A 229,541-nucleotide genomic window follows, 5' to 3' on the forward strand; every position below is an offset into this window, starting at 1 on the left:
CCCACTGCTAAGACCCTAGTCTCTGCCTCACAGCCTTCCCTGCGTGCTCTCCTATCTTGTGACCCAGCTCTGCCCTGACTCCCTCCTTCAGCTCTTCAGCATGGAACCCACTTTTAAAGTTCTTGAGTTCCTCATGGACCTAGTAAGGCGCAGAGCCCTGGTCAGGTTATTAAAAAGTGACTGCATATAATCCAAGGAGATGAACTACTCATTTATCCTAACGGTCCTCCAAAGCACTCTACAGTATTTGTCTAAAGCAGTTTTTCTGTGGGTTGCAACCCATTTGAGGGTCAAATGGCCCTTTCACAGGGGTCGTCTAACACCATCAGAAAACACAAATATTTAGATTATAATTCATAACAGTAGCAAAATTATAGTTACAAAGTCACAATGAAAATAATTTTATGGTTCGGGTTCACCACCACATGAGGAACTGTATTAAAGGGTCACAGCGTTAGGAAGGTTGAGAAGCACTGGGCTAGAGCATCTTGATGGAGTATCATAGTGGAAAAGGCACGATAGGAGCAGGAGCAGCTGGTCACATGACATGTGCAGTCAGGAAACTCAAAGAGAATTCTGGTACTCAATTATGCTTAATTTTGATGTATTTTATATGCTTGAGTGGTTTTCCTGCATGCATGCCTGTGTGTCATGCATTTGCCTGGTCGCTGTGGGGCCGGAAGAGGTAGTCGGGTTCCCTGAACCCGGACTTACTGTGAGCTGCTGTGTCAGTTCTGGGCCCTTTGATCCATCCCCTCTTTTTAAATGATTCTGGAACCACAGTCCAGGTCATGGTGCTGCCCACCCTCAGGACTGGTCTTCCATTCTCAGTTATATCTTTCTGGAAACACCTTCACAGACTTAGCCAGAGGTGTTTTTCCATGATTCTAAACCGGGTTGACAGTGATGATGAACTAGCCCATCCATCTCCGGTGAGATTGTTTCATAGTTCCTTAATTCTATGTATCCTTTTGTCACATTCTATGGTGGTATATTATTTGTGTTTTAATAAATAAAGCTTGCCTGAAGATCAGAGGGCAAAGCAGCCACGCTAGTCAGCCTTACAGGCCAGGGAGTGGTGACACTCACCTTTAATTCCAGGACTCTCTGTGAGTTCAAGGCCACCCTGGGCTGTGCTAAGTCCAGAAAGAGATCCAGCTCACGTCTTTAATCCCAGTGTCCCAGCTCTAGGGAGGAGGAGAAAAGAGCGATGTGGTTAGGCGGAGAGAGGAATATAAAGGGGAAGAGACAGGAACTCAGTGGAGTGTGGAGTCTGAGGATTCCTGGAGACAGGATCTCGCCCTTTTGGTCTGAAGATTTGGTAGAGATAAAAAAGTCTCTCTAGTGGTTGGCCTCTTTGCTTCTCAGCTTGAACCCCATATCTGTCTCTGGGTTTTTATTATTCATGCTATAGCATTCTGTCTCCTGTGCTGGAACTTTGCACTTCCCCAGCAGTTTTCTGAATTTTTCATACATTAACACCTACTCCCTGTGCTGGAGGTTTTGTGGGTTCTGACCAAGGCAGACGCATGCGCTCATCACCACAGCGTCATGTGAATTGCTTCTCCGGAAGCCCCTGCTCTACCTATCCAGCCTTCCTCAGCCTAAGTCCTTAGAACCACTTCTCTATTTTTGCTGATTGGTCTGCCTTCTCTCTTTTTGCTTTGTTCTGAATATTATATACTTGGAATTATACAGTGTCTATAGGTTTTTCTGATTCCACAATATCTACTTCATATTCACTTGTAGCTTTTTTGTTGTTGTTGTTGTTGTTGTTGTTTTGTTTTTGGAACTTATTCTGTAGACCAGGCTGGCCTCAAACTCACAGAGATCCACCTGCCTCTGCCTCCTGAGTGTTGGGATTAAAAGTGTGAACTACCACTGCTTAGTCTGTATCTTTGTATCATTTGATAGATCATTCTTCTTATTGCCAAATAACACTTATCAACTGGCCTATTAAATGCCATCTTAGTTGCTTTGTTATCAGTAATTATGGAATAAAATTACTATGAACATAATATTTTGTGAGGATGGGTATGTTTATCTTCAAATTATCTACATTTTAGTGTGTGTGTATGTTTGTGATGATTGTGTGTGTGTGAAGGCCTTGTGTGTGTGTGTGTGAAATGCTTGTGTGTGTGTGTGAAGGCTGTGTGTGTGAGATGGTTGTGCGTATGTGCCACAGCGTGTTCATGGGGTCAGAAGCCACCTTTCCCTCCTCCCACCCTGTTGCCCTGTCTATTGAAGACCAGCTGGCTAGTGCACTTCTGACTGAGGCCTGTCTCTGTTTCCTGCCTTCTGCAGGAGGCTGGGATTAGAATTGCATACTGTCACATCTAGGTTTTCTACTGATTTCCGGGGAAGGAGCGCAGGTTGTCAGGATTGCAAGGCAAGTGCTTTTATGAACTGGCCCGGCCCTCTCAGCTCAGCTGTTTAGGTAGCGTTGGAAGGAGCTATCTTTGTCAGCTTGATTTGGAACAAAGGAAGGGAGGGAGGGAGAAAGGAAGGGATGAGGGGAGGAAGGAAGGGAGGAAATGAGAAAGGGAAGGAGGAAAGGAGGGAAAAGGAAGGAAGGGAGAGAGGGAGGGAGGGAGGGAGGGAGAGAGGAACGGAGGGAAGGAGGGAGGGAAGGAGGGAAGGAGGGAGGGAGAGAGGAACGGAGGGAAGGAGGGAGGGAAGGAGGGAGGGAGGGAGGGAGGGAGCTCCAGGGTTAGTGGGAGACTATCTCAAATAAAGCGGAGACCTATGGAGGAAGACAGAGACATTGACCTTGGGCCTTTAGGCTTGTACACACTTGTGCGTGCTTGCATGTCTGAGCATGGACACACACACACACACACACACAAAACCATCTATGAACATCCATTAAAGCTGTAACTTTCTGAGTCATAAAAAGGTATCCCTCTCTGGAAAGATCTAGAACCAGACCAAGAATCACTCACTGACACTTGGCTTACACCTCTGTGCCAGACACAAAGTGCATTATCCCACCGTGTGACAGCCACTATTCCTCAATGTATGTCTATGCTTCTAGAGGCTCCCATAGGGGGGCTCTTGCCTATCCTCTGCAACCTAGCCAGGGCAACTCCATCTCAGCCATTCGCAGGGGATTCTGCTTCCAGCCCATGGCTTCCTCTGCCAGCACAACAGGCTGACATTCTAAGGTGACTTCAACAATCTTTACCTCCTTGTCTCAAAAAAAAGTGGGTGGTGGAGCTGACAAGAGGGTTCACGCAGGCAAAGGCCTTTGCTGCAGAATCCTGACAACCTGAGCTCAGTACCCAGATCCCACACACAGTGGAAGGAAAGCACTGACTCCTAAAGTTGCCTCTGACCTCCACATACGCTCTGTGTCTCTGTCTCTCACATACATAGCAAATAACTTAAAAATTATATATATATAATTAAAATATATATAATATAAATATATATATTATATAGATAATATATAAAATATATATATAATTAAAATACTAGCACGGTAAGTAGGTGAACGGCATCTAAGGAATAAGAGAGTCGTCCTCTGGCCTCCACTGCACCGGCACACAAGTGCCACATACACCTGCACACACTAGTGCTCCCACACACGAACACACACGCACGCAAAGAAAAACGAGTAAAAATAGAAAAATGTGCTTTTTAAGATCTTTCTAAAATTCTTTAATGAGCAGTCATGAAAAGAACAACTTGAGCCAAGGAGTCCTGAGCATGCTAATCAGCTACTTTAGGACAACAAATACTAATCCTATAGAAAGTGTTAAGTCAAAGTAGTTTACTTCAAATATAGGGACCTGAATAAAGAACGGGAACACACTGGATTATTTAGGGAAGGTGTTTTGTGACGATAGGGTTGTCATGACCAAGTCCAGCGTGTCCTCAATCATTGCGTTATTCCTCTCTATCACTAAGGAATTCTTTCCACTCTGTTTCCCATTTTCTTCTGATTCAAGGGGGAGGAGAGTATGAGGGTTGAACAGATGTCGAGGCTCCCCCAAGATGCCAACTCTGTAAAGAGAATTATTGCCATAGTTAATAGAGTGTGATTCCCAGTTGTGTTTGTGACTGTGATTCCCAGTTCTCCCAGTTCTGTTCTGTGATACACACACACACACACACACTAAAGCTAAGACATACATTTATTTAAAAAACCAGACCTGTTTCCATGCCACCATTGTGGTCTTACATACTAGCTCGAAACTGAATCTTAGCAAGATTCTGCCCTGGCTGTACCCACATCTCCCTAAGACGAATACTTAGAATAGACCCTCAGCTCTAAGAAGTCTGGCCCTCTCTCTTTCGGGCGACAATTATTGAGAATCTAGCACAGCTTCTAGGATTTTTTTCTCTCGTCCAGATGGGCCTCAGTGGAGATCTCTGGTCAGGGAGTCAGGGGTTGGCAGGAGAACAGAAGCTTTCTCAGTACCTGAGCCCCTGGCCCTCCCATCCCCACCAGGAGGCACCACCCACGACTCTGCTGTGATCTTCCTTGGGCCACTCACACGGGCATGACCACAGACTCCAGACTTGTTGTGTCCTTCTGCATTCGGGGTGGCAGTTTGATGCCTGCCACATACTTTTTTTCAACGATATGTTGAGCTTTTTCTCTGAGAGATGGCAGCAGTGTAGACAAGACTGGGGAGCGCATGTCCACAGCCTTTTTAATTGCCGGACGTTTTGCCATCATTTTCCTGTGGGATGGAGGGAGACAGTCACCTTAGTTACATTGTCCTGCTTTTTACAAATGTCCTTAAGCGGAGGAAAGGTCCGATGGTCACAGCTGAGTCAGATGCCATGGGCAGGTTTGTGGCCCAGCTACTAAGGATTACAAGTTTGGGGCCAGTCTGAGCTACACAGAGAGACTTCTCTTAAAAACAAAACAGAGGAAATAAGCGAGAGGTCCTACCGAAACTGTACCAATGTCATGCGCTTCTTCTCTCCTCCTGATTCTTTATCCTCGCGTTTCCTTCGGGGAATGTTGAACATATTGGTACGAAAAAGCCTCCCTACTTCTTCCTCAATCTCTGTCAGGTACTGACGTCGGAACACAATCCAAGCTATGTATGTACAGAAAGTATAAAAGGACTGAAAGAGAAAACAGAGGAATCACAAAGCCCAGAAATGCTATGAAAACTTCCCCGCAGTCGTTACTGTATCTTAGGTAGACACAAACCCGGATGTCCCAACGGCTTGACATCCCTGGAAGCTGTGCGGATTTATCTGTGTGCTCACACTTATGGGTGGAAAGGCAGGCCAAAATTCTAGGGCATAACAAACGTTATCATCCTTTTTAAAAAGGATATCTGTTAAAAAGGCGTGCCTGCCAGATGGCTACTCGTCATTGTTGTGTGTTATTGTTTTCACAGAAAACGAAAAGTCCCCAAAGCAAGAGGCTTACCTCAAAGAATTTCCAGTCTTTTTGCGTGTCTGAGACTTTATCCCTGAAAAATAACAAATCCCAGCTGTAGGTGATAAGTTTATCACACATAAAATGTGGGATTATAACTGGTGGCTCTATTAGAATTTGGACCTGGAAAGTCCTGAGGCCATAGGTTTGGTTATTAGGAGGTGGTGGGGCCCGGGCGGAGGAAGTAGGTCATTGGGAATGGGCCCTGCCAGGCGGCCCTGTCTCTGGGTTCTTCCCCTCTGTCCACTTCCTAGCTGCCAGGACAGAGCAGTTTTTCTCTATCATGCCCTCTGACCACAACACTCTTCCTCACCACAGGCCCAGAATATGCTAAGACCTTCACACCGGTTATGATATTTCATCCTTCTACGCTCCTCGTGAGGGAGTCAGCACTTTGATTTCTACATTACACGGAGGAAGCTGATGTTGAGCTTCAAGTTCAGTTCTCTCTCTGTATTTCCATGGTGCTAGCCAGGGACCTCTCATCTTTCCACTGATGGCCACTCCTACCCCACATACTCCTCATACACCTCTTTTGCTGGATGAGCACTGAGTGTGTGTTAAATACATCAGATTTGTGTGTGTGTGTGTGTGTGTGTGTGTGTACTTTGTTGTAGTTTATATTTAAAGAGAGAGACAAGAGCTGGGCAGTAGTGGCACATGCCTTTAATCCCAACACTTGGGAGGCAGAGGCAGGTGAATCTCTGTGAGTTCAAGGACAGCCTGGTCTACAGCGTGAGTTCCAGGACAGCCAGGACTGTTACACAGAGAAACCCTGTCTTAAAGAGAGAGAGACAGAGAGAGAAAGGCAGACAGAAAACAAAGTTGGATGGATAGCGAGGTAGGAAGGATCTGGAAGGAATTGGAGAAGGGGAAACATGATCAAAATATATTGTATAAAAAACATTTTCGATAAAAATGTTAACTATTAAAAATACAAAAAGCAAATTGTAGAGTTTTGTTTAAAACAGAAACACCGATCAATAAAATTCAATATAAACTTCCCAGGTTGGATTAAAATACTAGAAAATTTCAAAATCTTATAAACAAAAAATTCTGTAAATGAGAAAAAATCACTAATAAGTAGTATTGGAAAATAGAATATTAGTAAAGAAAAATTATCTTAGATTCATTGTTCACCTGATGTATTTGACACATTTCAAACAGATCAAAATGTAGCATTTTTAATGTGTTTTTTGAACTAAGAAAGAAAGATGAATTGTTTAACCCAGGAAGAACTTGTATGATTATCAAACAGTATCAGAAATAAGCTAGGCAAATTCACATGAATAAAAGTGCAAACTGTTTTCCTAACGTATATCAGTTGCAGAAAACAATGAAGCAGAACACATGGCCAATGCTTGCTATGGGACACATAAAATCTCTACAAATTCCCGTCTCTTCCTTGGTAAAGACTAAAACTAAGTAAGTATATAACCAGATAAGACACCTTGTAGCTTTATATATCTTAACTTTAAACTTTCAAAAGAATTTGTCATAAACCCCAAGATAGCCAAGTGAACTTAGAGTGGTTGGTAATAAAAGATTTCCTTTCTTTTCAAGACAGGGTTTCTCTGGCTATCCTGGAACTCGCTCTGTAGACCAGGCTGGCCTCGAACTCACAGAGATCCGCCTGCCTCTGGCTCCTGAGTGCTGGGATTAAAGGCATGCGCCACCACCAGCTGGCCATAGAAGATTTCTAAGCCTTCATGAACTAAGGCTCCTGGTCCTATGTGTGGGAAGTCTGGAGAGAACTCTGGAAGCTTCTGCTTTTTTGTTTGTGTGTTTGCTTATCTTTCGAGATGGGAGCATCACTGTGCTGCCCAGGTAGGTCTTCAAGAGATGCACCTGCCTCCGCCTCCCTGGTGCTTCACCGACACACCGTGCCTGCCGTTATCCAGTAGCAGATAACATGAACATTTAGCAGTTTGCACTTCTAGTTAAACATGTTCTGGGTTATAAGTCATAAGGAATTAGCCCAAATGAAATTCGGATAAAGATGTTCAAAGCAAAGAATAAGACAAAGAAGCTCAAATCATACACATATTACATATTCACAGAAAGAAGGGTGAATCAAGTGACTAGCACACACAACAGAACCCCTTTAACTGCTATTGAGACTACATACAAAGAATATATATATATATACATATATATGTGTGTATATATATGTATATATATATGTGGATAGAGTTTATGTGTAAAGAATAGTGGATTAAATGAGTTCCCACACACAACAGCACACCTCCAGCTGCTACTGAGACTGTGTAAAAAAAAAATCAAAGAAAGCACACAGGAAATGTAGGCATCTGGGACACCTGGGTCGACAGAGCTTTCTCAGAAAACAAGGGATGTCTTATACTCCGTTCTTTTCCTGTGCTCAAGGTGTGGCTCTTGGGCCACTGTGAAACTAACTACTCAGGCACTTCAGAGTCCACAACCAAAGCTCCCCATCCTGTAAGTCCAAACTTTCCTGTGCTGCGAGCCTCATTTAAGTTTTAGGAACAGTATGTAGGCATTGTCATCCTAAGGTCAAAACCACCCCCACCCCCACCACCAGTTTCTCACAGACAGTGCTGTCTCGATGGTGGTCCTCACAGCTGCTAAGAGAAGCAGACACTCACTCCCCTGCAACACTGGCCATCACTTGGTCTCCTTCCGAGACAGCCAAGCAACCCAGGTCGTCAGGCTGAGCAGGATTCCACAGAGAGGACAAGTGATGTTGTCCCAAGATGGAGCAGAGTCTATAAAATGCCGGCCGAGCTGCTGGAATACCTTCCGTACTTACTTGGCTCTCTCAACACAGTTATCAATGGTACTTGGGGCGGATTCTCACGGGACTTCCTCAAGGGTACCAGGGACTAGGGACGTGCCGACCTAGGGCAGCAGAAGCGCATGCGTACTTTCCGCAGTTCATGTGATGCTTATCCGCCATGCCGACGCCCAGCACGAGGATGCAGTACTTCTGTGCCAGGTACTTCTGCGCATCTTCTAACTTGCTCATAACCAGCTCTATCTCTTTTTTCTCTACCAGGCCTCTGGGGGCAGAGAAGGAGACAAGGTAGATTAATTCTGGTGTAAGTCTGTGTCAATGAGCAAGAAATTAGAATTATAGGCTATTTTGAAAGAGATAGTGAGTCAACAAACTTGGCTCACCAATTTGACTTCTTTGAGTTTTGGCATTGGGAAATTCCTTAAAATCTCTCTCTTTTGAAAAAGATAGATTGGCTTTTATTTGTATGTTTTGCCCGCATGTATGTTAAGTGTACTGTGTAGGTGCCTGGTGCCCACACAAGCAGAAAAGGGCACTAGAACAGGAGTTACGGATGGTTGGGAGCCACCATGTGGTGGCTCGACCTGAACTCTGGACCTCTGGAAAAGCGGCCAGTGCTCTTAACTGCCAAGCCATCTCCAGCCCCTCAAAGTCTCTTAGGGCTCTTAGTCACTGGAGTTAGCATCTCAAGCTTAGGGTCAATGTCACTTGGATAGATCCCTTATACTTGATGCTCTTTATAAGCTCCAACTATATTCCCAGCAAATCCTAATCTCTATAGAACACCCCAATAGCAAGTTATCAGCCCTGGTTGCTGTGCAGCTGCCTGCTCTCATCCCTGCAGTTGCTAAAACACTTGTGCAGATTCTGCCACCGTAGTCCCCCCCCCCCCCAAGGCCCTGGTGTTGCTGTTAAGTTCAGGCATTCTGTGTCTGAATGCAAGCTGCTCCCTGTTCTGAGCTCAGCTCTGTTTGGTAGGGAACCATTCACTGGCCACCACTCAGTGGATTTTGGCATAGAATATGAGCACATCACTTCCCTATTAAAACACAGCCCAGTTCTGATTGAATTGCAAATGAACTTTGCAAAAGCCATTTGTTCTTCGGTTACAGCAGGTCTGAAGTCCGATTTTAAGTGTTTGCAATACAACATGGTAGGAAAAAGTATTGTTGGCAATACTGCCAAGGGGCACTGGAAGGTGAGAGAAATGCGCTCTGAAGTGAATCTGGGCGGCAGTGGTGCATGACTTTAATCCCAGCACTCAGGAGGCAGAAGCAGGCACATCACTGTGAGTTCAAGATCAGCCTGGTCTACAGAGGGAGATCTAGGGCTACACAGAAAACCCTATCTAGAAAAACAGAAAACAAAGAACAAAACAAAACAAAACAAAAATCCTATATGAAGACATGCTGTGAATGGAGAGGGGTAAGTTTAAGAACCTTTAAAAAGCATGAAGTGTAGAGGCAGGTGGATCTCTGTGAGTTTGAGACCAGCCTGGTCTCTACAGCAAGTTCCATGACAGCCAGGACTGATAGAGAAACCTTGTTTCAGAAACCAAAACCAAAACAAACAAACAAACAAACAAAAGCACGAAGTGTATCACAGGCAATGAAAGGCTTGTGGGTCACTGGAGTAAAGCGAGTTTCTGGAATAAAGAAAGTGGGCTTCAACTTTAAGATCCCAGATGTTGTATAGTCCAAACACATCCTCTACATGCAGCCTGCAGGCTACATACCAGTGCCGCCTGCCGGCCTCCTTCTGATGGCCCTCACCTTCCTTTGCCAGAGGTGCCACTAGCTAATCCTTTCCTTTACTATAGAAACCCAGCCAAACAGTCGTCAAGGGATGCTCTCCAACATCTGGACAGTGGTTCTCAGGTTTCACTCAATTCTGAAGGAGAACTATCCTGAGTACTTGCTCCAGATACAGAGTCCCGATGTGACCCCATCTCCAGATTCCTGAGAGAGTTCAGGAAAAGTAACACAATCATTCCCATTGAATGTGAGGCCGGGGACTCCTTAGGGATATACATAAGGAACCTGCGTATTGGACTTTCAAAATGGCTCAGCAGAAGCAGGTGCTTGTCATGAAACCCGATGGCGTTAGTTCAATTCCTGGGATCTACATGGTGGGAGAACAGACTCCAGCAAACTGTCCTCTAACCTTCACACACACACACACACACACACACACACACACACACCAAATAAATAAATAAAATGTAATTTTTAAAAAATTAACAAAAATAAAAAAGAACCTATGGCTGGAGGGACGAATCAGCAGTTAAGAGCACACTGTTCTGCCGGAGGACCTAAATTCAGTTTCCCCGCAGCCACATGGCCCCTGACCTGAAACTCCAGAGGACCAGACTCCCCTGCTCTCCTAGGGTGCCTACTCTCACATGTGCATACTGATATGTAGACACACAGCTACACACAGTTAAAACTAATACATGGTTTTAAAGTCCTGCTGAAGTGGAAAGAGGGGGGTAAGCCATGTAACCAAAGCCTAAGAAAAAATAACCTCAGTACAAACTTCTAGGCGGCGCTGGTCCACTGGCATCAGTACTCTGTGCCTGAGTCGTTCCCCTTGACATTTTGGGGTTTTCACTTCTGCGACATTGCCTCAGGGGTTGGGAAGGGGGGAACTGAGTCATGTAATCCAGGCTGGACTTAAACTCACTGTGTAACCGAGAATATGAACTTCTGATCTTTCTGCCTCCACCTCCCAAGCACCACACCAGGTTTATGCAGTACTGGGGACTTTTCAAAATAAATAAACAAAAGGGACGAAAGGAATACCACTTATACAGCCAGTTGGGATCCAAGGGATTGACATTGATGAACGTTTTGCAGCTGGAATCTGATATTTTCCTCTGTGCATACACCCCAACACAATCTATATTTAACTCTGTTATAAAGAAGTAAACCAAACTGACTACTGGACGCATAAGAAGTGAAAGATGATCACGATTTTTAGAACCCACAGTTTAAGATTTGGGTGGGTGTGTTTTCCTATACCACTGTGTTCTAATTAGTTTCAGTACACGGAAAAACTTAACCAGGAGACCTTTCTCCTCTGTTACTTACAAACTAATATATAAAACAAATCTCCCTGTTGGATTGGTAATACGCCTCAGAATTAGAAGAAATCAGAAGAAGATAACAGGCCAAAGAGCTACAAAAGCCTCCTGAGTTCGGTTTGGGAATGGGAGGCCTCCTTGAGCCTTGTAAGCCGCGGTTGGCTTTAGCTTGTGGTGCTGCCATAGAAACGCTTCACGCTCTGGCTGCCCTGCTGTGAAAGGCCACCCTGAAATAACACTCGGTTGCGTATCATGGTGGTATTACAGGCACAGCAGTGTCTGAAGGGTTTATCTGGTTCCTTACAAAACTGCTACTCAGGGACATCGATCAGTTCACAAAATGTTTCTCCAACTGCTTGATCAAATACGAGAGTTTTATATTTAAAAACATTCAGTAGCAACAAATTAATGGCTCTGCACAGAATTCCTAACAGCTAAATCATTGAGTTGGTTCCACACGTCCGGGGGGGGGGAGGGTGGCGGGTGGACACGGCCTGGGCACTTGGAAAGTTCCACAGATTGTGAAAGGTGGCCAAGGCTGAGAGGCCTTGTTGTGTTCTGAACTCCAAGTTCCCAGATTTGTTGGGCTCTGGTATTTATCTCTAGGCCAACACTGCCTAACAGCGTAGTAAAGTTTTCTACAGACAGGTTAAGAAACTGCGTCAATTTTCCTTTGATGGAGAATGTTCTAATTTCAGCCAAGTCTACTTTTTAAAACACTTTGCCTTTTGTTATTAGATGCTTACAAACCTTTTAGCAAGAATTTTGTAAGCATAAAAGCCATGAGGATAGCTGGATGGTGGTGGTTCACGCCTTTATCCCAGTGTTCAGGAGGCAGAGGCAGAGGCAGGCAGATCTCTTGTGAGTTTGAGGCAGCCTGGTATACAGAATGAGTTCCAGGACATCTAGGATGGTTACACAGAGAATCCTTGCCTCTAAAAACACAAACAAAAAACATGAGAAGAGACAGGTGGAGCTGGAGGAGAGAGCTCCGCATGGCCAGGGCTGACCTTATGAGCTATAACTAACTTTGAGTGGTTCATCTGAACTGAGGTACTATAAACATAAGAGACACCAGATTCTGAAGACTATAGCAAAAGCAAAAGCAATCCCAATAATAACATCTCCAAGGGGCTGGGCAGATAGTTCAGTAGGTAACGTGGTTGCTGTTCAGACCTAAGGACCCGTGTTTAGATCCCTAGCACCCAAGTGAAGGCTTGGCATGGTGGCAGGCACCTGTGACCTCCACTCTGAGGACACTCTGGCTGAAAAACAACAAGCTTCAAACAGTTGAGAAGCCCTGTCTCAAAACACAAGGTGGAGAGTGATGGAGGGAGATACTGAATAGACCTTAGGCTCCCGCATGCACACATATGCATATAACATACACATGCATATATAACACACACATGCATATAACACATAAGCACACATAAAGAATACAATTTTTTTATATTTTTATGGTTTATTTAACTTTATTTTATGTGCATTGGTGTGAAAGTGTCAGATCCCCTGCAACTGGATCTTCAGATAGTTGTGAGCTGCCATGTGGATGCTGGGAATTGAACCCAGGTCCTCTAGAAGAGCAGCAGTCAGTGCTCTTAACCACAGAGCCATCTCTCCAGCACCCCTTCCCAAGAATACAAATTTTTAAAAGAAAGAATTATTTTAAAGTACTAACATCCTAGTATTGAGTATGTACTATCGTGGCAATTTTTTGTTTGTTCGTTTTGTTTTTGTTTTTCAGAAAAGACTTTCTCTGTGTAATAGCTTTAGTGGTCCTGGCACTAACTCTGTAGACCAGGTCGACCTCAAACTCACAGAGATCCGCATGCTTCTGCCTCCTGGGTGCTGGGATTAAAGGCGTGCGCCACACTGCCCAGATATTATTATAATATTTTTAAGTCACTAGGTTAGATAAAATAACAATTTAAATTCGTGTCACCTGTCACCTGTATCTTTAATTTTTAAAACGTATCTTATTTATTTCTTTATTTTTATTTCACGGGCATTGATGTTTTGCCTGCGTGTATGTCTGTGGGAGCGGGTCAGATCCCCTGGAACTGGAATTACAGACAAGTATATTATACTGATGCTGGAAACTGAACCTGTGTTCTCTGGGAAAGAAGCCAGTGCTCCTAAGTGCTGTCTCCTGAGGGCGGGGGTGGTAGTGGGGTGGTGGTGGTGGAGGTGTTAAAGGCATGTGGCCACAAACATGGCTTTCAGTACCTCTCACCATAGAGCATTGCCGATCTGTGCTTGTTGGAAATGTTTCATTATGAGAATTCCTGTGTGAAGTCTCAGTGAGCTTTCCTAGACCAGGAAGATTTAAGAGATGCCATCGCCCTGCACCCTAGGCAACACTGCCAACAATAAGAACACTCCAGCATATCTCAAAGCCTTACTCACACCATGTAGCTTTGGGGTTTCTTCTCCATTGAGAGTTTCTCCAAGTAATGAGACAGATAGTACAAAAGCGCCATAAGGAAGCTGTCAAGGTTCTTATTTCTACAGGGAAATTAAGATAAAAGAAATCAACACTCCCGACTGTAAACGTTAGGTTTCTTGTGAAAAACAATGGGGACACAGTGTAAGAATAAATAGAAATACATGGGTCCAAACCTATCACGCAATTAACTTACTATTTAAAATTCTCCCCATTGTGATGAAGATGTAAAAAGCATCTGAAAACACTTATTTCTGGGAAAGCTGATGCTAAATTATTAATGTATTATTAATAACTTTTTCACCTCACAAGTATTTGCTCTGTAAGTAATTTATTTGCATTGTTTGTGAAATATACAAGCTGAGCGGGGTGGTTCATACCTGTCGTGTCCCGTCCCCCTGCCCCGTGTCGTCGTCCCTCCCCCGTCCCCCGCAATCAGGAGGATTTCAAGCTCCAATAACTGACAGAGAACACTTCTCCACAGCATAATCCTATCTCAAAACACAAGCAAAAGCACAGAAATACACGAAGCAAACGTTCTCCCCTTCTTTTGCAAACGTCTAGCTCCAGAAGGGGCTGCTTGTGGAATCCCTGCCGTCCATATCAATTTGCTCTTACCCCTTGCTCTAGTACTTTGGAGCCCCTGTGACGTGGGGCCCTGCCCTCAGGTATCTCTCCCACACTCTCTAGTCTAGTCTCTGAGAGGATGGCTTGCACAGAGGCGCCATGTGCTCTTCTGGTAAGAACCAGATCTGTTTCCACTTATTAGGCCTGTTTCACTTATTTCCCCTTGGAAGAGGAAGGGGAAAGATGTATGTTGTCCCAGCTTTACCTCATAAACGTTGTAAAAGAGCAGACCCGCTGCATTTCAGTGTCTTGGAGGGAAAGCAATGCAACAACTGCAGAGAGAAGAAGGCAGTTAGTTAAACAGAGAACGAGAGCGGCGCCCGTGGAGGCTGGAGGCTGCAGAGTCTGGACAAGCGGGAGGAAGAAAGCTGCTCACACTTGACGTCATCCAGCGTGACGTTGCCCAGCTGATACCGTTTCTCCATGGCTTTCGCTGACTTTTCGTCCCTTGAGGCAAACCTTTTATCTGTCAACCTGTTTGGAAAGAGAACAGTCTCAGCTGGTGATTTTGCTGCTGTTGTTTTTAAGATGTGTTTTTGTTTTATTTGTATGGGGTGTTTTGCCTGTTGGGATGTCTGTCTGTGCGCCACATTTGTGTGGTGCGCAAGGAGGCCAGAAGAGGATGATGGCCCTCCCAAGCAGAATTACAGTCACTTGTGAGCCACCCTGTTGGTTCTGAGAGTCAAATCTGTGTCAAATCTTAGAGAAGGAGCGCGGCCAGTGCTCTCGACCTCTAAATCACTGCTCTATCCTCCCGAGAGTATTTGAAAAGATTTAGCTGTATCTAGTATATCCAGGGATGCACGAGGAATTTGCTTGTAAAGTAATGCGTGGATTGCATTTAATGCAGTATTATTTCACAATGCACTTTTGAACATTGTTTTACTATAGGAGTAGAAGCATGCATATTGATAGAAAGTGTAAATTCAAATAGATCATTTTTGTTGTTTTGTTGTTGTTCATTTGTTTGTTTTTCCTTCAAGACAGGTTTCTCTGTGTAGCTCTGGCTGTTCTGGAACTCACTCGGTAGACCAGGCTGTCCTTCAAGGTCTCCCTGCCTCTGCCTCCTGAGTGCTAGGATTAAAGGCGTGCGCCACCACTGCTCAGCTTTCAAATCATTTAAATGACTTAATGGACTGAGGATGTGGTTCAGTGATAGGATGTCTGCTAGAACGTGTGAGGCTTTTATCCCCAGCACTATGGATGGATGGATGGATGGATGGATGGATGGATGGATGGATATGAATAAAATCTGATGTCACTAGTATTTTCAGATTAATAAAAACTGTAACAAGCTTGAAATGTACTGGTAGACACATTTTCGGAGGAATAAACATTCAGTGGCTGTTTGGAACTCCTGCTGTAGTTGAGGTACTGCCTGTGTTTCCCTTGATGGATATTGGCATGACAACCTAGGGAAACAGGACTGGGATCTCTTCGTGTTTGTAAAGACAAGCCAGTCCGTGGAGAGATGGCATGGGCGAGGTGGAGCCACCTTTCTGAAGCCGGACCGTCCATCTCAGCGAAGTGAACTGCCTTCCCTTTCTTGCCTCGCTCCTTGAGCTCCACTGCAGGCGTGAAACTGCAACGAGAAGGGCTTGATTAGGGACTTGACCTTCTCCCAGCATTCTGTGGGGCCACAGCCCACGCAGTCTGAAGATTGGCATACATTAGCAGTGCTCAACTCAAGATGTATGTCCACACAGACCCACAATCAAGAGGAAGATCAGCTCCTCCGACGCACCTGCAGCTTTAGAGAGTCACCGCGCACAAAGCATTGCTGTCTGAACGTCTTATGACAAAGAGGAAGCTCATAAGTGTGGAAGGCTTTCTGAGTTTATTGGGTACTTGTCGCAGGCCAGGTACTTCTAAGCACCATCTCGTTCTCACTACAACTTTATGAGAAAAGCATTATTGCCATCGTTTTCCCACCTGAGAAGAAGTGAAGCTAAGAGGTTACATAGCAACTGGTAAAGCCAGAGCAGGTGCCATGTCCTCTAGGCACTGGGCAGCTCTGCCTCCCAAGCAGTCATCTCGGGGTCACTGCTCTGGAAGCTTTCAGCATTTGACTGTATGTGGTGTGTGTGTGTGTGTGCGTGTGGGTGTGTGGGAGAGAGAGAGAGAGAGGGAGAGAGAGAGAGAGAGAGAGAGAGAGAGAGAGAGAGAGAGAGAGAGAGAGAGATCACATTGAGAAGAGGGACAAAGAGATCCAGGGTAGAGTCCTGAAGGGAAATCACAATTTGAATAGAAGGCCAAGGGCGCGGACAGGTTAGCAGTCTCAGAGAGGTATGGTCCTGTCCTCTAGTGTCCTCATTGGCTGGGCTTCAGTCTCGCAAGGTAAGGTAGTCTTAGAACTCAATAAAACCTCTTCCCTAGTGACAAGTTCCCCCAACCACATAATACGGGACTTCTAAGAGAGTAGTAAATCTAACAAACACAGACCATGGTAAACAAATACTTAGTGAGGCCCTACTGGATGCTAGGAATTCCCATGACCCCAAGGTCATGAAAAAAAGAAGATGGTATTTGAGTAGAGCCAACACATAGACTCTTGGGAACACAATGTCAAATACAACAGTTTGGTAGTTTACTGTAGGTTACAACTTACTTTTCTCACCCAATCAGAAGCTTCACCTCTGCCCAAAGTTATGTATCTTACTATTAAACTTAGGCATGTAGCAGCAGAAGCACTTTCTCCCAAGTCAGTCATTCTCTAAAAATGGAGACCATTTTTGTTTTATTTTTTTAAAGATTTTCTTATTTATTATGTATACAATATTCTGTCTGTGTGTATGCCTGCAGGCCAGAAGAGGGCACAAGACCTCATTACTGATAGTTGTGAGCCATCATATGGTTACTGGGAATTGATCTCAGGACACTTGGAAGAGCAGGCAATGCTCTTAACCACTGAGCCATCTCTCCAGCCCCAGATTTTTGTTTTATTTTGTTTTGGTTTAGGGTTTGTTTTTTTTTTTTTTTTTTTTTTTTTTTTTTTTTTTTTTTGGTTTTTCGAGACAGGGTTTCTCTGTGGCTTTGGAGCCTGTCCTGGAACTAACTCTGTAGATCAGGCTGGTCTCGAACTCACAGAGATCCGCCTGCCTCTGCCTCCCGAGTGCTGGGATTAAAGGCGTGCGCCACCATCGCCCGGCTTTTTGGTTTAGGTTTTTGAAACAGAGTTTCTTTACATAGCTTTGACTGTTCTGGAACTAGCTCTGTAGACCAGGCTGGCCTTGAACTCACAAAGATCCTCCTCCCTTTGCCTTCCCAGTGCTGGGATTAAAGGATTGTGCCACCACTCTCCAGATGACCAATTTATAAACTCCCATTACCTCGTTTTCATATCTCACAAGGAATGTTTTGAGAAAAGCTTCACTATGGAGGTGATAAAGTTAGCTTGGTACCTTCTTCCAGGTTTGCCAACTTCCTGGCAATAGTCATATTGTAAGAAAATGTTAGCTCCTAAAGGCTGGAGAGATGGCTCAGTGCCTAAGAGCACTGGCTGCTCTTCCAGAGGACCCAGGTTCACTTTCCAGTACCCACATGGTGGCTCACAACCATCTGTAAGTAGTTACCAGGGATCCGATGCCCCCTTCTGGCCTCTGTGGGCAACAGGCACATATGCAGGGCACAGACACACATATAGGCAAAAATAACTTTTTAAAGAGTTGTCTTTCAATAATAGGCTTAACGATCATGCTTCCTTTTGAGAACCATGTGGGGAAGTTTACTGAAAACTTTTAATGTGTACACTAACAGATAGATGAATTGATCAATTGTAATGTGTGAGCCTTATTTGAATTCTGATTGGAGCAAAATAAAATGTATCAGACACTAGGAGTCTGCTGAATGCCAACTGAATATTTGATATTAAGGCTTTATTTAAAAATTATTTTGAATTTACATTTTTGTGAATGGACTTTCTTGGCCTTTATTATGTCACATAATCTATCTTTCAATATTTTTTACTTGGGCGGTGGTGGCGCACGCGTTTAATCCCAGCACTCGGGAGGCAGAGGCAGACGGATCTCTGTGAGTTCAAGACCAGCCTGGTCTACAAAGCTAGTTCCAGGACAGGCTCCAAAACCACAGAGAAACCCTGTCTTGAAAAACAAAAAAAAAAATCAATATTTTTTACTTCTGTGTGTGTGTGTGTGTGAACACACACATGACACGGCACATGTGTGAGGTCGGAGGACAACTTTTGGGAGTCAGTTCTCCCTTCCATCTTGTTTTGTTGTTGTTGTTGTTCGCATTTTGAGACAGGGTTACCCGATTTGATCATTACACTGAAACTCCTTCCCACCTCTTTCTCCCTGGAGCTGGGTTTACTGACATCTACCACTCTGCCCAGTTGTATGCTGGAGACTGAACCCAGGGATGTGTGTATATGAGGTGAGCACTCTACCAACTGAACCACATTTCAAGCTCCACAACCTACACTTGAAGTCACAGCAATCAGTATTCTCCAAAATCAGTGTCAGTTCAATCCAGCCATATATTCAGAACAATTTGGCAGCAAGCTGATAAAAACTTGGACTCATCTGGCCTCCATGGGCACCTCACACACATACACATAATTAAAAGTAAAACTTAAGCCAGGCGGTTGTAGTACACACCTTTAACCCCAGCACTCAGGAGATGGAGGCAGATAGATCTCTGAGTTTGAGGCCAACCTGTTTTACGCAGAGTTCCAGGACAGCCAAGGCTACACACAAAGAAACCCTGTCTTGAAAAAAAAAAAAAAGAAAAGAAAAGAAAGGCAAAGCTTAAAACCTTTAGTTTATTAACATATTTCATGAATTTCATGAATATGAAAAAAATAAACCTTACTTTAAACTATTTAGTAATCTTAACTATTAAACTTTGACTTTTAAACTTACCAGTCATTTTAACTGAAATATTATGTGATTAACACTAAAACATAGTTTGAAAAGTACAGCCAATTAGCCTCACTTATAGAAATTCAGTTCATGGAAACCATGGTCACACTAGTCTTCAGTATCGGGGCTGGCACCTTAGATTCTGCCTACATCCTCTTGTGCTGTAACTTTTTGGCCTCCTGCACTAGCCTGTCTAACCCCCGAGCGTTCTCAACACTTAGCTCACACTCACTGAGGGTGATGCTGCAGGAGCTACTGGCCAGGATCGTTGTGACGTCTCAGTAGAGACAAAAAGCAGGAGTGAAAGGGCTGCTTTGGAGATGCTGAAATAAGTGTATTCTATAGAAAGTAAATGCTTGCTGGGATGTAGCCTAGTGGAAGATGCTTGCTGACATGTGCAAAGCCCTGGGCTCACGCTCCGGTACTGTAAGACAAAAATAAAATAGAAACTGTTGATTTTTCACTCTAACATGGTATTTGAATTATCTGACAATACCTCTAATGCCTTTATAGTTCTGTAATTTTAAGTACAAACTGCATGTTTTAGACAACTCTTTTTCCTGACCTCCAGCCTCATCTGTCCACCAACAAAACGTGTTTTCATGGGAGTCTGTCACAGCAACCATAAACACGCACTGTTTTCCTCTGTATGTGGGGGAATGGCAACGCTAGCCACTCAGCTGCCTGGAGAGCAACCTAGCCACTAACTCCTCCTTCTCCCTCCATATTTGGGTATTACAGCCCATCAATTCTATCCACACCGCCATTTTGATGTCTTCCACCCCGCTCTGCATGTATCTGCATAGTTGGTCCTGACTCCGACTCTCCCCACTTCTTTCCCGGTCTACCACCCCTCCCTGGCACTGCCCTTTTATTTGGTCCTCAGTAAACAGCTGGGTAACTGGACGTGCTCCATAAACATTTGTTAAATACTTATTTTGTTGGCTGGGCGGTGGTGGCGCATACCTTTAATCCCAGACGCTGAGGCAGGCAGATTTCTGTGAGTTCCAAGACAGCCAGGGCTACACACACCAGAAGAAAAAAAAAGAGGGGGCTGGAGAGATGGCTCAGTGGTTAAGAGCATTGCCTGCTCTTCCAAAGGTCCTGAGTTCAATTCCCAGCAACCACATGGTGGCTCACAACCATCTGTAATGGGGTCTGGTGCCCTCTTCTGGCCTGCAGGAATACACACAGACAGAATATTGTATACATAATAATTAAATAAATAATTTTTAAAGAAAGAAAGAAAGAAAAGAAAAAGAAGACAAAGTCATTAAAGGCTACTCAGTAGAATCATTTTCAGATAGTGGGATTTAATTTTAGTTTTTAGATTTCTCTGTATGACTTATTATTGCCCCCCGGCTGCACATGTAATTGACATAGAAATACCTTTAAAATTTTTTTGTTAAACTTTACCTTCTAAATTCCAGAGTTTTGGTTTCATCTTTCCAGTACCACATTCCTAATCGTAGTCCCCATTGCTGTAAAATGAAATGATTGCATCAGACATAACTGAAACTCACTTTACAACCCACATGTCCCCATAAACCCTCACTATTTTCTGCCAGACCCTGATTGTTAATTCTACAGAATTAATGTCATTATGTAATTGAAGATGAACTTGAGTTTCTTTTTTCTTTTCTTTTCTTTTCCTTTTCCCCCCCAGACAAGATTTTTCGGAGTAACAGCTCTGGCTGTCCAGGAATTCGATCTGTAGACCAGGCTGTCTTCGAACTTACAGAGATCTCCCTGTCTCTGCTAGGATTAATGGCCTGAACCTCCACAACCAGGTGAACCTTGAGTTTCTGATCCCTGTCTCTACTTCACTGGGATTACAGGCATGTGCTATAATATCTGTTTTATGTGATGCTGGGAGATTTGTATCCAAATCAGCGGTGGGTGTACACTAGGCAAACTCTCAACCAACTAAGCCAATCCAGCCTTTGTTTGTTTCATTTTGTGTGTATGGATGTTTTGCTTATGTGTTTATGTGTATACTCCCTGTATGTGATACTGGAAGCGGTCATGAGAGGGCATCGGATCTCCTGGAGTTGAGTCGATTTGTCGGTGCTGGGGTTTGAACCTGGGTCTTTTGGAAGAGCAGCCAGTGCTGAGCCATCCCTTCATTTTTAGTGTTTTGACTTGATTTATTTCGTTTCAATAAGGAAACGGAGCGAGGATGAAGGAAGGAAGGAGAGCAAGGATGAAAAAAGTGAAAGTAGGGGAACAGGGAAGGGGAAGATAGGAAGGGGAAAGGAGGAAAGCAATTTAGCTCAAGGCTAGTCACAGCTATTCAGAGAAAGCCATACGGCAACCTTTAATTTAGACCTTTATGTTAAATTCCCATTGGAAAAAAAAAAAGTCAGCCAGGCTGCGGTGGTGGTGCGCACCTTTGCTCCCTGCACTTAGGATCCCTGAGTTCGAGGCCAGCCTGGTCTACAGCGTGAGTTCCAGGACATCCAGGGCTACACAGAGAAACGGTGTCGTGAGGCGGGGTGATGGGGAGAAAACGGGGGGGGGAGGGGAGCAGTAGGCTGTAAAGTTGTCCCTGACCTACAGGGACAGACTTTCACACAGTAATTGGGGACAAACACCAGTCTTTCCCCTCCCTGAGTCCAGAGCAGGCCTGCTTCTCCTGCAGCAGGACTACCGATCTCACGACATAATAGAGAGGAGTGGGCTTTCATCATTCTCTACACATCTGCGTGGGGCGCCAGACAGAATTCAGTTCCGACAGCACACCCCTCTGTTTCTCTATCTGGAGGCAAATATGCCCCACTGCTCTTGAGAACAGTGGGCGCAAGTGGAAGGCCACGATCCGCCTGTGGACGAGCCGAGCGCGAGCGTGGACCAGGACAAACGCCGCCCCGGCCTCCCCATTGAATCCCGCTGGGCTCCCACGACACGGTGCCGGCTACACCGGCAGACGGTGTAGCGGGTCTCGGTCAGCACTGCCTTCCTGTCACCGGCCCCAAGAAAGTGCGACCAGGCTGCACTTACGTCCAGTCGGGTGGAGGATTGCCCGTCGAACTGCTTCCTCCTAGAGTAAAACTCCGGCACGGAGAGCATGGTCTCACCCTGAGCAGCACACCGTGGTCGCCTGCGGTCGCCTGGGATACGGCCACGCCGCGGCCCGGCTGGCACCCGAGGGGCGGGGCTTCCGCTGGACGGAGGACCTAGAGAGCTCTCCCCCACCCCCCTCCCACCTATCTTCCACCCCTAGCTCGGGTCCGTCCAGGACTTGACACTGCGGCGCCCCCATGAAATTATCACCCCATGCTCTAATTGGATTAACTGGGTACAGCCCTATAGTAAAGACCAGTTCCAAACTGCCATGGCTAGCGCAATGGAATTGAAACAATGTTGGACTTGGGTTGATGTGGAGGGTTTGTTTAGTGGAAGAGACTATGGTTACGGAAATAAAACTGTCTGAACAGTTTCTTTGTTAACTAGTGAAACCCGGTTTTAACGTACTTCTGAAAATATCCAAGTCAAAAGTTACAGAAATTTTTGAGTGCATGGGCATGTGTGTGTATGTGTGTGTGTGTGTGTGTGTGTGTGTGTGTGTGTGTGTGTATGTGTGTAAGTTAGGATTATGCCTGCTGTGATGAAAGGCCATGACCAAAGGAAATTGGGGAGAAAAGGGCTTATTCATCTTACACTTCCACTTCACAATTCATTAGAGGAAAGTTAAGACAGGAACCCCAGCAGGGTTGGAACCTGGAGGCAGAAACTGATGCTGAGGCCATGGAGGGCTTGTGCCTCATGGCTTGCTCAGTCTGCTTTCTGATAGAACCCAGGGCCACCAGCCCAGGGATGGCCCCACTCACAATGGATTGGGCCCTCCTCCATCAAACCCTAATTAAGAACATGCCCTGCAGGCTTGCCTATAGCCCAATCTTTTTTTAAATATTTATTTATTATGTATACAATATTCTGTTTGTGTGTATGCCTGCAGGCCAGAAGAGTGCACCAGACCTCATTACAGATGGGTGTGAGCCACCATGTGGTTGCTGGGAATTGAACTCAGGACCTTTGGAAGAGTAGGGAATGCTCTTAACCTCTGAGCCATCTCTCCAGCCCCCGACAGCCCAATCTTATGGAGGCATTTTCTCAACTGAGTCTCTTCTCTGATGACTCTAGCTTGTGCCACATTCACATAAAAACCAACAGGACAAGCCAGGCGGTGGTGGCACACACCCAGCACTCAGACGGCAGAGGCGGGTGGATCTCAGTGAGATTGAAGCCAACCTGGTCTACGAGGCAAGTTCCTGGGCAACCTGAGCAGTCTCTGTTACATAGAGAGACCCTGTCTTGAAAAAAACCAAAACAACTAAAACCTAGCCAGTACAGTGTGCAAAGCATTAGCCTTAATGAGTACTCAAAATCAATGTTGCTCAGAACAAAAGCAGGAACTTGTTCAGTGTTGGTGGATATTCAAGTGAGCTTGTGTTCACTTCCAGCCACGAACCTTGTTCCTTCTCTTCACAGTTGAACTGATAGGCAGACTTGGGTTATTTTCCCCTCTGATATAAGCAATGCTGGATGAAGAGGCGCGCGACTAGGAATGTCTAATGAGTCTGCTTCTGAATTCCCACAGCTGAACTGGTAGGAGCTGCGCAGTAAATAGCCGAGAATACCTGCACATAAACTTTACGGTTATAGTAGCCTGCATGACGATGCCTGCTGCCCTGGTCTCCCAGGCTCCCAGTCACTGGGTATGGTGGTCTAAAGCTGCAATCAATAAATCCCTGCCCTGTTCACTGGAGTCAGTTCTACCCATTGCTCAAGCTGAGTTCACTGCATGAAGATCCACCTGTACACCTCCAGCACTAGTCTGAGGCGAAGGGCCAAGCGGGCTTAGTTACTACTGAAAGGGAAAGAGTATAATATCCCAGATGCCAAGAATTATTTAACAGCTACTATCTACAACTTGGAGGGGAGTGAACCAGGAGAAAATGAGATAAAGTTCCAGAAAAAAACCAAGACCAAGGAATCTAGTTATTTCACAACCAGGGGAGAAGGTAAGAATAACCCTCTTCAGATAGCCCTCTGAATGCTTTAAAGTGCTAAGAGAACACCAAAGGGTTTTGTAGACCTCACCCTTTCTAACTAAACTAAGGTAAAAAAAAAGTTTCTGAGAAATTAAAACGTTATTTAAAATTACCATGTGTAGCCTGGCATGGTAGTGCACGCCTGTAATCCCGGCACTCTGGAGGTGAGGTGGAGGCCAGCCTGGAACCCACATGGTGGAAGCGAGAGCTGACCCCAGAAAGTCACCCCCACTATCCACATATATAGGGAAGCACAGACCTACACACACACACACACACACACACACACACACACACAATATGAAAGGAGCAAACTTTTTAAAGTTCATGTTGTTATAAAATAGAAATATAGAGTTACCTTCTAATACTTAATACTCCTAAGTATCCTAAGAGAAAAAGAGTTGTTTTGGGCCTAATCAAGAGAAACTCCTAGCTGGGTGTGGGTGGCACACGCCTTTAATCCCAGCCCTCAGGAAACAGAGGCAGGCGATCTCTGTGAGTTCGAGGCTAGTCTGGTCAGCAGGTCAACAGAGTTTCAGGACAGGCTACAAAGTTATGAGAAACCCTATTTCAGAAGGAAAAAAAAGACAGAAACTCCTTAAAATCTTATTGAAACTAAGGAGCAGGGCTTGATGAGATGGGTAAGAGGTTAAGGCCATTCTTGCAGAGGACCTGGGTTTGGTTCCCAGCACCCACATGATGGCTTAAGCTTATAACCCTGTCTCTAGTTTCAGGGATCAAACTTCCTCTTCTGGCTTCCAAGAGCAGCAGTTACACACATGATGTACATACATATATGTATACACAGCACTCATAATACATATTTTTAATTCAAAAAAGCAATTAAGAACATGTAACAGAAAGCAAAGTTTCTGGTCTCAGAATTTTAGACCTGTATATAAACACATGCTTGTGTTGGGCATGGTGGCACATGCCTTCAGTCCCACCCCTAAAGAGACAGAGGCAGGCAGATCTCTGTGAATTCCAGGTCAACCTGGTCTACATCATGAGTTCCAGGACAGTCAGGGCTATGTAGAGACACTGACTCAAAAAAAATTATATGCTTATTTAGTGAAAAGGTCATAAAGATATATATGCAATGTCGTAATTCTGCTCATGAATGAAAAAAAAAAGAACAATGCTTGAGATGATCATGGCAGTGCGTGCCTGTGATTCCACCATTGGAGGTACTGGGGCAGGAAGACCGGGAGTTCAAAGTCTGCCTGGGCTACATATCAAGCTAGACTTAAGAACAAAACGTTTGTGATGCCAAATATTGAATGAACATTTTTATTTGACTAACCTCCAGTTTACAACCAAGCTTCTCCGCCATGACAGCGGGAAAGCAGTGTCCATGGTATCTTGATAGGTTCTGAAGAAAAAGACATTTTAAAACTGAGTACTGTCCCACTAGACCAGAAATGCATATGTTCTGGAAATATTTACATTCCAAGAGTCATACCAAGAATAAAACTGGCCGGGCAGTGGTGGCGCAGGCCTTTACTTCACTGGGAGTAAAGGAAGCAGAAGCAGGCAGATCTCTCTTGTGAGTTTTAGGCCAGCCTGGTCTATACAATGAGTTCCCCAATGGTCAAGACCACACAGAGAAACTCTGTCTCAAAAACAAAACAAAACAAAAGAGAACAAAACTGGATTCTTTGAGTGACCTGTAATTTTCACTCAGGAATGAAACTTTGTATATGGCTTCTAATGGAGAGTGTTTGTTCATGCCTATTTATGCATTAAGCATACAGGCGCAATTGAGCATTCCCATACTTGGTTTTAAAGATTCCTTTTTATTATTTCAATCGTGTGTGTGTGTGTGTGTGTGTGTGTGTGTGTGTGTGTGTGTGTGTGTGTGTGTTATATGCACATGAATACAAGGGCCCTTTGAGGTCAAAGATCTCATATACCCTGGAGCTGAGGTTACGAGCCCTTGTAATCTACCTGATGTGGGTGCTGGAAATTGAACTCAGCTCCTCGGGAAAGGCAGTATGTGCTCTTAACTACTGAGCCATCTCCCCAGCCACTTCTACTTTTGTTTTGTTTTGCATTTGTTTCTTGAGACAGGATTTCTCTGTGTAGCCCTAGCTGTCCTGGAACTCTGTAGACCAGGCTGGCCTCGAACTCACAGAGATCCAGCTGCCTTTGCCTTACAAGTGCTGGGATTAAAGGCGTGCGCCACCAGTGCCCAGCTACCCCTTACTCTTCTTAATCCTATCATACATATTCCCTTAGCAGGTCTTGACATATGGTTATGAGTTTAAATCTTTACTCACATTCGTTTATGTGTCCATGTGTGTCTGTGTGTGTCTGTGTGTGTCCGTGTGTGTCTGTGTGTGTCCGTGTGTGTGTTTGTGTGTCCGTGTGTGTTATACTAAAAAGGTGGAGTACCAAGGACAACTTGTGGGAATTTGTTCTTTCCCATGATGCAGGGCCTGATCACGAGGATGGAACTCAGGCACTCAGGGTTGGTTTGTTTTTAAGTTCCAGTATCGAAATGCAAGAGAAATATGCTTTGCAACACAACTTCTACAACCTACAATTTTAAGTGGGAATGTCTTATGTGCCTGTCCACTCAGTTTCATAAAAGATCTTTTTATTTCATCCAGATACTCAGATTGTACTCCTGCTTAAGATGTAAGGTTGAAAGCTATGGGGCTGAGGGTGTCGCTTGGTTGTAGAGTGCTTGCCTAGCATGCACAAAGCCCTGGTTAAAAAAAAAAAAAGTGGGGGACAAGAGTGATGGCTCAGTGGGTAAGGGTGCTGACTGAGGAGCCTGAGTTCCATCCCTAGGACTCCTGGGGTGGGAGAAGCTCTCTCTCCAGTTGTCTTCTGCCCTCCACATGTGCACCACAGCAGGAATGCAAACACACATGCACATAACACAACTGTCATTTTGAGAAAAAGATTGAGGCCTCTGAGCCATCTCTCCAGCCCCCTGGAATGATGGCTCAGGTTAAAAATCATTTGTTGCTCTGGCAGAGGATCCAGGTTCAATGCCCAGGACCAAGGTGGCAGCTCCAGATCCGGTGCTCGCTTCTAGCATCAGTGGGTATCAGACACACACATGGTATAGATATACATGCAGGCAAAATACCTAAATAAAAATTTTTGGTAGCGTATGCTTTTAATACCAGTGCTCAGGAGGCAGAGGCAGTCAGGTCGGCAGATCTTTGTGAGTTCAAGGCCAGCCTGAGCTATAGAACTAGTTCCAGGACAGTCAGGGCTGTTACACAGAGAAATCCTGTCTTGAAAGACAAAAAACAAAAATTAAAAGATCAGTAATTCTTGAAAGTCTCTTTTCCTTAAGCCTCCGTTGCATACTGAATGTGTGATATATCGAAAATTCTATTAAGTTTTATATAAGCAATATCTCCTAAGTCATAGGTTTTAATGCCCTTCCATTACACATATAAAATTCTATAAGAAATTTAAAGTGAGATTGTTTCTCAATGTCATATATCTCAATATTGTAAACATTATATCTTACTTTTCACCTCTAAACAGGGATAAAGTAATCATTCAGATACAAACGTGTGCCTGTTTTAATAAATTGTCTATCTTTAGCCCTTAGCTTTCTAGTTGTAAATATATCACATTTATTTTAGACACTCTGGCTACTACTTGGACGTTCCAATGATGCTAATTATTCCTTGAACTGTAATTTAACCCTCCTAAGAGCAGGCATTGTTTCCACTGTTATTTGACCAGGGCTAGTCTAACATGTGGTCAGGAGTTCCCAGGTATTCTTGAGTTACCAGTTTCAATTACCTCTTGGAAACACTAAATGGCTACTTTTAGTGGCATTATCTTAGTAATATTCGAATCTAGATAAATTTGAGAAGACGGAATTAAAAATTTAAAAGTCTACAAAAAAAGGCTTTTTACTTTACAAAATAACAATAAATGAGGTATACTGAGGTTAGTGTAATAGCAAGTGGAGATCAGACCACAGTAGCATTGGTCATTGAGACTTTAGAAATCTCTTCTAAAGTGAGGCCTGAAATCAACATACCAACTTGCACTTGTAGAATGGCCTTATTATTTGAAATCATCAGAGGTCTGGGGATATCGAGTGCTCTGCTAGCATGAACGAGGTGCTGAGTTCAGCATTACCTTCTGGTACCCCACTCCCTAGGACAGGAAAACAAACGAACAAAACCCCTAAATTCATAAAGGACTAATAAAAGAGCTATATACCGAATATTGTCCTGGTAAAACTCATGTAAAAAGTCACTTTAGAACCTTTAATCTCAGCACCTGGAAGGCAAAGGTGGGTGGATCTCAGTGAGACCAGCCTTGCTTACAAGTGAGTTCCTAGACACTCAGGACTGCCTGGGAGGGGGGAAGTCACTTTAAGACTCGGTGGTGCACAACTGTTATCCAGCATTTGGGGTCAGGATTTCAAGGTCATCCTCAGCTACACACTGAGCTTCAGGTTAACCTGGGCTACTTAAGACACTATTTCAAAAACAAAATCATTCTAAAATTATTAATTTCAAAGTACTCTATCAAAAAAGTATGTGATGGCCTATATAGCCTGGCTTCATGACGTCTTTTGATGTTCATAGGTGGGAACTTTCACTAGTGTTACATTGGCATAAATTAATCTGCCTTCACACTATGAAGTATGGAGTAGTCTTTGAAACAATTGCACAACTGCCCATTTATCCTCCTGCCCCCACCTAAGTGAGGCTTGCTAAAAGATCTAGCTAAACACCAGGATCAGCTATAATGTGAAAGTCATTATCGGACAGGGAACCCTGGTTGCTTTTTGGGCTGAGGTGGGGGGGACTTAATTGGGGGAGGGGGAGGGAAATGGGAGGCGGTAGCGGGGAAGAGACAGAAATCTTTAATAAATAAATTAAATTAAAAAAAGACTTTCAAAAAAAAAGAAAGTCATTATCAACACCCAATAACCTTAGATTAACTTGCTTCCTAATTTTTAAATTAACGTATACTATTAGTCCAAAAATAAATTTCTGTGAATGGAGGATCCACTATTCAATTGAAAATTTAGCTTCTAAAATGCACTAATATTTTAAAAATAACATGAATTTTTATCATGTTAGAAAGATATTAAAATGTCTATGTGCTGTTGAAACTATGCATTTTCAAACCAACTACTAAATTTCTCCAGAGTTCCCCTTAAAGGAACTTTTAAACATAACTCCATGAGAAACTAAAAACTAAGAGGCTCAGCCGGTAGAGGCACTTGCTGCCAACCTGAAAACCTGAGTTCAATCGTGGGGACACACATGATGGGGAGAACCATTCATACAGAGTCCACCCCCAAGTCGATGGGACTAAAAAATTAACTATAGTAGTGGTTTGAAACAGGTTATTTTAAGAGCTCTAAGATCTTCAAATCAGAAAAGGAACCATTTCCCAAATAATTACAGCCGCCAAACGGGTTCTTACAAAATTTGCCCGAAGTGTGGCAGTTGAGCTGTTTCACAGAAGCTGGAACAAGCGTGACCAGACTTGGCCTCAGCATCAAACCCTTTTGCACTTGCCTGCTGGCTCTTGTTTCAGGGACCTGACTGCATCTTTCTATACTCCCTGTGGCCACTATGAAAAGATGCTGTGTTATACAGGATCTGGAATACAGCTTGCACTTCCCTGCAACATTCAGGGAGGTTTTTGTTGTTGTTGTTATTATTGTTGCTTTAAACTTGAATACTAAAGCCAGAGCTGAGGAGTTTAGATTCACTTGAAGACCCCATCAGGTTTCTGTATACTAAAGAGGGTGTAGTTTACCAAAATTCTTCACCCTTTAAAGTGGTGGTTATTTGAGGCAGGAACTTCACCTGAGAATTAGAGAAAATTGGATTAGATATATTTCACATCATACTAACTTAAAGATCAATATGAGTAAAACATGGGAAGAAGAAATTGAAAACTCCAGACAGCAATTTTGCAATCAAGTTCAGCTTTACTATACATTTGCATTTATGTCTTCACAGAATATACCTGTCTTTAAAATTACTGAAATGTTTATTTTAATCTCAAAGTCAAAATAAACAATTCAAGCCCCTCTGTATTCAGTGGTACCAAGCAAGCTTCCATTGGACAGGTGTGCAAACATCAGGTTTCCCATTTCCAGCAATTCTCCACGTACAAATTAAGCTTAACCAAAAAAAAAAAAATAAAAGAAAAGAAAAGAAAAGAAAAGAAGAAGAAAGAAAAAAAAGAAAAAAGAAAAAGAAAAAAATGCTCAAATCAGCAATCACTTAAAATGTTAAAATCATTAAAGAGAAACCTCATTCCCTCCCCCCCAAACCAAACTTTAGAACTAACCTTCTGTAACTAAACTACAGTGTTGCACCTTTCCTTTCTGAGGCCCGCGCCAGGCTAAATACTTCCAACAACAGGTCTCTCTTGGCACGAGGACATTTCAAAGAAACCAAAACAAAAGGGGAAAGGGGAATGAGGAGGGAGAAAGGAAGAGAGATTTACGCGGACTGCAGTGCAAGCTTAGTCCACTTCCTCGATGGTGGGGCCTCCAGAGGAGCCGCCGCCGGGACCGCCTTGGTAAAGTTTGCTGATGATGGGGTTGCACACTCTCTCAAGCTCTTTCTGTTTGTGTTCGTACTCATCTTTCTCGGCCATCTGGTTTCGGTCGAGCCAGTTGATCACCTCCTGACACTTGTCGAGGATCTTGTTTTTGTCCTGCTCGCTAATCTTGCCCCTCAGTTTCTCGTCTTCCACCGTCTGCTTGATGTTGTAAGTATAGGACTCAACTGCGTTTTTGGCTGCCACGCGATCGCGATTAGCTTCATCTTCCGATTTGTACCGCTCTGCCTCCTGCACCATACGGTCAATGTCGTCCTTGCTCAGACGACCCTTGTCATTGGTGATGGTGATTTTATTTTCCTTACCGGTGCTCTTGTCGGCAGCAGTGACGTTAAGGATGCCGTTGGCATCGATGTCGAAGGTGACCTCGATCTGGGGGACCCCGCGGGGTGCTGGGGGGATCCCAGTCAGGTCGAACTTGCCCAAGAGGTTATTGTCCTTGGTCATGGCCCGTTCGCCCTCGTACACTTGCACCAGCACGCTGCTCTGGTTGTCTGAGTAGGTAGTGAAGGTCTGCGTCTGCTTGGTGGGGATCGTAGTGTTTCTCTTAATGAGCGGGGTCATGACACCCCCAGCTGTTTCGATGCCAAGCGACAATGGAGTCACGTCGAGTAACAGCAGATCCTGCACATTCTCCGATTTGTCGCCGATGAGGATAGCCGCCTGCACAGCGGCGCCGTAGGCCACAGCCTCGTCTGGGTTGATGCTCTTGTTCAGCTCTTTGCCGTTGAAGAAATCCTGCAGGAGCTTCTGGATCTTAGGGATGCGGGTGGAGCCGCCCACCAGCACTATCTCCTGGATCTGGCCCTTGTCCAGCTTGGCATCGCGCAGAGCCTTTTCCACTGGCTCCAGGGTCCCTCGAAAGAGGTCGGCGTTGAGCTCCTCGAAGCGGGCGCGGGTAATGGACGTGTAGAAATCCACGCCCTCGTAGAGCGAGTCGATCTCGATGCTGGCCTGCGTGGACGAACTCAGGGTGCGCTTGGCGCGCTCGCAGGCAGTGCGCAGCCGGCGCACCGCGCGCTTGTTGGGCCCAATGTCCTTCTTGTGTTTGCGCTTGAACTCCTCCGCCAGGTGGCTGACCATACGATTGTCGAAGTCTTCGCCACCCAGGTGGGTGTCGCCGGCCGTGGACTTCACCTCGAAGATGCCATCCTCGATGGTCAGGATGGACACATCGAAGGTGCCCCCGCCCAGGTCGAAGATGAGCACGTTCTTCTCTCCGCCCGCGCAGCCCTTCTTATCCAGGCCATAGGCGATGGCCGCTGCCGTGGGCTCGTTGATGATACGCAGCACATTGAGTCCCGTGATGGTGCCCGCGTCTTTGGTGGCCTGGCGCTGCGAGTCGTTGAAATAGGCGGGGACGGTGATGACCGCGCTCTGCACCTTGCCCCCCAGGTAGGCTTCGGCAATCTCCTTCATCTTCGTGAGGACCATGGAGGAAATCTCCTCCGGGAAGAAGGTCTTCATCTCCCCCTTATATTCCACCTGCACTTTGGGCTTCCCACCCTCGCTCACCACTCTGAACGGCCAGTGCTTCATGTCCGACTGCACCGTGGCGTCCTCGAACTTCCGCCCGATCAGCCTCTTGGCGTCGAAGATGGTGTTCGTGGGGTTCATGGCCACTTGGTTCTTGGCGGCGTCGCCGATGAGGCGCTCGGTGTCGGTGAAGGCCACGTAGCTGGGGGTGGTGCGGTTGCCCTGGTCGTTGGCGATGATCTCCACCTTGCCATGTTGGAAGACCCCCACGCAGGAGTATGTGGTGCCCAGGTCGATGCCGATGGCCGGGCCGCGGGCGGACATGCTGACTGTAAAAACAAACACACAAAACCAGGCACAGCGACGTTAGGACGAGGAGCCAACGGTCACGGTCACCCCGCACTGCTCTCCTCGAGCGCGACCCGCGTCTCCCGGCTCCCGGGGCTCGGTTCCCGGCTCTTATAGACGCCCTCCTGCCTTCTGGAAGCTCCCAGAGCCAATCCGCCCCAGGGACCGCCCGCACCAACCCGTCCGGCGCCCCCACAGGCTCGCCTGGTCGGAGTGACCAGCCGGTGGTCCAACAGATAGCTAGTTGGCGGGGGGGCGGGACTCCGGCCCCGGGCGGGGAGACCGAGGGGCGGCCGTTATGCAAATGAGGCCCCGCCCAGTGCCTCCTGCCGCTTGGGGGCGTTAGGCTCGCGCCCGGGGAACCGGGGCGTTTGCTCCTTCCCCGTCCCTCCCTCTCTCTGCCTTTTCTACAGTGTGATTCGTTGACATCTGTCAGATTGGCAGGGCAGGTGCCCAATGAGCAGCGCGGAACTCTAAGCGTGCGGCGGAGGGGCGCAGGGGAGGCTGGGCGGATGGCGAGCTGGTCTCCCTGGGGGTTTAAGTGTGGTTCGGTACCGGGTCCCGCTACGGAACCAGCTTCCCGGGGGCCGAATTCTTTCTGGGGGCGGTTGCACGGGATAAAGAACGGCTGGGACCGGCTCTCATCTTCCCTTCCCCGTGGGGCTGGGCGTGGGGCGGTTCCGGGGCGGGGACTGCGAGGGGGGGGAGGCGAGTTTTTCCTCGCTCCTCGGTCGGTGCGCGCCGAGAAGGCTGCGCGGTGCTTACCCGGGAGGCGCGAGTTCACGGCCCGCGGGCCTCCTTACTCGGTCCCGCTGTCCACCCCCGCCCTCCGCTTGCTCCGTTTTCTCTTTCAAGCGCCCATATCGGCGATTTTGGCTCCTTTCCGGTACCGTGAAATACGCCCATGTCACCCCTCTGACTACCGTCCGCGCACTTGAGATCCGGTTTAGGAACTAGTCGTTTTGCGGCTGTGCCCGATTGAAGAAGTTAGGTTGGCAGCATAGACTTGTGAGAGAAGGTAGATGAAAAAGAGTCCCCATATTTCGCTCCCTGTGTGGATGGGATCTGAGAATAATTCTGGAAAGCGCTCTCTGGCGCGAGGGGGTGGACCGAACGAAGCTGGCTCTGGTAAAAGGACTCCTGGTGGAAAACGGAGAGCTGTAACGTAGAGCCACCGCTTCGCCTTACGGATGGGTAGCTGAGCACAGTCAACCCCGAAAACCTTGGCAGGTGCCTAGTATGAGATGAAAAGAAAAAGGGAAATGGTCCGTTCTCAGGCCGTTGTGTGATGAAGGGGTAAACATAATTCAAGAGACGTGCAATGAGAGCACAGGGCCGGGGCACACACAGACCTAGGGAAAATGCCAATGAGCGCGTCCCGGAAGAGGCGGCATGCCTAAAGTCTTGCCAGGACGGTAAGAAAGGTGTTCTTCATCCAGGTTGAGGTGCTGGAGTGTGGGCAGGGACGAGGGCAGATGAGTTCGGGGTCAGGATACGCTCAGCAGGCTTTTGTGCAGTTGGGATTGTTTTTTATTTTTGAAGCTTCAGGAGAGAAGCGCCCTTTATAACTCGCTAGTGCGTTGTGTGAGACAGTAATGGAGAAGAAATTTCGTGTGAGAACCAGGAAAGTTTTCCGTGTCCAAAAGGTAATGTTGACAGAATTCTATAACACTTTAAAATATTTTTTACTCGTGTGTGTGTGTGTGTGTGTGTGTGTGTGTGTGTGTGTGTGTGTAGAGGGGATATTGCAGTGTGGTGCAGGTGCCTGCAGAGGCCCTAGAGCTGGAGTTAAATACGGTCTCAAGCCACCTGACGTCGATGCTGGGAATTGAACCCCCAGTCCTCCGGTAGAGCAATAAGTGCTCTTCAGTCTTGAGCCATCTCTCCAGCTCAGAATTCTATAAAATTTAGCCAAGAAAAATTTAAAGATTCTTTTATTTATTCCTATATGTAATTTCTAGTTTTAAAAAACACATTTGCTGTTGATTTCTTCATCTTATTGATATAGCTGGTTTAACTACAATTCTCTATTTTTCCATGAAAGAAATTAAAGAAAATTTTGAAATAGGAAGAGTGTTAAAGAAAATATCAGACCGGGTGGTGGTGGTGCACACCATTAATCCCAGCACTTGGGAGGCAGAGGCAAGCAGTGAGTTCCAGGCCAGCCTGGTCTACAGAGTAAGTCCCAGGACAGGCTCCAAAGCTACACAGAGAAACCCTGTCTTGAAAAACAAAACAAAACCAAAAACTCAGACCAGGCATAGTGACATATGCTTACATACCCAGCACTGAACTGCTCTTGCGGGCCCTGGGTTTAGTCCTCCCCCCCCCCAGCCATCGTGAACGGCAGTTCTAGGGAATGTCACTCTTTACTGATCTCCCTGGGCTCTTGCACTTAAGTGCACATAAACTCACAAAGGCAAACATACATACACATACATACATACATACATACATACATACATACATAAAAAAGAAACCTTAGGAAGGCAGATGGCACACACACAGACAAAACACCTTTATGATATTCTTATTAGAAAATATTTTTAAAAATGAATCTTAAAACAATAAGGGTGTTAGTGGGCTAGAGAGATGTCTCAGCAGTTAAAAGGACTTGCTCCTGTGGAGGACTAGGTTAGGTTCCCAGCATCCACCTGGGGGCTAACAACCATCTGACCCTCCAGTTCTAAAGAATCCAATGCCCTCTCCTGGCCTCCGAGGGCACCACACATGATATGGTGGTGTCTTTTTCAAACAGTTTGAGCAAAGCAAGACTGAGAGCCAGCAGGCCCAAACCTCAGCAGTTCAGAGACCCTGAGAGCTTCAAAGGGAGCGGCTCTTCTGTGAAGTAGCTATGTCCTATCTATGCAATCATTGCAGACAACTCTTGCAGTCTCCCGCCACAGTCACCTTTAACGGCCTTTGGAAACGACAACAGCAGTTACACCTGCGTTCTTATTAGCTGTATTTTTCTGCTGTCAGATTTCCCCGGGTAAACTGATGCTTACATGTTTCATACTCTACGTGGTCTCTTGAGCCTCTCCCACAGATACAGCATATATTCATTTTGTTGGTATTTTACATTCCCCTTGTTTGTATTATGTTTTAAAACAGGTGTTTTTTTTTTTCCTTTTTGCAATTATACCTCAGGATTTTATGAAAACACAGTTTTGGTGGGTGTGGTCGCACATTATAATCTCAGCACTTAGGATGGAGAGGCAGGAGGATTATTACATAGTGAGTTCCAGGCCAGTACGGGCTATAGATTGAAATAGTAAACCCAAAGTAAATAGATTAATTAAAATCACAGTTCATTAAAATTGATTAAATCAGCCAGTTTTTGACCAGATAATATCTGTGTTATCAGTGCTGTAGCGAAACAGGTGAACACAACTGAGAGCCCTCGCTGCTGCGGGGTTTGCTGGAGAGATAAGATCCTTTAATATTAATTTGTGTGGGTTCAGCCTAAGGAGCTAAGAGAAAACGCCTGTGTTATTATTTATGGTGGCAGCAATAAATTGGAAACGACTTAAATATTGAACACAGAAATCGATTACATATATGCACATGATGAATTATGTAGCTACAAAATTATGTACAAAGCTTTTTTGTTTGTTTTTTGAGGCAGGATCTTTTCTCACAGCCCTGGCTGTCCCAGAACTCATTACGTAGACAGGCTGGCCTAGATCTCACAGAGATCCGACTGCCTCGGCCTCCAGAGTGCTGGTTTAAAGGCATGTGCCACCATGCTCAGCTAGTCACAAGATTAAGAGTATGCTAGTCCAGCATTACCATTTGAAAACATATGCATTTAACATTACATCCCTTCTTTTATTTTTAAAGATTTATTTATTAAGTATACAGTGTTTTTGCTTGCATATCAAAAGAGGATACCAGATCTTATTACAGATGGTTGTGAGCTACCATGTGGTTGTTGGGAATTGAACTCAGGACCTCTGGAAGAACAGCCAGTGATCTTAACCTCTGAGTCATCCCCACTCCCCCGACCCCTTTTAAGATGTTTGTGTGTGTGTGTGTCTGTATGGCATTTTTTACATTTTCAAGACAGAGTTCCTTTTTAGCTTTGAACTGTCCTGGAACTAGCTCTTGTAGACCAGGCTAGCTTCAAACTTACAGAATCCACCTGCCTCTGCCTCCCAAGTGCTGGGATTAAAGGCATGCGTCACCACCGCCCAGCCCTGTTACAAAATTTTTAAGGACACATGAAATTGTCCTTGATATAATTAAGTAAAAAAGAATTCGGCTCCTGTATGCTTTTTAATTTTTTATTTCTGTGCGCGTGTGCCAACACTCATGCGCCCGAATGCATACCCGCTCACCTGCACAAGTCAGGAGACAGTGCAAACTGTCTTTATCATTCTCATCCTATTCCTTTGAGACGGGCTCTCTTGCTGAACCCGAGGCTTCCAGTTGTTTGGAAGCCAGCAAGCCCCAGCCATCATCCCTTTCTGACACCCATGCGGAGCTGGAGGTCCAGGTGTGTGGGGTGCAGCCATTCTGTTATGTTCATCCTGGGACCTGAACTCTGGTACTCTCGACAATGCATGCAGCAGCTGTTCTAAACAATGAGCTTCCTCACCAGCTCCTGTATCTTATTCTGTTAGTAGAATTATTCTATGTATATGAAAATGACACCAGAATTTAGATGGTAGGGTTATCAGTAATTGTTTTATTATATTTTCACAATTTTTTTTTCCAGACAGGGTCTTAATGTAGCCTAGACTTACCTCAAACTCACTATGTGGTCAAAGATGACCTCAACTTTCTGATGTTCTTGCCTTACCCTCCCAAGTGCTACCATCATAAGCATGAACTAACATGCCCATTTTATTCATGTAAGGATCAAACTCAGGGCTTCGTGCGGGCTAGCAAGAGCTCTGTCAACCGCGCTACCTCCACAGCCCTTCCAAAGGATTTTTAAAACAGCAATTAACATTCAACTGAAACCAAGTTCCCCAGTCATATTACTGACACACAAATCAGTACTGAGCTCTAACAGGTAAAATCCTTTACCATATCATACATACTAAACTGTTTCCAAAATATTTTTTAATCCACAGACTAAATCTTCATAGATTGGTCAAATAATCCAGAGCTTTAACATACTGTAAGCACTCTCCAGCTAAAGCCTACTCCTCAGAAGAGTGTCCGGAACACAGTAGGAACTCGTAGCCTGGAGGGTTTTGGTTTTTGGTTTGGTGTTGGGTTTCATGTATACAAAACCTATAATGCACTTTATCTCTGGGCCATATTCCCAGCCCACCCATTGTTTATTACAAGCTACCCAAAGAACAGTATTTCCATCTGCAAACAACTTCATCTTCCTCCCGGGTGAGAAGAAAATCCTCTCACACATGTCTGTATTGAAGGGCATCGCAGAGACTAAGCTGAAACAGACTGACATTGGGAAATCTCTGCACCAGAGATCTCAAGCGAACGTGAGACACAAGATGATGTGTTAGAACATAGCTGGTGGTGGAGCACAAGGCTAAAGTGTCCTGAGTTCCCACCCAGGCACAGCTTTCATTAGGGCTGGATGGCTCTGGGGAGGCCCCAAGAGAAAGTAGAATGAGTTACAGCTTCTAGCTTGGGCATGTATGAGCAGACTGGAGTTCAACTAATTATCTAATGATTGTATTTAATAAACAATGCCATTTTATATTTTTTCTTTTCTTTTCTTTCTTTTTTTTTTTTTGATTTAAGACAGGGTTTCCAGGGTTTCTCTGTGTAACAGCCCTGACTGTCCTGAAATTCCCTTTGTAGACCAGGCTGGCCTTGAACTCACAGAGACCCACCTCCTTCTGCTTTCTTGCCCTGGGATTAGAAGCGTGCACACCATGCATTTTATAACAAGGTCTTGCTACATGACACTGGCTAGCCTTGATCCTCCTTGTCTCGGGTGCCCTGGTTTTGTTTTCCTCGACATACTTACTTCGTGTGAGGACACAGGCATTTCCTTGTGCATATGGAGGTCAGAGGACAACTTGAGAGAGTTGGTGTTCACATGGTTCTGGGGGGTCAAACTCAGGTCTCCAGGGTTGGTGGCAAGTGCCTTCACCTGGTGAGCTCCTCATCAGCCCTGAAGTGCCTGGTCTTAAAGGAATTCTCCAATTCCCTGTCCCTACGACAGGGAAAATTACCACTTATTTTCTTTGAGTCTTAAAAATCTGTCTTGTGGGGCTGGAGGGATGGCTCAGTACTTATGAGCACTAGCTGTTCTTCCAAAGGTCCTGAGTTCAATTCCCAGCAACCACATGGTGGCTCACAACCCTCTGTAATAAGATCTGGTGCCCTCTTCTGGCTTGAGGGCATACATGCAGGAAGAACACTATATATAATAAATAAATAAACCTTTAAGAAAAAAAAAATCTGTCTTATTTGGTATGGTGTTTAAGCCTGTAATTCCAGAACTCTGAAGGCAGGAAGATCATCACCAGTTACAGGCAGCGTGGGCTACAGAGAGAGACCCTGTCTCAAAAAGCAGCAAAACAAAGCTTAGTCTCAAGTTCAACTAAACTGAAGTTATACAGTAGGATGCTCAGGGAGACTGCCATGTTACCCATGACCAGCTAAATACCTGGCCCTGGAAGAGATGTTTTCCAAGAGATGGCCGGGAGCTGCAAGCTGTCTGCCTTGAGTGCTAACCAGAATCATGTTCCTTGGGGAACAGTTTGAGACACCGTGGCTAATGAGGCTGCCCTGTCAAGGAGACAGGCAGACCAAACATTCTATTATCGTCAACACACAAAAAAATTCCCTACCTGGAAATAAGAAAAGTGAATTTTACTATATAAGTCTTTTTTTTTTTTGAATAGTAAATCATGTTTGCTTTTGAGTGAAGAAGGCTCTGATAAAGTTAATTCTCTTATCAGATTTTTTAAAAGTAACTATTTTGTGTCAGGAATAAACCCAATTCATTTGTTTTCATGTTTGCCTTGTATTTTCCAGTCATTCATCTGTATAAAAGCAAATAACAAGAAACAGGATTCAGCAGCAAAATTTTCGGGCCACCCATGACCACTTTTGGTGACATTATTGTGACCCTAGAGGATGCGAGGAGTTGATGACTTAGCCAACTAGGTATTCTGAAAGAATCAGCTTGCAAAGCAATGCAATACAAAGGAAAGTACTGTACAGACAGCTTCACTTCTGAATGTAGAGGAGGAAATTTTATTAGGTAAAAGCAATGGATTTCAAAACGTAACAAAAATACTGTACGTAATCCAAAAAATTCCACTTAAAATAATGTACAGAAATTACTCACATTATAATATGCACTTATGCCGCTTACAGTTATTATATTTTGTTACACTTGCATTTAGTACAGTCAAAGTCAAGCCATTTTCTTTGGTAAATCTAGTGCAATAAACAGTCAAAAATTGTTTGAATCTTTTCTATCTTGATCAGGTTCCTTTAGTTACTGGTATTTTTTCCCTCTATTTTCTATGTATTTTAAGATGCCTGTGGTCTGTATGCTTATGCACCCCAGAGAGATCAATCCTGGTGGTGTTTCATCTCTAACACTGGTCTAGACTTTTTGTCTTGCAACAGTCATATATTTGGAATATTTTTGTCTGTTTGTTTGAGACAGGGTCTCATGTCGCCCAGGCTGGCTTTGAATTCACTCTAGCCAAGGCTGGTACTGAACTTTTCTTGATCCTCCTACTTCCCCACCCAAGCGCTAGGATTGCAGGCATACATCACCATGCCTGCTCCAAATCTGAACTCTGGCCAAGTTCTCCTCTTTGCTCTTTTCTCCTCAATCCCCATTATCCTTTAGGGTGGACTCTTTCTAATTTTTCAGCCAGTTTCCAGAATGAGATTTAAGTTATTACTACCTCTAAGTTACATTTTTTAAATAAATTTATTTTTAGATGAGGTCTCATTATATAGCCCTGGCTAGCTATATAATGGAGATCATTACGTATACTAGGATGGCCATGAACTGACAGAGATCCGCCTGCCTCTGCCTCCTAAGTGCTGGGATTAAAGTGTGCACCGCCCACAGCTTTCATTCCTTAGGACAGATTCCTTTGTGTAACTTTATTAACATACTTGAAGAATTTTGCATAAAAACAAAGTAAGCATCAGAACATTTTAAATCACACGTACACACACAAAGAAGCAATAAGGAATTAGTCACATAGTTGGTAAAAAGAAGTATATTCACAATAGGGAAATAATATGGTCATAAGATTCATGTGGTTAAGGAGTATGTGTAGCAAAGCGTTTGTAGTCATAGCTGGACTCAACTCTCACTAAATCTCACCTGAGGAAAGGCTTTTCATGACGTATTATCATTTCATTTAGTACTTAGTTTTCTTTTGAAATTTGAGGCTGAGCAAACACTATACATAAATTCTGAGATTAACAAAAATTTATTCTACGTTATGGGACCGTATTGCTAAGTTCTGAAGAAGAAAACAGTGTATGGTTTGTGGAAATCTACTACTACGGAATAGCGCTCCTCTGTTCAGGAGACTTTTAGAAGGAAGCCTGACTGATATTCATAAGCAGGCGTGTGACTGGCACACAGCGAGGAAGGAAGACAGTATTACATTTCCATAATGCCGCATCATCTTGTTAAAGAACTGGTCCTGGATTTTCTTTTCTGTACCCATTTCTTATTACTTACACTCTAACAGATATTTTTAATATCCTTTTAAATTGCTTAACTACATTTCATAATATATAAACTATAATTCTGATCGTTATGAGTTTAGAATGTGTTTATGGGAATATGTAATTATTTCCCTGTATAGTGCATTTACAGAGGCCTAGCAAGCCCTTTATTCTAGAAGGGAACCGTGGCTTCAGTACTGATGTCATGACTTTTACAGTCACGTTTCTTTAGCAGATTTCCCGTAAGTACTAGGAGAGTCACTGCGAATCAGCTTTGTTACGACGTGATCCCAAAGTGATCTTTACTGAGTTTCCTTGGATCTTTGTAACTGGAACTTGGGGGCTGATGGCGTTTGTCAGGAAGACAGAAAAGATGGCGCCACGTCAGCTCTGCTTTCCTGGGTCTGCACTTAAAGCTTATCTGCTGAAGAATGATTCTTCCCCATGTCCTCTCCACAGTCACATCTGCCACTTCTCCAGAGGCTTAGAAGGCCCTATGTCACCACTGCCACACAGAAAAAGACAAAACTCAAGAAAAAAAACATCACAAGGCAACCGCTCTACAAGACAACATCATGCTAAGGTCAGAATATTTTCTCTTTGGCCCTGGCACGCTGCGGAGGGAACAGAGTAGGAACAAGAGAATAGCCCTTAGAGCTTGAACTTACTTAAAGTGTAGTCTTCAAATGCAGGGCACCTTTTAGCTTTGTTTCTGTATGGTCTACGTAAGCATGGCTCTGTGTGTGTGTGTGTGTAACGACGAAATGAGTGTCAGATGAGGGGAGCAGGGCAAGAGGGGCTGCCCTTCAAATGAGATAGTATTGCAGTGTTTTTCTAATGATGAATATGACTGAAATGATGTGATGAATTCGACAGTTCGTGGTTTTAATCCTCGCCATCACTCCAGCACGACTTCCCACAAATATTGGGTGTATATTTTGCAAATGAAAACCAAGTACAAACATGGCCGGGAATAGTCCTGGGTTTGTAACTCTCCTAACCTGCCCCCCGATATTGGGCAAGGTGATATTTTTGTAGGAATGTTTTGCCCTAATACTAATATCTTTTTTTTTTAATTAGCCCCTTAAGATATTTTTCTCACATTAGAGGACATATCTGAAGCATCTGAAGGAAAAGGTGATCTTCATAATCTGGGTGCTTAGATCTGTTCCATCAGAAACAGCAATGTAGCTGTGTGTTGACCCGTGCTTGTGAGATGAAACTGGGAGGTGGAGGCAGGGGGATCACCCTGTTCAAGAATAGGCTAGGCTCCCTGAGGCCCCATCTTCAGAGCAGAACAAAGCCCTAGCTCTGCCTATTCACTCGACAGAGCGAATACACAGGTATAATATTGGTTTAAGCGGAATAACAGCAATGTTAAGTACAGCTTAAAGGTTGTATGTTTAACTCCAGTCCTTTCTGAAATAGGTCATTACAGACTACTATGCAATTTTCTTTTTTGTTTGTTTAGTTTTTTGAGACAGGGTTTATTTTTGCAGCCCTGGTTGTCCTGGAACTTGTTCAGTAGACCAGGCTGTCCTTGAACTCAGGGGTCTGCCTGTCTCTGCCTCCCAAGTGCTGGGATTAAAGGTACATGCTACCATAACCAGGTTTTTTCAATGGAAATTTTCTTGCATGAAATTATTAATATTCTTGGCTCTGCAATGTCTTTTGTCAGCTTCCTCAGGTACTAGCCTTTCCTGTGATTTTTGTACTTAGCTCAGTGATTAGCACATTGACACATTAGAATAAAACCAAGTATCGAATTGTAATTTTCATCATCTTTCAGTGTTAATGACCTTCTGCCCTCCATTGATCTGTGGACTTTGATACAAAGAAAATCTCTCACTACTAATCTGCCTCAATGATTTGGTTCTCTTGCCATAAGGAAGCTCAAGATTTAAACTCAACGCTAACTTCAATTATGTATGTCCGTAAGGGCATATGTTAGTAATCAATTGGTTCAAAGTTAGCATGGGTTTACAAGTTGTTTCTGTCATCTGGTTAGTTTCTATTTACCAATTGTCACTGACAGACATAAATATTAAAATCCTTCTCTTTTGGCCTTTTCCTAAAAAGCTAAATTACATCTGTTTTTGAGACTATATCCATCATGTGTCCTAGAGACTGACAGGGAGCAGTGCGGAGCGGGCCATTTGAATGACCAGTCATGGAACATTCTCCATCTCATTGACGTATGGTAGCTAAATTATTAAAGTGGCAGCTTTAGCATAGACTGTTGTATAGACATTGAGTAACAGCTGCAAAGGTCAGGATCGTACTGCTCTCCTGAAAGCATTGTCTTGAGTGCTGCTGGACTGAGGTGGTTGTGAAGCTGCGACCTCCTGGGGTCATCGTTCATTTCTCTTGTAAGACCACCTTTGAGGAGCTTCCCAGACATCTACAGATACTCTCATAAATGGAGTTACACATCTTTAGAATAACCGCCTTTTGTTTTTAAGCAGTCCTTTGATAAAGCAACCACACTATCCCAGTGGGGGAGGGAAATAGTGAGTTTCTTACCCACATCTATTAGAGCAAAAAAGAAACTGGTTATTGTTATGTTTTTTTTTCCCCTTGGGAAGATTTGTTCAAGGAGTCTGACTTCAACTCACCAGTTCCATACCAATACAAGGAAACAGGCTGGTGGAAACTAAGACACACAGGGCAGGCACAGGGGGAGGAAGGGAAGCCCACCACCAGAGACCTGCTGCAATGTGAATTCAAGCTAACTTTCTCGGATAACTAACTATTCCACGAAATGTTTTGAATTTAAATGAAGCAAACCAAAACATTCCTCAGCATTTCATGTCTACAACATTCCAATGGAACATTCATTTGCTTTCTGCTTTCGTCGTCACCTCACCTCAGATTGTTCTTAAGTACCCACTAACCAGCCACCTTACCAGGCATCACAGATGAGATGACCAAGGAGCACAGCCTCACACGATCTTTATCGTGTGTGCTATGCTGAAAAGGCACTTCTTTGTAGACGGAACATGAGTCTTCATGATTAAGAACAAGAGCGTAGCCTACGCCAAAGATTAAGTTCAAATTCCAGGTCGAATATAGTTTGTGTGGCTTAGGAAAGATAGTTTTTGGACATTGGCCCCCTCCCCCCATCTGGAAAATTAGTATACTTACCACAAAGGGAATGAGAATCAATTAAAATTATGTGTGCAAAACATCTGAATATAGCATGCTGAAGAAATGGATGCTCCAATTATCGGGAGCCTGACTTTGGGCAATGTTCAGCTTCAAATTCCTCCTATGAAGGATGGCATCACTTGTGCTAGTTTCTTAGTGCCCATGTCTATCAGACCTAGTTCCCTGAGCTGAGCTACTGAGCACTGAGGACAGGACTCTCTGAGAATATGCTCCCCTGCAATCCTAGTTAGTGGTAGAAAACTGGCATTTTGTCATTGGGAAGGACTTATACAGAAAAAAAGAGGACGGTGAACAAAGCTGAGGAAATGATCGAAACACATCAATGGGGTGGGGCAGCTCTTTTCTTTCTTTTAAACAACCTGTGACATGGTATCACGTAGTCCAGACTGGCCTCGAACTCTTGGTGCTCCTGGTTCAACCTCCCAAATGCTGATTTTCAAGTATGTGCTATCATATCCAGTTCTTAATGATAAAGTCAGTTCAGATTAGGAATGTCAAATTTTAAACTTTTCAGCTGCATATACATATTTGGGTCTTTTTCTTTTAGCATTGGTGTTATCTCTTTTTGTTAAAAAGGGCAGTTTTACTCTTCAATATTACAGCTATTACACTGGCTTTTAAGAAGATTTTTTTCAGAGATCTAGTAAATACATAACTTTATTAGTGATATAAAGGGATATCGCTTAACCAGTGAGAAGTTACCACCAACCACCTCCACCTGGCTCTTAGGGGCACATCCTGGCCATGCTTATAACCACGATCCCACGGGGTATTTCAGCTACAGTTGGATTAGCCTAATCAAGACCTGAATCCTACACCTTCTCCTCCTCCAAACTCCATATATCGGTTTTCACTCAATTTTACATCGCGTTCATATTTTTGCTTCAAGTTGAAACATGGACTTTCAATCCTATTGTCGTGCTGTCCGCAATAGTATCTTTCATTTTTCTGAGACAGGGTCTTACTATGTGAACACCAGTGCAGCTCTGAACTCAAGTGGTAGCCTTGAAACTAGCCTAGCCTCTTGCATGCTGGGATTTCAGGCACTCAGTTTAATTATCCCCCCCCTCCCTTTTTTTCTTTTTGTTTTTCAAGACAGAGTTTCTCTGTGTAGCCCAGGCTGTCCTGGAACTCACTTTGTAAACCAGACTGGCAACAAACTCAGAGATCGGCCTGCCTCTGTCTCCTGAGTGCTGGGAGTAAAGGTGCCTGCCACCACCACCCGGTAGCTTAAATTCTTTTAAAATGTTTTGCTTAGCCGGGCGATGGTGGCGCACGCCTTTAATCCTAGCACTCGGGAGGCAGAGGCAGGCGGATCTCTGTGAGTTCGAGACCAGCCTGGTCTACAGAGCTAGTTCCAGGACAGGCTCCAAAACCACAGAGAAACCCTGTCTCGAAAAACCAAAATAAATAAATAAATGTTTTGCTTAGAGTCGAATTGTTCATTACTTTATATTAATTAAGCATTTGCTATATTCCACGATACCCATGTGAATCATTTCTCTGAAAAACTTTCACTTCAAAAATATGGGCAATTAGCTGGGTATGGTGGTATGATGGAGCAATCCCAACACTCCCAAGGAGCACTAGAAGGATGGAACTTTCCATTCGGCCTCTTGCTGTACAGAGCAAGCCCCTGACTCAGAAAACGAAGAACCTGAAAGACCGCGAGAAGCTGAGCGCTGCAGCTCCCATCTATAACTCCTGAACCTGGGAGGCTAACGGCAGAGGAGCAGCGTGTTCCTGAGGCAAGCCTGGGTTAGGCAGTGAACTGCAACATGGACGGGGAGGGATGAAAACCAGTTGAGTCCTGGTCTTTTGTTGCCTTGGTTCTACTTTATTAAGTTCTGAGGCCCAGTCTTTAAGAAATCATAGATCCACGTTGTAATGTCAACCTTGGTAGAAATGGATTATTTCTCCCAGATTTTTTTTTTCTGTTTCCAAAAGGGAAACTTCACACATAGCTCAGAGGCAGAATGGCTGCCCTGGTACATCAGGGCTCTGGGTTTGATTTGGAGGGCCAGAGGGGGTAAAAAATCTAATTAGACTATTGTTTAAAAAATTCCAGAAATGGGACTTCAAATAAAAAGTGCCATTAAAAGAGGGAAAAGATGCTATTCTTCTCTGGTCTCTCTTTTCCTTTCCAGGTCTCAAAAACACGGATCCTAAATGTGTGATTAAAGGCCTTGTCATTGTCCTCACAGCCCAGGGAAAGAGAGAGGGGTCGAAGGCAGAGGAAGTGCTGGATGTTTTCCATCCCCCTTAATTTTACAAGCTAAGTAACTTTTTATTTTCTTTTTTTAAATTATTATTATGTATACAGTGTTCTATCTGCATGCTTGCATGCCCGCCAGAAGAAAGCATCAGATCTCATTATAGATGGTTGTGAGCCACCATGTGGTTGCTGGGAAATGAACTAACTTGGGGTGTCTGGAAGAGCAGCCAGTACTCTGAACCTCTGAGTCATCTCTCAGCCCAAGCTCAGTAGCTTTTACCTGAACCCTGTCTTGTTAAAGAAAACGAACTGTACACTCTACTTGGAGAAACCTGTGATAACCTGTAGCTTAATTCCCCAAAAACACGCATACTATACAGCATGAAATAGAAAACACCATCAAACATGGCTTTTCCAACTGTCACAACTGGGTAAAGTTAGGATACATTTGCTTCCTAATTTATTAGTTGTTAGCATACACTAAATACTAACTGAAACCCCTCTCCCTCATAAGAGGGGTCCCCTCCTCAAAAAGAGATATTTAAAAAGTGGGAGAGCCCTTGCAACAGGAATTCTGACAGGGAAAAGTGACCCCCCAAATGAAGCCCCCCCCCCCACTGTATAACTTGACTTTGTCTTCCCTTCCTTTACACTGGCTCTTTAATGTCTGGCTTTGTGAGAACACTTGTCAGGTGTTTCCCGGTAATCCAGGTACACATCTATTTTCTTGTCAGTTTTAAGTACTTGTTAAACTATTAGATCTAAGAGATTTTAAAATGAGTGACCTTTCAGCTTTTCCCATTAACTAATTCCCACGATCTCCTTATGTTTTTGTGTCTCTCTTACCAAGATCAGGTTTCAACCGGCTTGGCTTGCGTACCCTCCTGTCCTAATACTTCACCACACGCCATCGATTTGTGCGTGCTCGAGTACTTTCAGCTAACCCTGTCCTAGCCAACAAGTCTCTCAGTTCTCTTGGCAACTTGTGCTTTTATGCAAATAGCATGTAAAAATATGATTTGTGTGCCTTAAAAATATCGAGAGCAAGAAGAACAATCCTTTTAAACTACTATCCACAAATCAGAGCCATACTTTTAATCCCTTTTAATCTAAGAAGGGTGTTTCAAGTAACTCACGTTAAAAGGCACTCTAGTCTCCAGATGTGTTTATTGGTGGGCTGCTTCGCCAGTGTTTTAGCTCATGTGTAACTGATGGTTCTAGACCCTGTCAGCAACCGACAGTATGACTGCGTCACCTGACAGTAGACTGCTTCCAGTTAGATGCTGTGATTAGTTAAGAGTCCTCAATCTTGTATCTTTTACAGAAGATGATATAGAAAGCATAGCGATAAACTGCAATTTGCCACAACACGCTTCCTCCAAATCTTAGTGTAAAACACGACACACCTTTGTGCATTCTACTTTTATAGAACAACCAGATTTATAGTTGATTTCTTTATTTTATTAGATTTATCAATATACATGGCAGCTTTTTCAATCTCAGTTCCAAAGTAATTTTAAAAATGAAAAATAATTTTTCCTTAAATGTCATATTCCTAAAGAGCTATTAAAGTCTTATTTAAAAACAAAATAATTGATAAACTAACACACTTTAGAAATCAGAATATTTTTAAATTAAAATATTTTAATGAATACAAGATGTCTTTTTAATTAACTATCATAGTTAAATTCAGTATCACAAAATGAAATGGCTTATCCCCACTAATTTCTCAAGTGAGGAAAAGTCATTGGGATTTACACTTAATATAAGTTTTAAATGTGATTATTAAATGATAATATTTTATCAATTATAGGAAATGTTCATTTATAGGAATTTCCTTAGGTCCATCAATCTTAGGCCAGGATTGAGCCCATGTCCACCTTTAAGGTTAGATTCAGTGCACCTCACTTGCCTAAGCTTGTCAATTTAAGAATATGGATTTCATTGATAAGGGAGAATGAACAGTAGACACCCCACTATACAACTGACAAAAAGACAAAAAGGCAAAAATAAAAAACCCCAAAAAGCAAAGCCAAAAAAGAAGCTAAAAATGAATAGGATAGTTTTTAAATAATTTTTTTAAAAATTTAAGTAGGAATGGTCAATGATCTAGGGTTTAAAATTTCATAGGATAACCTTAAAATCAAAGTACATAGAAATAGTGAAATCATTACCTTATTGGTTAAAAAAAAAATACTAGTTTAATAGTCATTGAAGGGATAATAGCCACTTACAGTCTACATTGAAAAGTAACTTTAATGGTAGTTAAGAAAACTACGAACAAAGAATGCTCTTAGAAACATCAAAAATGATAACATTTAATGCCTAAAATATACTTAAGGTCCTAAACAAAAATGTTAAAGTAAAAGGGCCATGAAAAGTTTCCCCAACACTTCTTGTAAAATCAGTGTCTAAATAGCTCATCTCCTTTCGCTTTGGTGTCCTGCCTATCAGCTAAACATTCATACAGTAGGAAGCCCCTCAGGTTCTTTTCAAATGCTTGGCATTATAATGTGATCTCATATCCTTCCTCAAATTAAACTTTGCTCCACATATTCCACACGTATAGAGATGAACATCCATATGCTGCTCCAGTTGCTCATTATTTGGGAATATCTGAAAGCAGACCTGGCATATAGTCTCGCCAGCAGATAAGTGGGAAATCATATGCCGTACATGGTCATGTTTTCGGAAGTTTCCTTGATCACAAATGGAACAGACATACCTGGCCATGCCTTTGTGCATGTCATTGTGCAGACGCAACTGCCGCTCTCTTAAAAACTGCTTTCCACATGTCTGACACACAAACTGCTTTTCCTTAGTATGAACAGTATAGTGTTCTCTCAAATGACAGCGCTGATAAAATCCTTTTCCACACAGATTACAAAAATGTTTTCGTCTGTGATCTCTTTCATTTTCTTCCATGATGGCGCTCTTAAACATATCCTGGTCTAGGCAGCTAGACATATGCTCGACCACTAAGTTTTCAGTTTCGAAACGCTGGCCACAATTGGGACACCGAAAAGGACAAGCAGAGTGTTTAAATAGCTGCTTTTTCTGGATACTGTTTATTTGGTAATGATTGTCCCTGAAATCATCTAGCATTTCAAACATGTCTCTTATCTCAGACTGCTCATCAGGATTCTCGTCCATGTCCATCTTCTCGTCGGCATTTCCCAGCCCGTTCATCGTCAGATCCTGAGGTTCTCCACATCTCTGAGCATGCTCCTGAAGCTGTCTGCCCTTGACAAGTATTTGTCCACATTTACCACATGCACAGATGTTTTCGATGTGTTTGGCTAAGTAATGAGATGACAGGTCCTCCTCGGTTATTGGGAGCCCACACAACTCACAAGAGGCATTGTCAGCATCCTCTTGCCCTGGACTGCTATTGGTGGGGGGTCTCATACCTTCTAAACCACTTCTTTCATCCACACTTACAGACATCCGAGGCTTTAGGGTTTTCCTTCCACTCTTTTTAATGCCGACATCTTCCTCAACATAGTATCGATAAAACGGCTCTTCGGGTTCATCTTCTAACTCATCATTGTCCGTGGATTCATTGCAGTCTTTGTCAGCAACTTTAATGATGTTGAAGTCTTTCATCTCATCTGTAGGGATATCTTCCGGCTCCATCTTGATAACAATTCTTTTCGTCTCGGTGGCTCTACTTTTGTCTTCACCAGCCACCATTCCAGACTCCACTGTGCCTTTTCTGCCTGCAGTGGTCGAAGCTGAATCATCGGGCGCCTGGCTGGCGTCTTCTCTGTATTTGTCTGTCTGTGCGGAAAATGTTTTGGAAGACTCCTTTTCACCAAGTTCCGCTTTGATGTTACTATCTTTGCCATCTCTAATATCTACTATTCGGTGGTAAGCTCTCGCCGTGCTTTGGTATGAATGTCTGTTAGTGCAGGTCAGCACATGCTCGTCCAGTAACTTCTCACAGCTGAAGCCAAACCCACAACTATCACAGGTAAAACTCCGCCCAAAGCGTCGTGACACACGTTCTTTTGGAGTAGATAACTTGGACACAGAGCTTTTTTTACACACATCAAATATTGGCTCAGGAAAACTGGCTAACTGTAAAGATTCTTCGTCGGGCTCTCTGTTATGTGGTGTGTTCACCGTTGAGCTGGGCTCTGCACACCACCTGCTGGCTTCGGTGCCATTCCTCGCCCCCGTGTCTTCGTACATCCTCACCCCAAAGATCATCTTGCTGTTCTGTTTGCTTGAAGCGGAAGACGAACACTTTGAACTAGAACAGTCTGCGTCCTGTATGTCTTCTAAGCAGTCAGGAACGTTGTACAGCTGTAGGTAGTTCATTGCCACCTTGAACTGCTCGAAACTGGAAGGAGCAGTCATAATCTTTCCTAAATACATGAACTGCAAAATGAGATCAAAACACTCAGCGCTTATTTTCATGTTGCTGAGATTCAGCTGTGCAGTACTGTGCTGATGGTTCATGAAGAACATTCTAAAATAGGAGCTGCAGGCAGCCAAGACCGCTTTGTGTGCCTGGAAGTAAATGTCGTCGATCGCAATGCAGCAGTCACAGAGGAAACCCCACTCTCTCTGGTTGTTGAGCTGCTGAAGGACATAGCTGCTGTGGCTGGCCTTCGCCATCTTCTAGTAATCAGACCTACGTAAAACAAAAACGACAGCCAGACATCAGGCAGGTGCTTTCAATCAAGGCATGGTTTTCTATGCTAATGAAGCAAAAGCCAGTAATAAGCCTAAATTATTTTTTAAATTTGAAGACAAAAAAAATTAGCTAACTATTCAATTTTCTCATATTGAACAACAGGCACCAAGAGCAAAAAGCTTAACATTTTTAAAGTTAAAAATGAGGCAGAAGCAAGCAGATCTCTACAAATTCCAGACCAATCTGGTCTACACAGTAAGTTCCATGCCAGCCAAGGCCACATAGTGAGACCTTGTATCCAAACAAACAAGAAACGATGCATGAGGACCCCTGAAACCCCATCTTCAAAAAGCTAGGTACCGCTGCATCTCTGCACCCAATAGACTTGCTGGTGGGCCAGCCAGCCAGCCTACTTATGAAATTCCAAGTCAACGAGAGACCCGGTCTCAAAAATAAGGTAGACAACACCCGAGGAACAATGCCTGAGGTTGACCTCTGGCCTCCATATGCGCACACGCACACACACACACACACACACACACACACACACACACACACACACGCCCCTATATACAAATGAACATATACACACAAAAAACTGTCTTCATGCTAGGGGAAAAACACATACTAAATTTGAAAGGGAACAGACATCTTAAACAACAGAACACACGAACAACAAAAGTAAAAGTAAATAAACAACTTAAAAGTTAATAATTTGAGTGTAGAGCATTAAAAGCCTCTTCAATGATTTGATATTAAGGAACTGTTGCCTATCTTTAAAGTGTGCTAAAAACAAGTATTCTTTTCTCAAATTTACTTTGGGGTTTTAAAAGTTATTTTATATGTACCACATACTTGCCGGAGCCTGTGGAGGTCAAGGAGGGCATTCAATTCCTTGGAACTGGAGTTAAAGGTAGATTAAAGTACCTATGAATAAATGCTGGGAACCCAAGCAGGGTCATCTGCAAGAGCACTAAGTGTTTAACTGCTGGGCCATCTCTCTTGCTCTCTACCTAAGGTTTTGGGGACAAGAGTTCTACCATATAATTATGAGAACCTCAGACTCAGACGCCTACTTCAGTCTCCTGAATACAGGATCACACATGTGAACCCTTATCAAAGCAGGGCTTTAAGTGTTTCATTTTTTTATTTGCTTGAAATTTTCCACAGAAAAAAATTTATTAGGGCTGGAGAATGGCTTAGTGTTTAAAAGCATCCCTCCAGAGGATCCATGTTCGATTCCCAGTTCCTACATGGCAACTTCACAACCATTTGTATCTCCAGTTCCAGGGGATCCAATGCTCTTTTCAGGTCTCCATGGGCACTGTACATATTTGGTGCACAAACATACACACAAGCAAAAGATGAATACACATAAACTAAATCTTTTAAAAATAAATCAAAAATTCTATTAAAAAAATCTGCTGGGTTTGGTGGCCTAAGTCTTTAATCCTAGCACTTGGGAGGCAGAGGCCAAGTAGATCTCTGTGAGTTCCTGGCCAGCCAGGACATACAGTTAGACCCTGTCTCAAAAAACAGGAAATAGCCGGGCGGTGGTGGCGCACACCTTTAATCCCAGCACTTGGGAGGCGGAGGCAGGCAGATCTCTGTGAGTTCGAGACCAGCCTGGTCTACAAGAGCTAGTTCCAGGACAGGCTCCAAAACCACAGAGAAACCCTGTCTCGAAAAACCAAAAAAAAAAAAAAAAGAAAGAGGAAATAAAAAAGCTGGATGGTGGTGGTGCACACCTTTAGCCCCAGCACTCAGGAGGCTGAGACAGGAGGATCTATCTCTTTGAGTTTGAGGCCAGCCTGGTCTACAGAGCTAGTTCCAGGATAGACTTCAAAGATAGAGAAACCCTGCCTTGAAAAAAATAAAAAGTATATTGATGAATGAAGGCAGCAAATGAAGGGGCAGAAACAGAACTGCTAACACTAGAATTATATAAAACAAATCTACACAATAACACAACTGAATGCAAAGGGTTAAAAAGTATAGAAAAACACTGACCCAAGCCCATTTTAAGTAGGGTGAGATTTTGAGGTCACTGGTCTTCCCACTGTATGATTCACAGTAACTTTTTTTTTTTTTTTTTTTTGGTTTTTCGAGACAGGGTTTCTCTGTGGTTTTGGAGCCTATCCTGGAACTAGCTCTTGTAGACCAGGCTGGTCTCGAACTCACAGAGATCCGCCTGCCTCTGCCTCCCAAGTGCTGGGATTAAAGGCGTGCGCCACCACCGCCCGGCCTTCACAGTAACTTTTAATGAAAAATAAAGAGAAAGGGCTGGAGAGATGGCCCAGAGGGTAAGAGCACTGGCTGCTCTTTTTCAGAGCACCTGAGTTCAATTCCCAGCAACCACGTGGTGGCTCACAACCGTCTGTAATGAGATCTGGTGCCCTTTTCTGGCCTGCAGGCAGAACATTGTATACCTAACGAATAAATATATATTTTTTTTAAAAAAAGAGAAAGAAGCAAAGAGGACCAATAGCTCTAGAAAAGACCTTCTAGTATTAGCAGTTGTTGAAACTGAAAACACCTGAGAGGAACCTAGTGATGCCCACACACAGAGGAGATGAGACTGAGCGAGGAGGCAGGGCAGACAGCGCTGGAGCCCAGTCCTGCTCTCCCATTTGCAGCCTGTTTACCACCATTCGCCCAGTATCAAGGCGGGAATAACAACTACAAACACAGGGACTCACACGGTTAATGTGAAAAACGTGGGGTTTGCCTTGTAATCATTAACGGAAACAATACTGGCTATGGTTCTAACGGTTGGGCTGGCGGTGTTTATTTGAACACCAGGAGGAGGTAAATCTAACTAGATAACGTTTCCTTCCAAGTAAGAGCCAAATGACAGAGTCAAAAAATTCTAAGACCCGTTCTTATCCAAAATGAAAAACAATGATTTGGCCACTAACTAAAGTCAACTATATATGTACTTCAATTAGTTAAAACTCATATTGTGCATTAACGAAAACAAACACTACACCCATTGGTACAGCCTCTAAAGCACTTTGATGCACGCTTTTTCATTCAATAAATCAGTCATTGTATACAGTGACTGAGACCAGCAAGGGCACCGGTATCCCAAAGACCATCACTTGAAGGTGTTCTCTTCCCAAGATTAGCGACTTCTCTCAGCGTGCAGTCAGGAAGTGTCTGCTCCATGGAAGGCAGCCGGTGCTGCCGGACGTAAACCCCACTGCATCTGTGTGTCGCATCCTCACGTCTTCCCATCCTACTGTGAGATGCTGAACAAGGGCTAAGGGAGTTTTCAGTGCTACCCCTACAATTTCCAGGCAGACCTACAATTATAGTTCCAGCAATGTTATTATTTATTATACAACTTTATTATCTACTTGTAAAACTGATTTTACCCAGAGAGTGGGGGCTGGGAGGATCTAAATTCTTGGAAGACTTTTAGCTGATCTCTTTCAAGTTTTGCATTACACTCATATAAAGCAGCTGGGTGTGGTGGCACATTCCTTCAAGCCAAGCACTTGGGAGGCAGAGAAAGGAGCCCTGAATTTCAGGTCAGCCTCATCTATAGTTCCAAGATAGCCAGGGCTACACAGAGAAACCGCTGTCTCTAATCCCTACTCCCTGCCAAAAAATGGTATAAAGCATTTACTTTTATTAAACAATTAACAATTTCACTCAAATTCCAAAGGTTTGCTTTCAATTTTTTAATTTATACTTAAAAGAAAAATGTTGGGATGGGGCGGGGAGGGGGTAGAGAAGACTCAATGGATGAGCACTTGTTGCTTACAGAAGACCTGGGTTCAATTCCTAGCATTCACACAGTGGCTCACAACTTGCCTGTCTATAACTCTAGTCCCAGGGTATCTGAGGCCTTTTTCAGACCTCAGCAGGCACTAGGCACACAACCTCTATGAGGGAAAACACTCGTACACAAAATAATAAACAGATAGAAAAGAAATGTTCATGGGTGTGGCTTTAATTCCAGCACTGGGAGATCTGTGAATTCCAGACCAGTCATGGCCAGAGTGAGACATGGTCTCAAAGCAAACCAAAATGTCACCAAAATTTAGTGAGCTTTACATTATGTAGCTTGTCAAGACGTTTATTTACATAAATGGAGTCCTTACATTTCACCTGCTCCGGTTCTCGTTTGTTACCAGCTAGCTATCACTCAACAGAAGTAAAACCCTCAACTTGCATTCCAAGGTCTGACACCCAGGAAAGTACTCCAGCAATGAGGGGGCAGGAATCCAATACATCCTACAACACAACAAAAATTACTTTGAAAGCGTTTACCAGCTAATTTTAAAAGTCAAAAACGGTCACGAAACACATCAACTTTATTAAGCAATTCAGTAGATCTAAGCCCAAAAGTCTTATTTCACAAAAAAGCAACATCTCTGACGATTAAACATTAGATCAGGATACAGTAAACTGTGCAAACCAGGCACTGGGACTACTGACAGGGACTCCTATGTACCTCAGATGGTATTAAAATTTCCTTGGTACTATCCAGTGTGGGCTTCTGCAAAGACCATCAACTAAGGACTGGGTGCGGGTCCTTGAATTTAGGTGCTATCGTATAGGTGACAAGCCTCATCTGAATGATGGCTGTAGGCTGTAATGTGGTTTTATCTGTCTTTACTGGTATGGTCCCTACATACTATGTAGCTTTTTTTTTTTTAAATTTAAATACAGGCTCTTACTAGCCAAGCCTGGCCTCAAACTTGATTTGTAGTAGTAGAGGAGGATGACCTTGAACTTCTGACCCTCCTCCTTCCACCTCCCAAATTCTACAATTACAGGTGTGCAGCACCAGACCTGGTTTGCTAAGTGCTTGGGCCGGAACCCAGGGCCTCCCGCGTGCTAGGTAAGCAAGCAACGAGCTACACCCCCAGCCTTGGAGAAGCCATCGTCAGGACACTTCTCACACAGTAAGATTTCAGCAGTAATTCATTCCATGGCTAAGTTTCTTAAATGGTAAATAATAGTTTTTACCTGATGATGTAAGCATCTGTAAATATGTACGTAAAACAGCGGTGGCACACACCTTCAATCCCAGCAGTTCCACACTGCCAGGGGTACATAGGGACAGAGACAGACAGGCAGACAGATAGACACACACACAGTCCAATTTCTAAAAGGAACAAAAATTTTGAGGTTCTCTGTTTAAAACTTGTGGAAGCCGGGTGGTGGTGAAGCACACCTTTAATCCCAGAACTCGGGAGGCAGGGGCAGCTGGATCTCTGAGAGTTCGAGGCCAGCCTGGTCTACAGAGTAAGGCTCAAAAGGTCTACCAGGACAGGCTCCAAAGCTACACAGATAAACCCTGTCTTGAAAACCCTAGATAAATAAATAAATAAAACTCGTGGGTATAACCAGTTGTAGAGATTACTAAAGATAAAAGGTTTTACTTTGAGGCACATAAGAGAAAATGCCAAAACACTATTCAGTATTTAAACCAGGCATTTTGGCTAGCTATTAAATTCAGTACTTAGTACAGGAAGTTCTGAATTTATAATGGGATAATGTTCCAAAACTTATTTTTAAGTTATTTGGAATCTGAAACACACATTCCCATAGAAACAATGCTATAAATGGTGGCTCAGTCTCATGCTCACACCCAAAAGTCTGTTAGAGCCATCACGTGCCCCATATCAATCTTAACAATGCTTGTGTCATTAGTATTCACTGATCTAAGGAGCAGTACGGTACAGTAATGACCACTATACTGAGCTCTCAGGGACAGGGACAGGCTTAAAGGCCTTAGTGTTCCTGTGCCCAGCAGTCTTCCCACATGGCTGGCACTTAGCACGTTTGTTAAGTGAAAGGGGAGGGGAAAAAAGTTCGGGAAACAGGCACTGCTAGATATGGGTACCAGTTCTACCCGCTTGGTAGCTCCCAGGAAGCCTTTCCGCCCCCTGTATCCTACTCCTCAACCATCAGAGCAGGTCAATCACCCTCAACAAAGGGTTCCTGCAGAAACTAGGAATGACAATGTTAATGTCATCACACTGAACACCATTTACAAAACTTCACGCAAAATCAAGTTCAACTTACTGTTCTGCAGATGAGAAGGCAAACTGAGGCTCTCAGGGGGGTTAAGCCATATGCTCAGTCACAGTTTCAGTGGCTGTCAGGGTTAAACCTGGGTCTCCAGCCTCCTGGCCTAGGCTCTTCCTATTCCTAACAGCTCCCCTGATTCCTCCTGCTCATCACTAAGCATTGGTGACATGCAGGAACTGTCTGCACTTACACACCAGACACCCTCACATTTCCACTCTTGCTGGAGACTGTGGCTTATTGGTTGGCTGGTGTTTCTGCTGCCTACTCAAGCCAACAGCGGTCACTTCTAAAAGGTATGCTGATCTGCTGTCCACCATTTTAATCCCACAGGTTGTGAAACTAGACAAAAACTCGGTAAAACAAGCTACATAATTGAATTCTTTGAGGTCCTATGTACTATGATAGTAGGCAACCAAATTGCCTTCTCTGGCTTCTCGGCAGGATAATGGATAATAAATGTGACATCAAGCAACACGAATGAACCATTTCTGTGGTTCAACTGGATCCCAGAAAAGAAATTCGTCCACACTAAAGGCAAAAATAGAGTTTTGAATACTCTTTTTCTCTCCAGTACAAGAGGAAAAGTATTTTATACCTCCATTTTTAACCCCCTATCCTAGAGGCAGCATAGCCATTTCCTGAACACCAGAGGGCACTGTAGGTGCCTCTGACCTGAAAGCAGCCACCCCAAAGTTGGTCCCCTTAGCACAGATGTCTGTATTGTTAGGGTTTGTGGCATAGGACTCTACTTATTCCCAAGTGTTGTCTGCTGTAATTTTGAGCAACTGACACAGGCCGCTGGCCTATCCTTTATCTTAGAACTGAAGTGTCCAGTAAGTGCTGCTGAGTATCCTGCCAGGCAGCTCTTCCCAGTCATCAGTCACTTTCCTTCTTCCAGCAGTCCTGGAAGTCTAACAAAGTGTACTGCTTCCAGTTCTGCAGCTCCTGTGCTTTCTGCTTACTTCTAACCAAAATAGTGAAAACGCCAATTTTTTTTTTTTGAGACAGGGTCTCACTATGTAGATCAGGCTGGCCTCAGAGATCAGTCTGCTTCTGCCTCCTAAGTGTTGGAATTAAAGGTATGTATCACCACACCAACAAAATTCCAAATTTTTATCTAATTTAGATAAATGAAATAAAACAATAAAAAGTATCTATTCTAAGCACAATTCCATTTTTAAACCTTAAAATCTCTTAAGATTTCCTCAACCCCAAGCCCTTGAGTGAAAGCTTTTACTTCACAGTACATTTCTAGGGAACCCTGGTTGAGCCATGATGAAGAGGGACCTCTTTTCCATGCTCCAAAAGCCCAACATCAGAGTCAAATGATAGAGCATCTAAACCGGAGGCTGTGTCAGGCTGTATGGTCCTTGAGAACAAGGTGTCACGTCAGTCTTGACTACAACCTCTAGCTTTTAGTAGTTACTTGACATGTGGCTGTATATTTCTTTTCTTTTTTTTTTTTTTTCTTGGTTTTTCGAGACAGGGTTTCTCTGTGGCTTTGGAGCCTGACCTGGAACTAACTCTGTAGACCAGGCTGGTCTCGAACTCACAGAGATCCGCCTGCCTCTGCCTCCCGAGTGCTGGGATTAAAGGCGTGCGCCACCATCGCCCGGCTATGTGGCTGTATATTTAACGAGGTTTTCAAGGAATAAATGTTGAAGTGGGCAAGTCTTATTCTGCTTATCAGTTTTCGCTTTGGCTGTCACTGAAACTTTTAAATCCTTGTTGACAACTTACATTCTTTGTCAACTGATTTTCACAACACCATGAGATAGGTTCTAAACTACCCTTACTTTTATGAATGAAGAAACAGGTGTGGCAGTTAACTACTCATCCTGTAAACAAAAGAGGGGGCTGAAACTCTAACTCCTGATTCAAAATGCAGTGTTTCGGTCTCTGTAATCCAGACACTTCCTGGGTATGACTATTAAGTCGGTGAGGAGCCCCTCTGGGACACTCTAAGCCTCCCACTGTCACACTTTCCATTACTGTAAAAGCTCCCGTGGTTCTTGCACTGTCTTATCTGGCAGGCAGGCAGGCAGAATGCACCCCTCCCTATCGCCTTTTCCATCTGCTGACCACCCATCCCACCCCCACTGCTGGCAATTTCAAGTGGGAAGGCGCTCTTCAGTTAGCTCTTAAACAGACAACATGAATCTCACACAGAAATTTATTATTTAATATTTTGTGGGGTTTTTTTTTGGGGGGGGTCTCGCTAAGTATCCTTGGCTGGCCTTGAACCTATGGGAAGTCCACTTGCCTCTGCCTTCTGAGTGTTGGGATTAAAGTCATGCACCCTCACTCTGCTATCCCTTAACTTTTAATACTCATTATATTTTACAGTGCTGAAGGTTGAACTTAGGGCCTCAAACAGGATAGACAAGCACTCTACCACTAAGTTATACCTCCAGCCTTGAAGCATGATTGAGAACAATTTATATTCACATAATAGTGTTCCAAAAAAGCGTGTCCTCAACACCCTTAATTAAATTTGTGTGCATTAAATTTGCATGTGTTGTTTTCGGGCTTTATTAGAAAACCAACTTCACAGCTCATCTTTCTTGAATACACCAGGTTAAGTAACTTTTATACTTAGACACGCACCTTAAATATATGAAATGCCAAATGAGAGTAAAATTTAGGCCAGAGTCCTTGCCGTGCTCCCCTGCAGTGCCCCCCCCCCCCAAACACAGTTAGTCCTTCCCAGGTCGTAACCTAAAACAACGCAGTCATTAATGTCCCCTTCCTTCTGATTTCCTTCCTATCATGTTTGTCTGCAGCTTTGGAGGCTGATCAAGAGGAAGCCGCACCATCACAAAAAGACACAGGGATATCTCAGCAGTGGTTTTAGAGTCAAGTATACCCACTTATTCCCAATGGTAAGGTAGGAAGCTCTCTACAAATGAAGGGTTTGTTTTAATGAGTTTAGCCTGCATATATCAACCAGATAATAGATTGATCGCAACACTTGCAAAGGATGAGAGGAAGCCCACCAAGGTAAACTAAAACAGCAGCCCTATTAAACATAAAAACTTACACGTTACTAAATTATAGAATTTGACATCAGCTCAATGCAATAAACCCTCCCTCCTTTCCTGCTCCCTGTCAATTTTCACCAATCTGAGCTCTGAAAAGAGAACAGGAGCCTATGAACAGGAACAGGCCAGAGCAAGGCACAGGCAGCAGCAATTGCGCAGATGCTGCCTTCATATTATTAAAGCAAGGAACGGACTGTTCAGTGATTATCTCTGGGGAGTGGGAGTCACAGCAGCTTCCCTGTTTTGTATTTTGTGTACTTTAGTACAGGTTGAATTTTTTAAAGAACATGCATTTCTATCATTGAAACAGGATTCCACCCAGCACTCAGGAGGCAGAGGCAGGTGAATCTCCCAACCTGGTCTACAGACCTGAGTTCCCAGGACAGCCAGGGCTACACAAAAAAAAAAAAAAAAGAGAAACTCCAGCTCAAAAAATAAATTAATTTTAAAAAAAAAAAGGAAGGAAGAGCATTCCTTCCTACTTTAAGGAACAATGGATAGAAATAAGCTAATTATGCTCACAGAAGAACATATGAAAGAACAGTAAAGCATTTCCACTATTTTATTAACAGAGACACTATCACAAGGAAGCATCAAAAATACGACAGAGACCAAAGTGAACCCTGGAGCAGATGTTTCACAGGTCCTCCCAAGACAAAAGACTGCAGTCTAAAAATATTACTTAGCATTTCTATCATAAATGTCCCATCCCCCTACCCCTCGCTTTAGGCAAAGATATAGTCTGTCCTGGCTAGAGAGGAACACTACCCTCTCCCCCCCCACACAAAGGGCAGCAATACTTTTTCCTGAATGTTAAAAATTAAAAAATGGTGTTGCAAGAACACTGGACACTTTGAAAGGGGCCTCATTGTACCAGAAACTGACAAACATGGAGAGTGAGGAAGCAGAAGGCACAAAGCTGCAGCTACCACAAAACACAAGGTCGTGAGCAGGCTTGGCAGCACAAACCTTTAATCCTAGCGCGGTGGAGGCAGAGGTGGGTACACCTCTCCGAGTTCCAGGCCAGTCAGTGCTACAAGATGAGACCCTGTTTCAGAAAACAAAACAAAGTCACAGGCCTGTTATCCCAACACCAGTGAGAGGCTGGAGCCGGAGGATAGAAAGCTAAGGCCAGTCCTGGGCCAAAAACCAAAGTCTAACTTAAAAAAAAAATCAAGGGGGGCTGGAGAGATGGCTCAGTGGTTAAGAGCAGTGCCTCGTCTTCCAAAGGTCCTGAGTTCAATTCCCAGCAACCACATGGTGGCTGACAACCATCTGTAATGGGGTCTGGTGCCCTCTTCTGGCCTGTAGGCATACACACAGACAGAATATTGTGTACATAATAAATAAATAAGTATTTAAAAAAAAAATCAAGGGCTGGAGAGATGGCTCATTGGTTAAGAGCATTGCCTGCTCTTCCAAAGGTCCTGAGTTCAATTCCCAGCAACCACATGGTGGCTCACAACCACCTGTAATGGGGTCTGCTGGCCTCTTCTGGCCTGCAGGCGTATACACAGACAGAATATTGTATACATAATAAATAAATAAATATTTTTAAAAAAATCAAAACAAAATAAAAAACAGTCAACATGGTGCTGCATGCCACTAATTCTAGCACTTAAGAGGCAGAGGCAGGCAGATCTCTGAGTCTGAGGCCAGCCTGCTCTACAGAGCACACACAGAAAGAGAAGGAACACAAATACACACACATGGTCAAGAAGCTATGCTTATGCCCTAGTTAAAAATGGGTTCTTTTCTGACAATGATGTACCCACCACAAGCTCTGGATCAAAACAGAGTGCTCCTGATGTTAGAAATTGGAAGAATTTAGTATCATGAAAACAGACTTTGGTTTGTTTGGTTTTTTTCTAATTATGTGTTTATGTGGGGGAGGGGTATGTGCACAGGAGTTCCCTGGAACTGGAGTTACAGGCAGTTGTGAGCTGCCTGATAAGGGGGCTGGGAGCCAAATTCGGCTCCCCGGAAGAAAACCAAGTGCCATTAACCATTGAGCCATCTCTCTAGTCGCAAGTTTTGTTTTGTTTTTTAAAGTCCAGGCCAAGTCCAGGTTAGCCTCCAACACCCAATCCAGCCTCTAAAGTGCTGGGATTATAGGCATGCACAAGCACACCCTGTAAAATTTTGGTGTCAATAGTGAAATCCTGTTGTTAAAATGGTTGTAAGATGCTATAGCCAACACTGTACCGTGGAATTCCTACTTATTAACCTTTGGAAAGACATTTCACCTCTTCCCCACTTTGGTTCCATCTATTTCTTTAAGAGGAAGAACCCCGCGTAGCTCCTAATGCCACTCAGTATTGCTGAGACTTTAGGAGATAACAGCAAGTGATTCAAAAGGGAAGTTTACGGTTCTGGGCAACCGACCGGCCACCATTCAGGCTTCAGAATCCTGCACCTCCATCTAGATCACATCCATTGGAGGTGACAAAGTTAGAGAATCTATTTTATACCCCTTTCAAACCAAGGTTGCTTTAATGTTATCATAAGAACTACATCGTTTCCCCAAAACTGCTTCAAGGTGCCTCGAACTTCGGCTCAAGAAGTTAACTCTAAGTTGTCTTATGAACACAAAACCAGGCTTGGTGGCTCATGCCTTTCAACCCAGAATTTAGGATTTCCTAAGGTAGACAGACGTCCAAGCGAGCCTGGGCTTACCTGGCCAGACCGTGTCTCAAAAAAAAAAAAAAAAGAAATGCTTGGAACGCTTTGTGGATTCCAGTGTCAAAGGGAAAAATGTTGCCGCAGCGATACGTACTGTACGGAGCTACATTCTGACCAGTGGAGAATCTACGTGTACCTTCACAGCGACAGTCGACTCGACTCAGGAACACGATCACACAAATACAAATACTCTAGCCCCAGAAAACAAGGACTTTCATTAACCTGCTCCTGACGCGTCCGGAGTTGGAAAATGTCTTGTCAAGCCGTCCGATCACGTGGACGCGAGGCTCAGGTGGAGAGGCAGCCGGGGAGCGGCAGCTGAGCTCAGACCCACGCCGGCACGCTCCAGCCGCAAGGACTCCCGATCGCCACCCAACTCGCTCACCGCCTCTCCCAGAACTTCTACTTGTAAGCGCCCACCACTGGAGGCGAAAAGCACTTTCTTTTCGGGAGTCGGGGGTGAAAGTAAAAAAAAAAATCTCGTCCACAGAAAAATCCCCAACCCCCCGAGACCTACCACTTTTGACCCGAACAAAAAGCGTGTGTGCTGACGAGAGGGGGTGGGAAAGAGCGAAGCAGGAATCCGCGCGGCCCAGCCGCCTCCTCCCTCGGAGCGCGCCCAAGTCTGCGGCCTCCGGCTCCGGGACGCTCCCCTCCCACCGACCGCCCGGCCGCAGCTGGAAGTTAGCGAAGCGCGCTCCGGGCCCGTCAATCAAGCGCGGCCTCCCGCCTCCACCTCCCCCTCCCCCACCCCAAAATAAAATAAAAGGAAAAAGAAGTAATTTGGGAAGTCGTCTGGAGAGGGGATTCGTCCCGGACCCGGGGAGGCCGCGCGCACCGGACTGACCACCGGCACCGAAGCAGGCGGGCAGGCTCAGCAGCCCCCCGCCACCGGATCCTCGCCGCGCGCCCTCCGCGCTCCGGCTTCCCCCGCACCGGTCGCCGCCGCCGCGGGCCACGCACTCCACGCCAGGCCCGTGGCCCGGCTCGGGTCAAAGTTGCGCAAATCGCTCCGACGACTGGCAGATACTCACCGGGCGCGACGGGACGCGCGGCTGCGGAGGTTTTCGGGAGTTTCGAGCGGCGGGGCCGCGGGGTGAGCGGGCGGGCCGGCGGAGGCGAGGGGCCGCGGGCTGCAGTTGACGGCGCGCGGCGCTCGGCTGGGCTGCGCCGAGACACTCCGGCTGTGCCAGGGACTGCGCTGCAACAAAGGACTTCCGCTGCCGCACAGCCGCGCCTGCCGCACCGCACTGAGCCGGCCCCGCTTACGCGGCGACTCCGGGTCTGCCCACCAGTTCGCCGCGGCGTCCGCCAGCCTTCCCCTCCCTCTCGCCCGCCCACCCACTCCGCCGCTGGCGGCTAGGGGCACCCGCGGTCGCCTGTTGGTTGCAACAAGTTTCTGCGTCGGGGCCGAGGAGGCTGGCACTGCCCGCAGCAGCGCGGGCGCCCGGGCGGCGGCTGGAGCAGCACTCTCGCCCCTGTCCCCTGGGTCGCCTTGGCCCTCCTCCTGTTTGCACAGCTGGACGCCGCTGGGATCCTCCCGACTCCCCCCCGGGGGCTGGATGCTGCTCGCCTATGCCCAGATATCAGACCCCTGCCCCGCAGGGCCCCGCAGTTGGGCCCGCCCCCGCGCTCCACCCTGGACGCTCTGGGGGCGCTGACACCCTCGTCCCGTCCCGCCTGAAGCTCGTCCGCTCGGGGTCGCCCGTTCCCCGCGCCCCTCCACCCCTCCTCGCGCGGGCCCGCCGGCCTGTGGCCTGAGTCACTTCCCCCGCCATGCCCCGCCCGGCCCGCCTCCTGTCCTGGCTCCCGCCGCGCGCGGCTGCCTGCCCCGCGCCCTCACCCCGCTCCCGCCCCATCCGCGGGTGCATCCCTTGCCCGTCCCCACCCAGGGCCGAGGGGGGCACCCGTGCTTTTGCACACGCCAGGGGGAAAGTCCCCGGGGTCACGCGGAGGCGTGTAGGGGAGCCTGTGACGCTCAGGCTTGTCCCCACACTTCCGCCTCCAGTCACGACTGGGGGGACCGTGGCAGAGGCGCCCGAAGCGCTCGCCGACCCCCAGCCTGGGCCACTCCGGCAGCAGGCGCGCACGTACGCACGCACGCACGCACGCACGCGATGCACACCAGTCCGGGTGCCGCCGGACTCCCCGGCAGCCAGGTCACGTGGGCCCGGCGCGGGAAGCCGCGCGAGAGCAGCCCGCCGGGTGCGTGAGCGGGCGCTGGCGCGTGCTGTGCGCAGCGCGGGAGCCCGCCCCTCCCGCACGGAGAAGCCCGCCCGCCCGCCGCCGCGGCGGAGTCTGGGTAAGCAACGCGGCCCTGCCCCCGTGGGGCTGCTCCGGGCTCAGTCCCTCCCGCCGCGAACCGCCCCGGGCGGCGGCTGCAGCTGCACCGGTCGCGGGACAGATGCAAGTAGCCGGGGACAGGGGTGTTTTTGGTCCGTTGGAGATGTCAGTCAGGGCCCCGGAGGAAATTAGCAACGGCGAGCGAGTGCTGGGCGCGCGGCGCCTGGAGCCGCCCTTGGCTGTGGGCCGCCGCCGGGGCCTAACGCAGGCGGGATGGCGCGCGCGGGCTCTGCACAGCCTTGGAGCCCAACCCGCTGCGGGCCAGGTTCCGACCCGTCAGTGGATGCTAGCTCTGGGCGACAACGCCAGGCCTTTGGCTCTAGCTAGTGGGCGGGTATCCTGATCAGGCTGCGCAGCCATCACTGTCCCCTCCCCCATCCAGTTTGTGAGTACCTAGTTTCTAAGGCAGGTAGCCCCCAACCCTGATCAGTTATTTTTCCCCCCACGTGTTTTATTATAGCCAAATGCATTTTTCTTTTTTGGAGTCTTCCCCCATCTTCTCACCGCCTCCCTAGCACTCGATTGGAGAAATCAAGCCGTTATCAGTTGCTTAGGAGACGCACAGCGCTGTACCTGGAACCTGATAGCTAGTGTTGTGTTTTTTAAATTAGCTCCCGCATCCCTCTAAGGGATTGAATTTGGCGTTCTAGCAAGTCCTTTAAAAGCTGCGGAGCTGTTGATTGACAGGATTAAAGTACATCTTGGAATCTGGGTTTTCAGAACTGAAAGGGACCTTAAGTAAAATGGAGTTCATCCCTCTCATTTCACAGAAGACACCGGACCTAAAGAGCATAGTGTTGCTTGATCAAGATGATCAAGGTGCAGCCCTTTCAGGGTTAGGCTTTAGGGCTGCAGACATTTTTTGTGCCAGGACGGCAGTGCTGGTTCATCCTGCTTCGGACAGTGTATCCCCCCAGAAGTGATTGCACTTGGCTTGCAGGACTTCTCAGGTTGATTGGAAAGTTCGGCCTGGCTATTGCGATGGCTCTAGAGAGTAGCGGATAGGACAGTGTTTCTGGGTGAGTTGTACGGCAGTGTATTTTGGAGCCAAAATCTCATTTCCTCTTCTACACCCCCAACACCAATTCAACTTTATTATACTCACGGGGACAGGCCCTGACACTTACCTATTTTGTTTTTTTCAGACTTAGCGTCTTGGTATATGGTCCAGGCTAGTGTAGAATTGGTGATCGGCCATCTTACATCAGGTTTCTGGGTGCAGGGACTACAGGTGTATGCCACCTTGTCTGACCACCCTTTCTTCTTTAGGCAGCAGCAGTCTTTCAGCAGCCGGGGTATGTTTTAGTTAAGATCAGATCAGTGAGCCACTGCCAGCCAGTGGGATAGACATGAAATATTTCAGGTGACTGGGGTGTAGTTAAGAAGTGGTGAAAACATCGGGGGTGGACAGCAAGAAGAGCCCCCCCCCACACACACACACTAGACACTTGTGCCCAACCCTATAATGACGGTTTGGTTTTTTTTTTTTTTTAGCTATAAATGACTTGTTGTCGCTGTTCGTTTAGTTTCATATGTTAACCTTTGCCAGCTGTTTTCATAGGTGAATTCCCTAAACAGATGGTATTGTGTCCGTGTTACACATGTTTTAAGCGTGCAGAAAGGAACCAGAGAGACGGTCTGACTGTGGTGCCGGTTATTTGCGGAGGAATGTAAGCCTAGATCACTTATCTTCTAAGTCTAGTCAGTGCTCCTTTGCCTTGTATCTTGCTCCCACTTCAAGCTGGGAAGGGGGGGATGAGAGAATCGCCTGTGGCTGATTTATTGGCGCCTGTGGTTGCCCAGAGAGGCCAGGCAGGACTTTCAGCTGCCCTCTGTGCCTCACAGAGTGGAGCTATGTACTTCCACCCTATCTCCTGAGGGGAATGCAAAGGAGCCAGGCTGTCTAGCTGGGAGGAGGGGCCCAAGTGGCTTGGCAGTAAAATATCCTGACCATGGCTGTGCTGCTGGGAAGTGTTGCGTAATGCCCCCCCCCCCACTGACCTACAGTGATTTATTCCTTGCTAGCTGTAGGTGGTGTTTGACCAATTGGTCCATTTTTGTAGTAACAGCTAGCCAAGTGTTGGGAGGCTGTATTATTGTAGATTTCCCAGAGAAGAGCAGTACAGGTGTTCTTATCTTGATGACTTACAAAGTAGTTCTGCACCACTTCCTGTGCCCCCTTTCTCCTTTCTGCTTATTTATTCCCCAGAGCATGTGAGCCTGGGGCCTCAGAGAAGGCTGAAAAGAAAATACTGCTGCAGTTGGTCTGTACGTACTAGCTATGAACTTAGATCCTTTGATCTCTCCCATCTGTTAGTTAGGTTCCTCAATCAATTCTTTTTCTCTTGGCTGACCAGCTGGTTTGTCAGTTAAGAGCCCTTACTGTGCTTGTAGGTGACCCAGGTTTGGTTCCCAGCACCCATGTGGTGGCTAGCACCATCTGTAACTCCAGTTCCAGGGGATCTGGTTCCTTCTGGTTTCCACAGGCTCCTGCACACATATAGTTTACTTGAATTCATGCAAGTCCATACATACAATATGTTCTGCCAGGACTGGTGCGCATAAAAAGGTGATGAGCACCTTTTTAATCCCAGCACATGGGAAACAGAGGCAGGTGGATCTCAGTGAGTTCAAGGACAGCCTTGTCTACATAGTCAGTGCCAGGTCAGCCAGAGCTACATTATAGGCCCTGCTCATTCCCACCCACCACCCCAAAAAAGTAGAGGAAAAAGTATCTAAAGCTAATATGTGTTATGATTACGCTCTGGGTATTAAACATAACAAGACTGGCATCTTGTGAATGCTAGTCAAAACCTCTACTACTGAGCTATATTATTTCTTCAACCCTTTGTTGGGCTTCTGCTTTCATTTTATTAAACCGTTTTCTTCTCTATTAAAAAAAATATATTTAAGCCGGGCTGTGGCGGCACATGCCGTCAATCCCAATACTCGAGAGGCGGAAGCAGGTGGAGCTCTGTGAATTTAAGACCAGCTTGGTCTACAGATCACTCTGTAGAGGACAGCCAAGCAGAGAAACCATGTCTTGAAAAACCAAGCCAAAAAAACAAAACAAAACAAAAAACCTACCTTATTTAGGAAAAATGTTTTTATAGTGATAAATTTTTAAAATTTTCCTAGTTCATTGCTTTCATAGTTATAGATCAAAACCATCTTTTATTGTGCGACACCAGGCTCTTTAGCAGAGGATCGTTTAGTCTGTGCGGGCCCACGTGGGTAGTGTGCTCACGGAGCTGTAACTCAGACAGGAAATGCTGCTGTAGGTGCGCACAGAGGAAGTGCTGGTGTAGGGACGCAGAGGCTGTAGTCCTTGACTAGGTCTGTTCTAGTTTTAGCATCTTTAACTTTCTTTTGTTCTGTTCAGAAGGGGTCTTTAATAAATCAAGAAGAGTCATATTCTTTTCTTCCTATATTAAGATTGTATTTCCAAGATCTGTTGGCTTGGTGCTTTATCAGGCGTGCATGCACACACACCATGTTAAGAGATGAAAAGGCCGTTGTCTGCCTCAAACTGTCCTGGCAAAGCTTTCTAGAATGTAACTGTATCATGCACTATGTCTCCTCTAAGATTCTCTATAAATTTGTGTAAGTAGATGTGTAGGGTTTACCACAGGTTCTCATCTGAGACTGTATTTTCTGACCTCAAACTCACAGAAACCCACCTGCCTCTGCCTCTAGAGTGCTGGGATTAAAGGTGTGCCACCACCACCCGGACATAGATGCTTTTCAAAAAAAAAAATGGAAATAGTGCTGTCTTTCCTCTTTCTAACCATCCTACTGTTGGTTAGTTTAGATCATTTCTGTTTCTTTTACTTGGGTGTGTATGTCTGGGTGTGTGCATGTGAGGTCTAAGGTTGATGGGTGTCTTCCTCAGTTTCCTCCCCTTATTTTTTGACTGTCTCTCATTGAACTTAAATGAGCTCACTGACTCATCTAAGCTGGCTAGCCAGTGAGCTCCAGGGATTTGCCTGTCTACCACTAGAACACTAGGAGTCCAGCTGTATATCGCTACACACATTTTAAAGAAATGCTATTTTTAATTTTTACTATGTGTGTGTGTGTTCTATATGAGAGTCCAGTCCCCTTAAGTAGCAGGTATGAGATCCCCTGGAGTTGTAAGTGAAAGACCCTCAGAGAGGACCTTTCCTCTCTGATGAAGACCCCAGAACCAGGACACTCCGAGACCAGGCCACAGGATGCAATTAGCAAGAGGTTTATTGAGTAAACACAGGTACCTGCGGGCAGCAAGTCTTTCGGAGGACTTGCGCGCCTGCCAACTGGAGGACGGGCTTTTTATAGGGAAGAGCAAAAAGCAAGTTTACAGAAGCAAAAGCGTGGTTATCGATCGACCGGAATGAGGCGGGGGCATGAATGGTTTCCCCTCTTAGCATGGGTGTCAGCAAGAAGCAAGTTTACAGAAGCAAAAGCGTGGTTATCGGAACGCGGCGGGGGGGCATGAAAGGTTTCCTCTCTCAGCATGGATGCCTGGCAACAGTCATCCTGTTCCTATCTTATAACTAACCTGCTTTGTTGACATCCTATCTTATTGACATCTTGCCTTGCAGTCTTCCTATCTCTATCTCCTGCTCTCCCAGGCACCTGGGATGTTCTTATGGGAGCAGGCTGGCTGCTGATCCGGAGATTTGTTTAAAACAAACAGGACATTCCCCCGGGAGCATGCTAGCTGCGGGTTTTGAGGAGGGGGTCTGTGGGGTCTTTCAGTAAGCTTCCTGGTGTGGGTGCTGGGAATCAAACGCGGATCCTCAGGAAGAGCACTACTGTCTTTTAACTGCTGAATCATCTCCCTAGGCCTCACCAAACAAACACATTTTTGAATTTTATAAAAAGCTTTTAAAAATGTTTTCTGTATGGCTGTTTTGCCTACAAATACATCTGTATACAAATATACTTGGTGCCTATTGAGGCCAGAAGACAGTGTTAGATCCTCTGCAACTGAAGTGACGATGGTTGTGAAACAGTGTGTGCTCGGGGAACCAAACTCACGTCCTCTAGAGAGGAACAAATGCTCTTAACCACTAAGCCATTTTTCCAGCACCGCACGCACGCAGGCACACACGCACAGTGCATGCCGGGGTGCACCGTGTACACTGGTTCTTTGAAGAAAGAAGGCACTCCAAGATGAAATTTTAAGGCCTACGTGGCACCAGGAAGGTCCAGCCTCCCTGAGGGACTGAACCCTAAACAGCCATACAAAGGTGTATTGATTGATTGTTACACGAAGTATTTTCTTTTTTTTTTTTTTTTTTTTTTTTTTTTTTTGGTTTTTCGAGACAGGGTTTCTCTGTGGCTTTGGAGCCTGTCCTGGAACTAGCTCTTGTAGACCAGGCTGGTCTCGAACTCACAGAGATCCGCCTGCCTCTGCCTCTCGAGTGCTGGGATTAAAGGCGTGCGCCACCACCGCCCGGCACGAAGTATTTTCTTATACCAAGGTCCCTAATCTGATTTACGTCTTACTAAAGGATAGCATCGCATACTCCCATGACTCTTGTCCTTTATTATGTATCGTTTGCAATACACATAATACAGGAGCCTCAGGTGTGCCAGAGGTGTCCTGTGACCCAAACTCATTGGCTGGCTGCAATGCCCCTTCAGCAAAACAATTCTGCTATCTTGGAAAACAATCGCTTTTCCACAAAGATTCTCCAAGGTCAAAGTACTTCTAAAAACCAGCTGTTCATTCTGCTGTCCACCCCAACAATGACTCTGCTAACTTCTCACAGCATCTTGGGGATCTGAACCCAAGTCCTCGTATCCGCAAGTCCTCTGCTTGTTTTCTTTTTGAGATAGGTTTTCCTAAGCGCAGGCCTCAGACTTCCATGAGCTAGAATTACAGGTGTGTGCAACATATATAACTTTCTTAAACTCCTAAAACTTTTAGTCTAGAGTCACATTTAGAATAATTGTCGGTATGTATTTATCTAATAGAATTGATATAATTCATTGAAAACTTATGAAATAGTTTCAGTTTTCTTATTTTACTTATGTGTATGTGCATGTTCCTATGAGTGTGTGTACTACATGTGTGAAATGCTCTTCAGGGTCTCCTTAGCTTCTTGTTCTTCTAAAGCGAAGGTTACCTAAAGTGTCTGCTAGAATCTCCTGGGAAGTTTCTTTTTAGAAAAGGCTTGCAGAGAGAGATAGGGGTGTTTGTGTGTGTATGATGGCTCAGAAGGTGAAAGCATTTGCCAGACAGCTTGGGTTTGATCCTTAGAACCCCCATGGAAGGAGAGACATGATTCTATTCCGACATCTACATACATATTGTAACATGTGGGTTTGTACTCATAGATCATACAAACAATAAAGATTTTAAATTTATGTTTATGAGTGTTTAGCCTGCCACGTAGTATGTAACATTTGTATAGTTCGTTGTCTGTAGCATTTGTATAGTGCCGATGGAGGCCAGAAGAAGGCATTGGCTCCCCTTGGACTGGAGTTGTGGACAGTTGTTAGCTGCTTTATAAGTGCTAGAAATCAAACCCAGCTGAGCCATCTTTAATAATAATAATTTTAATTATTTATTTTTAAAACTAAGTGGTCTGAGGACAGCTCTCTGGAGTTACTTCTCCTACCACCTTGTAGGATATGGGAATTGGGCACAGGGCGTCACATCTGTGCACATAAGCCTCTATTTACTGAGCAGTCTTCAATAAAATGAAATTAAAGTCTTGGAGCTCAGCACCAGCAATTCTTGGGGTTATTTTGTGATAGGACTTCCCCATCTGTCCAGCTCTGCACAGCCTGTACTGTGTAGTCAGTGATGGGTGCACTGTCCCAGGAGAAAATTATTTCTATACATTCTTTCATTCTTGTTGGGAATAGTGGTTATGCTTATGATCCCACTGTTCAAAAACTTGCGGCAAGAGAGTATAGAGTTCAAGGTTAGCCTGGGCTACATAGTAAATCCCAATTGGTTTTATTCTGAGACAAGATCTCACTCATCCCAGATGAGTTCGCTCATCTCCTAAATAACCAAATGTCACATGGCCACAATCATCTAAAAATGAATACCAAGTTACAGTCAGTATAGAAAGCCTTTTATCAGGTAACTCTAGGGATTTTTTTAACCTTTGTATTTATAGCCATGAGTAAGTAGCTCAATAAAGCTTAACATTCCTGTGCCAGCTTCCTATCTTTTAGTGGTAATTGATTATAAAGTCTGATAAAGATTCTTGCAGCCTAAGTCGTCTAGGTTATTCTGCCACTGCTGATTTGAGAATACAGTCCAAAAAAGAGATTTTTCTAAACAAAAATAGTGAATATCATGCTAACTGGATTATCAGCAACCTAATATACAATTGTTTCATCATAGTTTAAACTAATCTGGAACTAATTTACTACACTTGAGAAAGTAAAGAAGGTTTTTATAATCTCAGAGCTACCAGTACTAAGCCTGTTTAATAAATATTATTTTGAGGGTGAGGAGAGTAATGTTTGGATGGGGAGAACTGGGGTGAATATTTGTATGCATGTATGAATTCTCAGAATAAAGTATTAAAAACACCAATTTGTTAATAAAAGTTTTTTTAAAATGAGCCACTCTTTGCTTCTCAAAATAAATCAATAATGATTATTTTTTTGTAATCTATTTTACATCTTTTTGCCTCCAAAAATCTGCTTTGTTAAATTTTTTTAAAAGATAGGCCCAAGCCATCCAGCCTTGAACTCACTATGTAGCCCTGGCTAACATTGAATTTGCAGCAATCCTCCTGCTTCAGCTTCACAAGCCCTGGGACTACAACTGTGTACTGTCATGTCTGTCTATCAGGTGTTTTTTTTAAAAATATTTATTTATTTATTATGGATACAATATTCTGTTTGCATATATGCCTGCTAGAAGAGGGCACCAGACCTCATTAAAGATGGTTGTGAGCCACCATGTGGTTGTTGGGAATCGAACTCAGGTCCTTTGGAAGAGCACGCAATGCTCTTAACCGCTGAGCCATCTCTCCAGCCCCCTATCAGTTGTTTTTGTTTTTCTTTTTGTTTTTGTTTTTTCTTTGGTTTTTCGAGACAGGATTTCTCTGTAGTTTTTTTGGAGCCTGTCCTGGAACTAGCTCTGTAGACCAGGATGGCCTCGAACTCACAGAGATCCGCCTGTCTCTGCCTCCCGAGTGCTGGGATTAAAGGCGTGCGCCACCACCGCCAGGCTGTCTATCAGTTTTTAAAAAATTCTTTTGTTTCTTTCTTTGAGACAGGGTTTCTTTGTGTAGCCCTGACTGTCCTGGAACTTAATTAATTAGTAGACCAGACGGGCCTTGAACTCATAGAGAACTCATCCATCTACTTCCGCCACCAGAATACTGGGACTAAAGGCCTGTGCCACTACCTGGCTTAGATTTATTTATTTATTGTTATTTTATGCATGTGGGTGTTTTGCCCGCCTCTGTGTCTTGGCACCACTGTGTGTGACTGAGGATTGAATTAGCAGAAGGGTCAGTAGCGGAGGTTTCTGTGACTTTGGTGACACAGTGACTGGCTAACACTACGGTGACTTCTTTTTTTTTTTTTTTTTTTTTGGTTTTCGAGACAGGGTTTCTCTGTAGCTTTTTTTGGTTCCTGTCCTGGAACTAGCTCTTCTAGACCAGGCTGGCCTGGAACTCACAGAGATCCGCGTGCTTCTGCCTCCCGAGTGCTGGGATTAAAGGCGTTCGCCACCACCGCCGGGCTGTCTATCAGTTTTTAAAAAATTCTTTTGTTTTTCTTTCTTTGAGACAGGGTTTCTTTGTGTAGCCCTGACTGTCCTGGAACTTAATTAATTAGTAGACCAGACGGGCCTTGAACTCATAGAGAACTCATCCATCTACTTCCGCCACCAGAATACTGGGACTAGAGGCCTGTGCCACTACCTGGCTTAGATTTATTTATTTGTTTGTTTGTTATTTTATGCATGTGGGTGTTTTGCCCGCCTCTGTGTCTTGGCACCACTGTGTGTGACTGAGGATTGAATTAGCAGAAGGGTCAGTAGCGGAGGTTTCTGTGACTTTGGTGACACAGTGACTGGCTAACACTATGGTGACTTTTTTTTTTTTTTTGGTTTTCGAGACAGGGTTTCTCTGTACCCGCACAAAATAAATGCAATGCAGATATCAAAGAATATTTACCACTTTAATGATAAACTTACAGAACCAAAGTTCCAGCGTAGTACAGGTAGGGAGGGCAAGAGAGCGAGCCGCTTCCGCGCGGGCGCCCATTTATCGGCAAGCATTTGCCCGAGGCAAACCCCGCCCCCAAAAGGGGTAGTCTTAACCCTACATTTCTCTGTAGCTTTTTTTGGTTCCTGTCCTGGAACTAGCTCTTCTAGACCAGGCTGGCCTCGAACTCACAATGATCTGCGTGCCTCTGCCTCCCGAGTGCTGGGATTAAAGGCGTTCACCACCACCGCCCGGCTCTGTGGTGACTTCTTGCTTGAGGAGAAAAAGGGTGGCAGAACAGAACATAGAGATGGAAAGTGAGGGGCTATCCAAGAAATGGTAGGTTGGAGTGGTGTGTATATACATACTTTGAATCTTGTCACTGTGGAACTGGACATGTTCACATTAGCCTCCTAACAGCACACCTAAGGCCAAAACGTGGCTTTCAGTTGCTGCCCACGATTGAGATAGACCTTGGGAGTGTTCGATTCAGCCAAATTAATTACTAAAATAAAAATTTCTCTCTGGAGGAGTATTACTGAATCTAGAGTCTCTTACGTTAATCAGAGTTTATTTTACATGTATGGGTGCTCTACATATATGTGTGTTTTCATGTGCATGCCTGGAGCTCATGGAGTCAAGAAGAGAATGTTTGATGCCTTGAACTGGCCTTTAAAAAGGTTGTGAAGGTTGTGTGTTGCCATGTGGGTGCTGGGAAATGAATCCACATCTTTGGTTTTTAGAGACAGGGTTTCTCTGTACAGCCCAGGCTGTCCTGGAACTTGCTCTGTAGACCAGGCTGACCTTGAACTCACAGAGATTTGAACGCCTCTGCTTCCAAGTGCTGGGATTAAAGATGTGCACCACCACTGACCAATGAAGCCAAGTCTTTTGGCAAGAGCAGTAAGCACTTTAACTGCTGCTTCATCTCTCCAGCCCCTAATCATGGTTTTTAGGATATAAATGACTAGATGGGGGGGGCATCACCCTAATCAATAAAGATTGACCCCACAGTGACAAAAGTTTGTGGATCAAAAATGTAAAAAGAAGGTTGTGAGCAAGCAAGAAGACTTTGCAGTCCAGAAAAAGAAAAGGAGGGGGGGGGATGACACCAGGCCTAGATTGAGGAATTGAGGCAAATGCACCCAAAGCTAGAGGAGAGGGATGTGCTTGGAGAAAAGTAGGGCAAGAATTTTTTAGACCTGAAAAGAGATCTGAAATCTCATGGAGTAGGTTTAAACAACTGGAAAAGATGGTCATCAGTGATTTTGAGTATAGGTTAATGGGAACCAAATTCCTTATACAGCTTAATCCTCTTAGTATTTCAGGTTCCTTTCCCCTTCCTGTATGAACCAAGTCATTTTGAGTTAGATGCTCAGCCCTCCATCCTGCCATCTCTGTGCTATTGGAAAGAGATCCCTGTAGCTAACTCCCAGGTTAATCTGGGCTGTCTTCCTTAGCTCTGCAGCTTCCTCAGTGCCCACCCTGACTGCTTCCCCTTCTGTTGTCTCTACTCATTAGTCAGAAAGTTGGCCTTGGCCACTGGCCTGCACTTGGGGGAGGCCACATGCTCTCCTGGTCACCAGCGCTGCTTCCTCTCCCAAGGTTCTTGCCTTTTCCTCCCTTCCTTTGCTTTCCCTCAATTCTAGTGTTTTCCTGTGTTTTTTTTTTTTTGTTGTTTGTTTTGCTTGTTTTTTTGAGGCAGTTTTTGTGTACCCCTGGCTGTCCTGGAAGTAGCTCTGTAGACCAGGCTGGCCTTGAACTCACAAAGATCCTCCTGCCTCTCCCTCCTGAGTGCTGGGATTTAAACTTTACATGGCCACCACTGGACCTCTGTTTTGTTTTCTTATATCCTTTCTGTTTTCCAGGGATTAATACTTGCCTTTTTGGTGGGGCGGGGAGTAGTAGAGAGTGAACCTGGGAGCTCATGCATGCTACAAGTCCTCTATCACCATCTAAAACCCTTTTTTTTTTTTTTTTTGGTTTTTCGAGACAAGGTTTCTCCGTAGCTTTTGGTTCCTGTCCTGGCACTCGCTCTGTAGACCAGGCTGGCCTCGAACTCACAGAGATCCGCCTGCCCCTGCCTCCCAAGTGCTGGGATTAAAGGCGTGCGCCACCACTGCCCGGCCTAAAACCCTTTTTTTAAGATTATTTTTTATTTTGACACGAGGAAGCTCCAAGTTTTCCCAAATTGGCCTTAAGCTTATGTTCTATCCCAGGCAAGCCTTGAATTTGTGACCTGCACACCCTGGCATCCATGGTGGCTTTGATTACAGCATTCCTGTGCCACGAGGCCCAACTCATACTTAGCTTTTTAAGGCTTTTTTTTCCCCCCTCAATTTGGTTTCACCGTGTAGCTCCATACACATTTAGAAACTTCAGTCTTGTCATTTCAGAGGCCTCCTCCCTCTTTGGTCCCACTCCTAGAGCTGTCCCCGCTCATCACCAAACATTTCTACTTCCTGTTCCTGGAGCAGACACTCTGAACCCACTGCAGAGGAAACCTCTACTAAGCCAGTTCCTGTGGCTAGCTCTGCTGTCGTACCTCTGTATCGGCACCAAGAACATGGCAGTTACTCTGAAAATGTTTTCTGAGGAAATGCATGACATCTTCTAGTAACCCAGGCTGGAGTTCTGAGACTCACCTTTAACTCGCTGTCTGTGGTTGGCTGCATCCGGTCTGCTGCCAAGTTGTGTCAGCTCTGGTGGATCCCTGGTGTTCTCCCTTATTTCCACTGCCATTATGTGGTTCCTAGTTGGCTCCTGGACTGACGGACCTGGCAGTGGTACTGTCTAGTGCAGAGGTTCTCAGCCTCCCTGGTGCTGTGACCCTTTAGTACAGTTCCTCGTGTAGTGGTGACCCCCAACCATAAAATTATTTTTACTAATGCTTCATAGCTGTAATTTTGCTGCTGTTATGAATTATAAAGTAAATATCTGTGTTTTCTAATGGTCTTAGGTGATCCCTATGAAAGGGGCATTTGACCCCAAAAGGGCCATGACCCATAGATTGAGAACTGCTGGGCTACTGTGGGTTACACTGTAAAATTTATTCAATCTCTTCTTCCCCCTACATCCCCTGATTAACAAAGTCTCACTGTGCAGCTCAGGCTGGCATTAAACTCCAAACCCTTCTGCCTCAGTCTCTTGAGTGCTTAAAGGTGTGTGCTACCACACCTGCCTTCATATGACAACTCTCAGGAAGATACTGCCATTATCCCTAATCTGTCAGTGAAACTGAGGCCCAGGGAGTTGAGTGTCCTGTGAAGATCAGACCTAGTGGCAGAGCTGAAACTCTAAGTCGTTGGATTTCAGAGGCCAGGCTTTCAGTACTGTGCTCTTCCTGCCACAGCAGAGAGAGTGGCAGCGATGTTCTACAGGAGCGTTCCTTCAAGTAGGGCTGCCCCAGGGTGCTTATTCTTGGATCCTCAGTGAGCTGAGCCTGTGTTATTCCCCCTCTATATTGAATTGAATTCTTCTGATACCAAAATATCACACCCCTCCCAGTAATGTTATTCAGTTTTATCTGTCTGCCTGTTGAAGTAACACCAGGTTGAACATCTTAACTTTCATTGTGTTCTCTGTACTTATCTCCAACGTTCCTGGCGACACTTTATCACTCTTGTAATATGATTGTTGTTCTGTGTTTTATCTCCTTGTTTAGCCTGTATTCTTGACTTTAGCATTCATGACTTTATGTCATTTTTTCTGTCTGTCGCCTGGAATAGAACTTAGTTTTGATTGTGTGTGTGTGTGTTTCAGTGAGTGCTGAGGAAGTGAAAAATTTAACTGTCACTCAGCCCATTAACCACAAGACCTTTACATTGTAACTTTTTTGTACTGTTTCCTATTTCTGTACGGCTCCATAGCTGGTTTTGCCAATGCACCATATATGTAGGAAAAACTGGTGAAAATGCCTATGGTCCAAGAATTTGGTGGGGGTTTTTGTGAAGCTTTTTTTTTTTTTACAGATGAGCTAACGTATTACACCTTGAGCCATTTTGTTGATTCTAAAGTGTTCTTATATGCTGGAACTTCAAATATAGGCCTTTAAAAAAAATCTCCGTGTAAATTGGTGATATTTTAGAACCAAATGTGCGATTGTAAGTAGTACTTTGGTCAATAACCCCTTAGAATAATACCCACAGTTTGCAGGGTTTTTTTTTTTTTTTTGCTTTTTTATTGGTGTTTTAGCCTACATGTATAAATGTGTGAGGTGCTGGATCCTGGAGTTATAGACAGTTGTGAGCTGCTATATGGGTACTGGGAATCGAACCCGGGTCCTCTTGAAGAGCAGTCAGTGCTCTTAACTGCTGAGCCATCTCTCTAGCCCCAACAGTTTTGGTTTTATTTTAGAGGATAGGCTCAAGTTTCTGTGGCTTCTATTTAATTATTTCAGTGATGCTGAAAGTTTTGGGTTTTTGTTTTGTTTTGTTTTGTTTATGACATGGGGAAAGACCAGCAGGATGGCTCAGCATGTAAGGCACTTGCTGTAGAAGTCTGGTGGCTTGAGTTTGAACCCTAGAACTTCTCCCACATAGTAGAGAGCTAATTCCACAACACTGTGCTCTGACCTTCACATAGACACCCCTGATACTCATGCCCCCTGAAAATAGAGTAATAATAATAATAGTGAACTTTGAAGTGAGATGACTTAGCAGTAAGGATGCTCACTGACAAGTCTGACAAGCTGAGTTTGAACCCCCGGACCTACATAGTGGAATTAAAGAATCATGACACTTCTGCAGACTGTCATATTATTTTCACATGTGTATGGCATGCTTGTACCCTACACACAACAAATACATATTAAAATATTCTTGTAATTTATTTAGCGTTGCATATGTGTATACATGAATGGGTACATGACATCTTTAGATGTGGAGGTCAAAAGCTGCAGTTGAGTCCTTTTGCAGGACATCTGGTTTGTTTTGTCAGTGCTGGGATCTGAATCCAATCTTATTGATTGAGCAGGAAGCACTGTTAACTGCTGAGCCATCTCTCTAGCCCATAATAATTTTAAAATGTGGGGTGATAGAGGGTTAGAGGTTTATTTTATTGGAAGATGAGTGGAGATATTATTAAATAAACAAGGAATAAAGGCAATAAATGAGGAGTCTGGAAAGTTGGCTCAGCAGTTAAGAGCACTTGTTACTTTGGCAGAGGATTTGGGCTCAGTTCCCAGCATCCACAGGATAACTTAAAACTCCAGTTCCAGAGAATGCAGCACCCTCTTCTGATCTTTTTGGCACTGCATGTGATACACAGACATACATACAGGCAAAACACATACACATAAAATAATTCTAAGAGACACACACAGAAAGAGATTGCTTGTACTGCTCTTGCAGAGGACCCAAGTTTGAGTCCTAGCACCAACATGGAGTGACTCCCAGTTCCTGGGGGATCCAAACCTCCAAGAGCATCTGCACCCATGTCCAGTATCCACACGCAAACACATAGACACATAATTTGAAAGAAATAACATCTTTTTTAAAAAGTAATATGATATATAGAGTTAAAAGAATAAAAGCTGTGGAATTCCTGACATGTAATTGTTTGTATAAAGTAGTATTCTTTGACCAGGGATACTGTCCTACCCAGGAAGAATGTGGTGATGTATGAGAGTCAAAAGCACTAAGTTCAAGATGGTGCTTACCTCTGGAGGCAAGATAGGTAGGGGTAAGATGAGGACGTGCCAGGGGGTTTCCGTCATGTGTGTAATGATTACATCTTGCCTTCATACTGGGTGGGTAGGTCTTTTTTATTTTTTGTTCTCTGTACTACTTGCTTATCCAAAATGTTTCTAGTTTTAAGTTCAGGTAGCCTCTCACCCCTACTCCTTAGTTCCTCTCCCAGAATTGTTCAGGAGTCAAAAGCCTACTGATTTGTCTGAACCTTTCCAGTGATGTATACATGGACAGGAATTACATTTATGTAAAACTATTTTTCCCATGTTTAAAAGTCCTTTTTACAGTTTTCTTTATGTAGTTTTATACCTATGTCTTATAAATATATCTTAGAGATTATATTGTATCAATATATAGTTTTTAATGAAAGTGACTCTTTGTTAGCAATAATATTGTTGGCATTATGCTATATTTTGAACTTTATTTGCTAATGTATATATTGCTTTTGTTATATATCATCTGCTTAGCCAGCAGGAAATCCAAGTTTTTCTCTAATTCCTCTTTACAAATATTCCTCTAGCAGAGTGAGTTCCAGGACAGCTAGAGCTATTGCACAGAGACACTTTGTCTTGAAAAACAACTAATAAATAAAAATTTTAAAGATATATATAAAAGAAAAACAAATATTCCTCAAGATTTCCATGGAGGTTTTATCTGTAGTTCTTCTCTAGTTTGTAAGTCATGTTCCCTTTTAAGGAATGACTATGGGGGCCAGGTGGTGGTGGCTGATGCTTTAATCCCAGCACTTGGGAGGCAGAGGCAGGCAGATCACTGTGAATTCGAGGCCAGCCTGGTCTACAGAGCTAGTTCCAGGACAGGCTCCAAAGCCACACAGAGGAACCCTGTCTCGAAAAACAATACAAAACAAAGAATGAATATGGAGGAGGCAGATTTGGCTTTAGAGCTTGGGTTCGAATCCTCTGTTTCTGGTCTTGGGCATTAGTTCATTCAGTTCTTAATCTGTAAAGGTAATTTAGTATTTCTTTGCTTGTGAAGTTCTGTTAAGAATTGAATGAGAGCCAGGTGGTGGTGGTGCACACCTTTAATCCCAGCTCTAGTGGCATTTTATTTGTATTTTAATAAATAAAGCTTGTCTGAAGATCACAGAGTAGTAAAACAGCCCTACTGGTCAGCCTTACAGACCAGGTAATGGTAACACACACCTAATCCCAGGAGCCACACTAGTTGCCACAGAAGTCGGGCAGTGCACGCCTTTCATCCCAGCCCTAGAGACGAGTATAAAATGGGAAGAGACAGCTCTCAGACACAGTCTCATTCTGAGATTCCTGGAGGCAGGATCGCCATTTTCAGACTGAGGTCGAGGTAAGAGCCAGTGGCTGGCTGCTTTGCTTTTTGGGTCTTCATGTTGAACCCCAGTTTCTCTCTCTGAGTTTTTATTAATTGTGCTTCGCCTGGCACTGGGAGGCAGAGGCAGGCAGATCCCTGAGTTTTAGGCCAGCCTGATCTATAGAATGAGTTCCAGGACAGTCTCCAAAGCTACAGAGAAAGCCTGTCTCGAACCTCCCCTCACCCCACCCCACCCCCAAAATTGAATGGGTTAAAGTGCCTAACACATGGGAAGTGTCGTAAAGTATTAGCTATTTTTTCCTATTTCTTTTGTATTGTTGATTGCTCCCTTGCCTGATATTCATGCTGCTGCCAATCTCTCGATGGATAACTCTGCCTTCCCCCACTGACCCCCTCAGGCCTTGGTTTCATTTTTGGAATCTGCTTCTTCTTATTGCTTTTTTTTTTTTTTAGGCCGGGTTTCTCTGTAGCTTTGGAGCCTGTCCTGGAAACTAGCTCTTGTAGAGCAGGCTGAACCTGTACTCACAGAGATCTGCCTGCCTCTGTCTCCCGAGTGCTGGGATTAAAGGCGAACGCTACCACTGCCCGGCTGGAATCTGCTTTGTCAAAGCATGTTCTCCTAGTCCCTGGTGACCCCCATTGAACTGCAGCTGCCTTCTCCCTACAGCACCAGGGCTGTTGGTATAGCTGGGGGGAGGTGGTGGCGAAGCGCAGCCTCCCACCTGCCTAGAACTAACTTTGCTGTGTCCTTGCTAGTCAGAGTCACAGTCACATAGTTTGTCTTGGCCAGAGCTTGCGTGCACATCCTTGTGCAGTTTTCCCTTAGGCTCCTTTGCCTACTCCATTTTCTTACCTGGAGAATCTGCATCCAGGTAGCGTCCAAGCCTAGCTGAGAGGAGGTCAGGTAGGCTCTTCCTCGTGAGCTCCCAGGCCCCATATAAACTGCTGTATGGCTAAGTTCCATAGACACTTCATGACGGCAAGGAGGCCAGTGTCTCCTGAATGCCAGAGGATCTCCAAAGAAAACTGAGTTCTGGCCCGTCCAGCTAGAGAGAGAGCTTGGGCTCACAGCCAGGGAAGACGCCCTGTATTCCCACTTACAACTAACATTTGAGTAGCAGTTTCTATGACAACCGAGTTTTCACTAATTCTGAGCCACACATGGGTATCCCATTTCCATCTCACCAGTGAAGAAACATCATTAGAAACATGATCATGCTGGGCAGTGGTGGCACACACCTTTAATCCCAGCCCTTGGGAGGCAGAGGCAAGTGGATCTCTGTGAGTTCGAGACCAGCCTAGTCTACAGAAGAGTTCCAGGACAGCTATGGCTGTTACACAGAGAAACACTGTCTTGAAAAACCAGGGAGGAAGGGAGGGAGGGAAGGAGGGAGTGGATGGGAGGGGAGAAGATTGGGGTAGAACTCAGAAGTAGAGGGTTTACCTGGTGTAGATGAGATCCTGGACTCATCTCTAGAACCTCGAGGGAAGTACGTGTGGGGCTTGCCTAGCATGTGCAAGGCCCTAGGTTTGATCAAATACATATACACACCAAAGAAACAATTACATAGAAAGGGATGAGCATTTTTCTTACTCGTGTCACTCAAGCAAAGATACCGTCTTACGTGGTTAAAAAAAAAAAACCCATGTCATACAGTTCAATAGAGTTTATCTCAGTTGTCATAATGGAAGGGGTTTGATGTTAGATAGGGTGTCAGGTTTTAACAGTGTTGAGTATTTTCATTTAAAATTAGGCCTTAATGCCCTAGGTTTGTGTGAGCTGTAACTAGTTTTGTGTATCAATATATGTATATGTAATATTTATGTATAAGTATTTTTAGATATGTATAAACACATCTATACATCTGATTTTTCTCAGAGCCACAATGGATACTGCTAGCCACAGCCTTGTCCTTCTGCAACAGCTGAACATGCAGCGAGAATTTGGTTTTCTGTGTGATTGCACAGTTGCTATTGGAGATGTTTACTTCAAAGCCCACAGAGCGGTACTTGCTGCCTTTTCCAACTATTTCAAGATGATATTTATTCACCAAACAAGGTAAGAATGTGCTCTTGTGAATTGGAAGAATTTCTAATATTGTGATGCATGTCTTACTATAATATCATTTAAGGGACTGTTATGGGGTAGCTAATACAAAATTTTAATTATAATAACTTTATATATGAGTAATTGATCTATCTTAGTACATAGTATCTATGGTAGAACATATTAATGAAAACAAATATAACCAAAATTGATTAGGGCTTGGCCCAGCCTGGTGTGGTGGTGCAAGTCTTAAATCTTACCGCTTGGGAGGGACAAGCAAGTGGATCTCTGAGTTTGAGGCCAACTTGCTACATAGTGAGTTCAGTCCCGCCAAGGCTACCTAATGAGACCCTATCTTGAAAAAACATCCCAAACAAAAAAGGCTTAGCCAGTGCCCAAACATTAATCCTGTAATGCTGCGTACTCCACTGTTTTCCAGGTCTTAGAGAAAAGGCAGCTGATCAGTTGGGCACAGTGTAGCTCTGTCTGAAGCTCACCGTCTGCTGTGAGCGCCAGGCTATTGATTTCTCGTGCAGCAACACTGCAGTGTCACAGCCTGCCATCACATTCCACACCACCAGCCAAGATCATTTGCTTCACATGTTTGTTTGGTTTGTTCTTTTTGATCCTTTGCATTTTTTAAAATTTAGGTAACATGGGAATTCAAATTCTTTTTTTTTAATAATTTTATTTAACTTTATTTCATGTGAGTTGGTGTAAAGGTGTCAGATTCCCTAAGACTGGACAGTTGTGAGCTGCCATGTGGGTGCTGGGAATTGAACCTGGATCCTCTGAAAGAGGAGCCAGTGCTCTTAACCTCTGAGCCATCTCTCCAGCCCTGGAATTCAAATTCTTAGGTCTTTATATATAAATTTTGAGATAGCATCTCACTAAGTTGCCCAGGCTGGCCTTGAACTCACTCAGTATCCCAGGAGGACCTTGAATTGAGAACATCCTGCTTTGTTTTGTTTTGTTTTGGCTGCAGTCTTGCTTTAGTCCACGTTGGCTGACTGACTCCATTGCTGTTAAGCCTAGAGGAAAGCAGAGGGCATGGCAGAAAAGCTGCCCACTTCCTAGTAGGCAGGAAGAAAGCAGAAACAGTGCAGACAGAGAGAAGTAGCCCTGGAAGATATGTTCTTAGTAACTCTTCTTCCACCTTGGCCCCATCTCCTAGTTTCTACCACCTACTAGTAATGCGTGGACTGATTAATGCACTGATGAAGCCAGAGTCCTCATGACTCAGTCACTTCCTCAAAACCCATCAGTTGGCTACCAAGTCGGCACATGAGCCTTGAGGGGACAGTTCACACTCACATCCTGACACTCAGCTTTCTTGTCTGTTAAATGCTGGAATAGTGTACTTTCCTTTCGGGTATTGAAAGATTAAATGAATTAGTAAAATTAAAATGCTTAGAACAGCCAGGTGTGGTGGCACATGCCTTTAATCCCAGCACTGGGGAGGTAGAGGCAGGCAGATCTCCCAGTTTGAGGTCATCCTGGTCTACAGAACAAGTTCCAGGATAGCTAGGGCTATGGAGAGAAACCATGTCTTGGGGGGAAAAGTGCGTAGGAACAGAGATTTGCTGTTACTAATGTGGTGTCTAACGTCAGGGTATATTCAAAGTGAAAGAGTTCTAGCAGGCCTGTTTTGAGACGTTTGGAACAGACTTTACAAATCTGAGAAATCGGGAGCCCTTCAGGTGTTGCAGAGGAATAATATAAGATGTATTGCAATCAGAGGGGAAATGGCAAGGATCGAGGATAGGTAGCTAAAGCTAGTAATCCCAGCACTTTAGATACAGAGACAGGAGGATCACTGAGTTTGAGGCCAGCCTGGGCTATATTGTAAATGTCAGGCCTGAGCTACATAGTAAGACCCTGTCTCAAAAAATCAAAATGAAAGAAAAGTGGTATAAAAACATTTATAGGGCCGGGCGGTGGTGGCGCACGCCTTTAATCCCAGCACTTGGGAGGCAGAGGCAGGCGGATCTCTGTGAGTTCGAGCCCAGCCTGGTCTACAAGAGCTAGTTCCAGGGCAGGCTCCAAAACCACAGAGAAACCCTGTCTCGAAAAACCAAAAAAAAAACAAAAAAAAAAAAACAAAAAAACATTTATAGGGGGCCGGGCGGTGGTGGCGCACGCCTTTAATCCCAGCACTCGGGAGGCAGAGGCAGGCGGATCTCTGTGAGTTCGAGACCAGCCTGGTCTACAGAGCTAGTTCCAGGACAGGCTCCAAAGCCACAGAGAAACCCTGTCTCGAAAAACCAAAAAACAAAACAAAACAAAACAAAACAAAACAAACAAACAAACAAAAAAAAAAACATTTATAGGTATGAAGCAAATGTGGTCACCAAGTCAACAGAGTAGATGAGGTGATCAGAAAGTGTGGCACAGTGCAAAGATGGGGTTAGAATGTTAGCCAGGGAGTGGGAAGTCCTTTCTGCTAGAGGAGTTTTGTATCTGCTGTGACACTGTAGATCACATTCACCCCTCAGCCTTTGAGCTGTGACTTGTGAGTTTAGAAGCAGTGAGCATCTGAATGAAGCCCCTGTTGTGAGCTAGGTGCTGTCCAAACACAGGCATTGGGAAAGGTGAGGCCTGCCCTATGTTGTCTTTGTGTTAAGCAGCTAAACTCCACATAACAGAATTCTGAACTTATATCCCCAAAAATGCTTGTCACACAACATGCCAGTTAATAGACAGCGCAGAACAAAAAGCATGAAACCTAAGAGAGGAAGCAGGGATCCCCAGATCCTGGGGATAGAGAAACTGGATTGCAATATGCTGAATCCCAGTGCATCCAACTCTGAGAATAAACATCTGCTCAGGGAAACTGAGTCCACTGATGCTGTCCATGCTTCTGCAGATGCATGATTTTCTTAGCTGTTTCTACTCCAACTTTACAGAGCTTTACTCTGTTTTTCTGTCTAGTAGCCAGATTGAATTTGAGATTACTATAGTGTTTTTCAAAATTATACCTGTGTTCATTTGTGATTTAAAGATTTAGAAGCCAGGGCTGGAGAAATGGCTCAGTGGTTAAGATTTAGAAGCCAAATAAACTTAGCATCATTTACGTCTTAAATTTTAACAGTTTTATTCTATTCCTTTAAAAATATGAATACTTGGTTTGGTTTGGTTTGGTTTAGTTTGCTTTTGTTTGTTTGTCTATTTCTAAGAGTGTTTTGCCTGCATGTTGTGAGCAGGTCCTCTGCCAGAGCAGTTAATGCTCTTAACCGCTGAGCCATCTCTCCAGCCCCTGGTTTTGGTTTTTGATGTAGGGTCTCATTATAATTAACAGTTTTAAATCATCCAACTTAATGGCAGTAATTACATTGATAATGTTCTACCTGCAACTGTCACTGTTTCCAAAGCCTTTTCATCACCCTAAACAGAACACTGTACCTTTAAGCAGTAACTTTCCATTTTCCTTCAGCCGCCTGTAACTACCCCTTATCTAACTGTAGGTTTCCCCTAACCCCATACGTTTCTGTCCTTTGTATATGGTTGTTTGTCCTGCATGTATGTCTGTGCTCCAGTTGCATGCCTGATGCCCACTAAGCCAGAAAAGGGCATTGGGTCCCCTAGAACTGGAGTTAGAGACAATTTTGAGCCACATATGGGTGCTGGGAATGAAACCAGATCTTCTGGAAGAACAGCGATTTTTTTTTTCTTTTTGTTCCACTGAGCCATTTCTCCAGCCTAGTTCTTTTTTTTTTTTAAATGTGTTTGCCCTAGATATTTCTTTTTCTTTCAGGTTGTTTTTTTGTTTTGTTTTGTTTTGTTTTGTCTTGTCTTGTCTTTTTTTCTTTTTTCTTTTCTTTTTTTGAGACAGGGCTTCTTCTTGTATCCGTGGCTGTTGATGAGTGCTGGGATTTTAAGGCATGTGCCACCATGCCCAGCTTTGTTTTAGCTATTTCATGAACATGGTACCATACAATTTTTTAACTTTTTTGCCTGACTTTTTTCATTTAGCTTGTTTTTAAGAGTTCAACCTTGTTATAACACACACCAGAATTTCCTTATTTTGTTATGGTAGAATAATATACCATTGTATTTTTTTAAAGATTTATTTACTTATTTTATGCATGAGTGCTCTTATCGGCATGCCTAACTTTATGCCAGATGGAACATCAGATCCCACTGGAGATGGTTGAGAGCCACCATGTGGTTGCTGGGAATTGAACTCAGGACCTCTAGAAGAATAGGTGACACTCTTAACCGCTGAGCCATCTCTCCAGCCCTATACCATTGTATTTACAGCCCCATTTCATTTATCCCTTTTTTCCCTCTTTTTTTGGGGCAGGGTCTGTCTAGTAGCCTTGACAGTTCTGGAACCTACTTAGCTCAGGGCAGCCTCAAACTCAGAGACCCTCCTGCCTCTGTCTCCCCAGTGCTGGGATTAAAGGCTATACCACTGCACTCGGCTGGATTCATCTTTTGATGGATATTTAGTTGTTTCCAGCTTTAGCTACTGTCAACAATGCTGCTCTGAACACCACCATATAAGTGTCCTTTTGAGTCTCTGTGTTTAGTTCCTTTAATGTGTTCAGTGTAAAAGCAGAGCACCTGTTTTAGTCTCCAGTTTTCTGTCCTATCGCCTAGAACAGATGCTACCGCTTAGGAGTCTCCCAGTGTTGCCCTAATCTGAGTATCCATCTGTGTTTCCGGTGCTGGCCAGTAGACTGGATGCACAAAGCTTTGTGGATGGACCATAAAAGCAGTTAGGATCAGAAACTGATTTCTTGTTACTATATTTCATCAAGGCAGATTGCCAGATTTAAACCTCATGAAGAATTTGTCTTAATCTAAGATTGCTGGAAACCAAAAGGCCAACTAGGTTGTGTTTCATTTCATTGAGTTTGTTTTTGTTTTAACAGTGAATGCATAAAAATACAACCAACTGACATCCAGCCTGATATATTCAGCTACTTGTTGCACATTATGTACACAGGAAAAGGGCCCAAACAGATGGTGGACCACAGTCGTTTGGAGGAAGGGATCCGATTTCTCCATGCTGACTACCTTTCCCACATTGCAACTGAAGTGAATCAAGTGTTCTCACCAGAGACTGTGCAGACCTCAAATCTCTATGGTATTCAGATTTCAACAACCCAGAAAACAGCTGTCAAACAAGGGCTGGAGATGAAAGAAACCCCTCCCAGTAGCAGTGGGAACAGAGCTGCTGTCCAAGGTGACCACCCACAGCTGCAGCTCTCCCTTGCGATTGGGCTGGACGATGGGAGTGCAGAGCAGCAGAGGGCCCATCCTGCTGCCCAGGCCTTGGAGGAGCACCAGAAGCCCCCGGTGTCCATCAAACAAGAGAGATGTGATCCAGAGTCTGCGATCTCCCAAGGCCTCTCCTCGTCTTCATCAGAAGTGACTGGCCCCTCTTTTACAGAAAACAGTATCAAAGTCCACTTATGCCATTACTGTGGGGAGCGTTTCGAATCCCGTGGTAACCTGAGACAGCACCTCCATACCCATGTGTCTGGATCTCTCCCGTTTGGTGTCCCTGCTTCCATTTTGGAAAGTAATGACCTTGGTGAAGTGCATCCACTTAGTGACAGCAGTGAGGCTCTTGACTGCCGGAGGCTTAGCTCCTTCATTGTCAAGGAGAAGGAGCAGCAGCAGCCACCGCCTGAGCACTCGAGCCGGGGTCCCGCGGAGCCTTTACAGATCAGTCAAGTGTCTTTGATCTCCAAAGATACAGAGCCAGTAGAATTAAACTGTAATTTTTCTTTTTCAAGAAAAAGAAAAATCAGTTGTACCATCTGTGGTCATAAATTTCTTCGAAAGAGCCAGTTACTGGAACACATGTATGCACATAAAGGTAAATCTTACAGATATAACAGATGCCAGAGGTTTGGGAATTCACTGGCCCAGAGGTTTCAGCAGTATTGTGACAGCTGGCCCGATGTTCCCCTGAAAAGTTCTCGCTTGTCACAAGAACATTTAGACTTGCCTTGTGCCTTAGAGTCGGAGCTCACACCAGGAAGTGTGGATACCATCCTTGTTGAGTAGCAGCTTCTCCTTAAGAATTTTTATACCAGTCTTGGAAAAGATTCATACGCCATTTTAAATTCATAAATTATTTACTTCCTCATGGTCTGTTGACTTAAAATAATCTGTCCCTGGTTTTGAGGTTTACATACCAGTTCTTATTATAAGACATGGTTATTAAATGTAACTTTCCAATTACCCTATGAACTTTTCTATAAATTAAATGATAATTGAAAATCAGAAGTCAATGTATAAACTTCAAAGTGACTGATTATTTATAAAATATCTTGTTTTTCCAGGTTACAGAGTCAGTAAGATGAACTTGCATATGAAGCAGAGGAGATCTGTTTTAAAGAATGTTTTAGAGGCCGGGAGTGAAGCTCATCTGTAGAGGGCTTGCCTACATGTGTGAGGCTCTAGGCTCAGTCTTCAGCGCACACACGTGCTCACAGACAAACGCACTTCAAACCGTCACTCTTGTCTCATGTTTCATATGAATTATGTCCTCATGAAAATGACTTTTAAATATTTTCTGACATATAGGAAATCTGTAGTTATTTTAATGTATAACTATATATTATAATGTATAAATGTATATTATAATGTTCTAAGACATGGCTATACCAAATCACGAGTAGTTTTACTGTCTACTTCCTAGTCCCCAGCCTCTTACATGGCCTCTTATTTAATTAACATCAAGTATACCTCATTTTTTAATAAAAAATATTCCAGCTAGAAGAAAGGACTGGAGAAGCCAGTGCTAAGGAAGTCTTGGACAGAGAAACCAGTTCATACATATATCCAAGCACAGAAGCGGGCTCTGAACCGTCCCTGGGCCAGCTAGCACAGCTACTGTGTCTTTACACACCCAAGGGCAATTTCAGATTTCTATAGCGAGAGGTTTACCTAGATTTGAAGAGAAAAATAAGATACAAACCATCTCTCTAGCTTAACGCAGCAGAATTGTCTAGGCTGTCTGGGTTGATGGTAATTTTCTGAAAGTCACTCTTACAGGTAATTTTGCAGTATAGTGTGGCTTTCACTTCTTCTGTTAGTAAAACTAGTGAAGTAGATACATCCAGTGTTCCAGGCCTATTTAAAACCCACGCTGGCAGCTCCCCTTTTGTGAATATACTTAACTTCTCTTCTATAGTGGTGACACTTAGAAACCTAAAACCCCAGAAAAATTGAAGTTGATGGACTAAGTGACGGATTTACTGTACCTAAAACATAGCCCATCAAATTTCATTGTTTCTGAAGTGTTTAAGCTTGAAGCTCTGCAGTCAAGGATAAGAAGGCAAGAGAGACTGCAGAAGAGCCCTCCTCCTTCCCCTATCCTATTAAAGCCTAGGCTTCACAGACATTTGAAGAACACCTGAGATGGTCCTGATCCCTGCCCGCCCCCAAGTTTGGAAACAGTCTTGGTATGTGACCCAGGTTGGCCTTAAACTCTTGGGCACAGCAGTTTTCTGTTTCAGTTTGCCGAGTAGCTGGGCATGTGCCATCTCACAGGTGTTTGAATACATCTAATAAACGTGATGCTTAGATTTTAGCCACATGCAAAGTCTGAAGTGCTCCTGCTCCCATAGAACACCTCTGAAGACATTTCTTAGAGGTTCTTCCCCCTGTCTGTGGGGAGCCTAGAGTAATCCAGCTAATTCTGAAACAAAAGTCCTTTCTGGGTAAACGGTGAGTTCAGACGGAATAACAAAGCAGTGGTTTCAGAGATACTGTTGCCTGCCTCTCCGCCCAGAACTCATGAGGTTGATCTCTTGTGAGTTCAAGGCCGGCCTGGTTTATAGAGTGAGTTCTAGACCAGTTAGCTACATAGTGATACCCTGTTTCAAACAAACAGAAATCACATATGCAAACCACATACCAAACCAAAGTAGCAGTTTTGTTGTCTTTGGTTTTTGAGACATTCTTGCTATATGGCCCACGCTGACTTTGAACTCACCATCTTCCTCCCCTGCCTTCTTAATGCTGGGATTATGGGCTGTACCACCAGCCAGGCTTCAGAGTGGTAACTTGAGGGTCGGGTGAAGAACCCCATTAGTGTTGTCTTAAGGCAGTTGAATTTCTGATTTAGAGACTTAGCCTCTGGGGTCAAGACCTATGTGTAGAGAGCAAAATCTAGTTAGAGGGGTTGGTTAAACAAGTATGCTGTTATGTATGGGGGTATTACAATTATATATAATCTTAAACTATTAATTCATTAAAGCACTACTACCTTAAATGATTTAACCTTATAGAAACTCAAATACCAATTTAATATATTTTAAACTATTTAGGATATATTTCCTACTTTTAATTTTTCTTTTTTTTTTAAGATACAGTGTCATGTTTAGCCCAGGCTGGCCCCAAACACACTATATAGCTGAGGATGGTTTTAAACTCCTGATCTGCCTGCTCTTCCTCCAGGCACTGGCACTATAGTTGTGCATCCCCCCCCCCACACACACCATGCCCAACTTTCCTTAGCCTTCTCAAATATAAAAAAACCTAACAATTCTCACTTAAATCTTTTCAACTTTTCTGTAATCTTCCTTGCATACCAAGTCATCAGTCTTACACACAAGAGGCCCTTATAAGGCCGAAGGGTGGGAACAGAGGCTTTCAGGGTAGGTGAAGGGCGCAGCAGCTCAGGACAGTCAGGAGAGATGCTGACAGAGCTTGCCTACAGCTAATGGCCATGTCAGACACTTCTACTTAAAGTGGAACTGTGATGTGGGATTCCCCCCTATGCTGTGAATATGTTTTCACAAAAATGGGTTATGTAAGAAGTAAGCTAACTAGGAATACACTAGAGTCATTGGCCACACGGTGTTGTGATTAGTATAGTTTCTGTGTGATTATTCGGCTCTGGGCAGCTGGGGAATGAATGAGCAGTCTCGGCTTACAGAACTGTATGCAGAAGAGTTAGTAAACATATGTTAGTAAATGAAACGGAATTGTACCTAGAGTCTGGGGAGTAAAGTCATCGCTGCTCACAGATTGGAAGCTGAGGTGAGAGCTAGGTATGGCGCCTCTTGTCCCAGTGCTGGTGGAGGAGCAGAGACAGGCGGGCAGCAGGTGCTCTCAGGCCAGCCCCGCAGAGAGAAGCTCCAGGTTCCGAGAGATCCATGTCTCAAAAACAGAGAAGTGATTAGGGAAGACGTGTCACCAGTCTCTGGTCTCAACACATGCTCACACGTGTGTGCACACCCACACACATGCATACCCCACACACATACAGAATAAGTGGAAGTCTGTGAGCTTGGAGAAAATATTAGTTCACCTGGTTCCTATCGCTCTTAAAGTTCTCTCGTGCCAAGAGCTTTACTCGATTCCTCTCATTTACAAAGCTCCTTTTAATACCAGACCAAAAAGACAAAATGCTGGGTCTTGCCCATCTGTAACCCAGCTGTCAGTAGACTGAGGTAAGACGAGCCTGGAGCTACATGGCGAGACCCTGACTCAGTCTGCAATAACATTGTTTTAGGAAGTGGAGAAATGTTAGTTTCGTTTTATGGGAAAAGTTCCCCAAAGCTAGTTTTTACAGAGGCATGTAGTCACTGGGATGGTATCTGCTGTCACTTTGTTTTGATTTTTAAAGATTTATTTATCTTTATGTTAAGTGTTAAGTGTTTTGCTGTCTTCTGTACATAGCATGCATGCAGTCCCCTGGAGGCCAGGAAAGGGCATCAGAGCCTCCGGAACTCAAGTGGGTGTGGGAACTGATCCCAGGTCCTCCTCCAGAGCAGCAAGTGCCCTTAAACACTGAGTCATCTCTCCAGCCTGTTTTGGCTTTTTGAGGTGGAGGTGAGGTCTCACTGTATGGCCCATGCTGGCCTGGAACAGTCTCTTGTCAACCTCCTAAGGGCTGGGATGGCAGACATGTACTGTCGTGGGTAGTTTTGGTTTTGGTTTTTAAGGACATGATTTGTCATTGGAGTGGGGAAAAGTCTTCATACTTTAAAAGTTTTTCCAGAAACAGCTTTGCTCTTTACCACATCTGTAAAATGGAGCTTTGTCTCTGTCTTAAGCAGTGTGGTTTGTGTAATGGTTGCCAAGTTGAACCAGGAGTTGCTTGCTGGATGTACTTTGTTGCCAAATGTCGCCCTCTTGTGTTGAGGTAAATAATCTCTGCTGGCTCACATTTTGAAGGCATGGTGGGGAAAAAAAGCCCTGGTTCTTAGCAACCGGCTCTGTATTAGGCAGATTTTTAATAGATCTTCTCCACTCTGGCCAGCTTTAAACCCCCTCTTCTCCCCGGATCCTGCGTCATGGTGTTTTCTGTAGAAAAGTAGAGGCGTCTCAGCATTTGTTCTTAGTGGGGGAGCCCAGTAAATGCAGTCTGCCTTCAAACCAATGTTGTTGTTTTTATTGTATAACCTTGAGATGGTTACTCACTTCTCCGACTGACCTCCCAGGTAAAGTGGGTGTCAACAGCACCCACCTCACAGGGATACCGTCAGTACAGTCGGGCTTAAGACTAAAATTGTGTTAGTGTAGTGATGACAACCAGCCTCTGAGGAAACCTTCATAGCTGGAGCCCTAGTCAGTATTTCTTCCTGTAGATTCTAGAACGTGTTTGAAGCTATCATGTACTACTTACTAGACAATTAGCTGAGGAAACTGGTTTTTACAAAAATACTCTGGAAATAGCAGTGTCATGTAAATTCTTACTCTACTGTTTTCTACTCTTCGGCAAGGAAAAGGAGGATTAGCATTGTTGGGAATAAAATACACTACTTCAGTATTAATGAGACTTTCTCCCAAATACATTGTTTCCATTAAAAAAAAACAAATAAAATGGAAAAAAAATCCCATCGTTTCTTGGATGAAGATGGTCTAAACAGTAGACGGAGGAAAGAAGTGGGATGAGGACGCCACCTAGTAGCTCGCCAAGGTTCTGAGCTAACTCTGGAGAAGCCTTCCCGAACACTGACAGAAGCTGCTGGTGGTCGTGAAGAGCGAGGACAGACCCTGCAGCCTGTCTGCACAGGCAGTTCTTGATATGGAAACCGGATTCCTGACGAAGACTTGATAGGTGTTTGTGTGGTGACCGCACTAGAAGTAGGTCCTGTGGAGAACTTTTACCGTGCAACCTGTGTGTTTTCGTGTGCTTAAACTCTATCTGTGACATTTCATTATGATAAGTTGTTAAATTCCTAGGAGTGAACCCTGTAAATGCTTCTGTGCTAACCACGTCTGTGTAATTGGTCTTTCTTTTTAACCTGGTATGTCACCTGGCCCTAAATCTGGGTGTCTTAATGCAAGTATCCCGAACTGACTTTCATCCTAGATTGTGAGAGTCCATTGTGCTTCAGAGTGTGTGTGTGTGTGTGCGCGCGCGTGCGTGCGCGCGCAGCTGCCCTCAGCTCCCCTGCTGTGTATGAACTATAGTCACCTCACCACAGTAGAACAGAATAGAAACTTAAATTACTCAAAAAGAAACTCCGGTCCAGCCTGGTACTGCATATCTCTTCCAGTACTCAGGAAGCTGAAGCAGTAAGACTGTGAGATCAAGGCCAGGCTGATCTTATTTCTTAAAAAAAAAAAAACCAAAAGAGTCTGGAGAAATGCCTCAGTAGTTAGGAGCACTGACTGCTCTTCTAGAGGACCCAGATTTGTACTGAGCACCCATATCTGGCATCTTAACTACAGGAGGATCCAACACCCTTAATTTCCGACGTACCTGTAATCGTGTGTGCACATACCCGTGCACACATAATTAAAAATAAGCCCCAAACTAACCTAAGAGCTTCCATAATTAAAAAGACCTAATGGAAGAATCCTCAGGTTATCAGGCACACAGAGCAGATGTAGGACGACAATACACTGTAGGGTTTTACTTCCGTGTGACGTGCCACAAATTGCCTCAGGAGTGCTCTGCCGAGTTTTGTCTCCCAGCTGGAGTGGAAACTGACTTTTATCTGTTTTATGAAGACATGTCCCTTGATCTAGTGACAACAGAATATTGGCTTGTGGATTTCTATCTCGTCATTCTGGACTTAATACCGATCCAGTGGAATGCATGATGTGTTTACTCCGAAGTCAGTTCTGTTAGTGTTGTTCTTTATGTCAGCTTTAGAAGATGTTCAATTGGATTATTAAAGTCGGAAGTAGAGCTGCAGGAAGGGCTTAGTAGGTCAAGTGCCTCTTGACAAGCATCAGGACCCAAGTTTGTGTCGCCAGGGCTCACATACAAAGGCGGTGCTGTTGCACACGCCTGTAACTGCAGTACGTGGTGGAGGGGTCGGGGCATGGTAGATCCCTGAAGGTCATTGATTCAGTGAGAGCTGTGAAGAAAGACCCGTTTGCAGCCTCACGTGCACACGCGCCTGCCCACACTGACAAGTGCACACACAACACACTACCAGCAGAAGGGAAATAAAGTTAGATATATGTATTCATTAACAAAAAATCCAGCCTCAAACTCATAGTCCTCTTACCTCAGCCTCCCAAGTTCTGGGATGATAGCCGTACGCTTCCACTTTTAGGTCAAGACAGTTTTAAATCTCATGTTTAAAGTAAGTAATTGGCCAGGTAGTGGTGGTGCACGCCTTTAATCCCAGCACTCGGGAGGCAGAGGTAGGCGGATCTATGTGAGTTCGAGGCCAGCCTGGTCTACAAGAGCTAGTTCCAGGACAGGCTCCAAAGCTACAGAGAAACCTTGTCTTGAAAAACCAAACCAAAACAAAAAACAACAACAAAATTAAGTAATTGTATCTCTAAAGTCTGTTAAAAGAAAAATATGATGGTAATTTATAATGTGTGTGAATTTTAATCTGGCCAAAAGATGGCACCAGTGTACCATAAAAATGGTGTTCTTCCCTGTTTGGGCATTACCCTTCAGCTCATTTGGTGTTTGATGAACTCCATCTGGACCCTCCCTTACCTTACAGTCAGTTCTGTTAGGTAACAGCGACTTGGCAGCCCTCCCTCTGTGCATCTGACTTACAAGAAACACAGCCACATATAACACACTTATGGTTGTGCCATTGAACAAGCCTGAGGATTTTTGCATGTCATTAAGAGTAAGGTCATGGGATTTTGTTCCAATGACATTGACTCTCCTGATCATATATCGAACTCAGTTAATGTTTACCTGCTCGAGAGCCAAGTGGAGACATTCGGGGAAATCCTACCTTGCTTGGTCCTTTCTTTCTTTCTTTCTTTCTTTCTTTCTTTCTTTCTTTCTTTCTTTCTTTCTTTTATTGGCATATATTTATTTTATTGGCATATATTTATTGCACATAGTGTGGGTTTCATAAAGTCAACTTCAGGTATGTCATGTGCTCTGACTCCAGTCATCCCCTCCCATTTCCTCCCCCACCCATGGTTTCCTTTTTAGTTTTTGTTGTTGTTTCGTATTTATTCATCTGTCTATCATCTATCTATCTATCTATCTATCTATCTATCTATCTATCTATCTATCTATCTTTGAGGCAGGGTCTCTCAGTTATATAGCTCAGGCTATTCTGCAACTCACTATGTAGACCAGGCTGGCTTCAAACACACTGGGATCCGTCCAGCTCCACCTCCCTGTGCTGACATTAAGGGCATGCGCCACCACACCCACATCACCTACCTCTTTCCTTTTATGTCTTATGAATGAGGCAGGAAACCGAGAAACAAAAGCATTCATTTTCTTTCAGCATCCATCTTATTTTTCTTAGCTTAATATCCAGTTGCATCCATTTTCTGACAAATGACTGTTTCGTCTGTTTCGTTCTTCTGGCTGAATGAAGCTTCTGTGTACGTCTAACACATTTTCTTTATTGATGGACACCAAGGACCCTAACTTGGCTATGGTGAATTGTGCTGTAGCCAGCATGGATGTAGACGTATCTCTGTGGCGTGTTGATGTGGAACTGTTCAGGTGTGTACCCAGAAGAGGTACAGGTAGGAAACAGTTCTGACACGTGGGATTGCATGAGATTTAAAATCTCCTACTCAGCTGAAGCATAGTGTCATACCCCTTTAACCCAGCAGAGGCAGGCAGATCTCTGTGAGTTCGAGGCCAGCGTGGTCTACCGAGCTAGTTCCAAGACAGCCAGGGATACACAGAGAGACACTGTCTCAAAAACACAGAGGGAGGAAGAGGAGCTCCTGTAGCAAAGGAAAAGAGTAAAGGGCAACCTACAGAGAGGGAGAAATCCAAATAGCTGTGCATCTGACAGGATTGCCATCGAGAATATAGAAAGAACTCAAAAAGCGAAACACATACACACACAACAAAAACAAGCAATCCAGTCACGAAATGGACTAATGGAAATCGTGATAAACAGCCAGTTCTCAGAAGACGAAGAACAAATGACTAGCGAACATTAAAAAGTGCTCGGCGTCCTCAGCCACTCCTGAGGTACAGCTGAAAGCCATGCTGAGACTCTGTCTCTCCACCATCCAGAAAACAAGAGGAGGAAGAGGAACCATAAACTGATGCTGGGCTCACAGACCGGCACAGCCCCTGGAAATCGGTGTGGCGTTCCCTCAAAGAAGCCAGAACTGGTATTCACCTTGCCTCTCCTTCCCTTTCCTCACACACTTGCTACCTGCAGGTCAGCTGTCGGCCTTTCAAAACTACAGTTCCTGACCCCTGCAGGGATGCCCTTCCGCTCCCTCCCTCCTTCCTCACTTCTACCCAAGTCCCCCTTTAATAGTCTCAGCTCTCATCGGCTGCCCCATTTGTTTTTTAGCTCTCTGCCCCCCTCTGCCTGCAGTGTTTTGACTAGTATTCTCCTCCGGTTTTGTACTAGTGCTTAAGTTTCTGTACAGCTGGCTTTCTTGAGAAATGACCCCGCCTTCCCACAGATAAATTGTCTGCCAGTGTTTACACAACGTTAGACCTTTTTCTGTTGAAACAACTTGGCTATATGGTATCAAATAACAAAGTATCCCTCAAACTATCAATCCCATGGTGGCCCCTCCTGTCAGAAACCTGAAGGAATGACAGTGCTGTAGGAGAATTCTGGTATAATCTTTGTCCCCTCTCTTCTGGGTACTAGGAGCCCAGACATCCAGGCAGCCCTTATCCCTGCTGCTGTCTGCTGTTGGACCTGCAGGAAGGTTTAGGGGAGATCCATGTGTGCCTCATAGGCCTTTGAAGAAGGGAACTTGGGAATTCAGCTCTGCCACAGTTTTCTGTGGCGAAAGCTGTTCAGAGTCTAAGTCCTACGTAGATTAAAGTATGAAGGCAAGAGAGAAAGTTCCCTAATGCACACCACAGACCTGGAGGGAAAAGGAAAACTCAAAACTCTTCTAAGGCTGAACCTGCCCTCCCTCCCCCTCTCACCCCAGGCCTGTGGGCTCAGGTGCTGTTAGCACAGCGCTTCCTGATTTGTTTACTTTTGGTTTTCTTGTCCCCTTGGGTTCCCAGTCCTCTTGTGTCAATGCTTCCAATGTGCAAGGATTATAGGTGAACACCACCACACCCAGAGTAACACACACACACACACACACACACACACACCCCTCATGCAAAGCTGGGCATTAAGCCCAGGGTCTTTCGGTCTCACCAAGGCTGGGCAAGCACTCCCGCACAGACACACAGTCCTTCCTGCTCCGTTTCTGTGTTTTAAAGTATAAGCCACGAAAGCCCACTCTTCGGCACCTGTGTGGATGTATCCTGCCCCAGTGTCTACACGCAGAGCAACCCCAATGGCCAGAGATTATACTCAGTACAACTCGGGGAACAAAATCTCACCAGTGAACACTTTTGAGGATGGCTGTACTGCTGCGCAGTGGGCTGTGCCAGCCTTGCCCCGCTTCCTCCTGTCATATTTTTGTTTATTAATTTGTTAGTGGCTACAGGTTGTGTCACATGCCTGGTTCTCCTGGTTTAAACACTGAGCTTTTAAAAACTGTTATTTTGAATTTCTGCATAAATAGCAATTTTTACTATCAGAGGAAATGATAGTAAACTAAAAATACTCAGTATTTGCGGTAGTTACTCCTTTTTGTTTTTTATTTGTTTATTTTAAAGGCTGTCTTGGGACTGTTATGTAGACCAGGCTCGCCTCAAACTCACAGAGATCCTCCTGCCTCCGCCTAGGATTAAAGACATATGCCACCACACCCAGCTCGCTAATTTTGATTGACCACACCTAGGGGACAGCTTCAAGGCACGTCTGTGAGAGAGTACGTGGATCAGGTTACTTGAGTGGGAAGACCCACTGTAACCATGGGTGACCCCCTTCCATGAGCTAGGGCCCTGTGCTGAACAGAGAGAAGAAAAGAAGCTGAGAGCTATCGTTCATCCTCTCTGTTTCCTGAGGTGGACCCAGTGTGACCAGCTGCCTGAAGAAGTCCATGGCTTGTACCCCTCAAACCATGAACCAAGATAAATCCCCCCTTGGGTTGCTTTTGCCAGGTATGTTGTCACAGCAACAACACACGTGCGGTAGGTATATAAATCTCAGATGTAAAATGTGCGACTGAGGTTGGGGATCAGCGCCACTAAATGGAGTGATGGCGCACACCTATAATCCCAGCATTTGGGAGGCTGAGGCAGGAGGATGCGCAAGGCTTGCCTGTCTTACAGTACACTGGAAGTCATGGTGGGAGCAGAATGAAATGAGGGCTTTAGGCCGGGCGGTGGTGGCGCACGCCTTTAATCCCAGCACTTGGGAGGCAGAGGCAGGCGGATCTCTGTGAGTTCGAGACCAGCCTGGTCTACAGAGCTAGTTTCAGGACAGGCTCCAAAACCACAGAGAAACCCTGTCTTGAAAAACCAAAAAAAAAAAAAAAAAAAAATGAGGGCTTTAGGAAATCAAACTCGTGAAACAACCAGTTGAAGTTGATATGTGGCTAATGTAAGCCCTTCCACACTGTGGCTCATTATGAAACCATGAGGATTACTAACAATTCACAGACTAACAATACAGAAAAGACAGGCTGGGTAGTGGTGGCACACACCTCTAATCCCAGAAATTGGGAGGCAGAGGCAGTTGGATCTTGAGTTTGAGGCCAGCCTGGTCTACAGAGTGAGTTCCAGAACAGTCAGAGAAACCCTGTCTCAAAAAAACAACAAACAAGCCCCGCCAAAAAGCCCCAGAAAAGCAACTGATGCAATAGGTAACGAACAGTGAAACCTTCCCTTTTGTTTGTTTGATTTGGTTTTGAGGTCTCGGGGACTGAGCATGTCGCTTTGCCACTGGGTTCAGACGGCATCCCATTCAGAACTGTCTGTTCTTACAGTGTCTGATGGGAGTTCTGTTTGCGTTTCTTTGCTGGAGGTGAACTCCTTTAGGCCTGGGTTGAAATGTCTCTGTAATCCCTAGCAGAGTGGAACTTTTTATAGAACTAAGTTTTCTCATTAGTGTGATCTTTACAGTTTTAGGAAATGAATATAATTTCCCATATCCCTTTTTAAAGACACAGATAAAATAAATAAGTTAATATAACATTTATTCTGTATTCGTCAGTACATGAATTAATTCAACTTGAAAACTTTCTCTCTACAGAATATTATCTCTTGAATATGCGCCTCTGATTCACAGAAATGCTAATTTTAATGAGGATACAAAATGGTTACTCTTACTTTTTAATGGCTCATCCACTTAACATTTCTATGGCAAAGACCCGAAGTGTGTGGCATTGTACAGGCCTTCTTCCTGCACCTGGTTACAAAACAGAATGGATACAGTGTTTGTGTTCAGATTGCCACTATATTCGGGTCCCAGTCCCCCTTTCCAGACAGAAACACTCTTTCTACTTCCCTGATTGGCATTTATCTTTTTGCTTTGTCTGTGGCTGCTTTTCCCCATCCTGGCTTCTGTTGCCACTTCTTTCCTTCCAACACAGACACACAGGCACACAGACACACACACACCCTGCCCAGGATGAGCTGTGGGAGGTCCTACTACCAAGACATTGATAGGCTTAATCCTAATACACGTTGGCTCTATCTTAATTGGGGCACACATACTTTATGTAAATTCATCCTAATAAACTTTTGTCAAGGATCATTACAAAAAATTCTTGTTAAAAATGTGATAAAATGCAGTATGGATTAAAACTTTCAATTCCATATAAGAAACTTTGCTACACAGTAAGACAGGAATTTGAACCTAAAGAAACTTTACAGTTTAAATGAAGATATTAAAAAAATGCAAAAATGGCAGGCAGAAAAGTCAAATCCTGGCACAGTTAGTATTAAACTAGGAAGTAGAACACACTCAGTAAAGCCGACAGAAGGATCTTTTCAAACAACAGGGTTCGAAAGTCTAACAATTATTTTAAAAAGTCTGACACAACCCCTAAAAAATTCTCAACTATAAAAATTAAGGCAAATTGAAGTTAGACATTTGCCGATGGAACGAACTGTGGGCCATGTGTACAGGCAAGGCTGGCCCGGGGCCATCTCACAGGCCAAGAGCCTCACCTCGTCTCAGACGCCACCAGATAGTAGACCAATTAAGATCATCGCCATCTCGGCGCTGTCAAGCCCATTGCTGTGGAGGAGAATTGTGCAGACAGCTTCTCTGAAGAGCTCCGTTGGTGCCACCTGCTCTTTATTCTTGGAGGTGGAGGAGGTGGCAAGGAACATGATTTCTGTTGGAAAGTTCTTTTGTTTTCTGCTACCTTTACTTAAATGTTACCAGGTACTATTTTTAATATCCTAAAAAGTGCTTTGAAAAAAAAAGGTTAAGGGAATAGTCTCTCTCACACACACACACACACACACACACACACACATCTCAGCAAGTGCTCATAGTCTCTGTCTTGTAAGTGGAGTGAATAATGCTTGACTCTTAAGGGGGTGAAGATAATATATTGAAAAATTGTTAAGTATCAGATAAGCCCCCCCCGCCTTCAAAAACAAATTAGAGTCTAGCTGATAAATGTTCATTATAGGCAGATTTCAATTAAAATTCCTGTGAGTGATTAATGATGCCTAAATTGATTCCTTTAAACTGGTTGGTTTAAGGCCAAAAGGGTGTAAATTGAGTCAGAATCTTTCTACATATTTTTCACAGAAGGTCAAACTGCTTGAAACGCATCCTATCATAATAAAATATTTTATAGTAGACTTCCAAGCTATCTGATTCCTGCTTTTTTTCTTTATAACAATGGAACAGTTTGGGCCACCCTAGATTCCTCTATAATTTGGCCACATAGCAGATATATCAGATTGCAACCCACTGATGAATTTCTGCATCCTGTTTCCAGATAGAAACGCTCTTTAAGTCCTTAGAAAAGCCAGAGAAATCAATTAAGAATAAAGTATTCTATTTCCAGATGGAAATTCTCTTTAAGTCCCTAGAAAAGCCAGAGAAACCAATTAAGAATGAAGAAGAATATATTTTCTTATAAAAACAATCAATCAATCATAATGGCTCCTAACCAAAGGTGTATTTATCAAACAGCAGTATAAGGAACACACACACACTAAAACTTGAAACTTGGGGCTACTTTTTTACCCCCAAAATTACGTAGTTACTTTCCATTTTTCAAGATCCTCAAATCTAAAATACCCTTAATAATTGCTAAGTGCTGTATATTTTATAGCTTTTTCTCATTCATAAGAGATTATTAGAAACTTTAATGCAAGTATATTGGCTTGGAGCCATTCTAATAGTAAATAGATACAGGATTATTTAAAATACTGCAAAGTGCACCAACCTTAATCAGGCATTTAAAACTGTTCATTTTAAACATATTTGCTGGTAGCTATACAAGTCTATTAGCACCGTACACAGTGGATTATTCTCTCAAAGATGATTTAGCAGTGATTTGATTTCATGTCTAAAAGGTACACAATTAAAAGAAATGTATTGGGGGGGGCAGTTGTGTGTTTTTTATCTTTCTAAATTGAATGATGCCCCCATCGCCTGTTGAAAACATAAAGGTAGGCAAGCCAAGAATCTTGCTAAACATCCAGCATTTGGTTAAATTCCAAAGCCACGTTGGTTACTTCTGTAAGAGATGACAATAGGTATTTACAAACTGAAAGTACAGGAGAAAGCAATGAACACATATGCAGGCCATCATCACTGTTAAGTGCAGGGCAGATGAAAACCACTGGCGTTCCCGCCTCCGGAGGATGCTCTCCATCAGCCCCCTCCATCTGCACTGCCTTTCACATCATCACTGGGTCAGAGAGTGGGGCGGGGTGCTGTACAGTATGAACCCTAACCCGCGGGGCTGGGAAGCATGTTACACTATCATGGCTAGACGCATCGGAAAAACACCGGTGTTGAAAACCTATGCTTTAGCATGAATTTTGACTTTTTATTCACTCGTATACATAGTTCACGTTTGGCCAAGAAGAAATACTTTCAGAAGAATATTACAGTTTTCCTGGGCCTCCAGAAGTCGTTCCGCTAGAGGGAATCCTCCATCATCTGGGGAGTTTGCCTTCTGGATGAAACATACTATTCCTTTTATGTATTTGCTTCTAACGTCTCAGCAGATAGTCCACACGGAGATGGGTATATACAAGTCTGCTGGGCAGAAGACGGGGTGAGAAGAAACTCTCCCAGTTGCCACGCTTACACACTTGTTAACACTCGCCTGGCTGAAGGAACCTGGGAATGGCTTTTGGAAGGAGCTTGTGCGGGACTAGAAACCCTCTCACCTGACTCACCACGAGAAAATATACTATAAAAGCAAAGCAAAGGCAGCGTTCGCCTTTACACGGGGTTGACCCGTCAGAAAAAAAAGCCAGACTTCGTGATGCAGGGAGCGTAAGCATACCAGTGTACAGTAAGTAGTCTTCCTTAAAGCACAGAACTCATCGCTGGTCACTTCTGCACCTTCCTGTGTGTCACTGCGTCCTGTGATTTGTGCTGACTGCCTCCCTCCAGTCCAGAAGCGACTGTGTTTGGGTGAGTTTTATAAACTTCATTTATTCTTCAGCCCTTCTGGGTTGGAACCGTACCTTTAAATTCCACAGATGGAATTTATTACTGAGAAAGAAGTGTCACAAATGTATAAAATAATTCATCTGTAGAGTGTTTTTTTTCCTTTCCCATGATCTGGGAATGAAGTCACTGTAACAGAGTATTTATTTTATTATCCTCGGAAACCATTTCATTAACCAGCTGTTCTACAGACAACTGGATAGCATTCTTGACGAGGGAAGAGGCTGTTTCTATTAACAGTGTTTCATATTGTTCTGAAGTTCTCCCTTCGAAATCACTATCATTAGCAAAAACCCCTACTTGCTCATTTTCCATTGACATTAGGAATTGCTTAGGGACATTTTTAGATTTCTTAACATCAAATTCACTGATTTCAGTGTCTGTAATGATAATAGCAATTGGCTCCATTCTTTTGCATTCCTCTGATCTGGGTTTCTCTGTATCAATTCCATTTTCTTTCAGATCTGGTGCCTGGGCCATTACAGCTTCCTCTGTCTGGGCCACGACAGTTTCCTCTGTCTGGGCCACGACAGTTTCCTCTGTCTGGGCCACGACAGTTTCCTCTGCCTGGGCCACGACAGCTTCCTCTGCCTGGACCACTACAGTTTCCTCTGTCTGGGCCACGACAGTTTCCTCTGCCTGGGCTACGACAGCTTCCTTAGCCTGGGCCACGAGAGTTTCCTCTGCCTGGACCACTACAGTTTCCTCTGTCTGGGCCACGACAGTTTCCTCTGCCTGGGCCACGACAGCTTCCTCTGTCTGGGCCACGAGAGCTTCCTCTGCCTGGGCCACGACAGCTTCCTCTGTCTGGGCCACGACAGTTTCCTCTGTCTGGGCCACAACAGTTTCCTCTGCCTGGGCCACGACAGCTTCCTCTGTCTGGGCCACTACAGTTTCCTCTGTCTGGGCCACGACAGCTTCCTCTGCCTGGGCCACAATAGCTTCCTTCACGTGGGCCACGATAGCTTCCTTCGCCTGGGCCACGATAGCTTCCTTCGCCTGGGCCATGACAGCTTCCTTCGCCTGGGCCATGACAGCTTCCTCTGCCTTGGCCTCGACAGCTTCCTCTGCCTTGGTCACAAGAGCTTCCTCCACCTGGGCCACTACAGTTTCTTCTGCCTTGGCCACGAGAGCTTCCTCTGTCTGGGCCACTACAGTTTCCTCTGTCTGGGCCACTACAACTTCCTTTTCCTGGGCCACTACAACTTCCTTTTCCTGGGCCACTACAGCTTCCTTTGCCTGGCCCAAAGCACTTTTGTCTGCCTGGCTGACAGCAGCTTCCTCTGCCTGACTCAGTGGGGTTTCTTCCACCTGGCCCTGAACAATGTCACTAGCTTTCTTTTCTTCAGCAGCACCTTCTCTACTTCTGTCACCTTTCGCACTGGGTGCACGGTCTCGGATGCTGTCACTGGGTTTGTCCACATCGCGTTGATACGCGGTGGCTGGTGAGGCAGGAACACGAGAAGCCACTGGACGGGTGCTGTCTGCTTCTGAACTCTCAAGTGGACTTGCTTGCTGCGCTTGTACACTTGGCTTTTCCTTAATCACTTCAGCTTCCTTTTCCAGCACGGGAGTTCCCATCTGAATAGCAGAAGACTCATCTTTTAATTCCAGTTCTACGGAAATCACATTCTCTCCAGAAGTGATGTTGCGGCTGACCTGCGGTTCTTGAACATCTTTACCCTCTTCCACCAACACACCTTCCTGTGGGCCCTGTGTGGACTTAGCCTGGCTTGTCCGGTCAGCCGGCTGGGTCTGGGGTTTTATCTCCAAATCCTCAGCCCCTCTCTGCTGGACTCCCATGTTGTAGTCTGAGTCTTCCGTGAGTTTAGAATGACGACTTCTCTTTGCCCCTCTTGAGAATCTTATGCAAGGAATCTTAAGTCTGGATTTTGCTTTTTTCTTAGGAAGAGCTGCATCCTCGGGCTGCACTTCAGCCGCAGATGGCTTCTGTGTCTTCGAAGACGCTGATCTTTTCCTAGGTGTCACAAGGCGTTTGATGGAGGCCCAGGCCCCGGCTGGCTGTGGCTGATCAGAGGCCCCAGCTTCTGGGGGACGTGTCTTGGTCCCCTCGGCAGTCTTGGAAGCAACCTTAGACTTCATCTTGCTTGCTTTCTTCCTTCTCTTGAAGCAGAGCGTGGCTCTGTTCCTCTCCTGCCTCTCTTTCTGAGGACACACAGCCCCTGGGTCCTTTTCATCCTTCGTTTCTATCTGAATCTCAGAAGCTCCGCTCTCCATTTTCACGCTAGACTCTTTCATTCTCTGAGGAGCGTCTTCTCTCTTCTTCTTGAAGTCCTTTGTGACAAAAATATCACACCAAGCCCGGCTTCTCCAGGGTGTCCACCCTTTCACTCCACAGCTGTTTCGGCGGCTTCTTCAGGACAAAAATGCCTTGTTTGTCTGTTGCTTGCAATTTCTTCCTTTAATTTCCCCTTTGAATGAAAGCTCTTTCCTGGGTAAACTTCTCCTCTATTCAAAGACCAACCTGAGAAGAGAAAAGAGTGGGGTTTTATTTCAGCACAAGCCTAGTATTTTTCATACAGACTGCATCACGTGGGGCGTATGCTCCACAGAACATACCGGAACAACCATGGCTACAAAGTGAGGCTTGCTTTTGCCCTACTGAAAAAAAGATTCCAGTGTGAACCCATTTTGCTTTATCATTTTTGTTAAAACTTCGTTGGAGGTCACTCTGCACGTATGCCCTTGCCCTTAGTTGACATCTCCACGAACTGTTCACGGCCCCACACAGAAAGTTTAGCAAACACAAAAAACAACAGGGGGCCGGGTGATAGGCAGCTGGACTTCTTTTCTCGTCACATCCAGCGAAGAACGGTTGGTACTGCTAGGGGCTTAGAGATGACTAATCATGTCGAGCCCAATGACAGAACTGAGCTCCCAAGTGGGTGGTGGGCTCGCAGAAAGCCTTAGGCTAGATGAGGTCCTAGCCAGAGTTAGCAGCAGAAATCTTGACTCTCTGGTGTTCTTTCTATTGTAGCATACGGTTTCTGTTCTAAAAATGCACATCCCATCAAGGAGGTGCTACTTTCCATACACACTCAGAAAAACCCAGCGTTGCTGTCGTTCTCCCGTCCTCAGGGCGTTGTGTAACTCTGACATCTCCCCCCACAAGCGTCCGCCACTCATACTTTTCCCGCTGTAACTGCGCAGAGCTGGAGGTAAGTTAGTGAGGTCAGAGGCAGCACTGGTTGTGCAACTCTTGTGTTACGAGGCGGCGTGGAGCACTTTCACAGGCGTCTCTAACCTGCTCCACGGTATCCCGGAGTGAGGAGGCGGTGAGATCTCTCCATCTGCAGTTAAGCAGCCTGCCTGAGATTACAAAGCTAGTCAGCCACAGTGCTCAGATTTAGCCTGAGACTGCCTGGCTTCTGAAGCCCGTGCTTTAGTTCCGTGAGACAGTGGGGCGCTTTAAAACACGCATCCGAGGCTGGTCTCGGTGGTGCACGACTGCCATTCCGGCGTGTGGGAGGTGGAGGCGGGAGAATCAGGCAAGGTCATCCACAGCTATACAGTGCAGTTGAGGCCAGTGCTGGCTACACGAGACCCCATCTCAAGAGAGAAAAAGGAGAAAACTATGCTTTGGATCTGGGCACAGAGCTCAGTGATGGCACTGGTTTAGCATGCCACGAGGTAAGGGATTTGGTCCCCAGTGTCCCCCCCCCCCAAATACCAATCTACAGAATAGAATGGCTTAAAGAATGGGGACATAGGGTGATCACACAACAATTCTATGGATTTTAGTTGACAGATGTCCTGAGTTAGGCAAATTATTCTGCTTGCATGTAAATTTCTCACTGCTCTCTCATTTGGGTACCAGCTCCTAATTCTCTGTAGAACTGGAGCCCTGAAAAATCATTTTAAGATCTAAGGAGATTTTTTTTAGGGTAGGCATTACATGTTTCATCTTCCTACACAGAAATATAAAATTCTAGAATAATGATGGAACCAGAAACCATGTACAGTCTCTCCTCACGCACCTTTTATAAGCACTAGAGCCCAGTCTTAATGGCTCCACGCCTGAGCAAGCATTCCTTCTAAGCAGAGGATGTATGGATAGAAGAAATATTCAAATGCCATCATATCCGGAAAATATCTGAAACTAACCGAATGGCCGAGGGGTTTGCAGGAGAGGCTTCTCTGATCGTGCATCACTGTAGAAATGAGCACCCCAACAAGTGTATCCCAGGCAGGGAAAGGATGCAGCCAGCAGGAGTTAAAACTTTGCAGACTGTTAAGACTGCAAATGATTCGCCTCTACCTTCGAGTGGAGCACGATCGCCTTGGAAACCTTAACGTCCCTGCTCTCCTTCGCTGGCAGAATCTCACGTTTAAGGCCACAGAAAACAACCACCACCATTACCCCTCCTTGGGCAGCAAAGAGCAATCACTATCCAAGCAGAGCAAGGAACCTTTCCCAGCACCAGACACAAACCGCTAAGCTTCCTCCTGGAGGAAGGACTCTATCCTCCAGGCTTGACACCCCTGTGCAAGAGACAGGGCTCAGGAGAAAGTGCTCAGAAAGGAAAACACCGGAGGCATGGAAGAGATAGCCCAGCTTTAAGCTAGCTGCAGAATTATCATAGAGCGGAGCCGAGAATCACAGTTCCCCAAAAAGCCTTGAAGAAGGAAAACGGCTAGGTAGCCGCTGCCAAGACTCCAGCAGCACCGCATGCGAAGCGAGCGGGCGGCAGAACTGCCCAGAGTCACCCACCTGGAGACGCCTGAGGACCAGGCGACCTTGCAGTCCGCGCCCCTCGCTGTCTGGTGACCCGGACCCTGGTTCTGCCGCCGCCGTCACCTGCCCACTAGGGACTCAGTGCATTCGATCCAGACCCAGAGCCTCTGGTCCTGCCTCCACTTACCCAGAGCGTCGCGGTCTCGGACCAGCTCTGCTCCCGAGGTCGGGGCGCACGGGCCCAAACAACGGGGAGCTCCGGAAGCCTCGGAGCGCGCAGCCCTCTGCAGAGGGACCGCAGCCGCACGCCCCCTCCCCAGTGCGGAGAGAGACAGCTGGCCGCGCCAATGCGAGCGGAGCAGCGGGGCGGGGCGAGGGGCGGGGGCGGGGCAAACCCAGCCAGCCACCTGCCTGCAGACTGCCCGGCCGCCTGGAAGAGACCTTCGTGCTCCCGCCCCGTATGCAACCCCGCTGCATAATGACATCAGGGTCTGGGTAGAGGGACCAGCAAGGGCCGCAAGGAGAAGAGGGGAGAGGACCCCTCATTTCCTGAGACCCACAGTCGCAAAAAAAAAAAAAAAACGTTTGAAAATGCGAGGCGCCCACCATAAATTCCTCTCAAACATTAAAGACAAGGTAGACAGTTTATCTTCAAAGAAAGATTGATGGGGTGGAAAAGATGGCTCAGCGCTGAGCAGCACGTATTTCCTTTTCCAGGGGATCTGAGTTCGATCCCCATCACCCACATCAGGCGGCTCCCAACCACCTGTAACCAACTCTACAGGGATATCTTGCTTCTGTGGGCAAAATACACTCGCATGCACATGCCCGCTCTCCCTCCATAACTAAAAATAAATTTAAAAAGCAAGACCCATAACCGTACAGAATCATAAGGGGTCATCTGGAAAAAAAATATTTTGAGACAGGTCTCAGTGTCTAGCTCTGGCTGACCTGGCATTATGTAGACCAGGATGGCACCCAGCTCACAGAGATCTACCCACCTCTGCCCCTGGAGCCACACCTGGGTAGAGAGAAAATTATGTATATGGTAAGAAACTGACACAAAACCAACTTTGTCAAACAGGACCTCAGACCTGCAGAGGCCAAGCTGAGATTTGCTGGAGGGATGTGGTCATCCACATTCATAGGGCACAGGTGAGGGGCGTATAGAACACAGCCCGTCTAATGTCTCACCGAGAAGCACAGCTTCCTTTAGCATTCCTTGGGGGTTGCTCACCTTGTTCCTCTCAAGCGGGGATGGAGATAAGAGCACTTGCCATTCCAGCCCCATTTGGAGCAGAAGGTGCTGGCAGAGTCCACTCTCCGGAGCAGGAAGGTGTCCCGTTGGGTGAAAAACAGTCCAAGTACATTTCTGTGCACACAAGGTGTGGCTTCCACAGCTCAGGGCCAGTGGCATGGGGTGTTTTCAAGAGCTTCAGCTAAGGTCCTGTAAATGACATCCCAGCCTCCTCCAGGGTTTTTCCTGGCACAGAGCTCAGGAGCCCCAGGAGCGTGTAAGAACAAGATCCCTTCCCTTTTTCTTGAGGGGACCAAGATCTCTGGGAGAGTTAATCTCGGATGTCCACTTGGGGATGGTTTTTCTTTTTCTTTTTTCTTTTTAAAAGATTTATTTATTTATTATGTATACAACATTCTGCCTCGATGTATGCCCGCAGGCCAGAGGAGGGTGCCAGATCTCAGTACAGATGGTTGTGAGCCCCCATGTGGTTGCTGGGAATTGAACTCAGGACCTCTGGAAGAGCAGGCAGTGCTCTTAACCTCTGAGCCATCTCTCCAGCCCCGGGATGGTTTTTCTAGGAATATATTTTCCCTTCCTAAGATTTCTAGTCTAGACTTATTCCACCAAGACTTGATAAGGAATAAATTCTTGGGACACAAAACTGATAAAATTCTAAGTTAAGCTTGTAGGTTAAAAGTTAGTGATAAGAACTGTATGTAACACAGGGAAACTAGATACAGGCAAGCTGTAATTATGGAGTTTGAAAGAGGGAGCTGCAGAGGTGTTCAGAGGTTAAGAGTTCTTCCTGATTGGCAGAGGACCAGAGTTCAATTCCCAGCACATTTCAGGTCACTCACGGCTGCCTTTAACTCCAGGTCCAAGGGATCCTACATCCTCTTCTGGTTTCTACAGGCATGCGCGCACGCGCCACACACACACACACACACACACACACACACACACACACACACACACTCACTCACACACTCATGTTGGATGTTCACTCAGTTTGTATAGCATTTGCCTGGCGTGCACAAAGCCTGGGGTTCACACATGGTAAAACATGCCTGTGGTCTCAGCACTCAAGTAGGAACGATAGGATGAGACTTTGAAAGCCATCCTTGGCTACATAGGGAGTCTAAGGTCAGACTGGGCTATATGAGACCCTGTCTCAAAAACCGAAATGAACTTGATTTAGCAAACACAGGCGAGTGAAAATGGTCTTTTTATCCCCACGTAGGTTATGTTAGCCCTGCTTCTACGTCCTCTCGAACTTGAAACAAGCTGAAGAAATCCACGCCACTCAAGCAGTAGAGGTGCTGTGATGTCAGCACCAATCTAGCAGACCTGGGCGTTGGCAATCATTTAGGAAAAGAAGCAAAAGAAGGCTGATTGTGAAAAGGACAGGGTAGCACAGTTGTTATTAGAAAGCAGCTGGAGCCAGGGGTGGCAGTGCAATCCTAGGACTTGGGTGGCTAAGGCAGGAGGATGCCAAGTCCCTAGCCAGGCTATGCTACATAGCAAGCCCCACTTAAAAAAATAAAAAGCATTGGGAAAGGAGAGATGCAGGTTGAAATACCAGCAATAAAGAGAATCTTAGAAACTTGTAGCTCTCCTACTTCCTTTGCTTCTAAAAAGGAGCTGAACACATTTAAAAGCTAGATTTATCTTCTAAGGGAAAATATGATTTATATGATCAATAGCTTATCTGACACCTCTCATGCGCGCGCATGCACACACGCACACACACACACAGAAGAGAGAATATTACTATAAATAAAATTCCGCATTTGTGGCTTTTCTTTAGGATATGATGAGAACTCGATGCCAGATGTTTGAACAATGCACTCGGTACCTCATGCTTGAAAGAAAAAGAAACCTGTCATTCCTAAACACACTTAAGTGACAAGACTGCTAAGCTATTACTGTATTATTATTGCCTACTACTCCATTTGAATTATATAATTAGGAAATGAGCTATAAATACCCCTCCAATCTGATGAGGAACTATTCTCCTTACAGCTAATCTTATTAATGTCACAGATACAGCGTGCTAATAAAGTAGCCTACATATGCCTCTGAACAGCACTGAATTGAATATATGATCTCTTCCATTCTGGTCCCTATCCACACGGTCCAGGCTTTTAGCTACCAAAATGGTCTCAACTCCTTGTTAACAATTCTTAAGTTCTTGAACCTTTCTCAGAACCAGCCTTCCATGTACCTTCCTCCGGCACACCATCTAGTGAACCGGCGGCTCCAGGTCCGGGAGGTTGGGGGACGGACGTTGATCTATTTGTGGGCACCACGAGAGCTGCAGGGAGCCAACGCAAAGCCAAGTGCCTTACTTGGCAGCACAGGCATACCGCTGTCATACTTAAACTATGTGTATATACATCTTCCCTGTGCACGGCCCCTGAGGGGCAATCAGGAGGCACAGTCTGCTTCTCAGGGATCCTACCAATATGGAGAGGGGAGTGCCAGAAGACTGGAGGCCAGCAGATCTGGCGGACTGCTTGTCCCATGGTGAAGGGATAGGACTTGCCCTGGCGACATGGACATGTCCCCTCTGCACTGATACTTCTATAGGCATTTTATACACTTTGCTGCAGGTATCGCGTGTCTTCCTCTGTACTTGTGGCACCTTCGGGCAAAGATCCAAGAATCAGGACCATAAAATCCTTGCCCACCAGGATTGCTCAGCAGCCACCACGACCTCATCTCCTTTCAACTTTCATACACCTTAGTTTCCTCTTCCTTCTGGAGGCAAGCAGGATGGACCCAGTCTTCTACTTTGCACAGTTTGGTAGGAGCTGCCTTCCAGGAAATGCTAAGAGGCAGCAGAGAGCAGAGTCTTTGGAATAAGGTGACAGCAGACACCAGCCCTGGAGCCCTGAAATACCCTTCCGTAAAATGAGACAGAAGCCCAAGTGATTACAATACACGTCCACATTTCGTAGCAGGTGTGTCAGCTCTTGCTGTGAAGTTGGAGTTTCACTGGCAGGGATCAGTTGGGTGGATGCTTGCACACAAGTTGCAAAGACACATGAGAATTTCCCCGCTTTTTTTCTACCAATACGTTATTTACTTGTTGCTTTGTTGAACAAACCCAGGGCCTTACACATGGCAGGCAAGCAATCCACCATTGAGCTACACCTGAAGCCTTATGCTACATCCTTTCTATAGTAAAAACCATAGGGCTGGAGAGATGATTCAGCCGAGAAGAGCGTGTGCTGCTGTATTAGTAGAACCCATACAAGTAGCTCACAAATACCTGTCCAGTTCCAGGGGATCCAATGCCACTGGCCTCCATGGGCACCAGCAAGTTCCCCCACACTGATACAAACACATCATTAAAAATTAATTTTTTGGCTTTTCTTTCTTTCCTTTTTTATTGTTTTTTTTTTCCAGACAGTTTCTTTGTGTTGCCCTGGCTGTTCTGGAACTCACTCTGTAGACCAACCAGGCTGTCTTCAAACTCAGAGACTCACCTGCCTCTGTCTTCAGAGTGTTGGAATTAAATGCATGTACCATCACACCTACTTCAAAATCTTAAAAACAAACAATCCCCCCCCACACAAATTAAAATTACACGTCTTTAAATCCCATCACTCTGGGAGGCAGAGGCAGGAGGATCTCAGACTGGTCTTCATAGTCAGAGATACACCCTACCTCCCAAAAATCAGAAAAAAAAAACACTTTAGGGGCTGAAGAGCTCCTCATTGGTTGAGAGCACATATTACTCTGCCAGAGGACCCAAGCCAGGTTCTTAGCACCTGTCAGGAAGCTCACGATCACGAACACCTATAACGCCAGCTTCAGGGGATCTAACACCCTCTTTTAGCTTCTACAGGTACCCATACATATAAAAATAAAGTGAATTAAAAATAATTGGTCTTTTAAATCCCCCCCTTTTTTAAAGATTTATTTATTATATATACAACATTCTGCCTTGATGTATGCCCACATGCCAGAGGAGGGTGCCAGATCTCAGTACAGGTGGTTGTGAGCCACCATGTGGTTGCTGGGAATTGAACTCAGGACCTCTGGAAGAGCAGCCAGTGCTCTTAACCGCTGAGCCATCTCTCCAGCCCCTCCCCCCTTCTTTATATTCATTTGTCCACTATTCTTTCCAGTACTGAGGATCTACTTCCCCAATGTTTGGCAGGATGGAGGAAGCCTGCATCCTTTAAGATGGTCTCTAAGTGTCGCATAAGATTGCTTGCTTGCTTCCTGTTTACACAGTGATCACCTAGCAAATTCCATCCCGGATGATATTCTATAGACTACTTGGAAGCTTACTAAAAAGATGCCTCATCTCAGGGGCAGCAATGAGTACTCGAAATGTGCCAGGCACTGTACAAAGCACCTTATGGAGCTACCCACAGGGAAGCAGCAACAGCCTTTACTTCCATGATCTATAAAGTGGGTGGGGGGCAGAAAGATGGATGACAGTGAGGTGGGGGGGGCAGAAAGATGGGTGAGGGGACTGACAGGTGGATGAGGGGGACAGAGAGATGGGTGAGGGGACTGACAGGTGGATGAGGGGGACAGAGAGATGGGTGAGGGGACAGAGAGATGGGTGAGGGGACAGAGAGATGGGTGAGGGGACAGAGAGATGGGTGAGGGGACAGAGAGATGGGTGAGGGGACAGAGAGATGGGTGAGGGGACAGAGAGATGGGTGAGGGGACAGAGAGATGGGTGAGGGGACAGAGAGATGGGTGAGGGGACAGAGAGATGGGTGAGGGGACTGACAGGTGGGTGAGGGGACTGACAGGTGGGTGAGGGGACTGACAGGTGGGCGAGGGGACTGACAGGTGGGCGAGGGGACAGAGAGGCATGTGAGGATGGAGAAATGGGTGAGGCAATAAAAGACAGAGCTGAGACTTATGCTCACGATGCCTTTGCCATTAGCCTCTCAAAGTGCTGTCATTGCTTCTTCTGACCATGAAACTGTACTGCGACATTGATGTGAACCCATGGAATTAAGTATAACAAAAGCAAAAACCCCTGGGAGAACAGAGCTCTGTCTACATCAGCAAGGTTTAGCTTTGGCACCAGGAGGACACAGCATCTGGAAGGAGCCAATGCAGGAAGAGGGGGAAAATAGAGACAAGAGAAGCGAGGACATGCTAGGCACGTCAAACAGGGAGAAACCCACAAGACAGCCAGCACGGAGGGGTAGACCCCAGGTTCCGGCAGGCCAGCAAACATCTGCTAAGCCAGCGGGGCGGAAACGGCCCATCCAGAGCTGGTGCTGTCATCCTCAAGTACTCAAATGGAATCAGCAGAGATGTCTATCGCCAGAATGGATAATTAAAATGTGGCACATACATAAGATAGGATGTTATCCAGCCATGAAGAAATATGAAATCATGAAAATAGACCACTATATCAAGCGAGGTATCCCATGCTCAGGAGACAAATGCTTAAATTCTGTTACATACAGATTCTGGCCTTTGACTGTTAAATATGGATGTCGAGGTAGGAGTAAACAGGAGCAAAGGTCAGGAAACTAGAAAGGGGTCTACGGGAGAGGAGTAGGGATGGTAACAGAACAAGTGGAAGGGGGAATATCAGAGGGAAAAGATGAGGGGGGCGGAGAATCAGGGAGAGGGAGAACCAACCAAAATTAAGTTTATATAAAAATCCCACACAGAGATCCAGAGACCTGTTATTTTGTATACTAACTTTAAAAACTTCTATCTATCTATCTATCTATCTATCTATCTATCTATCTATCTATCTATCTGCACACACACACACACACACACACACACACACACACACACACACACCCCAATAACAAAACCCAACCGCATTAAGGCAATGATTCAAATGGGATCCCAAAGATGTCAAGACAAACATTCATACAAGCAGCAGCTTCCCTGGGGAACAAACTTGGTCGGATCAGGAAAGTATAAAATAGGGAAGTCTCTCTCCATACCCTACTTTCCACCCACACCCTTTCAGTTCCCCTGAGTTAAGTTCTCACAGAGATAAACAAACAAGCCAAAACCCACCCCCCCTTCAAACAACAGATCACAAAGCGCTTCCTGCAGCCTGCTTCTTTACCCCACCTCACCATATGCTCATTCAATGGATGGCAACCATTATATATATATGAGAGACAGGTTTCCAGGCTGGCCTTAAACTCATGGAGATCCACCTGCCTCTGCCTCCCAAGTCCCAGGATTAAAGGCACGTACCTCCACCTGGCCCGTTTTACTGTTCTACCGAGGCCTACCAATGTCACAATTTTCAACACCACAATAGCAAAATTATTTCATTTATTCTGTGGATTTTCTCTAGGTAAATAGACAAGATTTATGTTAATTTATACACGATGATGTGAATTAAGGCTGTAAAAGGCTTTAGGGAAACTCCCACTATTTCTGAAGCTCTTCGGGGCGGGGCTGACTTCCTGGACTTCTGCACACTTCCTCAGTGGGCCTGCACAGACACTGGCCAGACAAAGTGGCCTCTTGCGGACAGAAGATCTGAAAGGAAAGGCACGAAGAAGGAATGAATGATTTCTCTGAGCACTGCGGTTTCCTCTGTCCTTCCACACTTCACTCTCCGGCTGCCTCTCCAAGTGTTCACACTTAAACCTTCCCTTCTAGGGTCTGTCCATATAGGCTTGAAAAACAACCCATGGCATGACGGTTGTGTGAACAGCAGGTAGGACCGAGCAGGGAGCCAGGACAAGCCGGTCTCCCAGCTCTTCCAGGCTTCCCCCATGTTCTGTACTAGATCTGAAACCCACGGTCATGTGCCCTTGTTGGAAACCCCTTCACCACTGTCCCAAAGCCAGTTCCCTAAACTCACATCTTTCCCTTTCTTGGGTTAGTTCCTCATTTTACTACTTTGTTAAATAGCTTTCTAGCAGAAGTGGGGGTGGCAACCCTTTGCCCGCCTGAAAATACCTTGGCAGATTTGGCCAGGGGTAAACATAAGATGAAAGCTATCTTCCCCTCACATACTCGGGACATTCCTCTGCCACCTAAAAGCTCCTTATTGCTGATAAGACAGGCATTCCGTTCTCTTCTCATTCCACGGCCCTGGCTGCACCAACGCCCAGCTTAATTCCTTGGAGAGGGATGCCAAGGATTTTCCTGCTTGACATTTTTGAGCTCTGAACTGAATGTGTCTGTCACTCAGGTGAGTACCAGAAGTGGTTCTGCTTCCTTCTCTGTTTTCTGGATGATTCCCCGAGTAATGTCTCTGTGAGTGTATGTGTGTGCTTTCCTGGAACTCTCATACAGGCTTAGCACTGGCTTCACCATCAGCTATAGCCCCAGCTCAGTGCTCCAATGCTGCTTGCCTTCTTTTTATTTCTTCCTTCCTTCCTTCCTTCCTTCCTTCCTTCCTTCCTTCCTTCCTTCCTTCCTTCCTTCCTTCCCTCCCTCCCTCCCCCCCCCCCCTCTCCTTCCTTTTTTGGTTTTGTTGAGACAAACTCACTCTGTAGACCAGGCTGGCCTTGAACTTGAATTTGGAGATCTGCCCACCTCAACCTCCTGAGTGCTGGGATTAAAGGTGTGAGCCACTACCGCTGGTTTCTGTGTTTTCAAGGTTCACAGATGGACTTGGGGCTGCTTCTGCCTCTTCTAGATCATCAACTCTGAACCCCAAGCCTCCTGGGGCTCTTTCAGAGGGAAGTTAACATCTCCTGCAGGCTTCTGTGGTGACTAGTCTGTACCCTTCTCCCTGCAATGCCACCTACTCTCCAGCCTAAGACATTAATATCATTAATATTTAATTCATTGATTGCTGTTAATTCTCTTTTCTGAGGGCCTCTTCTCAGTGAAATCTGGAAAGAAATATTTGCAAATCACTAGAATTTGAGTGTTTGTATACTCAGTTTGAGCCTTAGAATTCATGAATAATCTCAAAGTAAAAAAAAAAAAACCCAAACAACCCCAAACCAAAAACCTTTTGCAGGGCAAGAAAGACAGTTCCACTGGTAAAGGCACTTGCTACCGACCTAAAAACCTAGCATCCATATGGTGGAAGAATACTGACCCCTCTGACCCCAACATACACCACGCGCACATCCCTCCCTGCTCCCATGAAGTCAACAAACAACTAAATGTATTTTATTTTTTGAAATAAAAGCAAACAAGAAAAATCTTGCCCAGTAACGGCTCACCTGTTTAAAACAATCCATTCACTTGTTCGGTTTCAGGGTCCAAATCAATATCATAAAAGCAGGGCCGGGTAGGGAGTCCAGGCATTGTGCTCATCTGCGAGGTAAAACAGCGGTACAAATGAACTGAAGGGACCAGCAAGATGGCGCAGTGGGGAAAGGTGCTTGCCGCCAAGCTGATGACCCGAGCTTGATTCCTGGGGCCAACACAGGGTGGAGGCGAGAATGGTCGGCTGCCAAGTCATCCTCTGTGCTTTCTGTGACACGTACACAGTGTGCCTTGTAGCAGCCACAGAACCAGACTCACCTTATAAGTCGTCAACAAAGGGGATGCTCTTGTTCCATGTTAAAAACCAGTACATTCTGACATGAACAAGAAACCCTCATGACCCCTGCAAGCCAGAGGCCGGGCCTGACTCTGCTCTCAGGCAGGGCAGCTGTAGCCCGAGTGGCAGGGGAAGCACGGTCCCGACCTAGCCTGGACTGGCAGGTGCTGGGGGTGTGGAGTGGCACACGGCTGAGGCAGGGATTGTTGAAAATTTCAGACCAGCTTGGGGTACACAGTGAGTTCAACACAAACCAGGGCTCCCTAGCAAAACCATCTCTCAAGACAGCTCAACAAAGCCCCCAAGAGGAGGCGCTGTGTTTGAAAGTTCCTTCCAGCGAATCTCGCACAGAAGCCCGTGGGATTTCTGTGGCCGCAGTGACGTGACATTACGATCCACACCCTTTGGCTCAGGCCAAGACATTTCTGTGTTCGGCCTAGGTGGCTTTACGGCCACTATTCTTACCATCTTCTTGGGCTCTCTGAAGCTAAACTTGAATCTTTGGTGCTATATTTGTGCTTGCTTCTTTTCTGAAGACTTGGATTTGCCACTTATCTGCAAATTTGTATGGCTTGTAACGGAAAATGCGGTATTTTCCCTGTCATACTGCCTGTATCATAAATATACACATGCCGTTCCAGAGCAGACCCAGAAAGGACGGCAGCTTAGACTGAAGTTCTAAAACTTTACTATAAAAATATCATAAACTAGATGAGTCATTTTCTGTAACACAAAACATCAATATTGGAAGAAAACCTAATGCTGACATCTGAGCACCAATCAATAGTCTCCAAGGATCCAACAGCTGGCCTCAACCTTCCAAGTGCTCTGATTAAAGACATGCGCCACCACTGGCTTCTTTCTATCTCTTAATGTCCACATTTAAATCTAGAATAAAACATTTTCTTTAATAAACTTCAAATTTTCTTAAAACAAATGAAAAGATTAAGCCAGCCAGATACGATGTGTCTGCAACACGAGCCTTAAAGCAGGAGGACAGCAAGTTTGGGGCCAGTCGGGCCACACAGCGGAACCTTGATTCTCCTGCTTCCCCCTCCCAAGTGCTGGACTAGAACAGTTTAACACCACACCCAGCTTTATCCATTGCTTTTTAATGGATTTCAAGGACAGTGAACTACCAGAATTTCATGAATAAACTTTAATTGGATGGAGAGGTGGCTCTGTGGGTAAGAGCATTGACTGCTCTTCCAGAGGACCTGGGTTCGATCCCCAGCACCTACTGTGGCCCATCACCCACAGTCCAGTTCCAGGGATCTGGCATACTGGCCTCGTTGGGCACCTGGCACACAAAGGATGCACAGACACACCTACAGGAAAAATAACCACACATACATAGAGGAGCTCTCAGCCCGTCAGCGAGACACTGGATAGGACATCTCTGTTGCTGGGGCTGTGGAGAGGACTGGGTTAATCTGTATAACACGCTCAGTAAACAGAACTGTGAGGACAGTTTCTCCCCATGGGGGTTGCTTTCTGTGACCCCACTGGATCTCTAAATCTGAGTACTCGATCCTTTTCAGGATGGTCTAAGAAGACACATAACGTATGCACACCCCCCTGTACACATCACTTCTAGACAACTTTTAACACCTAATACAATTTAAAAGCTAGATAAAAGGATGTTATACAATATTATAAATCTATACCTACTCAATATAGACACATTTTTTCCCTCCTAGTAATCAGAGATTTTAGTAAAGATAGTTTAATATAGTCTTAAGAAAGAAGATTAAAAGGAAACGGAGATGCTAAGATGAGAGAAAGGGCACATGGATTATAGACTTCTCAAAGAGTAGCCGCTACTAAGACAAACCCTCCGGTGGGTACCGGCTCTTCAATGGAGAGTTGCTGGTTTTGTTTGAGACAGGGTCTCACTACATAGCCCTGGCTGGACTACAACCCACTATGTAGAGCAGGCTGGACTCGATCTTGCAACAGATCTCATCTCAAGTGCTAGGAGTACAGGTATGTGCCACCATACCCAACTACTATCGTCAATCCGCCAATGACTGAATCGGATGCTGACATCATGTATCCAGAGAGCAGACTAGATCCTGGCAAATTCCGAGCCCAATTACACCCACTCTGGGTTCAATCAAGAGCAAACTGGCCCTGGGAACCTTATTCAGTAGAGGTAGGTGCAGTGTTAGGCTTTAATGGGTACCGTACGGTCCATATCAAGACCAGGATTAACCTGGATAGGCTTGATTACAGCTTTCTGCTAGACTGTGGCAATCTGACACTGACAGCCCAAGCGACCCATTTCAGAAGAGAGGCAATGAATGGGTTCTACTTACCGTTCCCACTAATGGGTACAGAAAACCAGCACCAACGCTGGCGCGGATGTCACGGATGGGCAGAACGAAGCCAGTAGGCACACCTTTTAGCTCTGGGTTGTGAGACAAAGACAAGTGTGTTTTGGCCATGCAGATGGGTAGATTCCCAAAGCCCTGTGGGGAAAAGGGAACAGGGCTGTGACAAAGGAAACACTGGCTATGCAGCTAAGAACATCTGGGCACCGTCACTAGACTGAGAGGGCTAGCACCCTGCACGGGCACCTCCACCTCATCCTTCATTGTTATCACAGACCAACACAATAAGGAATCCCTGTAAGGGACGGATTTCCATCGTTATAATCAATAAAACACAGTATCTGGAGCAGAGACGAGAGCACTACAGAGGTGCCTCGGGTTTCAGAAAAACATTCTGTATTCTGTATTTCCTCCCAGTTTCCCGAGATGTTCGCCTACAGTTGTAAGTACAGAATTCAGGGCTGGGATTTTTATCCCAGGCCCAGTACTCTGGAAGAGGATGCTGCTCTCTGGAGGAGTGGAGTGTAGGAGCTCACAAGGCTGGGAAAGCTCGGGGCTCAGACTCCAAACACCCACCTGCTTTGTGTAGACCTCGGCTTTGTTCTGCGCTTCCGGGAGCAATTCGATGTCATCTGCCCCGTAGATCTTCTGTGCGATGATCCTGATTTTATCCTCAATTGGAAGCTGATGTACAGAGAGAAGGGGACTGTGACTGGACACACATGAAGATTCTTAGCAAGGATATTCCAGGCCAGTGTCCCCAAAAGGGATACAAGTTGCATTTTATATACAACAGGCATGCAAATAATTTGACTTCTTTTTTTCTTTTGGATTTTCGAGACAGGGTTTCTCTGTGTAAGTCTTGGCTGTCCTGGAACTCACAGAGATCCACCTGCCTCTGCCTCCCAAGTGCTGGGATTAAAGGCGTGTGCCACCACTGCCTGGCTAACCCGAGGGTTTTTTTTGGGGGGGGGATAAGTCACAAACATTTAACTACTTTGATTATTGGAGGTGGTGAAGCTAAAACCTAGGGTCTTATATCATCAAGTTTGCTATGAATGCCTTTACACACTGAGTTATCTTGCCAGCCCAGGACCATGTTAATAAAAAGTTCCAGATTTGGTTAAGTGGAAAATATCTCACAGATACAAAGTCTCCACATGGATACAGATATGTAGACATGCACACACACACACACACATACATACTACGCACACTGGGCTTTCTCTTCCTTAGCAACTACGGCTAAATGAATATATCGGGCAGATCTTAAATAGAGCAATGTTCGACCTATAAAAACACAGACTTTACCTTTTACTAAATAGTGACCACTTCCAAGAGCGCTTTATAAACTGGACTTGAAACGTGCGCTCTTGGTAGCGGCTGCAGCAAGCTGCAGATGACGCTCACATGCATCGTATAATTGGAGCTTGTTAAATGCCAAGGCACATTTAGAACTTCAGAAGCAAAAACACTTTGGTTGAGGGGGGATTTAAGACACGCAGATGCTGAATAACACAGAAAGGGGCAGCAGCCTCCTGTCTGCCGGCACAGGGAAGAGCTCCGGAGAGAAGGGTTCTGAAGCCCTTGTTCTCTCGCGCTTTCACGTCACCCGCTGGCCCTTCAGATCTAGGGCTCCCGACTCGGGCACTGTGAACAGCGGACTGGAGAGGGGCCCCATAAGTGCTTCTCGTTTGTGTGCATTTATGTTTAGGGCTTTTTCTAAAGGGGTGATTGTTCAAACAGATTTTTTGACCCGTTGACAAACCCAAAGCCCAACAGGAGAACGCTAATTAATTCTCCATGGATTATATCTGCACATGCAAAGAGAAGAGGCAGAAATATTCTAAGTTAAAACTCAAGAGCGATAGTTTCCTATTTCTGTGTGAGTTTGTGTGTGTGTGTTTGTGTATGTGTGCACGCACGCATGCTCGGGTGCAGGTGGAAGCCAGAGATACCCTTGGATATCTGTCCTCTATCCCTCTTCACCTTGTGTATTGAGTCAGGGTCTCTCACTGACCCCACAGCTCATAGATTTGGCTACACTGGCTGAAAACCAACCCTAGAGATCCAGGTCTCCAGTACTGGGGTTGCAGCACGCACTACCACACGTGGCTCGCACGTGGTGCTGGGGACCTGAACTCGGGCCCTCACGCTTATGTGGCAGACACTTTACTGACTGAGCCATCTAATCCGGGCTCCACTCTTTATGGTGGTTATTTCCTAAAGTCTCTGGCTGTCTTTGAAAAACCAAGCGAGGATGGAGAGATGGCTCAGCAGTTAAGACCAGTGGCTGCTCTTCCAGAGGTCCTGAGTTCAATTCCCAGCAACCACATGGTGACTCACAACCATCTGTAACGAGAGTCCCTCTTCTGGCGTGCATGCAGAACACTGTATACATAATAAATCTTAAAAAAGAAGAAAATAAAGGGAAAGAAAAGCCAAGCAAAAATTAGCCTAGAGAATACGAGCAGAAGCCGGGTGGCAGAGGCAGGTGGATTTCCCTTGAGTTTAATCCCAGAGAAAACAAGCAGAAGCCAGGAGGCAGAGGCAGGCAGATTTCCCTTGAGTTCAAGGCCAGCCTGGTCTACAAAGGGAGTTCCAGGACAGCTAGAACTGTTATGCAGAGAAACCCTGTCTCAGAAACAAAACAAAACCAAAACAAGCAGAATGAACTACAATGTACACCCCATGTTTCAAACAAAGTCTCTAATTACTGCCGAGAGACTATTTAGCATCCAGTCACAACCTGAAATACAACCCTAGGAACAGCGATCTTCCAAGTGACTGGAGCGTGTCATGGAATAAACTGCTTTTGCCAGGCCAGGTGCAATCCACCTGGCTCGGTGACTGAACTGTGAAGAAGCCCGTGGAAGTGAGAAACCTGTGGAAATGCTTTGGTTTTGGCTCAGAAGGCTTGTCTGAACGTGGGGTAACACCGTCTCAGGAAGTGGGCTTGGCTGCACTCTTCTTTGCTCTAGTATTGAGAAGTGGTCAGAAAACTTTCCAGAGCCAGATACAGCCACCTTTGTTACCGCATGGCTAAGGCCATGGCGAGAGCCTGCAATGCAATAAGCTACCAACTTGGCTCCACCCACAAAGGGCACATACTTTGTAAGCTTCAGAAGCCAGGGTGTGAGCTAAGCTCTCCAGGTATTTCTGTTTGCAAACGGGCAGTCATCTGTGCTTGTAAGACAGATGTCTCAAGTGGAGAGTCCAGTTTGTGGTTGGGGTGACTCACCCACAAGGGGATCAGACCACGAGGTAGTCACTGCTGACTACACACAAGTTCCACGCTGAGGCATTTTTACACGCAGGCCATTCTGTTTTTGTTCTGTTTACGTAGACAAAGTAACCCACCTTGAGGTCATAGAGGAGCCGGAAGTTGCTGGGGGCCTGTGATGCTCGCTGGACTGCCTGAGCCAGGGCTAAGGCCCCCCGGCCTCCTTCTGCCCAGTGGGTGCATCTGACAGCATCGAAAGCCCCATGTTCTCTGGAGAGGCGGCAGATGAGGTCCAGTTCAGCGTCTGTATCTGTCCTGTTCAGGAGAGTTTTGCGTTAAAGAACGGGAGGTGACGGAGAAGGGAGTGCAGATTGTGCGCATGCCATTAACCCCACACAGATTGCTGCCCGGAACATGGACACTACTCAATCCAGACTGGTGTGTGTCAAGCTCAGCTCTAAGGCCAGTGGGCTGGGTGACTTTTGCCCCAGCTACTTCATCTGCACTTATTTGGCTCGCCCCAAAGAAACAATGGAAAGAACCACAGCGGGGCTGCCCCAGGATATCATGAAGGTTAGACAGCAATACATGTAAAGTATCTGGAACAATCCCAGGACACCACTGGGACTCAGTAAATACCAGCTTTACAAATTGCTTCTTCCCGTTGCGCTGTGGTGAGGGCATTATTTTGAAACCCTAAACGGAGCTACAGTGCCAAACAACCCACACAGCTCTTGCATGAACACTTCTAGCTCAATACATTCAACTCTCTCAACATAACATCCCACCTGACCCGGTGAAATAAAGCCATGCTGCAGGCGATGCTCTTCTGTTAGCACAAAAGGCTTTGGAGCGACCGAAAAGAACATTCCTTGTCAAGTGTGTGTGTTCTCCCCGTTGCTCAGCAGAGAAGAGGGCCCCTCAGGAGCAGCTCTGATTTCCGGACCTCACTGGTGAGGTAGCGGCTTATATGGTGCCTGAGGCCCATATGGTGCCTGTCACATCCCAGGCTGAACCACAAAGCTATACCCAACAGCCGCAAGTGAAGGACAAAATGAAGCTAAAAGGGGCATCGCACAGCTTGCTCCAGGAGCTGTTTCCTGGCGTTTTCTATACTCCTCTTTTCTCGAGATTCTGCACTTACTTGAATGCGTTCATGGCCACGACCACAGGCACTCCAAACATCCTGGCATTTTCTATTTGTTTCCTCAAGTTACTGAAGCCCTTTTCAACCAGGTCCAGGTCCTGCAAAACAATAGCAAAAGCTGTTGCTTCTTTTGCAGACAGAAGCTATCCCTGGGGTATGGTGGGGCACACCTGCAATCCCAGCACTCAGGAGGCGGAGGCTGGAGGATAGAAGCTGAGATCAGCCTGGGAACCTGGCCAATCCTTGTCTCAAATGAATAAATACAATAAAAATATAAAAAAGGAAGTGTGTCTTTGAGTCAGAAGATGATCACAGTGAGGGCAAGGAGGAAGGCCAGCAGGGGGCCGTGATGCACACCCCACAGTGCTGCTGGTGGAGGCAGGAGAATCGACTCCTGCCTATATATAGCACTGAGGGAAGCTAAGCTATTTCCCTCCATCTCGACAATATGACAGCGGGGGTATCGGACGCCATTATGCAACATATTAATGTCCTCTTGGTTGCTTGAAGCCTCTACTTAAATTACACTTATAACTTGTGTGTTGACACAACAGAATAACTCCTATAGTGCAACAGAAAACATTTGCTCACCCGACAGAGGCCAGCACAGACCCAACCCTAAAGGAGTTTAATGCCCAACCACCATAAATACTGCCCTGCAAGAAGTCAGTGAAGTTTCAGAGAATTTAATGAACTCAACTATGAACCTTCCCAAGGCTAATAAAATAAGGCAAATACTATTTGGAAAACCCAAGTACTGCACTGGACAGATGGCTCAGCAGTTTAGAGTACTACTTTCAGCCCGGGGTGGTGGCACACGCCTTTAATCCCAGAAGGCACGAGAGGCAGGCAGGAGGATCTCTGAGCTCAAGGCCAGTCGCTCTATAGAGAATTCCAGGACAGACAGAACTACATGGAGAAACCCTGTCTCAAAAAATAAAAAAATAAATAAAAAGAATACTACTTCCTGTGTGGATGCCAGGAAATGTGAGCCTATTTCCACGTTGACCAAAGGTCACAGAGTCGGAGCTAACATCTAGTTCCTTTAAGTTACTGTATTTCTACCCAAAGGACCAGTCTACTGTTGAGCAGAGAGTTCTGCTCTCGCAAGGTTATTGTCAACAGGTGTGGCTAATAGCCAGCCCGTGCTCCAGGAATAGAGAAGTAGATTGTTCCTACCTCAAACGAGAGTCTAAGGATCCAACTAAGTTCCAGTTCCCTTTATGGAGATAACTTGGGATTCCACCCAGGTTTGCCTACAGAATGTTTTGGTCTAGCGTGTGAGTGTGATTTGTTTTGTTCTAGCAACAGAATGTTTTATGAATGTAGCCTGCGACCTTCAATTGGTATCACGTTAATGTAGTTCTTTGTCTTACTCCTACCTTTTTGGGGTCAGGGGTATTTTAAGCAGTTGGAAATTAAATGCGGGCGAATTTTGAGTACTCACTGGAATTCCCTCCCGATACTATCCTGAATGTTTCTCTGTTTTATTATTTTCATTCGCGTCTTCATATTCTTTACTATATTTCTAAATCCCCACGCCTCTACCTTGGCGAGAGGTATTTTTGTCAAGGCTGGTCCCCAACATTCCTTTTCATCCAAGTTTGGATCCAGCATGCAAGTCAGTGGCACATAACAGCCTGTCACTCCAACGTTAAGGAACACCCTTTTCTGGTCTCCCCAGGCATGCCTCCCCACCCCCACACGCACATAAAAGAAAACTTAGAAAAACCAGGGCTGGAGAGATGACTCAGCAGTTAGGAGCACTAGCCGTTCCTGCAGAGGGTCCTAACAACCACCTGTAACCTGAGTAGGATCCTTAAATCCTACACCTGAAATACAAGGGCTGGCTATTAGCCACACCTGTTGATAATAACCTTGAGAGAGCAGAACTCTCTGACCTACCTCTAGTTGGGGACAATAACCTTGCAGAACAGAAGTCAGTTCCAGTTCTCTGACCTTTGGTCGGGGTGGGCTGGCAACAACTTTGAGCAAGCTGAAACTCTCTGACCTTCAGACAAGGTGGAAATAGGCTCACATTTTTTGGTCTCCACAAACAAACAATTCAATCGATTAATCAACTAATCAATAGTGGTTGTCTTATAGAAACACGCTGGATCACTAGGAAAATCTACCACTATTACTTCTTGGGCATTTTTTTCCTTAAATTTATTTGTTCATTTAACACCCCAACCTTAGTCCCCCCCCCCATTCCCTCCTCCCTATTTCTTGGTTTTCAGATGTCTAAAGCAGCAGAAAAAGTAGGAAGGTTAAAGACAGAAAACAAGGAAGCTCTTACACTGTATAAAACCCCCACCCCTCTAACCGTAGTCTGAGATCATGATAATCTGATGGTCTCAAGAGCACTCTGTGTTACCTTTCTTTAGCCACATAAAAAGCAATTAATACATAAGACCAACGGAGATCAGTTTTAAAGAAGTGGAAATTCTTAAACGGAGCCACCAGCTGGGCCAGTTTGGGGCAGTCACTGCAATTAGATACAGGAAAGGCTGTGGGGTGGCAGGAGGGCCAGAGCTGTGAATTCCCCTCCTACGCCTGAATCACACAGGCGACCATAAAAGGCAAGTCACAGCTCAGGAGACAGGCAGGCTCAAGGCACCAAGCTTCTTTTTCCTAGTCAAATTGGCAAACTTCATCTGGGGGCTGTGCACTGACCCTGTACTGCCCGGTAAGGTAAAAGCCTCCAAAGGGACAGAGAAACTGGATGACAGTGACAGAGGCTGACCCTGCATCTTCTCCACGTGACCACTCAGTGGCCCTAGGGATGGTTCTTCTATGGTAAATAGTATCAGTATGAAAAAAGAACACTCTCTGAGCTCCGGACCCCAAACCAAGTCAGCTTATGGAAGATGTGCCTGCAAAATCAACTCAGCGGCGTAATCTGGAGTCTTGAACTCAGGTCTGGGTTTGTAGAGAAAATGTGCTTTCTAAAGGTCTCTCCTTGCTTGATTTAAATGGCATTTAGGACTAATTCAGAGCAGGACAGACAATGAAGGAGAGAGGTGTGCATCAGTCTAGGGCATGGCTTCATAACTCTGGCACTATTGTTATTTTGATTACTGGGGGGGGAGGTGAGGGGGTGCCCTACACAACCTAGGCTGTTAACAACCTCTGGCTCCTACACATCAGGTGCCAGTAATACCTCCATAATGTACCCTATCTGGCTGGGTATGGTGCACCTGCCTCTAATCCATTGGCTGAACTCCAGGGCTGGAGTTCAAGACCAGCCTGGTCCATCTAACAAGACCCTATCTCTAACAAACAGCAACCAAACAGCTTCCAGATACAGCCAAATATTCCCTGGGAGTAAAACTGTGAGAACCAGCCACTAGTCTAGGAAAATGGCTTCCTGCCATCCTCGTTGGGCCAATTCTACTTATAGCCACTTCTTATTTAATATGATCTCCAGTGCACCTCGGGCTTTTTTGTTACCCCCCCCCCCCCCCCACTGGAAGGTACAACCTAGGGTCGGTGCCCTTTGTTTTCCACGGCCAGATTAGGACATGCTGATTTGGGATGTGGTTTCCTAGGACAAGCGAACAGAATAATTGTAGTTACCTCTTCTGTGTAAGCCTTGGGAAGGGGCAGTCCAGCAGTGACCTGGAAGAAAGGAAACAAAGTGAGGTGTGCTCCCATTGTGACAGGCAAGCGGCTGCACGCTTCAGAGACTAAGCGGCCGACCACGTGAAGCTGTTTCCCACCCAAAAGACTCAGGAGCAGGGGGCTGGAGAGATGGCTCAGAGGTTAAGAGCACTGCCTGCTCTTCCAAAGGTCCTGAGTTCAATTCCCAGCAACCACATGGTGGCTCACAACCATCTGTAATGGACTCTGGTGCTCTCTTCTGGCCTGCAGGCATACAGAGAGAATATTGTCAAAAAGCAAGCAAATAAACAAAGAAGAGATGTGAAAATATCAGAACAAGAAGGTATAGTCTCTAAGCAATAGGAGTTCAGGAAAACACAACACATCCGGGTTGGAGCTGGTCCTGAGTGAGCCCATCTTTGCCATTCCCGAGTGACCTGCCCTTCTTTCACCAGCCCAGGGCAGCCCCACCAGCTCACTGCAGGCTACCAGTGCCCTGTCAGCAAGAACTGCCGCCCACAGCCGACTTCTGCTTCAGCCCAGTGTCAGCTGGCTGCCTGCCAGTGTCAATATCAAGAGGAAAATCCGATTCAGGTTTATAAAGAACAGGTTGACACAGAATTTCCTGCCAGTAAGGTCAAGGTCAAGCAAAAGCCCTTGGAGGGCTTTACACAGGCAGGTGACAAAACCAGCTTGGACCCCTTAAAACACTGGAGGGACATCTGTCCCTGAGGGTGAGGTATCTGGCCATCCCTGGCTCTGGCTCCCTATCCATCAGCAATGGAGTACCAACCAAGCCTCTAGAACATTTCTGACAACCATATTCTCAGTCCTTGGTCCTCACCGTGGGGCCGCCCCCGTGCATCTTAAGAGCCCTGACGGTGGCAACAAGAACCACCACGTGTGGCTGGAGACCAGAATAGCGGCACTTGATGTTGAAGAACTTTTCCATTCCTATGTCTGCTCCGAATCCTGCTTCAGTCACTGCAAGGAAGACGAGCAACTGTAAACCACCACGGCCACTCAGTGACGCGAGCCCATCCATCCACCGAGGAGGCGTGAGGACTCACCGACAAAGCCTTCAGGGCCAACAAGCTTGAGCGCGATCCGGTCTGCAATGATGGAGGAGTTCCCATGTGCGATGTTGGCAAAGGGCCCAGCATGGACAAACACTGGTGTGCCCTGTGGGAACCATGACATCGTGAGCAAATGCCAACTTGGCTTCACAGTGGCGTCACGTTAGCCAAAGGGCTAGGATTTAACTAGAATATGAAAGAAGACTTCCAGGAGGAAAAACACCTCGCCTACCCCTTTGTTGTGGAATAGAATGTTTGTTTAACCACGTAAAGATGTGTTGCATTTGATTGTGCTGCATTTGTTTCACTATGTAAGGATGTGTTGCTGTTTTACATTGCCTGCCTAAGGTACCTGATTGGTCTAAAAAAAAAAAAACTGAACGGCCAATGGCTAGGCAAAGGAGGGATGGGTGGAGCTGGTGGACAGAGAAAAGGGGAGCCGGCCAACCAGCCAGGGTCAGCCAGCCAGACACAGAGGAAGCAGGGAAGCAGGTGGGCAGTACATGGATGAGGTAACCGAGCCTCAGAGCATCACACAGATCAATAGAAATGGGCTAGTTCAAAAAGAGCTAGCTAGAAACAAGCCTACACTAAGGCTGGGCATTCAAAGCTAATAAGTCTCCGTGTTATGATTTGGGGGCTGGTGGTCCAAGAGAGCCTGCTGCACCCCTTTGCAGTGTTGGGAGTCCAACACTGCTAGGCAAACCCTCTGCCACTGACCTATACGCCCAGCTCCAAAGCCATTTATTTTATATCATTTTAGAACGCCCCCCTCCCAGCTGTAAGAAGTAAGGAAAGAGATGAGCAGCAGAAAAGGCTTCTATGGGATGGCACTGGGTAAAGGTGATTGCCTTGCGAGCTTGGAGACCTGAGTTCAAACCCGAAAGCCCAAGTACGAGTGCCAGGAGAGAACTCACTCCACAACGCTGTCCCCATAGCAAACAGATTTCTAAAAGGTGTCTGATTCTGCAAGGAAAGTGTGCTTAATAATCTCCTGGTTCTGACTAGAGGGAGTGAATTCTGGAGCCAGGAGTTACCCAGCGCACCTCCAAGGTCTGCATGAGGTTGGGCTTGATTGCGTCCTTCATCAGCACCGTCAGCGCTCCGCTCACGCCCTGCAAGACAAGCCCAGGAAGCATCAACTCCTGCTAGCAGAAATCCAATCTCCTGAAACCAGAACTCGGCACCGCGGGGCTTCTCATTCATTTTAACCATCTTGGGATAATTACAGCTCACACCTAATCTCCGCCATTCATCGTTATTGCTTATTTCCCCTCGCTGTACTAGGAAGCCACCAGTTATCCTGGCGGGGGGAGGAAGCAGGATGAAAATGGCACTCACGCACCATTTCTGAAAACACACGTGGCGCTAGAAACAAGCGCCTCAATCAAGCTCTGCGGCTGGCTGATGTGGGGAATCCATTTAGACCCGTTTAGAGGAGCTATGTTAGTTCCGACAGCAACGCGCTATTTATAACTTTGGTATCCGAGCAGAAATGGGTCTGAGTCGAATTCACTGTATGTTTCCCAAAGCTGAAGCAAAACTACTAGCCGGAAAGCCTAATTCCAACTCCTAAATCCAGCTCCCTCTTTTAAGGGAGCCAGTCATTGCTGAATAAACCAATGGCAAGGGAAAACCAGGCAGCGGTTCTCATTTATATTCAACATTAATGTGTTTCTAAATTTAAGGTTTGGGTGTTAAAATTTAAAACATGTTAACTGCGAAGTTAATATTTTTCTCCGTTTTCTAAATTCCTGTGCCATAACACCGACTATACCAGTGTGTGTTGATACAAACAGGCCTTTAAATTTTTGATCTAAAGCAGGTGTGGTGACTCAGGTTTATAATACAGCAGTTCTCTACCCGAGGGTGTTGAAATCTTTGGCAAACTTCTATCTCCAAAAATATTTACATTACGATTCATTACAGCATAGAGTTACAATTATGAAGTGGCAATGAAAATATTTTTATGGTTGGGGTCCACACAAGCTGAGGAATTGTGTTAAAGGGTTGCAGCAATAGGAAGTCGAGAAGCACTGTTTTAATCCCAGGGTGCAGGGGGCTAGCTAGGAGGATTGCTATTGTTTAGAGAATAGTCTGGGCTACAGGATGGGTTCCAAGCAAGCTTGGATTAGGTTGTCTGGAAAAAAAGTTTCTTTAAGAATTTCCACCCCCTAAGACAGGGTTTCTGTGTGTAGCTTTGGAGCTTGTCCTGGCACTAGCTGCTACAGACCAGGTTGGCCTCGAACTCACAGATATCTGCTTGCCTCTGCCTCCCAAGTGCTAGGATTAAAGGCAGGAGACACGACTGCCCGGTTAAGAATTTTTATTTCAAATTTTATATCATGTATATAGAGAGCTGGGCATAGGGGCACATGCCTTTAATCTCAGCACTTGGGAAGCAGAGGCAGGAGGATTTCTGTGAGTTCGAGTCCTGCCTAGTCTATTTTGAGTCCCAGGACAGTCAGAGATACATAGGGAGACTCTATCTAAAGAGAAAGTAACAACAACAACAAAACATAATAAAACAAACCACCCATCAAAAAACAAACAACAAAACAAAATAGCAGGAGACCCAACCAGATGGTCATCAGCCAAACTGCCCAATAAGCCTTTCTAAGTCAAGTGTCAGGGGGAGGAGTGAGAGTGCCAGACATTCGGATGACAGGTGTTCCATACACAGTCTAGTGGCAGCTTGCTCAGGAAGAGCTTGCAGGATGACGACATCATTCACGCCACCCAGCGCTCATGGCCCGTGACATCACTCACTATGAGGAACTTAACAAAAAATTCTAAATTTTTGTAATGAGCAAAATCACAACATCTTAAGACGAGTATAAATTTTGTTCTCAGTCTCACAGAGAGACTGCAGGACGTCACGTCACCAGCCTGGCACTTACCAGATCCTCAGCACTGATGGGCTCGCCTTTCTTACTGGATGCCACCACCATTTTGCCCAGTCTCTCTCTCATGTCTTCCAGGGAACTAGTCAGGGCCAGGACGGCCATGATTTCACTGGCCACAGAGATATCAAACTGGGCCTGTGGGCAGACGGAGAGACAAAGGCAGACCCTCTGTGTCAAACCGGAAGTTAACAAGGATGGAATAGAAATATCTAAATCGTCTTCCAACAGTCAAAATTTCCTAATTGTTCAGACGCTTTGAGTAATCATTTTTTAAAAAAATCAGTGTTTTAGGGGTTGTAGCACTGGGGCAGAGAATTTGCCTAGCACCCACAAAAACATGGATTTGATCCCCAGGACCTAATAAAACAGGTGTGGTAGCATAAGTTTGTAACCCCAGAACGTGGGAGGTGGAGGCTGGAGGATCAGAGTTCAAAGTCATCCTCAGCTATAGTACATTAGAGATCATACTGAGCTACATGAGATCCTTCCTGCACCCCTACTACCTCTTCACCCCAAATTGTAGCAGGGCCAATAAGCTATTTTATTCCTGTGAAAGCAGCTTGGTTACAGTTGGTTACATACTGGCTACAGTTTCCCTGACATAAAAGGAACAACACAGGTATTCTCACACCGAAGATACATTCTGCCAAATGGCGACAGAAGAGAAGCAATTTTAATTAATTTACATGCAAGACTATTCTCTTGGGGTTCTCCACCTCCAGGAAGAAATGCCGGGGGAAAAACCACACAGGTGACACACAGATTTACTGCAAAAGCTGTCAGGAGCGCTCGGTGCCACACCCACTCACTTCCATTTTAAAAGAGAGAAGGCAGAACAACACCTGCCCGTGTGGTCGCAAAGGAGGGGGATGGAGGAGGAGAGAAGCAGAGAGCTAGTTACCACGAAGCAATTACTGGAGATGAACAAACAGTTACCGTGCGTGTGTGGCCTTTCTCTGTTGGAGCCTGTCCAATTGTGATCTTCCTCAGGAATCTATCGTTGGTGTCCAGCACTACGGTGGGAAGGGAGGGCAAGGAACGGCTTTTAAGAAAAGGTACAGAAATAAAGGAACGGAGATCCGGGCAATGGCAGTGCAGACTAGCATCAGGGAGGTCCTAGGTTGATTCCCCCACTCCCCCCAAAAAAGGAAGAGAGAAAAAAGGATGAAGAAACACAGAGCTAAGGAAGATTGCACATGTTTCTCATGCTAGTACTCTGAGGGCTGAGGCAGGATGCTCTCGAATTTAAGGCCTCCTGGGCTAGATAGCATGACCCCATCTCAAAAGCAAATAATTCCACAAAGATGTAGGGACCATTAAGGTAAAGGGAGCAGCAGAGGTGTGGGTTATTTCTGTTTGTGTGTGTGTGTTGTTATTGTTGTTTTGAGACATGCTCTATCTATCATGTAACTCTGGCTGTCCTGGAACTCACTCGGTAGACCAGGCTGGCCTCAAACTCAGAGATCCGCCTGGCACTGCCTCCTGAGCGCTGGGATTAATGGCATGTGTCATCACGTCCAGTTTAGCAACAGCTTTAAAACAACAAATCAAACCTAAGGATGATCGCTATTCTAGTGTAAGAAACAGTCACACACCAGAAATGTAGAAGGATGGTTCTTAAAGCAGAAGAAAGTGGAGTGGTTGAACTTCATTCCTTCTAGAGAATTCAAACAATTATAAAATCTGGACTCTATTTCAAAACACATTCTACATTAGCAGGAAAAAAAAAAGAGCAACCCAGTTTTTGAAAAGGCTAAGGTGTGTATTGTTCTGTGGGTTGACTCACTGGCCATACACCCACACAAGGGCCATCAACTCAGACAAAGTGCAAATGCTTGTGAAACACTCCAAGCCACAGACCTGGCCCTCCCTAGCACATTCTCTCACGATGACAGAACAGAGACCCAACTGTATGACCTCAGGTAGCCTGCAAAGACCACCCCCAATCAATCCAAACCTCACTTCCCAGGACAAGCTACTGTTCACTGTTCAGCGGGCGCCTACATTTGATTGTCCTATGTATGGGATCCAAGGAAACGTATGTCATCTTTGCCATGGGTTCACCACGCAAGGTTCCTAGAGCCCTTGGAATGTTAAAAGGACAGAGAACCTCAGGAGGGGTATGGTGACCAGCAAGGACAGGTAATTGGAGGGATGGAACTTTCAGGCCCATCCACAGAGAAAGTGACTCTACCCCATGGATTGGGGGTGGAGATGAAGACTTGTAAAATCATCATCATCACCGCCACCTTCATCATCACCATCAGCAGCAGCAGGGATATGATGTATATAGGCCTCCAACTGCCTCTTCCCTAATTGTTTCTTTTGTAACAAACCAACAAACATCAGCAAAGAAAAAGTAGCCAGGTGTTGTGCCTCATGCCTGTAATATTAACACTTGAGAGATTGAAAATCAGTTCAAGGTCAGTGTGGGCCTCAGAGTAAGATTCTCTCTACACACCAATAGTTCCCCATGCTAAAGTAAATGATTAAACAATGTATTAAATTCTCGCAACATATGGTGAGCTTGTTTCCTTCTAAAAATACTTGCAGTGGGGTCTAGAGAGATGGTTCAGTGGTTTAGTGCATTTATTGCTCTTGCAGAAGAGTGAGCTTGAGTTCTTAGCATCCACAAGGCAGCTCACAAGCATCCATAGTAACTCCAATTCCAGGGGATCTGATGTTTTCCCTCAATCTCCTTGAGCACCAGACATGGACATGGTACTCATACATCCATGCAGGTAAAACACTCATACACATGATAAATAAATTATATTTAAGAAATTTAAAATGTTGCAACATTTGCTTAAAGCTATTGAAGCAAGAAGAGAAATGACAGTATGATTTTTTGTATTAAGGTCATTTGGGGGGTTTGGCCACAGCTCAGAGATTAAGAGCACTGGTTGTTATTCCAGAGGACCTGGGTTCCAGAACAAGCATGGCAGCTCACAACTGTCTGTTACTTCAGTTCCAGGGTATATGATGCCCTCTTCTGGTCTCTGTAGACACTACATGCATGTGGTGCATAGACACAGATAAAGGCAAAACACCCATACACATAAAAATTGAAAAAAAAATTCTTTAAAGGAATGTCCAGGATGGTGGTCCACACCTGTAATCCTAGCAGGGACACGGACGCAAGAGGGCTAATTCAAAGTCAACCTTGGCTGCCTAGAGGACTCAAGACCAGCCTGGGCTACATGATCAAAACAAACACCCAAAACTCCAAATCGACAGGACACTAACAGTTACTGTGCCGATAAAAACAAGAACGAAGTTGGTAAGTTGGCCTTATGGTGCATACTGCATGACTCGACAAAAATTTCTCCTCTACCGTGAGACAAAGGAGATGGGTAGAAAGTAAAGCCCTGAGCCCTGCTAACTGTACACAAAGAAAAGCAACATATGGTGGTGAAGTCAGGCCAACGCCTAAAGCTGAAGGCTGCCGAGTGCTACAAGAGGAGTTAATAACGAGAAGTGATGAGCAGGCTGAAGAGAGAGATGAAAAGCCAAGTCACCGGTGCCAGCAGAGTTCTGAGAAGAAAGAGCACACATGATTCAAGTGATTAAACATCATTTTCCCACTCCACGACACCAAAACTTTCTGCATAAAATTGAAACTTAAAAAATGTTATTTTTGGTTTATGCATGAACTTCCTTGAAACGTTCATTTCAATCAACACGGAACAGACAGCAAGAAATCCAACCAATCCCACAAAGAGGCATCTACATGGCAGCTAAGGTTGGCAAGCAAATCAAAGGTCATCCTGGGCAGCATTCTGACCCAGGAGCATCCGGGGGAGGGGGAAGTGAGTGGTTACCAAAGCACAAGAGGCTGGCAGCCTGTGTAGGGGACGTACCTCTCTGCCACGTTATGGTTTCTGGATCAATATCCAGTCTTGCAAATCTGTTTATCTCATCATCCGTCAGTGTGGTAGGGTCAGTCTTTTCAATGCCTAACCTCTGGGAAAAGAAAAGAAAAGAAAAAAGGAAGAAAGAAAGAAACAAAGAAAGAAAGAAAAGAGGAAATCAAAACATAAAATGAGACAAGAGCCGGCTCAAGAGGCAGAGGCAGACAGGCCTCTGAGTTTGAGGCAGTCTGGTCTACCCAGCGTGTTGTGTCATATAGCCATACCCTGTCCCAACAAAACAAAACAAAACAAAAATAAGACGAGAGCTTTCATTTGTCCATCCCTCTATTTCCTGATTATGGACGTGATGTCACCAGTTGCTTCAAGTCCCTGTTGTCCTTCCTTACGATGATGGACTGAACTCTGAACTGTAAGCTAAAATAAATGTTTTCTCTCTCAAAAAACAAAAAACAAACAAACAAACAAAAAAAACAAAATAGAGAAGCATACTTTTTTTTTAACTGACCATTATCTTGAGATAGCGTTTCCACTAGGAAATAAGGACCATGAATCCAGTCTGGGGCGCACCCTTGGAATGCCGGCATTGTAAATCCAGAAGGGTAAATTGGGACCCTTTAGCTAAGCCTGGAGGTTCTTTCCTATTCCCACATGGTACGTCTGTCTCTGTAACTCCACCCCAGAGACTTCCCTCAACACCAAAACCAGTCCCAGTGGAGAAGTATCAGTGCACTTCTAGATTCATCAAATATATTGAAATGAAAAGCAACATGCAAGGCTTTAAAAACCAGACTGCCGAGGAAACCAATTAAAGTCAGACTTTAGGAAAGGCAAAAATGAGCAGCAATCAATAAAAAAAAAAAATCAATTAAAACTCTTTTACAAATTTTTATATGGCTCAATACAATTTGTTGACTTCTTACTGTTCTAAAGGGGCACACATAAAAAAGGGCTTTTTATTTTTACTTTCTCCCTTACAGAATTTACTTTAAAGATTGATTTACAATATCTATGCAGGTCATTTTTCAAGATGGAAAATGCTTATAAAATTGTCCTCTTCCTGGGGCTGGAGAGATGGCTCAGTGGTTAAGAGCATTGCCTGCTCTTCCAAAGGTCCTGAGTTCAATTCCCAGCAACCACATGGTGGCTCACAACCATCTGTAATGAAGTCTGGTGCCCTCTTCTGGCCTGCAGACATATGCACAGATAGAACATTGTATACATAATAAATAAATAAATAAATATAAAAAAAAATTGTCCTCTTCCCACCCAGCAGTTGTAAGTCAGCGAGTCCCGGCAAGACCTACTCTGCCTGTGGCTCCTTCCTTCTCTTTTTCTTTCACCATCATTATTGTGAATATTATTATTATAGGATGCAAAGAACGAAAAACAAAGTGAATAGAACTGTTAATAGACAGTTCACACCATTTAGTGAATGCTTCTATGTGCGTGCACATACACACACACAGACACACACACACACTTTCCCTTACTTCAGTAAAGTTACACATGAAAATACCTGTACTACTCCTTTACGGTCATACCTTCTCCCTGACCCTTGGCATCCAGTCGTGTGATGGCCATTACTACAGTTGTGTCTCGCCGAGGATGCCACATAAACAGAGGCACAGCTGACGACTTTTGATACTGGCTTCTGTTATTCAACATCATGTCTTTGAGAATCAACCGAGCTCTGCATATCAGCAGCTCAAGTCTTTTTACGGCACAGATGTACAACAACTGGTTTAACCAGTCAGCCATGGAAGAACAGTGAAGACTTTTCTCACTTTGGCAAGATTATTAATAGATTCATTAATACATCCATGTACAGGGTTTTATGTGAACACCAATTTTCATTTTTTCTTGTTCAAAAATCAAAGAGTGGATTTCTGGGTTGTATGATAAAACATGTGCTTATTGATGATATACAGATTTGGACAGACTATTCAGAAGGTAAAGGCACTTGCTTTGAAAGCCCAATGAACTGAGTTTAATTCTTCATACCCACGTAAAACCAGACAGAGGGGTGCACACATATAATCCCAGCACTCCTAACAGCGAGATGGGAGGAAGAGACAGGAGAAACAAGAGTGACCCTGCTCCAACAAACTGAGAAGTAAGAACTGAATCCCAAAAGCCATCCCCTGACTCTCCATGGTGCTATGCTCCACACATGCCCACACTTAATACACAAATAAATACGCTTTTAAAATGGCCACATATGTTAAATTCAAATAAAGTAATTCTCCCAGAGTCCTTTATCTAGGTAGGAAAAGCATTATCAAGGTCATCTTTATAGAAGACCGAACCAAGAGGCTGCCCACAAAGAGTTTTCTCAAGATTCCAGGGCTGGGGAGAGCAGGGATTCAAACCCCACACATCGCCACGGCAGCATCCACACTCCTTCCACACTGAAAAGCATCTGTTTTCTCTTCTCTTAGGTGAGGGTAGATTGTCGGCGCTCTATTTACTATAGCATCAATCACGTCTAAATTATAGAGAAACGAGGGGAAAGTGCCTACCATTAAACCCTATTATTGCTTTTATCAAATAAATTTCAGCGATCAAGAAGGAAAACACTTACCCGTAACCTTCGGATCTGGATATCAGAGAACTTTCTTACTCCATTTACTGAAGGCACCAAGCGGTTAAAGAGAGCCTTAGAGAAAGGGGAGAAAAGATTTGAGATGAGGGCCTCCCACTGCCATGTCACCTGCCTCAGCATGCAAGGGACCAACACTAACTCAGGTACTTCCCCTCACACACACACACACACACACACACACACCCCTTGCATCCTACCTTGTCTGTCTGGGTCAGCTCATGAAATATCCGAGCATCGATGGCAGCAGCCACAAGGTTATTAGCTGCAGTGATGGCATGGATGTCACCAGTGAGGTGGAGATTGAACTACAAAAGAGCAGAAGCCACAGCCGTCACTCAATATGCACTAACACCAGTGGGTGCTGGCAGAAGCCCAGCTTGTGGACAGGCTCACGAATGGGCTATGAAAAGCAAATCCCTGAAACCAGGAGTGGTGGCTCATGCCTGTCACCCCAGCACTCAGGAACACTCAGCGCTCAGGATGGCCACCAGTTCAAGGCCAGCCTGAGCAACACAGTGAGCAATAGAACTTATCTATTTATAAATAAAAACGCCCAGCTATCTGTCCCTTGAAACAACTCCTCCCAAAGAAAGAATTGCAGTTCTCCATAAAAGCGTCCAGAGAATGGAGCCCACACCGCACCACTGAGGTCACCAGAAGCTATACCAACGAGGAGGAGCATGGGCAGCTGCTCCCCTCTAGGTCCCTACACTGTTCCCGTGTCACAAGGACTTTGATGCCCAAGACCATGCAACATGTGTTCGCTTGCTCAAAATATCCTCACTGAAGGGCAGACCTCGAGAGCAAGCTATTGTTACAAGTCTACAAAGAAGATATTTGTGTTTAATGTGTTGTTCCTGCCAAGAAACAAGCAGACTGTTCACTAAGCATTCTAAAAATACATATAATAAAATAAAATAAATTCCCTCTCTGGAGGGGAAAAGATATGACCCAGAGCCGGGTTGAGTCAAGCCCGGGTGCTTTACCTCTTCCATAGGAATGACCTGGGAATAGCCACCTCCTGCAGCGCCACCTAGGGAACAGACCGAGGGCGGGGATTCAGGTTAACTTGCTTCTCCATGACTTGAAATCCAGAGACTGACAAATCCATTTCCCTAACTACTAAGCATACTGTTTGTTTATTTTCTAGTCATTTGGACAGATGTGAGCAGGTGTTTTCTAATTTCCTTCACTGCACTAAAACACTTGATGATGTGCACGCTGAACAGCCTCTCAATTGAAATCCAAGTGCAAATGACAAAACCGTGAACACACACACACATACCTACTTATTATCTTTAGAAATAGGCTCCCTGTGATTCCTAACATACTAAAAAACCCAGATGACAGTTACATAAAGGCAAGCCTGTTTAATTTCCTACTCTTACAAAGCTACTCTAGCTTCCAAAAAAGGAATCTTGACGGTACACACCTAACACAAAGACCCCAGCTCTTCCAGAATAGTAGATATACATTAGAAAACAGCTGAACTGTTAGGAGCTCTGCTGGCCTGTGCAGTCAACTAAAGGCCGGTCAAGATGGCCAGGCTGCCACAGCATCAGGTAAGATTATGGCAGTGTAAAGAACAGATCGTATTTTTGGGAGGAGGAGACTATGCAAGAAATAAAATTCAATACAGGAAAGGAGAACAATGAGCTCTCTAGTCAGGAGGAAGAAGGCTCCTGGAGTCAGGGGTTGTTACAAGCACAAAGGCAGGGCAGGGCGCAGGCTCATCTAGCTCTCAGGAGGCACAAGGACAGCATGGTGGCCAGCCTAGGCAACACGGTGAGGTCCAGGCCAGTCTGAACTACCTGGAAAGACCTGGTCTCAGAGACAAAATGAAACTAACAAGCCCAAGTCAAACCTGGCAGGAAGGAAGAGGTGTGCCTGTTGAGAACATCTGCATTAATTACTGGAACAAGCAGAACACAATCCCTTGCCAGCCAGCAAATGAAAAAGCCACCGCTAAGAACATATTATAATTAATAAAAATAGCTTAAATTAAAAGAGAATGTTTTGAAAGCAGAAGCAACATTGTACAGGAAAACAAAAAGGAGTAACAGGAGGGGGAAGCAATGAGAAAAGGGAGGGTATGGGATTTGATAGGCAATGCATATGTGTGTCAAAGTGTCCTTAGGTACCACAGCACCATGTACAAAGAGTATGCACACAGAAAGCTAAAACAAAACCAGAAGCATGTCTGTGTGTGCAGATCAGTGCGGTATCTGCCTAGCATGTGTGATACCCTGAATTTAATCCCAACCAATGTATGCAAAATAAATAATAAACAAAAATCAATAAATAACCTGAAAAAAAATAAAGAGAATAAAACAGCATCCTTACAAATCACAGGGATCAAAATGAAGTTAAGTATGGTTAGAGATCCAGTGTTCTCACCTGATCAAAAGGTTGTGTGTGGTAGCTTAGAGCTCGAAAAGGAGTGGGGAAGGAGCTGCTGTGGGCTGAGTTAGTGGCTGTCAACCTTTCTAATGCTGCACACTTTAATACAGTTCCTCAGGTTGTGGTGACCCCCAACCATAAAATTACTTTGTTGTAACATCACAACTGTAATTTTGCTACTGTGATGAATTGTAAGGGGGTAAAGGCACTTGCTGCCAAGCCTGACAACCAGAGTTTGATCTCTAGGCTCCATATGGCAGAAGGAGAGAACAAATGAAGCAGGTTGTCTTTTGACCTCCTTCACACAGGCTGTGGCAATCACACACACACACACACACACACACACACACACACACACACACACTAAATAAATAAATAAATAAATAAATAAATAAATAAATAAATGCAAAATGGTGCTTTTAACCACGTTACCAGTAAGGCCCCAGGCTGCTATCCTAAGCAGTGACATCATCTCATCTGGGAATAGAGAATGACGTATACACAAAGTGCTTAGCACAATACCTGCCACAAAGCCCACACTAACTGGGGTCAGGTTTTCTTATTCTGTGGAACTGGTCTGTTTCAGTGGAAGCCTAGATCAGCAGCCATGATTTTCTTTATTGTTACTATGACAGTAGAGTGGATATCAGGATATATCGGGATTTTACATATCCCGATCATCCCTGTATATACCACAAGTCCTAAGTCTTGGGGTAACGATGAAAGCCTTCCTCACATGAATCACAATACAAATGTGGAAGCAAACATCCAGCTATCTAAATGAGCTGAAGCACCCATAAGCGCCCTTGGGTAAAGTCAGTCTGGGAGGACTAAAGGAAAGGCAGGTCCCTCTGGCCACAAGTACCTTTTATCCCAAAGGTGGGTCCCTGAGAAGGTTGTCGCACACAGGCAAAAACATTCTGATTCAGGTGGGCGCCGAGGGCTTGCACCAGTCCGATTGTGGTTGTACTTTTCCCTTCTCCCAGGGGTGTTGGTGTTATACTTTATAAAGAGAGCAAAAGGCCACAGAATTAATGTCACTGGTATCACTGAAAACTCAGAGATAACTCCTAATATAAATAATAAGAACAAGGGGCTAGAGAGAAGGCTCAGTGGTGAAGGGTGCTTGCTGCTCTTCCATAAGACTGAGTTTGGGTCCCAGCACCCATGTGCTAACTAGCCACCTAGGCTTGTATTCCCCTGTAACTTAGCCCCAGGAGAATCCTGCATGCTCTTCTTGTCTCTGCATATGTGTGCGCGCGCACACACAAAATATAATAACAAAACAAACAAACAAAAAACAGAAGAACAAAAACCCTGAGAGATCTTTTTCTAAGAGTTATAGTGATTTTCAAAAATTTAGAAACAAAAATTGGGGTCTACCAAATGGCTCCATGGCATCAAAGCCTTACCCTGAGTTCCACTTGGAACCCGTATAATGGTGGAATGAAAAAAGCAACTCCACAAAACTGTCCTTCAACCTCCACATAAGCAGCCCTGCAATGCATATATCATGTGTGTACACAATACAATTGAGAAGAACTTTAGCTCTACTCACTATAAGAAAGAAATAGAACTGACACGTGACCCTGCTGCCCATGATTTTTAAGTTCTTTTTATAAAAATTTAATTTTTGTGTATGGGAGTTTTTGCTTGGATGTCTGTGCACCACATGTATGCAGTGCCTGTGGAGGCCAGAAGAGGGCATCAGACCCCCTCAGCACTGGAGTTAGAGACAGCTCTGTGAGCCACCATGTGGGTGCTTGGAACTCAACAGGGGGCTTCTGGAAAAGCAGCCGGTGCTCTTAATCACTGAGCCATTTCCCCAGCCTTCCCCCCCTTTAAAAAAAGATTTATTAATTTTTTTCTTATTTATGTGTAAGAGTGTTTTGCCTGCATGCATGTAAGTGCACCATATGTATGCCTACTGTCCTCAGAGGCTAGACAAGGCCATCAGATCCCATGAAACTGCTTCTTTAGGAGTCTGTGGGCTCTCTCTCTCATACACACATACACATATTAAATATACACACACACAAATTAAAAACTAAAACCTTAAGAGTCAGGCAGTGGTGGCACACACCTTTAATCCCAGCACTTGGGAGGCAGAGGCAGGTGGATCTCTAAGAGTATGCGGTCAGCCTGGTCTACAAGAACTAGTTCCAGGACAGGTTCAATAGCTACAGGGAAACCCTGTCTCAAAAGACCATAAATAAATAAAAAAAATAAAATAAAATAAAACCTTCAAACAAGAGGTCTGGGTGATGGTGGTGAACACCTTTAATCTCAGCACTTGGAGGCAGAGGCAGGTCCATCTCTGAGTTTGAGGCCAGTCCGGTCTACAGAGTGAATTCCAGAACAGCCAGGGCTGTTATACAGAGAAACCCTGTCTCAAACACCAAACCAAACAAACAAAACCACCACCAACACAAGACCGAGCTAGGAGCTCTTCCACACGTGTGTACTAAGTGTAAATGCCACCCTGGTGACAATGGTCAGGCCGCACGTAGAAGACTCTGCTGGCGACGGGACACACATACCCAGTCACGACCACGTATTTCCCATCGGGCTGGTGCTTTAGACGTTCTAGGGCAGAGAGCAGGACTTTGGCCTTTGTGTCCCCGTACAGCTCCACCTCTTCTGTGAGCAGCCCAATTTCTCGGGCCAGGCTACCGATGGGCTTTGGCTTGCAAGATCGTGATATATCAATGTCGCTTTAAAGACACAAAGACGGGCGTCAGTCTTTGGTTACTGCATAATGAGCCCCACTAGTGACATCCTCTTCCGCCCCAATCAATGGTGCTGTCTGTGGATAAACCCATGGGCCCACAGTGCCCAGCGGTTAAACCCTAACCAGTCCCCAAGTGCCACCCAAGAACATTTCATTCTCACCTTGGAACAGGTGTCTTGAGACTCAGCTTGTTATACTGAATTGTCCACTTTCCTGGCTTAAATTTCTGCAAGAAACGCTGTGCGCTCTCTACTGTGCTCTGGACAAAGTGACAGAAATGGAGTAAGAAGAGGTGAACAGTCCAACAGTCAGTCAGTCCCAAGGGCCAGGTCATCACCGCTCGGTCCCCACCTGAACCAGTTCATGGTGACCCTTGACCTGGGGTGAGTGAGGAGGCACCATGCTCACAGAAGGGCCTTTGCCTCACCCACACCGGCAGGTGGACAGCCAGCCAGCGTGTTTCTGGGTCAGCTCTAAATTCCAAAGGCCGTGGAAGGACAGCTTCCTCTACTGACAGGACAGACACCATCTTTGCCCTCTCTCACAGCTTTCCCTCAGCAGACCCCATCCGTGCCTGAGGAGGTCTTACGTGGTGTCTTAGGGTAGGAAGGTCTTCAGAAGAACCCCAGAACTTTCTGCACCATACCTGCATCAGCATCGCCACGGTCATGGGCCCCACGCCGCCTGGGACAGGTGTGATAAAGCTCGCCCTCTCCTTGGCCTCGTTATACGCCACATCACCCACAACTTTCCTTCCATTGGGCTTTGTATCATCTGATTCAGGAGGGTGTGGGGGGAGAAAAAGCAAAGCGAAGTCTCAGACCACAACAATGGTGCTAATCTCCAACTTTAGAGATGAAATGTGACAGTTTGAATCCGCCTCCCCCCATCTATTTAAGAGTACATTTGTCCTGTGAGGCTCAAGTGTCTACTTATTAAAGCTGCTGGACAGGGCTGAGGTGCAATCCAGTGGTAGAGCACTGGCCCAGCATGCTTCAGGCCCCGAACTCTCTCCCTAGCACCAATGTGAGAGAGATGGCAGGTGTTCCCTATTTTCTAGGGAGAAAAGAGATTATCAGAAAGACCTCAATAAGACGTGAAAAAGGTAAGAAATAAAAATGAAAATCATTTAAAAATAAACAAAATAAATCCTTTTAAAAGAGGGCTTTTTTTTTTTCAGATCCCGGAGAATCCTTTTGTAGTCTCTGGTGATAAATAAAATGTGTTTTTTATTCTTAAAGCTGACAATCTTTGAAAATGTTAATTTGCCAAGGCCTACAAAGGAAATTTTTTTTAGGTATACAAAGCTCCAACTATGTCACAGCTGCCAGATACGGTTTCTACAGCAACTGTCAGCAGTTAGTGAGCTCCAGGCAGGAGCTGGAGGAACAATTCAACATCCAGTTCCAAAGACAGCAGCTACTTAAATGCTTGCTCAAGGCAAAAAATATAATTGCGCTTTCCTTAAAAGGACCCCAACTACAAATCTCACCAGCAAAGCCTAGCTTAGCTATTCAAGGGGACAGATTCACGGATGTACCGCTGCTCTCACACAGAGAACATCCAACACTTCCGGGCTATGCTAGGGACAGGCCCAGACACTTCAGTAACCCTGGGGGTAGGATCTGTAGAAGCTCAGTCACATTGCCACTTCTCTTTGAGCACAGCTCTGTGGCTGAGAGGAAGTTTTCAGATGTAGCCAAAACCAAAACAACCCAGACCCAGGAAGTCCTTGTACCAACTGCCCTTGGAGGCTCTGCATTACCTGAGGTCCAAAAACGCAAAGGTCTAACACGCACCTGCTCGCAATATTTTTTAGGTGACTGGAGGGGCTAAAGGAGCACGTTACAGTAAGAGAGATTCTCCTTGTAGGCCTTGGAGTCTTTCAAATGCTAAGGAGATGGAAAGGATGGTTCAGAGAGCAAAAGCAGAGGCACGGGAACCACACAACCTGAGTCAGAGCTCCAGAACCCACGTAAGGACCCGTGTTCCCATCATTCCAACAACCCTAGGGTGAGGTGGAGACAGGAAACTAGTGGGCCAGCTAGTCTGTGGAATACAGGAAGGCAGAAATAAATCCACCTCCCAAGGCGCAGGCAAGACACAGCTCCAGGAAGTTACCCCGACTCCCACACATGCCCCATAGCATGGACACCTACCAAACATGGAGGGCTGACTTACCTACCTGCTGGTGAAGGGACAGAGTCTCACAGATGTTGCGTGATCAGTGGGAAAGTGACCACTTATCAGCACTTTCGCTATCCATCCCTAGTCCTAGACTTTCTTTCAATGGAAAGTTCCAAGCATAAAATTCAATGGAGTTTCATCCTGACAGTTACTTTGGAGATCCCTAACTACTGGAGACCAGTCCAGGAGCTATTATAGTGGGTGAGTGGAGACCAGATCTGGGTGTGGTGGGGGAATCCGCCCCTTCTTCCATATCCCTTCTAAGTAACATTAGCCTATCTCAAATTACCTTTACGAGTAAGCTAAGCAGGAAAACCACATTCACAAGTTCTGACCAATCCTTTCCTCACTCCGCTTGATTCCTAAAATATATTCTTTTGAGGTGACTGGAGATGTGGCTCAGCGGCAGAACCCTGAATGTGCAAAGTCCTGAGTTTGATTCCCCAACCCGGCAAATCAAAATTAAAAACAGCTAGAAAAATATAGGGACTAATTCATTATTAATTTGTAAAGTGATTTTTCATTTTATCCTTGAGTAGATAACACAAACAATTCCTATTTTTTTTAATAAGATAAAACCCAAAGTCTTGTGCATGTCTTGTCCTACCACTGAGAATCAATCTCAAGTAAACAATTTAAGAAATATGAATCAAGAAGTGGTTCAGGGTAGACTAGATTGCTTCATCAAATGAAGTTATTCGAAGAACAGTATTTAGATCTTGAAGCCTACCTCTGTCCATAACCCAGTGATTTTACCATTGTCAGGGAACTACACAGTCTGGCCTTACTGATATGAATGTGCCCATATGCCTAGGACTGGTGGAAACACTGATGTTATTTTGTAAATGGAGACCTCACATTGGTTTCCCAGACCCAAATAATCACACAGAAACTATATTAATTACAACACTCCTTGGCAAATGGCTCAGGCGTATTCCTAGCCAGCTCTTATATTTTAAATTAACACATTTCTATTATTTTATATTTTACCATGAGGCTTGTGGTTTTCCAGTAAGTTTCCAGCATCTTTCTCTTTTGGCAGCTACATGGCGTCTGCCTGAATCCTCTGCCTTCTTTCTCCCTTACATACAGGAGAACTTCCCCACCTACCTATATTCTGCCCTGCCATGGGCCAAGGCAGCTTCTTTATTAACCAATGGGAATAAAGTAGATTCACAACATACAGAGGGGAATTCACATCACGATTTCACCATTTACATGAGGAATCAATGTTTAAAAATCAAAATTTCAGACAGATCAACAGAATTCTAGATCCTAACCCAGGGGGTTTGTATGTGTGTGTATGTGTTTAATTTCTAAAAAGTAAATAAATAAATATCTCCCTCTCCGTAAAGTAATAAGGATTGAATTCAGGGTGTAGCACAAGTTAGGCAAACTAACACAGAGCTGCACCCCCAGCCCAGGTTTTTCTTTTCTATCTTAAGTCTCAACCCCCCCCCCCTTTTTTTCTTTTGAGACAGGGTTTCTCTGTGTAACAGTTCTGGTTGTCCTGAAACTCACTTTGTAGACCAGGCTAGCTTCAAACTCAGAGATCCACCTGCCTCTGCCCCTCGCAAGTGCTGGGATTAAAGACGTGCACCACCACCGCCCAGCTTTTTTTTTTTTTTTTTGAATGCCCATAGTAGTTTATGATCCAGAGATGCGGGGATGTATGCAGACTGAGCTCGGATGTCACACTGCAAGTGTTCACAGTGGGGAGATGAGGAGAGCAACTTCTTCTGCACCCCTTAGATAATTACACCCAGAAAATGAGTGATCAATTATGAGCTACTGTTTTAAAAGCGAGGCTGAGTGGGAGGGAGGTTAGAAACGGTGAGAACTTGACAGTGACTAACGCTGCTGGCAGCTCAGTGTCTGCATTTTAAACTTCAGATGGGAAGGGAGGAAAAAAAAAATCATCCCTGCTGCAAGTCGCCTCAACAACTCCCCAGACCTGAGCGCCAGTGTCAGAAGGCAGGATGCAGGACAAGATAGCAGAGACCACCGTGGAGCTGACCGTGGAGTTGGAAGGATAAAACAAAGGGCAAGCTCTGTGTGATCAGGGCTAGGGAGAGAAGGATTTTCAGAAGACGAAGATCATCCCCGGGTGACAGGAAATCAGATATGGCTCAGGAAGAACTGGCACGGAGGAGAGGAACTGAAGAAGCTATTTAAAGTCCAAATACAGAGAAGGGTGACTACTGGTATAGTTCAATGGGAGAGCTCTTGCCTAGCATGCACGAGGTCCTGGGTTTGATTCCCACAACCACAAAAATGAATGAATGGATGGATGAATGAATAAGTGGAGTCCACAGCTGGGCCACGCTCACTCACAGAGCCCGGGAACTGCCATACTGCTCAATGCACAGAAGAAGTTACGGAATTAGTAAATGTTCCTTTCACCAGCTAATACACACGCATGTGTGTATATGCACACATATGTATGTGTGCGTGCGAGGGGCGGGTGTAGGCGTGTGGATGTGTGTGTAGGTATTCCTGTACTGTTCAGAAATTTCTTTTGAAAGAACAACCTTCCGCGCAGACAGGAGATGCAAAGGAGATGTTCAGTGGATCAAGCACTTGCCACCAAATTTGATAATTAAGTTCAAATCTGGTAAGGGGGGATTACCAAGAGACTAAAGAGCAAGGAGTGTAGTTAGTTAGCATGGGCCCAGGTGACAAAGGCACGGTTCCTGTCCCAAGCAGGAAGAAGTAGGACAGAGAAGGGTGGCCCGAGATTTCATCAAATCACGCAGGATGACAATTTGAAATTCACTAACTGTTGAGGTGTGGTGATGCAGGCCTTTAATCCTAGCGCCCTGGAGGCAGAGGCAGGTAGATTTCTGGTAGTTAAGGGCCAGCCTGGTCTATGTAGTATTTCCAGGCCAGTCAAGACTACAGAGTGAGACCCTATCTTAAAAACCAACAACCTCGAGCACTCGGAAGGCAGAGGCAGGCGGATCTCTGTGAGTTCGAGACCAGCCTGGTCTACAGAGCTAGTTCCAGGACAGGCTCCAAAGCCAGAGAAACCCTGTCTCGAAAAACCAAAAAAAAAAAAAAAAAAAACAAACCAAACCAAAACAAACAAACAAAAAAAAACCCCAAAAAACCAGCAACCTCCCTGTTTTGTAGTACTTCTTCATTTAATGTTTTTGGATTACAGTTGGCCACGAGTAACTAAAACCAGGGAAAGCAAGGCCATCGAGAAGAGAAAACTGTTATAATAAATGATTTAAGGCTATCTACTGCCTCTGCCACAAGAAAGGGTGACAGTTCCATGAAGGGTGAACAGAAGCCAGGTGAGCACACTACAGGCCCAGCCTTCAGGAGGCTGGTACAGAACAATCATGGATTCAAGGCCAGGTTTGGCTATAGGAAGAGATTGTGCCTCAAATAAACAGACAGACAGTCAAACAAGCCAGCAGCAATGCACTCGCCTCCTCTTCCACTCTCTCTGGACAAAGTCAATAGTCACCCACTAACAAAGCCGGTCTCAGCAAGCCCCGGGCTGATATAGCATGAGACCTGAAGCTCTCCCCAGGACTACTCACCTGGAACGTAGTTGATCCCACAATCAATGACGACAGCCCCGGGCTTGATCCATTCCCCTTTCACCATCTCAGGCTGTCCTGTTGCAACCACCACAATGTCTCCTTTATTTACCTAGGGGAGGGGACCAAGACTTTAGAAATTACATAATCAAACACACACACACCCCTAGAAGTGGAAAGGAAAATCCAGAGTTGTGGCACTAAATTTTTAGTTATCAACACCAGTTCCAGGGATACGGGATAAGGCAAGCCAGAGTTTCAGCTGACCCACTCAATGCCGTGCTCAACCCTATAACACCAGAGGCCCTCTTTCATTGGTTATTTCCCCTAACGGGAAAGGCAGTGAGAACCTGCGCAGGCTGGGGGAGCACAGTTCTAGAGCCAGACTCAGGCCAACACTCCTGGTAATGTAACCCTGGTTAACGCACCCTCTTTTATGGAATGTGAGAGCTACTACCTTCACCACAGAACAGTTTAAGGATGTTAAAGATGGTGCCAAGCCTCTATCTTGTTCTCTGCCCACGTACAAAACTGCACTGCCAACAAGGACACGGCTGTGCGAACATTCTTGGATCAGAAATACAGCGTCAAGAGGAAGCTGCTGGGCTAAGGATGTAGCTCAGTGGTAAAACACTGCCCTACTGTAAGGGGCTCAACCCAGCCTAACAACAAAAGTAACAATAATAAAGCAATAAAGAACAAACGTCTGAAGATGTCTACTGCCCACCCTCTTCCAGGGCATCTCTGTAGCCAACGACATCATGCCTGGGAGATCTGGACATGACGTAATAATTTCATTGTCTGGCATTATTCCCTACATAACACTGTCTGCCAAGGGGCAGACTGATATAGAAAGTACACGGTCACAACGAGCTGGATAACGGTGGGCAGATTTGTGATTTGACTGAGTTCCTCTGTCTTATGAAACGAGATAAGAAGCACAGCACAGCGGCTTGGGTTCAGTGAGGTAAGGTACCCACCCACGCCAGATGCCTACTGTACTCTGGACCGCCTACCTCTTTGTCCAGATCGGCAGTCTTGGAGTGACAGGTGGTCACTGTGGCATTGTTCCACAGGAGCAGGTCATGCATGGGGGCACCAACTATTTTACTCCGCCCAACCACCACGGCGTGTCTTCCAGCAATCTGCACCCCTGGAAGAGAAGCCAGCATGCATCAGAGATGGAGAAGCAACCGCCCTCCTTCACTCGCCACAGGTGCACAGAAGCCGACTCTCTGCACGGAGCAGAAATCCTCCTGAGAACACTCCCTTGGCAAAGCGCACTCTCAGCTCCGGCCACGGTCTGGATCTTGTACACTGGCCTTCCTGCAGCGGGGTTTGGAGATCTGTTTAGGCCCAGATCTGCTCATTGAGTCATAAGGGAGTGGGAAGAAATCCTACACTCAAAAAAGAAACCTCGACACACAGCTAACAGCCATATGGAAGTAGTTATCAGATTAAACTACACGGGCAAAATAGTCATGAAAACGCTGGTATATGGAGCAGGGTCAGAGCAAAGGAGGAAATTAGATTAGTACCAGTAAGGCTTTCCAGATTTGGTGAGTTGATTCATATAGCTTCTCATCCAAAGTTCTGTCTGGCTTAGGGCCTGAACCACAGGGTTATTTGCAGGGAAGTGACAACGGGAACTGCAAGTGACTGGAAGGCGTCTTTGTTGACTCAGCACCTCTGCTTCTGACAATGCATCAACATTCCCTGCCCCCCCCAACCCCATGCTGGGGACCAAACCCAAGACCTCACGCATGCTAGGCATGGGCTCTTCCACTGAAGTATACCCCAAGGCTTGTTTTGATTTTGAGACACTCTCAGTTGCCTGGTTTAGCCCTGAACATCCTCTGTATAGCTCAGACAGGCTTTGTGAACTCATGGTCCTGCCTCATGCGTCACCAGGCCCGGCCAGCTTAAAGTGCTTTTTAGCACTGATACCTGCTGTCTCACAGAGGTGACGGACGAGCGCTCCACATCACCCCCTGGCCTGTGAGATGCAGTCCGTGACTAGGAGAATGGAGCAGGGTGGGAGCTACATGGAGTTACCAGGAGGGGGCTGAAAACGAGCTGCTTGCACAGAAGGAGAGAGTTCTGGAACAGTCGTCTGTACAGCCATCAAGGCTTGCTTGAGACTTAAACCACATTTCTCACAAAATAATCAATGTCATCAGAAGCCCAGTGCTTAGAGAAGGTTGACGTCATGACTCTGTGTACTGGAACTGATGTCCTTGCGGTTTGAAAGGATGAACAAACACACGGGTGCGTCGGAGGCGTGGCTTCACTACAGAAGAGCTGACTAGCATGCCTGCGCCCTGGGCTTCATCCTCAGCACCGCAGATCAATCAATCCCACCTTCCTGGACCAACGAGAATTCAGCTAGATCTCAAGCTACCTTAAGGCTAGAGTGCCTTCACTTGTGAGACACTGGGAGGCCACAGATGCTCATGGGATTCGCTTCTATAGAGCTGTAACAAAAGCTGGCTAAACATACTGAAGACTAAACTGCAGGTTTGAACTGTCAGAGCTGGGCCAACAGCAGACCCCTTTCCTTAGCAACGCTGATTGAGCACCTCGCTTGAAACTGCTAACCTACTTCTTTTTGACGGGACTTGTTTCCTTGCAAAAAATAAACTCTGCTAAAAGTATTCATAAGGAAGCTAAAATGTGAAGGTACCAGCTCTGTAATAAAGCAAGTGGGGCGACTGTTGAAGAGATCTGTTCCAGCCATCTGCCTACTGCTGGAACCACAGTAGGGACCTAGGGCTGGCTCCCGGGACAGGAACTTACACGTTTGCACTCTGAATTATCACTGCCATTTAGGATTGCTGCACTATCCTCACACAAAATAACTTGCTTTGAATGCACATAACTGTTCTGGTGGCAGCTCCATCCCGGCCCCTGGCATCCATATTCCCAGAGTCTGGAATGTTCTGGTGGAAGCTCCTTCCCAAGCACCCTCCTTATCTCTCTTCAAACTCTGCTAAATCTCAGAAAGTTTGCCAAATGATGACCCCTGCCCCTCGCCAAGAGATGCTCAAGACCATTCACACAGGGTATTTAAACTGGCCCCCAGAAAACAGACAAATGGTTTTTCAGTCTCTCTTCCCCATCTCCTATCTGGGGTAGAGGGGTGGAAAATATCCCAGAAGTGTTTTATCCGTTAAACCTGGGTTTTTTTTATAACTTGGTTTGATTTGGTCTGATTTGGATTGCTGCATCGGTGGAGAGGTTTATCGGAGGCGCAGAAACTTTTCAATAACCTTGGCTTCAAACCTTGGTTCTGTTACCTTTTGGACAAAACTATCTCTCTGACCCTTGGTCTGTTTGCTTATTTTTGCTTTTAGCGCAGGGAACTGAACCTTAGCCCTTGGTTTTGACACATGTTCTCATGTATCCAGGATGGCCTCAAACTTATGATCCTCCTTCCAAGAGCTAAGATTACAGGTGTTTTTGCAAGGACTCTGGCTCGGAGCCTGTTCCTCCGCCTGTTAAACAACAGGCACGTACATTCACATGGGGAGAAAATTGAGCCTTTTCTTCAGCTTTTGCTTTGTCAATCCTGTCCATTTCCCTAAGGTCCACTTCCTCGGTATTGTCATGTATCTAGAAGGCTCTTAGGAAACGGCGGCCTCTTGTCGCTGGCTGGCCTCATCTTTACCTGTCTCTTTGATGAGTTCCAAGCATCCTTTGGGTGTGCACGGAATGAAGCAGTCATTCAGATCACCTCTGGCAAGCTTCCCAGCACTGATGCTAGTCAACCTAAAACAAAGCCATCAAAATAAGGAAGAAGGCAGGCAAGCTCTGTTCTCTGGAAACAAATGTGGTATATTTCCAGAAACAGAAGCATAGTAAATAAAACCAGGGGTAGCACTCACCCATCCACGTCCTTGTCGGGAGCGATGGCGTTGATGACGGCTTCGGTGTTAATGGAATTCTCTGAATCCAAAGGCAGCTGAACTATGAATCCATGCACACTGGAGTCCTCGTTCAAGGAGATGACATGCTTTAACACCTAAAACAAGTGTCACATTTCATCTGTTTACCACACAGATGCTGAAACGGGGAGAAGAACCTGGAGCTCTGTCTGCAAAGTGTATCTCAGCCCCTGAAAGCAGCAGCCGGGGAGACACCTCACCGCATTCATTCATTCATTCATTCATTCATTCATTCATTCATTCATATGCTCACCTCGGACTCCGTGGACGTCCTCGGTAATTTAAGGTGAGTGGCTTTGATCCCAATCTGCAGAAATGAACACAGGAAACGGGTAAACGGTAAGAGAGCCTGCCACCTGGGCCTGTTCCTTTGAAGGACTGTGACTCAGACAAAGGAGCGCCAGGCGTCGCTTCACCCTGCGCGTGGAGAAGAATCAACCCATCGTACCGGTAATTCACCTGTTACCATGGCAGTCACCATCACTGCCCACCTGCCCATCTGGGAAGAAAACTAACGAGAAGCACACGGGGGGGGGCGGGGGGGGCGCGCACACACACACACACACACACACACACACACACACACACACACACACACACGACCAGCTGTGCTAGGTCACTGATCCGGACCTGCTCAGCAGCTAAATCAGGGCCTGCTGGTGGCAGGAAGTTTCGTGGGGAGGGGTCACCAGCAGGATGTGGAGGGGGTGGTGGGGTTCTGGCTTTACCTCCTCAGCAGCTTTCAGCTTCACATTTATATAAAGATTGGAGTCATCTCTGTCGCCAACCTGGAATAATAAATACATGCAAATCAGACGGTTAGGGAAAGGCAAAGTGTACAGAAAAACTTCTGCAATTTTAGTTTGGATAAAACGAATGTTTGAGCTGCGTCACTCTTGATGAAGGGAACTTTTCTGGAAGACAAGGAGGCTGGAAGTGAATACAAGTGGCGTCACTCTGTACCCTGACTGGGCTCAGACAACCCAGGGACAATCCAAAAGGAAAAAGCATGCTAAGGTGAGCTCAATGACCCGGACGGCCAGCCTGCACAATAAGGATAACTCATCTTTAAAAAAAAGGGGGGGGGGGCAAAACCACAGAGAAACCCTGTCTCGAAAAAAAAAAAATGAAAAAAGGGGGTGGGGGACTGGAGAGATGGCTAAGAGGTTAAGAGCACTGGCTGCTTTTCCAGAGGTCCTGAGTTCAATTCCCAGCAACCACATGGTGCCTCCTAAGTATGTATAATGAGATCTGGTGTCCTCTTCTGGCAAGCAGGTGTACATGCAGGCAGAACCCAGCATACATAATAAATCTTTGAAAAAGGAAAAAAAAAACTATAAAAACCAAATAAGCAGGCCTGGAGGGATGGCTCGGCCGTTAAAGGCTACGCTCACAATCAAAAATATAAGAGTTTGGTTCCAGCACCCACGGCTGTCCCTGCAGGTACCAAGAAAAAAAAGGGCAAATAAACAAAAAAGGGTGTGTGCCTGCTGCTGCCCCGCATCTTCCCCTTGAACAAGGCAGCAGTGCTTCAGGCTACCAGAAATGCGGGATTACTTAGAAAAGTACAGGTAATTGAAACTGAGAAATTATCATCAGACCCTCCTACCCCTCCACACCCCCCACGGGCCGTGGAAAGGCTCATGTTCAGCCACACTACAGTGAAAACTGTCAGTGCACTCTGCTAGTGGACACAGAACAGAACCAGGGGGAGGGCAAACTGGTGTCTGCCTCCTGGCAGTCACTGTAGGAGCCGTTGGACCCTTGAAACCGGACCCCACTACACGCTGTTTTACACCCTGGCCATGCCTGCGGTTCTTCAATGCAATCGGTTATCTGTAAACATCTATTTCACAGATGTGTTCCCGTGTCCTGGGGGTCAACAGCTCTTTGCAGTAAGGTTTGCTTCTCTCCACACTGCAGAGGGCAAAGCAGTGGTTAAATGAAGCCCTCAGCACAGGAGGCTGGCCTTCATAACAGCGTTTCCAGAACCTTCCATGGGGATAGTCTGAGCTGCTCTGGGATCTCAGGAATAAGGCCCCATTCCCAGCTCTGGTTGTTCGTATTTGTTTGGTTCTCAGCTTTGCTGACTGATTTGAACTTCAAAGGAACTAGGAGAGACCCATGGGGAAACTGAATCCTGGAAGTTTAGCTTTGTTTTTCGGTCCTGCCTCCTGCATGCTGGATGCTAGACAAGCCATGAGCATACGGCACATCCCCAAGCTCTGAGCCTCTCACAGGGGAGCTGGTTATATAACCAATGATAGACTAGATGCAAGGATGTTTAAAGAACATTAGACTCTTGACTGGCACTCAAGTGGGTGGGTGTAGACTGGTTCCCCAGAACACATCTTAATCCCAATATGATTTATCAAGAATGTTACTTAAGCATTTCATCCTGAATGCTAATTCCTTCCTACAAAGGGGTCGTGTAGCATAATATCAGAAAGACCCAATAAGCCAGATATGGTGGCACACGCCTGTAATCCTAGCACTTAGGAGGCTGAGGCAGGAGGGAGATTGGCGATTTTGAAATCAAGCTGGGTCTCATGTAGCCAAGGCTGATTCTGATCCTCCTGCCTCTGCCTCCCACAAACTGGCCAATGGTTTTTATAACGGGCCAGACGGCGTCTACGCTAGGGTTTGTTTTATCTTTACTCTTTAAGACAGGGTCTCACTGTATAGCCCTGGGTGGCCAAGAACTTGTTATATAAACCAGACTGGCCGTGAACACAGACATCTTCCTGCCTCTGCCTCTCGAGCACTGGGATTAAAGCAGGCACCGCTGCACCACTGGGCACACAGTTGTAATTCTGACACTTTGAGGGAGCTGTGGAGTCCAAGGCCAGGTTCTGTGTGGCTCCACAGCAGGTTCAAAGTCAGCTTCTACGACATGAAACCTGGTCTCAAAAAACCAAACACCACCACCAACAAACAAACAAAAAACCCATGCTTCTTCCAAAGGAATATGCCAAATGGAAGATGACACAGGTACAAAAGGAGGACTGGGGTCCAGGCTTGGGAGGTCTCAGCCATCTTAGGGACCATAGTGAGGGTCCAGATCTTCATGGAGGCAAAACGGAAGATAAGGAGTGGACCACCTCACCAAGTTGGGCCACCTGGTCAAGGATATGAAGATCAAGGCCCTGGGTGAGATCTACTTGTCCTCCCTGCCATCAAGGAAGCTGTGACCACTGATGCTCTCTTGGGAGCATCCCTAGAGGATGACATTCTAAAGACTGAAGACTTGGGCTACAATGATCATGTTGGTCTTGGTGTTAAGTGCTTCAAGGAGGTGACCACTGCCACCCAAGGAGCCATCATCTTGGCCAAGCTTCCCATTGTCTTTCTGCAGAATGGTTACCATGGAAACAAGATTGGCAAGCCCCACTCAATCCTGTGCAGGGTGACAGGTCACTGTGGTTGTGCTCATCCTGTGTGCCCCATCCCTGTCCCCAGAGGTAATGGTGATGATCTCCGTTCCTGTACCCAAGAAATTGCTTCAATCGCAGTATTTATGACTACTACACATCAGCCAGGGGCTGCCCTGTCACCCGGATAACTTCACCAAGGTCACCTCTAAAGTCATCTCCAAGACCTACAGCTACCTGACTCCCACCTTCAGGAAAGAGACCATTCACCAAGTCTTCCTATCTGGAGGAATTCACTGACCAGCTTGTGGAAACTCACACCAGAGTCTCTGTTTAGAGGACTCCAGGCTTCAGCTGTAGCTATAACATAAGAGTTTTTATACCAGAAAGTCTAGGAAGGAAGGAAGAAAGGGAGGGAGGGAGGGAGGGAGGGAGGGAGGGAGGGAGGGAGGGAGGGAGGGAGGGAGGGAAAGGAAATACACAAGTATATACTTGGACCAGATCATGAACATCCTAGAGTTTGTTTTGGGTCTGGGCTGAACTGACAGCTGTGCATGCACCCTGGCTGCATGGATGTCCTTTAAGAGAATGCTAATGAGCTTGAGGTCCTGCCGACTACAGCCCGGGCTAGGCAGAATATTGTGAGTGTAAACATGTCAGAGTCATGTAAGAGCCGAAATGGCCTACGGTTGTCTTTATAGCTAGCTCTGTTATCCACCTCATATCTGACAGCCTTGTAACTTCTAGATAAAACTCTAGAAAGGTCTAAGCTTGACATGTTTAGCCTCTATTAACCCTAAAACTAAGACCGACAAAGATAGCAGATTGCCTTAGTGTAGCCCACGTATCTGATCACCCAGATGTGTCTTTTGTAAACTTGTGACTGATGGCTTTCTTTGTGACTATAAAAAGTTCATGTGACCTTTCCATGGTGGAAAGTCATTCTGATCCTTGGAATGATCATTTGAATCCATATTTTCTGACCTATCGTGGTCAGAATAAACCATTTTCTTATTTACTAAAGCAGAGTTGATTTGTATGGTGACAAGGGAGAAAAACAAGCAGGTTTTGGAACCAGTGCTTGGTTGGGGTGCCAAACTCATCCTTTGGGCAAGCCCTCAAGATGCTTGGAGCAGCAATTACTGTTAGGACAGCTTTTGCCGTATAGGGGTCGTATCACAATTAGTACAGTCACAAATACAGAACCTTTGGACCACAATAAACACTTATCTATGTAAGCAGTGCTACCATCCCATAGTAAAGGGAGTGTAGTGGGTGGGTTAGGATGAGGCTTGTATTTTACCAAGCACTTCCTGCTGGAGAGATGGCTCAGAGGTTAAGAGCACTTGCTGCGCTTTCAGGGAACCTGGGTTTGATTCCCAAACCCAAATGGCAGCTCACAACCATCTATAAACTCCAGTTCCAGGGAATTCAGGGGTCTTTTCCGGCCTATGTGGGTACCAGGTATGCATGTGTTGCACAGACATACATACAAGCTCATTCATACACTTAAACAAAAAAAAACAAACAAGCAAAAAACCCAAGGGTGACCCAGAATGGGAGGGATAGGGATCTAAAGCAGGGAACAAAATCCAAGATCTGCTGTAGGACTATGGTCTTGTACCCTGTAAAGATTTGTTACTTGTATTTTAATAAAAAGCTGATTGGACAGTAGCCAGGCAGGAAGTATAGACAGGGTGACAAGAACAGGAGAATTCTGGGAAGACGATAGAGTCAGTCTGCAGTCATCACCCAGCCGCAGAGGAAGCAAGATGAGAATGCCTCACTGATAAAGGTAACATAGACAAGAATAATGGGCTAATTTAAGATGTAAGAGTTACTTAATAACCTGAAACTGAAAAGCTTCTGTAAAGCAAAGCACATGGTCAACAAGACAAAATGACAGCCTACAGAATGGGAAAAGATCTTCACTAACCCGACATCAGACAGAGGTCTGATCTCCAAAATATACAAAGAGCTCAAGAAATTGAACACCAAAAGATCACATAATCGAATAAAAAAATGGAGTACAGACCTAAACAGAGAACTCTCAACAGAGGAATCTAAAATGGCTGAAAGACACTTAACAAAATGTTTAACATCCTTAATCCTCAGAGAAATGCAAATCAAAACAACTATGAGATTCCACCTGAAAAAATGGCCAAGATCAAAAACACTGATGACAACTTATGCTGGAGAGAAAAGGGAACACTTCTGCATTGCTCGTGGCAATGCAAGCTGGTACAACCCCTTTGGATGTCCGTGTGATTTCTCGAAAATTAGGAAAAAACCTTCCTCAAGACACAGTAATACCACTTTTGGGTATATATCCAAAGGATGCTCAATTGTGCCACAAGGACATGTGCTCAACTATGTTCATAGCAGCTTTGTTTGTCATAGCCAGAACCTGGAAACAACCTAAATGCTCCTCGACCAAAGAATGGATAAGGAAAATGTGGTACATTTACACAATGGAGTACTACACAGTAGAAAAAAATAACGACAACTTAAATTTTGCAGGAAAATGGATGGAGCTAGAAAACATTATTTTGAGTGAGGTAACCCAGACACAGAAAGACAGTTATCACAAGTACTCACTTATAGGTGGTTTTAAAACATAAAGCAAAGAAAGCCAGCCCACAAACCATAATCCCAGAGAATTTAGACAACAATGAGGACACTAAGAGAGATTTACATAGATCTAATCTACATGGGAAGTAGAAAGCATAAAAAGACAAGATCTCCTGAGGAAATTGGGAGCATGGGGATCTTGGGGGAGGGTTGAAGGGGAAAGGGGGGAGGCAGGGAGGGGAGCAGAGAAAAACGTAGAGCTCAATAAAAATAAATAAGTAATTCTTTTAAATAAAAAAAGAATTAGTTAATAAGAAACTCTGAGTTACTAGGCCAACCAGTTTATAATTAACGTAGGCCTCTGTGTGTTTCTTTGGGACTGAAAGGGACAAAAATCTCTGTCAACAAAGATCCAAGAAGCAGATTCCTGGGAATGATATTTTGTTTTGTTTTGAACAAGGTCTAGCACGGGAACAGGCTGGCCTTGAACTCCTAGGATAGGCATTTACCACACAGGTTGAATAGAGATGGCCTTAGCCCTCTGGCAGGAGTGGGTAGGAAGATGAGATGGCCGGCAACCTTTTGTGTAGCCAAAGCAGGCCTAGAGCAGTCATAGAACCATTTCATCGCTAAAAGACATAAGCAGCAGAAATTGTTAGGCTACAGTAAACACTTGCAAAATCAATACATTTGAGGTCAATGTTAAATATTATTGCTGAGTAACAGTTTGGCTGGAATAAATGAAGCTGGGTACGGTGGCACACAGCTGTGATCCCAGCATTTGGGAGACAGAAACAGAAGGGTTGGAAGTCCAAGCCGTCCAGTCTGAGACAGAAAGACCCTTTCAAAACCAAACCGATGCTAAAGGGGGAAGGAAAAAGGAAGAAATCACAACAATTTAAAGAGCTTAATTGGTTTTCTTGCACCTCTACAATCAAGCACACTTCACTCCATAAAGCAGACGTTGGGTTTGTAGCCCGAGAAGGCTAAGGAAAGCAAGGAAAAAGGAGAAAGTTTATGTACCGTTTCAAAGTCACTTTCTCTGCAAGGTGAGGGGCAGGAAGTCAGAACCACAAAAAAGATAGCAGATTGGACAACATCCGATTACAACTGACACTGGCCAGTTTGGGCAAATTGGTTCTTTTCTCTCAGTGTAGAAAAACAGCTCGGTGGCATTGGACATGTGCATGACATTCTGACCTGTCGTTGAACTGCTAGACCCAGTGAAGTAGCTTAGTCCAGTGATTTACAGAAATGAATTCTTTTCTTTCGTTCCTGTTTGGCCCCCCTCTTTTGCAGTGCTGAGGATAAACTCAGGGCCCAGTGCACAGAAGTGCTCTACCACTGAGCTACCCCTCCAGCCCACAGCCACAATTCTTGGCATTTATTTCTTCCCACAGCAAACAATTAATAAGCCAAGAAGTAACCAGTCTCCAAATGCACGAGGTATACACCCACCACACAAATCTTGGTGCTTAGTTATTTGAGGAAAGGAAAAGGCACCGCAGCACGGAGCACACCAGGCAGTCGCAGCCTTCTGTGTATGCGTTTCTGCTCTGCTCAGGCTGCGTCGATAAACAGCAGTGTGGGGCGGGGGTGGTGGGATTTAACTACCACTCGTTCTGAATTTTAATAAAGAAGGGACAGAGGCTGAGCAAAGAATTACATGGCATGCATTTGTGCAGACGCGCAGAGAGAATGAGGGACATGGGAGATGATGATTCCGAAGGAAGTTTCAAATGAGGGCTGTTTCTGCCATCCAAACCAACCCTTCAGACATCCACAGTTACGAAGTAGTCACGTGTGACTGCCGTCCCTTTGTCAAGGCTTGTCATGAGCAATTTCCTTTTAAACTCTGACAGCCTTTACATAGATAGTATGATGTGATTTGCTGTGTGCGTGTGTATGCACGCGTGCGTGCTGACTTTTGTATTGACGGTACACAAGTAACAGGGGTAAGTCTGCTGGGGGCAGCACAAGCCAAGGACACCAAACCCCACTACTTTTCTACGTCTCCTACTCCGCCATGGTCCCTCGGGAGAAATAGATGGCAGTTTCACTGAGGAATACTCTTGACAAGCAACACCAGTGATCGATGTTATTAGACCTCCACCTGGAAGTCTTTTCAGGATCTCTGTAAAGAATCAGGAAGTCCCCACAGTTCTGCTGTCTGTGAAGGAAGCTCGGAGGCTCACAGTTCTGCTGTCTGTGAAGGAAGCTCGGAGGCTATTAATAGGAGAAGCATTTGTGCTATTCTGCCTTGCCAGATGAACCAGATGCATTTCCCCAACTTTTCTTGAAAGAACTGACAAACAATGATTACTCAGGCTTGAGTATTTTGCAAATACTTTCTAAAAATGAACAACTGGGCTGGGCATGGCGCTGTACACATTTGCAATCCCAGCGCTCAGGAGGATGAGGCAAGAGGATGCCCACAAGTCCAAGGCCAACGTGGCCACGTAGTTCACGCAAGTTAAAGTGCTAAATCCTGTCCCAAACAAAAACCAGCAAATAAATAAATAAAATTTGACTCTTGGTGTGTTGGCTAGTTTAATGTCTTTTTTTTTAAGTGCTATAAACCACGTAAGTCCTTTCTTTTCCAAGCCGCTTCTGTTCATGACGTTTCATCAGAGCAATTGTAACTCTCATTGAGACTAGACCTGAAAGTCACCCTTTGACGTCCACAAGAAGGCACACATGCACACTTGCACAAGAGTGCACACAAGGGCTGGCGAGATGGCTCAGTGGTTAAGAGCATTGCCTGCTCTTCTGAAGGTCCTGAGTTCAATTCCCAGCAACCACATGGTGGCTCACAACCATCTGTAATGAGATCTGGTGTCCTCTTCTGGCCTGCAGGCTTAATAAATAAATAAATATTTAAAAAAAAAAAAAGAGTGCACACACATGCACCCACGCCAATCAACAAATGTGTAAGGTTTTTGAAAATGTCAACATGTAATACATGTCTTCTTCCCAAATTTTAACTATCAAAAAGCTCTGAACTGGGTATGGCAGTGCACACCTATAATCCCAGTACTCGGGTGGCCCAGGCAGAAGCAGTTCGATGCCAGCCTGGGATACAAAGCAAAGCCCGTCTCAAGCAAAGTTCTTTCTCCATGTTTTTGTTTGTTTGTTTGTTTGTTTTGGTTTTTCGAGACAGGATTTCTCTGTGTAGCCCTGGCTGTCCTGAAACTTGCTCTGTAGACCAAAAAGGCTGGCTTTTAACTCAGAGATTTGCCTGCCTCTGCCTCTGCCTCCCAAGTGTGGGATTAAAGGCGTGCACCACCACTGCCAGCTCTTCATAATGTTTATGTTAACACATCAAGAGTTTCCTATTGGCCTTCTGAAATAAATTATATTTAACACTTGGGGGGGGGGTGATTCTGCAGTTAAGAGCACTTGCTGCAGAATATGGTTCTCAGCACCCACGTTGGGAGCTTACACCATCACTAAGTCTAGCTCAAGGGACCCTGACACCTCCTTCTGGACTCCAGACGTAATCACATTCACATGTGCACATACCCACACAAGGATACACACATACCGATAATTAAAAACAAAAGGTCCTTTAGGTCAGGGCATGGTGGTGCACACCTCTGGTCCCAGCATGCAGGAGGTGAGGCAGGCAGATAGAGCTTATTGAGTTAGAAGCCAGGGAATTTCAGGCCAGCCATGACTACTACACAGTGAGACCCAGCCTAAAAAAAAAATCTTTTAACAAAAGAGTTAATGTAGTTAACACACACACACACACACAAAAGAAAAAGACCCACCAAATTTTCTTTCCAATACAGTAACTATTAGCAGCTAAGTTCCATGAAGATCTTTAAATTGTAAGAGTACAAAGGGTCCTAAGAAGACCCAAGGGGTGGGGCTAATGATGCAGCTCAGTGGGGAGAGGACTTCTCTACCATGCAGGAGGCCCCGAGTTCCATCCCCAGCACCACACAAAACCAGGCAGGGTGGCACAAGCCTCTAGCCCCAGCAGCTGGGAGGTGAAGCAGGAAAATTAGGAGTCTACATAGCCTATAGATCAACTCTGATGCCAGTCTGGGATACATGAGGCCCTGTCTCAAGACAAAACAAAAAAGACTAACGCGCCCAAAGGGCATCACACTGGCACAGGGCAGGAAAATCTGGCACCCGGAAGCGGGGTGGCAGAGGGAGCCCGCGTCGAGATACCATGGTGTGAGGTTTCACAACAGGGCAAAGAGAGGCCTTCAGTGCGGCTGCTTCTCATGCTGGGGAGAGGCTGGGTAGGGTGGGGCTAAAGGGAAGAGGATGGCATATTACCTGCAGGATGGCCAGGCCAGGCGTGAAGCCGGGGACTTGCTCCTTCATCTGAGTCACCTGGCTCTTCAGTTGCTCCCTTATTTGCCTAGGGGGAAAGAAAAGGCGTGAGTTTCTGTTTCCTTCACTGGCAAGCTTAAGCAAGGGAGGTTACTGGATGCGTCTCTTGGAAATTCAAGTCACCATCAGCGATGGGTTTTATCTGGTAGGCCATATCTCATGGCCTTCCCACCAATTCCTCAGGCCTTGGTTTAACTTGGATTGTTCTCTAACTTCTACTAACAGTGACTGAACCAAGAGGTAAGGATAGGGAAGGTTGTTTACAATATCTCAGTAGGGACTGAAGAGGTAACTCAGCAGTTAAGGATAAGACCCAAGTTGGGTTCCAAGCACCCACATCAGGTAGCTCACAAGCGTCTGTAACCCCGGCTCCTGCAGGATTGGGTTTGATCGTGCCACACCCTCGCGTGCCCACACACAATTAAGCAAGAAATGTCAACATCTTAGTTGGGGCGGATACAGTGCAGTGGTAGACCACACGCCTAGTATTGCCAGGCCCTGGGGTCCATCCTCTAAAAACAGAATGAATCCATGGACGCTCATGGCTCCGCAATCCCAGTGAGTAAAGGAAAACCTGGACACTACTGGAAGGCTCTACTCTTCTTCGCATTTCCACTCCCCACGTGCTGTCCTGAGAAGCCTTTATCGTGGAGAACTCCGGTTTATAACGCTGCAACACATTTTAGTGTGACCACAGTCACATGAGGCCGAGGGGCAGAGCAAAGAACGCCACTCCAAACTCATCATGGATTTATCATATCCTAATTCGAGAAACAGTTGTCCTTACGAAAGGATTTAGGTCAAGCATAGTGACACACACCTGTAACCCCAGCATCCGGGAAGCTGAGGCAGAAGGATTGCAGTTTGAAGCCAGCCTGCTCTACACAACAAGTCTCAAGTCAGGGCTATATGAGGTGAGACTGTCTCCAAAAAGATAAAATAAAAAAAACCTAGACAGGAGTGGTGGCAAATGCCTGTGACCCCAGCAGGAGCAGAGCAGGAGGATCTGAAATTCAAGGCCATCTTTGGTTATAGAGCAAGTTTGTGGCAGGACAAGAATTCAGGAGACATCTCAGAGGAGGGGAGGGTAAGGAAGACAGAGAGGGAGAGATAAGGGAGGGATACCCTCTTAAGAAACCAAGATAATCAGTGTACCAGGATACATATATCCATACATCCGAGCAGCCAGACAACTAAACCACACCAACGAATACACATGCAAATTACCCACGGGACCCACGTCTTTTGGAGAGCTGGTTTGTATTTGCCTTATTCGTGCCCACCTTCACTACATCTAACATAAAAAGCTGGCGCTCAAGCCTGACTCTAGTTGGGACTCTCCCAGCTCTGCTTCTCCTTGCTTCCCCATCGCTGACATCGGCAGGCGTAGACAGCACAGGGACGAGTTTATCCTAGTGACCACCACGGTGTTAAAGGCCAGGCCTGGTGGCTCCTCAGGAGGATCAAAAACTCAAGGTCTGTTTGGGCTACAGAGTGAGTTCAGTGTCAGTCTGGGCAACTCAGGAGACTGTGTCTTATAATAAAAATAAAAAAGCTGGATGCAGGGCGAGACTTCTGTAACTCCAATATTCAATGAGACAGAAACAAATTATTTAAGTATCAGGCAATCCAGCACACAGCAAAGAATGTCTCAGAAAAAACAAACAAACAAACAAACAAAAACCAACAGTTTTACTCAAAATTTCCAAATTTTATTTCTAGTCAGTGATCTTATTTTTTTCAAAGCATTACTCCACACAAGAATATAGTTCAAAAAAAGAATAGATGGACCATAGGGGTTTTCTTTTGTTTTGTTTTTTGAACAGTGTTTCTCTGTGTAATAGCCCTGGCTGTCCTGGAACTCACTCTGTTTTGTTTTGTTTTGTTTTTTTAACCAGATTTGACCTGGATCATGGACACCACAGCTCTCCTATGACACAAGAACAGCTGCTGAGTTTCCACTTCCTAGTGGCCTCAGCTTTTGCTGCTCCCCATCAATGACAATGAGCTGTCACATGGTGCCTGGCAACCGAGGAGCTCTGAGCTCTGTGTCAGGTGCCCAGGCTGGCCTCTTCTTCCGGCTCCCTTCCCTCTAACCTCTGTCAGTCCAGAGCACTTAGGACACAAACAGGAACACAAAGTGCCTCCGTTCAGCGCTCTGTTGTGCAAGCCGGGTTTGGTGTGCACGACTTTAACCCCAGCAGCTGGGAGGTAGAAGCAAGAGGGTCAGAAGTTGGAGGTTATCCTCAGCTACACGGTGAGCTCGAGTCTAGCCTGAGCTACATGTAAATGTGTCTCAAAAACAAAAAATGGAGCAGGGCAGAGGGGCATGTGATAGGCAAAATTTTTCTACCTTATCCCAAAGGAAGTAAAACCTATGCTGTACAATTACTCCCAAAAGAAGGCACAAAGACAGCAGGAAAAAAAGAAGAAAAGAAACAATAGAAGAAACAGATGGACACTTGAGATTACCCCCTTGTCAAGTGGGAAGGCAGGAGAGGCTCTTTGTGCCACTCACAAAAGAAACACAGGATCACAATAGGCCAGTGATTTTCTAATCATCTGGCAAAAAGATGAGCAACTGCCAACACCCTGAAGTGGGCAACCGAAGGAAACACGGAAACTGGGATCTGGGGCCAGCATAGAGACTATTTTATTCTCGTGTGACGGAATCATCCCAGGGTTTGGAACACGGGTCACATGGTCAGTTGTCCACTGTTAAGTTTGTTCTGGTTGCTGAATTGGAAAGGGACCAGGAATGTTACAATCTGAGGTACTAGAAAGAAACCACCGCCACTGCAGAATCCAGCCAAGACTGAATCACATAACTATTGACAGTTTAATTAAAAAGAAAAAAAAAAGTGATCGAATTCTGATCTGCATGAAGCACATAGAAAATGTCACAGCTATACACAGGCCCTGAGCTTTGCGGGCCGGGCGTGAAATGGCAGTGGAAAAACAATTAACTGGGAACATTCTACAGCCCACAGCAGACTTCAAACTGACACAGCCCATCTATTTACCAGATCTTCTGAAAGGAAATGGCCACTGGAGACCTAAAGTTGCAAGTCTAGGGAGAAATAAAAAAACAAAAACACTCAGCAGGTGGCAAAGCTAAGGGAACTTAGTGCCATAGGTGGTGAATTGGAAAGCACTGGCTTCGCTCAGTAGGACGAGACCATAGATCAGAATGTTCCACAGTGCTATGCTACCATTTAAAATAGCCTCGGTTGAAGTTTCCTTTAGGTGAAAAAATGGTTTTAGCTGGAAACTAGTTACAATGACTCCCTAAACTTTTCCTAACAGGCAGCTCTGTCTCCCGTGAAGGTTCGTGTTTTTTCTGTATAGGGGTATTCAAATGTATAGGCAGGAACATGCATGTGTTTGGAGGTTGGAGAACCTTGGATTTTATTTTAAGTCCCTTACTGGCTTGGAACTCACTTAAGCTGGCTAAACAATGAAGCAATGGAATCTAGGCCTTAAAAAAAAATTATTTGAGCCAGGCATGGTGGCAGATGCCCTTAATCCCAGCAATTGGAAGTAAGCAAATCTTTATGAGTTTAAGGCCAGCCTGGAATACATGAGGGTCCAGGTTAGCCAGGGTTACACAGCGAGACCTTGGGTTAAAGACAAATAAGTAAATAAAAATGACTGTGGGTGTATGCCATGGTATGCGGTCAGAGGACACTTGAGGAGCCAATTTTCTCCTCCCACAGCGTAGGTCTTAAGTGCAAGTCATCAGGCTGGGTAGCAGGTACCCTTTACCCACCGGGCCATCTCACTGCCCCCCCTTTTCTTTCTTTCTTTCTTTCTTTCTTTCTTTCTTTCTTTTTTTCTTTCTTTCTTTCTTTTTTTTAAGCCATCTCTATTTCTATTGCTTTGAAGAAGGAAAAGTAGTCTGCTTTTGCTCCCTGGATTGGCTACTAAGGACCCTAAAATACAGAGGAGAAGGAGGAAAACTAAGTCCGCTTCAGCTGGAGCAGGGGAAGTAACCTCTCCTGCCCTCATGAAGCTGCTCTCAAAGCCATAGGAAATTAAACTGTAGTAAGTCCTTCAATTTTTATAGCCCATATTTCCAGAAACTTGAAGTGCTGTCACAGAACAACTTCCCAGTCATTACAATCTTGTGTGTGTGTGGTTTTTCAAGACTCTGTAGTTTTGGAGCTTGTCCTAGCTCTTATAGACAGGCTGGCCTTGAACTCACAGAGTGCCTCTACCTCTGGAGTGCTAGGACTAAAGGCGTGTGCCCCCCCCCCCCCAGGCTCTCCATTGCCCTTGGGCTAGATCTTCCACATAAGAACTCCAGAGCAAAGCCAGGCCAAAAGAAGCTACTGGAAATACTCTGGTCCCCGGACAGAAGGACTCATGCCCGATTCATGGCATTCTTCAGCAACCACTGCAATCTAAGGGAAGATGTTCATCAGTCTGTAGGTAGGAGCAATCAGTACCAAAGCATGAGCAGAAACCCGAAAGCCAGGGTGCACCACTCACGTCTCTCTGGTTCTGACCAACAGACAGCAGGAAAATATCACAGCCAAGTGGAGATGACGTAAGAAGTGAAAACACGGAGATGGAGCCATTTTAAGATGATACTGGCATCTAGTGGGTAGAAACCAGAGGTGCAACAAATAGATTTGGTTGTGAGAAGCTTCAAAAATATATTATTTAAAAAGTAGACCATGTGGATGTGGTGGTCCATGCCTTCAATCCCAGACTCAGGAGGCCGAGACAAGGGACATCTTTTTGATCAAGGCCAGTCTGGTCTACATAAAGTTCCAAGATAGCCAAAGCTATATAACAGAATACTTGTCACAAAACAAAACAAAACAAAACACAGTAGTCTATACAGATAAAGAGATGGGTCATTGGTTAAGTACCTGCTGACTAGCCTGATGACCTGAGTTTAGTCCCTGGGAGTCACGTGGCAGAAGAGAAATGATTCCCAAATTGTCCTGACCTCCAAACACAAGCCATGGCAGGACAACACCAAGCCCCTCCCCTCTACCCCCAACCAAATAAAAAATAAGTGTAATAGCAGACCACCACTGCTGTAAATATTATCTTAAGGTCTGTTACTTTTGTTTATGCTCTGGACTATCTGTTTAATGATGCAAAGATTAAGTAAAATTCACCTGCGATCAGCAGCTAGCTGACAGGAAGCGGTAGGGAGGAGCCAGGTGGAGAAGGGTTTATAAGGAGGGGCAAGAAAAAGCAGGAGGGCTTCAAGCTGCTTGCTATTCAACCTCTCTGGGAAGCAGGATCTACTTGGGCCTTTGAATCTTGAGTTCTTCAGCAGGACAGAGATTTAGATAAATTCCCTTGGTAGCTTTGAAAGAGTTGGTGCCCGAGGGAACAGAATTTCCTCCGGCTGCGGCTGCCAAACCACTGCCTGTGGCTACAGAGTTGTGGCTGCTGACTAGGCTGGCCGGAGCTTAAAAGACAGCAAGCATTAAAGACACATTACCCACAAAATTAAAGTAAATGTAATAAAAATTTTAACTTCTAAAAGATTTATATATTTATTTATATGCACAGGTATGTGCATCATGTGTGTGCCTGGTACCTGCAGAGGTCATGGGGTCATAGCCCTGGAACTGGAGCTACAGGTGGTTGTAAGCTACCATGAGCTAGGAACCTAACCTGGGTCCTATGGAAGAGCAGCCAGGGTTCTTAACCCACTGCCCCAATAAAAACATCTTAGTAAAATAAAAAGCTTAAATGGCAAATTAAAAACCAGTAGTGGTGGCTCATGCCTATAATCTTAACACTCAGCTGAGGCAGGAGGACTGCTATAAATTCTAGGTTAGCCTGGACTACCGAATGAGCCCTAATCCCAGGTTAATGAGATAGCCCAGAAGAGCTTGCTGCCACGGCTGACAACGGGAGTTCAATCACTAGAACCCACATGGTGGAAGCAGAGTGAGACCTAACCTCAAAATAAATAAACAAACAAGCAAATAAATATACAGATGGGTTATAAATTCATTCGAGAAGGGTAACAGATGAACACCATCAGAATCCTGGTGTATGCAGGAAGGGTAAGGTTCTTGAACAACGAAGTCCTGACTCCAACTGCTACCCTACTCCAGGAAGGAGCAGATCAGCACCTGCTCAGCTCCAACAATCCCCTGACATTAGACAGGCAGACCACAGGGCTGGGAATGTAGCTCAGGGGCCAGGCTGTTGGCTGGCACACAGAACCCCCCCACCCCGCCGCCAGTTTCAATGCCCAGTACTGCAAGAATGCAGAACACAGCACACTAAACTCTCCATTGTCTTTCAAAGAGTCAGACACCCAGATTTTCAATATAATCTCAGACACGAGTGTGTTGTAATTTTTAAAAATAATTCTGCAGGCCAAACAAAACACTTGGCTTCTAAGCTACTGTTTTGTTGCAAGACAGTTAGGAGACAAAATGGGACGGCTCTGCGACAAAGAGCTTAGGCAGCTGTGACCGACTATGTGCCAATAAGTCACGCCAATGGGTCTTCCAGCACGGGCCTCACACCAGCTTTAGTCTCTCTCCATCCACCACTACCAAACCGTAGATCTGGCTGTCAGAGCTTGTTGTGGTGACAAGGAATAGCTGCCACAAGTCCCCTGTAAACTGGGACATCATTGCCAGGGAGGACATGGAAGTCGAAAACATATCTGCTTGAAGAGGAAGAGAGGGTAAGACGCCAGTACACTGTGAGGATCTGACTTTGCAAGCTCCATTTTAAAGAAGGGGCTTCATCTTAAGCCATATAATGAGCTGGGGGGCGGGTGATCTCAGCTCCAGAAACGTGCCGCCATAGCAGTAATTTGAACAGATGCCCTAAAATGTAAGGCGGTCCAGATGTTCTTGGGACGCATCCTGTCCTTGAAGGTACCTTGTCAGTGTTAGGTTTTCATGCCCCCAAACTGACCAATGGTTTCAGAAACTACCTTATCCTATGCCTTCCTTACCCAATCCCAAGGATAGGACACGAGCTCCCCTGATTACGGTGTTTCCCCTTTAAAAGTTCTGCCCTCCCAGGGCTCCCTGCCACACTTTCTGCACCCACCATGCTGGGGTCCTGGAAAGGTGTTGGTCCAAACTTAAGTTTGAATATTATTAAAAATCCTCATGTAATTTCATCGGAAATCCAACTCCGTGAATTCATTTGGGGACCAGAAACTTGGGCATAACAACACCAAGAAAAGCCTCAAGTTTCTGCTCTAGAGAAGATGAAAGGAAAACCTCAGGTAAAGGGGCAGAGAGCTCAGCACCTGTTTGGTCTCTAGTCCCCACATCTGATGGCTGCAGAGGAGGGTCTGTCACCCTTTCCTGGCTCCCACCGGCACCTGCGCACCCGAGCACGCACATATACAGATAGACAAACACACACAATTAAAAACAAAGTGAATCTTAAAAAACAACACACCCCCCGCCCCCCGCTTTTATTTTCGTTTTTCGAGACAGGGTTTCTCTTTGTAGCCCTGGTTGTCAGGGAACGTGCTCTGTAGACCAGGCTGGCCTGGATTTCACAGAGATCCATCCACCTGCCTCTGTCTCCCAAATGCTGTGATTAAAGATGTGAGCCACCACACTCAGTCTAAGAAGTCTTATAGAAAGAGGAATTAAAGGAAGCGCCCCTAACCGAGAATGCAGGATTAATTACAAACAAACAAGAGGGAAAGCCAAACAGATCAAGAAAACAGAACAGACCCCAGGGAGAATGATGCTCTCAGCTAAGAACCATAGCAAGGTGGTCCTGACACCGGCAGACCCTCCCCTGTGCCACGCGCCCTCTTAAGAGTGTTCACACTTATGCAGGGGGAAAGTTTCACCTCCACTGTGAGCTTTCATCACCTAAAGAGGGCCACGCAGTTTTCCACGGGCCACCCCTGCTGACCCAAGCAGTTATTTACTAACTAGGGAGGTCAAAGGTCCAAGGCACGGGGTATTTTTGGCTTTGAGCCTTCTTCTCCACGACATTGATAGGCTCACAGTTCAAGTCCAAGCCACTTTGACAAGAAATATGACCTTCGTTTTCATGAACACTGCACCCATACCACAGAAATCACTTGTGAGAGCAGAGCTCCTCCCTCCCTGCCCTGGTTCTCCCTGTCACCTGACATCTAATTTATCAAGTCCATATAAGAGGGGAGAGATTTGGGCTGTTTATTTTACTCACTATTGGAGTTCTGGCATAGCAAAAACACACACACACAGCGCTGAGTAAACACCCAGGGGGACACATCACTGTCTCTATCCCCAGGTCTTACCCTTCCCCCCACAGGTTCCAGGATGGTGTGGGCTATAAAGACCTTCCCCCAAGAAACAAAAACAAAAAGGCCGAGTCTAGTGGCAGAGGGCTGGAATCCTAGCTCAGAGGCTGCGGCAGGAGGATACCGAGTTTAAGGTTTGCCAGAGCTATTGAATAAGTTCAAAGCTAGCCTGGGCAATTTATTGGGAACCATCTCAAAATAAAAAGTAGAGAAGAGAATTAAGGAAATCATAGTTCAGGAGTAAGTATTAGGCTCTAGATTTAGTCTCAAAGGCCAGGAGTGAGATAAGGGTAGGAGGTGTCATTGACCCAGCAAAAGGAAAATCCACGTAGACTGTGAAGAGAGCTAAGGTATACTGAACACTGACTATGTGTAAAGATTTAGTGTTTCTCTGTTAAGAACTCACTTAAGTAGCTGGTGGTGATGCACGCCTCTAATCCCAGCACTCAGGAGGCAGAGGAAGGAGGGATTTCTGAGTCCATGGCCAGCCTGGTGATGTGGAATGACCCTGCTTCACAAAACTAAAGACCTCATTTCATTTCACTAGAAACCCAATAATAGATATTACTTTTAATTTACTCCCGAGGAAATTACAACACAGACGTTAAGAAATTTGCTTAAGACCACACAACTAGTAAGAAGTGAAAAAGTGGGCTGGAGAGATGGCTCAGAGGTTAAGAGCACTGATTGCTCTTCCAGAGGTCCTGAGTTTAATTCCCAGCAACCACATGGTGGCTCACAACCATCTATAATGAGATCTGGTGCCCTCTTCTGGCATACAAACATGCATGGAAGGAATGTTGTATACATAATAAATAAATAAATCTTTTAAAAAAAAAGTGAAAAAGTTTCTAGGTGTTTTAGATTCAGACATAAACAAAACTGCGTATGTCACACATTACCTAAGTTATTTCATTATTTTTTTCATGTGGGTGTTCGGGCAGGTGTATATATGCACCAGGTATGTTCTTGATGCATGGAGGGCCATCAGATCCCCTGGAACTGGAGTTACAGATGGTTATGAGCTTCCACGAGGGCGCGTGAAATTGAACCCACATCTTCTGAAAGAGCAGTCATTGCTCTTAACCACTGAGCCATCTCTCCAGCCATTTTTTAAATGGAGCTTATAACTATTTAATTTCCTCTCCACAATCAAAACATACCCATACCACCCAGTCCCATTTACTTGTCAAGATGAAAACCTAAATTATCTCTTACAATCTTCATTTTGTTTTGTTTTGTTTTTTTCCCCTGAGACATGGTTTCTCTGTGTAACAGCTCAGACTGTCCTGAAACTCGCTCTGTAGAACAGGCTGGTCTCGAACTCAGAGACCCACCTGCCTGTCTCCACCACTGCCCAGCTCTTGACAAGCTTTCTAATAGGAACACCTCGAGAAAAGGGCACAGTAAAAGGTGTGCACGTATATGAATATACACACTCAGAAGTAGAAACAATGAACTTCAGCAAGCTACATGCTGAAAAGCTAGTTAAACTAGCTAAGAGGCACACACACCAGCACTCCTCAGTACCACTTCTGAGGGAAAAGCAAATTAAAACCACTGGGATAGTTTTTCACATCCGTTAGGATGTATACTAAAAGGGCAAGGCCAAAAGGATGGTTCAGCAATTAAAAGATCTCACAGCCTGAGCCTGACAACCAGTCTGATTCCTTCATCCATCCATCCATCCATCCATCCATCCATCCATCCATCAGCGGAAGGAGAGAATCTCCCATGGATTCCCTCATCCATCCATCAGCGGAAGGGGAGAATCTCCCATGGATTCCTTCATCCATCCATCATCAGCGGAAGGAGAGAATCTCCCATGGATTCCTTCATCCATCCATCAGCGGAAGGGGAGAATCTCCCATGGATTCCCTCATCCATCCAACAGCGGAAGGGGAGAATCTCCTATGGACACACAGCGAGGCACAGAGAAAAGGGAATCCTGGTGCACCATTGGTGGAAACACGAGTTCATATGATCACTAAAGAAAATAGCATGGAGTTGCTATGGTGGCAAAAAACCATCAAAATGAAGCAATGGGCTGTGGGTATCTGGCACCAAGGCCTCTAGGATCCACACCGCCACTCTTGCTGTCGTGGGCAAGTCAGCATCAGAAGACTGAAGGAACTGTAAGGCCAGTACACGCTACCTAAATGAGCTAATTTATGTTTTAAAAAATACTTGCGGGATGGTGCTGGAGGGATGGTTCAGTGGTTAGGAGCACTGTTTGTTCTTCCAGAGGACCCAGGTTCAGTTCCCAGCACCCCTATGACAGCTCACATCTGTCTGTAACTCCAATTCCAGGAATTTGACAACCTCATACAGACATACCAACACACATAAAATAAATAAATTATAAAGATTACATGGTACTTGCTGGGCGGTGGTGGCACAAGCCTTTAATCCCAGCACTTGGGAGGCAGAGACAGGTGAATCTCTCTGAGTTCGAGTTCCTGGTCTACAAAGGGAGTTCCTGGTCTACAGAGGGAGTTCCAGGACTGGCTCCATAGCTACTGGGAAACCCTGTCTTGAAAAACTAAAAGAACACTAAAAAAGTTACATAGTACTCTATAAATTTAAAAACGTTTTAAAAAATATCAAATATTTTAAATTTTTTATTGTATTTTATATACGTTGGTGTTTTGCCTGCATATATGTCTGTACGAGGGTGTTGGAATACCTGGAACTGGAGTTACATTGTGAGCTGCCATGTGGGTGCTGGGAATTGAACATGAGTCCTCTGAAAGAGCAGCCAGTGCTCTTAACCATTGAGCCATCTCTCCCCCCCCAAAAAATTTTAAAAACTAAAACCAAAATAGAGTATCAGAGCTAACAAACCCTTTCCTAAATGTGTGAGCAAAGAAAATTAAATTACAACCTTATAAAGAAGTCTGCATACTCATGATAAGCGTAGCATTATTTGCAACAGCCAAAACATGGAAACAACCTAAGTTGCTTCTGACCTTCCTGAAGGCTGCTTTAGGACATTAGGTGCTCCTCTGAACCCAGAGCATTGCACGTGCCGGGCAAGTACTCCACAGCCTTAATAGAGAAATGGATAAATCAACTGCAGATCAACTGTGGAATATCAACCATACTTAAAAGAGGAGATCACAACATGGGTGGAACCGGAGGGCACTATGCTTCGGGAAACACCCCTGACATTGCAAGAAATCTGCTGTATAACCTCACTTACAGTGGGTCTAAATCCACACTAGAGAATAAAACAGGGCTGGGGTAAAAGCAGATGCAGTCCAAAGAATACAAAGTAGGAAACAGTGTAAACCTAAAAGGTCTGGAGTGTTGGGGGAAAGCCTGAGGACTGTGGGTACCCAAAGAATACTGTATCCTGGATTGTGCTGAGTAAGTTCACTTTAGCAATCTTGTAAAAGAGGTAATCCTGTGAGACGACCACCCATGCGCTTACTTCACTATAACAAATAAACGTTTACTGCCCATATGCATCCCATATTGAGCCAACCTCAAATACACATATTAAGTTTTAAAAAATTATTATTAGTCGGGCGGTGGTGGCGCACGCCTTTAATCCCAGCACTCGGGAGACAGAGGCAGGCGGATCTCTGTGAGTTCGAGACCGGCCGGGTCTACAAGAGCTAGTTCCAGGATAGGCTCCAAAACCACAGAGGAACCCTGTCTCAAAAAACCAAAAAAATAAATAAATAAATAAATAAAAAATTATTATTTATGTGCATGTGTGTATATAAGTGTAAGACACACCTGCGCATCGGTACCCAGAAGGCTGCATCTGTTCCCTTGGAGTTGAAGTTACAGGCAGTTGTGAGCGGTCTGTCCAGAGGGCTAATAACTAAACTGAGTCCTCTGGAACAAGAAGTGCCCCTAAGCCCCAGGCCACCTCTGCAGTCCCCACATGAAGAGTTATTTTAAGAAAGAAAAAAGCCTGACAGTACAGACCTGTAATTCTAGCACTTGGAAGATATAAGCACTAAATTAGTAGTTCAAGGCCAGGCTCAGCTACATTTGAGTTTGAGGCAAGCCTGGGCTACATGAGACCCTGTTTAAAAAAAAAATAAAAACAGGGCTGGAGAGATGACTCAGAGGTTAAGAGTACTGGCTGCTCTTCCAGAGGTCCTGAGTTCAATTCCCAGCAACCACATGGTGGCTCACAACTATCTGTACTGAGATCTGGCCCTCTGCTCTGGCGTGCAGGCATACATCGAGGCAGAATGCTGTATACATAATAAATAAATAAATAAATATTAAAAAAATAAAATAAAAACAAAAAAGAAGAAAAAGTACTCAGATGTATGCATTAGGATTTCTAGTCCAAAAATGTGGGGTTCTTCCTTGCCTTTGAGCAAGATTCACCAGGTATTTATTTATATTTCTCCTCTTTGTTCACCTTCCCAACCTCCTGGAGAGGATCACGATGCCTGGGGTAGGTTTCACCACCATTCTCTATAAGCCTCCACTGATAAAGCCAAGGGCTTATTGAACAATTAAGGTTAGTCACAGCAGTTACTAAATAACCAGTGATACCTAATGTTCTAAAGGCAACCTTCAATAAGGTCACAAAATATCCCTTTCTCTCTCCCCTCCACTCTCCTAATTCCCCAACATTCACTCCCCCAAACAAAAAGCAAGGAATGCCCAGTGGTTAAGCATACTAAAGGGTTCAATTTCCAACCCTCTCCCAGCCAAAAGCAATTTCCAACCCTCTCCCGGCCAAAAGCAAAAGGGGGTTACTTTGTGGGAGTACATTTGGCAAACATTGCCACTAGTTAAGCATTCAAATCTGCAGCGCCAGAACAGGTGAAGTCAAATGGACTGTGGAGGAGAGTCAGCACACTGGAACCAAACTAAAAAAAAGTAAGTTTAGTGCCAGGACAGATGGGGGCTGTTAAAGCGTGAAGCATGAAGGGACTGGGGTTGTCGCTCAGTGTGCTTCCACGTGCGACACCTTGAAAAAGGAGCACTAACCAGAGGAAGACAAAGTAAAATGCAGTCCGTCGGTGTACTGAGGAATGTGTTGGATTAGAAGAGACCCTCTAGGCCGGGTGTGGTGCCACACGCCTTTAGTCCCAGCACCGGGAGGCAGAGGCGGGACGGTCTCTGTGAGTTCAAGGCCAGCCTGGTCTACAGGGTGAGCTCCCGGATAGCCAGGACTCTGTGGTGGAGAGACCGTGTCAGAAAACAAAACAAACAAAAATACTCAGAAAGTCACCAAACAACTGTGTCAAGTCATGCCACAATCGAATTACTATAAGCAAGCGGCTACGCGGGGTTTCTGAGTTCTGCCTCTCCAAGCAGCCCTGGTCTGGGAAGGTGCCGTCAGCGGCCACACATTTGAGAGCAAGGTCAGGCCAGGACTTGCCGCCAAAACACAAGAGTGCAGCCGATTGCAATCACACATTAGGCAGGGGATGTCTTTCCAGCTTCTAGGGGCCGTGTCGATGTCCTCCCTTCCCACCCAGCCCATTTGATTATGCCACAAGCACCTCTCCAGCAGAACCCGCACGTATGGAGATCCCGCAGGTCCTGCCCTGAGCCCACCACCCCTATCAGCAATGGCAGGTGCTTACGCGGAGACCACCTTCCCGTTCAGGATTCCCGCCGGTGCCATGGCCTTTACTAGTCTGCCACCCACGATGAACAGATTTCAGTTCCTCCGCGGGCGCGCGCCGGACGGCACGACCCACGTGGTCAGAGGAGCCTCCCGGGGAAATACAGTCACTGCGCCTGCGTCCCGCTCTCAGCCGCGAAGGTGAGCGGGCGACCCGGAATGACGTCGTTGGTCCGCTGACAGCCAGGACCCGGAGAGTCTGCGGGAGCCGGAGGGCCCAGCAAGATTGTCGCTAAAGACTGGCTGGTGGTTGTGACTGGCTGTGGAAAGAGCCTGTGCAGAACCCGCCTCCGACTGGCGGGGCGCTTCCCGCCCCGCTTTCAGCCAATCAGAAATCATATCTAGGGAGGCGTGACGGTGGGGGGGCGGGGTCCGGCCGGAGCCGCTGCAGAATGGACCTGTTTGAGCAAGTTCCCCGGTTCCCCGGTTCCCCGGTTCCGGAGACTTTTCTTGGTTGCTGTGACAGAGTCCTGCGCTGCTGTGTCTCTCTGCGTGATTTTTTTGGATCGTCGTTGCTTCTCCGGGCCTTGGGCTAATTGTGGGTGCTGGACCTGGAGACGGAGTCGCGGCTTTCCACTTTGTCACAGTCTATAGAGTGTGGTGGATCACCTGGGGTAACTTTGCTTTTCTGTAACCACTCCTAGCAGGAATGAGGCAATTGTGCCCCTCAGGTTAGCCCTCTGCCGAGAAACAAAAGCACCCCAGGGAATTGAACTTTCCCCTGGAATCTCGTGCTGGGAGAAGCTGCTTGGTGTTAGCCAGAGTAGAAACTTGTTTAGGTTAAGAGATTTCACACAGATCACCCCACAGGATGAAGCCTAGACAGTGAAGGGTGGGACCACCCTTGACCTTGAGTGTTCAGCTTTGTGACAGTCTGATCCTCTACTTAAATCGTACCCTCATATTAAGATCCAGAAGATAAGACTTCTCTTTCTCCCTCTTCCCAATGTGACCACATTGAATAAATCTCCGTTTTCTGTAGTTTACTATTACTTGTTTAGTTGACTTATTAAGGATGGTGGCCAACCTGGTTTATTGGATTGTCAGGGCCTGGGATCTGACTCTCGATTCCAGCAACAGTATGGATGATCAATACACAGCCCTGGTAAAGACAAGATCAAGACAAGGTCGCTACCCCTGAACTATAATTCGGCCTTCCATAATTTAAAAGTCTCGGTCGAACATGCTGCCCCCTCAGGACTGAACCCCGAGGCAGGTTCGGTGTGGCAGCTGCGAGGGGCGTCAGAACTTGAGCGTGGGGCTCCTGCAGTGTGGCGGCCGCAGAAGTCAGGATGAATGATCCCCCCTTTCAGCAGAGACCCCACTATCCACCAACTAGATGCGGGCTGCTTATTGGCAGATACCCCTCCCCGTTGGCCCTGGTGAAGAAATGAGGGTGAGCATTTCCTTCCGAGCCTGGTGATGGGAAGGCCTGTTTCAACTTATGGTTGCCCTGTCCTTTCTACGTGGGGATTAAAAGCCCCGGGCTTTGCAGGTTAGGCAAGCACTTCTACCAGCCGCTCAGTTCCCCACACCAGGGCAGAGCTTTTACTGAACTTGATTTTTTTTTCTGCCCTAGTGTGTATGGATTTGTTTGTGACTTTCTCCTGAAATCTGGGGCTGTTTTACATTACATCCATATGTAGAATTAATTTTTTTTGCTTCATTAGCAGTTTAACTGAAGTATAATGTAAAATTTGCCCGTTTTTAAAGAATACACGTTTATGATTTTCAGTACATTTAGAGAGCTGTGCAGCTGACTTCATTGTTGGTTGGTTGATTTATTATTTTTGGTAATGTCCAACCCAGGGCCTCTACCACAGCTAAACATGAGTTCACCACTAAGCTACAGTCCAAGCCTCTACTATTTTTAAAAAATATTTATTTATTATGCATACAGTGTTCTGCTTTCATGACAGAAGAGGGCACCTGATCTCATTATAGATGGCTGTGAGCCACCAGGTGGTTGCTGGGTATTAAACTCAGGACCTCTGGAAGAGCAGCCAATGCTCTTAACTTCCGAGCCATCTCTCCAGCCCTGGTATTTTTTGAGTCTGTACAAGTGCAACATAAACCAGATATGGTGGCACACACCTTTTTAATCCCAGCACTTGGGAGGTGAGGCAAGAGGATCAGAGTCCAAGGTTATCCTCGACTACGTAGCAAGTACCTTGCCAAGCCTACCCAGCGTGAAACTCTGTCTAAATAAAGGAGGGGTAGGGAGGAAGAGAGAGAGAGAGAGAGAGAGAGAGAGAGAGAGAGAGAGAGAGAGAGAGATAGCTCAGTGGTTAAAGTATTTGTAGCTTTTATAGAGGACCCAGGCTTGGTTCCCAGCACCTACACAGCAGCTTACAACTACCTATAACTCCAGCTCTCTCTTCTGACATCTATGGCTCCTGCACACATGAGCATACACACACAAACACATACAATAAATATTATTAAATGGAAGAAAATGTTCCTGTAAGTAGCTGTTACTGTTTCTCTTGTACATTGCATTTCAAAGAAGGCTTTTACTAATGTCTTGTTTGGGAGGAAGAGACCCAAACCCCACTTAACAGATAGGAAAATGGTCTTAGACCCACAAGCCCACCTCCCAAACTATGCCTGGGTCAGGCCCCAAACCTTGTTTTCTCATCCCTAAGTCTACAGACTAGATTTCAGCCACAGCATCTGTGTGCGCCCTGTAGAGTTCACTCATCAAACACATGGCTGTTAAACAGCCATTTTGTGCCAAAAATTCTGCTCCAAATATTGACAGCACTCTAGAGAGCCAGGTATCACAGTGGACTGTTCTGCACCCAGTTCAAAGTCTGGTACGGGATACAAACACCCATTAAATATGTCTTTTTAGAGATGAAAAAAGTGTCATGCTAATTTTTATTTATTTTTCAGTGCTAGGAATGGAAACCGAAATCTTGTACTTGCTGGGCAAATGCTGTGCTGACTGCTGAGAGACACCCAGTCTAGAGACATGCTATTAAAAAAAAGTCAGCTGAGCCAAAGGATTAGTTACTTTTCTGTGACTGTGGTAAAACACCATGACCAAAGCAATTTACAAAAAGCAGGTTTTCTTTGAGGCTTAGTTCCAGAGGGATAAGGTCCAACAGCGTCACGGCGGGGGAAGCGTGGCAGCAGGCTAGCTTGACAGCTCAGATCCCAAACAGGAAGCAGATCATGCCTCAGGAAGGACAAGAGACATTAAAACCTCAAAGCCTTCCTCCAGTGACACACCTCCTTCAGCAAGGCCACGCCTCCTAGTCCTCCGTGACCTAGGGAGCTTTCACACTTCTGAGTCCACAGAGGACGTGCTCTTTCCAACCGCCACAACCCAGCATCGGGGCGCGTGCCTTTAATCCCAACAGTCAGGCGGCAGAGACAGGAGGATCTCTGTCAGATCGAGGCCAGCCTTGTCTACAGAGTGAGTTCCAGGACAGCCAGGATGGCACAGAGAAAACATGTCTTAAAGAAAAACACAAAACAAAATCTCAGCTAAAGGGATAGGTGGTCATAACAGAGAAAATGGGGAAATTATTAGGTTTTTGTTTTTTTTTAACTTTTCATCTGTCACTGCTGAAGGTTGAAATTCACACAACACACATGGTAGGCAAACACTCAACCACTGTGCCACATCCTCAGCGTGAATGCTGTGCTTGCAAGTGTGGAAAGAGAAGCTTCTCTGGGCATCTGATGTGAGAGAAACCTGACTCAAGAAAGGGGCTTGGAATATAAGAGAGAAAGCAAGGATTTGGCCCAAGCAACTATCACCAGCTCTGCTTAATTTTTATTGTCCATAAATAATGACAGTGAGCAGTCATTTTCAGTTCTAAATTTACATTTGAATGGCCTTTTAACTTCGAAAATACTTCTGCCCAGGCTCCACCCTTAACTAAGAACTTGAAATGAGATCAGGCTATCAGTACTCTTTGATATTTGGGGTGTATTCTTTGCTTTTTTTGGCATCAAGACTATACACATATTAGGAACAAACTTCCATTGCTGTGAAATTATTTTCTTAGAATAAAAATTCCAGTTTTTGAGATAAATCATCTTTTTCTTAGGAATAACAAATAGAATTATCATTTTCTACCCTCTTAAGGATCATGTTTTATATATCATACATAATATATACATATATAACATATATCGTATATATGCGCACACACATGCATATACATACATACATAACACACACACGTATATATCTATCAGAGTGTAACCATTTGATCCATCCCAAGAACACCACAGAAGCCTCCAAACAGGATGCTCATGATGGGGTACGTGTTCACTTTGGTGGGATCACTTTCTTAAGCCTTGTTCTTTGTTTACTTACTTGGTTTGTCTTATTCACTAATTCTCAGTGGAAAAAAAAAACTTTTGCTTTTACTTCCTTAGTTAGGACAATAACCATAGTGTAACTGCCACTCTGGGAGAGCCCCTGCCTTCCTTGCTCATCTGTGATGCGGTCACCTAGCAACGGTTTCCGTGACGTGCCAACATTCTACTGGGAAACTGTGCAGGACGCCCACTCATTGGGGGTGTCTCCTGGAAATTGATCTTGGATTTGAGATTTTCTCTTGATCGCAGTGTGGTAAAAAAGTAAAAATACGCTTTATTCTTTATAATAAGTGAATCGTAGCAAGCTATATATTATGTGTAAGAGAGTAAGACACACAGAGAGTGTGAGGGAGATTCAAAGAGTTGTAGAGAGTAAGCTGTAACCTTAGATAAACTTAGAACTCAGCTTCCATTTTAAAAGGATTAATTACATATGCATTCATGTATACTTACCATGTGTACCTGGGTGGTCAGAGGAGATCTGTGTGTGTGTGTGTGTGTGTGTGTGTGTGTGTGTGTGTGTGTGTACATGCACACAAAAACGTATATATAGTACAACATGCATGTGAATGTCAGAAAACAGCTTCCAAGGGTTGGACTCTCTTACTAGGTGAGTTCTGGGGATCAAATTTGAGTCTTCTAGACTTAGTGGCAAGCACCTTTAAATGGTTGAACCACCTTACTGGTCTTTTCCTTCTCTTGAACCTCCATAAAATAAAGCCTTAAATAGTAACCAGGCCCCTGCATATCCTTACCTGTGTGGCCCACGACTCCAGTGTATTCTCATCTGTGCCGTCTCTCCGCTTCAGACAGAGTTTCTGTGTTTCTTAGCAAATTGGTTGTGCTTCTTCCAGTGCTTTGAATAAGATACCAGGAATTCGGGAGCCCTGGACTGGAGAGATGGCTCAGTGATGAAAGACACTTCTCTTGGAGGTCACCCAGGTTTGATTCTTTCAGCACACACATGGCTGTTCACAGTTGCCTATAACTTAGTTCCAGGAGATACAGTGCCCTCTTTTGACCCTTGAGGCCTCATACACATATGCAGTGCATATATAGACACTCAGGCACACACACACAGTATGTATACATATATTACTTATATTTAATATATATATTAAACAGAGAACCTAGAAATACCCAGCCCTGACCCTGACCTCCAGTAACACTAGCATACTCAAGGACCTTGGGTGATTCTTAACACCGAAAAGAAAGTAATATGAGCTGGGCGGTGGTGGCACACGCCTTTAATCCCAGCGCTCGGGAGGCAGAGGCAGGCAGATATCCTTGAATTCAAGGCCAGCCTGGTCTACGAGAGTTAGTTCTGGCCGGGCAGTGGTGGCGCACGCCTTTAATCCCAGCGCTCAGGAGGCAGAGGCAGGATCTCTGTGAGTTCGAGACCAGCCTGCCAGCCTGGTCTACAGAGCTAGTTCCAGGACAGGCTCCAAAGCCACAGAGAAACTCTGTCTCGAAAAACCAAAAAAAAAAAAAAAAAGAAAAAAAAAGAGTTAGTTCCAAGATAGACTCCAAAGCTACAGAGAAAACCTGTCTTGAAACAAACAAACAAACAAACAAGAAAGTAATGTGAGGTTATGTTTATGTTTTCCTCTGGAGCATAACTAGCATAAGCAGCTGTACACACGGTATCAATTCATCTTTGAGTTTTTATGGTTTGGCTGTTTCTTGAGTGCTATAGTTGGCATTTCTGATAGACTGAAAAATTGAAAATGAGGGAAATTCACAGGTCATAAAGCTATGACATAGCATTAGGAATGACATAAGTGTGTGTGTGTGTGTGTGTGTGTGTCTGTGTGTCTGTGTATTCGAATGACACTTCAACCATTCTACACTCTCTTTAGAAACTAGGTCCACATTGTCTTCAAGAATCAAGTTCAGCAGGCATCTCTTCCTGAGGCCTGACTACGCACTGAGACACTTCTGGAACCTTCTGGCCATCTTTGCTGTTGGCTCAGGCCAGGCCTCATCACCTCTTCCTGAGTGCTATACAGAAACTTCCCTTGGAACCACCGTGGGTCACCATTAGCAGCTTCATTTCATGCTTCCTATATCTCCAGCATGGCAATGTCACTCCAGTCTGTAAGTCACTCAGATCCAGGAAGGCTTGCTAACAGCCAAACCAAAGAGACCTGTGAGACGGAACCATCAGAAACCGGACACCTATCACATCTATCAGCTCAGGAAAATGTCCCAGGGGTGAGTGGTACCCTAGTATTTGGTCCCCATTTACCAAAGGAAGAAAAATATCACTTAGATGCTCTTGAGAGTTAGCCCAAGGAAGGGGAGGTTCACTCCTGGCTGCCCATTCGCTGGTGAACTTAGCATGTCTTTGCTAGAAATCTCACAAGATAAATTCAGGGGTCTGCTGGCAGAGTTAAGCAGGTAAAGCTGTTTGTGCATCGGCCCAATGGCCTGAGTTTGATTCCTTCCACAAGGTGGAAGGAGAGAACCAACTCCAGAAAGTCGGCCTCTGACCACCACATGCAATCAGAGGCACACACTCCATCACACATGGGCAAGCAAATGCAGAGAGAAGAAAAGAGGTTAAACATCCCACTTCTGTTTGTTTTCTGAGGCGTAGTCTCACCAGATAGCCCAGGCTACCCCTCGCGTTTATGTCTCCTCCCACATCACCCTCTAAAGTGCTAGAACTGTCGGTGTGAGCCCCCATACCTAGCTCTGATTTTTTTCAGACTGTCTGCGTGACTGACCGGACGCTATGCAGTCAGGCGATCTCCACACTTAACGCTGATCCTCCTGCCTCTGTTTCCCCAGTGCTGGGAGTACAGGTAGGCGCCATACCGGGCCTCTCCCACCTATACCTTTTAAATTATGTCTCTTGTGCGTGTGTGGTGGTCAGAGGCAGACAACCTGTGAGAGTCAGTTCTCTCCATCGTGTGGGCCCCCAGGGACAGAACACGGGTTTTCAGGCTGAGCAGCAGGTGCCTTTACCTGCTGAGCCATCTGGGGCACCCTGCCCCTGGCTGATGCCTTGGTGTAACAAGAAAACGCGAAACAACTGGATCTAGCGAGACCTCCAGTAAGTTTTGGGTTTGCCTTTTTGGTAGTTCCGTTTGCCAGTGCCCATTACTCCCAGTCAAAATGAGGGACCTGCAGAGAATCTCTGACCATTATTTTGTAGATCAGGAAACCCCACCTGGGATGGACCACGGTGATTTAGTAGCAACACCAGATGGTCCAGTTCTATCTCTCTAGTGCACTGTAGTGCTGCTGGGTTTACAGGCTGGTTTTGTGACCTTATTGGGAATTTTTCTGGAGTTTAAATCTTCTCAGAGCAAATGATAACCCTTCCATTTCAAGAGCACCAGAAAGATGCACCCAGTTGAATCCTGAGCTGAGAGTGGGAGAGATGCAGATGGAGATTTAAGGAAGTATTATATTTTCTATGGTTTTAAATGAAGACAAACCTAATTAGTGCCTTTATTAGGAAAAGCAACACATTGCATTAAAAAATAAATGATAAGCCGGGCGGTGGTGGCGCACGCCTTTAATCCCAGCACTCGGGAGGCAGAGGCAGGCGGATCTCTGTGAGTTCGAGACCAGCTGGTCTACAGAGCTAGTTCCAGGACGGGCTCCAAAGCCACAGAGAAACCCTGTCTCGAAAAACAAACAAACAAACAAAATAAATAAATAAATGATAGAAGCCAAGTACCTAAATATGTCATGATGAAAACCATTATTTTGTACATTAATTAAAAATTTTTAAGTAAGTGACACAATACAAAATGATACTGTTCTTCAATCTTTAGCAGTTGAATTCTTTCCAAATATCTCAGTGCTCCCAAATATGTCTGGGAATTTGAAAGCACTTGGTGTGGTTGGAGGTACAGCTCAGTTGGTAGAATGCTTCCCTGGAATGCAGACAGCCCTGGGGTTGGATCCTCAGGTGGGGCACACATGCCTGCAACCCTAGCATTTGGGAATCAGAGGCAATAGGGTCAAAAATTCAAAGATGTTCTCAGCAATATAGTAAGTTTGAAGCAAGCCTGGGCTACATGAGACCTAGACTCAAAACAAACAAACAAACAGACAGACAGACAAACAAGACTTTGCCATTTTCAATATTTTATAATGAATATAAACAGTATAACATTTATATTAATAAAGTAATTGTCATCTTATTTTTAATAATTTTGTTTAACTATGACATCATAACACAAGAGGCCTGGTTTGAGACCCAGATTTCCAGCAACATACTGTAATGCATAGGAGTATATACTTATCATCTCAGCTGCTTGGGAGACCGAATCACCAGCAGGGCCACTGGGATTCACAATTAAGTGGTCATCCTGGGCAATATAGTGAGTCTCTGTCTCAACAGTAAAGTCAAACGAAGCAGTTTATTTTCTTTGAGAGCAAATATTCTTAAGATCTAGTTTGGGGCTGGGCGGTGGTGGCGCACGCCTTTAATCCTCAGATTAAAACTCGGGAGGCAGAGGCAGGTGGATCTCTGTGAGTTCGAGGCCAGCCTGGTCTACAGAGCTAGTGCCAGGATAATCTGGGCTACATAGTGAGATGATGTCTCTAGATAAATAAATAAATAAATATAAAAAACACTTTTAAAAAGAAAGAAAAAAATCTTGTTTGTATTAGTTAATTTTTCTGTTGCTATGATGAAATAGCACAACAGAAAGAAACTTGTGGAAGAGTTTACTTTGGTTTACGACTCTGTAGGGTTAGAGTCCATCATGGCGGGGAGTAACCGCAGCAAGCAAGCAAGCAGGTATCACGGCAGGAGCGAAAGCTGAGCAATCCCGTGTCAACCAGAAACAGGGAGCAGAGATCCAACTGAAAGTGGCGGGAGAACTTAACTTCACTGAGCCCTCCCACAGGGAGGCGCTTCCTCCAGCAGCACCTCCCTATACCTCTCCAAGCAGCGCCACCACCTGGGGACCGTGTTCAGATGGTTGAGTCCAAGGGGGTGGCATTCCTTGTTCAAACCTCCACACTGCTTTTCTGGTGTGTGTGTGTTGTACGTTAGTGATGTGTGTAATTATGTGTGGTGTATGTCCACGTGTGCCTACACAGGGAGTTGGGTAGCCTCCTCTGTCACCCTCTGTCTTATTCTTTTGAGGCAGTGTCTCTCTGAACATGGTTACTAGGCTAGGAGCCAGCAACCTCAGCCTTCCTGTCCCTGCCCCATCAGCCCTGGAGGTAACCACTGGACCATCCCCTAGCGCAGCCTTTCTTTTCTTTTCTTTTCTTTTCTTTTCTTTTCTTTTCTTTTCTTTTCTTTCTTTCTTTCTTTCTTTCTTTCTTTCTTTCTTTCTTTTTTGTCTAGTATCTTTATTTTCTACCTCATATATTACAATTTAGCACTCACATCAGTTACTGCTATTTTTTTTCTTTCTGTACTCCCTCCCCACTGTTTTTGGTAACATTTTGTGGTTGACCTACTATGTCTTCTCCTTTTTGTTTGTTTTCTTTCATCTTTAGAAATGTTTGGGTTCTTTGTGTGTGTGTGTGTGTGTGTGTGTGTGTGTGTGTGTGTGTGTTTTCTCTCCTTTGGTGGTTGGTTGGTTGTTTTGAGACAGGGTTTCTCTATGTAGCCTTAGCTGTTCTTGGCTGTTCTGGGACTCACTCATTAGACCAGACTGGCCTTGAACTCAGAGATCTGCCTGCCTCTGCCTCCCAAGTGGTCGGAGTAAGGACATATGCTCGGCAGAAGCTTTTTAAAGTAAGGACACATTGGAGTAAACTCAATATGTGTTTGTATAAAATGTCTTTATTCTATTCTTTTGATTTCTTGAGACAGGGTTTCTCTGTGTAGTCCTGGCTGTCCTGGAACTTTCTCTGTAGATCAGGCTGGCCTCAAACTCAGAGATTCATCTGCCTTTACCTCCCAAGTGCTGGGATTAAAGACCTGCACCACCACTGAGGGCATCTATTCTTAATATTAAAACATAAACTAGGCATGTAACTCAAGTACTTGGCAAACAGGAGGGTCACACTGTAAAGCTAAACCTTGTCTCAAACAAACAAACAAACAAACACCCAAACATAATTTAATTCAGTATGATATACTGGGTGACATTTCTGGTATTTCATTGATTTTTTTAGGAAATACTTTTATTTTATACACTGTTGTAAAATTGAAAGTTTGTTTCCAGCTAAGTGTGAACAATATGAACTGTCTCCTCTTTAAGATAGCACCCAACTGCCAAGATAAGAAAATATGGATGGCTGGAGAGATAGCTCCCTTGGTAAACTGCTTATATTATGCTTATGTTGGTTTCCGACATCCACATGAAACCCACAGGCACAAGCCAAATGTGCTTATAATTCCAGCACTGTAGAGACTTGCACAGACAGATCCCTACTGGACGAGCAAAAAGCTGGTGAAAGACATCTCAAAAACTAAGGTGGACAGCACCTAAGGAAACACATGCAAACACACACACACACACACACACACACACACACACACACACACACACACACTCCGAAAAGGAAAGCATTAAAATTTATACTTCTCGGAATGGATGAAAGATGATACTTTTTCTTAATACATTGAAGCTACCATTTCGTTGCTTTCCAGTTTCTGTGTAATTAGTGAGAAATCACTTTGATTGTTGTCTATAATTATCTGTCTTATGTCTAGGCTGCTCTCAAACACAGCACATAGTTAGAATGACCTGGAATGTCTCTTATCTTTATCCCTCCACCTCCTGAATGCTAGGATAGCAGGTGTATGCTGCCATGCCTGGTTTTCCATTAGCTACCTTTTTTCCTTCCTTTTCTTTTTAGAAACTACTTTTTTAAAAGAAAAAAGACTTATTTTGCGTGTGTGTGCATTTGTGTGTGTGCATGTGTGCGTGTTCTTGCACATGAGTATAGATGCCCTCAGAGGTCAGAAGCAATCAGATCTCTTGGGTAGAATTGCAAGTGGTTGTGAACCACGCAGGTTGGTTGCTGGGAACTGAACTTGGATCCTCTGGAAGAGCACCATAGCACTCTTAATATCTCTCCAGCCCCTAGGGACTATTGCTTACTTTTTTTCTCTTTAGATATATTTTATGTGCATGAATATTTTGCTTTCATATGTGTCTTTGCACCACATGCATGCCTGGTGTCCTTGGAGGTCAGAAGAGATTATTTGATCCCCTAGAACAAGTCGTCTCTTCAGAAACTATTTTTTAAAAATTCTTACAGCGTTTGTATTTGTGTGTATATGTGTGTGGTATATGTACACATATGTGTGCATCTGCGTACATCTGCACATGCACGTGGAGATCAGAAGAGCAGTTGGGTGTCCTCCTTCATTATCCTCTCCTCTCTCCCTCTGGGGCAGGATCACTCCCTGAACTTGGAGCTTGCGGTTGTCTGTCTGTCTAGGCTGGCAGACTGTGAGCACCAGTGTTGCGGGAGGTCCTTCCGCTCCTCCAGCCAATAGCCGCTGAGATACCAGCCCATTGGGGCGTGGTCTCTCTCTTTAAAAAAGCGGTGTCATCCCTCCTCGCTCTCTCTTACTTCCTGCTCTGCTTCCGGTGACTAGACTACTTCTTGATTGTGCAGAGGGCTGTTGTCTGGGACTGTTATCTGTAAGTTTTTTCCCCTTTAAATAAATATCACCTTATTAATCATAATTCCAAACTGCTGTGGGATTGTTTGTGACTTACACCTTCACCCGGAGCCCAACATTTGGTTTTAGGACCTCTCCTTCCCCTGCTTGGCTGCCGGCCTAGAGTTCGGCTTGGCGCAAGCCCTCCCTTCCTCAGCCGCAGCCTGTGACTTGCGGCCTGTGCCTTGTGCATGGAGCCAGCAGTTTAATATAAATTATCAAGCACTGGCTCTTCTTGCTGCACTTCTTTATATTTTTCTTTTAGACACCTCAGATTGACTTCAAGTCCCAATGCACCCTATCGTCTGCCTCCCCATGTGGATTTGAACTCCACAGGCCCGCGTAGTCTCTGCCTGCATGGTTTGCTCTTTTCTGAGTCGTTTTTAAATCTCCCTTGCAAGTACAGCTATTAAGTAGCACAAACCAGAGCATGCAGTTGCCGGTTGCCAAAAGCTGTAACCCCTCAGGGTGACCCTGTCACGTGGAGGCATACACGGCTTCCGGGTTACTCTTCTCTACCCCTGGATTCTGGGTTTATGGTTCCATGTACAAAATTGATTTAATTACATTTACTTTGTTGAGCAACTTGCGTTTCCCAGTTTTTAACAAATACTAGGTGGACACTGAAACAGGACCCCATTTTCATCGTGACATGGCAACAGCGCCACCTGCTGGACAATACGTAATATGGCAGTTTTCTGTTCCAACACGAATTTTACTGTTTTGGTTACCAATACAATGGGTTATATCATGCAAGGTTTATATGACTATGGGGATAACTTAATTTACTGGTTACTAGGTTTCAGTATTCTTTTGCATATTCTATCATTTAGGAAGAATATGGCACTCCTAAGAACCATACAATCTTTACTAGAAACTCATGCAGGTCAGGAGATTCAGGATTCAAAAGACACAATAATAAAGACAATAATAAAAAGACTTGAAATGATTGAAGAAATGATTGGAGCTGGTGAACAGAGTAAGGAGGCACAAGGACAGGATACAATGCCTCCACCAGCTAATAGAACTGGCTTACCCAGGGTTCTAGCGACATACCCTATACTTAATTCTGACAAAGCGTCAACTTCTAAAGGCTCAAAGGGAGTCAGAGAAGCTAGATGGATGCCAATAGCAATGAATGATCTAAAAGAAATTAAGCAAGCTATTGTTAATTTTGACTTGCACTCTGCATATGTAAAGGAAATGATAAGGACTTGGGCTTCTAATGCTAGAGCTACCCCCCATGATTTCCATCAGTTAGTGTCTGCAGTTTTAGATAATGGACCTTCCTTGATGTTTGGAATTTATTTCAGAGAAGAATCCAAACATATGGAACAGCAAGGAAGAGCAAAAGGTGTGGAGGTTTCCCAATATCAAATTCTTGGTGCAGGGGAATATGCTGATCCACAGGTTTAAGCTCTTTATGATGATGAAGTACTGTGTCTATGTCACCAAGCAGCTTTAAATGCTTGGAATAGGATACAAGATCCAGCAAAAAGGGTTGAATCATATACCAGAATTAGGCAGGGACAGAGAGAACACTTAATTGACTTTTTGCAAAGATTAATTAAGGCTCTGGACATAGGGGTAAGAGACCCAGAAGCCAGATGAATACTTCTTGAATCTCTAGCTTTTGAGAATGCAAACATAGAATGCAAAAAGATAATTGGGCAAGGTGGGCGGTGGTGGCGCACGCCTTTAATCCCAGCACTCAGGAGGCAGAAACAGGCGGATCTCTGTGAGTTCAAGACCAGCCTGGTCTACAGAGCTATTTCCAGGACAGGCTCCAAAGCCACAGAGAAACCCTGTCTCGAAAAACCAAAAAAAAAAAAAAAGATAATTGGACCTTTAAAGTCTAGATCAACACCTATGGATGAATGGATTCAGCATACGATGAATGTTGAGACATTAACTATAATGATGAATCTTGGGTAGGAGAAGCGATTTCCAAAGCAATGAGGAGACATCAAACTGCAGGGTGTTTTAATTGTGGTAAATTAGGACATCTGAAAACGGATTGCAGGAACAGAATTTCTAGGAATAATATCTCCTCTGGGAATGACAAAAATAGGAGAACTCGGCCTTCAGGTATATGTAGGAGATGTGGTAAAGGCCGACATTGGTCCAACGAATGCAGGTCAACAACAGACAGACAAGGCAAGCCGATACTGTCGGGAAACTCTTTGAGGAGCCTCTCACAGGCCCCCAAGCCAACAGTGGCCCAGTCATTCCCAGTCACAGTGGAGAACGTGCCTCACCAAGAAAATTAAAAGCTCCAATTTCTGCTGGAAAAAGAAATACTGGTCTAAATGATGAATTACGCGTGGAGGATGAGTCAAAAAAAAAAAACCCAGTAGGACAGAGTAAATGTATATTTGGCAGACTTCTATTGACGATCAAAGACCAAAGCTAAGAGTCTGTATAAATGGCACTTTTATTGAAGGCTTATTGGACACAGGTGCAGATGTAAGTATCATTACTCCAGAATCTTGGCATCCGAATTGGCCTCTTCAAGAGGTAGATGTTCAGTTCCTGGGAATTGGAACCCTATCTCGTGTAAAACAAAGCACAAGATCGGTTGAATGCATAGGGTCCCAAGGGCAACTAGGAAGACTAAGGCCATATAGAGCCAATATTACAATAAATTTATGGGGCTGTGACCTGCTACAGCAATGGAATACCCAAATTAACATTCCTGTAGTTCCTGAAACTCATAATTCTGGGAAGGATAGGATGAGGTATTATGGAAAAAGGTCATCAACCATTCAGGCTGTACAAGAACATACAGCTAATACCAAACCTTTACAGGTACCAACAGCCCTACCTTTAAAATGGCTAACTGAGAAGCCAATATGGATCAAACAGTGGCCTTTAGCTGAAGATAAATTACAGGCATTGGAACAGCTGGTGCAAGAGCAACTAGATGCTCACCATATTGAAGAATCAACCAGCCCTTGGAATTCTCCTGTGTTTGTTGTAAAAAAGAAATCTGGTAAACGGAGAATAGTGACAGATCTAAGAGCTGTCAACAAGGTAATCCAACCTATGGGCCCACTACACTCTGCAATTCCTTTGCCTTCTCTGTTACCAAAAGGACGACCTCTTATAGTTATTGATTTAAAAGATTGTTTTTTCACTATACTGTTACAAGAAAAGGATAGAGAAAAATTTGCCTTCACAGTGCCTACTTATAATAATTCTCAGCCTAATAGGAGATATCAATGGACTATCCTCCCACAGGCTATGCTCAATAGTCCTACATTGTGCCAATATTTTGTAAGTAAGCCATTGGAAATAATTCATAAACAATCCCCCAAGTCCATAATTTATCATTACATGGATGACATCTTGTTATCTGATTCAAATAAAGATACTTTAGAAAGGATGTTTGAAGAAGTAAAGAAAGTCTTGCCTAGGTGGGGATTACAAATTGCCCATGAAAAGATTCAAAGAGGAAATTCTATTAATTACCTAGGTTACAGAATAGGGTTAGAGAAAATTAAAACGCAAAAGGCACAAATTAGGAGAGACCGGTTAAAGACTCTTAATGACTTCCAAAGATTGTTAGGAGACATTTCCAGTCTATGACCAGCTGTTGGGATAACCCCCGATCTAATAGTTAGTTCATTTAAACAAAACCTTAGATGGTGATAAAGATTTGAATAGTCCAAGAAAACTGACAGCTGAAGCAGAAAAGGAACTGACAATGATTGAGGAAAAATTACAGGAGGCACATGTGGATAGGGTGAACCCAAATCTTAGCTGCATCCTAGTCATATTGCCTTCCAGAAATTCTCCTACAGGGATTCTAATGCAGAGGGAAGATATTATTTTAGAGTGGATATTTATACCTAATAAACCAACTAAAAAATTAAAAACATATGTGGAAAAAGTCTCTGAATTCATTATAAAAGGTAAGCTGAGACTTCGTCAACTAGCAGGTATAGACCCAGCAGAAATTATAGTGCCTTTTACTACTGAAGAAATAAAAAAGTTATGGAAAGACAATGTACCGTGGCAAAGAGCTTGTGCTAATTTTTTGGGATAAATTAATAGCAACTACCCCAAAAGTGGTAGACTTAACCTCATAAAGAGAACTTCTTGGATTCTTTTTAGAATTGTACGTGATGCTCCAATAACTGGAGCCCATACGTTCTATACTGATGCAAATAAATCAGGGAAAGCAGGTAACAAGTCGGATGAATTGAGTAAGGTAGAACAAAGCCCTTATAATTCTGTCTAGAAGGCAGAATTATATGCCATTCTTATGGTGCTAAGGGATATCAAAGAACCTCTTAATATAGTTACAGATTCACAATATGCAGAAAGAGTTATCTTGCATATTGAAACCGCTGAATTTATACCAGATGACAGAGTTGACTTCATTGTTTATCCAGGTACAAGACATAATCATGAATAGGCTTTGTCCGATGTACATAACGCACATCCGGTCCCATACAGGTCTGCCTGGTCCTCTAGCACAAGGTAATGCTGAGATTGATAAATTATTAATTGGAAGCGTGTTGCAGGCCTCAGAATTTCATAAAAAGCATCATGCCAATAGTAAAGGCCTAAAGAAAGAATTTTCCATTACATGGCAACAAGCTAAGGACATTATAAATAGAAGTCCTACTTGTTCTTTCTATAATCAAACACTGTTGCCTGCAGGGAGTAACCCAAAGGGTACTAAGAGAAATGAAATCTGGCAGATGGATGTGTTCCACTTTATGGAATTTGGTAAATTAAAATATGTACAACACACCATAGACACATATTCAGGTTTTCAATGGGCTACTGCCCTGAGCTCAGAAAAGGCTGATTCAGTGATCACACATTTATTGAAAGTTATGGCCATCATGGGTATACCTGCACAAATAAAGACGGATAATGGTCCAACATATGTATCTAAGAAAATGAAATGCTTTTTTGATTATTATAATATAAAACACATTACAGGTATACCAAATAATACTACAGGTCAGGCAGTTATAGAAAGATCAAATTGTACTATAAAGGATATGCTGAACAAACAGAAAGGGACCGAAAATACCCCCAGAAATAGATTACATAATGCTTTATTAACCTTGAATTTTCTTAATGCTAATGAGAAAGGAACGACAGCAGCAGAAAGACATTGGATAATGGAAAAGTCTGCTGAACTAAATCAACCGATTATTTCAAAGATGTGCTGACCTCTCAGTGGAAGCCAGGAGATGTGCTACGTTGGGGAAGGGGTTTTGCTCTTGTTTCCACAGGAGAAGAAAAATTGTGGATACCATCAAAATTAATAAAGTTTCAATTTGAAGAGGAGAAATCTCTTGGAAAGGAGAAATAACAGCTCAACCACAATGATGATATTTATACAGGTGGTAAGAAAAACATATAGAATGGGGGCAGGGTTCTCTTCTTATCTCTGCAGGAAAACACTCATCTTAAGAAAATTCAAGGAACCCTGGATGTTTGAAATCTGACAGATGGAAACTATTTACAATCCAATAAGAATCAGCAATAAAATCAAATTGGTCTCGTAAGTAATATTATTGTACTCTTATCTTTAAATATGTATTAATGTGCATTTATTTATAAATATATAGAGCTTGTTTTGAAGTTGGACTATGGCTCAGTCCCTCTCCAATTCCAAGCCTGTTAGTAAGAGAAAATCCCAGAGTTTCTGGAGTTTCTGTCTCATGTCAAGAGCCATGATATGGGACAGAAAGAAATATGAGTTTAGAAAACACTTTGCTTTTCTTCATATCTACCATACTTTTCATTGAATATATCTATCATGCCTTTCATTGAATATATATGTGTATATATATATGTCTATATGATTAATGTTTAAGTTTTTCACAATGAACAATGAGTTTTTCCTGAAGTGACATTTGAAGTTTCCAGGAAGAAGATGGGGCCCCACAACAACAACTCTACCTGGTTGATATGATGTCATGATACTGATAGCGCTACTACAAGACCTGTTTTGGGTACCAGCTGCACAAGACAGTTCCAACTTGGTTAGCTGAAATGGTGCACATCTTATACAACAAATTTGGGCAGACCTGTACAAAATACTCAGACTATTTGCAATTTTAAAAGACATTGATTTTGAAATTTAACCATCATTTTACTTTCACAGGATCCCTCAGAAAGAACGTCGCCCCCATGACAGCTGGAAGTAATTCTAGAGGACGATGTCCCCTCTCCCAGTAAAGTTTGCCCTTGGGTTCAGGGACATCATTTAGGGGTTGATTATAATTGGTATACGGTTGAAGTTTTGGGGAGGAATTTTATAAGCTCAGGGATCATTTAAAAAAAAAAAGAGGGATAATGCGATGATGCGATAACAGATTGGTACTTGTTGGTACTCGTGAGTTATTGTTTTGAGACAAATATATTGGTATCGATTCTTATATATTGATACAAAGTGAATTTATATTGACTATTGTATGCATGTATGTTTCTACCTCTGTTTAAAACATTTTATGTATTGACATATATTGTATTGATATATATATATATATATATAGTATATATTTACCATATTGCAGTGTACATTTCTACCTCTGATTAAGATACTTATATAATGTTGTGTATTGATATATATTTACCATATTGCAATGTATATTTGTACAGTGTTTATATTTGGAGGTCATTATCCTCATTTGTTACACAGTTGTTTATTGTCTTAGTCTTTAAGTTAGATAGATATTGAGAATTATATAGATCAATAGTCTTCTAAGTTTGTCATTTATAATTAGACTAATCAGGTTCTTTAGATATATAGAGATTATACTCAGTATAGATATATAATCTTCAACCTCTTCAAAGAGCTGTAAAAAATGGCCTTTAATCTAACTCAGAGTTTCGTGATAGTGAGACACAATTGCTCCTGGCAACACCACTCTATTCCCGAGAGAATGTTGAGCACCAAAGACACTCCACCTGGAGCCTTTCTTTTTGGCTAAACTGGTCTTTGGGCAAAGAAATGCCCATACCTCAACCACTGACAGAGATACAGAATATCCATGAATGGAAAAAACAGGACTGTCATATCCTGCCAAGACAGGGTAAGATAGTTTTGAAAAGTTTCTTGCCTATGAAAATGGTGTGTCAGTTATGTTAGGCTTTAGCCAAAGTTGGTTGCTTCAACGCTGCTAATGTGACTTTGGGTGATTGCCCAAGTAGCTAGTTGTCTCTGTGATTTGTTGCATGTTTTGGAAGTTGTTTTACTGAACTTCCTAATTACCCAGGTAACATTATTTCCCTTCTCAGAACTTCGATGGGGTTGAAGACTATGTAAATGTAGTTACTTTTCTCTCATGACTTGGCCAAGCTATTTATTATATAAGACCTAAGCTAGTTAGAATAGGATGTTTGTACTTATTGTATATAATTTTGTAGTAGGTTTATAACTCTCTTAAACAAAAGGGGGAGGTGTTGTGGGAGGATCTTCCTCTCCTCCAGCCTATAGCCGCTGAGATACCAGCCCATTGGGGCATGGTCTCTCTCCCTTTAAAAAAGCAGCGTCTTCCCTCCTCGCTCTCTCTTACTTTCTGCTCCGTTTCCGGCGACTAGACTCCTTCCTGATTGTGCAAAGGGCTGTTGTCTGGGACAGTGAATTGTAAGTTTTTTCCCCTTAAATAAATACCACCTTATTAATCATAATTCCAAACTGCTGTGGGATTGTTTGTGACTTATGCCTTCACTCCAGAAATAATCCTGTCTCCACTCTCACCTGCTCAGGGCAGGCTACAGGTGTATTCAGGACCCAGGACTTGTTACACGGGTGCAGGAATCTGAACTCCTGACCTTGAGCCAGTTCAGTCAGCGCTCTTACCTGCTGAGCCTCTTCCCCAGCCCTCTATAGTGTTAGCAGACACACGTGGAAATATCTCCAGGGTTTTTCTGTGTTTTCGCGATTCCTGTACTTTCACAGACCCCAGCACACCATTCAGACAGGCCGCACTTGCTTCCTGAAACAGTTGACAGGTAAGCATTCCATTTAGAAGAGTGTAAAAGCAGTTTCCCAGCCAGCAAGACCCTTGCCATTTTTCTGGAAGCCGTTGAGCTTACGCAGACAGCCCCCTTTGTCGCTACTCATTGTAAGTGTTTGTGTGGCTATAATGTTTGTGGGTTTTGACCTCAGGCCACATACTTAGTTAATTAACTGGCCCTTTCTCTTTATAGGCCCGTTTTGATCCACCTCTTGAAGCGGCTCCTCCCAGGAACCCAATTACATACCACAATAAGGCAACGGACCCAATGCATCCTGACCTTGCCAGCTTGTTGGAGAAAAACAAGAGTCTTTTAGTGGAGGTATATGGCTTATGAGAAACAAAACTGCAGAATTACATCTTCTGTAAATGTTTAGGAGAGAAATTTCTGCTAACTGCTAAAGGCACAAGGCATTTTCTTAACCCAGTTTTGTCCCTTCCCCTTCGCATTGAACTCTCTCATGAACATGAATGTGCACACACACACACACATTTGTGTATACGCCACCACACACAGACATGAACATGAATGCATACAACACACACACTTGTGTATACCCCACCACACACACATGAACATGAATGCACACACACACACACATTCTCTCTCTCTCTCTCTCTCTCTCTCTCTCTCTCTCTCTCTCTCTCTCTCTCACACACACACACACACACACACACACACACACACAAAACAGTGCATGTTTTGCCCTAGTTTCCTCCCTTTTTAGACCAGGTTGAACCTCGAATCCTCAGAGCTCTGCCTGCCTCTGCCTCCTGAGTGCCGGGATTAAAGGTGTGCACCACCACCACCTGGCTCTAATTTGCTTAGCACTGCTGTGATAAACATCATGAGCAAAAGCAATCTTGGAAGGAAAGGGTTTATTTCATGTTACAGATCGTAAGTCCATCATAAAGGGAAGTCAAGGCAAGAACCCGAAGGCAAGAACTGAAGCAGAGACCATGGAGGAGCACTGTTTACTTCCTTGCTCAGCCTGCTTTCTTCTACAGGGTGACACTGTAGTGAGCTGGGCCCTCCTAGCAGTTATCCACCTAGAAAATGCTCCCCACTTGCCTACAGGCAATCTAATGGAGGCATTTTTTCTCAGTTGAGGTTTCTCTTCCTAGACAACCCGTAGTTTGTGTGAAGTTGACCAAACAACTACCGTTATTTTTCACATTACCATTATAATTAATAACACAGTAAATGGGCCGTCAGGATGGTAGAACAAGTCAGGCTTAATAAAATATAACCTATCTGTCACACGTGATAAGGCGCTAGGAGGAAGGGCTCCTGAGCGATCAGATTTTCTAAAGCATAGCTTTGGGTCTCTATTCGCTCTTGATCTGAAGTAAAGCAAAGACAGGTTTGAGATGAGGAGAGAGAGAGCAGAGCGACAAGGAGAGGGGAGGAAGGAATGTTTGCATGCAGGAACACTAGGAAAGATCTGCCTTCAGCATCCAGGACTACTACTCTCCACCCAACAGGCTGTGGTACCTACCGCAGTAACAGGGAGGTAGCAAGAATCATTCTTCTCTACAGTACGACTTAGTAAAAACGCTTGAAAGGTTTGGGGTCCTGTTAGATCCGACTTGGATGCAATCATTAGTAGTAGGTTGGAGTGTGTGCACTCACCCACTGGCATACGTAAGGCAAACACTCTATTTTAACTGAACTATGAGGTGTGAATATAGAAAAGTCTGTGCTCGTTGTTTAAGGTAGACTCTCACCAGGTAGCTCAAGATGGCCTTGAACTTTTGCAATCCTCCTGCTTCAGTTCCTGAGAGCTGGAGAGTGTCTGCCTTCCCCTTCCACCACGCGGGTCCAAGGAATGCTGCTCAGCTTGTTGAGCTGGGCAGTAAAAACCTTTATCGGCTGAGCCAGCTCTCTGACCCTTCAGAAACTTTTAAACCAAACTGCCAAGAAAGGTTTCCGGTACCTTAAAGAAAATACGTAAATTATGTTCAAGAATTTCAAAGATTCTCTTTGGCTGGTTGTTTTGAGATGGTGTCTCACTATGTGGTCCTGGCTAGTCTTGAACTGATTCTGTTCTTTAGGTTTCCACGTAGCTCAGTCTGCAGCCATGTGCCACGGTGCCTGGCTCACTACACTGTCATGCCTGGCTTTCAAAGTATTACTTTTTTTGAAGTTATCCCCTGTATACATATAAACATCTAAAGGGTCCTTTAGGGTCATTTTGACATGGTTTTAGATACCATATGCATTAAAAAGTATTCCATCCTGGTGAGGTGAGCTGTACCTGTAAGTTCAGCGCTCAGGAGGTTTCAGTAGGAAGATTATATCAGAGGCTAGCCTGGGCTACTCAGGGCTATGGATGAAACTCGGTGGTAAGGCACATGCCCAGCAATGTGCAAGCCTGAGTTTGATCTCCGACTATACCCCCCCCCCCCAAAAGTATTTCAGAACTCCTATTGGCATTTTCTAATTTAATAAAAATTTCAAGCCAGAGCCAGAGAAATGGTTTACTGGGTAAAGGTGCCCGTTGCCAAGACCGACAACCTGAGTTTTGAAACCCAGGACACGCGTGATGGAACCAATGCCTGCAGGTTGTCCTCTGACCTCTGGATATGTTCCACGACGTGTACCTCCCAACCCCAACCCACTCCCACACAAATAAATATAATTTAAAAGAGAAAAAAGATCAAGCCAGTCCTGGTTGAACACTCCTGGAGAGCCAGTACTCAGGAGGCTGAGAAAATAAGATGCCAAGTTTAAGATAAGATCAGCCTGGATTGCCTAATGAGACCTTGTCTTCAAGTAAAAATTTAGTGACATTTATTATTACATGGTATCCTCCTGTTAACGTTAGAAAAGGAAGCTTGGTGATCCCGACAAGATACCTGAGTCTCAGCATGAGTCATCTTTGCCTTCCTCAGCAACCTACCATTTAGCCCCACAGGGCCCCAATTGTCTTCATAAGGCAGCTTTTCTCTTCACGGCATGCATTTCAATTTTTTTGTTATAATTAACCCGATCTCTTTGTATAACATACAAAAATAATTGCCATGTGTTTCTGTCCTATAATGAAGAAACAGGTGCAAGAGATCTATATTTGGGTGAGGCCAGATATAGAAGGCATAAATATAAGCCTATTCAGTTGGTGGTTGTTTAGGGAATACAGTATTGAGATAAAACTCTGGCATAGGTGGGCTGCAGTGGTAATGAGTTAAGAAGCCGCTATTGACACATAAAGTCGGATATTGTAAGTTGGATGTAAATGCAATGTGTTTCAAAGATCTATCTTTATTTTATGTGTATGAGTGTTTGCCTGCATGGTTAAAAGAGGATGTCAGGCCCTTGGAACTGGGGTCACAGACAGCTGCGAGCCGTGGCGTGGGTATTGGGTGCTGGAAATCAAACCTGTGTCTCCTGCCAGATTAGCTTTCACTCTGTGTGGAAGAAGGAGGACTTCCTGAATAAAACAGGTGACGTACTGAATAGCACAGCCAGCCTGTGGGTTACGTCCTGTCCATCTCTAACACGAAGCAGCTCTGGGCGTCCCCATCCTCATGCTCTCCTTCAGCCCCTCAAAACTGTCCCAGAGAAGACCATCAGCACAACGGCCCACTGCCGTCACTGAGTGCAGCCCAATGCAGCAAGGAATGCATCTGGGTCTCTGAAGGTCACCTGCTTTCCTACGCACGTCCCCTCTGAAGCTGTACTGTCTAGGAGGTCAGCGGAAATCTGGAGTCGTAATGAAATCACTCTTGGTCTGGCGCTTGCTTTTCCTTTACCCCCATGAACTTGGTGTTCTGTATAGGGAGGCAAGGCCATGTCCACTGTCACTCACACTGGCTATAAGAGACCCCACCACCTGCTGTGATCGGATGAACCGCACATTCTTCTAGCTGCTTCCACAAATGCTGGCCCTGCCTAGATGTGAAATTTCGCCGACTGCACAGGCATTCACTGTAGAACTTACATGAGCCATGTATTTTAGTTAGTAGCAAACCCAGAGATGTTGGTTGGGACAACTCTAACCCCATGAAATTGGGTCTGTGACCCTGACTAGGAGTGGTGAGGGAGGACAGACACACAGTCATACCCCCAGAACAGCTGGGGTCGGGTGCCTGTGCATGCTCTAATGGAGACGAACCTAACACAACAATCTGAAACCTCGGTGTGTTTATTAGATGTGGCACTGGGGGAGGACTTAACTGGTCCCCATAGGAGCTTTTTGTAGTGGAGCGGCCTCTCAGGCGGTAAATATCCAGACGGACAAAGCTGCAGCTGCTAGTTTTTGAACACAATGATCAAGTCTTCATAAACACTCTTACTTGGAGGGCAGAGGAAGGCTTTGCTTTCTGAACCTGCGGCAGGCCTGATTCCTTGGTGCTTGGCATGGCAGGCTCATGTCGAGCAGGGCACACTCACTCAGAACTTCTGTAGCTTAGGATGTCAGTCAAGCAACTACTGAAACACAAAGAGAAACTATGAAACACACATTACCAGCTCCTGCAAATACAGCAGGAAGCAGACCCAGAGGTGTCAGGGTCCCTGGGAGCCCTGAGGTGTAGAGCTGTAAATAGAAAACAAAAGACAGACAACTTTCTCACACGCAGTGGGCTGGAGCGCTGACCGGGTATGGCTGGTGGATCTCAGTGGTCACAGGAGTGAGACAGAGGCTATTTCTTAGAGCCATGGCCCTTCCTGTCCTGGGAGAGAGGAGAGATGTGTCAGTCCTCAGTCTGGGCTGTGACTGTCCTGGGTTGCCTGTGGTTCCGGGCTCTGGTGGGAGGAGCTTCTTAGGTCTTGGAGGACTAGTTAGCAGCCTGTGCCATGCTCTGTCAGGCTGATGCGCCTCAGAGGAAGAGCCGTGAAAACGGGCCGGTGGGTTCATCCCAGCATGTAGACCTTTGACCCATTGAAATCAAGGGCAAAATTGCTGTTTGGAAACCTAACTAGATACAGCTGGATGATACAAGGCTGATGAGTCGGTGTCATTAAACATTTTCAGCTGGAGCCTGAGCACAAGTTTAGATCTGTCACTGTAGCCTTACTTATTGTCTGTTTTTATTATTATTATTATTGATAATAGTACTTTCAGTATGTAGACAGGGCTGGCCTTGGACGCTTCTGACTTTCCTGCTGGTGGGAGCCACTACACCCCACTGGTTGCTGTTGTTGTTGTTGTTATTATTATTATTATTATGATTATTGACAGACTTTCACTGTGTAGACAGGGCTGGCCTTGGACACTTCCGACCTTCCTGGGGGTGTGAGCCACCACACCCCCCTGCTCTCCTTTCTCCTTCACAGACCTCTGTTGTTCTTGGACTTGCTTTTCTCCCAGCAAGTCATCTTTCTTTTTTCTTTTCATAACTTTTTGATCTCTTCTGACCTTTCTCTGTCTTTTTAAACTATTTTCAAACTTTATTTTGTTGCTTTATGTGTATAAGTGGTTGTCTGCATGCATACATGTGTGTGCCCCATGCATACCCAGTGCTCACAGAGGTCAGGAGAGAGGATCCGTTCCCTAATTGGGGTTAGAGATGGTTGTGAGACAGCTTGTGGGTGCTGGTAATTGAACCTGGGTCCTCTGGACATGTAATCAGTGCTTTGACTACCGAGCCATTTCTCTTCTTTATTTGTCTTAAAATATAGCTAGCCATTTTGTATTTATTTATTTACTTACTTACTTATTTTGAGATAGAGTTTCTCTACACAGTCCTGGCTGTCCTGGAACTCACTATGTAGACCAGGCTGGACTTGAACTCACAAAGACCCACCTGCCTCTGCTTTCTGAGTGGTGGGATTAAAGACATGCACCTTTTTAAACTTTGCTTTTCTTCTGGATCCCCCCACCCCATATTTTCCCTACCGGCACAAGTAAGATCAGGAACCAACACAGGCCTGTGAGCATGCTTGTGAGCCACACACCAAAAAGCAAGACATCTAAGGCTAAAGCATTGCTCCTTTCTGGAAGTTCCCAAATCCATTATTCCTGTATTTAGTAGTTACGGGAGTATAAAGACTCACACAGTTTTAATGTTGATAAAAATATTTATTATTTGTTTATTATTATAGATTTAATATCATCATATATTATATACAATTATATATTTGTTTTTTCAAACATACTGTGTCATTGTATTTTATCTTAAAGGGCTTTTAAACCTTAAGATATACTGTTAAGAAATAGGTTTGAAAGGCTACATTTTATTCTCTAGTAATATGTAACTTAAAGTCACAGTAACTTAGTATCACAAATGTTTAAAAGGAAGAAGAGAAGTTATTTTAAGTAATACTTTCTTCCCCCTTCTCATGAGCTGAGAAATCTTCAAAGCAAGCTTTTCATCAAAGAAACTTCATTGCAAGAAGTGAAGAGGGAGTTAGAGAGTTACAAAGAGAGTAATGCCCAGCAGTTGCTACAGATAATGTCCCTGAGAGATGACATCAGGAACCTGCAGGACCTTATCGCTTCTCTAATGAAAATTAAGATTTTGAAAAACACAAATTCTCAGAATCTTGGGAGAAGCAACTGGGACCTAACTGAGCGAGTTATAGACCTAGAGAACCGCCTAAGGTAGGGATTTCCTGGTCTGTTTTCCAATGTACCTTTTTTCATATGTTTTTAATTCACATATAAGCCCATATTACTGATTAGATTTGGGACTATGCTAGCTAGGTGGGTCTGTCTGTGTCGTGCCCCCTCCCATGTTGTCCCCGTCCCCTACCCCCCCAACTTGATGTAAGAGAGCAATTTGGGAAAAGGGAACATGTGTTAGACAGAGCAACCCTGTCTCAAATATATATTCATATTGGAAGTTGGTCCAGCTGGTTTCATTGCATTGCTGACCACCAGTGTCCTACACAGAGAACATCTGGTGGACAGAGAGAAGGCAGGGCAGCATGCAGAGCTGGAGAAAAGGTGGCCCTGCTCCAGCAGATTCTCTTCCTGTATGCATCCGAAAGGACCAGAAGATTCCTTGGATATTTTCCCCGTGAAGGTGAGAATGAGTTGCCTGTTGCCCCAGGAGAAAAGGGTAAGTATTGGGTAGGGTGCCAGCTCTCTTGGGAATGGAAAACCCAAAGAAGCATGGTAGACCAGAGGCCAGTGGCGGAGGGGCTACATGTGTAGTAATATGAGTGGCGGGGTGCATCCCCAACACCCCAGCTGCCTGCTCGGCTAGCTTATGCCCTGAAATAATTACACGGACACTGTATTCTTTTAATCACTGCTTGGCCCTTTAGCTCTAGCCCTTACTGGCTAATTCTGATATCCCGATCAACCCATCTCTAATAATCTGTGAGCACCGGTCTTACCGGGAAGATTCTAGCCTAAGTCCATCCTGGGTTGGAGCTGGGGCATGGCGTCTCTCTGAGGCGTCTGCTCCAGAGAGGAGAGCTGTCGAGTCTGAGCTCACTTCCTCTTCCTCCCAGTGTTCTGTTCTGTTTACTCCTCCCACCTATCTTCTAACCAATCAGGACCAAGCAGTTTCTTTTTATTTAACCAATGACCTTCCTCCATCACAGAGACTGGAAGGTCTCTGATTTTACAAAAAGATTTGGAGGGGAGTGAAAGAATAAGTCACAAACAATGCCACACCAGTTTGGAATTATGATTAATAAGGTGGTATTTATTTAAAGGGGAAAAAACTTACAATTCACCGTCCCAGACAACAGCCCTCTGTGCAATCAGGAAGGAGTCTAGTCGCTGGAAACAGAGCAGGAAGTAAGAGAGAGCGAGAAGGGAAGTAGCCGCTTTTTTAAAGGGAGAGAGACCACGCCCCAATGGGCTGGTATCTCAGTGGCTATAGGCTGGAGCAGCGGAAGGACCTCCTGCAACACCTCCCCCTTTTGTTTAAGTAAGAGAATTCTAAACCTACTACGAAATTATATACAATAAGTACAAATATCCTATTCTAACTAGCTTAGGTATTATATGATAAATAGCTTGGCCAAGTCATGAGAGAAAAGTAACTACATTTACATAGTCTTCAACCCCAACGAAGTTCTGAGAAGGGAAATAATGTTACCTGGGTAATTAGGAAGTTCAGTAAAACAACTTCCAAAACATGCAACAAATCACAGAGACAACTAGCTACCTGGGTAATCACCCAAAGTCACGTTTGCAGCGTTGAAGCAACCAACTTTGGCTAAGGCCAAACATGACTGACAACCATTTTCAAAGGCAAGAAACTTTTCAAAACTATCTTACCCTGTCTTGGCAGGATATGACAGTCCTGTTTTATCCATTGATCCATGCTCTGTACCTCTGTCAGTGGTTTCTTTGCCCAAAGACCAGTTCTGCCAAAAAGAAAGGATCCAGGTGGAGTGTCTTTGGTGCTCAACATTCTCTCGGGAATAGAGCAGTGTTGCCAGGAGTTAGATTAAAGGTCATTTTCTACAGCTCTTTGAAGAGGTTGAAGATTATCTATCTATACTGAGTATAATCTCTATATATCTAAAGAACCTGATTAGTCTAATTATAAATGACAAAATTAGATGACTATTGATCTATATAATTCTCAATATCTATCTAACTTAAAGACTAAGACAATAAACAACTGTGTAACAAATGAGGATAATGACCTCCAAATATAAACACTGTACAAATATACATTGCAATATGCTAAGTATATATCAATACACAAACATTATATAAGTATCTTAATCAGAAGTAGAAATGTACACTGCAATATGGTTAATATATATACAATACATATATCTCAATACAATATATGTCAATACATAAAAAATGTTTTAAACAGAGGTAGAAACATGCATGCATACAATAGTCAATATAATTTAACTTTGTATCAATATACAAGAATCAATACCAATATATTTGTCTCAAAACAGTAACTCACAATTATAAATCTATTATCCCATCATCCCTCTTTTTTTTTTTCAAAATGATCCCTGAGCTTATAAAATTCCTCCCACAACCTCTCAACCCCTAAATGATGTCCCTAAACCCAGGGGCAAACTTTACTGGGAGAGGGGACGTCGTCCTCTAGAATTACTTCCAGCTGTCATGGGGGTGACGTTCTTTCTGGGAGATCCTGTGAAAGTAAAATGATGGTTAAATTTCAAGATCAATGTCTTTTAAAATTGCCAATAGTCTCTGAGTATTTTGTACAGGTCTGGCCAAAATGTTGTATAAGATGTGCACCATTTCAGCTAACCAAGTTGGGATCATCTTGTGCAGCTGGTACCAAAACAGGTCTTGTAGTAGCACTATCAGTATCATGACGTCATATCAACTAGGTAGAGTAGTTGTTGTGGGGCCCCATCTTCTTCCTGGAAACTTCAAATGTCACTTCAGGAAAAACTCATTGTTCATTGTGAAAAACTTAAACGTTAATCATATAGACACACACACACACACACACACACACACACACACACACACACACATATATATATTCAATGAAAGGCATGATAGATATATTCAATGAAAAGTATGATAGATATGAAGAAAAGCAAAGATGTTTTCTAAACTCATATTTCTTTCTGTCCCATATCATGGCTCTTGACATGAGACAGAAACTCCAGAAACTCTGGGTTTTTCTCTTACTAACAGGCTTGGAATTGGAGAGGGACTGAGCCAGAGTACAACTTCAAAACCAACTCTATAAATTTAGAAATATGTTTTAATATATTTTACTTACACAACCTATTCCGTTTTCTTGATATTTCCTTTGGGCAGGTATTTTTCCATCTGTCAGTATCCAAACATCCAGGGTCCCTGAATTTTTCAAAGATGAGTGTTTACCTGTGGAGATGAGAACACAACCCTATCCCCATTCTGTATGTTTTTCTTACCACCTATATGAATATCATCATTGTGGATGAGTTGTCATTTCTCCTTTCCAAGAGGATTCTCCTCTTCAAATTGAAACTTTATTAATTTCGATGGTATCCACAATTTTTCTTCTCCTGTGGAAACAAGAGCAAAACCCCTTCCCCAATGTAGCACATCTCCTGGCTTCCATAGAGAGGTCAGCACATCTTTGAAATAAATCGGTTGATTTAGTTCAGCAGACTTTTCCATTATCCAATGTCTTTCTGCTGCTGTCGTTCCTTTCTCATTAGCATTAAGAAAATTCAAGGTTAATAAAGCATTATGTAATCTATTTCTGGGGGTATTTTCGGTCCCTTTCTGCTTGTTCAGCATATCCTTTATAGTACGATTTGATCTTTCTATAACTGCCTGACCTGTAGGATTATTTGGTATACCTGTAATGTGTTTTATATTATAATAATCAAAAAAGCATTTCATTTTCTTAGATACATATGTTGGACCATTATCTGCCTTTATTTGTACAGGTATGCCCTTGATGGCCATAACTTTCAATAAATGTGTGATCACTGAATCAGCCTTTTCTGAGCCCAGGGCAGTAGCCCATTGAAAACCTGAATACGTGTCTATGGTGTGTTGTACATATTTTAGTTTACCAAATTCCATAAAGTGGAACACATCCATCTGCCAGATTTCATTTCTCTTAGTACCCTTTGGGTTACTCCTTGCAGGCAACGGTGTTTGATTATGGAAAGAACAAGTAGGACTTCTCTTTATAATGTCCTTAGCTTGTTGCCAAGTAATGGAAAATTCTTTTTTTAGGCCCTTACTATTGACATGATGCTTCTTATGAAATTCTGAGGCCTGCAACACACTTCCAATTAATAATTTATCAATCTCAGCATTACCTTGTGCTAGAGAACCAGGCAGACCTGTATGGGACCAGATGTGTGTTATGTACATCGGACAAAGCCTATTCCTGATTATGTCTTGTACCTGGATAAACAATGAAGTCAACTCTGTGTCATCTGGTATAAATTCAGCGGTTTCAATATGCAAGATAACTCTTTCTGCATATTGTGAATCTGTAACTATATTAAGAGGTTCTTTGATATCCCTTAGCACCATAAAAATGGCATATAATTTTGCCTCCTGGACAGAATTATAAGGGCTTTGTTCCACCTTACTCAATTCATCTGATTTGTAACCTGCTTTCCCTGATTTATTTGTATCAGTATAGAACATACAGGCTCCAGTTATTGGAGCATCATGTACAATTCTAGGAAGAATCCAAGAAGTTCTCTTTATGAGGTTAAGTCTACCACTTTTGGGATAGTTGCTACTAATTTCTCACAAAAAAAATTAGCACAAGCTCTTTGCCACGGTTCATTGTCTTCCCATAACCTTTTTATTTCTTCAGTAGTAAAAGGCACTATAATTTCTGCTGGGTCTATACCTACTAGTTGACAAAGTCTCAGCTTACCTTTTAAAATGAATTCAGGGACTTTTTCCACATATGTTTTTAATTTTTTACTGGTTTATTAGGTATAAATATCCACTCTAAAATAATATCTTCTCTCTGCATTAGAATCCCTGTAGGAGAATTTCTGGAAGGCAATATGACTAGGATGCAGCTAAGATTTTGGTTCACCCTATCCACATGTGCCTCCTGTAATATTTCCTCACTCATTGTCAGTTCCTTTTCTGCTTCAGCTGTCAGTTTGCTTGGACTATTCATATCTTTATCACCATCTAAGGTTTTGTTTAAATGAACTATTAGATCAGGTGTTATCCCAACAGCTGGTCGTAGACTGGAAATGTCTCCTAACAATCTTTGGAAGTCTTTAAGAGTCTTTAACTGGTCTTTCCTAATTTGTGCCTTTTGCGTTTTAATTTTCTCTAACCCTATTCTGTAACCTAGGTAATTAATAGAATTTCCTCTTTGCATCTTTTCAGGGGTGATTTGTAATCCCCACCTAGGCAAGACTTTCTTTACTTCTTCAAACATCCTTTCTAAAGTATCTTTATTTGAATCAGATAACAAGATGTCATCCATGTAATGATAAATTATGGACTTGGGGAATTGTTTATGAATTATTTCCAATGGCTTACTTACAAAATATTGGCACAATGTAGGACTATTGAGCATAGCCTGTGGGAGGACAGTCCATTGATATCTCCTATTAGGCTGAGAATTATTATAAGTAGGCACTGTGAAGGCAAATTTTTCTTTATCCTTTTCTTGTAACGGCATAGTGAAAAAACAATCTTTCAAATCAATAACTATAAGAGGCCATCCTTTTGGTAATAGAGAAGGCAAAGGAATTCCAGATTGTAGTGGGGCCATAGGTTGGATTACCTTGTTGACAGCTCTTAAATCTGTCACCATTCTCCGTTTACCAGATTTCTTTTTTTACAACAAACACAGGAGAATTCCAAGGGCTGGTTGATTCTTCAATATGGTGAGCATCTAGTTGCTCTTGCACCAGCTGTTCCAATGCCTGTAATTTATCTTCAGCTAGAGGCCACTGTTTGATCCATATTGGCCTCTCAGTTAGCCATTTTAAAGGTAGGGCTGTTGGTACCTCTAAAGATTTGGTATTTGCTATATGTTCTTGTATAGCCTGAATGGCTGGTGACCTTTTTCCATAATACCTCATCATATCCTTCCCAGAATTATGTGTTCCTGGAACTACAGGAATGTTAATCTGGGTATTCCATTGCTGTAGCAGGTCACGGCCCCATAAATTTATTGCAATAATGGCTATATATGGCCTTAGTCTTCCTATTTGCCCTTCGGGTCCTATGCATTCAACCCATCATGTGCTTTGTTTTACACGAGATAGGGTTCCAATTCCCAGGAACTGAACATCTACCTCTTGAAGAGGCCAATTTGGAAGCCAAGATTCTGGAGTAACGATACTTACATCCGCACATGTGTCTAATAAGCCTTCAATAAAAGTGCCATTTATACAGACTCTTAGCTTTGGTCTTTGATCGTTAATAGAAGTCTGCCAAATATACATTTACTCTGTCCTACTGGGTTTTTTTTGACTCATCCTCTACGCAGAATTCATCATTTAGACCAGTATTACTTTTTACAGCAGAAATTGGAGCTTTTAATTTTCTTGGTGAGGCACGTTCTCCACTGTGATTGGGAATGACTGGGCCACTGTTGGCTTGGGGGCCTGTGAGAGGCCCCTCAAAGAGTTTCCCAATGGTATCGGGTTGCCTTGTCTGTCTGTTGTTGACCTGCATTCGTTGGACCAATGTCGGCCTTTACCGCATCTCCTACATATACCTGAAGGCCGAGGTCTCCTATTTTTGTCATTCCCAGAGGAGATATTATTCCTAGAAATTCTGTTCCTGCAATCCGTTTTCAGATGTCCTAATTTACCACAATTAAAACACCTGGCAGTTTGATGTCTCCTCATTGCTTTGGAAATCGCTTCTCCTACCCAAGATTCATCATTATAGCTTAACGTCTCAACATTCATCGTATGCTGAATCCATTCATCCATAGGTGCTGATCTAGACTTTAAAGGCCCAATTATCTTTTTGCATTCTATGTTTGCATTCTCAAAAGCTAGAGATTCAAGAATTATTCATCTAGCTTCTGGGTCTGTTACCCCTATGTCCAGAGCCTTAATTAACATTTGCAAAAAGTCAATAAAGGGTTCTCTCTGTCCCTGCCTAATTCTGGTATATGATTCAACCCTTTTTTCTGGATCTTGTATCTTATTCCAAGCATTTAAAGCTGTTTGGTGACATAGACCCAGTACTTCATCGTCATAAAGAGCTTGGACCTGTGGATCAGCATATTCTCCTGCACCATGAATTTGATCTTGGGAAACCTCCACACCTTTTGCTCTTCCTTGCTGTTCCATATGTTTGGATTCTTCTCTGAAATAAATTCCAAACATCAAGGAAGGTCCATTATCTAAAACTGCAGACACTAACTGATGGAAATCATGGGGGTAGCTCTATCATTAGAAGCCCAAGTCTTTATCATTTCCTTTATATATGCAGAGTGCAAGCCAAAATTAACAATAGCTTGCTTAATTTCTTTTAGATCATTCATTGCTATTGGCGTCCATCTAGCTTCTCTGACTCCCTTTGAGCCTTTAGAAGTTGATGCTTTGTCAGAATTAAGTATAGGGTATGCCGCTAAAACCCTGGGTAAGCCAGTTCTAATAGCTGGTGGTGGCATTGTATCCTGTCCTTGTGCCTTCTTACTCTGTTCACCAGCTCCAATAATTTCTTCAGTCATTTCAAGTCTTTTTATTATTGTCTTTATTTTTGTCTCTTTTGAATCCTGAATCTCCTGACCTGCACGAGTTTCTAGTAAAGATTGTATGGTTCTTAGGAGTGCCATATTCTTCCTAAATGATAGAATATGCAAAAGAATACTGAAACCTAGTAACCAATAAACTAAGTTATCCCCATAGTCATATAAACCTTGCATGATATAACCCATTGTATTGGTAACCAAAACAGTAAAATTCGTGTTGGAACAGAAAACTGCCAATTACCTATCATTCAGCAGGTGGTGCTGATGCCAAGTCAAGATGAAAATGGTGTCCTGTTTCAGTGTCTACCTAGTATTTGTTAAAAACTGGGAATTGCAAGTTGCTCAACAAAGTAAATGTAATTAAATCAATTTTGTACATGGAACCATAAACCCAGAATCCAGGGGTAGAGAAGAGTAACCCGGAAGCCGTGTATGCCTCCACGTGACAGGGTCACCCTGAGGGGTTACAGCTTTTGGCAACCGGCAACTGCGTGCTCTGTTTTGTGCTACTTAATAGCTGTACTTGCAAGGGAGATTTAAAAACGACTCAGAAAAGAGCAAACCATGCAGGCAGAGACTACGCGGGCCTGTGGAGTTTAAATCCACGTGTGGAGGCAGACGATGGGGTGCATTGGGACTTGAAGTCAATCTGAGGTGTCTAAAGGGAAAATATAAAGAAGTGCAGCAAGAAGAGCCAGTGCTTGATAATTTATATTAAACTGCTGGCTCCACGCACAAGGCACAGGCTGCGGCTGAGGAAGGGAGGGGCTCTCGCCAAGCCAAACTTACTGCTGGCAGCAGAGAGGGGGGGGGGGAAGTGTGGGGGTGGGGGGGGGTGGGGGGGGGTGGGGGTCCTAAAACCAAATGTTGGGCGCCAGGTGACGGCGTAAGTCACAAACAATGCCACACCATTTTGGAATTATGATTAATAAGGTGGTATTTATTTAAATGGGAAAAAACTTACAGATAACCATCCCAGACAACAGCCCTCTGTGCAATCAGGAAGGAGTCTAGTCGCTGGAAACGGAGCAGGAAGCAAAGAGTGCGAGAAGGGAAGACACTGCTTTTTTAAAGGGAGAGAGACCACGCCCCAATGGGCTGGTATCTCAGTGGCTATAGGCTGGAGGAGCGGAAGAACCTCCCGCAACAGGGGAGAAATGGAGCCAAGAGACAACTGGACGTGGGTGGGGGGAGACGACAGGGAAGTGAGATGATGAGTAAGTGAGATGCCCAAGCTGACCATTTCTTGTTATTGACTGAGTACACTGGGCTTTGTGTCCCTGGATGTAGAGGACCGGGCACAGGAACCACAAGCCATGGTGTTGTCGTGTAATCAACTTTGGCCATTGACATCTAGCACACAATTCTAGAGGAAGTGCGCGTGAAAGAGAAAGGGAGGCAGATCATTGTCAAGGAAGCTGGAAAGTTTGCTGTGAGCTCCTTAGACCACTACAAATTATCACATCATTTGAGTGTAGAACAAGAACCTGTGTGACCCAATTAATGTGAGGGATCCCATTAGAAAAAAAAAATCAAGGACTGAAGAGGCGGTCCAGCAGTTAAGAAGGCTTGCTGCACCAGCACCAGGACCAGAGAGTCTGGATCCTGACACCTGTAACAAGCCAGGCATTGTCAGGCCTGCCTATAGCCCCAGCACAGCAGGGGCCAGGACCGGGTGGTCACTGTGGTTTTCAGGTTCAGTAGAGACCCTCCTCAAAGGAATGAAGCAGACAGGGATCGAGGGGGGACACCTGATATCTTCCTCTGGCCTATGTACTGTCTCTTGAGAGCACACACACACACACGCACAGTTGTGTACATGTGTACACGTGTGTCTATACCACATACACATTCAGCAACTCCTTTCAGAGTATTTCCAATTTTTATTTGTATCTCAAGTAAAGGGTTTTAACATTTTTCTTTTTTTTTTTTTGAGTTTTCATTACGAATCTCTCATTTTTATAGAACAAAACAAAACAAACCACCAAGAATTGGAATCCACAAAGTTTTGGCTTTGCTTCCCTGCTCCTTTCCCCTCCAGGTTCCTAGTGAGATCTAGCAATACAAACTCATCATTACCTCCATTCTTCTTCTTGCTTTCCCTGTCCACCAGTTTCACCTAACCATCACAAAAACCTCACAGCAGCTGAACTTGCTGACTCAGCTGGTGGACTTCTTCCACAGAAGGAGCTTTAGTAGGGCTAGTGGGCCAGCTCAGCTGGTAAAAAGCTCTTGCTGGAAAAGTCTGATTACTGTTGTTCAGTCCTCAGATCCCTTGATGGAAAGAGACAGTCAACCCCTGGAAGCTGTCCTTTGACCTCCAGACTTGCACTGTGGCGTGTGTGCTATTTGCACACACACACACACACACACACACACACACACACACACACACACACACACTGTCTATATACAACAATAAATGAAAACATAATCCCCAGGGTTATCTATTTTCTTGTCATAATTACAATAGAAATAGGCTAGGAGGAAGAGCTATGACTTCTTTCATTTACATTATGGAGGTTGGTATACTTGATAAACATGATTCTTTTCTTTCTTTCTTTCTTTCTTTCTTTCTTTTTTTTTTTTTTTTTTTTTTGTTTTTCGAGGCAGGGTTTCTCTGTGGTTTTGGAGCCTGTCCTGGAACTAGCTCTCGAACTCACAGAGATCCGCCTGCCTCTGCCTCCCGAGTGCCGGGATTAAAGGCGTGCGCCACCACCGCCCGGCTAACATGATTCTTTTTCTTTTGCAGTATTCAGGGATTGATTTTAGGGCCTCTACAAGGCTAAGCAAGAACTCTCCCACTGAGCCATAGTTTCATTCCTACTCGAGTATAATTCTTTGTGAAAACATCTGTTTCTTTGACAGCTCTTTACTTACGGCTTTATTATTCATTGGTGACCGTTGCCTGCATCAGTTATTTCATTAGGAGTTACAAAATGATGGTTTTCAGCTGGGCATGGTGGCACACAGCTGCAATCCCGGCACTAGGGAGTCTGAGCTATGGGATCTCTAGTTTGAAGCTAGCTTGCACTCCATAAGACCTCTCAAGAGCTCAAAAGGAGCCAGTGCGGTGGCTCAGAAGGCAAAAGCACATTTCATGGCAATCTGATGGCTTCGTTTTGATTCCTAGGACCATGCGATAGAAGGAGAGAAGCCAGTTGTCCTCTGATCTCCATATGAGACCATGGCACATGCCACCTCTCTCACAATGATAATCAAAAATAATAAAATAAAGTGATCACTTATAAGTTCCTTCTGCACCTTGAGCGTGAATGTTCTGTAGAGTTTGCCCCGTCAACAAAGGGTTCGGGTCACTGTTTCAGTTCCCACTTTTTGCTCTCATCTTTCCTTCTTTTAAATCTATGCCTTGTTTCTTAAATAATACTGTTTCTTTTCTTTTCTTTTTGTTTTTTGATTTTTTTCAAGACAGGGCTTCTTTTTGTAGCACTGACTATTCTAGAACTCGCTCTATAGACCCCGCTGCCCAGCAACTCATGACTAATTAAGGCTCTTTTCTCCTAAGGTTTTGTGTTATAGTTCACAAGAAGGGACAAATATATCTGTATTAAGTTTCAGATGGGACGTTTAATCGGTGTGTTGGTACATTTAGGACAATGGCGGAGCTTCTGACTTTGAGAGAGACATTGTTTACTCTGAAGGACCATCTGATGGGCAAAACATTGTGGGTAAATATCAACAAGATTTGCTCCACAAAGAAAAATTAGCCTTTGAGTTCGACAGACCTCCAAACTCCTGCAGCTGGGAAGCCACGCCCGAGCAAGCCCATCACCAGGATTTCCTTGGCCAGTTGGCTACTCTACTGAGTGACAGCATTGGCCCCATACTAGCCACAGAGGAAGCGGTGAAAGAGAGGATCCAGGAAATGGGTGCAAATGAGCAGCTGTGGAAATCTGTAAGTGTGCTGTCGAAAAGTTGCTCTTTCCCATGTAATTGGTGCATGTTTCTGTGTATGCATGTGTACCTATGCATGTGGCTATGCATGCACACGTGTGTCATGTGGAGGCCAGAGGTTGAGCTTGGATGTGTTCACCAGAGCTCACTGACTTGGCAACTTTGGGTTCTAGAGAATCAGCCTGTCTGTCTCTAGCGCTTGGATTACAGATGTGCACCAAGCTTTTTATGAGTGGTAAGTCTTCAAACTTGGGTCCTCATGTTGGCACCGCAAACCATCTGAGCCATCTCCCCCTTTACCCAATTTTATTAGTTTAATGTGTAGATTTTGATATTAGCCAATTAGTAAGAACTTTCGTTTCGTTGCAGTTTTTAAAGATTTGTTTCTATTATCTTATTTATGTATATGTGCGTATGTATGTGAATGTATGCTACTTATATGCATCCCCAGGCAGGCCAGAAGAGGACCTCAGATCCCCTTGAACTAGAGTTGTGAGTAGCCGTCAGCTCCCTGACTGTGAGGGACCTCTGCAGCCACCAGCCAGAAGATAAGGATTCTCAGGAAGCCAGAAGGAGTTCAGTTCAACATGGCTCCGTAGCTGGTGTTGATTGAGAGTCTGACCCCAAGCAGTTTCTTTTAAGCATATTTAAACACAGCACAGTTTGGTGAAAAACTTTCCTCAATCTTTTTGGTGAAAACCTAACTCAATCCCTTGTGCACAGTAAACCTTATGCTACGACTACATCAAAACTTCCTGTAAAGTACATGTGACATCTTTCATAAAGATGGGCTCTATTGATGGAAAGACTCATGATAAGTATCTGGGGGTGTATCCAATATGGTTATCTTGGCCACACAAATAACGCAAAAGGTTACCAGGTTATTAATCACATCGGCTCCCAGACTTCAGGGCAGAAAGCGGGTCCCGCATCCCTCTCTTTGAAGAGATAACCCTGCATGTTTAACATTCCTAGTTCCTCTAGTCCTTCTCTGTGAGCACGAGGACCTCTGTGCCTCCCACACCTGACCTGGGTGTTGGATGCTGAGCCATCTCTCCAGCTCTTCATTGTAAGTTTGATTGCATTTTTATTGCTAAGCGGAAGAAGAGAACAGGCTGTCCTCAATTGTATTGGAGACACGATAACTTGGTTAGAACACAGAGTCCGGCTGTGACCCCAAGTTCCACCCTCTGCCAGCGGCGTGTTCTTGGGCAGCTTACTTATTGTACAAGCACTTTACCTCCGTTTGTAATTGGAGCGAAGAGCTGTCATTCCCACTTTCAGTGTGGTTGCAAAGATTCAGTGGGTTAACAGATGAAAAGTGATTAGTGGAGTTCAGCACAGGATCCATACATCTTCGCTTAATAGTACTGTATTAGCTGGGCATGACAGCCCATGCCTATAAACCCGGGTTGTAAGAAGCTGAGGGTATCATTGTGAATTCCAGGGCAGCCTGGGCTACATAGCAAGACCCTGTCCCAAAGAACAGCAGCAAAAATCAGTATGCAACTTTATTTCCCACTATGAATATATTTTATCTTTGTGTACCAAGGCTTCCTATTTATTTCTTAAAACAATGGCTATATCCATTATCTATAGATCTATAGTATGATCCATAACTATAATACTAGGATTTGGGAAGCTAAAGCAGGAGAAATGTTGTGAGTTCAAGATTTTTCTGGCCAATAGACTAAAAATCTGTCTCAAAAATCCAAACAACCAGTGTTGTAGATTTGACTGTGCTTCACATTCAGTGAATAAGAGCACTTGCTACTCTTGCAGAGGACCTGGGTTCAATTCCTAGCACCCATACAGTGGCTCACAACCGTTTGTAATTCCAGTTCCAAGAAAAGACCTGATAACTTTTCTGGTCTCCTTGGATACTGAGCATTGTGTGACACACAAACATACATGTAGGCCAAACACACATTCACACACTAAAAAAGTACATGTCAAATCTACTCATCTATCTAGTCACTCAGTGCCACCTCAGCGTCTATAGAAGTAGAACTTGCATATACTTGGAATGGTGTGGGACGCCTGGACACATGGGAATGTTTATTTAATGTCGTGTCTTGCAGAAAACTGAAGCCCTGCAGCAGGAAACTCAGATGCTCACGGAGAGATTGGAGCAGCTGTACCACCTTTATGGAGAAGCTGCTGCAAGGTTGCCCCAAACTGAGGGAAGTTACACTGGACAGAAAAGACCCCTGCAACACCTGGAAGGACAGGCTGCTGTCAACTACTCCCTGAGGAGTTTCGACACATGCAGGAAGAAGGTAAGAGTCTCCCAAGGGTGACGAGGCTCTCTGGAAAGGGTCACATTTTATTCTACCTTATCAATAGCTTAAACATGACTAAAGCGGCTAAGGCTATTCATGTCTTTCTGTGTTGTGTGTATGTATGTGTTAGCATCTTACTGGGTAGCCCTGGCTGTACTCAAACTCGCAGCATCCCCGTCTCAGCCCCCCAAGTGCTGGGACCACAGTGTGCACATCCGGCTTATACTTTTCTTGGGAATGAGAAAGAGGGGAATTTGCCTCGAATCCTTATTGCTTTTGATTTTCTAAAAAAGTCCCTCATCTTTCCTTATCTCTCATATGTATTTTGTGTATATATTTGATAAGTATTATGATGGTGCTTGCTAATATGAATCTTATTTTTAATATTATTTTTGGACAAGGTTTAGTTTGACAATATAATATAGCCCAGGCTAGACCAAAACTCTCAACATAGCCAAGGCTAACCTTAAATTTATAGTTCCTCTGCCCCTGTCTTCATAGTCTAGCTGAGATTAGAGACATGTACCAACTCCTCTGACTGATAAATAACTTAATTCACTTTAAATTTTTTTTTAAGCCGGGGCGGTGGTGGCGCATGCCTTTAATCCTAGCAATTGGGAGGCAGAGGCAGGCGAATCTCTGTGAGTTCGAGGCCAGCCTGATCTACAAGAGCTAGTTCCAGGATAGGCTCCAAAGCTACAAAGAAACCCTGTCTCGAAAAACAAACAAACCAAAAAAAAAACACCCAAAAAATTTAATTGAGCTTTTTAAAAATTTATTTATTCTTTTTTTAATGTGCATTGGTGTTTTCCCACTCGTGTCTGGTCCCCTGGAAGCTGTGAGCTGCCATGTGGGTGCTGGGATTGAACCCAGGTCCTCTAGAAGAGCAGCCAGTGCTCTCAGCCACCAAGCCATCCCTCCAGCTCCTTCATTCACTTTTAAATGGGACGAACGGGAAATGCACTGAAAGGAATGGCTCCCTCGTGGTGGGATTCAAGGTACCATGACAGGTGACATGACGGGCGTCTGTGAGGGGCACTGATGACATTCCTCAAACATTCCTGTGTACGCCATCCACCTTCTCGGCTTCCTGATTCCATGTTTCTGTGAGGGAAGGGGCAAACCGAAAGGATAGGAATGGCTGCAATTTTATTTCCGGGAGTTTCTGTTTCCATTTCAGCCACTCAGCAAAGAACTCTGTGCCATGTGCTAACCTGTGCCACACTCTTCTAGAATGATCTGGCTTGACATACAACCTCACTCATCACTGACTGTTCACCCATCAGTGTGCGTTTGTGTGGTTTCCTTTGATGTGCTGGGAATCAGAATCTTATCATGTGGCTTCGGCTGATCTAGAACTTGCTACACAGACCAGGTTGGCTGCAGACACATAGAGATCCACCTACCTTTGCCTCCCAAGTGTTGGGACCATTCAGTATTTTAAAAAAAAAAAACCAGCCGGGCGGTGGTGGCGCATGCCTTTAATCCCAGCACTCGGGAGGCAGAGGCAGGAGGATCTCTGTGAGTTCGAGACCAGCCTGGTCTACAAGAGCTAGTTCCAGGACAGGCTCCAAAGCTACAGAGAAACCCTGTCTCGAAAAACCAAAAAAAAAAATAAATAAATAAAAATAAAAATAAAAAAATAAAAAAAACCCAGAAAAAAGAAAGAAGCAAACAAACAAAACCCCGAAACCTCTGTCATTGGGGCTGAAGAGGTGGCTCAACAGTTTAGAGCACTTGTTACTCTTGCAGCGGACCTGGGTTTGATTCCCAGCACCCATATCATGGCTCACAACTATCTGAAATTCCAGGGGACTTAATGCCCTATCCTGGCTTCCTCAAGCACCAGGCATGTCCACGGTACACAAACGTGAATGTAAGCAAAATGCTCCATCATTCCGAAATGTTTGTTTTTGCCTTTTGAGACAGGATCTCACTATGCAGCTTGATATGGAGGCCAGGCCAGCCTTGAACTCACAGAGAGCTGCCTGTCTCTGCAGCCATTCAAGTCCTGTGTCACCGTGCCAAGCTCACTCTGAAATGATGTAAAAAAAAAAAAACGTGCCTCACAGTAATCAAGCTTGAGCATGCCTTCTGCGCCTGCTTTTGAGCAATAATAATTCATTTATATGCAAAAAATTAAACAATTCATTAGATTTTAAGAAATTCTTTCCACTATCCTTTCAAAAGGTCTCAGGAAAGCAATAGTAATTGTCCCATTCCTCTTTCTGCCTCTGCCATCCCAGGAACCAATTACTTAGGCATGCATCATTCAGCCATCGCTGCGGTACCTCACCATTGCAATAAAGCCAACATCACAACCAATTGAGTCTGGTGACATTTTCTGTTTGTTTGTTTTTCAGTGCATAGAAAAATCTCAATGACATTATATTGTAGTCTATTATGTTTCCACTCTATATAATACATATGTCAAAACAAACTAGTAAAGTGTTCTTTAGAAAGATAAAGTAGACAGCCCAGGCAAGTTTTTCTAATGAAGGTGAAAACAAGCAACGCTTGTGTGATGATTTGAGCGAGAACGGCCCCCCGTGGGTGCGTGTATTTGAATGCTTCTTTCCTGGTTGGTGGAACTGTTTGGGAAAGAATTGGGAGGTGTGGTCTTATTGGAGGAGGTGTGTCACTGGGTCTGGGCTCAGGCTTTCTCTGCCTCTAACTTGTGAATAAGAGGTAAGCTCATGCCGGGAGATGGTGGCACACGCCTTTAATCCCAGCACTCAGGAGGCAGAGGCAGGCGGATCTCTGTGAGTTCGAGACCAGCCTGGTCTACAAGAGCTAGTTCCAGGACAGGCTCCAAAGCCACAGAGAAACCCTGTCTTGAAAAACCAAAAAAAAAAAAAAAAAAAGTAAGCTCTTGACTACTGTTCTGGTGCCATGCTCCCTGCCAAGATGGTCATGAACTCACCCTCTGAAACTGTAAGCAAGCCCCCCAAATTAGTGCCTCCTTTTTATTTATTTATTTATTTATTAAAGATTTCTGTTTCTTCCCCGCCACCGCCTCCCATTTCCCTCCCCCCTTCCCCAATCAAGTTCCCCCCCCCCTCGTCAGCCCAAAGAGCAATCAGGGTTCCCTGCCCTCTGGGAAGTCCAAGGACCACCCACCTCCATCCAGGTTTAGTAAGGTGAGCATCCAAACTGCCTCGGCTCCCACAAAGCTAGTATGTGCAGTAGGATCAAAAACCCATTGCCATTGTTCTTGAGTTCTCAGTAGTCCTCATTGTTTGCTATGTTCAGCGAGTCCGGTTTTATCCCAGGCTTTTTCAGAACCGGGCCAGCTGGCCTTGGTGAGTTCCCGATAAAACATCCCCATTGTCTCAGTGTGTGGGTGCACCCCTCGCGGTCCTGAGTTCCTTGCTCGTGCTCTCTCTCCTTCTGCTCCTGATTTGACCTTGAGATTTCTGTCCGGTGCTCCAATGTGGGTCTCTGTCTCTGTCTCCTTTCATCGCCTGGATGAAGGTTAATATTCAGGAGGATGCCTATATGTTTTTCTTTGGGTTCTCCTTCTTATTTAGCTTCTCTAGGATCACTAATTATAGACTCAATGTCCTTTATTTATGGCTAGAAACCAAATATGAGTGAGTACATCCCATGTTCCTCTTTTTGGGTCTGGCTTACCTCACTCAGGATAGTGTTTTTTATTTCCATCCATTTGCATGCAAAATTCAAGAAGTCCTTGTTTTTTACTGCTGAGTAGTACTCTAATATGTATATATTCCATACTTTCTTCGTTCATTCTTCCATTGAAGGGCATCTAGGTTGTTTCCAGGTTCTGGCTATTACAAACAATGCTGCTATGAACATAGTGAGCATATACTTTTGTTGTATGATAGGGCATCTCTTGGGTATATTCCCAAGAGTGGTATTGCTGGGTCCAGGGGTAGGTTGATCCCGAATTTCCTGAGAAACCGCCACATTGCTTAGTGCCTCCTTTTATAAGTTGCCTTGATCATGATATCTCCTCACAGCAATAGAAAGGAACTAAGACAATTTATATGCACAGAAAAGGAAAATATAAAAGGATATTTTACCCTCTAGGGCAACAAATAAAAAATCTAGGGACTCTTGGTGGAACTCAGCTATGGAGCGTGTGCTTAGCATTTAAAACCTTGGTTTGATTTCCATCACAGTGGGGATGGGGAGAGAAGAGAGGACAGGGAAGGGGGGAGGAAAAGGGAGGAGAGAAAACAAGGAGAGAGAAGAGGAGATTTAAAAGAAATACATTCATATAAACAATATAATGAGAAAAGTCAGATCAAAAATCCCCAAGATATTCAGAATACCAAGAAAGAAAACTATTGGGCTTAAGAAGTCACTCCAGTAAGGTGGTAGATAATAAAGATATAAACACACGGGCTGAGGAAGTTCAGGTGGTAAAGCACTTGCTTAGCCTAAAGGAAGTCCTAGGTTCCATACCCAGTAACACATAACCAGGCACGGTGGCACATACCTGTAATCCCATCATTCTGGAGGCAGAGGCTGGGGGATCAGAAGTTAGGGACACCCTCAGCTATGGTGAGTTCTAGTTCAGAGATCCATGAGCACCTGTCTCACAAGCCCTCCTCCAAAACACCGATAAACTCCAAGACTCTGAGGAAACAGTGTCATATGAGAATATTTTCTTTTGATTATCTTCTATGAATATATAAATATATACACGAATATATATATGGTTTTAATATTTATTTATTTATTTAAGATTTCTGCCTCCTCCCCGCCACTGCCTCCCATTTCCCTCCCCCTCCCCAATCAAGTCCCCCCCCTCGTCAGCCCAAAGAGCAATTAGGGTTCCCTGCCCTTTGGGAAGTCCAAGGACCGCCCACCTCTATCCAGGTCTCCTAAGGTGAGCATCCAAACTGCCTAGGCTTCCACAAAGCCAGTACGTGCAGTAGGATAAAAAACCCACTGCGATTGTTCTTGAGTTCTCAGTAGTCCTCATTGTCCGCTATGTTCAGCGAGTCCGGTTTTATCCCATGCTTTTTCAGACCCAGGCCAGCTGGCCTTGGTGAGTTCCCAATAGAACATCCCCATTGTCTCAGTGTGTGGGTGCACCCCTTGCGGTCCTGAGTTCCTTGCTCGTGCTCTCTCTCCTTCTGCTCCCGATTTGAACCTTGAGGTTATATATGGTTTTAAAGACAAAATTCTCTGTGTAGCTCTGGCTGTCCTGGAACTTGCTCTGTAGACCAGGCTGGCCTTGAACTCAGCAGTCCACCGACCTCTGCCTCCTGCTGGGATCAAAGGCGTGTGCTGCCATTCTATGAATATCTTAGCACAACTGAAATAAGTAAAGCCTTTTACTATATATTTTTCCATATAGCAACATCACTATTATTTTAATAGATATGTTAGAAGTAATTTTTAGGGAATGTATATTTTATCATACACAGTTTAGCTCTTCTGACTTGACAGCGGCATGGGTTCCATTTTTTCCATTACTAGTTATACTGCGCATCATGTTGTGGGTGAATATTTATCCAAGTACTTACTACATTTTAATGTGTTCCCAGGAAGGTGGATGAATCTCTGCTAACACATAATACTTATTATAAAATTGATTGCTTAACACTATCTTATACGGCACTGAGTCATTTTCATTTACACATTTGATTTTCCTGTTGATTTTACTAGTTCATATTTATGCCAACAGATATTCTACTTGTGCACTTAGCATTAAATCTCACCCAGAACATATTAAAGTGCAGTTCTTAATTTCAATACTCTTATCTACAAAGGAAAACTCTAGGCCTCGGACTGCCCAGCCGGATAAACACAGGAAGTTCAAACAGTTAGAAATGTTACTGGATATCGAGCAGAACTGGAAGATGGCGGCAGCCCCAAGAATGGAGGAGAAAATTCAGAGACTCCACAAGCAGCTTACCGATTTGAAACTGTCAAATAAAAACATGAAAACTCAACTGACAAGAATAAATATCCTTAAAGTAAGTGAAGGGGGACGGGGTTGTCAGACATTTCCCCGTGCTTTGGGCCCATCAACTCTTATACCTTTTACTTGTTTAGTTTGTTACTAAGTGGCCTGAGCCAAGCCAAAAAGAAAGAACCAAATTAGGGGTCTGGAGAAATGGCTCAGGGGTTAAGAGTACCGGCTTCTCTTCCAGAGGACTCAGGATCAATGCCAAGCACCCATCGGATGGCTAAGAACCATCTCTAACTCCAGTTCCAGGGGATCCAACCTGGCCATCTTCTCACCTCTCAGGCACTGCATGCACATGGTATATAGGCATACATGCAGGCAAAACACCTAGACACGTTAAATAAAACATAAATATTTTTTAAGGGGCCAAATTATTAGTGGAAAGCAAAAAAGGAGATTTATTCAGTTTGGTCACATTGTGAAGAAAGACGAAGAGATCCAGTGAATTCCCCAAGTCCATCTTTGGGGGCTTGAAATGAGATCACAATTTATTTTATTTTATTTGAGATCACAATTTAAACATCCACATTTAGTCTGAACGTTCCTGGTCAAGGTGAGGTCCTCCCTACCATTGGACCCATTATTGTCTGGGCCTCAGCCTCATCCCGTAAATTGGTCTGACAAGTTTGAATTTTGTAAAATTTCCTCCAAGCAGACAAGTTTCCCTTCTGTCTGGTGACTTTTCCTTCTCCCAGCATGAGGTTTCTGTGCAAATTTCTTTGGGGTCATTTCTTGAACAGGCTGATAATCGATTGAGAAAAACTTTGTCTCCTTAGAACAGCTTCATTCCTGCTAGGTCATTTGCAGTGCTGTGGCGAGTGCACACGCACACATGTGCACACACAGGCACAAATGCATGCACACACATGCATAAACATACAATTAAAATAATTTTGTATACATGCAAAATAATATTAAAGCCTATAACCCAGTGGTTCTCAACCTTCCTAATGCTTCGACCCTTTAATACAGCTCCTCATGTTGTGGTTACTCTAACATTATTATTATTATTTTTTTGCTTTTTTTTTTAACTGAACTTGCCTCAAGTTTATTTGTAAAAACAGCATAAGGTCCTGAACATCTGCAAATACTATGTAGGTGTTCACACCAGTCCATCTGTCTTCACACTGGCAGACTGCGACCTTTTTTATGGGGCCTTCACAGGGGCCTGGGCACCTCTGGGAGCCTGAGCTGCAGCTGAGGCCTCTGCCTTGGCTTGAACCTTGGGCTTTGTTTTTTGGAGACTACGACTCCTGGCCATGTAGCTTCTAATCCGCTTCCCAAGCTTGGGGTGAGCAATTAAAGCTAGACGGGTGAGTTTGCGGGTGGGGCCCTTTGGCACCTTGGGCTTCACCAGGGCCTTGATGGCCTCCGCACGAGCGCTCATGGCCTTTGCATTATTTGCCTGCATCTTCTTCAGGCCTTTCTTGTTGTGCTTCTTGGCAAAGCGCATGTTCCTCAGGAACTTGGGGTCAACCCCCTTGAGAGATTCGTATCTTTGTGACCGGGGTTTCTTGATGCCGTTTCTGTGCCATTTCCGGGACTGGTTGTGTGTGGTGTGGTTCTTGGACTTGGCCATGGCTGGACGGTAATCAGCGGCTCCCCAAGCGCCTGCGACCCTGCTTTTTTTTTTTTTTTTTTTTTTGCTTTTTCGAGACAGGGTTTCTCTGTGGTTTTGGAGCCTATTTTGGATTTTTTTTGAGACAGGGTTTCTCTGTAGCTTTTGGTTCCTGTCCTGGAACTAGCTCTGTAGACCAGGCTGGTCTCGAACTCACAGAGATCCGCCTGCCTCTGCCTCCCAAGTGCTAGGATTAAAGGCGTGCGCCACCACCGCCCGGCTTCCGTGTATTTTTTAATGAAGTGTTTTTTGTTTTGTTTTAAGGCATGTGAGCCAGGAATGGTATCACAAGCCTTTAATCCCAGCGTTAGGGAAGTAGAGACAGGAAGATCTCTGCAAATTCAAGGCCAGCTGGGTCTATTTACCAAGTTCCAGCCAGGACTCTGTTGTGAGACCCTGCCCCAACACAAAGTTGAGTTGACCAGTCTGTTGCTTCCAGATCTAAGCACATTTTTCCTCCTTCCTTCCCCTTCCCTTTTATCCTCACACAGGACAAGACAATTGAGAGGCTCAGGCAATCTGTAACAAAAGTTGAAGCAGTGAAAGACAAGACCGCTGCCAAAACAGACAACCTGAAAACCGCACCTGACTCAGCAGCGCAGGCAGTGAGAGCGGAGAAGGAGAGGGTCTGCCAGGTGCCAGCCCCGGGCCCTCCTGAGCCCTCCACCACCATCAGGAACGCACTGAAGGGCGTCTCAGGACGGGAGCAAGAGGTCTCTTACAGCTATGTTAAAAACAGATTTCATTGCCGTGATCAACACTCACCTCAACTTAGACTTTAGCTAACTTTGACAAAAAGGGACATTTTGGCTAATGGCATCAGAGATGATTTGGACTACTGAGCCCCTTACAAGGCCTTCCTTCTTCTCTTCTTGGTGTCTGTTTTGGTAGCAGCTGTTGTTTCCCATAGGACAGGGAACACGGTCACTGAGAAACATGTAGTTTGATATTTCAGTTCTGTGACGGGGTGCATCTTATCACCTGAACAAGTCAGACAATATTGTCTTCCCGTTTTTGTCCTAAGGTAGTTCCATGTAACTTGTTATTTATCCACTTTATATTTCTTAAAGACTGCTTTGTTCCTAATCACGAGGATGTCTGCGTGAGCATGTGCTGTGTGTGTGGCGTTCTCAGAGGCCAGCGTCCCTGATCAGCCACAGGTGACTGGTAGCCACTTGGCGTGCAGTTTGGGACTTGAACTCTGGTCCTCTGAAAGAGGAATATGTGCTCGTAAGCGCTGAGCAGTCTCTCTGGCCCCTTATTCCCGTTAAAGTCCTTGTATTTGCCCCATCTTTCCATCTTCCTGCTTTGGAGCCCTTACCAGGTCACTAGACTAGATGATTATTTTAGCTGAACACTGCCCTCTTCTGTTGGGAAAGCAAGGGTGCATGTTTTAGTTTTCTCCCTTTCCGTTTCTTTCTTCTTTTGGGTACTGGTACTGATGCAGGGCCTCTCAGATGCTAGAAAAGCACACCAAGCTCTGAACCCTGCCTCTTAAAGTCGTCCTTTTGAGACAGGGTCTCCTCACTCAGTTGTCTGAGCTGGGCTTGAACTCCTTCTGCCATCTCTGGTTCTCATACGTCCAAACCTCTCTGTTTTCATCTCCCACTGGCCAGTGTGCCAATCCCCCCAGGTCTCAGGCTTGTTAGCAACCTTGCGTCTGGGGATTAAGGCTCTCCGTGTCACACACCATCTCATGGAGTTCACCGTCCTCTGGAGCTGGTTCAGGAAATTCATGTCCCCCTCACATACGAAGTGAAAGCTGTTAACTTTCCTTCAGTTGGCTTTGCGGGTGATTTTTCATTCGTTGTGCTTGTTGGTTTCTTTGTCCTTTGGAGTAAGGATGGAGAGATGGGCATCGAAGGCTGTTGTTTCCAAAGGCAGTTTGTCACACCCAGGAGCACACGCCAGAAGTACCCAGTGCAGGCGATGGAGGCACACGGGTCACCTGAGCCCAGGAGTTGTGGGCTAGACTGAGCATAGAACAAATATATAAAAAAATACGTTGGCGCGATGGCTCAGCGGGGTAAAGGCGCTTGCCGCCAACCTTCCCAGCCTGTGTTCAAGCCCTGGGACCCACTGGGTGGAAGCAGAGAACGGACCCCTGAAAGATGTCTTCTGACCCCCACACAGGCATGTGCAAATGAATAAAAGTAAAAAAGTCATTACATTATGAATGAAATGTCAGTAGTAATAAAATTAGGTTTAATGTACAAAAGTACAAAATGAAAAAGAGATAATAGCTGGGTGGTGGTGGTGCACGCCTTTAATCCCAGCACTCAGGAGGCAGAGGCAGGCAGATCTCTGTGAGTTCAAGGCCAGCCTGGTCCACAAGAGCTAGTTCCAGGGCAGTTAGAACTGTTACACAGAGAAACTCTGTCTCGAAAAACAAAAACAAAAAAAAAAGAAGTCCTGTAATTGAATGGATTTTTCTATCTTGAAAACACAGCTGCACCTAGGCATGCTTGTGAGCCTAGTTGTAATTGCAGCATTTGAGACAGAGGGAGAAAGTGAATTCAAGCCTAGCTTAGCTGCACAACAAGACCCTCTGATCATCTCCCCACGCCCCACCCCCGCCCATGGGATGTATCGCATTAAAGAAACATTCCATAGAGTTACATTTCCGTCTGCGCCAATTTCATCGTCCACAATGACGGGGTGACTCACGGCAATGATGTATTGATTTTCTCGGCGGTTCCTTACAGCTTGCCGACTTTCGAGACACCATTATGAAGATGTTGGGGTTGAACATGAAAACAGCAGATAAGGAAGCCATTAATCAGCTGAAGCTTGTCATCCAAGTTTATGAAATCTCCAAGAAGGTAAAGGCGGCTTCTCATTGTGAGACCGGACAGGACAAGTGAGCACGTTCCGCCTCTACTTGCTGTCAAGAACTCACTCACGTTCTTACGGCACTGTGAGAATAGCTGTCTGTGAATAAAACGGGGAAAGTTTCGCTACAGTCTCTTCTCTCCCGTGTTTGATGTTTGCCTTTACTTTGTGATAATCTTTATATTTATTTCTCGCTCAGTCTTGATTGTCACTGGTGATACATGATAATTATCTAATTACCTTTACCGACAGTGTTTTAGGCAGGATATGAATCATAAACATATTCTTAGCCGCAATATTT

General features: G+C 44.8%; 7 protein-coding genes across 19 annotated transcripts; 2 read left to right on the plus strand and 5 right to left on the minus strand.

The window, feature by feature from the left end:
- Positions 1-3,641: 3,641 nt before the first annotated feature.
- Ppp1r36 (protein phosphatase 1 regulatory subunit 36) lies at positions 3,642-22,337 on the minus strand. The gene is made up of 11 exons (XM_075947666.1): positions 22,213-22,337; positions 20,629-20,693; positions 15,828-15,914; positions 14,709-14,806; positions 14,538-14,604; positions 13,669-13,767; positions 8,308-8,442; positions 5,396-5,438; positions 4,904-5,082; positions 4,500-4,688; positions 3,642-4,005 (listed from the first exon to the last, which is right to left on the minus strand). The coding sequence occupies exons 1-11, from the start codon at positions 22,279-22,281 to the stop codon at positions 3,819-3,821; spliced, it is 1,218 nt and encodes a 405-aa protein (XP_075803781.1). The 5' UTR covers positions 22,282-22,337; the 3' UTR covers positions 3,642-3,818.
- A 7,847-nt stretch (positions 22,338-30,184) lies between these two features.
- On the minus strand, positions 30,185-33,616 carry Hspa2 (heat shock protein family A (Hsp70) member 2). 2 transcript variants are annotated; one of them, XM_075948020.1, is made up of 2 exons: positions 33,593-33,616; positions 30,185-32,650 (listed from the first exon to the last, which is right to left on the minus strand). In XM_075948020.1, the coding sequence occupies exon 2, from the start codon at positions 32,643-32,645 to the stop codon at positions 30,747-30,749; it is 1,899 nt and encodes a 632-aa protein (XP_075804135.1). In that variant the 5' UTR covers positions 32,646-32,650; positions 33,593-33,616; the 3' UTR covers positions 30,185-30,746. The 2 variants fall into 2 exon arrangements, with proteins under 2 accessions (XP_075804135.1, XP_075804134.1); XM_075948019.1 differs by lacking the exon at positions 33,593-33,616 and adding an exon at positions 32,744-32,878.
- Positions 33,617-39,837: 6,221 nt separating this feature from the next.
- Positions 39,838-64,280, minus strand: Zbtb1 (zinc finger and BTB domain containing 1). Of its 4 annotated transcripts, none has more exons than XM_075948325.1 (3): positions 64,143-64,280; positions 49,421-51,334; positions 39,838-41,817 (listed from the first exon to the last, which is right to left on the minus strand). In XM_075948325.1, the coding sequence occupies exons 2-3, from the start codon at positions 51,316-51,318 to the stop codon at positions 41,772-41,774; spliced, it is 1,944 nt and encodes a 647-aa protein (XP_075804440.1). In that variant the 5' UTR covers positions 51,319-51,334; positions 64,143-64,280; the 3' UTR covers positions 39,838-41,771. The 4 variants fall into 4 exon arrangements, with proteins under 4 accessions (XP_075804440.1, XP_075804438.1, XP_075804437.1 ...); XM_075948323.1 differs by lacking the exon at positions 39,838-41,817 and adding an exon at positions 63,331-63,550 and having other exon boundaries at positions 48,135-51,334; positions 64,143-64,273; XM_075948322.1 differs by lacking the exon at positions 39,838-41,817 and having other exon boundaries at positions 48,135-51,334.
- Positions 64,281-65,318: 1,038 nt separating this feature from the next.
- On the plus strand, positions 65,319-94,859 carry Zbtb25 (zinc finger and BTB domain containing 25). Of its 6 annotated transcripts, XM_075948332.1 has the most exons (4): positions 66,482-67,121; positions 83,502-83,681; positions 88,547-89,499; positions 89,969-94,859. In XM_075948332.1, the coding sequence occupies exons 1-4, from the start codon at positions 67,030-67,032 to the stop codon at positions 90,058-90,060; spliced, it is 1,317 nt and encodes a 438-aa protein (XP_075804447.1). In that variant the 5' UTR covers positions 66,482-67,029; the 3' UTR covers positions 90,061-94,859. The 6 variants fall into 6 exon arrangements, with proteins under 6 accessions (XP_075804444.1, XP_075804443.1, XP_075804447.1 ...); XM_075948329.1 differs by lacking the exon at positions 66,482-67,121 and adding an exon at positions 65,319-65,410 and having other exon boundaries at positions 88,547-94,859; XM_075948328.1 differs by lacking the exon at positions 66,482-67,121 and adding an exon at positions 65,431-66,470 and having other exon boundaries at positions 88,547-94,859.
- A 6,187-nt stretch (positions 94,860-101,046) lies between these two features.
- Positions 101,047-109,546, minus strand: Akap5 (A-kinase anchoring protein 5). 4 transcript variants are annotated; one of them, XM_075947597.1, is made up of 3 exons: positions 109,405-109,546; positions 105,089-107,006; positions 101,047-105,040 (listed from the first exon to the last, which is right to left on the minus strand). In XM_075947597.1, exons 2-3 carry the CDS (start codon positions 106,778-106,780, stop codon positions 104,648-104,650), a joined length of 2,085 nt encoding a protein of 694 aa, XP_075803712.1. In that variant the 5' UTR covers positions 106,781-107,006; positions 109,405-109,546; the 3' UTR covers positions 101,047-104,647. The 4 variants fall into 4 exon arrangements, with proteins under 4 accessions (XP_075803712.1, XP_075803711.1, XP_075803709.1 ...); XM_075947596.1 differs by having other exon boundaries at positions 109,254-109,534; XM_075947594.1 differs by having other exon boundaries at positions 101,047-107,006; positions 109,405-109,529.
- A 7,185-nt stretch (positions 109,547-116,731) lies between these two features.
- Positions 116,732-178,900, minus strand: Mthfd1 (methylenetetrahydrofolate dehydrogenase, cyclohydrolase and formyltetrahydrofolate synthetase 1). Its single transcript, XM_075948321.1, has 28 exons — positions 178,619-178,900; positions 164,741-164,825; positions 155,234-155,293; positions 154,759-154,812; positions 154,446-154,582; positions 154,229-154,329; positions 151,578-151,714; positions 150,562-150,673; positions 145,470-145,597; positions 144,985-145,082; positions 144,633-144,806; positions 142,958-143,094; positions 140,679-140,725; positions 139,890-139,997; positions 139,672-139,746; positions 137,079-137,181; positions 134,155-134,231; positions 133,213-133,353; positions 131,359-131,427; positions 130,307-130,418; positions 130,081-130,220; positions 129,213-129,254; positions 125,631-125,731; positions 124,624-124,801; positions 121,840-121,947; positions 121,249-121,401; positions 118,608-118,701; positions 116,732-116,958 (listed from the first exon to the last, which is right to left on the minus strand). The coding sequence occupies exons 1-27, from the start codon at positions 178,657-178,659 to the stop codon at positions 118,612-118,614; spliced, it is 2,808 nt and encodes a 935-aa protein (XP_075804436.1). The 5' UTR covers positions 178,660-178,900; the 3' UTR covers positions 116,732-116,958; positions 118,608-118,611.
- Positions 178,901-185,073: 6,173 nt separating this feature from the next.
- Positions 185,074-229,272, plus strand: LOC142834778 (uncharacterized). The gene is made up of 9 exons (XM_075947637.1): positions 185,074-185,211; positions 198,782-198,910; positions 204,877-205,133; positions 205,425-205,557; positions 216,260-216,562; positions 218,643-218,840; positions 224,591-224,797; positions 226,900-227,121; positions 229,114-229,272. The coding sequence occupies exons 1-9, from the start codon at positions 185,074-185,076 to the stop codon at positions 229,270-229,272; spliced, it is 1,746 nt and encodes a 581-aa protein (XP_075803752.1).
- Positions 229,273-229,541: the final 269 nt, after the last annotated feature.

The sequence above is a fragment of the Microtus pennsylvanicus genome, chromosome 14 (assembly GCF_037038515.1).
Source record: "Microtus pennsylvanicus isolate mMicPen1 chromosome 14, mMicPen1.hap1, whole genome shotgun sequence".
Taxonomy (NCBI): domain Eukaryota; kingdom Metazoa; phylum Chordata; class Mammalia; order Rodentia; family Cricetidae; genus Microtus; species Microtus pennsylvanicus.

Coding starts and splice junctions, on each gene's coding strand:
- Zbtb25 (XM_075948326.1), top strand. CDS start 67,030: ATGGTATTGTGTCCGTGTTACACATGTTTTAAGCGTGCAGAAAGGAAC. Junction 67,122..83,501: donor CCGGTTATTTGCGGAGGAAT/GTAAGCCTAGAT, acceptor GATTTTTCTCAG/AGCCACAATGGATACTGCTA. Junction 83,682..88,546: donor ATATTTATTCACCAAACAAG/GTAAGAATGTGC, acceptor TTGTTTTAACAG/TGAATGCATAAAAATACAAC.
- Mthfd1 (XM_075948321.1), bottom strand. CDS start 178,659: ATGGCACCGGCGGGAATCCTGAACGGGAAGGTGGTCTCCGC. Junction 121,948..124,623: donor GGCTCCTCTATGACCTCAAG/GTGGGTTACTTT, acceptor TCTGTACATCAG/CTTCCAATTGAGGATAAAAT. Junction 121,402..121,839: donor CCGAGGTCTACACAAAGCAG/GTGGGTGTTTGG, acceptor TTTTCCCCACAG/GGCTTTGGGAATCTACCCAT.
- LOC142834778 (XM_075947637.1), top strand. CDS start 185,074: ATGGCAATGTCACTCCAGTCTGTAAGTCACTCAGATCCAGGAAGGCTT. Junction 205,134..205,424: donor GACCTAGAGAACCGCCTAAG/GTAGGGATTTCC, acceptor TGTCCTACACAG/AGAACATCTGGTGGACAGAG. Junction 224,798..226,899: donor CAAGAATAAATATCCTTAAA/GTAAGTGAAGGG, acceptor ATCCTCACACAG/GACAAGACAATTGAGAGGCT.
- Ppp1r36 (XM_075947666.1), bottom strand. CDS start 22,281: ATGCTCTCCGTGCCGGAGTTTTACTCTAGGAGGAAGCAGTTCGACGGG. Junction 15,915..20,628: donor AAAACTCTGGAATTTAGAAG/GTAAAGTTTAAC, acceptor TTCTCGTTGCAG/TTTCACGCCTGCAGTGGAGC. Junction 13,768..14,537: donor TCTTTTACAACGTTTATGAG/GTAAAGCTGGGA, acceptor ATTTCCCTGTAG/AAATAAGAACCTTGACAGCT.
- Hspa2 (XM_075948020.1), bottom strand. CDS start 32,645: ATGTCCGCCCGCGGCCCGGCCATCGGCATCGACCTGGGCACCACATAC.
- Zbtb1 (XM_075948322.1), bottom strand. CDS start 51,318: ATGGCGAAGGCCAGCCACAGCAGCTATGTCCTTCAGCAGCTCAACAAC.
- Akap5 (XM_075947594.1), bottom strand. CDS start 106,780: ATGAAAGAGTCTAGCGTGAAAATGGAGAGCGGAGCTTCTGAGATTCAG.